This window comes from Hippoglossus stenolepis, chromosome 19 (genome assembly GCF_022539355.2).
Source record: "Hippoglossus stenolepis isolate QCI-W04-F060 chromosome 19, HSTE1.2, whole genome shotgun sequence".
NCBI lineage: Eukaryota > Metazoa > Chordata > Actinopteri > Pleuronectiformes > Pleuronectidae > Hippoglossus > Hippoglossus stenolepis.
In genome coordinates this window covers 11,327,558-11,592,473 of record NC_061501.1, presented here as the reverse complement: position 1 = coordinate 11,592,473, position 264,916 = coordinate 11,327,558, and the positions used below count along the sequence as shown (strand labels likewise).

General features: G+C 43.0%; 7 protein-coding genes and 1 long non-coding RNA gene across 27 annotated transcripts; 1 reads left to right on the top strand and 7 right to left on the bottom strand.

Annotated features, from left to right (window-relative positions):
* Window positions 1-5,309: 5,309 nt before the first annotated feature.
* prdm14 (PR domain containing 14) lies at window positions 5,310-9,682 on the bottom strand. Its single transcript, XM_035142812.1, has 8 exons — window positions 9,031-9,682; window positions 8,763-8,816; window positions 8,514-8,674; window positions 8,153-8,423; window positions 7,864-8,066; window positions 7,212-7,313; window positions 6,017-6,236; window positions 5,310-5,628 (listed from the first exon to the last, which is right to left on the bottom strand). The coding sequence occupies exons 1-8, from the start codon at window positions 9,680-9,682 to the stop codon at window positions 5,459-5,461; spliced, it is 1,833 nt and encodes a 610-aa protein (XP_034998703.1). The 3' UTR covers window positions 5,310-5,458.
* Window positions 9,683-11,736: 2,054 nt separating this feature from the next.
* On the bottom strand, window positions 11,737-68,332 carry ncoa2 (nuclear receptor coactivator 2). 4 transcript variants are annotated; one of them, XM_035141940.2, is made up of 22 exons: window positions 68,128-68,332; window positions 52,413-52,495; window positions 43,704-43,811; window positions 42,554-42,726; window positions 39,027-39,130; window positions 36,065-36,242; window positions 34,312-34,494; window positions 32,286-32,387; window positions 31,010-31,150; window positions 30,641-30,788; window positions 28,817-30,173; window positions 23,220-23,418; window positions 22,851-23,051; window positions 21,430-21,633; window positions 20,906-21,035; window positions 20,614-20,788; window positions 20,212-20,505; window positions 19,467-19,544; window positions 18,803-19,280; window positions 17,844-18,021; window positions 17,550-17,754; window positions 11,737-15,176 (listed from the first exon to the last, which is right to left on the bottom strand). In XM_035141940.2, the coding sequence occupies exons 3-22, from the start codon at window positions 43,790-43,792 to the stop codon at window positions 15,165-15,167; spliced, it is 4,629 nt and encodes a 1,542-aa protein (XP_034997831.1). In that variant the 5' UTR covers window positions 43,793-43,811; window positions 52,413-52,495; window positions 68,128-68,332; the 3' UTR covers window positions 11,737-15,164. The 4 variants fall into 4 exon arrangements, with proteins under 4 accessions (XP_034997831.1, XP_034997830.1, XP_034997833.1 ...); XM_035141939.2 differs by lacking the exon at window positions 68,128-68,332 and adding an exon at window positions 67,851-68,097; XM_035141942.2 differs by lacking the exon at window positions 68,128-68,332 and adding an exon at window positions 67,851-68,096 and having other exon boundaries at window positions 19,043-19,280.
* A 1,438-nt stretch (window positions 68,333-69,770) lies between these two features.
* On the bottom strand, window positions 69,771-76,994 carry tram1 (translocation associated membrane protein 1). Its single transcript, XM_035142811.2, has 11 exons — window positions 76,675-76,994; window positions 75,017-75,080; window positions 73,672-73,793; window positions 73,462-73,578; window positions 73,305-73,363; window positions 73,104-73,188; window positions 72,807-72,877; window positions 72,561-72,665; window positions 72,333-72,476; window positions 71,711-71,862; window positions 69,771-71,125 (listed from the first exon to the last, which is right to left on the bottom strand). The coding sequence occupies exons 1-11, from the start codon at window positions 76,795-76,797 to the stop codon at window positions 71,055-71,057; spliced, it is 1,113 nt and encodes a 370-aa protein (XP_034998702.1). The 5' UTR covers window positions 76,798-76,994; the 3' UTR covers window positions 69,771-71,054.
* A 94-nt stretch (window positions 76,995-77,088) lies between these two features.
* Window positions 77,089-81,070, top strand: xkr9 (XK, Kell blood group complex subunit-related family, member 9). The gene is made up of 4 exons (XM_035142809.2): window positions 77,089-78,326; window positions 78,963-79,393; window positions 79,743-79,957; window positions 80,038-81,070. The coding sequence occupies exons 2-4, from the start codon at window positions 79,077-79,079 to the stop codon at window positions 80,664-80,666; spliced, it is 1,161 nt and encodes a 386-aa protein (XP_034998700.1). The 5' UTR covers window positions 77,089-78,326; window positions 78,963-79,076; the 3' UTR covers window positions 80,667-81,070.
* Window positions 81,071-129,967: 48,897 nt separating this feature from the next.
* eya1 (EYA transcriptional coactivator and phosphatase 1) lies at window positions 129,968-195,536 on the bottom strand. Of its 15 annotated transcripts, XM_035142501.2 has the most exons (21): window positions 195,415-195,499; window positions 190,313-190,373; window positions 170,976-171,264; window positions 165,207-165,259; window positions 163,437-163,564; window positions 162,756-162,821; window positions 161,299-161,376; window positions 159,242-159,308; window positions 158,659-158,804; window positions 157,683-157,820; window positions 153,005-153,087; window positions 151,724-151,931; window positions 151,038-151,180; window positions 150,229-150,312; window positions 146,918-147,007; window positions 136,527-136,585; window positions 136,242-136,402; window positions 135,860-135,974; window positions 135,390-135,511; window positions 134,396-134,496; window positions 129,968-132,228 (listed from the first exon to the last, which is right to left on the bottom strand). In XM_035142501.2, exons 5-21 carry the CDS (start codon window positions 163,558-163,560, stop codon window positions 132,148-132,150), a joined length of 1,866 nt encoding a protein of 621 aa, XP_034998392.1. In that variant the 5' UTR covers window positions 163,561-163,564; window positions 165,207-165,259; window positions 170,976-171,264; window positions 190,313-190,373; window positions 195,415-195,499; the 3' UTR covers window positions 129,968-132,147. The 15 variants fall into 15 exon arrangements, with proteins under 15 accessions (XP_034998392.1, XP_034998387.1, XP_034998388.1 ...); XM_035142496.2 differs by lacking the exon at window positions 165,207-165,259 and having other exon boundaries at window positions 195,415-195,536; XM_035142497.2 differs by lacking the exons at window positions 165,207-165,259; window positions 195,415-195,499 and adding an exon at window positions 195,172-195,341.
* A 14,666-nt stretch (window positions 195,537-210,202) lies between these two features.
* On the bottom strand, window positions 210,203-211,852 carry LOC118098666. The gene is made up of 3 exons (XR_004694189.1): window positions 211,559-211,852; window positions 211,167-211,268; window positions 210,203-210,976 (listed from the first exon to the last, which is right to left on the bottom strand). It is a non-coding gene; the product is annotated as an uncharacterized LOC118098666 (long non-coding RNA).
* Window positions 211,853-222,526: 10,674 nt separating this feature from the next.
* LOC118098601 (musculin) lies at window positions 222,527-223,954 on the bottom strand. Its single transcript, XM_035142600.2, has 2 exons — window positions 223,281-223,954; window positions 222,527-223,067 (listed from the first exon to the last, which is right to left on the bottom strand). The coding sequence occupies exons 1-2, from the start codon at window positions 223,680-223,682 to the stop codon at window positions 222,984-222,986; spliced, it is 486 nt and encodes a 161-aa protein (XP_034998491.1). The 5' UTR covers window positions 223,683-223,954; the 3' UTR covers window positions 222,527-222,983.
* Window positions 223,955-226,896: 2,942 nt separating this feature from the next.
* On the bottom strand, window positions 226,897-246,319 carry trpa1b (transient receptor potential cation channel, subfamily A, member 1b). Of its 3 annotated transcripts, XM_035143033.2 has the most exons (29): window positions 246,101-246,319; window positions 244,628-244,726; window positions 243,645-243,788; window positions 243,088-243,250; window positions 242,672-242,847; window positions 241,790-241,897; window positions 241,496-241,604; window positions 240,816-240,961; window positions 239,572-239,708; window positions 238,273-238,321; window positions 236,629-236,728; window positions 236,444-236,544; window positions 235,725-235,900; window positions 234,298-234,462; window positions 233,023-233,137; window positions 232,617-232,783; window positions 232,109-232,199; window positions 231,922-231,981; window positions 231,720-231,809; window positions 231,337-231,407; window positions 231,021-231,174; window positions 230,801-230,890; window positions 230,277-230,446; window positions 230,064-230,193; window positions 229,074-229,256; window positions 228,758-228,826; window positions 228,180-228,281; window positions 227,957-228,075; window positions 226,897-227,576 (listed from the first exon to the last, which is right to left on the bottom strand). In XM_035143033.2, the coding sequence occupies exons 3-29, from the start codon at window positions 243,729-243,731 to the stop codon at window positions 227,375-227,377; spliced, it is 3,330 nt and encodes a 1,109-aa protein (XP_034998924.2). In that variant the 5' UTR covers window positions 243,732-243,788; window positions 244,628-244,726; window positions 246,101-246,319; the 3' UTR covers window positions 226,897-227,374. The 3 variants fall into 3 exon arrangements, with proteins under 3 accessions (XP_034998924.2, XP_047193863.1, XP_047193862.1); XM_047337907.1 differs by lacking the exon at window positions 241,790-241,897; XM_047337906.1 differs by lacking the exon at window positions 244,628-244,726.
* Window positions 246,320-264,916: the final 18,597 nt, after the last annotated feature.

Sequence of the window (264,916 nt, the reverse complement as noted above, 5' to 3'; positions counted from 1 at the left end):
GCAGGGAGGTCACCTCGCCTGTGCATGGATGCGCATGTGGTTGGAGTACAGTGTCCATATGTTGTAAATCCCTCAGGGACAACGCACGCTGTCCTTTTTTTTTTTAAGCCAGGACAGAGTAAATATTCTTGTGCTTTTTAAATCCCAGTCCTTGTATCGGAAACCTTCAGCTCCTTGTAGAAAGATGTACCACTTGGATCTGAGAAATGTAAAGATTTGCTATAATGGCTGAACTGTAATGTCAGTGGGTTCAGGCAGCAGGAGAAGCAGTGTGTGTCTTTCCTGTGGTCAACAGTGTCCCAGCCGCATGAGGTCCCACTGTCCTAAAGTATCAGTTTAATACGTCCCCGTGCCTTTCAACACCTCCACCCCACCGAGAGAAACATTCGCCTGAGAATAGAGCCCGGCACAACAGGGGCAGGCCGAGCAACATGAGGCAACTGTCACATGGGAATTACACGCTCGCATTCTATCAGAGCCTCACACAATGCAGCGGAAAGAGGAAAACCATGCCGTCGTGTCAGTTTATGGAGAAAAGCCCCGGGCTGGAGAGGGAGTGAGAAACGATGCAGAGGCAGAAGTGTGTGTGTGTTAGAGAGAGAGAGAGAGAGAGAGAGAGAGAGAGAGAGAGAGAGAGGAGAGAGAGAGGATGCAGGAAGGCAGGGGGTTCTGTAACAGTAGGCCCTCTCCTCACTACCCTATTGCCGGCTTCATCACCCACAGGAATAACAGTTGGGTACACACAATGGCCTTGCGCATAAAGACACACAAATAACACACTGGGAACCATTGTAAAGCGCGACGCATGGTGAGAAGAAGCCCACAACACTTTCTAACATCACGCATGACAATGACACATGTCAAGATACAAGCATCTTTACCCTTTTCACCGGAACTGCATATGAATCAGCCTGAGAGAAGAACTCTGCAGTCTATCAGGGTTAAATAGTTCAAACAGATACCGTAGATGGATGGATGGATGATGGACAGATAGATAGATAGATAGATAGATAGATAGATAGATAGATAGATAGATAGATAGATAGATAGATGTTTTAGGGGTTGATGTGGGATATGGAGGTGTGGAATAGATGGATGATGGATGGATGGATGGATGGATAGACAGATAGATAGACATAGATAGAAAGATAGATGTTTTAGGGGTTGATGGGGGATATGGAGGTGTGTGTTTAGGGGATGAGGGGGGGGTGGAGGCCAAAATATGTTGCCCCCCGGGACCACAGTGGAACCTCACACCAGCCCCCAACAGAAAAGGATAAGGCCATCTGCCCTCCTCGAGCATCAATCCCACCTAGAAGATACACACACACACACACACACACACACACACACACACACACACACTGAGTGCTGGGCAGCAATATGTGGAGGCTTTACGGACAGTGTTTGCCTTTCATCCGGCCGGCAGCATGCAGGCCGCTGAGCCCATGTGTGTGTGTGTGTGTCTCCCGCCGTACTGTCCACCGTCCCAGTGGAAATCACCGGCCGATAACAGCAGCTCCAACCTGAGGCTTGAATGGCAGCACACAAGCTGATCCGCCTCATCTCTCAACTGAGCGAACAGGCGGGGGGAGTTAAAGTTCAGAGGATCCACTGAAACTAAATCACTTAACTGAGATGTTCCTGCAGACGTAGCACAGATTTACTGACGGAAACACACAGGAAAAGTAACTGTAGTTAGTAATAATAAGTGATCTGAGTACTTTAATAGTGCAGTACAGATATTTATGAGTCAAAGGTAGAGGAGCAGGGGACAGCAGAGTTTTACATGTAGATATAAGATCACGTGTTGCAGCTATAATATCCTGTTCATGCAAAGATACTAATTCAAAAAACTTATGCTAGAGAGAATGTCCCTCAAAATCCATGGAGAACTAGAATTTCCCTCAGTAGAGCTCATACTTCTGCCAAGGCCCAACAGTCCCCTTATGAAATCAGATATAAATTCACTAGATCCAAAGTTTTTCTTGAATCTGCACCAAATTGCACAAGCTCATAAATATCCATCCCCTGCACGGCTGGTTTGTTTCATCAAGATCCATGAATTATTATATTAGAAATTAAGGAAAATGTTGAAAAAACGCCCACAGTGTGAAAGAAAGCAGCCTTTCTCCAAGTTCAGTGTTAATTCCTGCAGTATAGTTTTGCCAACAAACTAACATGAAATTTGGCTGTTTTCTAAATTCTTGAAGAGATAAAAAGTTGCTTCTTTGAATTGTTTCTTGTGGAATGAAAGGAAACGGGCGTAGATCCAATCTCTGCACTCAGGTCAACTGAGTTAGAAAGCCACAAAAAGATGTGTGTGTGTGTTTGAGGGTATATACAGACACAGAGAGAGGAGAGGCCATCAGGACTAATGGAGAGAGATTATGGAGAGTCTTTATGTACAAAAACCAAAAAGTGAGAAGTTTGAAAATTCTCCTTCATCATCACTGAGTTTTCATGTGGTCTGAAGCAGACGGAGGCTCCGATCGACAAAGAGCTGCTGTGGTCATCGTTTATGAGGCAACTCAGCTCAGCTCCACACACACAAACAGACACAGACACACTCACACACATACGCGCGCACACACACACACACACACACAGAGATGCATGGAACACTGCACTGGATAGCTATTAGGCAATCAATAGAAGAGTAGAGTATTTTACCCCTCAGCTCAGAAGAGAAGAGAAGAGAAGAGAAGAGAAGGAAGGAAAAGGAAAAGGAAAAGGAAGGAAAGGGAAGAAGAGTAAAGACAGGTAAAGGAAAGGAAAGAAGAGGAAAGGAAATTAAAAGAAAGGAAAGCAAAGGGAAGAAGAGTACAGGAAAGGAAAGAAAACGAAGGAAACCGAAAGGAAAGGAAAGGAAGGAAAAGGAAGGGAAGGTAAAGGAAAGGAAAGAAAACAAAAAAAAACGAAGGAAACCGAAAGGAAAGGAAAGGAAAGGAAATGCAATGAAAGAAAAGCAGAGGAACGTAAAGGAAAGGAATGGAAAGGAATGTTAAGGGAAGGAAAGGAAAGGAAGAGAAGGAAGATCTCTTTTATAAAGAAGGCTCAGTGGCCTAAAATGTCACAATGTCCCTGCAACAGCAATAAATATATATATATACTCTTGATATCATTAAACCTCACATATAAATCAGACACTGGATTCAGTTGTGGTCGAGCTTATGAGCTGGAGTGTTGGTCAAACATTGTTTTGAGTTATGGCCGCCTGCTTCAGCCTCACAGGGAGTTAACCTCTGCCAAGCCGAGCCATAAAACTGCAGCGCTCCTATCATTAATATCACATTAATACAGAGACTCATCTGATGGATCGTCCTCGAGAGGCGCTGTTAACGTGGCGGGAGGTTAAGTGTGAAATCAATCTGTATAAACAAGCTACATACAAATTCTCCCATGCTGGAGAGAGAGAGAGAGAGAGAGAGAGAGAGAAAGAGAGCTAGGGTCTTAAATCAGCCAATCACAGAGGCGCCAGTAAAATCAGTCTTTTAGCACCGCTCGCTAACTATCTCACTATTTCAGCTCTGGCAGCTCATTCTCCTCTTTCTTTCCTTCTGTCTGTCTCTTTTTGTCTTTGTTCCCCGTGCCATCCCTCTCCACCCCTCCGCTCCTGCAGGGGCACAGAGGGGAGTATCCTCGCCATTCAGAGCAGGCCCCATCATGGAGGCTGAGGGGCTGTTTACGAGGGAGGGGCAGGCCCAATGGAGGTTGATCGACACTTGTTCAAGCCTCCATATTTAGGCTATTTGAGGGGAGAGGGAGGCTGTTAGACATTCAGTGAGGAGGTGACCCCTGACCCCGAAGACTGTCGTCCATCCGTTACAGAAAACAAACAGGAGAGGCGGCGTGCTGACTTTACTGCTCCTCTCCCTGCAGACAGAAAACATCAAGTCTGAGCGTCAGTACAGAAATCACTCAGGCCCCCAAAAAAACCCTCTTATCTTTGATGCATTATGGGGGAAAAAAACATCATGCCCTTTACATCTAGGGCCCGAGCAACAACAGACCCTACTGGGATTGCTCTGATTGTTATTTTTCTAGTTATTTTCGCTGTATTTCTCTGCTCCCGCTGCTTGAATGTTTGTTTTCGCGCTTGAGCTCGGTCGCTGTGTTGTAATGTGTCGTCTCCGCGTCGTCATCGTGACGTATGGTGACCCACAGGTTAAAGGTGACATAACAGAGCATCGAACACAAAGGCTGGACACTGTGTCACCTGTCAGACCTCATGCTGCCGCCACCAGCGCACTGCCAATTGGTGCTTTCCTCAAATTAACACTGACACACACACACAAGTATGTGTATCCATGTTTCTATGTTTATCATATATCAATGGATCCATCCATGAATCTATCTATCTCTCTATCTGGAGAAGAGCATGGGGCCAGTTGGTGACAGTGTGAGGGCAGATGTCAGTCATGGGGAGCTTCTTTGTCACTGGAGCAATAGACCACCTCACTGCTGCACTCCATTGTCATTCATTGGCTCCACTGGGGTTTGTTCATCTTTTTTTACTGTGAGCATGCAGCCTGTAATCCATCACATGGCTAAAACACAGCAGACACACAGAGGGGACATGTGCACAGACTGCTGCACTGATGGGACTTTATGGTGCACAAGTGAAGAGCGGACAACAAGACGCACAACCATGCACAATGCAACTGTGCAAATGTTCCGACTGTGCGAACACAGGTGCATGATTTAAGTAATTTAACAACTTTATATTCTCTTTATTAATGTAACTTGTGCACCCACAACTAAATCAATATGTATATGATGTAAAGTAATTTAAATGATTTATTTAAATTGTCGGCACAATTAAGATAAATGTTCTTGTTGCATCTAAAATAAAAATCATTGTTTTTTATATTCAGGTTTTTTTTGGTGCCATTTATTTGTTCTCTGTGATTTTAAAGGCAATTTCGAAATAAACCAGAAACAACGATCTCATTTCCATGCTCAGATTTTATTTCATTTATTCATGAAAAAGCGAACGCTCAAAAAGAACAAAGACATTTTGCTTTTTGAAGCCTTTCATTACAGTAAAAAATATGTTTTTTTATAAATTAAGACAGGATATAACATTTATTTCTATACACAAATGGGCTTAAATCCACAGTCATACAAAATAGCTTTGCTAGCAAATAATAATAATAATAATAATAATGATAACAATAATAATTAACGTTGTTATTATTTTGCAGGAATCACAAGCTTTAAGCCACAAAACAACACACAACATATTTTAACATATAAATACATTTTAAATTATGATCTATTTAAATAGAACATTTAATTTTGTCTTCAGCAGCATTTAAAGAAAACGCTATGAGCTTATAGTAGTCCTTATGTATTTATTTCCCCACCATGCTCCTGTATAGATGTTGTAATATTCATATATCACACTGGATTAGAGAGGTGGTCGTTGTGAGAAGATAGTTAAAATGAGAACAGACTAGTTCCAGGGCCGGTATTCCTGATTTAAAACGGTTAAGTCGGTGTAAGGGACGTTTTGTCCGGCTTTGGTGTTAGCTGCTGGGGTGTCCTTCCCCGGGATGACGGTGTCCTCCTGGAGTCCACTGCCCGGAGGGGACGGAAGGACAGTGGTGTCCAACATCTGTCTGTCTGCAGAGAAACAACCACATCAATAAACAATATTAAAAATCAATTAAAAGATGGAATATTACGGCCTATAATATTTATTTTGTCATCGAAAAAACTGTATTTAAATAACTTGGACAAAGAAATAAACACAAGATCCTAGAACAAGTTCTTAAAAACAATATTTGTTTAGGGTATTACAATTTAAAAAAATGAAATTCCCACATTTAGGGCAATGCATTTATTATCTTATTATGGGATAGTAAAGAACAATTTTATTTTGACTATATCTTTGAGTTAAGTAATTTCGATTTCAATAAACAAAATAAAAAAGACAGAAAGGGTAGAATAAAAATGAATGAATGAACACTTGAGGTAAATCAGTTTATAATAATAAAAATGAATGTCTTACTCTTGTGAGTCTTGATGTGGTTTTTGAGCTCCAGGTCCTCCTGGAACGAGGCCCCGCACAGGTCGCAGGGGAACGGCTTGTCCCTGGCGTGGGTCCGCCGGACGTGGCTGTCGTGGGCGGCGTGCGAGGCGAAGGCCTTCCCGCAGTGCTTGCACTTGAAGGGCCGCTCTCCGGAGTGCTGGCGGATGTGAGTGCGCAGAATACTGGAGGCAGTGAAGGCCTGGAACACAGGGAATAAAAATAAAAATAAATATAGACATATATTTAGCGTGTTTATATTTTTTTGGATTCAAAAGTTTAGTTTGGATAATTATGGCAGGACACAGGACATCATTTGATTCTGAGGTAAATCAAAAGCACATCTGTATTTCTATTTCTGTTTATTTTCTCTGATTCAAATTGTTTAACAACAAAGGTCACTTTATCAGCGACATCATGTTAAGATTTTTTATTCAAACATTATATTATTATTGTTTTTTAAGCCTCCTGGTCAGGCCTCGTGCGGCCTCGGGTCTCGTGGCGCAGTGTGTAAAGGGGAAAGAGGATTAAGTGAAACAAAAGGCTTCTCCTGTGCGTAAAACCGAGGCAGGACACCCAGAACAAAGAACTAGAAACTTGGTGCTCATCGCAGGGGCCGTAAATAAAAAGTGTTATGTGCCCAGACAAAAGCGTGGGTGTACATCTGGCCATGATTAGCATGTAAGTGTGTCCGCGGAGCGTGCCCGTGGAGAGACAACAATGACGAGGGGCGCGCGTCAACAGCGCCATGAAACGAGGTGCAGCGCTAAATGGATGCGCAACACTGCGGCTTTTAAAAAACAGAAAAGGTGCGTGGAGGAGGAGACGCGAGGAGGAGCAGGGGAAGTGACTGCAGACACTTACAGAAACTGAGGACTGAAATAAAATATAAGACTTTAACACTTTTATTAGAAAGTAAAGGAGAATGAAGCTGAAGGTTTCTCCTCATTTTATGTGTTTTTATTTATTATTATTTAAGAATATTTAAGATATGATGATTAAAACAATACAACAATCTCAAATTCACATTTTAGGCCTAATACATGAATATAAATGGTATAAACTTTCTGATAATTGTAGTATTAATACCTACATAATTTATATAATATAAACTTATATTAAAATGCATTTGCTTTTAATAGATTAAGTAAAAAAAGGAAATAAAATGGCTTCTTACCTTATTACAATAGACACACTTGTACGGCCTTTCTCCGGAGTGCACACGCATGTGTTTGTTGAGACTGGACGACTGGGAGAAACTCTTTCCACACACTGAACACTGTGGGTCAGACGAGAACATGTTATTTAACCATTTAAAATCATTACCGTAGTTATCAATACTTTTCCATCTATTCATATTCATATATACTGACCAAAAATCATTCACATTTTAGTGCAGGACTTCATACTCATTCAAAACCAAATTTAACTTGTTCTTTGAAAGACTCACACAGAGAAAATAAAAGATTCTGGATTTCAAATATCACATATTACAGGGCTGTATAGACATTGAAATAAACTGCAAAGTACAACGTCTCAGTCCATGTTGGATTTTGGATTGGATTGGATTTTCTTTGGAAAGATAAAAATGAGTTTAATGATTGGTTTCTAAGGGGGAAACCACTGGCTCGTTTGTATATATTTTTTAATAAATAGTTCTGTCCACGTGGTTTCGTTGTGATTCTTAAGGCTGCATGTTTAACACCGTGTTAACACTCACAGTGTTTCCCCTTCAGAATAAGACCTATAATAAAAACCTGAAGAATCCTGCGGGGAGCTGTCCTTTCAGCACCACGCACACTTAATACACGCGTGTATGGCCTGCGTACCTTGTGAGGCCTGTGTTTCTCGTGCACGTGTAAGATGTGGATCCTCAGTCTGTCCCTCTTCTCGAAGGATCTGGTGCACAGGTGACAGGGGAACTTCCGGTCGCCCTGGTCCACGCAGCGTGTGTACTTGAGGTGCTTGTCTCTGTAGTACTTGTAGGCGAACACCTTCCCGCACCTGTCGCACTTGAAGCCCTCTCCGTTATCTGGAGAAGAGGACACACAGCATGTTTAACATCCACCACGTTATAAGAGGGATACACAAGCAGCACATGCCGGGTTCAGGTCTAACCTTCGGGGGGGTGTCCCCCGGTGTTGCCCTCGATGGAACCCTTCAGGGTGAGAGGGATGCCCAGGAACTGCATGTAACAGTCTCCATACCACACCAGCAGCTCCTGGCCCGGCCTCACCTCCTTACAGGCCTCGTAGAAGATCTGACCCTGCACCTGCACCGCGATCAAGTTCTGCTCCTCCGGGAACCGAGCGCACTTCACCAGGGACATCCAGTTCCCGGAGCCTGCTCTGCCGTCCACGAAATGACTCAACCTGCCGTTCTCGAACACCTGGACACAGTCAAACCGTGAGATCAGACTGGGAATGAGAATAATGCTGAAGAAACCAGGCTCTTTGTGGAGGATGAAGTCAACACACACCTCCCACATCAGGGTGTTGTCGTCGTACGTCTTGATCTCGCTGGTGTTGACGAGTTTTCCCTGGAAAGGTCCGAAGCGGGTCCCCTTGGCGATGCTGCTCTTGTCCGTGAAGACCCCACAGTGGGACAAGTTTCCCCACGCAGCCTGGAGGACGGTTAACCCTGCAGGACATGAGACAGGACAGCGTGAGACAGACATCTTCAACAGGACGACATGCAACCAAGAGAGACAGAAGATGTGGGTTTGTACCTTCTGGAAGTTCAAGTGTCTGTTTGTCCAGTGGGAGGATGTGAGACTCAGAAACTAAAGATGGAGAAATGAGGGAATTAGATTATTATGGAAATTAAAAAGAGGATTATGATTAAACAAAAGATTTCTTTTGACATTTCTCCTACAACAAATTAAACTTTCTACTACTTCTACCTCAAACAGGCCACACTGTGCACTTCTATATATTTTTTATTATAAACTAAATGAACCCCCAATCATGTTATTTCTATATGAGCCTTAGTCTCACCTGAGTTTTCCAGCAGGGCCATTCCAGATAGAGCGTGACCCATGCGCTCCTGGCTGCCAGAATAACCATAAAGCACCATAAACAAGTCATCCTGGCTGAAATTATAAGATGTGCGCGTCTTTGCAGGCGTCAAGTCCGACCCCCGGTATCGGAGCAAAGCCTGTTTGGGATGTGAGGTGTTCAGGGAGGAAGAGGAGGCCGAGGAAGACCTGTCACTGGACGGGCTGTTGAAGTCCGAGGACAGCGGGCCGGCGGCGTGCTCCGTCACCACCGCGGCCATCTCCTCGGGCTTGGCGCACAGAGGGTGTCCGGAGGGCAGCATCTGGCTCAGGTAGGGGATCCCGGAGGCGCTCAGCATGTGTTCGTGCAGCAGCGAGACGTGTTGGCCGCCCTGGCCGCCCAGGAACGCCGGCACCCCGGCTTGCAGGCCGAGCGGCAGGGACGCCTGGGTGTCCGACACCAGGCGGCCGAGCGACTTGAGCGGGTGATGCAGGAGGCCGTGCGTCGGGTGCGGGAAGAAGTCCATGAAGTGAGGCGGGGGGCCGGGGAGCGGAGCGTGGTAGAAGCCCCGAGCCGGGGGGCCCTTCAGCATGCCGGCGTGGAAGCGCTTCTCCTTCAGCACGACGGGGATGGCGGAGAGGGACACCGACATGGGAGCACCGAGGTGAAGGGGAGAGGGCGGCTGATCCTTCAGTGGACGAGGGGAGAGACGGAGCAGAGCACAGGGGGAGGGAAGGGAGAGAGGGTGAGTTATAAATGTTTAATGTAAGAAAACTAAAAAAGTAAACTTGACATCACCAAAAGAGGTCGACCACACCTGGATTGATTCTTTTAATTCTAGCGAGCTCTTATTTCAGCACGTCAACAAACCCACAGCTCTAATAAACAGAAATAAGAGAATACAAAACTTTCATTTGCTCATTAGAATGAAAATATCCCAGAAAACTACAAATCCCAAAAGTAAACTGGGATATAAAAGTCCCAGTAAGAGATTAACAGGCTATGAACTGACAAATAAGACTATAAATACGGTTATGACAATTATTTTTTTCATTTATCTACAATTAATCCCGATTAAGTAGGAATAACCTACCCTTCAAAATAAAAGCACAGCTTCACATGAGCATACACTGAGTAACACACATGAATTGCCTGATAAGGAAACGCAGCCTGCAGTGAAATTGAACAGCCGATTTTGCAATATTTCCAGCTGAGAGGACCCACAACAGCAGACACAGACACACACACCAAATGAACATGCAGAGTGTGTGTGTGCATGTGTGTGTTTGTGTTTTTTTAAGGAACCGTTTACCAATCAGCCAGTAAATAGAGGTACAAACCAGGGTCATGACACCAATTACATGAGCCGCCAGCTCGAGCAGAGGTCAACATTAATGAAGCCGTTAATGGACCTTACAATTACACTACAGTCATTACACAGAAGACACCAGCAGGGCAGAGAAGTATAGGATTATTATTATATCAATAAAAGAAGTAAAAATAAACTTCGAAATGGACAAATAATTTATATATAACTAGGCCTATACATTGAAGAATGAGCCCCAGTAACACACACTGTAATTTCCGATGTAAATATACAACAGACGAGTGTGCAGGGATTTTAAAAAACAGAAAAGTCCTCTTACCTTTTTTAAAATAAAGAAATCAGTTCACAGTGGAGTCGTCTGTCATGTCCTCAGGCTTCGCTTTCAGAAAAACCTCCAGATAAACAAATCTTCCACTTCTGCAAACTTCAGAGTGTGAGAGCTGCTGCAGGACCCTCTCTCTCTCTCTCTAGTGTGTGTGTGTGTGTGTGTCTGTGGTCATCTGAGGGCATCTGTACTGTATACAGTCAGGTCCTGCACGAGAGGCACCTCCTCCTTCCTATTGGTCAGCCCGACCTCATGCATCTCAATGACCCCCCCACCACCCACCACAGGGATAAGCCCACATCTTCTCAGGGACAACCCATTCCCTGCATTTCCATATGAAGACCCTCCCCACCCCCATTAAAAAACACTTGATGAGATTTTATCTATCGAGGACCCCCCCCCTCAGTGCAAGTTGTTATGAGTTGGATGTGGTGAATTCATGAGTTCAAATTAGACTGTCAGAAAACACATTATAGGGGCTTTCTAACTTAATCACATTACATTATTAGCTGTTTGGCACCGATTTGCATGAGTACATTTTAAATGATTGGCTTTGAATGCATATTTATTTAATGGCTCCTGCATAAGCCAAGATATAAAGCTTAAAACTAAATGCTGCTCAACACTGAAAAATAAGCTTTAGGCCTTCACAGCTATTCATTTCTATAAACATGTATTTGGTATTTCAATTAATTTATTACGGATTTTAGAATGCATCCAAAATTAAAGCTTGATGAAAATAATTCAAAATGTGATTTTCCACTGAGTCATTTATTCAGTTTCTCAATTGTAATCTACAACATTTTACTTTTATATTTGGTTATTATTTAATAGCGCTTCTTTCTATAAAATATTAAAAAGCTGACTGTCAAACAAATGCATTTTCTAGTAGTTTCTAGCCGTTTTAGTCAATATAAAGTTAAAAGTAAAAAATAGGGCTATTTATATTGTTATATGTTGGAAAACACAATGAAGGCGGATGGATGAGGCCTTCAATGGTCTTTTCCTTCCCTTCACGTTCATCTCTGTGAAATAAGAGTCACTTGATTAAATATTGCAATAACAGAATTCTTTATTTACAAGGCAAATAGCATCAGCGAAGCCATATTAGTTCACAACTTGCATAACTGTGGTTTTAACTTCTCTTGTATATCTAATTTTGCATAAAACGCTCACACACTAGGGGTACGAAGGTGGATGCGGGTGTACAGTGTGATTCCTGTGAACGATGCAGAAAAATAAAAATATCCCGGGGGGAAACACAACAGTAAGCTTTCTTCAGTAAAGTCCATATAGTATATTACATATTGCTTCAATATCCCTATGTATTATCTTCTCCATACAAACAGTGTGGAGGGAGGGAAGGAGCGAGGGAGGGAAGGAGCGAGGGAGGAGGGGGCGGAAATGAAATCAACAGAGTCTTCAACCCAAAGCCGAACAGAGAGCGATGATGAGGGACATTTCAACCTAGAGAATGATGCACCCATTCAATATTGTACACAAGTCATTATACAAATTTATACAGACAGCGGTGTAATGTACAAGAACAAAAACGGACGAAATCTAAGGCATTATGCTAGGGTTCTTAGCATTTCAAGGTTGCATCTTAGCTCTAAGAAATTTGCAGACAATACAAAAGGGCATTTAAAGTTCTTCAAAACCATAAGTTAAAAGAGAGAAACAAAATATTTCGTTTAGTGGGTCCAAAGCCTGGATATTTGTAAAGGGGCAAAAAATCATTTCTTTGCACCCGTCCTCATTATAAATGCTAAAAAATGCATTGCTACCACATGGCTTTAAGTTTTCAAAATCTCGACAATCTTTGGAAATTTGCAAAGGGCTCTGAATCATTCTTTTAAAATGGCTCAAAAAGGCTTGTTCTGCACGACTGTATTTTACAATCAAAACAGCTTTTGTCAAAGAAGCGTGATCTCCTGTGGGCCTGCGGCGAAAAAACACCTGCGTGACATCAGCGGCAATGACGAACAAGACACGAAAGCAGACGTCCTCCGTCCCAAAGTTGACTTGCTACAGCTTCAAATTTCATAAAGAACGCTTTCAAAAAGAATAAGCAACGATGGGGCGACTTCCTGTGTAAATGCTGAGAGATTCATGGTGTGACTGTTCAACACCTGCGTTGTCAACATGTTGACAAGAAACACCGCCAGTCACATCCATAGGCCGTTAATGACAATACATTCAGAATGATTCTTCGTCGTGTTTTATGCGGCAATAACATTTACATTAGACCCTGTTAAGTGACATCATCGTGTGTGTTTCTCGTTTGGGCCTCTGTCAGAGCGCGAGCCAACAGGTCGTCTCTCGCTGTGGAAATAAAAGCTGGTAGAATTCTGAAAATCCAATTGAGAGGTGGCTGAGGATTTTTTGGCTTTGCTCCATGTCTGTCCTGGGTTTAATATAGTCGATATAAAAAAGGTTCGTCTCTTTGAGGAAAAATGTACGTTTTGAGGTTAGAGAAGATGACTCGCTTCAGATCTAGTGAAGGTCAAACCAAACCCCTACTGGGGGCACAAAAATAGCATGTCATTACTGAACACTTTACAGTTAAACTAACTGCCTGAGGTCATAAAATATGGCTAAGTGTCTGTCAGAGCAGGTCTCGTGAACCGTGCAGTCTTAACTCTGACCTCTGCTATAGACGAATGGCTGGAGGCAGAGAGAGCATGTGTCATCATGGGGCGGTGGATCACGGACATGCCTCTCTCTCTCTCTCTCTGGGCCCTCCGAGCCAGTGCTGCATAATCTAATAGGAACGCTGTGTGTGGATGTAGACTTTCTTGGTACAAACTGCAATAAAAAAACGTTGTTTAATACTGCATCCAAACATGGAGCAAAAGTGTGTCCGTTTTTTTTCTTCTTCTTCTTCAGGAAACTGTACAAAAATTACAAAAACAAAAACACAAAAACAAAAAAAAAATAACCAAGAGATTCTCAAGTAATCGTTATTGCTTGTTTACATCACACCAGAACAGTTTGCACCTAGCAGCTTGTATGAAGCAGTTTCACTCCAGACAACATAGAAAGCACACTTCTGTTATTTGTTTTTTTTTGAGTTATCGTATGGCTGTGTTGAATTTGTCCTGTATTTTTTTTTCTTCCTTTTTGTGTTCTATGCTAAAGGCAGAGAAGCAAGCGATAATCTGTACACTGTATACACAGCACACCCCCGTACAACCCGTCCCTACTTCCCACCCTCACCCCTGTCTGCATCGTACCAGCACTTCAGAACGTGAAGGCTCCCACTCCACTTCCAAACAACAACAAAAACAGAGGACACAAAAAAAAAAATTTCAGGAATAAAAATAAAAGAAAATCTTGCTCTGCTTCAAGAGGCAGTTGTGACCAGACAGGAGGAACAAATCCATAAGGAATAAAATAAATAGGAAAGAAAATGTCTTACTTATTGGTATGTACAATCTCTGTAATTCATTTTTAAACCATAATTGACTTTGACATCTTCTTCTGAAACTACAGGACCAAAGCATAATCCATGACTCAGGTTAAAAGAAGAATCTGTTCAGAAAGAATACAACCATTACTGTTAAAATTATATAAAAAAGTGCCTCGTTCACACTTTTAGAAATATCTTTTCTCATTGCTACTAGGATAAAGAATCATCTACAATAATTAAAATGAATCTATACAGAAAAATAAAACTTAATTTAATACACTATAGAAACCTCTTGACTAAATTAGTCTAATCATACAAATCACAATTCCACTCAAACCATTATTCTGCAGTGTTTTTCAAGATCAGTTTTTTCAACCATATCTTCAATCTACATCTTATTTCTCACAGAAAAAAAAACAAACAAACTAAAATCATAGTAATAAAATAAAGAACAGCAAAAAGGCAAAACCGGCTAAGTGTTCGAGCTCCATCCATAATTCTGAACATAACTTGGAGTCTTTGCTGCCATTTTGGAACTATGTGGAAATGTCACAAATGTGTGAAAGAAGAAAAGAAAAGAAAAAAAAAAATCAGTGTATGTCGTTTTTGAGATGAGATTGTAAATGGCCGCTGTCCACTGAGAGGAATACATTCATCAGAACGAGGGATCTCACCCACTGCTGCCCCCTAAAGTCAGTGTCCCCCACCAGGAGGCCTACAGTAAGTCACACTACGGTGAATGCAGCCGGACAGGCAGACAGACTGGCTCATCGTGAGGCGCTCCTCCAGGAGGGTGAGGCGTGTTGGGACAGGGATCCACGATCCTTCACCCCAAGCCCTCTCCGCGCTCCTGCGTCTGTTCGGGGCCGGGCTCCTCTGTGGGGCTGCTGAGGCGGCCCAGCCGGGACACACGGCAAAAATTTTGGCTGGGGGAGACGGGGTCGGGGCACGGCCTGGCTGGTTCAAGGGGCCGTCGGTTGGTTTTACATGTTTATACAATTTTTCAGAGGGGCCGACGCTCTCCTTGCACCAGCTGATCACTGAGGTTCAGGTTCAGAGCTCCATGAGGGTCAACAGTACTTCTGTAGAGAGAGAGAGAGAGAGGAGACACTTTATTACGTTTTTATACTGTCTGAACAAAACTCAGCAGTTACACTCTTTACTAGAACTAGAAGATATGATCACACCTGTTTTATCTTTTTAAGATTTATTTAAACATTCATGGACTTCATGGCCTGGCCCCAGGTTATATCTCTGATCTTTTCTTTCCCTCTGTACCTCTGTGCAGCTGGTGATCATCAGGCAAGGTCCTGCTGTCATTTCCTGAAACTAGGCTAAAAATGTGAGCCATCAGGGCCCCGGGGCTGTGGAATGAATTGCCTGAGGAAATAACGGTGTATGAGATGTGTCTTATTTTAAGTCTCAGCTAAAATCATACTTTTTTTGGGAGGCATATTTCTGGGGTGTCAGGTTATTATTGTTCATGTATCTCTATTATTATAACCATTATTATTTTTGTACTTCTTTCTGTATTTTAAACCGTTTGTTTCCTTCTTGTGCAGCATTTTGTATTTTGTGTTGAAAGGTTCTCTATAATTATATTTTTTTTAATAGGGATGCACCGATATGGAAATTCTTGGCCGATACCGATATTTAAAACAACAATCTAGCCGATACCGATATTTGTTTAATTACTTGAATAATATGAAAAACAGAAAAAGTGACAAGTGTAACTTTAGATGCCATGGATGTTCACACCGGACCCGCATTTCTCCGCGCTGGTCAGCCCGCGATTCTCCGCTTGTTGTATGTAACCCGTTCAATGTCGGGTGTCGGGGGTAAATTACGTATTCTCCAAGCAAGCCTTTAGCCCCCTCTCTCTTTTTATCTATATGACTGCTTGTGTGGCTGTAGTGGATGGGCAGAGGGGGACATTTAATTATGTGATTGGGAAAATTGGGAAAATTAAAACTCCAGGACAACAGAAGGGGAATACAAAGTATGGGATGCATATTTGATCATTTATATCATATAAAATATGTCATTTATATCGTTTAAAATCATTTTTCAGTCTGTTTCCTGGCGCGTACATGCTCGCACGCCGAAACCATCGGTGAAGGGCGCTGGCGCGGCGCGGCGTGGCGCATCGCAGCCCATGTGAACCGCACAAAGGTTTAACAGGGGGGTGGATGGGAGGCGCGGCGCTTCAGCACCCGGTGTAAACCCGGTGTCAGTGTACCATAATCTGGATGCCAGATTGGCAGGCTGCAGAAAACATACCAATGAACATCGGCCAATGTTATCGGTGAAAGTCAAGTTTATTACCGATACGAGGCGAATATCGGCCGCTACCGATATACGGCCGATCGGTGCACCACTAGCTTTGAATATTGTTATTGTAATTATTAAGTCCCAACTCAACAGCACGCGTAACTGTTAACAGGAATATAAACAATGAGAAACCATCTTAGAACATCAAGTCTTAAACAAGTCAGTAAATCACAGAAGCACTAATGGCTGAATGGTAAATAATTGAAAAAATCTAAGTGCCGATATATTTTCTATAATCCTGGAAGGGGGATAAATCAAGTGACAGATATACTGGTATGTTACAACTGTCTGAAGTGCAGACAATCAAACAACAGCACCGTGGTTAAATATTCATAGCCCTTTATTGGGCTTAAAAGCATCATGGAGAACAGCAGTGCATTCCACATACTGAGCTTCCAACACCATGGAAACAAAGGAGGAGAGTTCACATTAAATGAGTGAAAATCACAAGAATATAAATGTCAAAAAAGTTAAATGTTTAAAGGTTCTCAGTGTGCGTCATCTTGCCAAATCAACTGTCGCTCAGCTTGTGTGTGTGTGAAGAGAAAGAAACACAGATTTGGCCTGAGTCAAGTCGAAGGACTACAAGTTTTCTGTTCAAAGCGAATCAGCTGATGAGTCCACAGTCCAGACTTTGAACATCGCACGGTAACGTCTACATCGTCTAAATGGTCTGGCCCTAAAGTGCCCGCTGCTAATTACATCATTGTCCTCTAAGTTCAAGTCAAGCACCAGAACTCTGGCTCGAGGAGTTACGTAAACTACCGAGTAAATTATTCACCAGCACAGTTGTTCAATAAGTGTACCCAAACACTTAGGGTCTTACGATTAGACAAACACATACGTGTGCAGCCGGGAGTGGGCAGACAGAAAGATGGAGCTTTTAGTTTTTCTTGGTCCCCTGATTACTGTGTAAAACTGTGAGGAGTAAAGGGATATCCTGAGGATATTATCCTGCTGTGTAAAAAAACTCTAATTGGTCAGGCCATTGTTTATAATGGTGCATGGCTGAAAAAAACATTTTCTCTAAAACTAAAGTTTGGTTAATTAAATTTTCTTCCAGTTTTCAAAGATTTAAAGCTTTTACAATATTTATGTGTCAGGACTAGTCCGGCAGTATTTACCTGTTCTTGCCCCATGGAGGGCAAACTGGGTGAGGGCCCTGAGGCCATGGACGTGACGCTCATCTGCCCGGCCATCTGGCCCATGCTGCTCGTTGCCATGTTGTTGGCCATGGAGACATTGTTGAGGTTCAAACCGTTGCCGTTGTACATGTTGCTGTTACTCTGCTGGGTGAACTGTGGAGATGCCTGCTGCTGTGAGAACATACTGGAGAGAAGGGAAAAGGAAAACAGATGCATAAGTGGTGAGCTCAAACGTTTCAAATACAGAGAGAGGGAATCTCAAGCCACATTTACCTGTTGCCTCCCATGTTACCCTGTGGCCAGCCGTTCATGTCAGGAGACCCCTGGAAAGCAGCATTTCCTTGTCCCTGCTGCATCATCGGGGACTGCGTGTGGGCCATGCGAGGAGAAAGCAGCGGGCTCTGTGGCGTGCCGGGACCACCGAAGCCTCCGTCTGCTTGTTGGCTCATACCTGTGGTGCATCAAAAGAGGTCAACCACTCTGGAGAGACTCGACTACAAAGGAACGTACTGAGAGTAGATCTCGTCGTCATAGTCGTAATTCACTTTGACCGGCAATAGCAGAGGATGAGCAAGTGGGATGTAAGCATGAAGGTTGCATTTGGGATTGACAGGCAGTTAATACTTTTTACATGCATGTACGGAAGGAGCGAAAGGACAAGCAACTAGGAAGAAAGGGATCAAGGGATCAAGGAGGAGGATAAGGAGAGAAGGGGAAAGAGAGAAGTAACGTTGAGCTGAGGTTTTCACTCTGTATGAACCTCTGGGCCAGAATCAGATTATAGAGTGGAGGATAAATCAAACATGTCATTACACAAATCAGATTAGGAGATCAGACTGACACAGGCACAGGCCAGGTTGTTGTTCTGCCTGAGTCAGGTGTCAGTGCTTTGATCACTGTGTGTTGGTGCCCTCTGGTGGAGAGAGAGTGTATAGGCAGGACACCATTTTGGACAGTGCACAGAACGATGAGATAATGAGATTGAAGAAAGTACTTACTCATAACTGCTCATTAGTTATAAGAGTAAAATATACAGTATGATTTGGATCATTCATTAACAGCTGATTAATGCAGTCATCAGTGCGTAATATTGCAAATCAGATGATTGCCCCAATTGAAAAGCATGTGATGCTGTGCGTCACGTAAACACACAACAATGGTACGCACACACACACAAACACACTGGGGTGGTCAGGTAAAGTGTGTGTTAGGCTGGGTTGTCGAGGCAGTACCTGAGTTAGGAAACTGAAAGGCACTGTGCTGCATTTGGGGGCTGAGTACGGCCCCGTACTGTCCGCCCATCATGCTTGTGTTTCCCATCATCATCTGGGAAGAGGAGGAGGTGGAGGAAGAGGAGGAGGTGCCATGCATGTGGAGCTGGGGGTTGGGGGGGAGAGAGGGCAGGCTGGGAGAGAGAGGGGAGGAAAAGGGGCTGGTAGAAGGAGGTGGCGAGGCCAGGCCTGTACTGGTACCGTAGCTGGGCGGGTAGGGGAACTGCTGGGGGTTGGCCTGGGGAATCCGGGGATTACTCATTCCTCCGGCAGCCATGTTGGGAGGCAAGTTGAGGCCCGGCCCCCTCATGGCCATGCTCCGTTGCTGCTGGACCTGCTGGGCCTGTTGGACCTGCTGCTGCTGCTGCTGCCTCTGTCGCAGGTGATTACTCAGCAACTCCCGCTGACGCTGCGCCAGCATCTGAGCATTGATGGTCCCCTGGAAGTGAGAGCAGAATGATGAGTACGAATATACAGGAAAATTATAACAGTAGTACATTAGGGATATCTTAAGTCTGTGTCCACATTATAAAAAAACAATGAAATTCAAACCTTAAATTTAGTGCAAGTCAACAATAAACACCACATACAGTCGCAGCAACATGTCTGTGCAGTGGTGACATACCTGGTTTGGAGCACTGACTCTGAGAGGTAAGTTCACATTTGACACACTATTCATCTGAGTCATTATGGGCTGACGGTTCTACAGGGAGACACAAGAAGAGGTTAAAATAAACCACCATCCTATAATGAATTGGAATTTATTCACAATCCCTAATTTCGTCACATTTTATTTGACTTTTCAAGACGTACTGCATAAGTCTAGTTTATATATAGTCAAAGAACACCAACAAATACATGATTCAAATGGATTTGAGTGATATTACAGATGATATAACTAATATTACATAAATGAATCCAAATCATTCATTCATTCATTCATTCATTTATACATATATATATATATATATATTCAGTGGCAGAATTTTACTGCAACAGGAATATTATTCTAGTAAATACATTAACAAGTGGCAAAGTATCCCAAATGTTTCTTGTGCAGACAGAAGATCTGCCAAAATGTCAAACTCAGGGATAAATACACACAACTCCCATCTGCTTGTTCAATCACACAGCTGCTGATCAAACAGTGTGGTTACAATCGATGGTCAGAATCACTTCCAGCAGTGTCAGGACAGTCTGGATCAGGAGTGGGGAGCCTCAGCTTAATGTGGCCCATGAGATAATGAATAAATACAAATCTCATGATACAAGGGATGAATTACTGTCTTTAAAAAACCATGCACTACTAAAGGTGAGAAGTTGTTGTAGTAAGTTGTTTTGGCTAAACCCTGGTCTAGATACAAGCGTACCTGCTGTGACTGTAGCCGGTGCTGAAGCTGCAGCCGTAATGTGTTGGGTTGGCTCGGGACCCCGGTGGGCCTCAGTCCTGGGCGCGCCTGCATCCTCATCATGGGATAACTCGGCCGTGGACCCATCTGACCAGACATGGGGTGGAAGCCTGGTTCTTGCAAGGGAGCACCAGGGTAGCCCCTTTGAGCCATGTGGGATGGTGGGGGACCAAATTGCTGGGTGTACATGGGGGGCTTCTGGTCTAACATCATCGAGGATTCCTGGGGAAACTGCTCCGGCTCCAGGGATTGGTTCTGGAACAGGCAGGCACAGATGAAAAACAATGTAAAGCCATGATAGGTGAATCAAAAAGAAACCAACAAAACTGTGAGTGATGGTGTCGACTGAAGGACGGATCTCACCTGTTCTACCAGAGCAGGGATCCCCAGGGCACGGTCAAGCTCCTCCAAGCCATCAAAATCTTTTAGTGCAGTGTAGAGTTGGGACATCAGGGCCCCCTCGTCGACTCCACTGCCTTCACCAGAGCTGAGCCCCGTACTGCACAACAAGTCATCCTGGGGCGCCGAGTGCACCGGCCTGCCAGAGAGGAATCAGAGAAGTTTAAAATAATGAATGAAAACACTTTCGTCCGGGATAAACATGATCAGCATAGAGAGATTGGTCTGAATCATGAATCAATTTGCAAGTTAGTACCTGTTCTGGTTTACAAACGCTGTCTGGTCGATGGGCATCATGCTGTCTGGCCATGGGGCGGTCTGATTGGGTGGAGCTTGTTGCTGGGTGAAATGGTGGCTGACCATACCAATTTCCATTTCAGGTTGGGCTGAACAGGGCAACAAGAAATAAGACAGTTTGACTCCAATAGTAGACAGTTAGTTACAGCAAAGCTGGAAATAAAAAATAGTTTCTACAATCCAAGAACAGGCCAGATGCAAGTGCTTGGTTAGATATTTTATTGTATTGTATGTAATACAGTGGCGAACCACAAGGTGGCAGCATTTTAAATTGAGATAGGCAGTTAATCTGTATGCACAAGTGTTGAGGTCCCCCCTGCACCTGTGGTGCAGGGGGGACCTCAACACTTGTGCTGTAAGTGCTGACACATGTGTAAGTGCTGACACATGATTTCTGTATTAACCTCCAATCTAATAACTACTGTTAAACTGTAACCTAAATTCTGCATTTAAAAAAAGTTAGTAACTAAACCGTCCTCTCACCGTTGGCAATCATCGGGGACTGGAGCATCTGCCGGGGCCCTGGTTGGCTGTTGGGCCTCATGGGTGCACTGTTTGGCCCCATCCGGCCCTGCATGGCTCCTGGCTGCCCAGGGCCGGAGGCTCCCAGAGGAGGGGCAGAGGCTGAACCCACCCAGCCCTCCTGCTGCTGCATGCCCTGCCGTGGACCACCGGGAGCCAGGAGTCCTAGAGCACAGAGGGAGACAAGAAACAAAGAGGGAGGCCTCAGAACAGAGCTCACTGGATGTTCTCCTTTACCATGATGCAATGGGGCAATATGGAAGAAAGAATAAGCCACCCGTGCAGTGGCATGGGGATGTTTGAGGACTGTGAATATGAGGGAGAGACTTTGTGCCAGTGCGGCTGACTGACTGTTTCCTGTCACAGGAAGTGAGTCAATATGTCTTTACATGACTTATCATAGGCTGAGAGTGACAGAGACAGAGGGGAAGAGCTTCTTCCTCAGCATTTGGAAAGCAGCTACATGTGTTCATGCAAATGATCCAACTGTGCTTCATTTACAATAATCACTGAGAGACTGAAGCAGTTAAAAATGTAAATTTGACAGTGAGGGAAAACTGAAAAAGGCCCATTAAGCAACTATGCTTCTTGTTAAAATTCATTCAGTTTGTATTGAATTAAAGTGTTTTTATTTTGACTAGTGCACTACCCGTTTTCAACATCCTTGTTTATTTGGCCTGTGGTGGTCGCAGTTTATCTTTATGAAACGGTTCAAGTGACCTGTAGTAATCGAGCCTCCGAACCCTGAAGCTACCACTGCTACACAAAAAGCTGTTCACCTGTTTGGTGAAGCTCGACTCAGCAGAACCTGTAACTGCAGAATCAGTTGTCGTTGCCGCTGTCCTAAACGCAGTATTGTCGTGATCAACTTCACTTACGTCGATGAGACCCAGTCGCCACTACTACAGAGCACTGGTTGAACTGTTTATTCAAAGTGTATTAATATTTAATTTATCGCATTTCTATATGGTAACAAATTAGCTACTGTTAAGTGTAAAATGGCTGGAAACTTGTTTCTTCTCCAGCGCTTTTTCTTAGCGTGTGTTATAATGAATTGATACCAAGTGTTACACCCAGTATAACATGACGTTATTGTATATTTTCTTTTATGTATGTAGTCTGTTAATTCTATACAAGTAAGAATATGTCCTGGGAACTGGATGACACAACATCAGATTATAGATGAGACGGCTAAAGAAGTTGGTCATTTATATTTAATGTAAACAACCAGATAAGAGCAGGTATCACCGTTAAAACAGGAACCGGTTGAACCTTATCTTTTTTCCTTATAAATCAAGGCACACTGAGCAACAATGACAGCAACATATTCAGTGTCAATAACATCATGAACCGTCACCACCAAGGCCGACTCTCACGCCTACCTGTGTTCACCATACCGGCCTGGTTAGCCATCATGCTGTGATTTACCCCCATGCTTTGCTGCTGTTGCTGCTGCATAAGGGTGTATGGGCTTGTGGCCCTTATGGGATACTGTAATGAGGGCTGCTGGGGGGACATTTCCAGAGACACACTCCTCACAGGCAGACCCCTGGTTGGCTGGCCTGGTCGCACACCCCCGAAGTCTGAAGACAGGAACACATGGGTTTTTAGCCAATCGCACATTGTGGAATTGTAATTACAAAATGTCATATTTAAAACATGATCGTATGATTGAAGAATTTTCTTTTAATACAACGTGGTCCACTGTGAGAGGGAAACATTTGCGTGAATTTTCCAAGTGTGAGACTCACTAGTTGGGGCCATGCCAGGGCCGATGCCCCGGTGCTGCTGCTGTGCCACCATGGCGGGATTGTTCTCGGACATTTGCAGGATGTCATTGATGATGTTCTGCTTGTCCATGGGACTGGGCAACGAAACGGGCCGCGGCTCACAGAAGAGCTGTGGCTGTGCATTCTGCAGGTCGTTCAGGATGTCATCCAGCTCCGACGACTAGAGAGGACACGAGACAAAAAAAGAGGGAAAGTGTGAAAACACAAGAACAGATGATTGATTTAGACGTTCCATTTAGAAACCAATTGCTGCTTTACCTGCTAAATAAAATACACACTGAAAGAGCAAAATAGGGGAGTAAACACTACAACTAACACATAATGAGTCTATATCTGGGAAATGAGAATAGCAGGCTTGGCCTTGTTTATAATAACAGCAGTAACCTCGGGATAAAATGGACCATTTCAAATCAAATCCAGGCCACACTTCACTTTAACTTAGCAGAAACGAGTCCTTGCTTACACTACATCTCCTGCCCTTTTTATAGTCCACAATTTTTAAGCACATAATTAGGAATGCCATGCCATAAGACATATAATTTAAAGATAGTAAACAAGGCTACCGAGGCTTCTTTCTGCTGAGTAGCATGGGAGAGCAACACAAGGAGTTTGGTTGGTGCCGAAGTTTGATCAGCTCTCTCTCCCCCTTCTGTAAACAGCTGGACTGAGCCAGCCCAACACAGCCCCGGGCTGCGTTCATACACAGACAGGCTTCGGCTGATCTGCACTGTTTTTGTTTAGTTTTTCACACAACCATCTTAAACAAATACAAAGCCGTGCTGGGGTCTGGTTTCACTTGCTGAACTGAAGAATCGCTACAACTATGAAAGGTGAACCCCTCGGAAAACCGGGGTTTGTTTTAGGGCACTGGAGCTGTCTCTGCTGTATTTCTATCCATTTGTACGATACATAGGGGGTGGACAAAATAACAGGAACGCCTGAACAATGCAGCAAATCCAACAACATAAAAAGTATCAGTGTCCATGAACACAACTCTGACAAAGCCAAACATAAACAACTTTACAAAAGGCAACACAAACTACAGCATACTTGAGTTTAATGTCTACTAACACACCAAAAAAAGTAGGTTATAGTCAATACTGCACTGACATATCAACATTGGCGATCATTGTGCTTCCTACACAGGCCTGAGGGACTGAAGGTAAATAAGTTGCACTGTCTGCAAGTGGCCACCAGAGTGCAGCACACTTGGAATCACTGACAACCGATCGTGACACACTGTACAGCAGGAAAACAGCACAGCAGCCACAGTTTCAATGTTGCACTCCCCTGCTCTTGGCAATGACATATATCTGAGGTATGTAAAATGCTACCAGTGATAAGATAAACTGCAGACAAGACCTTTATCTGCTTCAGCCAAGGACTAAAGCTTTGGTCCTGCTGACAAACACGTTTCACTGTTGGATCTTTTTTATCTTCCACCTTGGAGGAGGCTCCTGTTATGAAAATGTACGCAGAGGGAAACACGCAGCCACACACTGTACACGGCAGCAGACGAGCATACAGGATATGAGGGAGAGAGCAGCAGAGTGAGGGGTGGCGGCGGTGGGAGAGAGAGAAGCCCTAATGAGGTCAGGAATGATGTAATGCTCCTGTACGCTCGCGGTTCGCTCTCTTCCTCCTCCTCTCCATTTCTCTCCCCTCCCACTTTCTATTCTCTCGACTTCTCTTGTTGCTTTTACCCTTAATGGGTCCTATTTCCATCAATCCCTGTTACTCTCTGCCTGCAATGCATGTGTGTGCATGTAATGCAATCCAAGTCCTTCTCACGTGCTTATCCGGCTGCTATACTGTATTTTGGTACAACAGCAAAGATTTGTGAGGCCAAATGACCATTATTAAATATTCAGTTTTAAGCCATGTCCCATTTAAAGAAGACAATTTCACATCTTGACGCCAGAACTGTACTCAATCCGGACGAGCAGCTAAGGACAAATACAAGAGGCAGTTTGTTAAAGGGTTCAGATGCATATTTAAAAATCCTGTATGGTTTTTGCCTCGGGCTCCATCTGCTTATTTACCTCCACACCCAACACACAAATAAGCAGCTTGTTTGAAATGCAGGGTAGAGACGGAAGTGAAGGAAGAAAAACTTACATTTAACCTAAATCTTATGGGCACACTCAAATTTAATTTACATGAAACTACAGAAATTAACTGTATGGAGCGAACAAATGATGACACACCGTGCAGTTCAAGCATGTCTGATAGAGAAGGCACGGTTGCGTGCTAAGCAACAGCAGAGGCTGATTCTCTCACAGCAGGGTGGCAAGGAGGCACTGCCAAATGTGGATTCTTACAATTTGACTTGTGTCCGTCTGGAACACGGCTTAAACTAAAGTCACATCTGTAAACAAGCTGGTCATTTTTGAAAGCTATACATTTCATGCACGGCATTTTGTGCCTCTACGTCACTTCAGGGCTATAGAACGAGACTTGTGTCTTTCTGACCTACATTCATGTCATTTTATGGATAAGGGAAGTGTGAAACAGGGTGGGTAAAGCAGAAGTACCAGTGTCAAGTGAGGCAAAAGGAAAAGTTGTTTCAGCCCAGATCTGTGTATTTATATAAGAATTCGACAAAAACAACTTATCGAAAATGTACTCGCTGTCTGACAGAGCTGAAATTGCAGTTTTAAAGTGTGGATGCAACATTACTTGCAATTGCAAGGTCAACTGTCGTGCTGGGATTGTTACTAGATCGTACTTTTTGTCTTTAAATCAGAAACTGTCAGAGAAGCGGGAAGTTGAACAGTGAAACATTAATAGTTTCAATAATATTAATGATATTGAATAACTTTTCCTCGTCCTTCAGGCGGATAGTGGCTCAGCAGTTTTGAAAATCCTACTGCATAAACAGGCCTGCATGACTGGTGTAGAGTGTGTTTACCTGTGAGTGAGCACCGACGGAAATGACATGTTTTGGCACGCACTCTGACATATTCTTTCTTATGTTGAGCGGGAAACGGAAGTAGGGGGTCGAGCAGGAACTACTGACATCCTATTAAAACGTAATAGTAGACTGTGTTGACTCCGAGTTAAGTAATTTGTTTACCTGCTTACTCATATCTAGAGACAGTGAGGGGGTTTTGCTATTGTACCACTTTAAAAAAAAAAGGAATACTTACTCAACACTGGAATTAACAAATCATGCAACCACAGTGCAACCTAGGTTCTCTTCTACGATATTCATGTTAAATATTATTATTATAACATAATATAGCGTGGAGTAAAGAGAAACTGAATCCTGGGCTAAATTAATTACACGGAAAATATGGATATTGCTGCAGTGGGAGCTTGGGACAATATGTTTTTTAATAGACCTGGGAACAAACACACACACACACACACACAAGATAATCCCTGCCTCCCATAAGCTCATGGGACTAGTCAACCATACCTATAGTTCCTTCAGCCATCAGCTAAGCCACTGCTGCTGCTCTCTGCTCTGATTTCTCATTTAGCTCTGCTCCAGCCATCAATAATTCAGCCCTCAAACAATCATGAGGAGGAGAGAGGCAGAGAGAGGCAGAGAGAGAGAGAGAGAGAGAGAGAGAGAGAGAGAGAGAGAACAGTGAGCGAGGTCAGGAGAGAGAAGGATGAGGACTTTTTGACTAGTACAGTCGGCTTTCACACATGACCAGGCAGCGATTCACCAGCAAAGAAGAGAAACCCACTTACACACGAAAAGGCTCTAATGAAGACGTGGCTTAGTTCACGTCAAACAAATGCCCCCTTTTTTTTGTAATAGTTGGTGGAATCTGTTAAAGTCAAATGAACCATTACCATCACTGTTCACCACCCAAGTGTGATTCCCAGAATTCACCTGTTTCATTCGTATTGTCAACACAAGGCAGAAATTTACTAATTATTAAATTTTGCAGCCACTTCGAGAGAATAATACTCTCAGCATCATACATATTAAACCTCTTTCTCTCAATTTCTGTTTCCTCCTATTGTTTTTTGTATGTTGCTCACTCTACAAACACACCACTCCCTCTCCCCTCTATCTCCATGGTAGCAGAGAGGACATGCAGGAGCATATGGCTCATCATTTTCACTCTGCCTGCCGACGCTGGGCTCTCCTGGGGGTATCTACACCTCTCTCATCTCTCCTTCTTTGTTCGGTTCAACAGCAGCTCTTATTATCCATCCAATCACCTTTTTTTCTCGTCTTCTTCGTGTGCACCCAAGTGGCTGAGCACATACTGTACATACACGGCTAGCAGGCGTAGCTAGCTGACATTATGTACCACTGTCCTTCTGTCTGTGTGAGAGCGAAAACAACATGGTTTCTGCAGAATGTGCCACGAAGGAGGAGGAGGAGGATAATTAGGGAGCGACTAAGTCTTAAAAAGCTTTTTTTCCCTAATATCCTGGTCAAACCTATACTGGTGCACATTTCCAATGCATCCATCAATACTCTAAACTAGGATCACGATCAGTTTGGACACTGCTGTAGTTCCATGTTCATGACATTTAAAGAGCATCTTTGCGTCTTTGATTACCCGACTGGTTTAAGAGGAAGGCTCTGAGAGAAAAGAGGAGGAAGAGATAGCAAAGAGCATTCATGTAAAATTGTTTATTTCTATGTAGTTCTGTGGTTTATCAGTGATGTGTCTGATAAAAAATGTTTTCCCGCAGCAGAGAATTCGAAAACTTAAGCCTCCTGATCCACAGAACTGGTGAGTTTCACCAGCAACACTCTCCCTGCTCACTCCCCTCTTTACTCTTTTTCTCCTCGTCTGTCTTGGGTGCCAGGTCGGACCGGCGCTCTGTGCCAAACCTGAGGGTTCTGGCCAAACGCAAACAGGATCAAATGGCTGGAGAACCACAGGGGCTCCTTCCAAATGTCACAGTTGTTTGAAGCTGGCGAAACGCTTCCCTCAGCATGTGCTGCCAACACATAGGCAGTCAAAAGGACCAGATGTGTTTATATACGGGAGTAAAAAAAAACATGCAGGATGTCTTGTGTGTATATGACAAGACTAAATATGAATGTGACTGTAGATAGGTCACAAATTCTGTTTGGTCTTTACACTGCCAGAACATTTGTGTGGTTAGCTCTAACATCATGTGTGAACATGGCACTTGGAGAAGCAAACATCTGCTACCTAACCCAGATTAATGCTCAGACACAGAGCTGAAGAGATAAGTAGAGCAGCACAGGGCAAAAAGTTTGGGTTTGTGCAATGAGCTAAAGAGTCCAGTCTGCATGTCGAAGTGTCCTTGGACACTGAACCCCAAATAGCCTCTGATGGCTGTGCGGTCAGTGTGTGAGTGATCAAAGTGCTGTACGAATGAATGGATGAATGTGACGCAGTGTAAAGTGCTTTGAGTGTCTAAGACTAGAAAATTATTATTATAGTTATATAAATGAAACATTTTACTAATCCCTTAAGACAACTCCGGTACCTTTTACTCTTGTAAAATTTCAAAGATGTAAATGATGCATTATAGAATTTACTTTTTTATCAAAATCAATAGCTCTTTTTTAATGTGCACACAGTCAGAGTGAGGTAATGTAAGAAACTGACCTGCTCAGCCCGGTCGTATCCTGCATCTTGTTTCTCCTGCTTAACATGGGTGTTTTTGCCACCTTCAACCTTCACCTCCCCAGGCTCCAGCTTAGGGACCTTGTCCTTCAGTGCATTATCATCCTTGTCCAGTAGGTAGCGTAGCAAGGCATTGTCCTTCTTCTTAGGGCTCAGTGGCTCCTGCTTTGGAGCAATGTCCGCCCCGGTAGCTGTACTACCGGCACCCTGGGTTTGGTCTTGGCCCAGCTCTTTGCCTGTGGCCTCTGCAGTGAGTTTGGCCAGGTCTACAGGAGACGTACTGTTCTGCAGAAGCTGGTGGAGGATTTTGTGTTTTTCTTTGAGGGATGTGGCGTGAGTGTTTCCTCCCGTGGGGCCACCTCTGACCCCTGTCCCAGCCTGGTCTTTGCCCTCACCTCCTGCACCAGGGGACAGGGGTGTCTCTAGAGGCTCTGGCTTGGTGGTGAGCAGTTGCAGTAGCTTGGTGTGGCCCTTGTTGTCATGAAGACGGTTGTGAGCGTCATGGCACTCGGGCGCCCCTTCCCTCTCCTCCTTGGCCTCAGCTAGGTTGCCCTCTGTCTGACCCTGTGTGTGGCCCTGACCCACTTCTGTGTGAGGGCCAAATGAGTCTCCTGTACCACCTGCAGCACCACAGCCTCCTCCCATTTTTGACATCAGATGAGAGTTTACCCCTGATCCTTGTGTGACCCCTGCTGGGGAGCCTATCTTCCGGTCTGGAGACCCCAGTGTGTGTGCGTGAGGGGGCCCGTGCCCGTGTCCTACACCATGACACTCACTTAGGGCCTGCAGAGCTGACAGAGAACTGCTAGTGTAGCTGTTAGCATGGGCACTAGTGGTGCTACTACTGCCTGCTGATCCAGGTCCTCCGCCACACATCCCCACTGGGGATGGTGAGTGCAGGCCTCCTGCTACACGAGGGCTGCCCGCCCCCCCGGGACTACCTCGGTGCCTGGGTGACAGCATTGAGTTCTGTTGAGGCGGATGTGGCCCTCCGGCTGGGCTGGGGCTAGCGCGAGAGGGGCTGTTCATTCTCCAATTTGGGCTCTGCTGTGGTGGCTGCATGCCACCAGTGTGGTTGTGTGGTGGGGGGCAGCCAAAACGGTAGCCCTGCATATGGCCCATGGCTGCTGGTTCTCTGGGTCCAGCAGGGCCTGGGGGTGAAAAAGGCGTGCTGTTGCTGCTAAAGGTAATGTCTTGGCCCTGAGGCCCCGAACCTGGCAAACTGCCTGGGGTTGGAGGAGTCATGGAGGGAGTAGAGGAGTTCATCGGTTTTGGAGCCATCCCTGTGGCCTGACTGCCAGGACCCATATCCTGGCCCATTCCACATACTGTCTGCTCCCTAGATGTTGAAAAACAAACAGATGATACAGCTGATGAATTCAAATTTGAGCAGAATGTGACACAACTGAAGAGGCTAAAATAGAGAAATTTGCAGGGTCTTGGTGCTTGTCTTGGATAGATTGCTGCAGATTTTTTCAAACATAATTTTACTCTTATTTAAGCACAACAAATGAAGACTGTTTTTTAACTAGCAATAGTTAAATACAACCACAAACTATCTGTATATACGACAGAGAAAAAGTGGATAAATAAATTATATTTTTCTGATTTCACTGCGACATTATCTCCACAAGACCCAGACCATTGGGAAGCATGAACTTTCCACATATTATCTCATCCACGCAGAACACAAGGAGCAATCAGGTTACGCTGCAGGGTATTAACAGGCTAAAACTTGTAAAAGAAAGTTCATGCTGCAGATTTGTCTTTCTGGTTCTGACACAGCTGTAGATTACTGAGACATACCTCTGTAAAATGTGCAGGGACATGTAAAGCTGGGGTTCATTGGTGGCGGCCGAGCGCACAAGTTTGCTCTTGGTGTGGGCTGACACGATGGTTCCGTCCGAGAGGGAGAACCGGTAGATGGGGCTGAATGCTTGGCCATGGCGGAGCACTGAGGACACATGTGCACATACATCAGTAGATGCTAACAAGAAACATTAATAGAAATTATAAACTGTTGTTTGTGATTGGAATAAGGTTAACAAAGGAGGGAGCCCTAATTAAATTAAACATTATATGCTCGTGCAGTAGCTGGACAACGCCAGACTGAAGGGAGTAACTAACAAGAGCTGAGGATTGAACAGTATTCTCCTTAGCAGTTTACACTTTTACCTTCCTGCTGATGTCTCTTGGCAAAAGACATCTCTCCATCATTCTGTAGGTGGAACCTCTGGATGCAGCGCCTCACCAGATCTTCCCAGCCTGGTTTCATGGATGCCCGCAGCAGACTGGTGTCCAGGGACGTAATCTTACCTAAACACAGAGGACCGGATTAGGAAGGCCTTAGTCACACATGGACACACCAACTGAGCTGATGGGGATTTAATGTCTCTCTCAAACATAAACATGCAGAGCAGCTTGTTGACCAGAGGTTAAGAAGAATTTTTCAAAAGCTTCAGCTAGAAATTTCGGCTGTGGTGTTGTCCTGGTGACGTAAGATAAGAGAAGAAAACAAAATAATACATGAGAATAAACATGAGAATACTACAAATTAAGTGTGATCAACTTTTAGATACATAAAACAATAGTTTAAAGGATAAATTAAAAAAATCCCTAGGGTTGTCAAGGCATCAACTGTCTTCAGAAATCAACATATACAACCTTGTTGCCTGTGTACAGACAAACACAAACACACCACACACTAGTAGCAGTGTAACCAGATTGAAATTTAAATGGAGGCAGTGAAGCATTTTAAGGGATAACAAGCAGACTGCTGAAAGACTTGTCACACAGACAATCAAAGCGATAGCTTTTAACAACTGTACACTATATTCAGCGAGCTCCCTCAGGCAGAGGAAGATTGTAGATGACATTTTAATAACCATGGGAGAAAAATCGTAACTCTAAATCTTGAATAAGAAAAAAAAAAAATATCTAGAACTGCTCTAACAGACACAAAGCCAAACATTCATACTTACTGACGTACGGGTGTGAAACTACTGTGACAAATTATTGTGTGTGATTGGATGTTGTGTATGTGTGTACGCATGCCACACACAGATATTCTGATCACATCAAAGACCAGGTCAAACACAGACAACTGTCTGCATCTCTGTGCCTGTGTTCAGACAGGTACTTTACCTCCCACAGTGCAGACAGAGGTGTTCAACTAACACGCTCGATGATAAAGAACTTTACCAAAGATGTAATAATCTTCAAATAGCTTAACTGTGTAGTGGGAGGTGATTTATGGGCTGGTGACATGGGATGAGGTTGTCGGGGGTGGTGCCTCATGTGGAGCACTATATTATTTTTCACAACTGCTTTATTTTTGCTACTCACTTACTGCTAGTTTTGGTAGCCTCCCATCCTTTTAAGAAAAAAAATGGTTTGCTGAGTTCTGTTTATAATAGTTTGTAGCTCCTGGATGTGTGACTGGCTTGTGTACCTTGCAGGTCCTGGCGCGTGGTGAAGCTCTCAGGCGTGGGATGCACGGGTCTTTCCTTCATGGGCACCCTGCGAGCCACACAGATCAGGCACGACTGGAAGTCTGAATACACAGGAGGGGAAGAGACGGGATACAGAGGAGCGTAGAGAAGAATTGTGCGTAGCAAAAAAAAAAAATGTAGAGGATGTAACAAAGAGGACAGGACAGAGACATAAGGGATGAAGGGGGATGGGAGAGGGGAGGATGGGGATGTAAATGATAGAGACAGAGGGAGGGAAAGAAAATTAAATGCATGTTATTTCCAGGCAGCATAATTAATACAGTTATTAATGAGCATGGGGATCAGAGTCCCGTTCCTTTCATGAGGAGGAGCAGCCATTGCTGGCAAGGGAAATGATGAAGTGTGACCTTTGAAGGTGCGCGTCTGTGTGCGATTGCATGCGTGTATATGTGTGTGCGTGTGTCTCCGGCTGGTCTCACCTACAGTGCCATCTCACACTGATGACACCTCCCCTGGCCCAACATTAAAGATTGCCATCGCTCAATCATGACAGTCGCCTCTAACAGGCGCACAGATGACAACGCCAAGTCCAGGGCTGGGGTGACCCCAAAACGTCCACCGTCTAACTTCCCTGTGCCAGCAATACCAACAATCCCACACATGTTTCTGGCTAAGAAATGCCTGCCAGGGCTGACAGTGACACACACACCTCATTTCAACTTGTAAACACTGCATCTTGGGTGGTCCAGCTGATAGGTCTAAGAATTCTCTTACTTGCTTTCCTTCCTTCCTTCTCTGTCTATAGCTGGACAAATTCCTGCAACCATAACTACTACACACACAGAAACACACGCACACAACTCTGGCCTGATTCCGAGTTTATCTATTTGCCAAAGTATGGCTGGCAAGCTGCTGGTGCACAAAGGTGGCCAAAGATGGGAAAAGACAGGTTAAATACGTGGAGTGAAATATATGATTTCTTTCTTATTGTTTTGATAAACCAACTAGTTATAGTTTGGCAGAGGGGAGTTACGGAGTCATCAAAGCCACAGAACAAATACGATTTAGTTAGTTAAGATGTAGAATATTTAGTTTTGAGAGCTCTGCATGTTTGAACTTGTCAGTTTTAGTGGCTCTCAAACTCTGTAGTGTGGACGCCAGGCTCATCAGTAGCAGGGCTGATGCTTTTTCAAACGGAAGCGTAGTACTGTGGATGTAGCCTGAACATTGGAAGAGATCAGAGACAACATACCGCTTCCTAGGAAAGATGAGCAGATGTTAACACTCAAGAGCAGCTTCTTTCCTTCTCTGCTTCCATATTCTTCTGCTCTATGAAGCTGTTGTCCTATTTGAAGGTTATCAGAAGACCGGTCCCCTGATGCAACACACACGATTAAAGCCCATCCTTCCTTCATAAGCTCTGATTTGTGAGGAATGTAAATGAATTATAGATGGGCTTTAATGACAGCTGCCCGGCCTCTCCTCTCTCTCGTGTCACTTAACTTTTCATGGGTATAAGCTGACTAGCATCAGCACGGCTCTTCATCAGATTCTTATAGTTGCCCCTATTCGCATACAATTCCATTCATAAAGCTAAATTGACATCATACTGAAGTATTATTTCGTTCCACTGTACAACAAAGACACAATCAGTCAGATGTAAAAGACGCTTATGAATTTGTCCTCTGATTTTGTCATTGGTCTTTAGGTTCGAGAAGACTTTATTTTCCTGTTTATTATATTCTCCAGTGTTCAAAGACTATTCTTGTGTGAATGACTCAGAGTTTTGTATTTCTGGATAATTGATTTGACTCATTTCATTTGCAAGCTCTGAGCTCCTGATCATGCTCAGACATTTTTAAATTCACTTTTCACAATTCCCTTCTTCAATTTCTGGATCGCAAAAATGTTTTAAACTAGAGGTATTTTGAGTTGCTCTTGTTTGTTGACATGTTGTTGGGTCACTGCTGTAGTGTAAACTCTCTGTCCACACATACACACACATACGCTCTCTCTCTCTCGTACCATCTCCTTCCTCCTTGATGGACTTGGGCTCCGAAACGGCAAAACACTGCATGGTCTCGTATTTCTGCTGTTGAGGCTCGTGCGCCTCGTCCTGGCTCTCGCTGAGGGGGTTGACCAGCATTCGGCAGTTGAACGTGTGACTGTTCCTCCTCGGACCGTCGCTGGACCACGGGACACCATTCACTGGAAGGGAGCAAGAAGGGGACAGAGAGCTTTTCATTGAGGCTTTCTCAGGGATTTTATTTGACAAATTTTTACTGCAGCCAAAACTGAACAACAAAAGAGAAAATCAGGAGCAGCGGTGAGCTGGCCAAGAGAGGCTACGACACTGCGAGTTCAACACATAACGACGGCAAGATAGAATGAATGAAGGTGGAAAGAGTGTAAGATGGAGAGAGCAGTTAATGGCTGGAGATCAGTCATAATGAGCAGTTAGAACCCAGAACCCTGTGCCATTTATCCACAGCATTGCCAGGCTTCCAAATACATGTCCTCTAAAGCGCCAATCTTCCTTCTTCTTTCCAACACTTTTACAGGCGTGAGCAAACATGCATGTACAAACATGTGCAGGCAGATATGCACACACATACACTAAGAAAAGAACAAGAGACTTATACAGTCACACACACACAACTCATTTCACTCCAGCAAACTCCCATCACACTCCATCTGGTTTGTGATCTCCTTCAGTGCATTGATAATCTCCCAGTATCTGGGACACAGCCCACTGATCATTTCCAGGGTACTCTGCTCTGTGCAGCTTTGCCACCCAGATGGCTGGGCACTCAGACCTCAATCTGAAGCACCAGGAGAGGGGAGGAATCGCAGGAAGGACTTAGAAAGTGCTCCTAATGGGGCGCCCTGACATACATTACCATCACCTCTTGAGGGGAGGCAATATAGATGTGGGATATTAAATGGACGTGGGTATAGAAGGCGAGAAAGAAGAAAATGGAGAGGAAAAGGGCAAAACTAAAAGACGGGAAGAAAAAAGGTAAACGTCCGCCACACAAAAATAAATGGCCTGTTTTCCGAAGATGAGTAATGCTAGAATAAAGACAATGGTTCCTATGGAGGTAAGGCTAGGTAATGAGAAAGTGAGAACATAAAAATGGGAACTTGGTGAGGGTGTGTGGCAGAAAGAGAAAGAAAAATAACACACAACATTAAGAGAAGGGGGAAGGAAGGGCACGAGATGAGAATATAGGGAGCGATACTGCTGACAGGGGAGAGAAGCCAAAAAAGGAAGTTAATTAGGTGAAAAGAGAGGGAGGAAGAAGAGATGAGGAAGAGCAAATGTCTGGGCTGAGCATCAGCAAAAGAGAAAATGAAGAACATATATGTATTATGCACAGTGACATCCTTGCATATAAAGCTTATATAACGCTTTCTATTAGCCAGCTTTCCCACATCCTCACTGCAGCCGCTCTAACCAGGAACGTTTAAGTGTTTTAATTAAACACCACTATCAAACAGCCTCCTACAACATACCTGTCTGAACAGGGTGATGAAGAGACATGATGGTGTTAGGATACAGAGAAAGAACACTGTGTGAAAAGCACTAGAGATGCGACCAGTGTGTAAATGAGAGGAGAGGTGGAAGTGATGCAACACAGAGGACACTCATGCGATGTCAGGCAAAAGAGAGAGATGTACGGAACACAAGTGACGCAGCGAGACCGACACTGACAGGTAGGAAAAAAGCAAGAGAGCAAAGCCAAGAGCTGGCAGGGGAAATAAGCTTGAGGCTAACCGAGGGATTTGGGCAGCAGGTTCTTGATGAACTCGGCATGATCACCGACGTGCAGCACGCTGTAGACACTGGTGTTCATCAGCTCCTCCTGGTTGTAGCGCAGGTACTGGGTCACGTTCTCCGACACGAACACGATGTTGCCCTCCATGTTCACCACGAAGAAGAAGCCGTCCAGGGCCTGAGAGGGGAGAGAGTTCAGAGCGTTTGTTTATCCCTATTTTTCACACTGATACAGGACAATTCTCTGACAGCGAAGTGGAAGCAGAAAGAGGACAGTAAAAATATGTTTGAGCACATTTACCTCCCACTGCTAATACAAATAATACTGCAGCGGAGTAGGTTATTAAAAGCCTACCTACCCTTTTGTGCTTTTCCCTACTTATAGATTATTGGGGTCATTTTACTGTGCTGATCTGAAACATTCAACAGCAGAAGCTAAATTTGGTTTATGACCAGGATTTTAAAGGCTTTGTACAGATGCAGAGGAAGCTGTGAGCTCAGCAGAGTATTATTCTTTGTGTATGTCTGCTTTTCTATGGTCAACAATAGCAAATTATACAAAAAAAAAAAAAATAGGACAAAACTACTCAAGCTTCTCATCTGCATAGTGTCTAAAAAGAGGTGATTAGTGCTCAGTGTGCCGGGTACATCCATCCACCCCTGCAGATGCTTGACATCAGTGTGGCTGAAAGAACGCAGGATAAAAGCATGTGCCTGCAGAGGTTGGAGGATGTGGAGGAGGAGGAGCACTTAATTGAAATAATACAGCCCCAGGTCAACAATTACACACAGGATCGTGTCAATTAGGCCATCAAATCACCAGGAGCCCTTAAAGAGGAATCCTGGTGGTTGTTAAGCTGTAAAAGCTGGTGTCAAGATAAGAGATGAGACTCCTGCCAAGGTGTCTGCCCTTCACCTCTGCATAGATAATCATTACACACACTCACACCCCCACACATTAGGTATTTATAACAAACAATATGCAGAGTTTAATATATTTACATGCTGTAAGGCTTGTTGACTGAGGTTTGTTTATCTCCCTTCCCCTGATAAAGAACCCTGTCTGATAATCAACTACCTGTTCTTGTAGCTACACTGCATAACACACCTGGAAATAAACCAACAAGGTAATTTTAGGGTGAAGAAGACTCAAACGTCACAGATTACATATGATCTCACGGGGGACAGTCACGTATTCCCCTCGCCTGCATTAACACAGCCTGAGCTTAAAATAGACTTAAAAAAAGATCTTGTCTCAGGCTGCATGATAGAAAGGGTAGCAACTTGCAACATGGTTGTGCAAGTCCACGCTGTATGAGGAAAAGACTGTGTGCTGGACAAGTAGGGCAAAAAGAAACAGAGCAAACACTCTCTAGTGCCAACTCTTGCTTTCTTCCAGACACTCTTGCATAATGCTGTTAGCCTGTAACTTAATTTACAATGCCCTGTTTAAATATGCACTGTAGAGATGACTAAAGCCTATATAAATGAACATACTCTAAATAAATATACTATTAGCCGCCACAATCTATGTGCACCTGTTCCAGTTTGCACCGAGCCCATTGTTTTGATATATGACCCTATATTGCTCATTTTCCTAGTGCAATACACAGCAGATAGGGAATTGTTGTGGTGAGGAGTCGGGGTCTCCTCTCCTCGCCTCTCCTCCTCACATACATTTGTGCTAAACATGATATATCTGCAGCAGGACAAAACATGGCTATCTTGCTGAAAACAAGTCAAACTGGTCTCTAGCAGGGCCCAGAATAGAAGCATGAAACTTTTTTAGTACCGACCTAAATTTGTGAGAAGCACAGACTATAAAAAAAACCAGCAGGTACCAGAATCTGGCACTGAAAGTCTGGTTGGCCAACATAATTGTTTTCAAATCAGATATTCATTGATTTACAACACAAATTTGCCAATTTTCAGGCAAAAGTTGTTGCTTTTGTTAAATTTTGAAAAATGTATAATTATGTAATGGCTGCTAAACTTTGGTATTGTAGCTTTAAAAATTCAAAACAATCTGAGCCCTCTAATGATGTCATCAAACCACAACACCATATGCGGCAGTGTCACAGGAATGCAAACTGTATGTCACAACAGTCATGAGACAGAACAAGACTTGCTCCCTGAAGTTCATAACAGCACACTAATGTTTTTCACAGCCGTGTTCGTCTCTCTGTGCCTGTGTCAGTGGGCAGCGAAGAGCCTTGAGGAGGGTCACGGGGCACGAGGGTGCATTTCCACCCGACAGCCATTCTCCTCAGAGCATCATGTAATGAGCCCGTGCTGGCGGACAGGGGGGGGACATGGCTTGATCGGAGAAGGGTGTGAATGGCCGATCACTGTGTTTTGGGGCTGCTGACAGATGGGAGAGCATGCAGGCTGCGGTGGGCTATATTTAGCCACAAGTTAGCATGTCGATTCAGTGACGCTGGACCAGGAGAGCTATAAATATTCCATGACAGGACAGATCTAGAGGCGACGTTAAGGAGGGAGGGAGGGAGGGAGGGAGGGAGGGAGAAAAAAAGAACTGAAAAAGTAAGAGAGAGAGAGAAAGGGAGGGAGGAAGTGAGTGAGGGGACAGGCTCAATGGACTGATTCATTCGCCAGGCTGTTGCTTTCTTCCTATTATACGTAAGCACTTCAGTGGCCCTCCGTGGGACAACGAGGCCATTGCTCCGCTCCGTGATTTACAGCCAATCCAGGGCAGATACAAGATGCTGGCAGCTTTCACTTCACACTGCTACACTCGCACACAACCACTACAGCCCCATTTGTGATTGTTCTCTGCGGATAGCACTCTTCATTATATACCAATCATGATTTAAAGAGGAGTGTATATCCTATGTGAGTGTTAAGTATGAGTGTGGAGGTTTGGGCACTTCAGTTTGAGTGTTCAGTGTTTTCTTCCCCAGATATGACACTATGATTAAGCAAGAGAAGGCGCTGTACCCACCTCCAGCATCATTGGTCCCAAGGCTTCTTTGTCAATCAAACTTTGGCCTGTTGATGACACATCGGCCTTCTGCACCTCCTCCTCATTTGCTGCAGCAGCTTTTTCTGTTGATGGGAAAGTCAGTGAAAAAGGTTTACAGACAAACAACAAAATTGATTCAACTGATTCATGGAGCTTAACTTTATGAATATAATGCAAGGTATTCTGTTCTTACTTCTAAAACAGAAAAAATATATATATACTTTCCCCTGTAATAGACCCACCAATTTAGACTGTGTAGAGTTCACTCGTTAAACATTTTCTTTTATATTTAATATATTTCTGGTTACAAAGCAAACAAATAATAAAAAAAAACATGTTGCCATTGCTGAAACCAGTGCATAGAGCAGCCAGCAGAGTGAAAGGTTATTGTAAATGAGTGTATGAGGACATGCAGCTGCCACGCTGGTGGCAGCCACTGGATGGATTGCATTGTCATGCAGAGAAAAAAGGCTATTATGGAAACACAGTGACAGCGTGTAAACAACTCTTGTTCCAAATAGAGAAGCAAGTTATTAGAACATGGTCAAGCAGCAAAGGCAGAACTAAGAACTATTTATTTAAAAACACTGACTTACAATTTTCTCTCATTTTAATTAAGACAAAATTAATAAGCGCCATCGTGGTGAGTTGTTCCTATAACTACTCTTTAGCCAGGTGCTGTCTCTTTTTTTAAATGGGCTGCCTTTTTCAAATTCTTTATCTGCAGCATTGCTATGTGATGAATAGTGGTGTAATGAATAGACGTACAGATGATATGACTTGTTGCACATACAGATACTTGTAGCATTAACCAACTGGTGCAAAACAAAACTCAAAATAATTTGACGTGTACATATTGACAGTTAAAAATCATAAATGAAGCACCTTTGAGTCCACTGCTACAGATCTTAAAATATAAAGGTTACTTGATTGGTTTAACTGGTGAAAGATTTGATTATCCTTTGAGTTCCTGTACCTTCACTATGGTGCTGTGCGTTTGTCCTCGTGAGTGATTGGGTTAATAACCATGCAGAGAAGCCTTATGTTCAGAGTGTAGGCTGCCCTACTTTTAAAGATGATGATGAGAGGCAGAATATAAGTGGGCTGCTGGGGGGACACATTTAACTGTCACACCGCGCCAAGAAGCAGGCTGACCATATGGTGAGAAAACACTGTCGCAAAAAGCAAACAAAAATCACGTCCTTCCTTTGTGTGTGTGTGTGAAAGCAGACACAAATCGCCCCTGCTCTTTGGGCTCGTGCAACAGCGCACAGACCCACATTCATCTCTTTCAGCATTAATGATGTGTGCATCAGCAGGACCTCTCCAGGCCCAGCGGGGCCCAGTATACCAGCACAGCTGCCCTGGGTACAGACCCATCACTCAATGTCAGTGCGGCCTTCACTGGCTTTCTGTCTGTCTGCAGAACTGTGTCACAGACAGACAGCGGGATCGATCACTTACAGTATAAGGATGTATCTGGTATAATAAATGTATTAATAACTACATAATCTGTAAGTGGCAAGACATTTCTCGTTTCGTCCCCTCTCATTTAAATGTTTCATGTAGTGCATTTGTGTAAAATGAATTCAAATAAAATACTAAACAATGTACTGGCTGTAGCTTAGAAGCTATTGTATGACCCAGCCTCCAGCCAATGAGAGCTGGGCTTTTACTGCATTGGCAAGCGTGAGCACAAGAGTGTAAAGGAAGTTGTAAAACACTCGGGTACACCATTAATTTATAGGGTCTTTAAAGATATTACTACTCAACATATTTTCTGTTAGGATGCAGCAAAATGGAAACAGACTGAAAGGCAAACATGTGCTAAGCATACAACTGCACGTCATTTCAAGTAGGAGCAACATGCAGACGAGAGAAATAAACAAGGATAAATTAAAAGCGTTTCATAGTGGACCAGTTTTTCAAATGCCGTTGCTGTATTCCACTTCTCTGCAGGGCTGTGACACCAATCAGTGAGAGTTATCAAGTCCAATTAGTGTAATTTAATATATTAAATAATGTCACCATAAAATGGAAATATCTTTTACACTGTAACGATGCTGTCAGGGGGGGGAATAATCCTGGGCCTACAGAAGAAAAAAGACACTATAAACAATTCTATACAGTCCTGGAACAGAACACTAAAACAGAAGATAGATGAGGTGCGATGACAAGAAGAAATGGCGGCGGTAAAATGATATAACATCTACTCTGAGCATAAAGACATCTAAATGAGCATCTAGTGCTTCCCTGGTTCGACTGGAAGTGCAACGAGAAAAATGAATGGCTGCCAAAATCGCTGTATCCCTGAACTGAGCCAGATGAGGTGAAGTAGTTTTCTATATTCAGGATTTTTTCTAGGTGGCCATAGAGGTCTGGAGGACAAAGCAGAAAGGAAAATACTGTAAGGCCCTTCCCTCAGTGGTAGCACTATTATGGCGTCAGAAGCAAGCAGGGGATGTTACTTGAGCACAGTGTGATAAAAAAATAAAACAGAATAAGAAGAGGAAGGGTCAGAGGGAGAGAAGGGGAGAGAGAGAGAGAGAGAGAGAGAGAGGGAGAGAGAGAGTGAGGGAGGGGATTATGGAATAAGACAGCAGAGTGGGGGAGGAATGGACAGACGGTAGCCGGAGTTTATGTGTGATTTTTGCATCACATTGCTCATCATTACATAACGCATGAGTCACAAAAAACATGACATCATCTGCTGGTTTGATTCATGTACACCTTGAGGGGGCCACTCTCTGTCTACCAGTCACACAGCTGCTTTTCATGTACGCAAGGTCCAATCTTATTCTTTATTTTGTATTTACCTTGATGTTTACCTTATAGCAAAAAATAAATAAATTTTTAAAAAAGGATTTTAATGATCTCGGTCTGGTAAATCCAATATGAAAAAAGTGATTGCTAAAGACTAGGAGACAGGAGAGGCTGGCAAGTACAACCAAGCACACTGATCCATTCGCCTGATGTTCTGGCTCAGAATTAAAGTGGGAAAGATCGGCTGCCAACATTAAACTGCTCTGGTTCATGCAACTTATATGATGAAGTGGTGGAGGGGAACATTAAATCAATTGTGCTGCTCTTTAATAACAACATCAATTACCGGGTGTGGAGCAGATCCCAAACCATAATATTTATACTGTCCCATCAAATCTGAGGTTTCTGCCAACACTATACCACCTGTGGCTCTAGTGGTTGCATCAGAGCCTTATGATCCTGCGCATATTCATGCTATAGAAGCACCTTATTTACAGGATTAGGAACTACAAATCAAACCACTGTTAACTCCATCTGCAAGTATTCATTTAGCTCGGTATAGAACTACGCAGCATGTTATAAAAAGTGAACAGAAAAGCCTGTAGTTAAACAGATAATGTGTCTTATGTAGAAAAAGCAGCTCAGTATTCTTTTAACAGTTGTACTTGGGGATCTATCACCTTTATCTACTCATGTTAAAGACAGTGAATGGGGAAAAAAACATGACATGTTGCCACTTGTACCTTGCTCCTTTATTTGTCTGATTTGTTTCACAGTTTCCTTCAGGATTGCACATTTGTCAGGCTTGACATTGAAGTTGTCGATGTCGTTGAAGTTGGCAAAGATCAGCTCGGCAAGCTCTTCGATGTATTTGTTCTCGTGCTCGCGGTTGCGCTTCTCGTTGCTCCGCTTGGGACTGCAGAGACAAAGAGAGAACACCGGGGTGAGAAAATGCAGGGAAGAAGATGGGAACAGCAGGGGAGATAAAGACGTATGGTTAAAAAGGTTTGACTGCTTGTAAATGTTGGTGTAGCAATTACAATTTTAACACAATAAAAAAAAAAATGGATAGGCAGTCGGAAAGCACACAGAGCCGGGGAAGGAAAGAAAATCCATCTACAAAACTACTCCAGAGAGGAGTGTTCACACACACACACGACCGAAGAGCCCTCTCATTTTCATAGCTGCCAAATGACAGTGCACAACGTCTACTGTAAACCTTGGCATGGAGGAGAGGAAGCAGAGGAATAAGGTTCGGGTCAATTATGCTGCATATGGCATGAAATATACCTCTAGGCCTCTTCATTGTGCAAACACAGAGAACTACATCAATAAAGGAAACCTACATTCTCGGCTGCTTGTCTACAGATGAATTATGCAAATTTATAGTGCAGAATTCAACAGTGCTCCAGGGTTGGCTGCCACAATAGAATAATGCTATTGTTTGTAACTACTGGGTTGCTACTGTACATACAATAGAAGTTGGGATTTCTGTTGTACAATCTTGCAGTTGGCAAGAAGCGGTGGAAGAGGTTCTGAACCCTCCTTGGGCCGCATGGTGGGGCAGTCGTGAGAACTGTCGCCTCAGAGCAAGGAGGCGTCTGGATTTCAAGTCTGCATGTTCTCCTTATGACTGTGTGGGTTTTCTCTGGATACTCGCATCCTCCCACAAGCCGAAGGCTCAATAGTCGGTTAATTGGCACCCTAAATTGTCCGTAGTTTTAACTGTGAATTATTGTCTGTCTCTTCATGTCTTTATGTCCCTGGTACAGCTAATGAAAGAGTGGCCAAACAACTTCCTTGTGATGAGTAGAAATGTCAAGACTACGTTCCTTAGGAGGATTTTTTTGGGGAGTGTATCCTGGTTTACATGGACAGAAGTAAAAATCTTACCTGGGTCCTAAAAGTTCAGCAGGACATTCTTTGCGTTTTCTTGACTCTGCCCTGGCAGGGTCAGATGGGTTTTCACCAACTCCACTCATCCTCAATGCATATCAGCGTCTGGAAAACAAACACACAGAAACAAAGAGAGTTTACATATGCAACACTTGATGGATTGATTACAAACAACCACTAAATTTAAGTGAAAGCCACCCATAGAGGTGTGTGAGCCAACAAGGACATCTCACACACACACACACACACACACACACACACACACACACACACACACACACACACACACACACACACACACACACACACACACACACACACACACACACACACACACACACACACACACACACACACACACACACACAGAGAGAGTTCTGCGCCAGGGGCACAGGTTGATCCACTCAACCTGGAGAAATGAGTGAAAATGGAGCGGAGAAAGAGATTCAATCATTTCTCTCTGATGGTACACCTCTCCCCAGAGAGACTGAAATGAGAGCACGGCACTTTGCCCACAGCACCAGACTGCGCGCTCAGCCATGTACCAAGAAAACCCCATTCGTTACAGGAAAAACCAGGCAAAGCCAACTCACGGTGAGCTAGAGTGGCTCCACCATCACAACATGTGTCTGTGTTTACCAAGGGCCACAGAGAATGCTTTACCTGTATCAGCTTGTAAAACACATTTTTTTTAAAATCTAGTGACACTGACATCTTGTCTATTTTTTTTAAGCCAAGGTACAGAATGTAAGATCTTAGTAAGGATTTATGTTGCACCTGTTTCGTGCTATCCAAAGTGAGTGTTTGCTGTTTCTGTTACTAAGACACTACATATTGCATCTTGGGTTTGTCTGCAATCTAAGATTAAATTCAATTATTTTTATTATGTCCTTCATTTAAACAGCTTGGAGCCATTAGTGACAAGTCCAGAGACTTCAGAGACTTGCTTGCCCCTCTGCAGATGTTAAAAATCTCCCAAACCAACATACATTTTATGCTGCTCCTCCTCTTACCCTGCGAGTCAGCACGGGCTGAACTTCATGCTACTAAATGAAAGACAATCAATAATTGATCAAAGTAATGTCTTATTAATTACCACCATCATCTGCACCAAAAACTGATGACAGCTAATGGCCTTGGATTTCAGAAGGAGCTCTGCTGCGTAGAGGATGTCAATACTTCCAAAACAAATGGTGACATTTAAAAACCTACGCACGAAAATGATTACTTGTCCCATTCATGCAAGAGGGGTGATCTGCAGTCCTTTGGTTTAAGAGGGTGATAGATGCAGGGCAAGGACATACCCAGTGAAAGAAAAGATGTCTCTCCCCCAGCCCAGTGCACGAGGTTGGGGCATGCGGTGTTGTGATACACTCTCAGCCACTCTAACCATGGAAACAGCTATGACACACACTGCTCACTGCTCAGCCATTACATAAGGCAGCACAGAGTACAGCACAGTAACATAGAGTGGAGGAGTGTAGCTTAGCAGGAGCAGGCTACACTGAAAAGGGAGCTAGTGACCATGCAAACTTGAGTCGGGCTCACCCCTGGTCTGGAGTGACCTACTTTAAGCTAATGGTAGGGTCTGCGCTCGAACGGTAAAAGTAAACGCAGCGGTGACTTGCCAGACAGACAGAGGAGACTCTGAAGGGTAAAACACATTTTCACCACTCCGTTGACAAGTGACTTTAGTGCTATTGTTGGCTCGGACAGCATATGATCAGATAATGGTACACAAATGTCATCAAGCGTGTGTCCTTGCATTATTCTCTTAGGAGCCTGTCTTTACGCGGTTGCACTGTCCACTGAAATGACAACGGTAGCGGAACTTATGTGCTTTTATTAATGACAACAGAAACAGGCCATTAAACACTCGTAGCTAAATGGCACTCTCTGTTCCTATTGGCCGTGCCTGGGCTTTCCAGCACAAGTTACCATGGGGATTCTAGACCTGATTGGTTGCGCATGTCCCGTTGGGCCGGATATGATTGGATGCCTTCGTCTCCTTGACATGGCAGTAATGATGGGTCATTGTACGTTGAGACAAATAAGAGAGACTGCCAGTACCAGGCACGTTTCAATGACAGCAACACAGACAGCCTGGCCACCGGGCTGGCAGGCCGTTTTTGTTGCTGGGGGTCCGGTCTTCACATGGGCAGAGTAGCAACGGATTTCTAATCCCACAGAATTCCCTGAATCCCTGGACAGCTGTTGGCACTTCCTGTACAGCGCTGTGTCACTGAGATAACTATCAACATCGGCCACTAGAGGAGTGTTCCTCTTAGAACGAATCTGAAACCTTTTTGCAAAGACTCATGACTCAGTAGGTCAGGGAAGAAGTGGAAGTTAGCATGTTGTTTCAATGTCTTTATGTTTACACCCAAACTCATTTAGTTTCATTTAACACATTTTTCCTCTTTTACTCCTCTGAAAAATTGAATATTTTGATGATCCAATTATAACATAAAAGAATATATCTTGTAAAAATAGATCTGATTAGTTTTAGGACTTGACACATATTTTTACAAGGACAAAATCTGTACTTGACATTATATCAAGTAGCTGTCAGATACACATTCGAATGCAAAACATTTTCATCACAGACGTAGCAGTAGTGATCTTCAGGATGATGATAATGGAGCCGTCCATGACAACGCAAGCTATCGTGTTTATGGCTCTGAATGCAAGCTGAGCTCCGAGCTTAGTCCATGATTCGGCCTACCAATCTACATTAGTATGACACATGCATATAAATTATTCACTTGCACTTCAGTCTCTAAATGGAACGTCTTTCAGCTGTAATTTAAAGGGATACCAGAAGCAACACATAGCAAAAATGTATACGGCTGAGAAGATGTGAAGACAACAGAACACTGTTTATTAATTTGAAAAATATATAAACACATTTATAGGTTACTTTATTTACTGTTACCTACAAAGCAATATAAAAAAAACTGTGCTCAGGGGGAAACCACCAGTTAACTGAAAATCATTAGCTAGCATGTAAATATCTCATTGCCATGTTTGAAGTGTGTTGTAACAGCTGCCGTAATATGGCCGAGCGTCACATTGGAACCAGTGCTGTGTGCAGATACTGTATCATTTACCACACAGCAATGCCGGGTACAGTAACTATACCTTGTTATGTATAGCACTGACCGGCATATTCTGGAAGGCATCTGCCAAATCTACAGTTCATCAACCTGTCAGCTCATTCACTTCATTAGTCCTGCAAGTTGAGACACAGGGTCCACCAGGTACTAACTTGTGGTCATAGATGGTGTGAAATCAGTGTGAGGCTAATAAGAGATTACCAAGATTCCCAGAGATGAGATGAATGAAACAGATCAGCTTTTAAAAAGATATTCTCTAGCACTTATAACCAGGGGACTGAAGGAAAGTACTTCAGCTGGTCATAGCATATTTACATTAGGGTCGTAAAAAGATTGAGGAAACATGCGTGTTATGGAGCAGAGTTTCAGACCAAGGCTGAAAAGAATGTGCTGCAGCAATTGACTGTGATGTTTTCTGAACATTAGAGCATGTAAGTAAAGCAAGTTACTTCTCCCTGTGTGAACATAGGTAAGACATTCCTGAAAGAGAAAAATATCCCCATCCTACTGACAAACATTCACCCAATGCGCTTTTGAGGAAAAACGCATCTATAAATGGATGCCATACAGAAAAAAAAGGGACATATTTCACGCTTTAACTATGAACTGCTATTTACAGTGAGTTTGGCAAACTGCTTGCTGTTGTTGGCAAAGCACAGGCACGCCGACGGTCACTCGGAAAGTACAAACTCCAGATCTGACCTGAGATGGTGCTTGGCTCATGAGGCTTATAGAAGCATATACTGTTCTATGCTGTTGTTTTGCAACTGAACTCAAGATTCCACTTACGTAAGTGTAGTAAACACCTCAACCCAGACTCCCCTCTTCCCATCTCTCTCGCACACATACACACCTATTAGACGGAGAACATAATTGTATATTTGTGTGCTGACAGGTCAGCCCTGCCAGTGTGAACTCAACACTTCTCACTTCATTACAGGTTTTCATCTTCATCATCTGTGTGTCTGACTCACAGGGCTAAATGAGGGGTTAGGTTACTGAACCACTGCAACAACCACAACACTGTCTCAGCAACACAACGCTGATGATTTTCCAATATCTGAGCCTGTTTATCAAATACCAGGACAACATAATGTTCTATGATAAATAAAGAGGAAATTATATATTCTTTGAACGGCATAAAGCTGCATGTTAAGGAACGAATTAACAGGTGATATAACTAAACAAGATAAAATACACAAAGATAAACTAACCAGCAAAAGTTTGAAAAATCATTCGACTTTGAAAGCAGTGGGTGCACTTGAGGGAGGTGATCACAGGTGTGTGTCATTGCTTATATCTTAGGTGTCACAAGAGTAGACTCCGGGACTGAGCTGGAGCCAACCAGTCTGGCCGGGGCGAACTGCAGAGTCAACAAGGGGGCTGCTGCTGGAGACGACAACATCCCTCCTGAAAAACTCAGCTGGTATCACACAACCTTTACACGACTCGGTGTATCACAATAAACACCTCGAAGGCTCGACAAAATGAACCTTTAACTACACTGAGTCCGTGAGATTGACATGACACGATACACAAAAACACAGGAAACACGGTGCCAGGGAAGTTTACATTTGGGCTCGACAGTGACGCTACACCGCTCAGACTTGACGTAGTGCTGTAGGATGCATGCACACTGAAAACCAGTCAGGAGGTCAGTAAGTCCAAATACCGTACTCGTCATATCCAGTGGTAGTTCTCCACGGTCTGTTTTGGTTTGTGCAGGTCCATGATGCCATGTGTTGTTATGTCATCTCCTGTTTGTCAGTTTCACAGTGTGTGTGACAGAGACGTAAAAGAGACGGTATTTTGGTAGAAAGAGGGAAACAGCTGCTGAGGTTTAAGGTTGTAACAGTCTTAAACTAAGTAAATGCCAATTAATATAGCACTATTTCACAATATTGTGATTAGTAAATGAAATTAATATTCTAGCCTATCTACCACTTCTTGTGCCACAATTAGATACAAATCAAAGCGCTGAGGATAAAGGTCTTTATTTAACATATTTAATCAATAATACAAGACTGTTTTATAAAAAGCTGCCATAACCACACAACGTGAGCTGGGCTGCAGGCAGATCTCTGGAGGGGGGATACTTCAAAAAACACTGAATCACCAATTCCAGTCATAGTATATTGGAGGGAAAACATGAATGTAATGGGGGGGAAAAAAATCAGTGTCTGATTGCCAGGGGGAGAGGGCATGTGCCAGTGTGCCATTCCTGTAATCATGTGGGTTAGCAGGGGTTTGATTATAGAGACACACCCAGGGCTTCTGGAGCTCAGCGAGTGGTGGGCATGACTGTGCATTTAACTGCATCAAAAGCTATTGGGGAAGTGTTTGAAGTCTCCTGCACTATAATAATGAGGGCCCTTCTGGAAAGTGCAAAACCACTGTGGGGCACTGAACAATGTCTCGCTGGTGTGTAATCTGTCCTCACATGACTTCTTGGCACAACAGGCCCCGAGAGAGACATGGAGAACAAGAGCGCTACCAATAAAGACCGCTTCTGGAGGGCTGCAACATGGGCCATTTATTTCCCCACAAACTGAGGAGAGAATCACGACGGGGGAGGGGCCCAGAGCACTGGCGTCCTCTCATTTTACGTCTCAATATTTGCAAGGGTGAGAAAATGTGCTGAAAGAGCCAAAACACACAGACACATGTTGAAATCATGTCAGATGTATTAAAGACCAACATGTATTTAAAAACAATATCGATTTCAACAGAACGCCACTTGGGTGGGGGTCTGCAGTGAACTTTCGCCTTGCTGACAGCTGCCGTTACCTTGAACCAGATGTTGTGATATTAGGTTTGGGTCAAGGGAGAGGCAGAGGGAGGTGGGAGGCGAGATGTGATGATGGACGGAAAGAGATTAAGAGAAGTTGAAACCTTGAATCTTGGGTGACTTTAACGAGATCTGAGTAATGGGCGTGTCACTCTGAACATACAGAAGAATCAGACCAGAGATGGAGAACAGGCTTGGGAGAACACCGAGTGTGCACACAGAGACAGAAGATGAGGAGACAAAGGGAACAAAAATAGGTCACGGGCCTTTTTCACAGAAAAGGTTCACCGAGTGTGTGATGTGTTCACTAGATCCTTAGCGTCAATGTTTAGAGGCTCCAATCTGTCATCACACGTCTTTATAATAATATTATCTGAGTGCATTAAGTTAACTCTCCGTTCTCTCCTCAAGCTCAGTCGCCATCGTTCGCCCACTTCTGGGCACTGTCCAGTTTTCAGTCATTTAAATTGCATTCAATCCTTGTAGATTTTTGGGACACTTGGTAAAAAAAAAAGCATGAAGTGTCCAAAAACATCTGCCACAAACACACAAACAAGCTGCTGCTGTTTAGCACACACAGTGGTGTGCACCTTGCCTGCTACCAAGTCCCTCTCAAGTGCTTGTCCACTGTTGAATCACTGCAAGGTAATGGCTCTAAAGTGCCGGAGAGCAACCAAGAGCCAGGCTCCCCCATTTACTGAAAGCTGATCATGCTCATGAATCTTTAACGCAGGCAGTCACTTCAGGATGTCGCAGGATGGGAAAAGGAAGGGGGGAGGGCTTTCTGTATAATAAGCACAGAACAGAGGTCTGCATGGGGCAAATTTGGTAAACTCACACCTGAAAAGCTTGGTACACGAGCCGCAGTGGTACCTCCAATTATCTCTAAGTCAAATCCGGACCGGAGCCATAACGTTAATTACTACATAGACACTCACTTTAAAAGTCATTCAGATTGTATTTCATCAGGGCTCAGTCACATGATGGCTGGACTGACGTTATCTGCAGTTTAGCTGAAGTACTGTGCCAGCACTTGATCAGGGATCTTCCACTTGTAGTCGATGTAATGCAAAGTGACAGGAGGATAACCAATTTGCCCTGTTTATTATGCACAATAAAAATATAATCATGGCAGCTAAGTAGGCTTGGTAAAATTACATTTAATCAAATGCTTTTATTTTGTTTTGTTCATCTTGCCTGCATGCAGTTCATTTTTACCAATGCCCATAACTGTTAATTAATGTGATTATATTTTTGGTATCCGTTACACATAATCTTTCTGGGTTATCAGTGCAGGACTCTGGCACAGTATGCTGGGCTCTGGCTGTCAAAAGAGAGAAACCATGAGGGGAGATGAGAGCTGGAATCAAGAGGGGGGGGAAGGGACACAAAGACTCAGTGGATGGCAAAATTGATTAACTGGTATAAATAAGCACCTCTCCACAGCAATCTAGTCAACAGTTCATCTGTGGCTGAGAGGGCTGCCAGAGGGGAGATTCAGATGTCACTGCGGAAATCAGATTATTGTATAAGGTGAAATGTAGGGACATCCTGAGCCGATCCCTCAGGGTCATTTGTTTTAATTGATCGTGACAGCGATATCCATCTATGATCCTTTTTTATACTGTAACCCATTGTGAAACACCATGTTTAAACACTGGATATTAATTCACCGTGCCACTGTGGAGCAGCACAAACAAGTAGGGAACAGTTTCAATAAAATGATACGGACATATTGACAGAGCATAGCTGCTTTAAGCAAATAAATACGTTTGCATTTACTACAAAGTGCTTCCGTTGGCATAAAAATGCATTGAAACACTCACCTCTCAGCAAATAAATTAAACACTGCAGGAAACTCGCAGATTGAATTAGCTTTACCTTCTTAATGTACGTTGACTTTAAGTTGTGTGTGCACTGCATCAGTAATATTACATATGAATATGTAAACGCTACATTGAGACCCTGAATACATAATATTTGATGACTCATACTGACACAAAGGTAAACATTTTCTGATAAAGAGCTAACTAAAAGCAAACAATGCAAACCATGTCTTTACATTATGGTAAATGTTGTTGTAAGAACTGCTGGCGATACACTAACCCTAACAGACACATTCTGGCCGCCACCGTCCAAGCTGTACAGTCACACAACCTTGCAGAGAGAATGATGGTTTCAACAGTGACCTTGTTTCCCCCACACAAGACAGAAAAGACGGGGACTATTGGATGCAATCATACTACAATACTTTTACACAATCATCTGGATCTGGACACCAAACAGGCCCGTAGAAAAAAGGTGTAACTGTGTTGAAATGGAGGAACAGAAATGAATTTAGCAGGCCTCCATCTCACGGCATTATCACAAGGACACTTTTAAATAAATCATGGCTTAACCCCCCCCCCAAAGCTCAAAGTTCTAACTGTGTAGCTCATCTGATAGCAGTGGAAAAATGCCTGGAGATTTTCACATCAAAAACACCATCAATGGTCTTCCCTTATAACCAACCCATAATATAATAACCCATAACAAGCAGCTTGGAGTTCAAAGCAAGCACTGGGGACATTTATCCCATTCAATACCATAGGTGGGGAAACAGGCCGATAAACAAATGTTGGAGCACATGTGAGACACTGACACTCCTGAGACTGAGTCTAATCTAAATAATCATAAGAAGAAGAAGAAGAATTATAATCTACTTTGCATCATTTTTCATTTTGAGTTCAGGCGGGAGTATCCAGGAGTATCTACACAGTAGAGTTTCGTAATTTGAGGAGAGCTGGCCCCGGCTCTTCTTACCTTGGTTTTAGTCCAGAGAGTCCCTCAGGCCATTGCTGCAAGGCAGTAATGCTATGAAACCTTTAAGCATCATCCACTTCTCCCTGTAGAAAGAAATAACAGGAAACCATGAATTTGCAGTACATAGTGTGAATCAGCACAAAGGCACAACAATGTATAATGAGGGACTGCTCGAAGATTGTAACTGTACTGTGCTTTGTTTGTACTGCAATAGTTACATGTTGACAAGTGGAAACATAGCAACATATTAGGGAATGCAGCAACTATTGTCATCAATGATAAATCTACTGATTACTATCTCAATTATTTGGTCTATGAAATGTCCAGGAGGAAAAAGTGAAATCTCCTTTTGCTAATTTAAGTTCAAACTCAGGACAGGAACCCCGGAAATTGAATTTGAAGAACCAAGATCAAACCTTGAATGAACTACTCGGAGAAGGATACAAGCTTAGATGTGTTGTGTCTGGCTGGTTGGGTAAAACCTTGTACTATCCATGTTTTAGCTTTGATAAAAATCTAATTACTGTAAACGCCTACATAGAAAAGCATCATGACAAAAAAATGCTACACTGCAACATATAACATGTCATACTACAAACTCGTAGAGCCAGCCCCACTGAGTAATGTTTACTGACTCATGGGTTTCAAACCACAGCTGAAGGGAATAATTAAAGTATTTCTACACAAAATGTAGGGACTTTTGTATTGTAAGTGTATTATGATGGTGTGTGCAATCAGTCGACAGAATGCAAAAGGTCAAGTCGTGTCTCAACAAGCTCACTTCTGTGACTTTAACTGTCAATGTTTCAAACTCAAAACAACTCATCTTATCTAGCATTAACCGTTTCTGTGAAGTTAGCACAGAGCTGCAAGTTAAATGTCTACAGGGTGTGTTCATGTCCTTAGGGACCTCAAAGCCTATTACATTGTGGAACACGGTGTTCCTTATTAATCGTGGCACACAATTAATTAGACAGGAGAAAAGTTTCAATTTTGAATCATATTCCCATTTGGATAATTAGAAAATGCAACTTTTAACTAATAATAAAAGGGAGACTCTGTGAGGCTATTTGGCCAGACTGAAAAAACAACAACAATGAAATGTTTCTGCAGACTCGTTTTGTACTACAAGTTGCCTGATGCAGAGAGAGGCGGGCAGCCCTGGCCTGGGTGATTTCTCCAAAATACCTGCCAAGTGAGCCAGCTGAGGAATGCATTCACGTGATGTCATGTGCTGACATAACAAGCGAAAACCGATTCCCCTTTTGAACCCTGCACAAGTCCATAGCTGGAAGCCATGCAGAAAGGTGATATTCTGTATCCTGAACTGCAGCACACGACAGGGAAACAGCTCAAATCGGTGATGAGTCACAGCTGAAAACAGAAGGCAACAGCATGTACAGTTTAAATACAAAGTCCTCTGTTTCTGCACACAGCCTAACATCAAATATAGTCCAGCCATAAATAGTCACGGATAGTCACAAATGCTACCGTCAATCTCATCTGTTTCATGTAATTTCATAACTCTGTATTTCTCAACTCCACCTTCCTCTATTCCTTTTTCCATTTCCTTCCCTTAGTTCTCATCCTCTGGAGGAATTTCCTCTGGGCTTTAATGCTGTCACATGCTCAGTCGCAGTCCAGGCCTTAATCTGTGGACTGAGTGACAGAATAAGGCGGAGTGTGAAAACACTCCAGTGAACTAGTTTAACAGAAATCATATTTTTTTGTAAATGGTCAGACTGGACCAAAATAGAACTTGAATGACGGTGAGATGAGTCTGTTCTTTGTTTACTCAAGTCAATCACTCAGAAAATCCATGATCACAGTGGATTCCTCTCAGACAATCGATTAGAAGCTACAATAGGAAGAAATTAATCAGAGAGAGAAAATACAGAAAAATACTGAAGGGAGTATCTTTACATCCAGTAACATTACTTTAACTAGTATTCACTAGATCTGGATTTTTTTTAAATTAAGATCCATGAATTATTCTCTGCGAAAATGTTGAAAAACACCCCAATCTTGCAACAGTAAAGAAATGGATCCATGCCCTGATCTGGATCTGCACCAAAATTTAAATGTTTTTTCCTTGGGTCATGCCCCACCCCTCCGAAAAATTAGTAGTAGAGTAGTTTTTGCGTAATCTTGCGTAACAAACAAACAAACAAACAGACAAAAAATGCTGGCATCCCTGGGCCTTGGTATAGTAGCCTGTGCCTAAACTAACTAAATCAATTTATATGTTTTAATATGAGTTTAATGCACCATGTGAGCCAGTGTGGGAAATGACTGCACCAAACCACCGCTCACATATTAGAGCAGCTGAGTCAGACCAATGCTTTCTGTAGAATCAGGGGTAGAGACCCACTGGTGGCATTAGGGGAGTGATCCAAGTCATACTGGCAAGGCACACAAAAAGTACGCATGCAAAAAAAACCTGGCTGAAGATCTCAAAAGGAATAGACCGTTTCTCTCAGGCAACGTTCTATCCTTTAAGGGCTATTCTGCTTGGCACAATAGTGTTGAATGACACATGGTGTAACAAACAAACACAAACCACTCTGCCAAGCCTGTCACTGTAATTGGGTTTCATGTTACCCCTGAATACTTGCATTACACAATCAAGTGAAGCTACTTGTAAGTGAAAAGTAAGGGCCTGTTATAAAACAATAAAAAAACTAAAACAAAAAACCTTAAGACAAATATGCAAAGTCACAAAGATTGAGGAAGCCAGAGAAATAGACATAAATCCTGACATTGGATAATGCAAGACTCTGATTTGGCAAATACACTTGGAGTTCAACCATCTGTTGGCATTTAAAGGGAGGTCAAAGATCATCAGGTTAAAAGTTCAAGCCCTTCTTAAACCAGGGGTGGGGGATGTCCGGACTCTGGGCTGTATGCAGCCTGCGAGACAGTTTGATTCGGCCCACAAGGAAATTCATAAATACAAAAAAAAAAAAACAGGAATACAAAAAAAAGATCATGCCAGGAATTTGGGATAAATGAAAACAGCATTAAATAGTAGAACAACACATCTCTCAAGGTGGTCGCTTCTGGCTGTGTGCCTGTGCTGGTCACAATCAGAGGGATCACAACACAGACAGAGCAGTTACACGTCATTGGTTACATGCATCATGAAGTAGATGCTGAATTTTGCTCTTTCAATGGAAGAACAAACACAAGTTTGTCTTGAAGGAATGACAAAGAGAAGTGTTGCTGTTGTGGCATAAGATATTGAAAAATAACTGCAAGACATTTCCAGAGTGATCACTGCAGAGTTTGATACGAGGCCATGCACTGAATGGAAAGGGCTAACACTGTGCATTTTCCCAGTCTGCCAGAACAAAAGCTTAGTAGTACATCTGAATATGCAGGTGAGTTGCAAAAAGCTCCTTTGGGCATTTGGAGGAAGTTTTCAGGAAATGAAAAGAAAGCAAAAGGAACTGGACATGTTTGCTATGTTTAATGTAGAATCAGCTGATGGGCGTGACAACCTACACAAAATTTAAGTTCAACATACGCTGTCTTAATATCTTCGGTGTCTTCTACGTGTGTCTCACCGGGAGATATTTGTTTTTATAATTTTTGCGTCCGACATGTGTCAGAAGCGTCATCAACCCCCCCATGCTCGCGGTGAACCAAGCGCGGGATTCCCTGCTGTGTTCACACATCGAATTCTCCTGAATTTCTACTCACTTTATACAGGCGGATAAAGTCAGCAGGAACTGTGGAGCCACGTACTTGCGTTCACACATGCACCTCCTCCAGAGAAAGTACAGAGGGTCTGCGGAGTTCAGTGCATGAATGAAAGAAGCTCGAGTGAAAGGTTTCGTCACCCAGGCTTGGCTAACAATGCTAATGAGCTGGCTAATCAGGTTCAGACAGGACAACGGGGAGAGAGTAAATGTGCTAGAAATTGACCAAAATGACCAGGTCACGGAGAGGCTAAACACCAATGGAGCCTCTACTGGGTGCCCTCACAACAGCCCACTGATGGCCTCCAATTTAATAAGAATCAAGGCTGATGTCTAATGCCCTAATGAAAACACTTGGCCTTATGGCTCTAGTCACACCAAGGTCTGGTCAAGATTGCCCTCCTAACCAATAATCAATAGATGTTTGTGGTGGGGGCTGGGTTTGGGTGGTGCGTGGTAAATAACACTATTAGATTAATCAACCAAGAAAATAATTCCTCATGTGTAATCTGGGACAAGGTAACAAAAATATACGTTTCACCAACAATGGAGCTTGTGACGGATTAAAGGTTGAGAAGTGTTGTTTTATAAGCTGCAGGTTTAAATCCATGAACTGGAAATGGGGGTCAGCGCAATATTGTGGTTGTATGGAGTTTCTCTGAGGGGATGTTAAATGCATGGCTTAAAATGACAACATATCCAGAAAGCACCACATTAAGGCATAGACAGGATCTATAGACAGGCTCAGTCTGAAAATGCCAGACATTAAAAGAACACAAATACAACTCGCTACACGTTAAGTAACAAAATCAATGTTTAAGTAGCAAATAAGAAAACATCTTGGAAGAGCATATTGGTAGGATTCCAAGCATACAGAAGGGAATGGTTGTTGGAATTGTGATGAGTATCAGGTAGTATCTATTTATTTTTCATTATATGTCTCATTCTTCTACATCTTTGACGACTGCGACTTGTTGTATGTGTTTGTGTGGAATCTAAGGTTTTATGCATCTTTTAAATTTAATTGTAGACCCTAGGAATACTAGCTTTGCTTTAGGGCACAGCTAATGGGGATGCTAACAAGTTTGCCTGTAATTCTTGAAAATCTCCATGGCCTTGTTTAACTGACAAAATGAAAGTATCATAACAACTTTGAGGGTTTGTTTCACAAAAACAAAATTAAGAACTGATCTCCATTGACAAGTTGTCTGTGTGCACCAAGTTGGAAAAAATTATTATAAAAAAGGTACAATATTAAATATTTACACGGTTTGGGGTATATTTGATGCATGCCAGACAAATAATAAAAAAAACTTACTATTAGTGTTACATTTTGCATAAATATAGTTAAAAAATATATCAAATATCCAAGTAAATACGCAATACCACACTCATGGTTCAAGAGGACCGTATTGAAAACAATTTAACGAGTGCAATAAAGAACTGAAGCTCATGCTGTTGTGAGCTAAAGCAGACCATTTGTCTTGGTGAGATCAGCGTACACAGAGATCTTCACATAAAACCCTATTACTTATTACACTTTGAAACCCTGCCAGCAGATTTCAATGGGCTTCTCTGATGCAGATGCAACCCGGTGCCAGGTGCACCTACATCTGTTGCTCCAGTAGCGACAGCTAGCTCCGTCAGCTGTGACCTCAGGGACAGTAAACACAAACGTGTAAGAGGCATAATGAGACTGATAAGACTCAGCGTCGTAAAAAGGTGAGTCATAACGACAAGAGAAACCGAATGCGTGTGGAAACCGAAACAGTCCTGCAATGCAGAGCACAAGTGTGAGAGAGGCTGTGGGCAGGAAGAACAATTTGTATGCACAGCTGATTGCAACGTGTTTTTTGAGACAATCTGGAGCTCGTCTTGTGACTGGCCTGCGTGTTAACTGCGTCTCCATTGTGCCTGTGTGTGTCCACCATCTTTTATTGCATGTCACATTTTGTAAGGAATTAGTTCCCGTGGAGCCCTGAGGCTATACAGTGGAAGCAGACTAAGGAGCAGGAGGTGCCATGTTAGAAAGGAGGGGAGGGGAATAGGAGATCAGCTGACACAACTATGTCACTATCAGCCAAAGACTGAGACAATGTGACAGGCCGACGCTCGGGCTCACAGAAAAGTCACAACACTAAAGTCAGACAAATCTGAAAGAAATAATTCAATTTAGATTTAAATTAGGGGGGGGGAGGAGGTCCTCAGTGGTTTTCTGCTACACTGATCGTATAGGGGGGTGACTTTAAACCCCAGCATTACCTGCTTAAAAGCACTGCTGCTCTGACAGTAGAAAATGTAATTGGAGCAGACAGAGCAAAGAGAAAAGTGAAGCAGTCTTCTCTTCCTTCCTCCCTCCCTCCCTCCCTCTGTGATTCTCTCTATTTCAACAGTCCCCTGGTGAAACACTCAGTGAGAGTCAGGTCAGGTAGACCCTGCAACTATTTAACCTCTATTTAGAAAAGCAGGTCACTGACAGTCACTAATAGGAGCTAAATTGTGTTTCTTTACCGATTTTATCACCAACACATATTTAAATGAAATCTGGTAGGATGTAGTTCAATTTTAAAATGTGATATAAAACAACAAAAATGTTTGTCACCTCCTTCAGTGAAGATCACAAGTATGAGCAATCTGTTAAGAATTAGCAACATGATATCAATCTGCAAATACCACATGGATGTGAATGATTATTTTGCACTAACAACAATTGAACTCAGGCACAGGTAGAGTCCATCGCATTGGTGATAAAATAAGAAAGTGCTGGGGATTCATTATCTAAACAGGGTTTCCCTACCATGATAACACTTTTTGTGCAGCATGGAAAATAAATGAATGGAAACGGTATGTACACATATTCATATTTACTTCTTTAAGAATGCAAATAGTTGCAGTGTAGGTTTGGTCTATTACAGAGAGTTGAATTCAGGGTTGTTTATAGCCTTAATATTGCTCGGCTTGCAAGTGTTATTGAGTTAGTCTATTGTGTGTATTTCCAAGTTAATTAGCCTTAAAGTTTAACCTGCAGGAGCTTCTGAAGTTTACAATGCAAGATGTTCTGCTGCCTCAAAAGAAATTAATTAATGGCGAGGGGAAATGAGTTCTTAGCGTCATCCGGCAGAAATGAAACCAAAAATCTCTCAGATTTCTGTCACAGATCAGCTCAAGTGGACAGATGTCTAAAAGGAAAATTAACTGTCAGAGAAAATAATGAGAATGAGACACGACTCAAGGCGCTTCAGTGACATCATTGGGTTATGACTACTACTGCTACTGAGGTTAACTCAGCTGTCTACAAGAGCAAAACGTTTGTCACGTGGCCAAGTGAAGCCAAATATATTGTCAGACGGACATGATAGAACGAGAACATTTCAGTTCAAACCTTTCACAATAAATCAAGTCATTTTGTTGGTGCACAACGTGATCACACGCAAAAATGTGTGTGTGTGTGTGTGCACACCTGTAAACCCCCCAGAAACCCAATGAAGCCACTGCAAAATACTTTGTTTGGATGGATGGCCAGGTGATGATGAGAAGATGAAGAACATGGTGACTTCTAACATTGTAATTCTTCCCCTCCTGCCTTCAAATCCATGTCGGGTTAAAGATCTCCACCCCCACCATGTGTTTTCAAACTAAGACTTGTCAGTGGGCTCCTGTAGCGGAAGCGTCAGTGGAACATCATGGGCTGCCTCTCTTATGCAATTACATGTCCAATGAGTGCCTTTGTTTTGTACTGCAGTGGCAGATGTGAAGGGAAGCGGTTTTGTTTTGACAGCCCACATCTTCAGGTGCCAAAACCACAAATCTCTTGAGCACAGACATGAATAGCAGCAGACTAACAGTCTATGAGGTACAAATATAGGTTATTTAGCCATTCTGTTGAGGGGACAAGGCAATTAATTTATGTAGCAATTCATTACTTGCGTATACAAGTTCTAGACAGACTTATTAAAAAAAGCTTAGTAAGAGTTAACAATGCTACTACTACAGCAAATAGACAGGATTTTTAAAGTCAGAATATTAAGCCCCAGAAACTTTTCACCCTGTTGTTGACCCTCTGGTCCTGAAGCAGTTTAGCCTGTTTTTGCTCAAGTCACGTTTTTACACACCGGGTCCATGTTTAACTGCACCAGTACAAGAGAGTACAAAATGTTTTTGTGCGGTATTAAGTTGTTATGCCATAAATAAATCTAATTTGTTTTTTTTATTATTTATTTCCCCCAAATTAGGAAAAAGCAGAATCTGTTCTTATGAAAACATTTTATTTTGGCAATGAGAATAAGGGGATTTTTATTGAATATCACAACTTAAAGATATATTAAGTAATTTTCCTATTATTTATCTTTTAACTTACTAACAGGCTGTGGGGATGGATTCAGACCATATTGAATTTTAAACATTGTCAGTGTAAACAGGAACAGTGGAGAAAGAATGCTTCCTTTCCTACTCTATTAAAAATACATGATCTGCCTTATTTCATCCTATTACTATCAACATAAAAACCAAACCGTAAAAAAAATAAACACAAACATCTTAAACATAGTCTGGGAGGAAAAAATGGATTATGTACAAAGTTAAACAATTTTATATTACGATCGATCTAGGAGATGTCCACAATATCTCTCTCTCTCTCAAGCGAATAGTAAATATTGTGACATTTTAACAATGTACCTACTGTACTCGGTTGACCCTTATGATGTAGATCGCTTGATTGCTGTGCTGATTGGCGGAATGAAATCACACATCTATCACAGGATCTCTTCCATGCGAGACATATTAAAATAACTGAGCATTGATCGTGATTTCGTTTTTTAAAAAAGATTGTGATCAGGATTTTGGGGAGGACTGACCAGCTAATGTCACATCAGTCAAAATAATCTTGTGATGTTTGAATTATGCTTCCATGACTATTAATGTGCTTTGGCTCTTATATGTTGTGCAAGTACGTAGAGGATAGAGTTGTAACTTGCGACGCTTTCTGCCCGATCATCACATAACAAAAACTCAGTGAACATCTAATCAGCACCATCTATTCCACACTCAATTTCAGAAGATTAATTTATCATTTAAATCAGATAATTTTCTGATTGAATCTTTTAGGAGAAATTAATTTGTACAATCTGCCCCATGTTATTGTACATTGATAACTTGTGTAACAACTGTCAGACATAGGACGTCATTTTTTTCACTCAATAAGTGTCCAATTATATGGACTATTGCTAGATTACTTGTTAATGTAGAATAACCTGTTGGTTACGGCTGCATATCCTCCAGGTAACTTAATGAGGAGCTCATTTACATGCACACCGCGCTCTCCACATTTATGGTTCATTGTGGGAGTTAACGGGGCGTGATACGAGCCTCATGAACCTGAGCAACATTTTATGTTCTGCGATTAATAAAGGAAAACAAGTGCTTCACCTGATGGGTTTGTGCTTAATCTGGTCATAATATTAATCTACTGTATGTCCCACTGTAGCAGAAAAACACAGGTCAATTTAGGAGATCCCCTACCCCCACTGAAAGCATTAAAGATAAAGCGAGCAGAACCATATTATAGGTCACCGAAGGAACACTGCTGAGTCAGCAGGGAGCGGGTGACGGAGAGAGAGAGAGAGAGATGGAGAGGGAAAGAGAAATCACGGCGGTCAGAATTTGACCCTCACAATGTGTACAGAAATGAAAAGCCTGAAACTGAATTCCTACATTCCTCTGGCTTTATGACAAGCAAGTGAGAAATGCTGCTGCCCTGCAAGTCATTCCATACTACCTTACAGCCCAGCCGGTGCCTGTGGTGGAGGTGGTGAGCGGATGCCATTTACCTCTGCTCCACCGTATAAGACAGTATTCTACATTTTCCCCAGGACAGATTCACACTGCATATTTTTGGACCACCCACCCGACTCCAGCAGGCAGCTTGCTCAATCCAAGTTTTCTCTCCCTCCCTCGGTGCCAAGGATTCCACCCTGGGCAGTGGGAAAGGTGCCAACCACATGCTAGCACCCTCGCTAGCACCCGATGCCACAAACACATTGTGGCAGAGGGAAAAGGCAATTCACCCACTCACACTCCATAACCTTTATCCACAACTGCATCCAGTCGTGAATCAATTTAGAAAATACCATCTCATATATTTATCATCAACTTCTGTTCTTCTTGAGGTTTGCCTTTGCATAAAGCTCGATATCCACTCTATTAAAATATGTGCTACGTAAGTAATTCATTATTATTTTCGTGTCTTGTATCATTACACATTAGACGACTGTGGAAAGAGCAGAGAGAGCTTAGCTTGTCTTAATGAAACTGTGCTGCTTACGTGTTCAAAAGCGTAACAGTTATTGCATGCACCATATTGTAGAGATAAGCAGCGCCAGCCTCATAACATGAGGAAAAAACCGCTGCAGAAGCATTGTCACACAATCATGTGACCTCTGTTGTCTCCTCTGTCCAAGCCAAACTGTCTAAGGGCACCTTCTTAGCATTGAGCAGTAGACACCACAATATCATTTAGCTTGGGAGATCAATATGCACTTTGCTGTGGCTGACCTACATCAGTAGAGGAGTGTGGCCTGTCGAAATCATTGGATTGCCTGTGAGACTCAAGATCCTTGGAGCCCTGCTGGACTCTCCATGGGGGCAGAGGATGAGGCAGCCAATGGTGTGATGTTACAAATCTCAGTTTGAAAGCATATTACATATTTAAATAATCCTCAAATGGCGAGCCTTAACACAAACTGCCTGCTATGGGCAATTACCCTGCCAGGAAAATGATCACAGACAAGTCAAGGACACTTCAACCGTGCATTTGTTTGCCAATTTATAGAAGCGCCTGAATGTTCTTACACATTACTTTTGAGAGGTGGACTCCACCAAGGCTATTCATCATAGATTAGACTTCTTGAGGGAGAAAAAACTGAGTATGTAAACTACAGGTGAAAGTTATTCCAAGAGGAAACTTGTGCTTAATATTATCATAAAACAACTGCAATGTCATCGGCCACTGAAAGTCTTCTCCTCATTGTTGAATCTTCAACTCTGTTCTGACAAGCAATCTACTTGAAACATTTCTGTAAAACACCAAAACCATTTTCAGACACGAAAATGTCCGTACAATTGTGTCCAGAGTCCGACCTTTTCCAGAGATTGGCTTCCACATATAATGAACGCAGCGAGAGAGTGTCCGCAGTCAGACGCATTGACAACTACAGGGGAAATGTATGGAACATTCAGGTGAGGAGTGGAGCCTGAGTAAAGCAGGAGGCAGGACATGATGTATAAATTCCGCTTCAGAAATCATGTATTTTAATTTAAGCTTTAGTTTTATCGCCAAAAGCTCTCGAATCTCCTAATTTACCAAACTGACATCTTCATTAGCATCTTCTACGTGTATGGCCCCATCTTATTCGTCCCGGTATATTTGTATTTTTACATTTTGCAATCAAGTGCTCACTCACTCGCTGTGAATTCCTCAGACATTTTAAGGAGATTTTACCGGGGGGGCTGGCAGGTAAAGTTTTGGAAAATGTACACAGCAACCGACATTCACATTTTCACATACACCCCCACCCCAAAATATCAGGAAAACGTCCAGAGTTCATTGCATGTCTGAAAGCGGCTATAGAGTCAGTTAAAGATCCTGTGCAAGCTGCTGTTAACAAGACCGGATCTTCTCCGGGCACTGATAGATGGGATGGCTGATTTGAGGTCAGCTAAACAAGACAATGACAACATGCCTCGAAGCAAAGAGGGAGTAAATACTCTCTGCTCCTCCGCTTCCATGTCAGAGCCCTCTCAGCTTTCCATCAAACATCCCTGCCTCAGACCTCTCAAACAGACCTCTCTCCGCTGCCGTCCCCCCACCCTCATCTCTGCCTCTGCTGTAAAAACCTGGCCATTACCCCACAGCTCATCCCTCACGCCTACCCAGGATCTGTCACAGTGCTGTTTCCATGACAACGCAAACGCAGAAACAGCAGGGTGAGATGCCCAGCGAGACAAGGCAAACATATCAGGGGGAGGGCTGCACCATGTCAAGAATATACGGTGGACATTACACAGCATGTGATGGACGGATAACGCAAAGTCGCCCGGGTACAACCAAACTCAAGTGAGAGCCACATGTTTTCTTAAGAGTCGTCTTGTCTTATCTTACTGTATCTTTAAGTCTAGCCTCAATCACTGAAGGTAATTTATGAAATTATAAAAGAAGAAATGTTAATAATTCCAAAGCTTAACTATTTGTCTTGAACATGTCTGACCAGAGTCGAAAGCAAAGCAATAACTCCCTGAATGGAATGTGCAGATTTTAGTAGGGGCAGTAATACTTTGCAACATCCTTATGAGTGCCCAGATTCCTGCCAGCCTCTCAGCGCTGGATGTGGTAATTTGACACTGCTTTTTAAACCAGGAGCGCACGTTTTAAAGAGCCTGTGTACGACTGAGGACCGTGGTGGTGTTCAGGAGGTGGACATGCTCAGCAGTAGAGACAGAGCTGTCATTTTCCAGCCTGGTTCAAATGACTCAACTGAATGTTGTTAGCAAAGAAGATTGAGTGGAAACAAGAGGAGCAGTGTTGTTATTGGTAACACAGGACATGTTCAAAATGGGATTTATGTCGTAATTTTAACAGAAGCATTTCTTACTGCTTTGAGGTGATCTAAATGGACATCTAAATCAGCATTTTGTTGAAAAACTCCAGTAATGAATCTAAAGCACAGAGGGGAGTGTGAATACATTCATTGTGTTCAAATTGACTGATTTGAATGGAGCTTTGGTTACTAACTTGAACCAAGTTTGGCTACTTAAAAAAACCGTATTGCTCTTAATGGACCAGAATTACCTGGGGACTGCATGAGATTAGGATCTCCCTTTCACAGTATGTGCCATAAGATACATTTACATGGATTTGCTCAAAAATTCTGAATCCTGCTGACCCCAAACAGAAAAAGGGGGCTAAAAATATTTCAGAGAATTTAGAGCACGGACGACCTCTGCCATCATTATCTCGGGACGGCCCCAGATTTTGGCTCGAGCTCTTGTTTTGTTGTTTTGTTGAACCAACAGACAAAAAAACAACATGCACATCCATTAGAAAAAAATGTGATGGGTGCTGGTTTAACAAAATATCACTGAAAAAAGAGAAATCTGCACAGAAGCTCCCTGTAAAGGATTTCTTTGATGTTTTGAGCACGACCATCAGTCCCTAACCTCAATTTTAAGTTTCCAATCATAGAGGACAAATGAAACCAGCAAATATTCACAATGCTGGAATCAACAAATTGACAGAAAATGTATGTGTTAACTATTTGCATAAGATACAAAGGATAAAAATTATATTGAATTTTACATTCTAGTGGTCTTAAGTACATAAAACTAAAGCAGTGGCAGCGTGTGCAGTAGAACAAGGTTCAAATGATTACAGTATCACTCAGGTGACGCAACTAAACAGCCTAATCATAGGGCAAAGGCCAGAGATCACCAGATGACAGGTCTGAATCACTGAACGTACTAGTTTGTTTCATGGAAATGGGAACACACGCCGAACATTGAGTGACATTGAAGTTGTGTGAAGGAAACTACGGAGCAATGAGCGAGAAAAGGCAGTTTGCAAGAGAGCGGGAAATGAATGCAGATGAATGGTTCCAGATGAAGTGACAAGCTGGACAATGCTCGGCCACACACTTGTTGATGCAGTAGCTGTAGTTTATGGTGCGGAGAAATACAGGTAATACACGCAGTATAAACTGTGTCAAGTCAATGCGATAAAAAAAAATACAACAGCCTCCAATCAGTTATCCTTGTATAAACATGCACACACGCTCCCATGAATTCCTGGACTGTCTCGTTCCCGACAGTCTTTCTTTGCACGGTTATGTCAAAACGATAAAACTAAACTTTCCAACACAATCTCTCCAGTTACATGATTCTCTAAAGCAGTGTGGTAAGTTTCTACCTTGTAAACAAAACGATTAAAATTTGAGGGAGCAATATAATTATTTACTCTATGAACACATGCTCATGTAGACCAAACTATACTGCCATGTTTTCATTGAAACACTCAAAATTATAAATCCGGTCATTTTAGGAGGATCATATATTTCTCCGCTTGCCCTTTATTCTTATGACAGACAGTTTAATCTCCTGCTGGTCTCAAAAGAAATCATTGTGAGTGAGTTTTGTTACACTGCACATTCAAAAGTCAATAACTTCAGGCACCATGCCCTTGAGATAACGAGCTTCTCAGGCTGGCACATGCACACTGGATTTTAAAAGACAGCAACGCTATTTTTAAACGCTCCAAACCCCTTTAACAGTTTAAGACAAAACGAAAAAACGTGTGATCCTCTTTTATATATCTTCCTACCGGGGAGATCTGACTGAAATCCAGCACATTGCATCCTCACTGGAGGTGGGGGGCAAACCGCAGCTGAACAGCATGTCACGTTAAATCCCATAGCGGCGGCGATGTGACACGAGAAACCCGTGCACCATCAGGTGGGCAGGGTGACGCAACAGACACAGCTCAACTGGTTCCACGGGCTACGTTCCTCCAGCGTCGCCGAGGAGGAGGAGGAGGAGGACCGCTGAAATGGCGCAAGCTTGTCTGCCTTGTATAGTCCCGGAGCAGTCAAGCAAGAGAGGCTTCAGGGAGCAGGGCAGTGCGCTCCCAAAAACACCAGGCAACCCCCACTGAGCTGCATTCCTCCATACTGCATCAGCACCTTGCGTTTTTCACCCACCAGCCAATGCATTGGGTCCCAAACATGTCCACAGTGATGCATGCATGCGTGCATTGCCACATGATTAATTCAAATGTGGATTTAAGACACATGCAGGGTCTTGGAAGGAGCAAATGCAACAACAAGCTGCAAGCACCCTGCAGACCTCCTCCTCCTCCTCCTCCTCCTCCCCCCGACTCTGAGCGCACAACCCCGCACAACTTTCTGAGCACTTTCCCCAAATGTTTTGAAAACTGCTGGTTCGAGTGCTGCAAGCTCCTCTGCGGACGAACACAGCAGCGGGGCAACATGGACCCCGCACAGTAAACAACCAGAGCACCAGTAGTTCGGCAGGAAAGAAAAAGCGAGCGTGCTCCCTGCATCCTGAGCGACTACGCAGACATTCGGTCAACTTACCCCGGGGTTCGCGGCTTGAGGAGGGGGGGCGGCCATGAAGCACAACACGCAGGGGTGAACATCCAGCTCGCACACACACACGGCGGAGGGAGAAGTGTCCCCCGGTCCTGACTCACTCTTATAGCCCTGACAACCACGCTCACACGGCCACATTAGCCCGCAGCTACACGGCTAGCATGCTAACGACGTGCCCCCCTCCTCCTCCTCCTCCTCCTCTGTCGCTGCTGCTGCTACACTGGCGAACTTCGCCCGGTGTTGTGCGCACCGTCACCCGCTCACTCAGCACACAATAAAACACACTGACACGGGGAAGTACCGCGGACGCACTGTTTCCCTCCGTACCCGCGGGTAAATAAATAAAAAAGTGCCCGTAAACACCGCTGTCCGAGCGGAGTTTGCTGCAGAAAGCACCGCTGACACAGGCTTAGCCGAGGGAAGCTAGCGGTTGCTAACGAGCTAGCGCCGAGGCGAGCGAGAGGAGCCCCGTGCCAGACGAGACTCAGCCGAGATTGAGGAGCTCGCAGGCGGATTTCACAACCAAAACAGCCCGGCCCCCGTGTCCCCCCCACAGCGTCTCGCCGCGGCGTGTGGCTACTCACCTTTTAATACTGTCGGCCCGTGTCCTCGCGGTTTAAATCCCCTCTACCCGACGCGGCTCTGACCTTCGCGGCGGCGGAGCAACATTTCTGCTGGCTAACTGTGCCGCCATGTTTCTCTCCCTGCGCTGCAAACCCAACACTGAGTGTGTGTTTATCTGGCTGCTGCTATCCTCCCCCACACCAAACCACATCACGGGGCTCCGGCAGCGGCGCTATCAGCTCACTCACCGCCGGGGCTTCCGTGAGCAAAACCCACCCCCTCCCCGCGGCGATTTACCTGTCAGGAGCCCGCGGACCCGACTCCGCAGCACCGGGGGTTTCATCCGTGTTTACTGCTGACAGCCTCCGGACAGTCGCTTCGGAAACACCGCGGTGTCCACGAGTGGCTGCGATGGTGTTTAAAACGCGTGTTGTGGTTTTTAAAATGTGGTCAAACTGTGGCACCCCCTCCCTCCGACACTGGGTTTCTGATTAGATTCAAAAACATGTCAAGTGCTGGATCAGCACATCTGCACCAGTGTGATCCGACACATGTGTGAATGTAAGGTAATAAATAACATGTGCAAATAAAACTTGAATATTTATATTTATCATTTGCAATTTTTTTAATTTGAATTGTTTGTATCCCTGTTTAGTTCGAGATTCTATCGTTTTATTTAATTTATTTCTATTTATTTGGTGCTTTTGCTTAGTTTTTAGATTCTGGTGTTGGGTTTCATTGCTACTACTTAGTAGAATTAGCTCCTCATGTGTTGGAATGACAACAATTCTTCATGAATCTTGAATCTTCTATTTAAAACAATGGCTAGAAATAAAAAAGGCTGGTGGAGTGAATGTACTTCCTTTTATCACACCACTTAAATTACATTGCAATCCAGATAATTTGATACAACATTAACTAACAACCAGTGAGATATATATTTTTTTTTATTAAACCTAATTTCACGTCATTGTGTTGCTATTTTATACTAAAAATGATTGACAAACTTTGTAAATACAACAAACAACTGTGTTCCACTTTATTCTGGTCAAAACGTCAACCAGCAGACAGGCGTGTTCTCCGCAGCAAATCCTGTGCAACTCCACCATCGTGTGGTTGAAAGGTGAAACATCAACACGTAATATGCTTTTTGAAAAGTGATCCTTTCTGATCTGTCAGTTCAGATTTTATCATAGTAGAATTTACCACAGTCAAATATGGACTGTCACTCTCAAAACAGAGACCTTTTTTGTATTCTGCCTCAGGGATATTTAAACATTCACAATAAGATTTACAGTTTGTGTAATTTCATGATCTAATTTCAATATTTTTAGAGTATATGTTAGACACATCAAATTTGACTTTTTAGAGCCAAACTAATAACCCCCACAACAATAATGTGTAAAATTCGTATATTTCTTGCAGATTGAATGGTTTTGAAACACAATGTAGACGTTTACAGAGTTTACATTTAAAACACAGTAAAAAGAATAGAATTTGGTGGAATGATCAGACAAGCTCCACCAATTTTAAAAAGAACATTTTATAGAATGTCTTTTCAATTAGATGTTTTATTCTTCGTCCACTGCATAAACCTGTAATTGCACAACGTACTTTTCAGTTTTTATGCCTGTGAAGCACTTTGTAAACCTGTTTCTTTGAAAATTACTGTACAAATCAAATTTATTAAGATTATTATTTTTCTGTTAAAATTTGATTGACAATGGTTAGTGTGCAGGAGGAACCAGTGACCTCTGTGTGTAAGATCCTTCACTAAGCCTTCTGCTTGTCTTTACAGCCATAGCACTAGCAATGACAGGTCACATAATCATTATTCTCCTTTTGCATGACTATCATTTTAAATGAATGCGATACTACAAAATATCTGACGAGTGAAATACATTCGACAACTAAAAAAGCCAAATAAGAACTCCGGTTTCTTCAATAAAACCATTTATTCCGTTGAAGGATAGACAAACCCCCAGGACATTTACTAAAAGCAGTAAATGGGTTTATTCTTTAGAATAAGCCGGCGTTACCTAGGTGATTGATTCTTACACTACAGCTGCGCTCCATAAATCCATTTTATGGCATGTGAAGTAAAAAGGCATTTGTCAACAGTCAACCAGGCTCATTTGGCACAGTCCATAGAAGAGCAGGGTTAGAGCCAAACATCCCAGTCCATGTTTTTTATTTTAAACAAATCATTCTAATTCAATAAGGTGGTCAAAGAAAAACAAGAAACCCATTTTCACTTACACGACAAATGAAGAGGGACATACAAGGTTCAATCACACTGACAAAAGGGATGTTTCGCCTGATTTTGTCTTTTCCATCTCAAGTAAAATGATCTTATTTCACTCAAAAAGCTAAGACATGAGGTGTGTTTATTCACAAACAGCATCAAGGAGGGACTGTGATAGATTCAGCTTCATTTCATGATTACAAAAAAACTGTTCCTAACTCCCATTATTGAACACTGCGTCAACTCAGAGTATTAGAGGGCGATGTCTCCGCTTTTCCTTGTTTGCGTTTCCTATTCATGAGGATATTCTACCTCGGTTTCCATATAAAGTGTGTTGGTGACTGACAAAGTGAAAACACTGTAAAAATGCCTCGCTGAGTGGGTTTGAACAGTCTGAGGTGTGAACGCGTTTGTATCCTAAAGATTATAACACGACTGTTTACAACCTCCTGTCATATAAAAAAAAAAAAAGAATGAATTTCCTTAACTGCAAAAACATGATTTGGTGAAAAAGAAGAGGAGCTGAGCTAGAAAATATAAATGTGTGGAAAAACAGAAATAAAGCACAAGCTGCAATACATAGTATTTAGGGAAAGCATGGTCTGACCCGGGAGGAACACGAAACACTGAAGTCATCATTCCTGAACTTTTTAAAATTTACACACCCTGTACAACACAATCTGTATCAATAGGCACTTCTTAAATAACGGTATTTTTTTCCCATAGTTTATTTTTTTGAAATTAGTTTTCTTCTCATTGGAAATGGCACAGCAGAGCAATGATTTTCAAAATCAAGGCGTGCTGGACGACTGGCGGCGAGCAAAGCTAGATGCATTCGGGCCCTTGGAAGTCCAGCTGGGAGGGCAGACCCCGCGTGGGAGCAGAAAAACGCGAATGATGGCGGAGGAGTGGAGGATCCGCCGGTTGGCCACAGACACGGAGGCACGGGGAGCGATGGGATTAGCTGAGAGGAATGTGTTTATGAAGACTTCTCCTTTCTTGCTCTTGGTGAATCAGCTGCATGGGAGTTCACTCCATTTACTCCATTGGCTGAAACAAAGAAGACATATAGGTAAGTGCCATGTAAAGAGTGGGTAACAGTGAACATTATGCATTTAACATGGTGTTTCATGAGAAGAGGAGAAAGTATGGATTGTATTCATCTTGTATTTTCCCCTGTCTGTTTGTTTGTGAGCAGAATTACACAAAAACCTCTAAACAGATTTGCACGAAACCTGGGTAGAGAGATGCATTATGGGTCAGGGAAGAACCCATTCACTTTTGGAGCAGAAGAGGAGGATCCAGGATTTTTTTTTCACCCTCTTCCAACATTGCAAGAATGTGTTTCTTGACATTTTCGCCAATTTCCCAGGGAATAATTCATGGATCCAGATGAAAATATCTGATATTTATGAGTGTGTGCAATTTGGCGCAGCTTGATGGTACGTGCTCCACTGAGTGCCATTCTAGTTATGTCATATTTTAAGTATTTGAATATTTGGTGGTATCTTCAGTTTTTTAAATCTCATATGTGTTTGTTTGTCCATTTCATTGAAGCAGTGTGTGTGTGTGTGAGTGTTTTCTTATTACTCAGGAAAGATGAAGAATTCTTCATAAAGACGTTAACTGCCTCACCTTTGTCTTTCTTTGATTTGCTCTTGGCTGGAACTTGTTTCTTTTTCAAGGTCTGAACCTGAGCGTGCTCTCTCCACCGGCGCAGCTGGAAGTTGATAAATTTCCACATCATGAAGGCCTGAGTGAGGCAGATGGCGGCCAGAACAGTTATCCTATTAGAGAGAGGAAACAGTAAGTCACAAGGTCATTAAAAATATGTGCAGGTGGAGTGATACAGTTTAGTTGAGTTCTTTTTTTAAGTGTTGTTTGGTAGATTTCTTTCCCATAAGTTGTGTGTAGAAACAATTTTCTCACGTCTCTTTCACAAGAGGTGTTATAGTTGCATTTCATTCTAATTTACCATAACTTGTGTTGGTGAACAACTCTCTTCCTCTTCTATAAGGAAGTTATTTCTGTATGTTGAACCTCAGGGCTACGTGAAGCCTGGAGATAAGCTGTTCCATTATTCAGTAAGCCGCAAACCAGATAATCTTGATAATGCTATAACAGCAATGGAGCAGATATGTTTTAGGGTCAATGAACTACAACATTTAAAAAAGGCAAATTTTTAGGCCAGTAACATCCACATAAGCTGGCCTTTTTCTCAAATAAATGTTTGTATTCTCTTCTCAGACACACTCACCGCACAAAGAGAACATTGAAGTTTCCCGCTGCCAAATCGAAGCCCTGATTCTCGGCGTTGGCGAGGCCGAAGCCCACGGTGAGGACGGACAGGGTCAGGGTGAGCAGCCGCGCAAGGACAAAGAGCACGGCCCACATGGTGAAACTGGAAGATGAGAGGTGATGCAATCATGACTTCTCACTATCGGTAAACCTTAACAGTTATAAAACAAACAAACTGTGGACTCACCCCAGTTGTCTGTTCTCGTTGCTGAAGTAGATCAAGCGGGAAATGTGGAAGAGCAGCTCCACACAGTAGTGCAACACCAGCAGGACGAGACACAGGCGGTTTAGACTGAAAGACGCGAGAAGACACTTTGTTACAACAGACAGGGAGACATGGCTGGAGAGCTACTTTCCCCCGAAGGGCAGAAATTACACATGTTACACACAATCACACACGTAATGTGAGGCTTTCTGCAACAGCAGCACTTACTTCAGAATGTAGGCGCCTGCAATGTGGACCAGGTACAGGAAGATGTACACAAGCTGGCGCGGAATATCCTCCTAAACGGTAAACACAGAGGAAGACAGGGCTAAATATTTACAGCAGCGCGGCTCGACACGTAGAATTAGGCAAAAGGAGTTTGAGTCACTGAAACAATACAACATAATCAAGGAAGTCCAACAGGAAGTCGCCTCAGGGTCCACATAGAAGCTGCAGTAATGTCACGCTATTCCAAAATGATACATACACACACACACACACACACACACACACACAGACACTTACCTTCTTTGTCTTTTGGAAGTACAGTTCAGGCAGAGAGTGTAACCAGTAACCCAGCTGACAGATAAAGTAGAATTTCATCTGGAATCTGAATAAATCAAATCAAAAGTAATAAGTTAAACAGTCAAACATGAAGTTCTTGTAAAATAATCAACAACATAACAAGCTCCAACACTGCCGGTCACGGAGAATATGCCTACGTACGGCATCAGTGTGTGGGGATATCCCTCCCACAGGGTGACTGGACTGGACAGGAAGTTTTCCTGAGAACAAACAGGCATTTCATTTTCAATTCATCCACAGTTTCAGGGCTCATTTCATTTGCATATAAAAGCAATGGCCACGTAGCTACTGTACGTACAGAGAGGAGGATGCTCATGCCCCAGCCGAAGGAGAAACAGTAGAAAGCGCTGAGCTGGCCCGACTCATTGAACTTGCTGTGCTTGGTTTTGGAGAAGTGCTTCTTCCTGTTTAGTTTCTGCAAAGATGAACGAAATGAAACAATGCCATGGAACTGTTCCATGAGATTAAAAGTCAGTGCATTAAAGTGTGTGTGTGTGTCCGGACTTACATCCAGCACATACTCCTGGATGATGGCGTGCATAATGATGCCCACCAGCATGTAGAAGAAGATGGTGGCCAAGTCCTTGATGCCATGGTGGAAGTGGTTCACGGCCGTCTCCTCTGGGCCCTCTGCAGCGTCACACACATACAAAGTATGTAAGTAATGCAAAATATGTAAGTAATGCAAAGTCATCATGATAAACAATACTTCCGCTGGGTTTTAGTCTGCATGTGTGGCTATTATCAGTTAGCAGGATTACGCAAAAACCTTTAGACAGATAACCACAAAACTTGGTGGAAGGAGACATACAATTTTGGTGCAGATCGAAATTTGGGGGTGGATCCAGGAATGCTTTTGGATCTTGATGAAAACTTATCATACATGTTTAGGGGGCTAATATATTTATGAGTTTGTGCAATTTGGTGCAGATCCAAATAAAAATCTGGATCTAGTGATGTTAAATGTAGTTTGAAAAAGGGGACTGTTGGACCATGGTGGAGATGGTTTGGAGATGTGATCCATTCATATCATAACATCCAATTTATCCATTTCATGCAAATTCCTGACTCACCATCTGTCTAGCCACTTTAATTCAACTGAATCAAGTGATTCACAAGTTTAATCATCTGAAACCCTGAGATGGTCTGTGTTTGGACAAGCGAGTCTCGACTGTGCAGTATCCAACCAACACACAGAAACGTCCTCTGTCGCAAACCTGCAATTTCATATTTGTGAAACCCTGAATAATGTGATTATTTGTGGCACAGACGTAGACGATACGTGAGCAAATAGTTTGAGCGAAGGTTGCAGCTGGAGGTTTATACAACCGTATAAAGAAATCAATTCAATCAATTTGTAAAAGTCAGCACAGAAAGAAAAAGACGCAGCACTGGATTTTTTCACAGAGGAGAGATTTAGCTGCTGTGTGTTATTTGTTTTATTAGATACAGGTTGTAAATAAATTACAGAGCCAGGTAAGTGGCAAGGTCCCTCAGATAAGAACCGAATCACCAGCTTGCAGCTCTCAGAGGTCCAGTCTCCAAAGGAAATTTATAACCTTGAAATGAGAAGGACTTGAATCGAGAGGCCTATATTACACCTTAACCCAAATTTGCCCGGCGCAACCTTGCCACAAGAGAACTTTATAAATCAGGCGAACTAAATTTAGCTCCGGAGGGAAAAAAAAGGAGCTCTCAAATGGGTTTGTGTAAGGCCACGCAAGTACCGCTCTAGAATCCAAATGAGAGGCTTCCAGCAGGACGACGCTGACATAACGCTGCATTACGTGTTAAAGCCAAAACCTTGAACCCAATCCCACAACATCCAAGTCTCAATTTAACCTTTAACTTACCGGTTGTAGATATGGTGACATTGTACTGGACAGTTATGAACAGCACGGCAAACTTCGAGGTGACCTGTGGATGTAAAAAAAAAGGTTGAACATGCACATGTGTGACATTCAACATACAGGTTCATTTTATTTACATGCACTAAGGCGACATATTGATTTGAAACTTCTAATTGGTTTTAAAGTCACAGACCATTCTCTTTTAGCAATCTATAATAATAAGATGGTATTGAACAAAAATCACCCAAAACTGAGAGACCGTGTGGGAATATTATAATAACAGAAAAGGGCATTAAAATACTGAAAGAGAATACATTTTAAAAGAATAGCTACTAGAATTCACTATTTTTTTTCGAGAAAATGACATTTGTGATAAATTAATTAGTACTGATAAAATGCACAAACAGGTTTCCAGGGTTACTTTTATTAAAATGCACTCAAACAAGGAGCATTGTATTAATTTGCATATAAAAGGACCCAAAATGACACATTGTTTTTTTTTCAACTTTAAAACCAATTAATCAGTGTTAAAGTAACGGTATGCTTTATTTCAGCAATACATTATTATTATTATTTTGTGCTGGAAATGCACTTTAAACATCCAAAAACTGGCATATAACTGCAATAAAGTGATAAACTAGCACAAACTCACTTTTTATTACGGGTTTTGTGCATTAAATGTGGAACTACTTTTCTAAAGAAATTGTATTTTTTATTTTAACTAATCAATATAATTATGTAGGGAGTATTATAATAGAGGTGCATGGAGAAGAGACAAGAAAAGGGCCACGTGGCTCAGATACACGGTTTTTAAATCAACGCAGAAACAGCTGATTGAGTAAATAAATGGATATTTTGCAATGAAAAAATTAAACAACAGGAGTTTTAATGTGGAAAACAAAAACAGGAAGCAGTTGCAGCTACGTGCGCCTTGACACTTAATGGCGCTGCTTTGCAGTGACGACACCAGGGACCAAACATGGAACAACTCCGAGAGAAAGTGGACCGGAGCGCAGAGACTGATCCGGCCGGGTGGAAGGTGTCGAACCGGGGGACAGAGATGTGTCGAAGCCGCTCTCGGTCTCCGGGGACAACTTTGTGATGAGGATGAGGATGAGGAGGAGGATGATGATGATGACAGCCCCCTCTCTCTCTCTCTCTCTCTCTCCCTCTCTCTCTCTCACTCGTTGTGTGATTGCCACGTAACCCATCGACGCGTAAACTAAAACCAAGTGCAGGCTGTTTGTTGCACAATACTCGAACCCAGCGAAATCGATACCGGGTCGCCCACCTGCCAAATAGTGACACTGTTGCACAGAAGCAACTTTTTGTTTGTTTGATCGAACCCGGCAGAGCGGAGAAATATCGAATTCAGCGCGGGGCTGCAGTCAGGTGGGGAGAGAACCCAACTTCCCACAATGCTTCGGTCCCACCTCAGACACCTCTGGCTCCACTACAGGCTGCAGGGACACGGAGGGGAAACGAGGGGGAGACAGACAAACTTTCGATGCCCGGGAGGAAGTAGTGCGGAATAGACAGCCATGTCAGCCACCAGATGGGTTTGTGACCGGGAGTCCAGCCGAGCTCCAGCAGCCAACCCCCCCGCCACCGTGCACGGTTCAACCCCCCCACCTTGATCCACATGTGTCCGGGGGACTTACCTCAAACATGAGCCCGAGGAGGAACACCATAGCAACGCAGGAAACAATGTCTGCGTGGTTCTGGATGACAAACTCATGGCTCAGCACCGGCGGGCTCTTGTTCGCCTTCTTTCGGATCGCCATGACGCGCACGATGCGGCTCAACTTTTCTCCTTTGCGGGGTTTTAGGCAGCAGCCGCGCAGAGGTGGTCGCTTTCTGTCAGATTGGTGTTTATTATTATCCGTGCGTTCGAGATCGCTCAGAGCTCCCTCCCGATTCCGTCAAGCGCAGGGCCAGGCGAGCGATTGAATGGCGTGTCACTCTTCGCGAGTGGGAGGGTCCAAGGAGAGGGAGACTCGACCCAACGACGCTGCTTTACGCACAGGACGGGTGCCGCTGCTGCCCTCGGTCGCCCCCTACAGGTCTGGAGGTGCCTGTGATACAAGAAATGACGCTCAAAGTGCTTTACATACACTATAGATACAAATAAAAATGTGAATACAAAATAAAACATAAGAACATGTTAGATAGATGGATGGATATATTATTATAGATGTATTTGTCAGGGACATTGATACACATGAATAATGGGGGGGTGGGGGTAATGTAATCACCTCTTGTGAATATGTATTGTTGTTTTTATGTCGACAAACCATCTGATCGAAGGAGAAGTCAAGCCACATATAATCATGATTTCCCCCACTCAGCAAGTTATATTTACTTATTACTGGACAATAATGAAAATGAACAGATCTCTGGTCAAGTACTTTAAGTGTTTGTTTATAAAGCAGCTGCGGCAACAAAGTTTCATAACCAGCAATTAGTCTATGATAGTGTGATTGCAAACTGATAATGGAGTTATGACAGTTCACTTAAGCATAATATAAACTGAAATAATAAGCGCTTCAATTTCTTCAGTTGATGTTGAACTTACATCAAGCATTTGCTTAAACACATATGAATAGGTTGATAGTTTGGGAAATTACATTTCTGATTGACCTCAGTACTTTCAGCAGCATTTAGAAATGCATTAAGGACTGTCAGGACTTATACAGCATATTTAAAATTTAAAAGCGAGACTGTGGTAGAGAAGAGTCTTAAAATCAGTGTCCTGTCTCAGATTACCTAATATTCAGTGCCATAAACTGTTGCTTATTCCAGAACATTGTGGCAGTGAAACAAGTGAAGCACTTCATTAACCAAAGTTTTATTGCTTAAAGTAAAACATGAATAGCTTCTCTTTAAATGTGATCACCAGTGGTACAATATACATGCATTAACTTGTGATTTTTAGAAGTTCACACAATATTTGTCATTTGACAATAATCAGGTACAGTTCAGGTTTCCTGATCTGAGATAAATCGGTTCCAACACCTACTGTAAATACTTTAATTACAGGAAAACCTGCGCAAGTTGTCACGTGATCCGTCCCACCCTCTGTGTCCACAGCAAGCGTGTATTAATGTTTCGTTTCACGGAATGAAGCAACAAAAGAACTCATACCGACAAGGTAGATTATGTAATTGTGTCTTTCCGGTATAACTATGTTGGCTCAGAGTCACTGGGGTGGAGCCTGTCACAAGTTTCAAGCAAAGAGAAAGCAAACAGCTGCATGCTGAGGAGTTTCCCTTTGTGACTGCACACAGCTGCCTACCACGGGGAAAAGATACTGGTAAGTTTGTGCGTGTATATGTGTGAATATCTTTGTAGGACAGCATTTTGTGTGTGATTCAAAATAGTAGGTGTCTAGGTTGTAGTTCCGATTCATTTATAAAGAAGCGTAATAAAAATATAATAAATGGAACTGACACATGCTTATTTAATTCAATTGGGGAGAATATGAATGTCATTTTGAAAGTGTGATATCTTGAATTTGCCTTAAAATGTGTCTCTTAGTAACTCTCATTAACGTTACACTTATATTGAAGCCAGATATGCTCAGGAGACTTCACATGTAGTTATTGTGTAAGAAGTTACAGGACAAATGCAAATAACTTATGTAACTTACTTATGTATTCAGAATGGGCAAGGCAAGATTTGGAGCATTTTTATTGTTTTCTGCTGATAACATTTTCTATTGCACACGAACAGTAAGTGTGTCAAGTATCAGGACTCCGTATAATAAAGTGTTTATTACATTAGGTCAAAGGGCAGTAGAATATGACATAGCAGCAGCTGACTGCAGTCACGCTGCATTTTAAAACGTCACCTGTCTTTTCGCAAACTTTTGCTTTACCTTGTTGTAAATCTGCATGCGAGGTTTGTGAGTGGTACTTACAGATTTTTATCTCGTGTGTTGCTTCCACAGATCGACTGAAATGGCTCCTGAACTCCCAGAGTCCAACAAGAAACAGTCCACAGCAGCTTTTCTCACGAGAGCTCAGAGTTAAATCTCTGGTTGATCTTGCATAGTGACAGCGAAATGCTTGACTCAGACAGTCAGTACACGCGACTGCGATGGCTACTAACCATTGTTGGACTTGTCCTCTATGTGGTGGACATTGGGACAGACGTGGGAATGGCTCTGAGACATTTTGGTGAGAAACAATATGTCTGGGCTGGACTGACTCTCCTGTTTGTTCTGGCTGGACTGCTGGTGAGCCAGATCTTCAGCTTTGCCTGGTACAGGGACGACATGAAGGACGGGCTGACAAACCCAGACGGCAGAGGAACCGTGGCAGGCATGTCAACTGGTGAACTTGTTGTCCTGCACATATTTGGCATGGGAGTTGTCTCCAGGTATGGAATGATGCCACTGACTGTGATAAGAGCGCTGCAGCCTCAGAAGGCCCTGATCCCTCCTGTCATATCTGCATAGTACCACGAGCTGCTCCTTTAGGCTGCAAGAAGAAATGTCTGCATGTGGTGACTCAAAATGTTCGGCATGCAACTCCTGCCCAATGGCTTGGTATTGCAATATGTGCAAACTGGAATAACCACATTTAAGCTGCGTTGCATCACATCAGGAGCAAGCCTTACAAATACTGTACATCCCTGTTGCACAGGCAAATGATGAATGAGTGACAAATACAATGTGTGGTTTGCAGAAACCTGTTTGACTGTGTTTTCACTGTGTCACTGTTGCTAGGTATTACCACCTGCTGAAAAAGGGATTTAAAGTAGTTTGGATGACGCCAAAGTGCAGCACGGTGGAGGAGAGGAGGGAGGAGCACCACTCTCTGTTTTGCATGGCTGCTGATCTGAGCATGCTCAAACTGTTTGAGGCTTTCCTGGAGAGTGCCCCCCAGCTCATTCTACAACTCTACATACTGCTGGATCACTGTAAAGGCTCTGTTATGCAGTGTAAGTGAGTTACAATCAAGTCTCTGCATATTCATGAATTTACATTGTCGTTATTCACACCACATGTCCCTTACTTTCAGATTTATGTATCGTCTTTTCCTTCTTCAATATCGCCTGGGCCCTGGTGGACTATCGCCGCTGCCTGCGCAGATCCCTCCCCCTTATCAGGGAGATGCCCTCAGGCCTCCCCACAGCAATCTACCTCCTGTACAAACTTTGCACCATCACCAGCCACATCCTCAGCTACAGCCTCCTCCTCTTACTGAGCTCTTACAGCACCGTGGCCCTCATCCTCCTCTGGCTGCTCATGACAACCTTCACACACCTGCTTCACACCAACTTCTGCTCATCCAAAGGCCTCGAGCTCCTCTACCAGGCCGTCGTGGGAGTCATCCTCACCTTCACCTTTTTCAACGTCAAAGGACAGGACACAAAAGTGCTCATGACCATCTACTACATTTTCCACGTTCTCATAAACGTTACGGCTCCGGTCTTGCTGGCTCTGTTGAAGCCAGAACAGCAGACTGGCCCGTTTCTGCTGCCAGTCGGTTGTTTGATCGTTGTAGGGTCAGTGCTGGGCCTGGGGAGCCTCATACTGTACTACGCCTACCTGCATCCCAGGGGGAAGTGGCGCGAGGCAGATGAGGTGGACGGTCTGGGGAACGAAACTGAGAGCATGAGAAGAATGAGGAACTTTTTACATCCCTGAAAAAGTACTTTCATTCAAAGTTGTACAGAGGAGAGATATGCACTTACTATAAATCTGAACCTCTGACAGAAAGGAAATAGAATATCATCTCCATATTGTGCTTATATTTATTAAATATTCACATAGTCAACACTTATCCTCGCCCACCATTATCCACTCTGGGATTTAGTTAGCGTTTTTATTACCAGTACAAAAAGCTAGCCATTTATTTAAGTTATTAGTATTTAATAGTTAATTGTTGTAATTAATATATAGAGAGTTTTATTTAGTCCTGCTTGCATAAAATATATGTCAACAACATTTTTTTGGGGCGACTGGAATAGTCACCTTATATTATACTTAAATATATTACGTGTCAATGTGACACAAACATTTCATTGATATAAGATTGGAAGCAAAAAAAAAAAAAAGGCAAAAATTAGTTTTCTCATTTTTTTGTGTTAAATAAATTATGTGTGATGTACAAAAAACAAAAACATAAATTATTTTGTATTCTTATGTGTTTGTCATATTTTTTATCTTTCTTGTTGAAAAACCTTTTACAACTCAGTGACTCAACACTTGTTCTCCTCTGATTTCATGTCTCAGCTGAAAGTTATTTTGTGGGTAAGGACAAAAATGCTCCTGCAACACAATGTTAAACACAGGGTGGCGTCATTGTCTAGGTTGACTTCTCTTAGTGAGGTCCAGCACTGCTCTGGGCCGACACGAACAAAACATGAAGAGTATATAGTTAAAAAATATATAAACATATGTTCTCTCTTATATTGTATTATATTATTATATATTATTATTATATATCGTATTTGGATATAATCTAATAACAATTTACACTTTAATCTTTAAATTCGAACTGTAACTGCATGACTGATGTGGTTCCTTAAATTTCATTGTTTTTGACCCCAAACAATTGATGTTCTTGCTCTTTTTCTGCCTCCTTTCATCTATTGTTTCTATGTCTCTTTATCCCAATGTCCCAACATATCTCCTGTTCAAAGTGGATGTCTGACCATCACCACTGATCCTGAATTATAAATCCTGCTTCCTCACCTATAATCCCTATAAACACCAAGGTGGCAACTAAACATTTCCCGCTCACCTCAGAAATGATAAACACAGGGGCCACGGATGAGCTAACTAGTAACAACAAACCAGTGCGAATTTTGTTTTGACTACCAGCTAAATATTGTGTGAGTCAACCCCTTGAGCTGAGGACGCTGTTTCTTCCTGGCTGGGACGTCAGTTGTGTGGGTGGGAGGTTTGGACGCGATCTCCATGGCCCAGTGTGAGCTCACCTGGGAGGAACGCTGACAAACCGCAGGCTCCGCCGAGCAACGATGCTTCTCGGCTCCCAAATAAATCCCAGCCATTTCCCCAACCTCTCTTCCTTTCATTCTGGAGCTTTCTGACTTGTTTACTCCGAGGGGCCACTTTAACTCTCATGTGTCAGTTGTGCTCCGTCACAGGCACCCCATAACGTGACAAATGTAAGTGGGGAGTTTGTGTCGGAGAGGAAATGAATCACTGAATTCAGTTTTACTGTGGACAGACTCTAACTCTTTGTGTATTTAAAGTAGGCAGATAGTTGTTCTATACAAATGGCTATACATACACACACAACTTGGACTCAATCCCAAAGTGATGCTAATAGCTCACCTTGACTGGAGGATATTGCACCTGTAGGTGGGACTTGTCATTAAGGATGAAATATAAAGACGTCATCATTTGCATTTCAGATGATAGATGCCCCCCCCCTTCTCCTCTACTGTATATTTCCTTCAGCTCAGTGGACTAATGTGGTGTAAACCTGCCAAAGAGACTTTTTATTGGGAGAAGATGCATGTGTCCTGGGCAGCGTCTCTCCTCCTCTGTCTTCTTCATGCTTTTGTGGAGCCACACATACCTCGCGCTGTGACTCACCTCCGACAGAGCTGCCAGGGCCCATGTCACAAGTCATTGGGATGAAATGTTTTGAGTTAAGCATTACCTCGCTCTCTCTCTAGGAGAAAACAAGCAGAGAGAGAACTCTGGCGTTGACAGGCTCTCTGTGATTTCCACTTCTGGCACTGAGAGCTTATAATACCCAGTAATCTCTGTCTCTGATCTTACTGTAATGCACCTCCAGAAGGGCTGGGGAGCACGGTGAGAATCTGAGAAACAAATAGTAAATCAAAGAGGATGATGTGTGGCACTGCAAGATGAATCTCTGGAGCATGAGGGGCCATGAAAACCGTATCACACACACACGAGAGAGGACAAATGTGCAAGCACAAAGCCACGTAAACTCACACTGCCGTCACTGTCAGCAGCTCGCTTGTGTCTGATTGAATGGCGTTCTGCGTCTACGTAAACAACCCTGACCGCTGACCTCTCTGTAACCAGCACTAGACCTTTCACCAAATCTTATCTTTTTGTTTTCCATCAAGACTTCCTGTAACAGCTATAGTCATGGGGGTTGGGGGGCTGCAGTCCTGGCGTACGCCGTCCCCACAATTTGTACAGACACAATAAACCCAGAGAGGCAGGCTGTTTTTCATTAGGGCTTCAAAGTCCATATAAACCATGATTAATGAAGCCCTGAGATGCTGTATGTCTTTAATTATTATGACTTGACTGCTGCACCAGCGCCTCAGATGCATTAGCAATGTTGGCGATCTGTACACGTCTGCCTGGCTCGTTCTGACATGGCAGCTTCGCCTCATTCCTGGAGAATTCCCCCAATGTGGAGGAGGGGGTTGGGGGGAGTGATAGAAGCCCCCTCTTTGCAGTGGCGCAGAAGTTTCTTTAATCACTGCATACATGCACACGTACAAATGAGTTTGGGCAGTGACAGATTGGCGAGCGGGCCGAGGATAATTACATGCAGTGGGCTGGTGTGTGTGATCAGAGCGTGGCATTGCGTTACTCAGAGGGTTCTGTAAATAAAGTCCTCATGCAATGAATGAGGATATTGTGGACAAAGTGCAGTACGGGCACAATAGCCATACCATTGTTACCATACGGATCTTGGTGTTGTGTGACAATTACTGTAACAAGGAAGTCAATCTACGTTAAAGCGGGAAATACAGTAGATGAGGTCAGTTGTTACCATAAATCTGATGTAACAGCACCATTACCTGCAGTATCTAGTCATAAAGAGTAAATAATTAACTTCAGTAGAATACATAGCTGCTCCCTGGGGGCCATATAAGGGAAATATATGTTTTTTTACCTTTATTTAAAAGTGTCTCTTGTTAAAAATACTTGTGTACTAAAATACTTGGTGATTTTATAAAATTCGGGTTAATTAAGGGCCTGACTAAAACAGGGGAGCTGATATTGTTGTACAATCATTTGTCAGTCTCAGCTGTCAATCATCTCCAGCCTTATTATAACATCAAATAAGTAATTAAAACCAAACTTATCAGAAAATGAGGACTTCAATACGTCTATGTGATGAAAAACTACAGAATGACAGACATCATCTGGTCCATGTCCCATCCACTAACATGGAGGAGGTGGGGTTTATGGCCTACACTGCAGCTGGGGGCAATCCAGATGATTTGGCTACACTTTTGTGGAAGTGTCACCTCATCCAAAGTTTTATACAGTCCACCATCTTGTTTTCTAGTGTGTTAACAGGCCAAGACACTTAAGACAAAGTAAGTTGCAGTTTGCAAAAATAAGAATATTTATCTTATACTTGATCCACATTGTTTTCTGGACTGACTGAACAAGAGGGAGTCGTCCCCAGAGCCACTTAAGAGTGGTTCAAAAGTGATAAATACACATTTTACTGTGACGCAGCAGTGATGCACCACATGTACACAGTTCTTTTTAACGTGAATATTTATCACCCTTAAACTGAATTAAGCGGAAATTTCACACCTGCCTGAAACCATCACAGAGCAGCTCCATCGCAGCAGTCAGTTTCAGCGCTGTTTGGGAATTCAATGATACTTGTTGAGGAAGGAAAACGTCTGGTAGCTAATCACCTGCTGCTTCCAGATTTTCCCCGTCCAGGGACACAGTTTGAGACTTTGGAGGTCTATTTCAATATTTTTATTTTAGTGTCCATATTAATTTGCAAACAATATGGCTGAACTGATAAAAAACTAAATGCTAAAACAGAATGGAAACCAACTGTATCCCCCAAGATGACGTTTTAAATATCATTAGCCTTTCTCGAACGCAGATGAGGACTTCAAAGAGTTATGGGAGTACAGAAACAAAGTGCGCTCTCTCTTTGCCGCGTCTTCTTCCGGCAGTTGGACATGGAGAGAGAGAAAAAAAAAAAGAAGCCCAGCACAGAGGAAGCTCATTTGTATAATCCTCATTTAGTGCCGGCGGTTTATGTTTCACAGTCATGGACAATCAGTGAGCTCTAACATAATAGCGCTACCCATCCTAGCCCTCACACAGTCTCCCTCACACAGATAGAAAACAGGAGCCATGTTTGTGTTGGGCACACTCCCACAGCACACAGGATGATGGATTATACTGGGTTGCTGTTTATTTATGCTATGCTGCATGGGTAGAGGAACACGGGGAGAGACCTCATGCATACAGCCCGTGTATGGCAAATACAATCAGCCGTAAAATAAGATTGCATATTATGAATGAGCAATGCGTCCGCACAAATACATGAAAAGTACTTGGCTGCAATCAACCCCCCCCCACCCCGCCGAAACACACACATACACACACACGTCTTTTTGCGGGGGAAGCTTGTCTTGATTAACCTGGCCGGGGGAACCCGACATGTTTTTCCTTTTACGTCATGGTCTGTTCCCTGAGTGGCTCAGTGGAAGCCATCAATTCTAGTTTGTCTGCAGTTTGTCTGTTTGAATTTTTTGCTAATCTGTATTATTCATTGATGTCCTGTTGGCCCGGCGCAGGAAGTGCTGAGTGAAGACTGTGGCGGTGTTTTTTTTTCTTCCCAACTTGGGACATCATACATCATGCTTTCTTTTTCTTTTACGAAAAATTGCATCACTCAGCTGGACCACCTTCCGCCTGCCCTGCGCCCCTGAGAAATGAAAGTTTCTGGTATTTTGAAGTTGCAGGTTTGGTTCTTCGCCGAACAGTTTTTTCCATGAGAAGAAGACAAGGATTATCAGCATTATCCCTGAAAAACAAGTGAGGACCATGAGGGACAAACAGTTTCCTCGCATACGGCTATTCTCGTAGCTACAGCTGATCACGGCCTTGACAACTTTTTTTATTTCTCTGAGTATCACAAGGCCCACACATCAATTTGGAATGGAGGAAAAGATGCCATGCTTGATTATAACAAGAGGTCATGTCTTTGATGCTGGTACGGTGAAATTTGTTATACGTTAAGCCAGTGCTAATGTGATTATGGACATTGATCCATTAAATCTACTGTAAAAATGCAGCCTGCACCAGTTTTGAACTCGATACTGAGCAGAAACGTGAGAGGTACTGTGGAACATTAAAGACGCTTTGATGTAATATTTAACCCATCTGCAGCGAAAAGGGGAGGGGTGTCCATAAAAACGCATTTTGGGTTGGAGCGAGAGAAATGAGATGTGTGATTTTTCTCCCCAGCCTGTCGTGGTGCCGTCGGAGTGTGGGCATGGAAAGGGGGCAACTGCCTGCCATGATTACCCCGAGGGACGTTTTATCAGGGCAATAAAATCAGGCTCTTTGTGCCTGGAATACACGGTGGAACTCACCCGCCTTCAAGGAGTCTCAGCCTGTCACCTCACTCCTCTTCCACCATGGACAATCAGGATAAAGATTTACCCCAAGTATGGCCTACAAACACAAAGAGCAGTGAAGCAGTGAAGGAAGCGTTTTAAGTTTTAGACAGCGTATTTGATTTTATGCCTCCTCAGTCTGATAACTCTGCTATTAGGGAAAATCTAGTAACTGCAACAAGATACAAATGTCAGAAAATCAGATTCTGGTCTTCACTCAACTTTGACCAAGAAGCATTTTGTGGGTCTTGTACCCTTGGATCCATGGCAGCAAAGCGATTGTGCGCTAAAGTCATCACGTTTGAGGACGGAGCGCGTAACTGACGACTTCAACTTCCATCTCTTTACCAGACCACGAGGAAATGACTTAATTCAATTGTGGGTTAGCAATAATTTCTAAGGGGGTATCCTACTTTTTATTGTACAAAGTGTGTCTTTCTCATTTTGTAATCACAATTTGTCCAGTACATTGGATCTGTTAACGTATACTGCATGAGGCCACCACAAATGCTCTGTATGAGGTAGTGTTTGGCTTTATCTGATTAAGTGAGTCTGCCATGAGCAGTTAATGCGGTGTAACTGGCTATAATGTTGCACTAACAATGTCGCGTTGTCTGTGATCAAACATCTGATGATTTATTTAGGATTAACCAGATTTCAGATCAGCACTTTTTAAAAACTTAACTGATTCTCCTCTATCCTTGAAGACAGAAAGACAAACCTGGGACTCAGGCAGTGGTGGAGGAAGTGCTCTATAAGTAAAAGTTTAAATAAATAGACACATATATACTCAAGTTAAAGTAAAAGCACCACATTAAGTTTTTCTATTTGAGTAAAAATAGTAATAGTAAGTACTTCCCTTTAAATATGTTTAAAGTATTAAAAGTACCTGCTGAGTGTGGCCTATTCTCTAGGTCTACTACATCATCATGGATGAGTCTTGGCCTCTTCCCAAACATCTTATACTTTGTTTACACCAAAATTAGCAGGTATACGCAGGTTTTTTAAAATGTGGGTAAACCTGCTAAAAAAGGGCGATTGACTCTTCTCCCACTGCCAGTAGAGGAGTTTGCTTTTCAATTGTTTTCACATGTTCAACATCACGAACAAACGCCAAAATCTGAGGAGCTCAGCCAACTCACTGCATTTTGCACCAAGAAAATTGCTATTGCATGTTGTTCCCAAGATGTAAAAACAATATGTGCACAAATGTTCAAGGCAATTTACGCCCAAACACATGGAAGGTCAGTGCGCAGGATAACGTCACACAGAGAAAGTGCAACATCAGCATCTAGACTGCCAAAAGTCAGGAATAGAAAGTACAGATATTTGCTGATTTATGTAGTGGAGTAAAATTTTAAAGTGCCTGAAAATACAGCGAATACAGATGAATGATGACTTTTATTTAGGTGTCAAAAAGTCTTCATCATTGCGTCTGATTGAGACGTCCACAGTGCGTGGCTTTTCCCCTCTAATATAACAAAGGTGTGGTGACTGAGTAATCTCCTCAAACAGGCTTCCTGGCAAAGCCATAGATTCACTCCCGGGCCCCAACTACAACCCCCCCCCTAAGATCCCAACTCTGATAAAGCGCTGATGACATCACCGTCTCCCCCCCATCCCGCCGGTCCTCCCTTATTAGCATGTGCAGTGTAGCAGGCAGCAGGAATAATAACGCGTTCGCCCTATCACGCCGGCAGAACTATTCAGGCTGTGACCACAGAGGCCTCGGCAGCAGCCAAGCTAAATAACAGTGAGGGGGAAGATGGTCAAAGCATCACAATTAGAGGCAGTTTATTTTGTATTCTGCCTATGCCAGAGGGACTGCAGACTATAATTTGCGCCAAAGATGTTTGAGAGTTTACGCTGATGGAGGAATCTGCGGAAAGTTTATGAAGGCTTGCGATAGAGGAACGCGGTCAGAGGTGATGCCGAGGGAGAGCTGACCAGTAACGTGGAAATGATACAAGCGCTGTTTTGTGGAAAACATCTACTCGAGCTGGACGCGATTCAGATGAGTTAGTGCAAAGTTCAAGGAACATACAACCGAGCAAGAATGAATGAAGTGCCTTGTTCTTAAAAAGGGCAGCGGGGAGCTCAGACAAACACTCCCCCCCGTCCCAATATTAACAAATTATTCAGCGATTGGAGTTGTAACTTTGACTTATGATTATTATTGATCAGTTTATGAACCGCGTCAGGAGAAAGTCAAGTTTATGCCACACAAGGGTCCTGTCCAGGCCTGGCTCGACCATATACAGCCAGAGAGGGCTCTGAGTTCAGTCAGGCACATGTGGGATTTCCCCCCTCAGACAGTTTCAGCATTATTATAAATGCTATGTTGGGTTTTTTGGCCTGTGTACAATATGTTGCCTGTGAGGACCACTGCTGCATTCTTCGACTCGCACAGGGTGAAGCGTTGCCGTCGGTGCAGATTACAGATGCAGAAGTAAAAGTTTGATTTGCTGAGATTATGGTCGAGCAGACAGTTCCAAACGGACCCCTCAGATTCACGGTGAAAAGAAGTCCTGCCCCCATACATTCTGCATTTTTTCCCCCTCGGGTCAGAAACAGAACATACATGTATTAACACACTTTACTCTTTTGTTACGTGAAGATCAGTGATTGAAGATCAGGTTGGAGAAGCGTTAAATCTCCTACTATTCAGTAGGAGAAATTAGTCAGTGGCCACAGAGATAGACTTTTATACATATATGTACAACAGGTAGACAAAATAATGGGAATTACTTGAAGTATCAGCCCAAAACAAAAACATTAACATCTCTTCACAAAGTCTCCACATTATGTTAAAAAAAAGAAGCATTATCTCCATTTAAAACAGTTGGAAAACTTCACTGTGTACAAGTGGAAAAAAGCTGAGTGCTGGAGGAGCTGGAAAGTGCAACTGAACACCCAGCCAGAAACCATAAAATGTTAAATGGGCTGTATTTAATGTAGTGCTCTTCTAGTCTTATCAACCACTCAAAGTCACATTCACACACACATTCATAAAGTGCTACTATGTGCAGCACTTTTTCTATCACACACCATTCACACACTGCTGGCACGTCCGACAGGGGCAAACTGAGGTCCAGTACCTCGCCCATGTGGAGTGCAGGAGCCGGGGATCGAACCACCATGCTTCTGGTTAGTGGACGATCCGCTCAACCTCCTTAGCAACAAACTAGAGGTGTTTGTTATAGAGATTACACAGTAATGTACAAATACAGTACATGTACAGTATATGTGTATGTATATGTATATGTATATATGAGCTGGACTTATTTTACCCGGTAACTTATCTTCTACTGTATTTGTGCATATTCTTATTCAGCATCTTTGTATATATTGTATTATAATGCACTTTTTTTTCTTTTTTAATCTTTTATTCTGTTACCTGTTTTCTGTATTTCTATCTTTTGTTATCGTCTTGGTATGTATATATATATATATATATTTCTATTCTTGGCTGGAGCGACTGAAGCGAAACCCAATTTCCTCCAGGGAAGTATTTCTGATTTTATATATGTGAAAATGTATATGAGTATATGTATACGTATGCATATGTACGCTCAGTCTTTCATCATCATCATCATCATCATCGTCAGTATTAACAAAAATATCTTTGAGGCCACCATAAAGTATTGACTGTTCGGTTTGGAATCAGTGTCATGTATAAATACAGACAATCCTGAACATGTTCCAAGGTACAGTAGCCATGTGTCATTTTACATTTTTATAAAACATGAGACTGCTGTCACCTGCTTGCTACTGCCTCATATGTGCCCAGTAGATGGCGCTATAAGTACATGGAAGTGCCCCATCATCCAGGAGAGGGCCTCCGGCCTTCCAGCGGCTCGGCTGCCGCTCCCGAGCAGAGGCCAGCGGTCAGAGACAGACACCTGATCCGGCCTCATTCCCCTCATCACCGCCCTTAATTAGCCGAGAGAACAACGCTTCAGTTGGGTTAAAGCAAACTGTCCTTTGCCTGATGAAGTTTTGAATGGAAACCTTTGAGTGCCCTGCTTTAAGACAAGAAACTCCTCCGTTACTGCAGTGGACAGCCACTCTTTAAAATATCTCTTTTAATTCTTCTCTTTTTTAGGGTGATGGTCAGAATGACAGAAATTTATTATTACTTGTGTAAATATAACAATCGGCTACATACAACAATCATAAATGAAAACTCTAATCACAATTTGAAACATTGAAACTTAAAAAGATTAATAATAATATTAAAACAAAATGAATAATTAAAAATATGGAGTAAAATATATAGCTTAATTAAGATTGCTTTTAAAGGAAAGCAATCATTACTTGTAATTGCTGAAGCTGCAAAATAGTGGGGCCTGTATAATAGTAAAATAATACATTAAATCTGAATCAGCGTGATTAAAAATGACCTCATAATTAGAGTTATAAAATAATGTGATGCTGTTATAACAACCTGGAGGCATAATCAGGTACAATTTAAAAAGCATTTAGCATGCGTCTATATAGGTGTGATTTACACAAATTGCTATTTAACATTGTACTTAAATAACTAGTTTTTTTTATTATTATTATAAGCGTTTTTATTCCTGTTCGACAGTTTTTGAATAGATCAAGCCACAAAAAAATAAATAGAATATAAATGCAATAATTTCCACTCTCACAATATTATTTTTAAACTGTAAATTGGATTATAGATTATTATTATTATTATTATGATTATTGTTATTTAGATATTACATTGTCGGCTTGTTGAAGTGGTTGAATAATTTACCACAATGTTACCCATCGATCGAGAGTAGAGAAAAGAGGCTCTCCGGTGTGCAGCATTATGGGCCACAGTAAATGTCTCACTCACAGCAGCCAGTGATCAATAATCCCGGCGGTTTGGGACAGCGAGGGCACGTCACGTGACGGCAGATTCCATGAGAGAGGCAGCAGGACAGGGCCAACCTTGACACTAAAAGGACTATTGAGTTTCAAGACAGCGAGAAGTTCAGGTTTCATACCTAAAATGAAGTGGCCACACTTAATGAAACTGGAAAATCACCGTTGGTAGACGATATCTAATCAAAGCTGGCCCCTGTGTTCTTTTAATTGTAAAGTTATTTTTGCAAAAGCAGTAATTTGAAAACAATTTGCAGTCATAGTGAAGCAGTGTGTAAAAACGATGTTCTCAATTGAAACCGAAAGCTCCACAAAGCTTGAATGAAATGCAAAACCATGACGGGCTGAAAATGACTTTTCACTTTTCATTCAGGTCTGACACCAACAGGCTGCCGCCCGGCCTTCAATAATGTTCCCACCTGTCCTGGAAAGTGATAAAGCTCTTCATCTCGCTCGCATGCTTTGCCAGGAAGTGACGGCCTAGTGCTCCTACTTAATGATTTCCACAGGATAGGTTGTGCATGACAGACGCCAGAGAATCAGGCCCTCGACACACACACACACACACACTGACACACACCAATATCTATTGGAGGGACACTACACTTGGTCCAGCACGTCTCAGTCCTGCCTGTGTTTGTATAAGCTTGATTTTCACAACTGGAAAGTAATAGCCATCTGCCCAAGCAGGCTGGAGGGGTATCATGTGCGAGCAGGTAACTGATGGCTATTAAAATCACACACACACTTAGTCCGTGACTCCTCTCACTTTCTTCCCCTCTCTCTCTCTCACACACACACACACACACACACACACACACACACACACACACACACACACACACACACACACACACACACACACACACACGACAAGTTGCTTCAAGACACTAAAAGGAGAAGGGGAGAGAGGAAGAGAGACAGATGAAATATAGTTCAGGCGCCGGTCTGTGTGAGACTCTGACACTGGCAGGACATACCAGGCCAAGGAGCATGGCGTTGATGATGAGGAGGATTTATAGGTGTAGCCGGGCTTTTGATAAAACCTACAGAGCAGAAGTATAGATGCGGAAATTAAGGCCAAATTATATTGACCATTTTTTATTTAGTGTTAATATAAAGAAATAGGAAGAAGAAAGCCAAATGCTTCACTTTCAGAACAGACAAAGAGTCAGCCAGACTGGCATAACAACATAAATCCAGGACGCTGCTGCTTAGGACCGGAACGACAGGTGAGCGGAGTCAGTCAGGTCCAGGTTATGGCTGCATTCCCAGGCCCCCGCCCCCTGCCACCGTCGCCCCAGGTATAGTGTGGGAAGGCGAACCCCCCCACCCTCCACCGCCCCTCGGCCGCCCCTGCTCAAAGGGCGTGTGCGACCCCGTGATGACATATGACCTCTTCAATGGCCCTCCCGAGCCGCATCTGTCATTTCCCACAATCCTGCTCCCCATTTTCATTTCAGGGTAAGCTGGAAATTACAGGAAAAGAACAGTGGAACTTCCCCCTGACTATGGCACAAAGTCAATTTCAACTGTCTTTTCTTGATAGATGCAGGCAAATCCAGTTTGTCTTTTTGTAGGTTGTACATTTTTAAAGATCATTGTAAACAAACATGTTTTTGCTCAGTTTTGCATTTTGTGCATTTGTGCAATACTTTTTATGTTAAATATTTTCTGGGAAGAAAAGGGAACATTCCTCTATGCATCACTAATTGAAAAAAAAAAAAAGTGGCTGCACATTTAAACATCTCATTCATTCAGAAGACACAGGGAGCGCTCATTTATTCCCTCGGCTATCTGTAATGGTCTAATTACCCTCTAAAAGCTTCTCCGCTGGCGTCTGTGTAATGAGGCCCCCGTAGAATACAGGTTGACATAAGACTGCCTTCAGCTCGCCCCGCTGCGCCTTACCCCGCGGCTCTCGCCCCACCTCCGCCATGCATCCAGCCTCGAGGGCCTGCATCGGACGGACCAGCGGCGGTCCATCTGCACAGGACAGGCGGAGCACAGACGGAAGCCATTGAGGTGGAACATCCAGGAGAGGTCCTGACAAGATAAAGATATCAGGAGCAGACAAGGGCAAAGGAACATATTGATGGAGAGGGCCTCTCTCAGGGCACGCTGACACCAGATACCTGCTATTTAAAACAGTGGTTTCGCTTGCTCATGGATTTGTCCATGCTGCAGTGCCATAACCTAACTGGGAGGGCCGTGAACTCTCTCTTCCTCTATCTCCCTTTCTCTCCACGCCCTCCTCCCCCTTTCATATCTTCATGGTCTCGGCGCCTTAACCCTCTTTTACACAGTGTCAAGCAGACGAACACAGTCACCCCTATAACTGCTAATGCTGCCGACATAAGGCTCCATCTTTGGCCTCTAATGAAACCGGAATATGTGTTGTGGAGTTCCAAACTGGATCATATTAAAACGATCCTCTCGTCCCTCTCCCCCGGACTCTTCCGCACGGCTCCATTCAGAGTTAACCATTAGTGCTACTCCAGTCTTTCAGTGCGACAGGGGCCCCGGCCCTGGCCTGTCTGGCTGAGGGCCAGTGCCCCTCTGAGGACGGATGCTGAGATCCTGTCTACCCATTGGCCATGCATTTTGTGTGTGTGTATGTGTGTGTGTGTGGATCCAAGTGACAGTGAGTCTTTGGCAACAGCTGAAAGGCGCTGGCAGTTTGAATCTATATGGGGGAGGGCTCCGTCTGGTGTGAGCTCGGCCTAAATCTCACAAAAATGGAAAGAGTACAACAGAAAAATGTAGTTGCCGTCCACAGCGTGATTTTTATTTTGGATTTGTAGTTCCTTGCCTACAAGATATCTGGATTCGTTTTTCTACAAGTTTAATTAAACTTTTTAATCAAATCTTTCATGCTTTTCCAGTTTTCTCAGCAAAAGTAAATGTTGACACTAAAACTCAAGTTGTTCTCTTTCATAGAAATGTATGCTTTTATTCACCAGGGTGTTTTGACTCAGTTATATAACCAATACATTTCTGATGGCGCAAATGACTAATGGTGCTGAAAATGACTAATTTATGATAAATTATTCATAGAAATTTGTCCCATGTTACCAGCTGTTGCTTCCTAATGAGCAACGTCTTCAGCTCGTCCTTATTTAGTTTTGTTTGAATGATCCGATCTGAGTTGCATCACGAACATGAACAATTTTGAGCAATTTCAAACTAAAACTTCCAATAAGATGAGATAAACTATATAGATCCCACACCAGAGGAAAGGCCCTTGGCACAGCAGCAGAGGGTCAGAGTGAGGAAGACAAGCGGACACGTGAAAGTATAAAATAGAATAAAACAGAAAGAAATAGAGTTTATATTTGATAAGTCAATTTGACTTCTTCTGCGCGCACACGCACACACCCACACACACACACGCACACGCACACGCACACGCACACACACACACAAACCTATTTCATTGTTTCAGACACCAGCCAGACACCCCTCCCTCTCTCCCAGCCCATTACCCCTCTCCATCCTTCTACAGTACACTGGCCTTTCCTTTCCTTATCGCCACCCCACCCTGGCCCCTCCCATGTCCCAAAGCCCATTACAGGCCCTCAGTCCCTTTACCCCCACCCCCATCCCTATAGTCCTCGCTGCTGCCCCCCCTCCTGTCACATACCCCTGCCCCTGCCTTGTCACACCCCTGCACTGATGGATGGTCGGGGTCAGTGGTTCAGCTGTGGAGTTCAAGCCTGCGGGCTCCACGGAGCCCCCCCAACCCCACCCCTTCCACCTTTTACTACTCCTGCTCTCCCCTCCCTCTCGGATGAAAACAATGTCAGAAACTTAAAGCTTGGCGCTCAGCTGAGAAAACTCATAACTCTCCCCTCAGCGCCCAACCTTCCCCAACACCCACTGTTAACACTTTCATTCCTCACTGGGCACTCAAACAGACCCCGGCTTACTGGGGCCACATAAATCAATGGGAGGGTCAGGCTGGGCCTAGAGTCAGGCACTCACCTCATGTTGAATGGACAGGAGCGGGTCACTCACTGTCACTGCACTTTGACTTATCTCTATATAATGACGCCTTTCGGCTGTCTCTGAATGTGTGTGAGCACGTGTGCATGTGTGTGTGTGTGGGAAAACGATTTTTTTTTTTGGAAAGCACTTCTCAACTTTAATTTGGCCACTGAGTCACATCAGCACAACTGTTTCAGCTACTCTTGGCTGAGCTCTGCATTAGCTCACCATGCTCCTTGTGGTGCTGTTTACTGTCTGATTGCTCGGCCTCAACATGTGGAGCTCAGGCCTTGTAGCGCCTGATCAACCCTGTCCTAACGACTCCATAACAGGGGTATCTGGAGAGTCTCAGAACACAGGCCTGAATCTATACTGACACACACTCTGCTCTTATGCTAATCACAATCTTTAGGAGCATTGAACCGACAAGGGGGTCGGGACAGGGCCAGACGGATTTGGGTGGGAGGCCCGACAAATTCCAGTAGTTTTGAAACGTGGCAATTATCAGTATTAGCCTGCACTCCCGACCCAAACAGCCAAAGTGAGCGGAAATGGCAGCAATCAGGCCCGATTTCCCTCGGAGATGCTGGATGGGCTGGACACACACATCCCAGAGACATGGGCCCTGGTTTCTGGGAGGGAGAGCAGCACCAGGGCCCGGCGAGCCCCTGACAGATGGAAGCGGAGCAGGGCAGGTCCTGGGGCTGACAGCAATGTTGCCAGAATTGCTCTTGGATTGACTAACAATTAAGATATCAAAAGAGATCACGGCAGCTCACTGACAGCTGCTTCAATTGTTTGCACCTGCTCCTCTGGTGTTCTGCACATGTCTGGCATGGATTAGGGCCGACTCATGCTGGCCACATTTCACCTTTCCACAAGCGATTTACTCCAGAATCATCCTCCCGACTCGCTCGCTTGTCGAACACGCCCTGTAGCTGCTCTCCCATTAGGAGGAGGGTGGGAAGGAAGGAGGGAGGGCAGACAGGGTAATGGCACCATTATCATTCTCACCGTCATTAGCAGCATTGCTATACGTCTCTCATCTCTTCTTTTACTGTTTAACTGCTGCAGTAGTGCATTTCCGTTTGAAAATGCATCAACTCTTCAACAGATAAACCTGGCATCCACACTACTCGAGTGTTTTAGAGTTGCTAAAATGGAGAAGTTCGGAAACGCTGCTGGCCCCATTTAATTAGTTTGAAAGCCCTGGGGCTGCATTTTATTCTGACAGGCAGAAACAAAGATTTTTGGAAATTAAGATGTAGACACTCACAACCACTTGCTGATTGTTTTTTTTCAGTCACAACGTAACCTTTGCTGATTCAGCAGGCTCCTACCACACAACCTCGTTCTGGGAAGCAAACTGGCGGTAGCTGAGGTTACCAGTGTAGAACACAACATGGATAATCAATTACAAGCGTTGCTGACCCCGTTGTCTTAGCTAACAGCTGGTCTGCAGTTAAATTCTGCATTTTACACTGATACAACTAATAACTTGTTCTGTACTAAGCCATTATTCAAGCATGTGTATGCCTTCCTGTTTACACTGGCATGCACGAGCCCAGTGGGCGTGAGTGGTCACTTGATATACGTTTTTGTTTTTAAAATGAAAACGCAGTAGTATGGATGTAGCCTATGCCCCTGAAATACATGATACGTGATAGAGACATGAACTTGATGTGCTGCGTCTATTTGCCGATCACTTTTCTGTCTGTTATTTACACATCCCGTCTACCTCAAATGTAACACATGTGTGTGGGTGGTTTGTGAAATCCATACAGTCTACCTCATAAGTAGGGGTGTTTTTCCCATTGCTTTTCAGCACGCTTGCAGAAGATCTTGATAAGCTTGTGAAAACTGAACTCTGCTGGGTCTGAAGCCCTGTTGTGATAAAGAAACTCTTTGTGTGGTGCACTCCTGCCCGACGGTACACAATCCCTCCATCCCTCTGTTAGGGACTGATGGGTAGAGGTGGAAAACAGGTAAATCAACGTAGAACCTGCCAAGCTCACCAGACCTGTTCCTGCTGTCCCTTGCAGGTGCATAGAGTTTGGTGAACAGGCAGCAACATATTTGGGTAGAGCAAACTGAGGTGCTGCTGTGATTGGTCGAGGAGAGGTGTGGGTTATACTGTCTCTTTCCTTGGTGAGCATCCCCGCCCTTTGTCCTCAGACGTGTGTTTGTAGAGAGAAGCAGCTGCAGGTTAAATGGCGAGGAGCACCTGTGAGGAGCAGCACTGTCGGGAGAGAATCACAAACATAACGTGCATGCATGCATGTACACACAGCTTGTATTTGTTTCTATCTGTGTGGATATATGGTTATAATGCATGCAGTTAAAACATGGCAACCTATTATCATTACATAAGCTTTAGGCTCCATTCAAACTGTGCTCCTTTCTGCACAATAACACTAGTATTCTATCTGTCTGTGTGCTGTCATTGCCCAGGCCCATAAGGCACGGTTGCCCTTTTTTTCTTCCCTACCTGCTGGAAAGCTTCCTCTACATGTGGCTGCATATGAGTGTGCCAGTGTGTTTCAACAGTCTTGCTTATGGACTTGTAGACAAACTAATTACCTAAGTATGTCCCCCCCAAAAAACACAGAACAGGAAGGAAGGATGTAGAGGTGGCAGCTGGTATACTCCTACCACTGCCATTCTTATACGCCAGCGTGCACACACACACACACTACTCCCCATGTCTGGCAGGAGGAGACAAGGCCAGTTGTACCCAGTGCCAACCCCTCTGGAGCCAGGCCAGTCCCGCTGGACCCTCTGGATCGTATTCTGGTCTGGGCCGTTGTGGCTGGTTGGTCCCACTGTGTAACTCTAGCTTGGCCTCTGACACAGTACAGGTATGTCCCCTGTGGCCCAGATTACCAGGGGACTGTGTAAACAGCCCTGCTAATCTGAGGAAGTATCCTGTTGGCATATTTCTGAAGGCTGCCCCAGCGACAGGTTTGGTATTTCATTTGGAGAGCAACCATAAGACTGACGGTGGAGGAAGGATTCAATATATACATCTTAATTATTATTTTTTTTAATTTCCTGCTGTAGTGTCACTTCGGATATAGAAAACTTTACATAAATGTCACATGAGAAAAAAGCTAAGATCTTCTCATTTTCATTACCTCCGTCAAAGAGGTTGTATGTCTCCGTTTGTTTATTTGTCTGTTAGTTCGCTGGATTATTCAAAAACTACTGGATGAAACTTGGTGGAAGGATGTGGCATCCGTCAGGAAAGAAGCAATTAAATCGTGGTGCGGATTTGCATCAGGGTAGGATCCAAGAATTTTTTCCCACTCATTATGGGAAAGGGCTTTATTTTTTTCCCATCATTTACATTGATTTCTCTGAGACTAATACAAGGATCTTGATGAAAAAAAATCAGACAAGTTTAAGGGGCTGATATTCATGAGTGGGTGCAATTTGGTGCAGATCCAAATAAGGATCTGGATCGAGTGCATTTTAATGTGGTTTCATAAATGGACTGTTGGGCCTTGGCGGAGGTATGAGCCATTTTAGTTCTACATTTGCATATGACTTTAACTTCCCACAATAAAATTTCATTAGATTTTTTGTGGAGATATTATAAAGGTGTAGAAAAAACTTTTCACTACTGAAAAATATTCACATCTGGACAGAAATCTGATAAAACAAAAGAAAAAGCAACTTAAAATAGGCTTTAAACCCTGTTTTTTAGATATGGTTTGGTTCGGGAAGGAATCGCCAAATTGAGTGTATGAATATCATCGATGGAAATTAATATCTATAGTGTTTGTATGTCTGTGGCATAAATTACACTCCACCCTTCAAACGACCTCAACAAAATCTCTATCACCTGCTTTACCTTTGTCATGCAGAATTCAGGCCCCTGCATCTTTAAGTCACTTTAATCTGCTAACAGCTTGGACTTGGGCCACTCGCTCATTTCTTTGGCCCTCTTTCCATTGTCCTATATGTCATCTCCAGGCAGACACTGTTTAGATATTAATGGCTGCATGATGAGATGGCCTCCTTACAAGGCTGCCCTTACTGGATAATTGATCATGCAGTGAATGACATGATGTGGTTCAGGTTTAGGTCTAGCTGCTTCGCCGGGGAGACGCCATCAAGATTTTTCCTTTCGCGGCACACCTTATTCTTTGAGGCGACAACTTCATGGTGTCAGGTGGACGGATAAAACATTTTACGAGGTTTGATAAAAAATTTAAGGGGAATCTCATTTACACCCAATGTACAGAACAGAGCAGGAGAGAGGGGTCGAGCCAAAAGAGGAAAAAAAAGGAAACAGAAGTCCATGGAAAATTCTGAGAGACATAAATCACACATTTAAATAATAATTCTAACAGTGTAATACAAACAAGTTTAAGGAATCTCAGTGTGGTTTCTTTGATGACTTTTCTATTGCAGTAACTAATCCCAGGGCCAAATGAGAGAAGTAATGAGCATTCTTTTCTGACATGAGTGTGTTTATAAGAGTGCAACTCTAGCATGTAAAGAGAGATGCATGGAAGGACTTCTCTTCCTTGGAATAAAGTAATTAAGGATCTCCCTCCCTCTTTTTTCTTCTCCCGCTCACAGCCAAAGAACGTAGCTTTCTGTGTGTCAGTCGATCATCGCCGCAACTTGACATCCTGACCCGCGTGTTTAATTTATTGATCTTCATTTTATTCGGATGTAAGGGCCCTTTGCTCTTTTAAATTAATCCAGGTTAATTTGGCCGGGCCCCCGATCCCACCCAGCATGAATGGGCCCTCTGTCGGGGCAGAGCTGGCCCTGGCCACCCAGTTTTATGGGAATCTGCAATGAATTAGAAAATCTGTCAATGCGAGAGGAGCTGCACTGTGCGGATATGCCGTGTCACTCCACCTGTAAAAGAACTGCTCTTTGTCCATTATCTCCCAGGCTTACCTGAGGAGAGTTAACCTTGAGGTCAATAACATCTCCATGGTGTTTCATGACTGGCTGGGCCTGGGCCGGGGGGTCTGAGGAGAGCCATTGTTAACACGGGGGCTGCAGACCCACACTTCCTCCCTCTTTGGCTCTCCCATCAAATACCTCTGGGAAACAGATCTGTAAAGAGCAGTGACGGGAGCCATAAAGATGTGATCACTTTCACAGGAAAGAGCAGCCACTGTACCGGTTTGTCTTCATTGTGGTTAATATAAACGGGTCATTTCTGTAAATGAAGTTACAGCGTCAGGCCATTTATTCCTGCAGGATGTATAAACCCTGCAGAGTTTTTATCCGGCAACCATTTAAATTCAGCCTCATAATTACACATAATGTCCAACTAGACTGATACACCATCCACGAACCACGCCGTACCCCTGAAACCAAGGATGTGGAACTTTTGGCTGAACGCTCTCTTCCTCTTATTTCCCCCTTTAATATGAATCATGCTCCTCTGTAGCTCGGTCTTTGTAGTTAAGCATGCTGGTATTCAAATCTAAGCATCCCAGATTGGACTATAATTTGCCTGTGCATATCTGTTGCTCTGCCCGTAATCATCCCAATGGTAGAAATAATTGTAAGATTGTAGGAAAGTTTTAGGTAGCGTGCCAGACAAATAACAAGTATTTTGTCACAGCAGTGCAGCTTTATTTCTCTCAATCCCACCCTGCTGTGAGTAATAGGGAAGATATTTTTGTTTACTGTTGCCAGAAATAGATTTAGGATGATCAGGAAATACTCCCTAGTGAATTAATTTTAAGAAAATATGTATTTCATTATAATTTCTAGGCCTCTATTGGCATTAAAACAATTACAGATTGATGTCTGCAGCATTATTTTTGATTATTTTTGTCTGCAGGGGCCTTATACAAATGAATGCATAATCCCATATCAGTTGAGGAGGTCTGTTTTGAAACGCTCTCCTGTTTAGATGGAGACATTTGAATAGGATTTGACCTGCATGTAAATGGTGGGTTGGGAGAAGTTTACACTGAGAGCAGGCCGGCAGGTGCAGGGCACAGGGACGTCCAGGTGCTCCTGCTGCTGACAATGACACAGATCCTCTGTGTTTGCTGTTTGTCTTCCAGCTAGAAACCAGACGAACATATGATTTACTCTAGTGGAAAATCATTTGGTTAAATGACGCCTCATGTACCTTGATATTTTCACGTTCTTACACTGTGCAACTCCGTCAGGGCACACAAGGAAGAAAGGATTTGCCTAATTTGAGTGGATATTTTCAAGTCAGTCAAGCATTTGTCAACACAGCACAACAAAGCGAGACGGCTCTGCACTCTACGCAAGCTGACAGCAAATTAAGCGCTGGGCTGATTACGGCTTGGATTTATTTAACCAAACAGCGGAGACAACTGTCTTTTATTGAGCTGCTCTATGGGAAAAATGTATTTTTCCCATGTTAAACACAACCATGCGGGCCACAGCCCTGCAGCTCCCGGGCTATATATGTTAATCAAGTATTGATCCGTGCCCTTTTTTTTTTGCTGCTGCTCCTTTTCTTGGAAAACTATGTTGTCACTGCATTCACCAGCAGCCCCAAGGGGGTGGTGTGGAGGCAGGGGAACATGTCGGGCCAAGTGCATCACCTGTTCCTCAAACCAAAATAGGACACAACTTGAGATTCAATTTTAGCAGCCAGTGGGACCAACCGACGGCAGCGACAGGGCTGTAATGGCTGGTGATGAGTGACGATCACCGGCCCTCACTCACAATCAGCAGTCCCCAGTGGCCTCATTTCTTTATACCTGCCACTTACTGTAGCCTGCCATCCACTATTAATAACCACGGATACTGGGTTTCTACTCGCGCCTTATTTGTAACTATTTACAGCACAGAGATTAAATTGTGTTTTGTTAAAAAGAGGCACTTTCTCTGATATACCAACGTACACTGAGGGTTTTCTTTAAGGTTTAAAAGAGTTTTTTTCTGACTAGTAACGAGGGAAATTAGAACAAAGCCGAAACGACAGAACCAGTTAAATTAAGAATACCCTCTGAGAAAGTGAAAAAACTCTTGTACACTATGAAATCTGTATCTGAGTCACATATACAAAAGATTAAAGCTTTAAAAACTCAAAGTGGGCAGCAATCAAAATCACAAATCTTCCTCAAAGGAAGATTAAGTCACGGGCTATTCCCGATCGTCACAGAGACAGATCCTTTTCGTTGATTTCAGCAGCTGCGTCTCGCTTTTTTTCCCCCTGCGTTCAATTTGCGTCTCGTCTGGCTGCCACATTAAAACACAATAAACCACAAAACAAATATTTGTTTTTGTTTTCTCTCTGGAAGTACAGGGCTTTGAAATCCACACCAGCCGCCTCGTCGCTCAAACTGGCGCTGTGAAATCGAAAGTGACAAAGCATTTTTCTCTCTCCCTCCGAAGCCCCAGCCCAGACTTTTTTAACCTGCTAAGAACTGCAGATGTTTCACTTTTTCATCATTTGGAAAATGTATACCTGCCCTTTTTCTGCTTTTGTATATTTAATCCTTTGTGAAGGCCTGTGGTTATTTGTGGTTGCAATTAGGCTGTTTCCATTAAGGAATATTACTGCTAAATGGATCCATTACTCTAGACCCTGCTTCGTCATAGGAAAATGCCTGACCACCTCAATGATTGGAAGGAGGCCCAGCTCGGATCTCAAAACAGAAACCACTCACACCTGAGAGAGACAGCGGCAAAACCAGAGTTCCACATCAGGATCGGAATCCATTTTCTGCTGCTTAGCTAAAGCTCTAGTTTGAAGTGGCTTCAGGGTAAACAAAGCAGGTGCAATGTCATACTTCCTACTCATATCCTCCAACTGGACCCTGGGACGTTACAGATATAACATGTAACAATTCTTCCTTAAAATGTCTAAAAGTAACTAGACCTATGTTATATATTTTGTTGACTTGGGTACTTATATAATCCAAAATGTTTCAAATAATGTTCAAACCCAGAAAATCCCCAACTGTGTCCTTTGCCCAACCTCCGGTGCAAACTACACATGAGCTCTGAATAGTGACCAAAATAATTACATCATGATGCAATAATGCAATTCCAAAGTTTTACATGTGTATTTAAAATTCTGCCTTGTGCATACTTGATCTAAAGATAGTTTAGCCGCTCTGACACTGGGCCCCTCCATGATATGTAAATCATGTGCTTCCCACAGAACTAAGTTGGCTTCTTGGGAGGTGGACAAGAATATTTCAGTCGTCTCAAACCATAGATCATTTTAAGAAACAACCATGCAGAAAAAAAAAACACACCCGCTGAAAGAGGGCAACGTTTAGCTCGTACAATAATTGAGGCCTTATATAAGACACATTGTCTGCTTAAGGTCTGTGTTGAAAACTTTGACTTCTTTCCTCCCTGTCAGAATCACGCCAGCATTGACGGAGCCCTACAGCCCGCAGCGTCTCTTGTCACCGATACGTCTGTATCGTCCCCTAAATGGGTGACACTGACACTAGGATGTCACCTGGACTTTGTTTCTTAGCGTGCCTCCACCTCCCCACCCTCGGCCCTCGGGGTGATTCCCAGCCTCAGCTCCTCTCACTCCTCCCTCCTGTATTGAGGGACCGAACAATGGCTCCCCAAGCCTCTGGGCTATTTTTACACCTCCTGGCTTTGTTGTCCTCCCTGCTCTCGTGAAAATGCACAAAATGACAGGGCCGATCAATTGCAAAAAAATATTTTGGGAACTTTGGAATAAGTGAATGTGGCCCATAGGGCTGCTCCACAAAGGGGCCTTATTGTTGTTGTGTGCCATTATGGTGGCAGCCCATAGCGTGACAGCGCTTTGACAACAGCTCCTTTCAGATTTAATGCTGAGTGACGTATTTCTGATAATCATGAACAGATTGAGATCCTCCATGTTGCATTTGCTGCAGTTGGCATCCACCACATGGAAAAAACGCTGCTGTTATGACTATTGTTTCGGCAGTGTTTGATTTAGTTGATGGGAAGCACCCTCCTCAAAAATGAAGTATTACTGTCAATGTGAAGGAGAATGAGCTTGTTTTCATAACCATGGCAGGAGCGGTTTTGGAAGGTCTTTTACACTGCGTTGAGTTGAAATCGGTTTCTTAAAAAAACATACAACCGTGTCACAGTAAACCAAGAATCCTGTTTGATTATGGACCTCAAGTCATTAGAAAATAATGTGCGTCCTTAAGATCTTTGGTGAACATAATAGATGCTACAGATGCTACAGAGAACATGCCAGTCCACAGTTGACTGCTGTATAAGTTTGGCGATCCGTCCCTCCAACATTCTGCCCGGCCAGTGAAGCGTGCCCATGGATCTTTCCCTTCATTGTTATTAAGTGCCTCGTATCCTTTGCCTAGTCTTAACCGTGATGACAATGCTTTCCAAATCCCAATCATTTAGGATCCTGTAAACAGACCACTGCTTTCATGTGAGCACAAACTACACAGCGAATACCCTCTAATAGCGCATATCAATTGCTATTAGGAACAAGGGGGAAAAAGAGGAGAAAAAAGACAGAAAAAAACAGGGGGGTCCGATTATCCCTGAGTCTCTAACAGGCCAAATAAATAGTACCATGTGAGTGATTTGGCCCAGATGGACAGCCAAGTCCAGGGGAGTTAGAGTTGTCCAAAAACCATCAGAGTTTAGGAGGGACGTCAGGGTACCTGCCTTACCTAAGCATCCCTTCATCATTAAGGGCTTATAGGTCCCAAATGGATTTTACAGTCACTGCTCTGGGACACACATCGGCACGGAGGCTGGGAGTCGCTTGAGGCTGTGCAGCCCAATGAAAACCACTTGTGGAGTCGGTGATGCACTTCTGACTGAAGGGAAGCTTTTGAATGGAGGACAGCGAAGAGAGCATACCTCCTCCTCCAAGGCCCAAAAATCCCCCTTCTGACATTTAAATGCACATTCATAAATATCAGTCCCCTTAACACACCTGATTGTTTTCATCAAGATCCATGAATTTTTCTCTGAGAAATCAACGCCTTATCTCACAATGTAAAAAAAAAAATGAATTTCCTTGATAAGCCCCTGCTGTGGATCTGCACCAAACTTTAATGGCTTCTTTGCTGCACAACAACGTATCCTTCCACCAAGTTTCGTGGCAGACAGACAAACAAATGCAGATGAAAACATAACCTCCTTGGCAGAGGTAATAAAACCCCATCTGAATATGTATGCACTCAGAGTGGTAAGTGACATTTTATCAAATTTGACTGATGTTCAGAGAAGACAGGGAATCCAACAGAATAATTGTGCTGTCGAATGCAGATCCTGACAATCTCCCCGCCGGTGCAACATGTGACTCTACTGTCAGGCTGATTTGTGTGTGTAAATAAGCCTGAGCCTGAACGACACTGGCCTCTGGCTCAGGCATCAGCGATGGAAATGAGCCACAGTGTGTCAACAGCCTCAGAGCAGCTCAGATCTGCTTGCTCATCCTGCTTCATTTAGCATGTGACAATGCTGACTGCCCGATGTGATGGCTGCTGTTGTAACATGTCTATCAGCTTGTCTTTTATGGACAGATGATTTCATTTTTGTGTATCTGTGGCTTGTTCTTCCTGCCGAAAACATCTGTTGGAGAGACAGTGAAAAGCAGCCAACCTCCGTCTACCTGTCAGCCCCGGCGACCTGCTGACACGTGTTTGTATGATTAAAATATCACAGAGAAAATGTCATGTAGCGACCACATACAGCCACCAGCCTTGTGTCATGCTCCTGCGGTGAGTGCGGTGACGCCGAGTGAGTCCAGAGAAAGTGTGCGCTGCTTCCTAGTCATGGGCCTGTATGTGTAAATGCAGCAGCACATGGAACCGGTTGCAGTGGGACTGACCCCGAGCTGCCCAGTCGGTCCTGTTTGTGAGAGATGGAGCCTGTCTTTTATCAGTCCCCATTAGAGGGGACAGGGGTCGTGTGTGTGTGTGTGTGTGTGTGTGTGTGTGTGTGTGTGTGTGTGTGTGTCTCCGTGTGTGTGTCTCCGTATGTGTGCCTTGCTGAGCCGCCACATTAATCTCCATGAGTGAGCGCTAGCAGGTGTTAACCTATGTCACTCCTAATCGCCATGGCAACAGAGTCATGGCACCTGGAGGTGTGAGGGTGTGTCATGTTTGGAGCATCTCCACACACACACACACCCACACACACACACACACCCACACACACACACACACACACACACACACACACACACACACACACACACACACACACACACACACACACACACACACACACTGTACATGTATATATTCTATATATGCATAGTCGCTCTTTTTCCAAGAGTTAAGAGAATTTTGGTCTGTATGGTAAACATGAAGCCGCAGCAAGAAGCCCATTAGCTTTGTTTTATTAAAGACTGGAAACAGAGGGAAAAAAACTTCTTTAACGTAAATGGACTGTACTCACTCATGAAGTCACATTCAGCCACCCATACTTCACAGCCTTCAGGAACTATTCAGGGTTCAATATTTTGCCCAAGGACACTACAACATGCAGACTAGAGGAGCCAGTGATCGAACCACCGACCTTCTCGTTAGTGGACAAAGAGCTCTATCTCCTGAGCCACAGCCGCTCTTATGACAAGCTAGTGGTCTCCTGACTTCTGCTCTCTGTTGCACAACTATGTAAAGTGGCATCAATCTTGAAATCTGCAACTTTTCCTTCAACATTTAATGATGATATTTTAGTCGGGCTGTGTTGACTGATTGCAAAGTAATGAAGTATTTCTGAATCAAACAGGCATTTCCTGAAATTATAAGCGACTGAATGCAATCATTTTCTCCGAGGGCAGCATCAATTCATGCCCTGTAGGCCTTTAAGCACATGATGAGACTATCTTTTGGGATCAACTGCAGAATATCTTCCTTACAGTGTAATCATTTCAGCTGAGGTCAAGTACTGATGGTTTTCGGGAGAGCCCTCTTAATGCACCCTTAAGTCCTGCGGCTCTTTGGCTACGTTCGTCTGGCAGACAGAAGTAAGCGATGGCTTGGGGAGGAAATGCTCTGGGAGACTTCTGGCTGGAATGTGGCGTGGTTCGCTCCCGGAAGGCCGCGCTGCAGTGGGCCCCTAGTGTGGCTGCCACACGCCGTGATTGCCAGGGGTCACCGCCCAAGCCTGGACCCTTCATCCGTCAGGCTCCCTGCGCATGATTCGGGGTTCACGTGTCAGAATATTTCTCAGCTCGCTGACCAGTCCCCGCATTGTTTCACCACCCATCCTCCTCAGGGACCGCAGAAAGCTGAGGGATGTGTGCAAGACAAAGGCCAAGTGTCAGATAAGCACATCCAGATCAGAGATAGAGAAGACAAATTAGAAAAGCGATGGAGTGTGACATAGAGAGCGGTGATCTTGCAGAGGGCGGTGCTGTTGTTTACCCTCTGGAGAAGGTGACGGCGAAGCCAAAAGCACCGAGCTAATGCTGGGTGGCAGCTCTCTGAGGCCGGGACCCCTGGGCTTTCTGCTGGCTGGCCCAGCTGTCATCTTTCTAATGATTTCTTTATTTTGCAGGAAGAGCTTGTCGCCAGGGGAAACGCGCCACTTCCGGCAAGGGGAAACCCGACGCTGGGCCAGGCTGACGCTGGGACCCGCTACGTCTGCAGCCACATCACAAGGGACCAACACACCCTTTCATCCTACTTGTGTTTCTTTGCTTTCTTTCTCCCTGTATCCACACAGTCATCAGTATCACCCTTTCTTGTAGAGCTCCCACTTGTCCTCAGGGGTTTTAACTTTACTTCTCAGTAGTAATAGTTTTCTTTTGACGCCAAATGATTATTTAGCGTGCCATTTTGTAACACATACCAGTGTCACTGATACTTTGATAGGGTCTAATTACTCTCTACAAATAATTTTACATGAAGGGGTGTAGTCTGGTTAGAATACAAGAGAGGAACAGTCAGTTTTTTACTTTGTAAATTCTGACTGGTTATTTTTGTGTAAAGATTAAAAAACAGATTATTGCATTTTCAAATATTGCATATATATAAAAAGTAATATGTATTTATTCAGACCAAAAAAACTTGGTTGTTTTAACGTCACGTAAACGTATAAGCATGTTAATCATAAATCATAATCGGCCACGTTAAAATGTTTTTGACCACATTTGAACCTTGCCATTGATTTTGTAATGGATCTGAAATCCATTAGTGAGTTTGGCCCTGGCCAGTTGGATCGGGGTGAGTGGGGTTACTGGCCCGCAGTGACTGATCTCACCCTGGTGAAGCTTCTCTCCCAGGGCGAGCTCGGACAGATCCCAAGAGCCCTCGCTTTTTTTTTTCTTCCAGCCCTCCGTCAGAAACCTTGAGAGGGCCTTGAAGAAAAGAAAACTTCACCCCCACCACCTCCACCACCCCATCGCTGAGTCGAGCATAATCAGGCCCAGCCTCCCAATCATGAAACCCAAGTTGAGCGCAACTTACAGCCGTTGTTTCCCCCCGCGTTTCTCTCCAGGGCCCCCCGCCGCTGATTGTTCCAGAAACAACAGATGGAAATTGTGAGCGTAAACATGTAAATATTGCAGGAGTCATGGCTGAGAGCAGCGTGGAGCAGAGGGCCGCTCCGCCATCGCAGGGAAGCTATTACAGCATGAAACGGAGCAAAGCCTTCAGAAAACAACCACTTTGTGTCAGAAGTGATAGCTGTCAGGATCCAACACACAGAAGCATAAACACGCACATGGCCACATAAACACACGCAGGGCCAAGCAAACTGACAGAAAAAGAAACACTGAAACACAGGGTACGTGAGTGATTCAGGCTTTTTGGTTTTTGGTCAATATAATGTGATGGAGGATACATGAGGATGAAACTTTGATGAAGCAGAATTCAAAATCCTAATCATTAAATTGGGATTTTATGTTGAAGAATGAAGCAAAAAAACAAAGGCCAAAAGTTAACACAAAGAACATATGTATGACTCCGTCTGCATGTATGTGTCCTGTACGTAAAATCGCTCTCATTCCGAGAGATCTTAATTGTGGTAGCGCAATCTATACAGGGGCACCTGAGAGTCGAGGCACGCAGCACAGTCGAAATGTAAACATTTTCAGAGACTGATTGGTATCCAAACCACAGGACCGTTACCTGTCAAGTCTGAGCAGCACTTACTAACTTGATGAGATGTCTGTGCGTGTGTGTGTACGTGTAAATGTGTGTGTACGTACATGATTATGTATGATTGAACCAGAGGCCTGCTCAAGACACACACAAAAAAAAAGCTCTGGTTAAAATCAGAGGGTCTGCTCGGCTCCACGCTGACAACGCCATCATACAATCTAAATCCTGCTTCATTTGATTTCTGACGGCACACCGAGGGAAAAACCAAAAAAAAAGGACGTTCGCACAGAAAATCAGCCTTGATGAACCAGACAAATGTTTTTTCAAGATGATGTGATGGTCAAAACCTGGCAGCTGACACGTGAAACTGAAACAGTAAACTGATTCGGCTTGAACAACAAGAAAAACATGTGGATGAACACAACCCTGGAAGTTGATTAATCTCTTCTAAAGACATATATGTATTTACTGATTATACAAAACGTATATGCATTTACAGTATATACATGTATAACCTCTGAAACAATCAATCACTCGAGGGGCACATTTCTCCGCCAAGGTCCACCAGTTCACAGAATTCACATTTAAATTCACTAGACCTCAAATTTGCTTCGGTCTGCACCAAATTGCACACACTCATAAATATGATTCCCCTTAATGTGCCTGATTTTTTTTCATCAAGATCCATGAATTATTGTCTGAGAAATCAACAAAAACATTGAAAAAACGTCCTATCTCACAGTGTTAAAGAGACTGAGAGCCCCACCCCTCCACAAAGTTTCATGGTAATGGGTTGGGTGGTTGTTTGTTTTATCCTGCTAACTAGCAAACAAATAAATAAACTCCTTGGTGGAGGTAACTGTGGGCTTTGGTTTGCGTTATTGTAAACAACAGTCATATTTTAACATTGTATAAACAGCAAATTGATGAAATTAAACTTCTAGATTCATAAAATCAACACTGAGTAGCACAAAACTAAAGCTTCTTTTTCACCCCACAGATAAAAGATATCTCTATATCGTCTGTAATATAAATAATGCAGGTCTGGAAAGGTGAGACAGAGAGAACCAACAGTTAAACCCAAACTGATTTTAGAATTGAATTGAGGATTTTATTGCAAATCTACAGATTTTAAAATCTTGACGTTGTACTTGGTAGATTGTCAAAGTTTATCAGGGAATTTCCCATATTTTCTGTCGAGGTTACATTGTTCTGTTGTGTCTATATGTTGCTCGCTGCATAGCATCACATTGTGTTTGTGTGTCTGCGAGCTCCACCATTACAACTCAGTGATTGACAACAGGGCCAAGCCGGGAAACTCTGCTGGGGGCTCAACACTACGGGGAGGGTGCCATCGATATCCGTTGTGTAATTTTCTATTGGCAGGTGGGTGATGGCTGTGATTAAATCTGGGATTTAGCCCTGCCATCAGCATTATTGTGTCGGGATTCCCCGAGTCCCCGCTCTCCGGATCCTCTGTCACATTCTGTCATGCCAGCTTCGGGCCCTGCCAGCTGGCCCCGTGGCACGGCATAACACAGACCATGTTAGCCCCACAAGGGCCCCTTTCCTCTGCGATCCTCTCTCTCCCTCACACTCACACATTCTCAGTCATGCCTTCTCTTTCTCTTCTCCCCCCTTTCCCACCACCCGCCATCACCCACCGTTTAAAGCCTCACGCTGTCATCCGGCAGCATTGTTTTATTTATTTTGGTCTTCTGTCATTCTCCAAAGCGATGCATCTGTCCGTCATACTTTGCAGATCATCTGGGTACGGCCACCAGTGGAGGAGAGACGGGGGGGGGGGGTCACACCAGGTTTACGATGTATTTTTCGTGTGGGCGAGCTACGTGGGTGTTAGTGATTACTGCAGAATGTCTGGGACGTGCAGGCCTGGTCTTGGTGGGCACAAGCTGGGGCAGCGGCTAAAGGTCAGGTGTGGTAAAACAGAAACGCTTCCTATTGATGTCTGACTGGCGTGTTTGTCTAAGGGCGAGGAGGCGAGGAGAGCCACGGCTGCTCTCATCGGCTTTGGCTGAGGCCTCTTTACCTCACACACATAATTGGGGAGGCTTCAGGACGAGTTTGAATCATCTCTGGGCCGTCAACATCATAATTACCCCATTGGCCCTCCAAACACTGACAAATTATTCTGAGGTAATCTGACCTCCTCTGAAAGGGCAAATGCTGTGATTTCAAATACTTACTCTGACATAAAATAATAATTGCAAAGCCGTATAGAAAGTTTGGTGGAATCCTTCAAATTGTTCAAAACTATTATATGGTAGCACGAGTGTTTATATGATTTTATTATCTGCTAAGTGTATACATTTTAAAATTCATATAAATTACATGAGATGAATTTGTTTCCATTAATTTTCTTTGGACGAGAGTTTAATGCACGCAAACACACGCACACACACACACACACACACACTAACATAGGTTTGTGCAGCTAGCCTTATAAGGACTTTGCATTGACTTCCATTCATTGAGGACAGCCAAACCAAAACTTAACCAGGACCTCAGAAATGATATTTTGCACGTGCACACACACACACACACACACACACACACACACACACACACACACACACACACACACACACACACACACACACACACCTAAAATATAGATATCTAATCAAGTATTAAATCATGATATGATATGATATGAATTGATTTTAAACATATATATTAACAAATGTATATATTTAACCCATGTTTTCACATTCATGAACTATATATACGGTGTGTAAGACACACCAGTCTGCATGTGTCTCATCCCTCAGAGTTACATTCGAACACTGTATTTCCATTAGGCTCAGCTTTCCTTCATTTTGTCTGGTGACCGCGGCACTTTACCAATTCAGAATTAGCCCGTGACACGTCAGGTGCGTACAGTATATCATGAGCGTGGCGACCTCTTGAATAGCACACCTCATGCTGTGAATGTGTCAATATTATGAAGTGCTGTCATCTGATCTAATGGGGTTTCATGTCAGTGGACAAGCTGTGACCCATGCCTGCACGCACACACACGTACACACACACACAGACACACACACACGCACACACGCACACTGGGACAGAGTCTGTGTCACCCTGCCTATTCCTGGCCATTGTGGCCACAAAATGGTTTACCCATGTGCAATTTGTTCAGTGTTGTATCTGTGACTGAACATATATCTGATTATGCTCCTCCTTCCATAAGAAATTGTTGACATGAGCGTTTTTCATTTGAATTTGCAGATTCTGTGACACCACTTCTTGCCTGTCAAGTCAACATCGAGGCCAGCGCAGTCTATCCCACGCCCGTGCTCTGAGCGACATGTCATGAACCGAGGGGTCTTGGAACACACCATCTCTAAAATCAAAACGTGTGTGTGTGTGTGTAGACGCCAGTGTGATGCCCGTAAAACACAACAAATGCCAAAACACACAAGAGACATTGGACGTGTGCTCAGAGAGAGCCTGTCATGCAGACATTCACACAGAGACGTGGAAAATTAGATGTTGAAAATCATTATTACCGCTTGTTTTCATTTCATCTGCCTCAGTACAGTCTTGACCATTGATGTTGCCTCCTTTAAACTCACTTTATTGTTTACCTTTAGTATCTATATCTGTTTACCTTGGGCGTGGGGGGATTCCTTTGGGCGCTTGAAATGATTAAGCCGATGATCTCATCCAGTATACGCACTTGTCAAGTAAGTGTGGAATTGGTTCATACAGCACTTTCTGGTGTGTTCTGGATGTAAACGATATATTTTCTCACATACTTGAAGAGTCTGGGAGTCGGGCGGGTTGTCACCGAGGCAGCCAGCGTGTTGGCAGCGTGTGCTCATCTCAGACGGCAGCACTGTCAAGTAGAAGGTTGTCTCACTGCCACATGAGAATACCAAAGCTGTGACGTACACTTCACCTGCCATTGACACCGAATCAAAACACGTCACACAATTAGGTCCATGATGAGCATAATGCATGAAATGATTCTGTGTGATTCCTACGAACACACTCGGGGGCTCACACACACCGGCTGTGTCTGGGACTCGATGAATCCCCAACGGTGAAAGCCACATTAAAGGTGAGTGTTGTTATTCTGCCTTTCAGTCCTGCTAGACTCATCAGTTATCCTCTATGGCCTCCAGGATGTCTGCCATCCCCTCCCTCCTGTTTGTTTTAAGAAAAATCCCACTCTCAAAGTGGGAGTATGGAGTGGGTGCGTCTGACACAAAAGTAAAAACACATCTTTCATGTCTAAATAAATCTGACAAAAAATGCTTTATGAACTGCCACCTGAAGGTAGCCCTAAAAGCCGCAGTGAGCAAAGTGGCCATAACGCTTAATCCAATTGGCTTCCTCACTCCAAAACCGTCTTAGCAGATGGTCGGCTGTAATATGAAAGTTATTCACCCACTCACTACGGCAGCGCGTCTGTTATATCACCATGTCCTGTTATTCTTTATGGCTTCCATAGGCACTAAAGAGGAGAGAAGTTATTTTCTTTTCATTACTTCTCTCTCTTGGGGAACCGGGAGACTTGGTCCAGCTCTTCCCCTTCAGTCCAGAAATTCTTTTCAATTAAAGGCCTATCCTACCAGATGGTAGAGACGTTAGGGCAGCGCTCCGTTGATGTGCTGCCCCTGCAACCGATGGACAGCCATTTCATTTACCAGGCAGTAAATCTTAAGGCACCTAATGCCCCGCAGCCGAGGCCGCCAGCACCCGACAACGCATACCAGCCCCAGCCGGAGTGTTGCTCTGAACTTTTACCGTTCGATCCTCCGCTCCCTTCTCAATCACACATGTATTGTCTTTGCCACGGATCAATTAAAAGGATGGGGTCTAAAAAAAGGGCCATTTGTAAAATGGACGTCCTCTAAGAAGGGAAACAGCAGCAGAGAGCATTGGAAGCGTGAATAATTTATCCCGAAACCCTATCACAGGGTTTGTATCAGTTTCCATCATAAAGCTTGGCGAGGGAGAGCGGTTGGAGGGGAATACATCAGCTTGTGTGACAGGCTCTGCAGGGAGGGTACAGTAGAGGGTCTTCTAGGCAACCACATACACATAAATCCACTCGCTGTCTCAAAAGGAAGAGGTGGAGAGGAAATGGCACGATGAGAGCGTGGCATAAGGACCTCGTCACTACTCCAAAAAGAATGTAGCTCTTAAAGGAAATACATTCTTTTTTTTTATAGTGACAGCAATGGATTTTTGACGCCATAAAGGCCTTTGGTGAACATCATAAACAAAAGCATGAAAATCATAAATTTTTACACACATTCCTTCACACGACACGCACAATTTATAGCATCTAGTTCTGTGGAGGCAGGCGAAACCACATGAATCGCCAGGTGATGCACATCATTTGAACTTTTTTCTTTTTTAGGGAAGTGGCTTTTTTTTTTTTGCACAAGGCTTAATATCTACAGCAGCTACTGCAATAATATACACGGTGAAATGAGAAGCCTCTGGAATCACAATTAATTTCTTCCTGTCTTAATCTCGACTTTGTTTTACAGTGAATGGTATGTACGAGTGTCAAAACAGTTAATTGACACCACATTCTTTTTCCTCAGTTTCGGGGAAATCGGGATGAGCTTCAGAGCTGTGAGATGCGTGTGAGTGAGAAGGGGGTCATCTCTCTCTCTCTCTCTCTCTCTCTCTCTCTCTCTCTCTCTCTCTCTCTCTCTCTGTTTTCCTCTGTGTTTTCACCGACACCATGAAAAGATCACTTTGCGTTTCGGGGCCAATCCGCTCTGAATGTCTGATTCCATAATACATATACCAGACAGTGATTGCTTATCGAAGGATAATGCATGTTAAATTTCGCATGTGTTCCTCCTGTATTGTTTTAGCTTGCTTGAAATACGAGTGTGATGGGAAGCAGAGATGCTCCACAGGCGGGGAGGCAATATGGAAAAAAGGAAGGTTTGTTGGTTGATAATGCACAAACACACAAAAGACTGGAGACAGTTGTCTGTAGAGACAAAACAGATTTCCTGTAGCCTGTACACCTGATTTGATGGTAATGTGTGCGAAGGTCGGCTATTGTGTAAATACTGTCTGAACAGTTTCCAGAACATAAATGTAAATTTGAAATTTGACACCTGATAAATACAGACAGCTTCCCTCATTGGTTGATTTATACATCTTTATTTTGTGTCTGCTTTATAGATGCTTGAAAGTCAAGGATAGATGTAATTGTATGATATATTTAGTCTGAGGGGGGAAAACAGAATCCGAGTGTGTGTTTTGATGAAGGACATCATAGCTCATTTGCTGCCCGTTTCCCGTCACGTTTGGAGGCTTGTAATAACAGAGCTCCTGGTGAGTGAGTCAAAACGAACTCCACCTCAGCTCTTGTCCCGGCCAGCAATCACAGCCCGTAACTCCCACTGTTCGGAGCTGCCGGGAGAAGAGGAGCCGGGGACCGAGCGGCTGCGACTGCCAGCGGGCTCACCGCGATCTGCGTCTGAAGCCCGAGCCAAACCTGGCCCGTCCCAGCGGAAAAGTGCCATTTTCTGCGAGAATGAGTGAAAGCCTGGTGTTCAGACGAGAAGGCAGCTTGTTAGGCTGTTCTCTCCTCACCCGCTCCCCCGTTCAAAGGGAGCTATGGGATATTGGAGGAAATCCCACAGAGCTGAAAAGAGACTCAGTCAAAACAAAGGAGCCTGTCAGGGCCCGAGACCACAGCCGTTTTCACACATTGTTCTACCTGGTAAAGGTGTTTGCAGTCACTATGGTTTGGAGAGGGATCAAAGTTGGTATGATGTAATGTACTTTACATTTAAAGCAAGATTCCAGTTTTTAACAATTTGGGCCTAATTTCACTGGTTTTGGTCAATTGATAACATTCTCATATGTGAGCACTAACCATGAAACCACAGAGTGAGTTTAGTTTAGGGTAAATTGGAAGCAGGGAGAAAGAGTTAGCCTGGCTCTGTCCAAAGTAAAAAAAACACCAACCAAAACCCTTTAAATTCAATAATTTCAATGAGATCAATTATATCACATTTGTTTAATACATAAACTGTATATAAAGATGGATGACGTGTCTCCGCTTCCTCCTGCCATCCAGAAATGAAGCCAAAATATTCCGGATACGAACGCTCCCCTCTTGCCGATTGGAGCCAGATTCTGCGCTGTAGCGATGGTGGGATGGTGCTTCGGTATCAAAGTCCTGCTGATACATGTGCTCAACCAATCGCGAGTCATTCTCAGCTATCAATCATGACGTTTCACCCCATCAAATAACTAATTATAACCAAACTTGCTGGAACAAATAACACAAAAATCTGTGTGATAGGAACTACCTAAAATGATAAAAACCATTATTTAAGATTTAATTTTTTGTTTGTAGCATGTCCCATCTGCTGACATGGAGGAGGTAGGGTTTAGGACCTATTCTGCAGCCAGTCACTAGGTGGTGATCAAGACGCTTTGGCTTCACTTCTGGGAAGCTGTCGTGGCGTCCATCTTCAGTCTATGGTTTAATCTGTACATAAACTGAAATGTAAAAATGAAAATGTTGCTTGTCCATCTCTTGTCCTAATCTGTCCCGTCTGAAACACATCATAGTGGTCTGTCTTTTTTTTCCTTTTCAGACAGAGGGGTTTGAGGGTGAAGTGTCATTTTACTCAGCATCCATAAATAGAACGTGTGGAGCGTATCCCCCATGGAGGTGAATGCCTATCATGTTAGCAGGGCTGAGGAGGTGCTAACCTGCTGCTGGCAACCTTCACACTAAACAATACTTGTTACAGAGAAACACAGAAATCGGATCAGTGTTGTGTGAAAAGTGAACTAATGTTATGTGGAGAAAAAGACAAGAAAGTGTAACACAATCTAATGCTTATTGTTGTCAAGTGCCGGTTCCCTTGACAGAATTACATTACAAGTAATTGAGTAACAACAAGGATGTCTTTAGGTTGTGTTGTGTGTTATGCCCGATTCAAAATAGGTAACATCTTCAACATGAACAATGTTAAAATTGAATTTAAAAGCTGAAAGAATTGTAAATAAGACTGTGTCCTGTTTTCATTTTGAACAGTTTGGGAGAGTTACCAAAGACAGATGGAAGATCGATTTCAGTGTGGCTGGAAATATGCAAATTTAACACAACATTCAGGTTAGGTACAACCATAGATTGTATATAAAGATGGATGACGCATCTGCACTTCCTCCCACTATCCAGAAATGAAGCCAAAACATCTTGGATATGAACGCTGCCATCTTGCACCGAAAACGTAATTTAGAGCCAGATCGGAAGATGGAGCTGTGGTGATGAGGTCCAGCCGTTACACACGCTCAACTTCATTTAACCCAGAAGTGACTGTGACCTTAAAGCCAAACTATGTAACTTACTATTTAACTGAATGTAAGATGCTGTTAAAAGTTAGCTTAAATGCTGCAAAAGTTGAGAAATGCTGCTAAAGCTTTTAGCAAAATGGTAGCATAGCATTTTGCTAAAATCATGTTTTATTACTTAGAAATCAACTTTTTGAGAGGAAGGATATTTGTAATCTGTCTAAACAGTCTCATTTTAAAGAGAGACTGCAGCAGTTTTGTTTTTTTATTAAATCTCTCTGTTACTAACTTTTCTTTTTACTTAAGTGCTGCCAAAAATCTGTAACAGATTATCTGATCCCATCTGTCCTTTCCAGGCTTAATCATCCCCGACCATTAAATACAGGTTGGGCCTTGTGGTGAGGTGAACAACAACGTGTAAAAATGACATGCATTAAGCCAGTGTCAATTACACAAACCTCAACACTGCTATTAACATAGAATAGACACGCCACCATTTTGAGCTTAGACACTGTATATTCACCTGTACCAAAAAATAACCCGGGGCATCGAGAAACCACCAACAATGCTGCTTCCTTCCGAAACACACCCCGTCCCCCCCGCACAGTGAAAGTCTCAGAGCTATGCCAGCGAAAATTAAGACAAAAAGACATGATAGCTAATATAGTCTTGGCTACCTCTGTGTGCCCTGCAGTCATATAAGCCCATTGTTGCCAAGCTCTTTTGAAGCCTCGTAAAAATATCAAAGTGTTGGAGGCTGACAGAGCTTTGAACAATTAGACTCTGGCTCAGTGACAGAAAAAACTTAGACAACAAGAGAAAGAGATGACAGATAGTGAGAGAAAGTACTGAATGTGTGTGTGTGGGTGTGTGTGTGTGCAGTGATTTTGGCTTTCCCAATTTCTGAGTGATGGGGGCGAGGCTTGCAGAGGGGGGGCACCTCAGATGTTACTGTGCTGAAGCATGACAGCTTGACAAGGAAGCGTTACAGAAACACACACATCTCCGCGCTTATGGACACGCTCAGGAATGTGTTTTAATCTGAAAAACTCGGTTGCAAGGTGGACTCTGTGTCTTTGCATTGAACAAAAGAAGGAGACAAGGCCAGGGTAGATGCCAAACACCCCCGACCATCCTCATTTCAAAAAGTAATGAGCCTGTCAAATTATCATCCTCCATCTGACTGACAGAGCAGGTCAGGAAGAGAAGGAACGGCAGAGGAGGAGAGCGGAAAAGAGAGAACGTCTGGTCGAGCTACAGCCTGTGCTGCTGCCTTGTTCCCAGCCAGTGCAGGAAATGAAGAAATAGGATAACATCAAAATATGCAAGCCCTATCATCCCCGGCACACCTCTCCAAAGGCCACAGACAAACCGGCGTAGGATTAAAGAGATTAACCTTTTGCCAGATGAAACAATTCTATGGAGTTGACTAAGAAATGTGTTTTAACGATGAGCAGAAAAATGTGTGATGATGACGACGACAGTAAAATAAGCCAAACGGCTGTAGCGGTCTGAGAGACTTGGCGACCAATAGGAAACTTCATTAAAAAGAGATTCTGAAGTGATAATTAAACAATCAAAGTGAAGAACGACAAACACATCACTGTTTGTGCGTCACTCGCTCTGATGAAGTGAACAGAACTGTGCAGACAAGGCCACACTTAGAGGTTCACCTGAAGAAAGACAGATTCTTTAGGGATTGTTTTTTCCTCCTGTGGGCAGAGAATGACAAACACTCAAATCGGAGGAAGAACATTACAACCAATCATGTTATGTTCTACCTCCTCATCATGTGTGCACGATTCATAAGTAATGTATCGATAAATATATTTGATTACCTCCACCGAGGAGGTTTTGTTTTCTCCTGCACTTCTTTGTTTGTTAGCAACATTACGCAAAATCTATGCAATCGATTTCTTTTATATTTTGTGGAGGGATGAAGTATGTCCCACATTTTGGTGCAGATGCAGATCAGGGGGCAGATCTAGGATCCCCCCCCCCCCTTCTTGATCTTGATGAAAGAAAATCAGGTTTATTGTGTAAAATTCTGATAAAAATCCAGATGTAATGAATGTAAATGTGGTTTCCAACGGGGACTGTTGGGCCTTGGTGGAGGTGTGCACTCTACCGAGTGTCACTCAGTGTTTGTTTTATTGCCCAGCCCATCCCATGGTCACCAGGAAATGTAAATTAAATCCTGTTTTTGCAAAGTTTACAAAAACATACAGTGCCCAGCTGTTTTGGGGATATTACAGAGGGGAAAAAAAGAAACTATAGATGTGTGGCCTGTTTATAACTTGAGTAGGAATGAAAGGGCCTGGGACTGTGCGCCACAGTCGAGGTAGAGAAGTCAGTAAGCACTGAGAGAGAGAGAGAGAGAGTGCTAAAGAGTGATGGTGGGTGGGCGGCTGCGGTGGGATGGTGGCATAAATATATAACCGGAGCAAAAGCTGTGAGAAGAGGAAGCTTGCATGCGATGGTTTTGGAGCAGGTAAGGCTGTTTCCCTCCTACTGGGCAGTGATTACTGTTGGCTGAGGTCCACCCTGCCTGCAGCTAGATAAACATTATCTATGGCTCACTAAATTCCCTTTTATTTGATTTGATCCCTTTTTCTTCTGGGTGAGAGTTTCTGTGGTTCCGTGACAGGAGCCCGTAACGCATGCACAAACTTTGATGCCTCAACAGTTTGACGCATGCCTTCATAAATCCCAGTTTTAGTTTATAGGTTGTGTTTATTGTGTGATGTTATGGAGGGGAAAGTACAATCGTGGAGTGTAAACATGTGTGTCACAGTGGAGCTCATCTGGGGAGCAAAACCCAGGCCCCTGATTAATTTACTGCTGGTTAACAACACGCACACACACACACACACACACACACACACACACACACAATATATTTATCATGATTAACACGCGTTTTTTTTCTCACTACGCCATATCCATGAATTCCTCTGCAGCAGAGTCCTGAAACTCTTTGCAAAAAAGATGGGTATTATTCTTTTTTATTACAGGTCTTTGTAAACTGTGGATGTTTATGGGATACACTCGTAAAAAGGGTAAAGAGGAAAAACTCGCACGTGGGTATCAGCTGGGTTTCATTCCTCTCTTTTTTTCCTCCTTTTCTTCCGCTGCTCTCTTCATTGAGACATGGGGAGCTCATAAAGAGGCTGAGAGAGAGACAGGATCCGGGTGATGTAATTTGCTCTTAGCGTCAGCGAGGAGCAGTCCGGTGATTTAGCAGGAGTGTGCTGAAGACATGACAGAGACTAATTGCTTTCATTAATCACGTTTTGCAGGGCCCATTCCGAGGTAAACTAATTGAAATCCTCTTACCTGTCAGGACGCCAACCATTGTGCGCCCCGGCAGGGAGGAGGGGCGAGCGGCTGGGTTGAATGAAGGTGCAGCGAGAGAGTGCAGGAGAAGGAACGGGGCAGGAAATGAAGCTTTAACTACAAATAAACCATGTCTTTGTCTAGACAAATCTCTTTTCAAGCCGTAATGCTCTCTGAAATGTGTTAATGTCATGTAAAGTCTTTCAGGGGGCTGCGGAGCCGAGGAGAAGCCAAGCGCAAATGTGGCTCGGGAAGAAAGGCTCTTTTCCAGCATAAAATACCAAATCAAATTATTCCCCCGGCCCAGCTGCCAGTGGCGTCGGAGAGAGAGAGGCTTTAGGCCTTAATACCTTTGTGTGTGTGACAGGGGCCATTACTGAGGCCCCTTTACGCCGGAGCACAGCGGAGACATCAGAACAGCCCGGCCTCTGCACACAGACGGACGGGGAAGAGATAGAGGAGAGTGGATTGTCGGAATCAATTACTATATTTTATCTATGTGTACTCAACACTGGAGTGGTGCAAAGGAAGCCGGCTTGTTTGGGATGCTGATGTTCACGTCTCACGAGGATGAGGTTTTTGGGGAAGATTCTGCGAACACTGCTACATCTTAATGAACACAACTGGTACAAGGCCCTTTAAACGTCCAAATTAGTAAATCAAAAGCTCACAATACTGCATAGAAGTCACTGGAATGACAGATCATTTTCAGAAACAGCTTCAGTCCAAGCTGTCGACGAAATAGACAAACTATATTAAAAGACGACCTAGAACAACATGCTTTTGTTATGAGTCCATATTCTCTTTCATATTGTCATGGATCCTTTATGATGGTACACACACTATGTTGAGATCATAAATCAAGTCTTTATGATTACTGTGGATGGTCTTTTTTTTCTTCCTCCGGAACATCAAAAGGTAACCAATCCTGTGACCACACGTCGTGAACCGGTCCACCTCTGCCAGTCAGTGGGGGGTTTTGGATTTAAAGAAGCTGTCACACCTGTATATAAGCGCACACACACACACACACACACACCTTTTTGGCAGTGGTATTCAGGAGTTGCATAGAGGACAAATCCAAAAGTGATTGCCGTGTGAAAGGCCCTCCTCCTGCCTTGAGAGCGCGTCTCCAGTTACGAGGTCACAGACAATTAGAGAGAGAGGATCAGACAGCCCCACTGTTGTCATGGTGCTGCGGAGTGACTCTCTCTCTCTACACACACACACACACACACACACACACACACACACACACACACACACACACACACACACACACACTCACAAATGCACACAAATAAGTTCCCTGCTCCATGAAACACATACAGACATTCCCTCGCATGTTCTTTAATCATATACAAAACACCAACGTCCATGTATGCAATGCTGTAAACACACACGCGTACACACGTAAACACACTTTCATAAACACAGCCTACTGCCCGGGCCCGCCGTCAGTTAACACCTTGCACTTCCTCTCCCCCTGCACGATACCCCCCCACCCTCCTCCTCATCCCCCCCTCCGTCTCAGACAAACACTGCCTCGGGCTTCGAGAGCAGACATTTTTTCGAGAGGTGAAAATGTAATTTAAGGTCTTGGAATGAATTTATTTGCCAAAAAAATATTATCTGTTGATCTGCAGGGGTGTTCGCTGCTTCCTCTTGTCACCGCACTGCCTCCCATCGTGGTGCAGCTAGGAGGAAGAGGAGGAGGAGGAGGAGGAGGAGGAGGAGGAGGAGGAGAAGGGCCTGCAGGGACACGGGCCGACTCCAGATCTTATCGCGGCTACCATCCCATATTAGGTTACATCTATTTTTTAATTTAACATACTGGGAGACAAGTCCGCATTCACAATGAGGCCTTTATGATCCGTGTCATCTCGGTGCCAAAGACTTCATTGTAATGAACAGACAGCCGTCCAACTCCTTCAGCTCTGACTAATGAGAACATTAAAGAAACATTGCAAAAGATGATATTTGAAGCTTATAACATTACATTTGTGGTGAGAACGTGTCAGCGGGGTGATGATTTAACACAGCGGAAATTTGCAGGGCTTGTGATAATACACATTGTACAGAAGATTTGTGCAGAAGTAACATTGCTTCACCGATTTGCGGTTCCCAGTGACAGCGGCGGCAGCTTTAGTTTGGGTTCAGTGGCAGAAGAGGACGAGTCAGAGTCCGAAACATTCATCATGTCATTAAAAAGTTTGTAGGAGCCTCAACTGGTGCACGGACATTTCTTGTCTTCTGGTTTCTGTCGCTTCTCTGCAGCACCTCGAACTTATCAAGTTTGGATGTGAATGCTTACAGATACTTTCTGAAAAGCTGTGTCATCTACTCGGTGAAAAAAAGATTTAGTATTTTTCAATTTTCACAGGTGCCAAAAATAGAAAATTATGCTTTCTTTCCTTTTTTCATCCTAAAATTTTTAATAATAATTAACTTCATGCTTTTGCTTATGTTTTTAAGTTGTGTTGTTTTATTTTGCCTGCTTAAAAATAAAGTTATTATTGTTATAATCTGATCAATTATCCATGAACCAAAACAGAACTATAAAATACATATGAACAGGACAGTCCTGGAGATTAGCCCCTCACTGTTTATCATCCATACATGCATTGCTGCTCTGAACTCATTCTCCCATGTTATAATTCACAGAGTAACAGTAATAGGCCTAGCAGCTTTTTGTCAGGAACAATATCCTTCTATGTGTTGAACAGTCCTGAGCAGCTCTTGAACCCACTGAAACAATTAACACAGTGAACTCTGTCAATGCTCTAATTCTCTGGGCTGGAGGTTCAGAGGAAGGATCATGAATTATGGATTGTGGTTTAAACATCCTCGTCTCTGTTTGATTTCAGGATACAGGTCTACAGATTATTCATAGCAAGAATTGGCTGCGGAGAACCTCCAAGTGTTATCTTCGATTTGAAAGAGGGATTGCACAACTGCACGGATGTCAACCTCTGATAGAGGGAGAAGAGCTGTGGGACTGAACCTGTGTCCTTTATCCACTTCAGTAGCTGTGTGGGTTGTGTGTTTGTGTTACAAATGGCGTACTGTACAACATACCTGTGTACAACATGCTTGGTATGAGCGATTCGAGTGAACAGGGAGGGGGCGCAGGATTGAGGGCATAGCAGGGGGTGAATGTAGGGTGTGTGTGTGTGTGTGTGTGTGTGTGTGTGTGTGTGTGTGTGTGTGTGTGTGTGTGTGTGTGTGTGTGTGTTGGGGGCAGCTGGGGGCACAGGGGAAGAGGAAAGGGTGAGGTGTAGGGATGTGGGGTGGGGGCTTGGTTTCCTGTTCCCCAAATTCCCAGCTCCTGTCTGTGGAACAGGTACACAAAGCCTCCCTTGAAGGTTTTGGAGAGGGGCGGCAGGATGAAACGCAGCTACTGATGGTTAACAGATCTGTCCCCCTGGACGAACCCCCTCCCCACCTCCCTCCCCCACTCCCTCCCTCCCTCCCCTCACTGCTAGCCAGCACCGCGTTTGTTTACACTCTCCCAAGCCTTTTAGCGTTTTCTGGCCCAGGCCGGGAGACTTGGCGTGGCTCCATGCTGCTGATTGCCATATTCCCAGACCAGAAATGTCACTTACCACTTTGCTCTCCTTCATCCGCCAGTTAAACCCTCTGTAATCCCCCAGAAGAGTGGAGTCACCCAGGATATAGAATATTTTCTGCTGTACCAGTGGCTCCTTGCCCCCGTCCTGCCCCCTCCGACGCCTCTGTGTCCCCTGACCGGAGAGAGGCCGAGCACAGAAACCATTTCAGCCAACTGGAACGGGACATTAACATTCCTACTTGGACAGTGCGAGCTTGAGAGAGACAGATAGACCAAAGAGGGGATACCAATGGACCAAAGCTGCTTTCAGACATGCACTGAACTCCGGAAAATCTCCTGAAATTATCCAGAGTTGCTGTATGTGCGAATGCAACTGTCCCAATTTGTTGCCTCAGACGTGCTCCGGAGTTTCTCCTGCCAGCCCTTTAGTAAAATGTCCAGATAATCTTCAATTGAGTACATGTGAGAACCAGCAGGAGATTGAGATGAGTGGTCATGTTACAAATATCTAAGAAAGAGGTGAAAAAAGAGGCACCACACACAGAGAAGACACAGATGAAGATGTGAACTTGTAAAGACGACATTAGAGCTTTTGATGATAAGGGCCGACTGAGGTGATGTGCTTTAAATAAAAAAGAGAAAACCTGTGATCTCTTCAGCGGGATTCATATGTTACGTCCTGATTTCTGTTACTGTCATACTGTGGAGGTCAAATACATTTGTGCAATATACCGTACAAAAATTACATTCCACAATTTTAATAGCAACATGTAAAGGTTCATTTGAATAGTTTATACGATAAAGTCCATTTTCTTTCTATATCATATAAAACTTCTCTTCTGTTTTTTCGCAGCAAAGTAAACATCGACACTTCTCACTTTTTCTTAAACAGGTTAAAATAAAGTTACGTATGAAAGTAAGTCTTTTACCTTATGTGTGTGTTACTGGGCTAAAATACACAATCTGTGTTGCAGTAAACTTCTGAGGCTCCTGTATATAAACTGAGTCTTAGCTAGCTAGCTAACAATGTGGCAGTTAACACAGTCACAAAGCTTAATACTGCTTCAAAACATTCAGTCAGTGTGTAAAGAGAACATCAGCGAAACAGCCCAGAGGACATGTTCAACAGCTCAGCAGCACTTTACTACAGTGGCCGAGAGAGCTCAACGCACTGCAAATCAAGAAAACATCTTCATCAATTTGACGACACATGCGCTGCAAAAAGTCACAACCCATGTAAATACAGTAAGAACCTCAGGGTGGGTTGATGAGGTCAGTGTTGGGTGAAAATGTAAAATGATGACATTACTTTACAAAGATTTTACAAAGACCGAAAATATTACATGAGCTCCAGGCATCAAAGAACAGAGAGATATCACATCGCCAGTGACAAAGACATTTCATGGAGATAAAATTAGAGATTCAAAGATGTACTGATTGTTGAAAAACAAGAAATGACTCACAGGGGAGGTGCCAAAGGGAAATCCTGAGTGAGAGGAGAATACTTCTGGATCAATACCAGTGAACTTTACACCCTAATGGCCTGAAAGAAGAAAACAATCCAGCTGACATTCTGTGAATCATTGCTTTTGGGCCTGTGTGCGTTCACTGTTTAATGAACACACACATCGTCCACTCCTTTAAATTATGACATAAATTCGAATTCTCCGATTTCATTTCGTTCCTCGAGTTTGGTCACAGATATATAGAAAAAAATCTGATACTCCAATATATGTGGTCATGGCTGTGGTCATAAAATAAAGTAATTAAATGAATTTTCTTCACTGTGGTATATTTCAGGACATAAAGCAGGAACAGGACGGGGGTTTCGGTTGTGGGAGAAAAATAAAAAAAATCAAATGAGAGGGAACACACAGTCTACCTTCAGAAAACTGGGTTCACCCTTCCTTCATTTCTACTTTTAGAAAAAATACGAGAGGAGAAAGAAAACATTACCCATGACTTATCGAGCGAAAACAAGCCAAGGTGGGACGCGGGGCTGTTTTATTAACCGGATGACATCGAGTGTATAAAACTGGCCGAGAGGCTCCTTCTCCTGCCAGACGAGCGGGAGCTTGGCCCGCGTCCGACTCCTAACTGGAGAGAGCTGGCCCAATTAACACCCGGGAGGGAGGTCCTTACACACACACACGCGCGTAAACACCCTGTGCGTGGTCACACAGAACATACAGGGAGGTCTGAAGGGCCTGCAGCGGCCAAAGGAACCCTCGGGGAGCTGGTAGCCCAGAGTTAGCTAAGAAGTCTTCACACGTGCACGCTCACTCGCACACTCGCAGTGGTAGGGTGGCCCGAGTTGACATATAAATCTCTGCCACTCACCTTCAAATGGAGCGGTGCGGTGGGCCCAGTAAATGTGTATGTGTGTGACCACAGATGCAGGTGGCCCTGCGATGTGGTCGGGCAGAGAGCAAGCGGCCGCTGCAGCTCCGGCCCTGGCGACGCCGCTCGAAACACTTTCAACCCTGCAGCAGCAGCAGCAGCAGCGAGTGAACGTGCTGCTTCAACTTCCAAAATGATAATAAAAAAGAAAGTTAGAGTTGAATTTCAACATGTTTCTGCTTTTTGATATTCAATCAAGAATGCTACTGCGGCGCTGGTGTGGGATAGATGCATCATGGGAGCCTCCTACAATGGCTACCACTGTATGTCAGCGCTTTATTGGAACAGCATGGGCTTTGTCAAAACAACTACATCTGGTAAAATTACACATTATTTGCAGCTCTGGATGCCAGAGAACCTTAATATAATATATACACTGCAAATACTGTCAGACCTTGTGGGCACCTGAGTGTGTGTATCCCTCTCTGAGCTCCGACCCAAACCCTCCACCAACATGCATTAATAGCATTGTCACAGTCTAGACTCACTTGGGAATGCCTGGTCTCTGTGGGACAGGCATAGCTGCGGACGCCCCGGCCCCTCCGGAGTTGACACTCCTGGCCGGGATCCCTGGCATCCGCAGCTTCCTGATCACCAGCTGTCCGTGCCCCACTCTCCCTGTCAAATCCCAGTAACTGAGAAATAAACAAACAGTAAACAAAGGGCCTAGTTTAGCGCCGCTGCCCGCCGCAGCATGACAACAGGTTTGTCACTCTCGCTGCTCCCTGCCAGGGCCGAGTGAGAGCCGCTCTCTGAAGTTCTCCCCATCTTTAAAAAACCACCGGAGGAGGAGCTGCAATCAGTGACAGTTGGTTTGTCTGCGCCGCCTCAAGACAAACAAGCGTCGGCCAAACCGAGAATAAGGGAAAAACAGGCTGAAACAATCAAACAGCATGTCGCTCCGCTTCTCGGATTGAGCAGAAAACTCCTCGCAGCCCGACTAAAGACAGAGGCTTTGAGTCTAATTCTCCCCCTCCCTCGCTTTCTTATTGTTTCAATCTGTGGACATCTGCTCGCTGCAGAGACAAATTCCCCTAACTTGAGACACATTAGCCACCAAGAGGAGAACACAGGCCTATTAATAGGCTTCCTGCTCGTAAAGGAGATGTGGCAGATCAGGTTTTTTGGGGGGAGTTTGATATGCATGTAATACAATATTAGTTCAATTGTGATGCACCGTCAGAGGCCCCCTCTATGGAAATCTGCATGAAATCACTGTCTGGGCAAAGTCATAAATCACCAGCGGCGTTGTTTATTATTGCAGTACAGTTTTATGGAGGGCGGGCGCTTTGCCGGGACGTCCCGGAGAGGAATGCCCAACAGAGGACCTGCGAGGTAATGGCCCCCTTCATTTCCACGAGGGGGTTGTTGTGAGTTCAGCGAAGATCGAGCCCTAACCCTAACCCTAACCCTGGAGAACAACACGGTCCCTTTTAGGCCTGATTAGAGCACAGGGACACTTCGACCCATCAATAGCAAACACGCGACATTTTCAGTGAGCAGCGACGACACAGAGGAGACTGTGAAAGTTCTGGATTGTGAGTCAGGTACATGACACAAGCCAAACAGACACAATCTAGCTCTTATTTTTCATTCCCATCTGTTCTGTACGAGCAGCCAGTGTGGCTGGCCAACATGCCACAACACCCACTTTTTCTCTCTCGCAAAAAAAACGTCTGGTCTGGTTGCGTCTGACTTTTTCCTGCCAGGTCTCCGAGCATCAGGAAAACTTATCAAAGAGAACAGACCTTCATTCTGTGCTGAGGAGAGAGCAGCTCTCCCCTCCTCTGCTCTGCCAGAGCCAGCGAGGACCTCAGACGCTACTCAGTCTTTCAGCTGTTCGGAAGTTGAGGGGGGAAAAGCACTTTTGGGGTCATTGTTGCTGCTGCATTCCGGCGGTGGCGGCCCGACGTGGCCCGTCCAGCCTGGCAGACGCACATACCCCGGACATCACTCCCACTCCATACGAAAACATAATTGATATTGAACGACTCTAAATAAAATTCCACGGATGCTCGATTTCTCCAGCGTGGTTTTGGAGGCCGCGCGCTCTCTTCCCCGTCCAGGCTTGTGTTACACGCCGCACTCTCTTAGTTTTGACCACCTCATAAAATTAGCCTCATAAATATTTTTCATGTGTCATTTAGACTAACCCGGCTTCTCTGTGACTCGGAGTGGATTGATATATGTAAATTATGCACGGCGGCTCCTGCAGACGTACACGATGAGGCCAGAAACGTTCGGCCGGGCACTGGCTCGGCCTCAGGAGCCTCAAGAATGTGTGACGCATGTTATGCATTGTTGAGGCTATCGGGGAAAATCCAGCACTTTTCTCACAGGAATTAGGAAAAAACTATCTAAAATAATAGAAACCACAAAAATATAAAGAGCCTGTGTTATTCCAAAAGTCGCATGATTGATTCCAAACAAAACTCAGAGTATTACATAAGTATGTGTGTACTTTATTTATTGCCTTGATGTGAAAAAGTATTTCATAGCAGCTATTGTGTGGGTTTAAAGGATGTGATTAGCATGTGGGTGTGTGATGTTTGGTCTCGACTCGCACCAGCTCCAGTTTCTACTTGCTTCCTGGTAGGATTAGTGGCTGAGGCCTGTGACATCAGTGTCAGTCTGTAATGTCATTCCAGTCATATTAATACACAAAGATATGAGAAGAAATATGGACACAGACAAAAGTGAAGGGACTATTTATGAGGTGGATTAGGGCCATGTAGAAGAAGAAAAAATAATCGGAGATTTAGAAAATACAGTTGTAATATTCCAAACTTTGTTCTTGTAAAATTACAACTTTAGTCCTGTAGTGTTGTGAGTTACTTCTCGTTTATGACTTTATTCTCGTATTATGATTTTTCTTCTTGTAAAGTTTCGCCGTTCCTCTGGTAAAATTCTGACTTTTTTCTCTCAATATTACAACTTTGTAGCATGACGAGTTTCTCCTCAATTACAACTTCATTCTCAAAATCTCCGAATTTTCTTTTTTGCTCAACATGGCCCTAATCAATCGTATCTTTTATTGTTTTAAATTACCTTATAAGATGTAGTTTTCAATAAAACAACTCAACAAACAGAAAACAATATTTAACAGTTCACAAATCAGTTTTATTAATTTAAACACAATCAAATAATAATGTCAAAAACATCTGTACACATATTTTGCAGACACAACAATCTTTTGCGTTTCACAATGAGGCCCATGTAGTGTAAAGTATTTCCAGTTTGCATTTATGATTGCAACATAATAAAAAAAAAAGCGTGCTGTATGAATCTATAAAACATTTCCTCTATTTACCTACCATTACCTTGATCTAGCAGCAACATGTAGATACCCCGCAGCGCGGGAGGAGAAGTTGTTTTGAGTAGATGTGGGGGTGGGTGGGGGTATGTTAGGGGGGAGGGAGAGAGGGATCCAAATTGAAATGTAAAGGCCAGCAGTGATCATGTGCAAAGGAGGAAAAAATGAGAAACACGAGTCGAGTTTCTGCTTAAGAAATTCACAGTCGATAGCACATGTCCTGTATGTTCACAAACCCCTCGAAGTTAGTGGCTTTTCTCTAAACGTTAATTATGGTTTCCCCATCCACAGATGTAGAAGCGCTATGGAAAGGGCTTCGTGTAGTTCAGCTACTTCAAAACAGGGACACAGAATGTATTTTCAAAGTCGAAATAAAAACACTACATCATACAAAATTACGCTCGCTGTACAAGAGTTTTTATAGCGCCTGTATAAAAGATAATAAAACCTATTCAAGCCTGCCGTTTTTTATTATTTTAAATATCAGATTTATTCAAATTTGTTGTTAAAATGGCTCATAGGAGGCAGGAAACTGCCGTATGCCACTTCCAAAAAGCCTCATCAGATTTCAGTTTGCCTTCAAATATATATATATATGGGGTCAGGGCTGCAAGCTGGTGAGATGCCGTAAGGAAACAAGTTGTGAGCTACCTTTCCGAAAAACAAAAACAAAACAAAGAACACAAATATTTCTTTCCCTTTGAAATGAGTCTAGAAAGGTTTTTGCAATCGAGGAGACCTGTTACGCTTTAGAAATGAATGAAGTTTCCTGTAAGGACGAGAAAACATCACAGAATCAGATGAAAGGTCGTTGACACTTGACATCCATGCTTTTGGTCTTGACAAAAACGATTTATCACAAAATCCCCATTTACTGAACAAAACTCGAACACATCAACACTTCCAGGCGTCGCACAAAGCGCGTGTGCGATGGGATGCCTTTATTCTTTTTTTTTTTACTTCAATGAAGAAGCATTGCCGCCTTTCAAGAGCACGTACCTAAATGAATATAGGAAGGAATAGTCCAGTGATTACAAACTTACACACACAAAAAAAAAGATTTCCTCTGTACACGATTGTCTCAGCATTGTAAATAAAGTTTTTTGTAATTTTCTTAAATTATTAGAAAACCCCTTTTTTTTTTTGTTTCTTCCATAAACGTCTTCCTCTTGCTGCGGTGGAAATCAATAGTACTTTGCAAAAGGCACGAGTCTTTTGTCGTCGAGGTACCTTCTCGGTGGCGCGGCGCCACGCACAAAGTCTCCGTTCATAAATAAGAAGCACAGGACTCCCAGGCCGACAGTTAACAGAGGAGCAGTCGCTTTGTCTGTCCGTCCCATGACAGGGGGTAAAAGTAGACGGACAGAGAAGGAAGAGAAAGAAGAGCAGTGGGAGAGAGAGGGAGGGGGCGAGAGGGACGGAGAATTGTCACCAGCAGTAGTCGAGGGCCTGTGGTTTACTGGAGCTGAGTTCTGTGGCGAGGTGAGGCGAGGCAGGCGGGGCCGTCAGTAGCTCTGCTCTCCTCACAGGTGTGAACCCTGACAGAGTCCCGGCACAAACAGGGCGCCGTAAAACACTTTGACAGCTTCAGAACGCCGCCAATTCACAGTAACCAGGGCGAGCAGCTGCAGCGCCGTAAATTCACCTCTCTCCTTCGCTTCCAGTTAAAAAAAAAAAAAAAAAGGAAAAAGGTTCAGGTTAAGACGAAGTGTGACCGTATGTCAGCACATTAACCGTGTGCTCAGCCTTCTTTTTTCTTTTTCCATCCTCCTCTTCTCTTCTTCCTGTGAAGTGGAAGACGGACGCCAGGCAGCGCAGGGGGGCGGTTATTTTTTTTTCTTTCGTTTTTTCATTTTTCTGGGCTGTGGGGTCTGCGGCAAGCGTTTGACGGGGCTGGAGGGCGAAGGTGAAAGGTTGCAGGGGTGTGAGGTGGAGCACGGTGTTCAGTGGTGGTGTGGTGCTACAAGTACTCCAGGTCGAGAGCGTGGTGGAGGGCCATGAGGTCTGAATGGCTGGAGATCCTCCAGAAGGGCATGTTGTGCTGTGGAAGGAGACAGCATCATGTTATACACGGATTTATTTTAAAAAATCCAAAAAGAAATCTACAAATAAAATATATATATTAGCTTATTTTTAGTGCAGAAGCATTTAATTGTGTTGATCAACGCAATTTAATTAATTATTGTAGTTATTTATCGAAGACAAATCCCCCAAATTCTCAGGTTCCAGCTTCACAAATCATTTTAAATGTAAAACAAAAAAATCTAAAAACAACGATTGGACATTGGGGAAGTTTAATGAGCATTTTTCACTTGATGTCACGCACCCAAAATAAAAATCTTAACTTGTAATCGACTTTCTGAACACTGACAAAGTGGTGGGAAGACGTTCTACTACATTCACTGAATAAAGTGAGACAGATTCACCAGGAAAAGAAATCACATCAGTAACACCCCCCGACTGCTGCTCATGCTCCCTCGTGCACGCGTCTCTGCAGCCAAGTAGCACATCTGTACCTCTAACTAATTTCTCTGCTGCAGCCGCGTGTAGTTTTAAACCACCGCACTCGTCCGGGAGCCGTCCTCCACCTCGACAGAAACCAACTCCCCACAGTGTCTTTTCACCGTCCACCTCCTGCCTGCCGGTGTGTGTTTAGGACGGTGCAAATGAGCTGTTGTTCCCAGGCAGAGGACGAGGGGGAGAAACCCGAGTCGTGCAGAATGAAAGGAGCTTGTCAGGTAGAGTCCTCAGCTCCTCAGTGTGTGGAGCCCATTACCCTCCCCTTATCAAAGGTATGGCCTCTCCCAGGCATATGTTCCGCTTAGGAGAGCCTGCACTGACCCTTAAAAAGCTCTTTGCTTTTTGTTTTGTAAATTGTCTTTGCTTTTAAGTTTAAAAGCTGGAGATGTTATCTCCGCCCTCCTCTCCCAGGCGATGGTAATAACTGAGGGGAGAATTGTTTCAGGGGTCTTTTTTCTCTTAAGGTGAAGGAATGAGGGCCGAGGGGAACTTTTTAGACGTTTGCTTTTGTAGTTCCACGCAGTGTCACGTTTGATATGCGCCTCCTGACGGGTGAAATTGTTGTGTTATTACACGTCCTCTCTGATGTTGACACAGAAACCTTTTACCGCATGGCGTGTCGCGGGGCTCTCACACCAAGATGGGGGAAACTGCCTTAGCCTTCCATCAATGTCACACTTGAACAACTCAAGACCGAGTAAAAATATTTGCATCTTTTTCCACAATCATCCCTCAAGACCATATTCCCAGGTCACGTTCGCTTTCCATAATACGGAGCTATTGCTTTTCACACTTATCCAGGGTAAAGGTGGCTACTTCTGCCTAATCGGCGCCTAATCACTCTTCATCTGTCCTCACGCTCCTCTCCGCTGTTTACTGAGAAACAGGTGAAAAAGGAGCTGGAGGCTTTTCAAAGGGATACGCCGCATCTTCACCCACTGACACCAGAACTGTCAGTGAAATATGCTCCTGGGCCGCGGATTAATTTGCTAATGAATATGTTTTGCCGCGTGTGGCTTTTGGTTTACATCCAAAACTTGGCAGAAACGCTGAATACACACAAATTGGGGAGCAAGAGCCAACAGGTAAACGTGAAAAAAAAAAAGGTCATCAGATTCAACCGTCATGTTCGCCGAGAGATTGCAGGAGATGTCGGCTTGGAGCCTTTCTTCATCCGTCTCGTGCTAACAAGCTTGTCATTGCAGTAAATATTCTGTGTTCGTCAACAATGATTTAAGTCTCCTTTATGCGCAGTCTGTTTACGATGTGCCTTCAACGGGCCTGAAAGGGCCTGTCTAGCATTACACACTCAGCATTCACACTGCTCAGGGCACCAAGCAGGGATATATAATTATGCCATCTCTCCCGTCCCCTGCTTTGTAAACCTGAGATGGCGGAGGAAGAGCCCTGATTACACACCACGGACTTTCTCTCTTGTACTCCGATGCACTATAAGAGGATAAACGCATTAAAAGTGAAGGAGGGCTGCGGAGGAGGGGAGCTGGAGCGCTGATTCCTTTCTTTGGAAAGACGTGGCAGGTATGTTTTGTGTTCTGTAATGAACTCCTGACCTCACGGAAAGCAATCACGAGTCCAAACATTGTCTTTTCTCCGAGCCCTGCAAACGTCTGATGAATGCTTCTCCCAGATGACACAACAGCAGTATCTGTTATTCTGAGAGCTCTTACCTTTTTCGAGCCTTGCTCCTCTTCCACGCCATCTCCAACGACAATGTAAACAACTTTCCTCCCGAACCTTTGAATTACCCTCTCGAAGCAGCTCTCCTTCCCTGCAGAGGAGTGCACAGGAGAACGTTAGCGGAGCGTTGCATGGAGGCAAACAGATACACAGGTATACACACACACACATACATTTGCAAAGACTCGCGCTGAAGAACCATCAAGTTGATTCAGAGGCACAGGGCGACAAGAGCCCCCTTTTAAAAACACCACACGCACAGAACAGGGCCGAGTGTAAACACTTTGAGCTCAGAGAGGAGATGTGATAAGATCAGGCTTCAGATAAAGACAATTTGAAAAGCATTAAGTCACTCCCTTCTGCTCCTCAGACATGGGACGAATGGACTGAACCAGCATGTTCCAGGGTCTGCTTATTGGAGGGCCAGTGTGCTTAATGCTCCGAGGAACCCTGAGCTGAACTCTGCTCCAACTCTCTGCTGATGGGCCCGAAAATGGCATGGGGGGGGGTGAAGCTTGATGTTTACTTTGCATTTGAAACAGTGAAGAAGGGGAAGAACCGGAGGAAAGGGGGGAAGGAAAGGAGGAGGAAGAGAAGAAGGGGAAGAGAGGGAGGGGGGGGGTCCCGTTGCCTGTTGCTGTGGAATGACATAAATGTGCAGAAGTGGTTTCATATGCAGAGACTGAGCAGCAGAGGCCTGGGGAGGCCCAGCTCAGGCCCAGCTCCAGAAAAATAATCCCAGGCTGATTAGGCTGATTCCTTGGTAGAAGAACATCAACCCTCTCCGATGACTAAATGTCCCGCCCCCGTCCACACCTCAGCCCTGTCACTTAGGTAGCGTGTGTGTCTTAACTGTTTACGCTCACGTCGCTGAAATAATAAGCACTCACGTCCCCAAAGTGAAAGATTGGCGGCAGGAGGAGGAACATCACAAAATACAGTAACGACGATAACTCAAATCACACACACTTCAGGATCATTTACCTATTTTGGTTGCACTATAAATATTCTCGATAGGAAAGACAATTCCCAAGCCATAGAGCAGGACCTTAGCCAGGGCGGGGATGAGCTGCGTGGTGGTCACCAGGATATTCACACAGTTTGACCTGGATTAGGAGAAGGAAAAAAAAAAGGGGGATGACGTCGTTTTAAATCACTCGGAGGGAGGACAAAAGAAAAACACAGGGTGCTGGAAATACACACAAAGTCATGAATCAGTTGTGTAAAACATGTCCTCAAAAGAAGGATTAGATCTCAGCTCCTTTTCAAGTCGACGCTCTTAGCGCACTTATTTTTCTAAATCAAAAGGCCGAGGCCTGTCAAGAGAGACAAATTTGGAGCGTTGGTGTTTTCTTTAATAGCCTGGGAGTATGGACTTGACTTATTTACACCACATGCGAGTGTATATATGTGCGGTGTGGGACTGGGTACAATTTTCCTTGCTGGAGTCCTACCTTGAGTGGATTAATGTTAGTGCTTTCAGTGCCAGTGTTAACCAGGAGTCCGTCAAGGCTTCAATTTCTGCTCGCAATTGCAACCAGGCTTCCCTTTTGGCCGGGCCCAGCAGACCTGAAACGCAGGGTAACATTGTTTGGGTTGGACTGGCCCCTCTGAAATACCACTGAAATTTAAAAAAAAAAACTACCCTGACCAAGTAGTGTGGCATGTGAGCTCTTAGAACACACACGCGAAGGCTCTCTCACACTCACACACACACTCACACACACACACACACACACACTCACATACACGCCCACGCAATGGGGGCACGTACATCTGCAACCTCATTTCTACTCGACAGATCTGTGCAAAGTGGTGCTGCTCGTCGGGGATTACCTCCAACGTTATTTTTGTAGGTGGTGTAGATTTCTTTTACTCGTCTGTAACGGAAGGCCAGCTTTCTCATCCAGTCCACGCCTCCGCGCACGCCCGTGGCCAGACACAGGTTGGCACTGGTCGCCGCTGCATGGAAACCGTCCGCGCCAAAGTTATACGTACTGATTTTAAGAAAAAAAAGAGAGAATCTGTTAGTTTGAGCTGTTTCGTCATAATGGTGGCTGAGCATGTGACACTTTTCATGTTGATAAATGAACCGAGAAGCCATGAGGAGTAACGTTGTACCTTAGATCCTGGCCGTTGTCATCGGACGACACATCGTCAATATGTACCTGGTCACATTCCTACAAAACACAAAACATACTCTGTGAGTGGTGTGAAGAAATAGAATTCAGACAGATTTTATTCTTCTTTTTGGGAAAGGACACTTCCCATATGTTCCACGTTATACAGGAATCTGTGCTCTGACTGGACACCTCAGTATTAATCCTCCTTCGCCTCGACATTCTCTTCCTTTCAGTGGTGGGATGTGACAAAGTACATTTACTGTACTTCAGCATATTTTTCATCTATTTGCACTTTACCTCAGCTACTTTTCAATATTACTCCAATCGATGATGCGAGGGGAATTGGCCCACTGATCCAATCAGAGCGGGCTCCGGCAGCATCAACATCACTGGTAAAGAAACAGCTAAAATAGATTCGATAGAGGAAGAGATTTTTCTGCCCCTACACCCTCATATATGACTCTTTTCAAACAATAATTAATCTCATCATCAGTCTGAATGGACTTCTACCACTAGAGGGGTCTAAAGATATGCAAACCCACAGACATAACCAATGAAATCCCCAATACAGCAAGTTTTACCAGTCGTACCATTCATACTGCTTCATCTGGGAGCATACATATACATATACATATACAGTACATACAGTAGAGGGATGCATGTAGGCCAGGGGAATACTGTGTATAAAGAGACTTGGCTCTAATAGCCTGTGCATGTGAGCATCTCCAAACATATGTACGCAGATCTTCCCCTTCGGGCTGGGGGGTGCCCGGCTCTTCTTGGAAAGGTGGAGAGATTCTGCAGCTCTGCACTGCGCTGATTCCACCGGTACGCAGTAACACAATCCAGACTTTCTGGTAAATGTAACCTACTAGAAAAATTGAACCTGATGCTAACCGCCAATGAAATTATGACCTCTGATTGCTGCTGCGCCACACACCAACACAGCCCCGGGGCCAGTCAGCCAGCCAGCCGGCAAAAGAGCGCAAGGAGAAGGCAGACTAAAAATCTGTTATTAGTTTTCCATTTATAGGATCACTCTAGTGCCTCCCCCTTCCTCTCCGCTCCTCTCTCTCTCTCCGCCCCCCCCTCAGCAAGCTTGAAATGTGAGGGAGTCCTGCCTTGGCATTCACATCAACACATTTCACATGGGACGGGGCAGAGAGAGTCGACATGAGCTGCTTTTAACTTAAACTTGAGGGTTGCAAAACATTTTTACTGACAGGAGGTTAAGAAATAAGACTGTTCAGAGCAAAAAGGCTTCAAACTGAATGTGACATCCACCGTTTCAGTTTGGTTCAGTCAGCTCGAATACAGAACCAGAACAGAGAGACTATTTGATTTCTCTACGAAGTAACCTAAAGAATTTCTCTGGAAAACTACAGGATTTCAAAATTGGTCGTCCCGCTGCAAAAGAGGTTTCTCTCACCTGTTTAAAGTTATGCGAGAAAATAATAATTGAAACTTGAGCGAGAGAATTCCTCCGCTCTTGAGTATGAAAAATCCTGATTTTGTAAGCTTTTTAATTAAGTTTCATCCGGCTGTTAAGACACCCAAACACAGAAAAGGACTTCCTTGTTTTAAGTCAATCTAACTGAGGCCAAATGCTGACGTTATTGCATTCCTCTCTAATGCTAGAGCAGGGTAAGGGTAAGGGCTTTCGACCGTAAACCTTTTTTATTTTACTGGTTCCCCTCTGAACAAATTTTTCATCTCCCTGGATTTGTGGGGAGAGGGAGGGGAGAGCGACGTGAGGAGAAACTCAAACCAGCTGTTCTTTAACAGAATTAAAATCTTGACCCCCAACCCCAGCTCTAATGCAGCCATTCTCTCGCCAAGCCTCTCCCAGCAAGCCCCGAGATCCAAAGAGGAAAAGACTTTGACCCCGTGACCCCTCTCCCCTCCTCTCCGGGGCTCCGGCACCCCGATAAGGGGGTGGGAGGGTAGAGAGCGGTGGATATGGAGGAGAGCAGCGGGTAAACGCTGGGGGAGAGAGAGTCCAAAGTGACCTCACATGGAGCAAACTCTGAGCCCCGCGTTCCAGAAGATGGACTGCCAATTGAAGCCGAGGTGCAGGCGGGGGCTCTCTCTCTCAGTTCCGACGGCCTAATCTGTTTCCAGACACTCACCAGCAAATCTTTAATAGTCGAAGAAAGCGGCAATTTGTCCCAGCTTGATGATCCACTGGCAACAAGCTTGTGGATAATTTACGTGCGCAAATTATCCCCCGATCCTTTCCTCGGAGCGGAGCCCAAGCCAGGAGTATTGATGTGCCTAATTCCTTAAGTAGTGCAGGCATGTCTGTTTGTTTAGGAAAACAAAAACAGCACCCTGGGTTAAGCACCACGTAAAGCCGCATTTCAAAGACCTCCCATTCTGGTGCAAGTGACTGGAATGCTCCTATTATCAAGTAATTACCTGCTGGTGAGTCAGACACAATCAGCACAAAGCTCCTGCCACCTCCTGCACTTTCATTCAGCCCCGCTCGTTTGCCATATCATTGCCTAACAACACACTGTGTCCTGGCACCTCATTGGATGACAATAGCTCCTCATTTTATTCCTCCTATGTAATGTGTTTCTTTCAGGGTCTGACAGGCAGCATAGATCAAACCAGCTATCTGAGAACAATATTACTCAGCGAGTTAATTATGGGGCGTGGTGCATGAGCCAGAGCCAAAACTCCAAATATGACCTGATATACACAAATACATTTCAGTAATTAGGCCTCGCTGTGGCCATTAGAACTGACGTCTGCTTACGAATGATTTTTCATAGACTTTTTCCAAATCCTTTGAGCTAATAAACACGTCGAAACCTCAACAATTGCAAAGTGTTAAAAATCCAGGAGGCCAAGAAAAATACGGTCTTCAGGGTTTTGAATCCTTTTTGATTTTGTGCAATTCTGTAGATGTTACAATGCAAACCAGACAGAGGGTTCGTCTCCGCGCATGTGTGTGTGTGTGTGTGTAAAGACGGAGGGGGACGGCTTTGGAAAAAATGCACAGACTCCAACAATTACTGGTCGCAGCTGGGGCTGGCGTAAACCTCTGCACTGGCTCCCTGGGAGGACGGGGGAGAACTAATGGAGGAGGTGGCAGCGGGTAATGTCGTACAGTAACCCTTACACATACTCATTAGGAGCCACTTCTGAAGGTCTCGTAAACACCACACAGCCATGGACGGTGCAGGCAGGTTCAAGTCCGTTAAGTACAGTCATATAGTCAAAGTGGTGGATGGAAGGCATCGTTATGGGGAGGAGAATTTTACTAACTGATGGGACTCGCTGAAGGTGTCAATTGCAGGCCGCCATTGTTAGAGAGATGGATTTAGGACTTTCCTGCATATTACTATAAATGTGTAGAAACGTTCTTATATATGCATTCATTTTCTGCATGTGTAGATGTTTTTATTGTATTGTTTATATGACTATGAATATAGTAGGCTAATATTTCATAATACGTTTTTATTATCTCTGCCAACAAGGATAAGTTGCTTGGTTTGTTTGCAGGATTATGCAAAAAACAACTGAACAGTTTTCCATTGAATGTTGTGGAAGGAAAAACCCATTAAATCCAGCTGCGGATGCGGATCAGGGGGCAGATCCAGGATTTATTCGTCACTTTCTTTGAAATTGTGAGATGGAGAGTTTTTCAACATTTGATTTCTCAGAGAATAATTCATGTTTACAAATGAAAAAAATCGGACATGTTCCGGGAACTGATATCTCAGAGTGAGTGCAATTTGGTGCAGTTTGATTGAATTTAATTGGACTGTTGGGCCTTGGCAGCGATATGTTCTTTGACGAGTGCCACTCTAGTTTTTAGTGTCTTCTAAGGACGTAAGAGAAGCCGATGCTCGAAATCAGCTAATGAATTCTAATAAAATCATACGAAATTCTAAAAGTTGCATAAAAAAATGACAAAAAACATTATTGTATGTTGTTTTGTGGCTCTCACGGCTGTTTCATAGGCGCCCAGGACTTAATAAAACTAATTCACAAGTGCTTTAAGTTCCTGTAACTGACTGAATGAAAAGCTTAAAATATCAAATAACAGGCTGCTTTTATTTTGTTTGTACAACATTACCAATACAATGACAGGCCTTCACGATGGTGACACACTGAGGGCAATGAGAATCGAAGAATTTCTTAGAACCTTTTGAACATCTCTTTTCCATCAGATCCCCCCCGTTCTCCCCTCACCGAGCAAACAGTGGTCTCTCTAAAACCTACAATCACCACTAACTCGCACCAGATGTTCCTACTGTACTCAGGAGTGAAGACCCTCCACCAGAAGCCATCGCAATTACTCCTTATGCAAACACTGTCTTTCTGTTAAATTCATCTGTGACACATTCTTTTCTCTTCAATCTGAATTCATCCAGCAACCAAACAGTTTATTTATATATCTACACAGGAAAGACGAGAATAGCAAAAAATGCACATGTGAAGCCAGGAGACTTCTGCCTCAGGATGAGTCCATCTCCACATCATTCACTCTTCCTTTCGCCGTCTCGCCACTAGTCTGCAGACAACTTCTCACTGGGGAGGAAGTTATCAGAGCCCTCTTTGTTCCCCTGGCATCTGTCATTAAGCAATCAGTAATGACGGCCTGAGTCTTCCTGTAGCCCTGGAAAGAGCTCAGAGTGGTGACTGCAGCACTCAGAGCCAGATAGAAGAAAAAACTCAGTAACGCATGTTACCAAAACACAGGAAGGACCGCGCTATCGGAACTAACCTTTAGACCTGTGTTTCCCGTGGAGGTCTCTGTCACTGCCGTACGGACAGAGTCCACTCTTTAGATACAAGCCACCCCTGGTCGCCCCCCCCTCTCTCTCTTCTTCTCTCTCAGGTGAGCTGCTGGGGTGGGGGTGGGTGGTCAAAACCGGCGTGAGCGATAACAGCCGTCATCACAGCATTCTTTCTGACCCTACAGGCTAATGCCATGTGAAAAAGGCTCATCCATGGTTCGCAGGTTCTCAATACTGCCACTCCACCGGCAAAGGCTGTCATCCCCCCCCCCCTCTCCGTGGTCTGTGACCCCCAGCAACTTCCTTCTCTGTTCCCACCACAGGCACCCTTGTCTGGGGTAGGGGGGGTGGGAGAGGAGGGGCTGTGATTACCTGGGGGTTGAACACAGGATGTGGGTAACAAAGGAAGAGTTCTTCGAACCCACTTCATTCCAATCCACAATCTGTGCTTGAACAGTCACGGAATTCAAACAGCGGCGCCAAACAAAGCGCAGGTAGAGAGATGCTGGTTTTTACAGAAATTCACACAACTCTGAGAAGTCAACCAGAGGCAGCACGAGAACCCACTGAACTGAATTATAAACAAAATGTCTGCAAAGTGCTGCTATAATGACTGGAAAACACTCCACAGGTAGGCAGCAAGAACGAGCTGCTTCTCATTATTTCCTATTTTTGGAAATGCAATTCCAAAACCACACCTCAAAGGAGTGCACCATTAAATATAATATCAAATCTCACTCATCTCAGAAGTTTCCCCTTTGCAACAAATCAAAATCAATAGAGGAGCAGTTCATTCCTGCCAAGTGGACTGTTGTTTCTCTCCTTCCACAGACCACGCTGGGCAGGTGCCGCGTGTCTCCAATTTAAAATCGGGACAAGAAATCTTAAATATCATAATTTGTCACCAGACAGCAATGTTATATTTTCCGTGCACCCTCAACCCTTATTGGCACACGAGTTGGCTATGTTGGGATAGCGGGTAGAGGCTGGGAGCGAGGTGGAGCTCTGCGGAACAAAGATTGACAAAGTGGCTTTTAAAACCTCCACTTTCTCTCTGTAGTCTTTCCAAAACACAGCAGCGGCCGCGCCTCAAGTCTTGATGGAGTTCTGTCGAGGACGTGACAGAACTGCTGAATCAGTGGCCAGGCAAATTGTGAAATACCCACATCAATGTGTGCAGACGTAAAGAAGAACATCTGACAAAACAGAGCATGTATGAAAATGGCAGAGGTTCCTGTTGCAATTTGGTTTCAGAGGCAGATTTTAAACTGAAGGAACATGAACTCTTAATCTCTGGTTTTATAGCTTTCCCCAGTAAAGATCTTGACGGGTTACTGTTCTGTTATAATGGAAGATTTTTTTTCCATATATGACTGGCACAGTTAGCGTTAAGTTCCTTCTAACTGGGAATAAAATCACCCAAAAAGTCAACTATCAAGGAACGCACCATAAACCCACCAATCACATGGAATGGCGAGTACAGGATCTGACCCTCTACTGTGGGACATAAAACCAACAGAACCGCTCCACGCTAAGAGGCTCTGGAGGGCCATTTCAGCCACTAGGAAAAGGTAACCGTGCGTTTCACAGCATCTCTCATTAACAAGCAGCCCCTGGGTGAGAGTGACAGAGGAGGTTTTAAACCAGCGAGTGCGGGGTGGGAGCTATAAAAGGCAGTCGGCTCACCGTGTCACAGGGTTGTTCCGCAGGTATGTGTGTGTGTGTGTGAGTTTCATACAAGTGTGTCTGCGTTGGCCGGTACGTGTGTAAATGAAGACTTTGCTGCACAGTGTGTGTGAGAGAGTGGTGCACACAGCGTGGAGGCATCGGTGGACTAATTTAAAATGTTCCCACCTTTAGAGACCTCTCCCCCTCACTCTCCCTGTGAGTGGTTTGCCCCCATGCCCTTTATCCTCCAGACAGGGAGGGTTGTTTTCTCACCCAGGGAGGGGGGAGACGGCAGCCCCCGTACCCCACTGAGAAGGGGAACACAGGGGGCTCGGGCCAACGAGACAGAGGCCTCTGGTTCCCACATACTGCTCCGTGTTAGGGTTTGGGCCGCAGCGGCGCACCTACAGTAAACTCACACCCTGAGTCTCAGCAGAGCTGTCAGTCTTCCCAGTGAGCTCAGCCTCAGTGGGCTTCATTACACACATCACTTTAGACCATCAATTATCTCCACCCCCACCCTTCAGCTGTCCCATAAAAACGACATCCAATAAAGCAAACCGACTATATTTCAAAAATGAGATATATGAACAACAAATGCTCTTATAATTATATTGTTTTGAAAAAGAAAATCAAAAGGTTATTTCCTTTGACAGAGTGTAATTCTAAAAATAAAATAGTTAATTATGAAATGACTGATATAACTCAACCAATATGATGTTGCTTTTAATTTAACCAACATGAGAAATTGATTTTGTATCAGATTTATTCAGATTATGTGTTTATCTCTGTAGCTATTGAAATACAGCTTCTTCTACAAGGACAATTAATACAGTGGAGATCAGATCAGTGGGGATCACATTGCTATGAATTACTTTACTAATACTTCCTTCAGCGTGAGAGTTTTTTGATGATAAAAACAGATTGTGTGGTTCATACAATCCTACACCCGTCCTTTAAAAGAGCTGAGCGGCAAATGGTTTGTGCGGGGACGATCGATGGAGAGATTTGTGTGTGTGTGTGTCTCGATCGGGAGGGGAAATCTTTTGGGGGAGGTGCAGTATTTCTGAGAGCCACTATCTAAGAGTGAAAAAAAAAAGAGAGCACTGATCCAGGAAAAGGTTAGAGGAGTGAGACGGAGAGACGGAGAGAGAGAAAAAGAGAGAGAGAAAGAGGGAGACGTAAGGGTGAAACTGATCCCTGTTGACCCCTTCGGCATGCCCTCTTTCTTTTTATGACTTTCCTCTGAATCGTCACTCACCAGCTCTATCAACACGACTCAGCCTCCATTCACACACACACACACACACACACACACACACACACACACACACACACACACACACACACACACACACACACACACACACACACACACACACACACACACACACACACACACAGGACATTAGAGCGCGTTTGCTGCAGCTTCGGCAGATGGAGCTCAATATTATGCTTAATTGTGCTGTTTATACGGCTGTAAACAACCCTTATGAGTTAAAACCGAAACAACGGCTCTTAAAAACAAACATTTAAATGAATATGAACTGCACATACTGCAACAATTTAAGGAAGCAGAGTCCACATTTAATGTTCCTGTGCACGGCCTGGCAGGACAGCAGTGTTAAGACTCAGATGGACCACTCACTCACACACACACTGTTGGGCCACTAACTCTGCACCTGTGTTTCTGCACAGCCTCTGGGGTCTCCCTTTATGGCTTTGACTAAATTAGATGGACCATATGCATTTCTGCACATGCTTAAATACATAACTGCTGCTGGGTGCGGTATTTATAGCTGGACTCTATTTAGCTCTATCTTAGATGGACGACTGTAAATCAGCCGAGAGGAAACACAACTGGTTAGGCGTTGCTGAGGACTGGCACTTAACGCTCGCACCGGGGCCGAGAGAGGAGAGATCTGTGCGCCTGCAAGAGAGTGTCACCCCTCTTCTGGTGTCACTGTAAATAACGATCACAGCAGTGTCTGCAGAGAGTGAAGTCTTTACGTCGCACTATTCAAAGACACTTCGCTCATAAGCCACTTTCAGACATGCACTGAAACTTTTCCTGCCAGCCTCCTGGTAAAATGTCAGCGTGAACCCAGGTGAGAGTAAAGCAGGAAATTATTTGGAATATTCAAAGCGAGCAAGAGGACATGTTGACTATGTTTCTAACACGTGATGGAAGCAAAACTGTAAGAAAAAATATTAAAACAAATATCTAAGGATGAAAATTAGGCGCCAGACAGAAATGTCTTCATGGAAAGTCAACAAGATTTTAGAGCTTTTTCGTGATTAATGAAAAACACTTGATTTCCACAGCAGACATCATGTCCTGCCTCCTGCATGCTCTACACTTCACCTGGATGTTGTGGACATTTTCCCGGCGTTGTGAACGCGTCTGACTAGAATAATCTCCTGCTGCGTTTCTCATATGTGGAAGACAAAATCCGAAGAATGTCCAGACCCAATTTTGTGCACATTCTCTGGTTTTCATGTCTGAAAACTATAATGAAGGAAGGCTTTTAGGTGTCATAACAAACTGCAATAATTTGGTTTCTGAGATAGAGCAGAAGAAAATAGATTTAAAAAAATAATAATTGTACAAGCAGTCCGAGCGGCCAATTCATCTGTGAACGGTTTCATCACACATGAAAAGAAATCAAAACACAGGACAGATGTTGAGCAAAACCACATTTAAGTGTTGTCTCAAACTGCCATTTCTTTTTTCAAATGATTGGGGCACATCTATTAAATAAAGTGCAGCTAGGACTGGATTCTACATGGCGAGGGCATAAGGAAATATTTAACCAGCCAATTGCAGACAATTAACTTTGATCACGATGACTGCGTTTGGAATCTCAGTCACACGTCTGTCTGGGGAGTATGAACATTTTCTCTCTGTGTGTCTCTCCCGGTTTTTTCCTCCTCCTCCTCCTCGGGGTTTGCTTCATGTAACAAAGCCGAACATGGTGGTGAGTAATGAGACTTGGCAGACCGGCCACAGATCTCTTCACACTTAAGTATCAAACAAAACATTTCCTCTACTGTGAGGTCAACCCAAAACAGGACACTGAGGAAAAGCGCTGGGTCAGTGGGATCAGATTCACTGGGAGAAAAGAGACCGGGAGGAAGAAGCAGGGACAAAAATCAAGGAAATAAAAACTCAGGAAAATCGTAAGACAGAGAATTGGACAGAGCAAGTGTTGACAAAGAAATATCCTGAAGATGAATTGCTCTGTTTATTGCTATAATGTGATGAGCACGGAGAGCTAGCTGGGTTTTACGTCTCGATCTGGACAGAGGGTAGCGGGTGTATTTCATGTATACGAACAAATGGGGCTCCCACTTCTCTGTACAGACAGTCTGAGCCTATAGACATCCCTGACCCTCTGCTCCCCAGACACCCCATCACATGCACACACACACACACACACACACACACACACACATCTCCCTACCCTTGATCCCTCTATTCCTGTGCCCCAGGGGCAGATTTTATACTAGGCGTACATGAATCAGGGGGGTAAAGAGGCGTGGGAGGGTAGACGGCAGGGGATTTCATGCTGTGCGACCGGGTCTGTGGTGTAGGTGGACAGCGACACCAAGCACACAGCATGACACACAGACAGCGTGGCCACAGAAACACTAGAGCTTGACAAATTGCGCTAGCCGCTATGGGAGTGGGAAGGAGGTGGAGGCGGGGGCAGGGCTGGTGACCCAGGAATGACAGAGACTGACAGCACATGTAAAATTCATGGTATCCCTTGGGCTCCGAGGTAATACTTCACCACTATGGGACTGATAACTGAGAGATAGGCTCCACACCATGAAACAACTGTTGCTGATGTTACTAAAATCTTAATGAACCCTCCTGTTTGGATGTATAACACTACAATTCACAAAAGGTGACAAGAAGGCATTTTTGCAGAATAAATAAAACACAACACAAAACACATAGACCCACCTCTAAGTCGTTAAAGAATAAGTGTGTGTCAGCCAAGTTGAAGATCATTTCTTCCATCCTCAGGCCTAATGATACAGAGGTCGGTGGGTCCTGAAAAATAGAAAAAAAGAAAATAAATTGAAATAAATTCAGTTTCTTTCCCCCCCTGAATATTCCTCTGCAGACTATTTCTATTTAACAAGATGTTAGCTGCAACTTGAAAGTTTGAACCCCTGTTTACGACTCCCTGAAAGGTACCAAAATAGTCATCAGAAATGCCACAGACTTGAATGAACGCAGTGAAAAACATGTCTCTTGTCAGGAGTGGTGGTCAAGTGGGAAGAGTCGGGGTCACAGCCCTGTCGTAAATCCCCCATTCTCCACATACTTGCGCTGGTGCATCATTTGATTGCTCTGTAGCTGATAAAATACAATTCTTTCTCAGCCTAAAATGTATTTACATCATCAACAGTCACACTGAATTTAGGAAAATTTAAAATAATTGAAATATAAAATAAACACTGTAATATTTCCTTTGATTGGAATTTGTTTCCTTAAATCATGGTCTCTGTCAGTAACGTGACACGTGCTGTAATGCTGATATGGTCGCACTGTCTGTAAAATGACACCCAGAGAGGAGTCAACTACACTGTAAATAGTTAATGAGCCTGTGATAATGTGTGTGTGCGCGATTTTTCCCTTTAAAAACATAATGAACAGGCAAAACGTCATTGATGCAAATTAACACATTTCCTTAGAAAACTCACAATTATTAAGTTTCAGTTCAGGGACAACACAACATAGAATATATGAAAATTAATTACTTAACAGAAGAGAAGTGCAAATTGATTTTTTTCTTATCTTAAATCTCTTATCAGCAAATTGTCTTCAGCAAAGGATGAAGACAGACAATAGGCGGCTGTGGAGGAGGATTTTCTGCAGCTGCGTGAGGCTACTTTTAAAGACGGGCCAGGCAGCACCAGGAGCAGGGATTACAGAGCTAAACCACCTGAAGACTCACCTGAGCTTTCTGCTGATTACCTGTCACACCCCACAATGCTTATGTTTTCACTAAAATGACAGAGGGCAAACCACACAAGTAGAGCCCAATCCCCCACTTCTGGAGGCTTTCTCGCGCCTCTTAAACTCCCAGATCGAATCAAACTTTCAGTCAGAATTCATAACAAATAATTAGCCGCCCACATCAACGGGCTGCCAGCTCCCTCTGCTCGAACTCTTTGGAAGCTCTCGGGGAAGCTTTGGTGGGAAAAAGGCGGACTTCTCCCGCCCGAGTGAATCCTTTCCAATTAAATCTAAACAATCAGTCAGTGAGGGAGTTAAGAATACAAGCAGGCCAGAAGGCCAAAGTGCTGCTGCTGTCATTGCTCTGGCACCACCTGTCCCGAGATGTCAGTGCCATCCGCAGGGGCGCCAAGTACCTCCCTACCAATAACACCCCCACCGTCCCAACCCCATTTTAACCTCCTGCTCTGTCCAGCCCAATATCGGTACAGCTGGCCTCAGCCATCAGCTTTATGGGGGTGAGCTGCCTTGATGCCAATTAAAAGGGCTGATAAGAACAGCAGTGTGTTTATGTGTGTATGAGGGAAAGAGAGAGAGAGAGAGCGGGAGGGAGGGAGGGCGGGAGGTCACAGTGAGAGAGAGAAAGTGTTGATGTGCACTCACTCAGATACACGTCTATTTATAGTGAGCTCGGAGCAGCAAGGAGGGAAAAATATTTAGTAACTTTTTTGTTTATGCCGCTAAGATAGGGATGGCATGACTGACAGACCGGAGGGAGGAGAAGAGGGAGAGGTGGGGGGGTGGTGCTGAATGGGTGGAAGTGGGGGAAAGTTGGTCTTTACGCATTGGTAGTTTACAGATCTGGGTTTCTGATAGGCTTTGAGGTGGCGCGCTCTGTGGTCTCTGTGAGTAAGCATGTCTTATATCGCTTTGTTGGGATAATGCCGGCAGGAGAGGAGGGAAAACTTCGGCGAAAAAGCGACGGAAATCCGCAGCAGAGGAGGAAAAACAGGGAACAAAAGAGAAAGCGAAGTGAGAGGGACTCCAGCGGCTGTCACATCCTATAGCTGAGCTCTGATGGAATGAGCCCTTATGGAGTCAGGAGTGTTTCCTGTTTCAGAGGAGCACACTGGAGACCCTGTGTATGCAAGTGTGTGTGTGTGTTCATATGCATGTGTGTGTGGTTGAAGAGTCCCTCGTCACCGAGCCGCAGCTCCCTAAGCCTGAGCTCTCTCTTTACCCAGCATGCAGGGCTGAGAATAAAGTAAATAAACAGTGGAGGGTCGCGGGGCAGCCCTCTTTCACCCCAAAAACAAAACACTGCCCCCATCAAACACCCCCTCATACCAGAACAAAGGCACAGAGCATGGGCCGCAGACACTAAGCTGTCTGACATATGAGGAGCAATATATCATTTTCAGCTTCACAACCAGACACATGCACAGACAAAACAACTGTTGGTGATTAGAAATGCTACATTTAGGCAAAAATCTAATAATATGTTGTTTCATTTGTCATTATTAAACCAGAATTTGTCTAGAATTGATGTCAAGATTCTACAGTGTGTTTTTTTTTTTTTAGCTCATGTGGGCTAAATCGAAATGGGAAAATCAGAGCACTTAGTGAGCTATAGAGAACTTATGACCTCAACAAAACCATGAGAATAAGATTCTGCTGTATTTCCCAAATTGTTTGTTTTGAAAGTTTAAATTTAGAGAAGCAATTTACATGTAACAACAAATAGCAAAGCCTGGAGAAGCAAACTTTGTTTAATGAGCATACACAGTGACATGGGACAGAGAATGACCCTCCAATTAAACACACACACACATATATATATGTATGTGTGTGTGTGTGTGTATGTATGTGTGTGTGTATAGTGAGTTTGTCTAAATTACATTTGGTGGGCTCCCCTCTCCTGCCAGGGTCTCAGGGGAGACCCCTTCCTGAAAGCGATGGATTGAGAAGCACTTAATTAAACTAACAATGTGGCATTTCTGAAGGAGAAAGGAACACTTAAGATGTGTCAATAGACATCCTGGGTGCAACTGTTGTGAGCCCCTACAGCCGAGCCCCGACCAGCCACGCATAGCTCCAACAGCTGCAGAGAGCAGTCAAATACTTGCCAAGCCTTATTGGACCCATTTAAAAAAAAGAAATAATTATCTGTACACTGGCAGAGTGAAATCTATCCTCCTCCAAATGGCCATTTCCCCCCAGTTGTGATCCTCTGTTTTTCTCTTCCTTTTAATATTTATGTGTTTTGCTGATAACGTGAACCGCTACTGCCACAGTCTGATGTCACTCACCCGTCCATATCTGTTGGCGTAAGAACCCGTAAGCAAGGAATGGAAAACGATGATTGTTTCATCCAGGTCCCAGATGAAAACTCGCTGGAGAGATGGAGGTGGAGGGAAAGAAACAAAGAAAAACAGAGAGAAAAGAGGCAAAATCAATGGTGCACTCTGTAGGACTGCAAGGTGATCCTCCTGGTCAATAGGCCAGGAGCGTGTATTCGCGTGCCACTGGGACCGAGATCCATTTGCTTGGGTCGGTCACCACAACACTCCTCCCCTCAGCCCACCGCACGCTTTCCAGCCCCTGCCCTTTACATTAGAGTAATCAATAGTGACAAACTAATTAACTAGATATGTTAACATGCCATGATGTCAGCGCTTTAATGGGCGCTATTAACCTTGTTCAAATTCATATCATATTAATGAAGAGCCTCCTGAATTACCAGGAGTTTATTTTGACATATGGTCGCTATCAAAGTGTTTAATGGTGCAGACGTAACCATTGTTAGTCACAGCTAGAGTCCGATCTTTGATGACTATGAAATATATATTATTCACTTCAATGCTGACTCAATTATTCACATGCTTCATTATGTAATCATGAGGTATACGTGAGAACTTTATATAAGATGAGTGTTTAGTGATGTCATATATTCCACAATGCATTAGTAATGCAGAGATTGTTAGGGAATCAAATATTTAAGTACTCATGCCCATCAAGTGTTAAAGCTGGTGTGGCAGCCATATAGTAAGTGGATTAGTGTCCGCGTGCCTCAGACAGGGCGAGGCAGTCTGTCGCCAAGGTAGCGGGCTCACTCTACCTCAAGGTCAGAGTCGGGCGGCGGTGATGGGTTGTTGTTCCTTCTCCCCCGGCCACGTGACTTTCCATCCGAGGCCCGGCGCAATCGATCCGAATCTGAATCTTTAATGGGGGTTGATGGACTGTGGATGGTACTGTACTCTCCTGGAAGGAAGGAAAGAAGGAAGGAGGAGAGCATGAAAAGAGCGAATCAAAGATGAGCGATTGTTTTGCTTTTAGCATAAAATGTTTGAGTGACTATTTGTCTTGATGCAGGACGGACAGCTTCCTGGGACATTATTTAGGGATTAGGCAGATTGACAGGTAACATGCATCATAAATCAGTCGCAGAGTATATTATAAAACCCATTGTGCTCCATAATGATTTAAGGAAACCAGAGGTAACAGAGTACATGTCAACGAGAAAAAGCAAAGATGTAATGCATTTAAATTGGATGTGTGTGTCTGAAACTCTGCTTAGTTAAAGTGCTGTGTACTTGGTGTTGATTGATGACAATTTTAAAATCAATCATGAATGTTTGAGAGACTTGTAAAGCTACAATCTGTACTATAGAGCTAGATGATGCATTATTCTAAATTCTTTAGTGCTTTCAGTCTGAGCTTTATATGATGAAACCATTTCTTCTTTATGCATCGTCTTTGCCTCTGAGTTAAGATATTTTAGTTAAGACCTGGTTTGATCCTTACCTGCAGAGTTGTCTGTGATACCAACAGAGTTGTCCGTGAGCGCCTGGCTAGTGATGCCAGTGGGCGGCTCCTGGAGGGTATAGGTGGTGGTGGTGGAGGGTGTGGTGGGACTGGTGTTGTTACTTGTCATGTAGGGTGAAGTGTAGGGGGAACTGTTGTAATACTGGGCATACTGGCCCTGGCCAAAGGCTGGATAACTTGAGTATTCCTGAGGAGAAAGAGGGGAAAGGGAAGTGGTGGGTTACATTTGGACAAAGATAAGGTAAGAGGAGAAGTAGAATCACTACCTTGCAGTTGTACGCCTCTGCTAAACAGTCAAAGGATTAAGTGTATTAATTGAGATTTTACCACTATATTTTCATCATCAATGGGACAAATAGACAGACGAACTGTAGTTAAGACCTTGAAGGAATTTATTTAAAAGGTTTTAGGTGTATTGTTTTTAATAATTAGCATATTAATTATTGGGCTATGGCCAAAATCCTGTATTTTTCTAAGTCAGAGTGAACTTGACCTTTGACCAACAAGTTCTAATCAGTTTATCTTGGAGTCCAAGCAGACATTTGTTCGAGACATAATTAAATTCCCCTCCAGATGTAATTGATAATTCGCGTTCACAGGGAACGGGGCAGACGTGAGGTCACAGCGACCTTGACCTTTAACCCCCAAAACCTATTCAATTCAACTTTAAGTCTAGGTTTTGTGCCAACTTGGAAGAAATTCCTCCGGGTGTTGCTGAGATATCACATTCATGAGAACAGGCAGACAAATGGACAACCCTCTGTTGTGGCTGTCACTGGTGCAGAGAGATGGGAGGAAAGATAGGCACATGGTGTTGGTGATGGAAGATTTTGGGCAAAGAGAGACAAAGGGTAGCTGAGTTGAGGTGCAGAAGCAGGAGATTTGGCAGAGTAATGTGAGATATGCCCTGCGCCGGTGTTGCTACTTTACAGGGCAGATTCCAAAACGTAAATGCAAACACATGTCTGTTCTGTCCTACATCTGGACCATGATCTATCTTTTTCTTTTTTTCGTATTCTTTTCCTCTGTGGCATAATGCATATGTGTGGGAAGAAGGCACAATAGGTGATTCTGCATATAAAGCCTCCGACATCCTGAGTGATTTATGTTCGAATGTGTCACGGATGAAATGTAACATATTGAGTGTGCATGTTTCATAAAGGTTTCCAGGCTGGGGAAGAGAGGAGTCTGCAATTCAAACTTATATAAACTGATGCCAGATCAGAGAACTGGAACAGAGGGGGAGAAGTTCACAGCTACCTGTTGTGTGCTGTTGAAGCCGGTTGAGTTCGTCAGGGAGTTGTTTCCTGGATACAATCCTGAAGTTGTTGTAAAAGTACCACCTTTAAAGACAAACATAATGGGAGTGTGAGTCATCAACATATTTTATTAAAAGCTCATTAGAACGCGGAGCAGTGATAGACATGAAACAACACATTGTTAGGGGGAAAACAAAGATTAGTCTTTTGTGAAACAGCTCGGTGAGGTGGTGAACAGAGGGAGGCCTGAGGGAGCTCCCAGCAGTGACCTTATCTTTCTCCTCTTCCTTTGTTATCAGTGATTGGATCAGGCCACGATGAATGACGTGGGGGAGGGCGGAAAAGGGCGAGGGACGGACAGAACCTGCTTCCAAAGGCGCCCAAGCTCGCACAGTGTAGGGGAAGACAAGCGGCTGTTGTGTGCAAGCTACTGAAGGGTGGCGTAAGTGCGGGCTGGAAATGGGAAATACAGTGAGACAGAAATACATTCGGGAAAGGACTGTTGAGGTCACAGTGAGTCACCTCAGCCTCAATAAATATGTATGTCCCTCTTTACACTTTGTCTAATGACGGTCCACCAGGGAAACAAACTCTTTCACAGGAGATGATAGCATCTAATGGCTTAATGATACACATAACATGAGGGGCATGACTTCATGAGTGACCATCCACCTGCACCGTCATGTCAGGCCAGGGAGCAGCAGGAGGAGCAGCTTACAGAGGACTTGGTTATTTTGCTCATTTTCTAGAAATCATAACTATTATAATCATTCACAGGGTTTCTGCAGGTTAAGTTAAAGACGTTTTTTAAGACTGTAATGAATGAAATGAAAGACCTATGAAGAAGAGCGACAGATATGAAGAAAAATCACAATTCCCCTTAACTTAAGATAAATGTATACATGCCACAAAAAAAACCTCCAAAGACTTAAGACCTACTCTAATGGATTTAAGACCTAGTCCTTTCTATTTTAATGTATTTAAGATTGTTTAAGGTTTAAGATTCAGATGATAACATTTCAGACTTTTTAAAACCCTGCACAAATCCCATTTGAACAATCTCCGAGAATAATTTAGTTAAACTTTACACTCTTTAAATCTATACCTAAAAGTTGCTTTAAAATTGCAAATGTTTAAATGAAAAGAAAATGCAGGTTGCCATTGAGGTAGGAGCTGTTTTGCCTGCGCAGCCACAACCAGTTTGTAAAGAACCTGAGCAGGTAATCAGGAAGTTTTCTGAGCAAATGCCTGTGATTGCTCAGAGAATTTGACACATAAAAACATTACATCAACCTAAATCGAATTAATTGTGAAAGCCAAAATCCTGATTGCAATTAGTATGCGATTACTTGAGGAGCTTAGTATATCCATTTTATTCTGTATGTTAATAATGTTATATAGAACCATGCATTTGAAACAATATGTTCTGGGGAATTGTGGACTTTACAGTCCTATTAGGTACTTAAGTTTTACAGGTTTTATTACAAATAGTGTATTAAAGAAACATCTGTGTCATAACAGCTCTAACAACCTTTACAAATACGACCCCTGGGCTTTATTATTCCTTTCCGTCCATACACAGTCACTCCAAACGCTGCCTGGGACATTCATCTGTTGCTACCACTGCTTTAGACAGCTTCTTCACTTATCACCACAGTGATCCTCCTGCAGCCAGAAAACTATCCCATCAGACTCAGTGAAAACGAAGGGGAGAGATAAATTTACTGTTCCTAAATGGGGGCGTAATTACACCTTTGTTCCCAGAGACAAACACAGGGAGTTCCTTTCATCCTCTGGTCATTGGCCCCATCAGGAGGGCCCTCCCACACCGTGACAAACATGAAGCAGCTTTCAGGGCGGGGGGACAGATCAGGGAAATGGGGCTGGCGGTGCGGGGGGGACTTGAAGGGTAACGTATGGATGAAAGCACGGAAAAAAATAAGATGTAGTGCAGTGTTTTGCCCTGTCAGTTAGCTAAGCACCCAGGACTGTGGCTAATAAAGAGAAACAAACACCTCCCGAGCTCCCAGGATTATCAGGATCCACTAATTATTTGTGCAGTTCCTCAATCTCTGCTTCCAGCAATTACAAACACACAGCAGATTTTTACCATGTTTTTCACCCCGGACTCAGAAACGTTCTCTCCCTTTGTTGTTTTGTTTGATATTTCACGGCCTGCGGGGGAACTTCTTTTTTTATTTATTTTTTAACTTTAACTGCATTCTCCGCAGAAAGTTCAACATCAAGTGAAAGTCCAGGACAGAACAAAAAGACAGAGAGAAGGAGCAGTAATGCTGTGAAGGACAACAAATTAGCCTAATGCACAGTTCAAACAGTCATAAAAGCTCTCGCTGGCAGGGTTTGAGGGTTGCTCCGAGGAGAACAAGGAGCCACATAAAAGCCGAGGGGACCCCTGCTAGCCGAGTGAGAATGAGCCCGTGCTGTTGGGGAGTGGTGGTGCAGGTTATAGCAGGGGGAGAAAGAAGGGTCTTGGTTTCCCCGGGGGCCATGTTTTCTCTCCCTCCCCCTGTCCTGCTCCGGTTATTTCACTCACTCAAGACCAGACATCGTCCCTCCCTCCTCTCCACCTTCCCTCATGCCTTCTGGCTCCACAATTGGAAGTCCATTTGCTTTGCTTGATCAGTCCCCTTGCCGTGGGCTATGTCTATCATCAGTGCACAATATTTGTAGCAGAAGTTTGTATGCCCCACTTGGGAATAGGCTATCAAGTCCAGATGGGGCTCTCCTTTTTTAAAACGGCAACCGAGGCTGCAGCTTTTTCAGCTTGCACCGCCACTGGGACAGAACGCTGGAATCCAATTATTCACCTAATTAGCATCTGCTCGCTTCCACCATCAGTTCTTCTGCACACCTCTGATGTCGTAGTCTTTTTTTACGACCATCCATGAGATACACTCCATAAATTCCAATAATCGCAAAAAAAAATTCCGGGCAGCACAGAAACGCACTTGCACCCTTTTTTACGATTTTGGGCCACAACTTGAGCACCCACACAAAGCTCCATGGCATCGGACACAAAAGCATGGAGCAGAAGCATTAATCTAATCGTCCTCTGCCTCGACAGCTGGCTACAGGCTGGTGGCAGGGGCACAGACAGGGAGAGGGGGAGTATCACATGTGGGGAGTTTTTTGGTTGGGACACCCAGGCCTGAGGCACCTCACCCAGCACAGATCAATAGGCAAGAGAGAGTAATGACAATGGCGTGGCAGAGGGCCAGAGTCACGGTTAGAGAGGCCAGAGCCCCAATAGTGGTCAATCTGTCATCTAACATGGCTGTCAATTACTAACGCACTTAAAGCTACGTGGGGCATCCGATAGCCAGAGATAGCAGGAGAGAGTGAGGGAGTGACGGAGATAGACTGGGGGAAAGAGAGAGACAGAGTAAGAGCATAATACTTAGAAGATGAATGGGCACATAATACTGTCATCGTGAGTTAAACCACTAAAGGCAGGATAGCAGCTTGTGCATTCTGCCGCACATGCTCCGTCTCTTGTTCCCGTTCTTTCTCTCTCTCTGCCTCTCTGTCTCTCTGCCGCTCCTTTTACAGGGGCTCTGATGCACGCTGCAAAACTCTGGCTGCGGCCGGCTGTATTTGGTTAAGAGGCGTGGAAAAGAGGCTTCCCCGTGCCACATCTGCTGCTGAGCTGGCGTTATTTATTGTGGGATGCTCTGGAGGATTTTCAACAACATGTGGGGATGTTTCTTCTGTCACACGTTGGATATTACAGGAGAAAAGGCTTCTGCTCCATGTTGACTAACTGTCCTTGCCCGGTGCAGGTGGTGTCAGGGAAGTGCAATGAGCTTTTGAACCAATACAAACGGAGAGGAACACAAACAGAACATGGCAGGAGGCCTGATCTGCACTTAAACTGGCTGAAAGACTGGACAGAAAGAGCAGAAGTGGGGGAGTGCAGGCGCAACAACTCATTTTTATCGGTTTCAAGGCCGTAAATCTCGATGGTCTCAGCTCTTAAACAAATACAAATATGATCACAGGGAGAGAAAAAACAAAGGCTGGGGAGTGGGGACATGGCTGGTGCCTCCTAAGCGCCTGCCATTTTTCCATCTGTGTTGATTCTTTTAAGAGGAGAAGAGAAGCAGGCGGCCTTTGCGGCTGCACATAACGACTGCTGGGATGCAACCATCTTCTGGGGTGAAAGCGAGGGCCGTGTTGTGAATCAGTCTGTCTCTGAATGCTATTAAATCAGGCACAGAGACCTGCAGTCTCTCATCTTTTTGAAAGAGCGGAATAAACTTTATCGCCGAACACATGGCAGACAATGGAATTACACAAATCGGTACTGAAGGATGGAGGAGATGAACTTTGAACGTGAGGTTGAAAGGATGAGAATGGAAAGACAGAGAGGCTGGTTAAGCAAAAATGAAAAAGACACAAACAAAAACAGGAAAAAAAACAACCTAGAAACCAGATTCCCAGCAATGCAGAGTATTTTTAGATCAGCGGTGAATTAAAATCTGATTTGTAGTTTTTAATAGAGCAATCACGATGTTGAAGCCATTTCTGCTATTTAGTTGCAAACATGTTATAATTATAAACTTGTCAATTTTACGACATAGTGATGGTATTTCACGCTGCATTTCGACACCCAAACTGACTTGTGAGCATGCACAGAAGAAACGATGGAGGATTCTCACCCTGCATCTGGTAGCTGTAAGGGGCTTGCCCTGTCTGCGGCGTGGTGAAGCCAGAGCCGTAGCTGAGGAAGCCCGTCTGTCCAGGGGACTGGGACTGGCTCAGGCCCCCCTCCGTCTTTATGCCTGCCCACAATGGACCTAAATCAGTTAGTGACACCAGATCGGTTTGATGCACAAAACAACAATCAACATACAGTTTTAAATTACACTGGCCTGTTGGTCTGTTGGCATTACACGCGAATCGCAACGGACGAGCGCTGGTTATCTGATTTGAACCATCTCCAGTTGTTAAGAAATACTTTCTTTCACTGGGTGCTGTCAAACTGCAAAGGAGTTGTCTATGTTTGGACTGTGTTTGATTTTATGTTTTCATCATTACAGTTATTATTATCATGTAAGATAAATCATCAGTGCACAGATGCACAAGCAATAAAACATTTTGCTTGTTTTTCTGAGCTAAACCGGCCACTGCTTACATTGAATCAGTCACGATGCAGTTTCTGTGCAACGGTAGGTTGCAGGGGCTCCATTCAAATAAACAGTGTAAATTCCTCCACATATTGCAGAGTCTTTTTGGGTCAAAACACTCCAAAGACTTTGGACAAATAAAGCCCACAGTGAGGCATCCACTCTGTGCTTTCTCTTGCAGTGCCAGAGGAAACCAGTTTTTGTTTTCAGATTTATATCACTAATCTTTCAGATCTATCTGAACAGCTTGACAAGCAAATTCCGTTTTATTGCAATGGAGGAGAACATGCAGGCACTAAACAAGAGCTCAGCATCTCTCCTGCTCTTAGAGGAGCTGTGGGAACATGGCTTGTCATGAGCAAAGTCTTGGTCCTGACCCTTAAGGAAGGAAAAATATTTAGTGGGACATTTTTCTTTCTGTGCATGCTGTTTACAGAACACTGAAATTGTTAGCAGGCATGTTCAGCAAGAGGAGAGGAGGTTATGAGTCGTGTTAGAGAAATCTTACCATAAGCTGGGATGCCATACGGCTGGCCAGGCTGGGGGTAGCTAGCATAAGCTGCGGCCTGCTGCATTCCTGTGGTGTACTGCGTCTGCCCATACGCAGCCATATTTTGGGATGAAGGGGTAGGAAGAATATGCGGATATGTTCTGCTATTTGAGAAAAGAAACAAAAGACAAAAAGTGAGACGGGAAACACACACACACACACACACACACACACACACACACACACACACACACACACACACACACACACACACACACACACACACACACACACACACACACACACACTTTCGCTAACTGACAAATTCCATGTGATTGTGCGACCTCACTCTAAACACGGAGCCAAGCTGTGAGACAGATAGCATCGCGCGGCTCATATACATTGGTGAAAGAACAACAAATGGCGAAGGAAATTTTTGCAAGATGATAATTACAACAGATTTCAGGGTGCGCAAGCTGCAGACATCCCGGCAAACAAAGCAAGCGGAGAGCCCCCCCACATCTGACAGGAGGATCTAATTAAAGATCCAAATGAAGTTGGATGCTGCTTATTTTTTAAACAAAAATAAAAGGAGTCTTACTTGGACGGATAAATCTGTGGAGAGAACTGGTGAGTTTGTCTTGGGCTGAAGCCACTGGTTCCAATGGCTGAGGAGAGTTGAAAAGAAAAGAGGCAAGCACATATTTAAACATTAAGAAATAAGGTCAATATTATCTTTTGCCAATAGAACTTCTGGATTCCAAGGAAACAGTAATTACATTGCATTAGTCTATTTATTTCGGTAACCTTATTTAAGGTTGAAAACCGGAGAGCAATAATGAAGTAAAATAATCAGGTAAGAACATCAGGTTTTTCTGCTGACCCGCGCATCTCTGAGATACGTCTGGGCTGCTATGACGACCGCTGGCGTAAACACACACAGGACAGTTTGAATCAGCCTCAGTTGGGTGGCTTCAGCTGCCCTGCTCGGCTTTTCAGGCCACAACCACATTGGAAGTGACATCACTGATTGCAGGTAATTAGTGCTACTACATAATCATTCCTTCATTAGGCGTATGACTGTGTGGTTCCATGGTGCCGTTCACTTGTGAAGGTTCAGCCGCAAATTACTCACAGAGGAAAATTTGTTTGGATGCTGCAGTTATACACACACACACATCTTCTTCCACACACAAGAGTCAAATCGTGATTTAAAATGTGAACTTTATATATATATATAGTGTTTGCAGGATTCAAACCCAAAACTTGAAACATAAAATTTTGGAAAAGTAAAATAAATAAAATAATAAATTAAAATTAAACACACAAGAACCTCGCCTAAAATTAAAAAGTACCATTATTTGTTTTAATTTAAGCAATCATTTTTTAATAGTATGCATAATTCATTTAAAATATATCTACATTTTCAATAAAAAGCAACCAATGGAAGTCTGACTTAGATTATTTTATGTTTGATATAACATCTGCATTAAAAAATGTTAAAATCACAATTAATAAAATGCACAGTCAAATTCACAGTTGGAACATTTCAGACCGGCTACAATCAGTTCTGGTGTTTAACTGCAGCCGAGTGGCACAGTCTCGAAACATCTGTCTAATTGGTCATGACATGTAAAATATGGGATTTGGTTGCGGGGGAGAGCTAACTGTATGTAACTGTATGCTGTAACCCCTCACACACGTTATTAATATTGAACACTTTTCCCACATCGGCAGCACCTGCCACTGGACAAAACCTGCTCTTCTGAACGCAGCTTTGGGTTTCCCCCCGCAGAGGATACGGGGTGTAAGATTACTAAATTTCATTAATACTGTCACAGTCAAAAGTCATAGCAGTGATTTATGCACTTCTTGTGTTAAAGTATCAAGTACTTAGTGAAACCGTGATGGGAAAACAGGAAAATTAGCAGCAAGATAATACCACACGCGGTCGGATGTGATTCTATTAATGAAGGTTTATAGAAAACGTAACATGGAGCTGCTGGTTGACATAGATACCACTCACAGTGGAAAAAAGAAATAAGCAAAAAAATTATCACATTAGAGATTTTTTTTCTTTTTAAATTCTTAGAATGCTCATTAAACTCATTATACTACGTTATGTCAGTGTGTGTGTGTGTGTGTGTGTGTGTGTGTGTGTGTCTGTCTGATGTTCCCGTGCTGAGGGGAGGGTGTCAAAACCCTGGCACTGACAGGGCGATAGGGTAACAGCCCGTGGAGAGCGAGGGCCACTGGGACGCCATGTCACTCCACTGGACAGACAGGCTCAGTGCATTACAGGTCATAATTCAGTCCTCGCTGGCATGGGAACCAGCAGTGTTACACACAAACACACACACACACACACAGACACGAGCAAGCATAGCATATATATGTGCTGACAAAGGAAAGGTAGAGTCTCTTGTTCTTTAACACACACACACACACTCACACACACACACACACACACACACACACACACACTATATTGGAGTTTTAGCTGCAGGGACACTTCCTGAGGCCCCGGCTTATCAGTCACCCATCTCTCGGCTCATCTCTCACTAATCAGTTCTGCAGCTGTGTGTGTGTCTGTGTGTGTGTGTGAGAGAGAGGGAGAGAGAGAGAGACACAAACACACACACGGTCCTCCCCGCTCACCTGATCCTGAGAAGCTGTCGAGAGAGGTGTCTGCTACTGAGGTGATGATTTCGCTGCTGCTCATTGGCTCGGTTTTAACTGCAAACAAAGAAGCCACATTGTCACCAAATGCACCAAATCAACATCTGCAACAGAAGAAAAAAGAAAAAAAGAAAATATCAGATTCAACCACATCAAACTTTCAGATTTTCACATTCAGAAAATTAAATCAAAACAAGTACTCAGTGCAAAAAAAATTAAAAATACAGAGGTGGGGCGTAGTAGTCAAACTTTTCAGCAGTATCTACAATGTCAGCAAATTTAGATGGATTATGTATAATATATTTTCAAAGGTTTCTATATATATTTTTTATTTTACTTAACTATCTTTATTTGGTTTTGAAGGGATTTATTCAAGAGACTTTATCTTTATATCTGATCCTTATCTGACGACCTGGAGTCATTTTCCTAGTTTCTTTATTTCAAAAATGCATTTAAACTATTTTGCAGGAGCAACATTAATAACCTCACATACTAAATAAAACTAAATAATAGAATCTTATATCATCACTTTAATTTAATGATGAATTACAGGCTTATCTGTACTTAAATGTAGCATGAAATAAAACACTGTGGATGTGTGTTAAGAGTCAGTGATAAAAAAACACAAGCACAATTGAAATGTCAAGGAAATGTATGGCGTATAAAATCTTTTTGAGAGTGTAGCAAACGCTGTTTGACCTTGACTCCATTAAACAGCTCAACGATAGATCTGCAAAGACAATTTCACAGCTATCTGACAGCTCGGGAACCTTTGAAATCAATCCATTTCACTTCAGGCGGGCTGCAGGTTTTTTCTTTTTTCTCTTTTTTTTTTTTGGCAAAGCAAATTGACAATGTGGGCAAAGGGAGTCATGCTCAGTGGAATCCCTGATGGTTGAAGAAGCCATTTGCTGTCATGTTTTACATGTTTCTGCTATGCACGTTCGGTGCAGAAACATATGTAGACGAGGGGCAATTCTTTTTGAACAACACACTGATGAAATATAGTGGCGAGGTGCATGCATAAACTAGCACACTCAGCGCACGGAGCAAACAAAAAAACACTGTAATCAGGAAACGTCATGGAACGTTCAAACGAAAGCAAAATGCACAGTATGCAACTTCACAATCTGAACATTCACTCAACAATGGGACTGAAAATCCAGTTGCGTCAAACCATGCTTGAAACATAATACCACAACAGTTACAGCAAATACCACAGAGTTTCTGAATGAAAGGCACAATAGTTGAGGTGACGTTTTTGCAGCTGATAAATTGTGTTTTTTTGTGGGGTGACAAATTAAACTTTCCTCACAAGAGTGGTTGGTGGCTCAGAAAGAAAAAAACACAAAAACTCCTTTTGTTCTTGCTCTCAGATGAGTTTAGGGAAATCACCAAGTATTGTGCTTTCATTGTGTCACCAAGAGTAGACAAACCTGCAGCGGACTGTGAGTTAGAACCTAACAACCAGTCTGCAGTGGTAAGCATTGTGATGTTATCACCTATGGGAAAGACAGAATGGCAAAGGGGACACATGACAGTCGGCACCATGTCTACGGGCCCTGTGTCATAAATATGCAGAAAAACCAACAACAGACTAACGTGAAGATTACGTGACAGCGGGTGACGTTTTCAATAACTTCACTAAACAAAGGCTCAGATTTAAGGCACAGGTGAATCACCTGAGTAAATAACTACATGTACAACCTCATGCAAAACTCCATCATTTCCATGGCTGTAGGTTTTGAATAATTACATGGTTACTTAAATAAACAGCTAAAAGTCACCGGAAAAACAACTACTAGAGGCACTGGCATTTTTAAGCTGCAAATGATAGGACAGCAAATTGTCTATACTCAACACTGTAATCCACCCCATATAAAGTGCATTCTCTCTATTGTTTTACTGGCTGTTTAATATATATAGGTGTTTAAAATAAATAAAAAAATTCTAACGCTGCAACAGCTTTACTGACTTTATTAAAAAGTCAGTTTCACAGTGAATGTGAGGATACAGTTTCTATCCCCATTCTCAGCTTTTTAAAAATATTTAATAAAACTCCACATAACAGAGAGAACAGCTACAGCGTAACAGCAGCAGCAGCAGCGCACACATACCTTCAGTGCCATTGGGTGTCATGGAATTGTTATTGATGTGTGAGTTGTCGAGGTTGGGACCATTAGGAGATTCACTGCTTCCACTTACTCGGCTGTGAGGACTGGCTAGATCCTGCATTTCCATAGACCTGACAGGATACACACACGCGCACACACACACAAAAATCAAATTACACTTATCGCTCTGGTTTCAGGGAAGACACGCAGCTCTGATACGCAATGTTGTGCACACAAAATGCCTAATACACTCGTCCAGATTTAGATAAATGAAACGGTGATGATACTAAAAAGTAAAAATAGAAGTTTAAGTATTATAAAAGAGAAGATTAGTTTAATATATTCTTTTACATTTGCATTTAAAGTGTAGAATTTACTGCGATTTCACAAATGGCTATTTTGCATGTGATATTTGCAATTCAATTCGAACTACCGTCATTTTTAAATGTTGCACAAATGTACTTGTGACATAAAAGAAATATAGATTGTCTACAAAAATATGACACACTCACAAAAACTGAGGCATTACAAATGAAATAAACACTAAACATTTTGAAAAGACAGACACAATTTATCTTATTACAGCAGCCCCACAACAAGTTGTACAAGATGTGAACACAAAGAGTTTACTATCAATTTACTCTGAGTAAAAATGGCCCTTAGTGTATATTGTATTGTGTGGTATCGAAGACTGTTAACAGATGTTTGCTGGTCTGAGGCATCAGTTAATGTGCCTGTTAAACGTGCAGCACTCTTGCCTGATTGTAAGAGCCCATGCCTCAGTGATGGGCAGATGAGAAGCTCATGAGGCGTGTGTTTGCTCTGGCAAGCTCCTTAATTGTTTCTGTGTTTATACGAAAGACCACGCCACCAAAAACATTATTCTATCTCCTCGTTTGTGCGCTCAAAGGATTTGATCGAGTGTAGACAATGAAGTCGAGGGGAAGGCACGAGTGATTTGAAAAGCACAGCCACAAACTCCAGAACCCATTTGTCTGTGCCACCGTTCCCATTGAAACGGCGAGTTAATGAAATTAGGACAAAATGTTTTGTAAATTATACTGACATTTCCAATTATGTCCCAGGGTTCTGGGTATCTCTGCTATCGATAAACATTGGCCTCTTCCACAGGGCAACACAGAGATAAATGCTCAAGTAACTGTAAGTACAGTAGTTTGAGTGCTATCAGATGGGGGGGGGGGAAAGAAACCAGAATAAAGATAAAAAGATTAAATTATGAGATATATTTACTGTATTTAAGATTATATTAAATACAGTTTAGCAAACAAAGTATTTTTCTTGCAGGCCTAATCCAATTTAAATATCATTGGAAAATAAATATTTTTCAGCATTCGATTAAAACAAATTAAAACACTGAAATGCAAGTAATAAAAAATATTCTTAAGGATAATTCAATCTTCTTCACACCGTCCAATAACGGCTGCATTATCCTTTCCCAATGGTATATTCATTTACTTCTGCCCTTAAAATATCACACCCGCAAAGCATACAACCACACAGAGGTGCAAATATAAGCACTTAAGGACTGTGCAAGGCAAACTAACCTCTTTCCTACATCTCACACTCAACCCTCTTTTCTTCTCCTTTGCTCCAAACATTTTAGTCATTAGCTGACATCACTATCTCCCATCAGAAGACACAGTAGACTGAGAGAAGTTGACAGTTGTTTAGCAGAGTGTCTAAGACGATCTCTGAAGCCCCCGCACAGAGGTTAACGTCCCTGATGCTGCAGCGGCTTAACTGTGCTCTTACCTGCAGCTAGAATGGCTCAGGGTCCTCTCAAACCAACCACACTCTGCCTCCACCTGCCCAGGCAGAAACAATGTCACTCCTTGTTATTGCAGCTCGATGTCACAGTCCAGAGCCATCCCTGACACAAAAAGGCATGTCTGAGAAAACATTATTGTTATTCTGGAGCAGAATGGGAAGAGGAGGCTTGCAGGGGGAACAGAGGCGCGCATTGTCTCCCTCCCGAGCCGCAGCCCTGTTCCACTGTTGTTTCCTCCGCCAGGTCCTCCCTCCTCCCTGAGCGAGGGGAGCACGGCCAAATGACGGAAAGGTGATTCATCATTGGTCTACGACAGCTGCAAACTGGATTAGCCCTCCCCCAATCAACATGCAAAGCTGCTTAGCCAAGGTAAGCAGGAAGGGGTGGTGGTGGTGGTGGGGGGGAGTTGTTGCGGGGGTGAAGGTAGGCAGAGGGTGAGGGCTGGGGGATCGCAGGCTGAGGGGGCAGCAGAGGGTGGGAGAGGCTGCCTGCTTTCCTGCTTGAGGTAGCCTGCTGCTGGGAGGAAGATGGGACTTGTTGAGGAGAGACAAGTCAAGCGTGACACCCCTAGCATCTTCAGCAGATCTTTCATCTGCAATTGACACTATCTGAAATTTATCAGCACTCCCGATCCCAGCAAACTGACAGGTCCTAATGACCGTCAGGGCTGCTTTCCGTGGGCCTGCCCCAGCCTGGGGCCACAGCACAGAGACACACAACTTCCCTCTTCACACAGTCACAATGGGCAGAATAGCAGAGAAGGGGAATAATACACACACTCACACAGGCCTTATATAAATCTTTTCTTTTCCTGTGGCAACATGAAAATTCATGCTTATGTCTTTTTCTGTAGCACACACAGAGACACATAACTCATGTCCGCATGTGTGCACACACTCGTGCACGGGGCACATCGGAGGCCCCCACATCAGTGGTGCACACACACACACACGCATACGCACACACTCACACATGCAGGGCACTTTAGAGGCCCCCAGATCAGTGGTGCATCTCAGACAATGAAGGAGACTGGAAACAAGAACACAGAGAGCATATGGAGCCACATATGTTTCCTATGACGCTACGAATGCCTCTATTACTCTCCTTTAGCTGACAGTTACATTCTGCTGTCCACTCCCGCTCTGCTCGTCTCTCTCCAAACATAAAGCGGAGCCATATACTTGCACGACTATAACACTATATTTGACCTGACTCCTGCCCACCATGGGGACACAGGGTCCAAAAGAAGGTCAAAGGTATACAGCTGGTCATGAAAGGAAAAATAATAAATTGATTTTTTATTTTTTCAAAAATCCTGGCATGATTTTTTTAATAGCTGACTGTTTACATGAGCCAGGGTAACCTGAGCTGCATGCATGGTCTTAAGTTTTTTTTTTTCCTTCGGTTTTTTTCACCAGGCTTTGCTCTTCACACCAAGGCAAAGCCTTCATGAATACCATTCCAGCTTTACAATTCGCCTCCTCTCCTGCTGCTTATGGTGCAGCCATCTTAGCGAAAATAACCATTATATTTCATTTTCACTCCGAGAAGCCACGGACAACAGCAGTGCCTCCTCCTGGCATTTCACAATATTGAAATATGCAGAAGGGATTTCAACAAAACAGAGAAATATAAATCCGCAGAGGTAAAACGCCAGAAAGACGAAAGAGAAATTATTTTTGCCACAGCACATTAACAGCGATCACAGAGTTGAGGGGGGAGTTGTGGAGAGGGTTCTGTGGTGGGTTGATGTGGTGTGTGTGTGTGTGTGTGTGTGTGTGTGTGTGTGTGTGTGTGTGTGTGTGTGTGTGTGTGTGTGTGTGTGTGTGTGTGTGTGTGTGTGTGTGTGTGTGTGGGGTGGTTCTCTGCAAGCCAGTGAAGCCATTACCATGCTGGTGTCTCTGCCAGTGCCAGCAGGTGAAACCAGCCAGGTGAAGAGAGAAAGAGAGAGAGAAGGGGGGCGGGGGGTTGCACGGGAGATGGGAAAGGAGAAGTCAGAGAGGGGGTTGGGGGGCGAGCAGGGATTTAAAAGCAAAAACAAGCCTTTCTTCTGCCACGCTAAATATTTATCGTAAAAAAAAAAAAAGGTGGACGCATTCAGCATCTTTGATGTGCGTCTTAGTTCAACCTGAACTGCCAGGTCTTTGAAGCGAACAAGAACAAAGCCCAGCTACAGATGAAGCGGTGGAAGTGTCATCAAGCGAAAAAGAAAAAAGAAAAAAGGAAAGGAGATGAGGTAGAAGAGCCACAACACGCTTCACTCACGGTTGTTTGCAAGCCCTTTTGTTTCCCTTTTCTTATTTCAAGACCTGCGTTTTCCAAAGGTAAACATAGTCAGCCAAGCTTTTAGCATAGATCATCTCGGCATGCAGGCTGTCTGACCTGGCACTAATCATTTTCTCTCTGTGCCTGTGGGACTCTAGAGGTGAGGGTTACCTATTTTCACATGTAAGATGTTGTGTCATCTGCAAAAGTATTTTCACATTAGAAGAAGAAGATCAAACAGAAGATGTGACTGCAAAAAAATACGAGTGTACTACGCTTTGTTTATGTCCATCCTCCACTCGCTGTATCATCTTTAACAGATATTAATTTTACAGGGCAAAGTGCACAGTCCTTTGTGTTCTGCAGACTATGTAAAGCCATGTGTTGTGAGTTACAATTTTTGAAAAACAATGCTTTAATCAAAATCTAACTTTAAAACAACTAATCCCCACTTAAGCTGGTCAGCTGAATCCACATGGTGGCCCAGGAAAAATAAATCCACTCGCAAAGAATGTAGATGCAGACAACAATTGAACACAGATGTGAGTGGAATTAGGCACAAGTTTACAAAATGCTACACTTCACTTGTATCTCTATACGTGGCTGAAAAAACGAGGGCTGCCAACAAATGCAACATTAAAGAGCTTTGGGGAGTTTTTATTGTTTTTTTGCATCCTCAAAAAAGTTAAATATTGTTGATAAGACAGCTACAGCTCATTTTGAAATAAAATAGACTTTCGAAATTTCATGGCTGTGCAGGTCTGATTTCAAAATTTATTTTTTACAGAATAAAGCACACAAATTATTTTAAATAAAAGCATGAGATGTTGCTTCTTTGTTTTTTTTATTCTCCATTCATATCCTGCATATTTATTTATACGGATTTAACTCACTGTTGTGGGATATTCAGCGCAACTCACAAAGAGACTGATGGCGACAAATTATGCAACCACACAGGGCTTCACGTGCAATTTAAAATGTTTGCACTTGCACACAATTAAACGCACAATTATTCACACGTGTGTTGTTTGTCGCTTTGCAATTTGTCTCTCTCATTGGGCTCAATCTGACACGGTGCTCCAGCAATTCACTCAATGGCTACATTAAATCTGTTAATACTGTGCTCTTCAACCCTCAAAATTATTTCCAGAAGGCCAGCTCGCCTTTGCGGGGCCATCAAACAAGATTTAAGGTGCACGTTTTTATCACGGGCTGCCCACCACACGAGACCACCGCAGAATGATAGAGGCTGTGCAGCACCAAGATGAAAGAAAAGTCCAGTGACAAATCTGACGCCTAAATCACTTTAATGCTCGTGACTTGTTGTTCTAATTCTCCCAAATCTGACACAGACCTGTTCTGTGAAGGGAATTATAATGCATGAAGGATTGGAAGTGAAGCAAATTCTAAAATTGCAGAGGATGTTAAAAAATATACTTCTTTTAAAAGCAAGAAGGATTTATAATGATCTGTGCAGAGGGGCGTTGCACTATAGGCACGTTTGCAATACAATTCAATCTCTACAAATACAATTGTTTAGACTCAGCAGCTTCCCAATTACCCGGCTCTGTGTAAACATATTGCCATTTACAAACAAACACACAAGTGGGTATTAGTGATTGAGGACCTGTAATGTCAATCAACAGAAATCTTTAAAGCTCATTTCCTGCTCTTTCAGCCACACAATTCAGATCCAAACAGAGGTGTGTTAACAAAATAACACCCCGCAGTATTTAGTAAACAACCCCTGGTCGCCCACTATAGGGCTACTTAATAGGAGGTCACCTATTTCCTTCTTCTTTCTCTCGCTCTGTCTCCCCCTCTCTCGCCGTCTTCCGAGCGAAGCAGGATCAATTAGCCCTCTGTGTCTTTCACCGTTTTCAATCTTCCTCCCTGAGAGAATAGGACGAGGGTTCGGCCCCGGCTAAACACATCCATACGGGAGGCATCAGGCCTTGGGCAAACAATGCCACCGTCGACCACTCTTTCTTCTGCTCGCTGCTGCTACACATGCATGAAGCTCCGCAGCCAGGCAGGGAGAGAGAGCGAGAGAGAGAGAGAGAGAGACCCTGATCTCTGCCTGCGTAAAGCAAATACACAGTGTAAACAGCCCCTAAATCAGCCAGCTCATTATCTGTTAATTGGATAAATAAGGTTATTGTGTGCGTGAATGGTTGCAGCAGGCGGTCGCACACACTGTCATGTTTGTCTACACGGAGCGAAGGCCACTCTGGCTCTCTACCCTAACCTCTCCACTTCCTCTCTTTCATCTGCTAACACACACCTTTCTAAATACAGAAAAGGAGCAGGCGTTTGAAAATGACAGGAATTAGAAGATGAAAAAGGACAGGGGAAAAAAAATAAAAAAACTTTCAGAGATGAAATGCCCCTTCAAACAAACACACACACACACACACACACACACACACACACACACACACACTCGTACACACCATACAGTAATTCCCTGGCTTGTGATGTAAACCTGTGATCACGCACACAACATTAAACCAGAACATCCTTCAATTAGCGAGGCTAGTGATTACAGCAGCTGAGTCATCTCCACTACACGTGAAACACTGGCGAGCGGAGACGCAGCGCGGCCGGGAGTCGCGGCCTGTTGTCTTGGACAGACGCTGGGAGCCTCTCAGGTCTCCTCGCAGCATTCCTGGCCTCAGCAGATGGCATTGGATGTCAACTGCTTTAACTGTGTTGGTTTTGTTTGTTCTGCCAGTCGAAAAAGAGACTCACTGCAGGGGAGCAGCGTGTTTTCCTCGCTTGACCAAAAAAATGCAGACTGGGCCAAGGAGAGGAGGATACTATATTTGTCAATGGAATTGGGCACTGATGATATTGTTTTCAAAACAGACGTAGATTATTTTTCGACAATTTTCAAATGTATTTTTAATCACAAAAAGAGGAAATCTTGAATTATATAAATTTAATTGAAAGATTTTTTAGCTCTAAATTGCCGTTTAAAGATCTAATTAAAGTAATTGCTTTTATGGATTAACATATTTATCAGGATGTAGGTTGTATTTATTGAATTTAATTAAAGTTAAACATTCACCTAGAAAAAATATTTTTTGTTTTGCTATTATCTCTCTATCATCAATGAATTACATCTGCCATGTGCCGAGTCTTCTTTAATTTATATTATTATTTTCTGTACAGCTCTACACTATTACAATTTTAGCAATATTGATTTTATTTTTAGGTTGTTTGTATATCTGACAATTAATGACAGTATAAGTGCAAAAATTTGTTTTTTACTCCAACCTCTTTGTTGACGTAGCTGCTTTAAATGGGAATTATCTCTTGAATTTAAAGCTGATGCAAATCTATGAAATGAAAGGGCTATTTTCACACACACACACACACACGCACACAAACATAAATACACACACACTGACACACTCGAAATTAATAAAATTGAGACAAGACAAGCATCAGATAAAACATGAGGTAGAAATTCAAATTATACTTACTACAATTATGGTTGAATCCCTGCGTGTTTATCCCGTCCTCTTTCTTAAAAACAAAAATCGTCTACAGACAGATCAGTCAGTCCAGCAGAAATGGACAGCAGACTCTCTGAAGCGCTTCTTCAGCTGCTGCCAGAATCTGTAGCACAGTGAATGTAAACTACAAGACTACTTTTTCTTTTTCATTTTAGGTGTTGGAACCCATGGAGCCCCGCGCCGTATCTCAGGAGACCCAGTCCCAGTGAGAAAGAGAGTTGTCCGATTACTGCTTCGAGCAGTGACTAGTGAGTGTCTGAGGAAGAGGGAAAAAAAGAGAGAGAGTGAGAGAGCGACGGCTGGAGAGGGAGGGAGGGAGGGAACGAGGGAGGGAGAGGGAGGCTGCTGCCGTTTGAAAAAGCAGGAAAGTTGCTCGGTGCTCTCTCACAGGAAGACTTTGGGTCTGGAGGAGGCACGCGGGAGTTGTGCCTCACACCAGCTCCCCATGTGTCATTCACTCGCAGCTTTAAGCAATAGAGCCCTCTCCAGATCGTATCAGTGGAGACTTAAGACAATGAAATGGCAGATCCCTCCACTGGCCTGACCAGGCCGTGCTCACACACCCCGAGGGCCCACACTTTTCTTCTCCCCCCTTTTCTCCCTTGTTTTTGTTATGCTCTCTCTTCTTCTTCTTTTTTTTTTTTTTTCTTTACCACAAACCACATTTTTTTCTGCTCTCTCTTGTGAGTCTTAGGTCACTGCTGGATTTCTCTCTCTGAGTCGCAGAGGAACTCCAGAGGGTAAACAGGGGTTCAGGTCATTAGCTTAGGTGATGGGGTGCGGGGAGGTTTAACAGCGGCCCGAGCGTCCCGGCTCTGTCCGTCTGCACTGCAGTCTAGTGGAAGTCCTCCGTCAACACATACACGCCGCGCCTGTGTGCAAGGTAATGACTGCCTTCTGTCTGCTCCAGGTTATTATTTCAACTGTGCGAAGCTGCTAAACAAGGCCACGCTGCTACTGATGAGCTCAAACTGGTGATTTATGGAAGCTGGTGATGAGGCTTGTACAACTTTCGCTTCAATATGCTATGACTTTTCTTTCCCCCCCCCCCCCAAGAATATCAATTCTGTGTAATGAATGGTTGGGAGTGCAATGGGCCATTTAAAATTTAATCTTCACGTAATAAAACCGAGGGTGAAATACCAACTGTAATGCTGAAAAATGATTTTCAAGGAAGAGGAAACCATACATTTACTATGGTAAAGAGGTGCTGAGAGAAAAAGAACACCCATGGCTGAAAGAATGGTCTACTGTGTTCGTGGTTGGTCTGTGTATGCACTCCTTGTATATCTGCTACTTATGGTCAGTGGGTGAAATAGAAATTGATCACGTTTGTGACAAAAAAGAGCAAAATCATAGCTGTTTTTGTCACATGCCACGATCAAAAGGAAACTGATAGATTAGTAGATTTCTCCTGGACCAGCCACTGAGTTCACAACCCGCACTGAAAGCAGGTCAACGCCAACCCACCTCTGTGCAGCAGCAGTCAACAAGGAGCTGACAGAAATAGATCAGAGCTGTGAGCCCAGCTCCTGATTTAAATACGCAGCAGCAATGAGGTGTACGAGCTGGAAATGCAAGCGCTACTTCCTTTTTACCCATAGGTGAACCGGTGGGCTTGTGTTTCAGCATCAGAGCATGAAATATATTGCACATTCAACAGGTAACAGATAACTCGATTGACTAATAGATGCTGGGGGACTCTCAGGTGACGATTTCTAATAGCGGTGGGGTACATGTGCCAATTAACTTGCTGGATTTACTCTGTTGATCTCTATTTCAATAAGCGAGATGTATGAAATTAGCTGGAGATGTAATTTTGCAAGTGAGTTATTTTCAAATTGCACAGTATCATTATCCAGAGTTGTTTATGTCTCAATGACTGAAGTCAGATTTTCCTCTTTCTCTCTGTAAGCACAGTATGTTTTGAATCAAGGCTCCAATCAACCTATGCTGTTGTTCTATTTCTTATGTTTGACAGAATGAAATACAAAACACAAGTTTACATAAGTTGCAAAGAAAAACGTGTACATTTTTTTGAGTTGAGTTTAGGAGCAAAGATGTTGAGTTTAGGAGCAAATTTCATATGGATTTAAAATATTAAAGTTCAAGAAGCAATGAGACATATTCAATAAAGCCCCTTTTCCACTATAGAAAAAACCCACTTACATCCACTAAAACCCACTACCATCTGGCTTTTGTCTGCAATGGGAATAGATATTCACTGGGCATTCACTCCCAGTAAAATGACATTGCATTCAACACAGGTTTTTATCGTCTCCGACTCCAATCAGCAGTGATGGAAACATGACACCCGGGTGAATCCGCTTATTCCTTCTTTCTTCTTTACTTTGCAGTCTAGATGTCGACACGGCACCTTTTCCAGTGCGATGTTATGACACAAATTTTACTTACGGCCATTTGCACATAAATAGCCAGATGAGTGTTTGTGTACTTATAATTTTTTACAACAGCATTTTTTTCTTTGTATCGTGCAGGATGCAACACTGGCAGGATGACAAGGTCAGCGCTTCTCAGTTTTTGGCGTGTTTGTCTCGCACATGAGAGACAGAAAGGTTAGGTACTCTACGGGCAATGGTCAACGTTAACAATACGTTAACAATACATTGTAAAAGACGTTTAAAAGATATTAGATGCAGTTTTTTTTCCTTCTGCAAATGTAAAAGCTTAGAAGCATCTACATCTGCCAAGTGGAAGCTTAACAAAAGATGCACCGATACTGTCCAACTGACATCAGCGCTAAAACGCCACTTGCCAAAAACTATATCAAGGAAGAAATTTGAGAAGTGAGCTAAGATTAAATGTGAAGCCGTTCTTTATTAAGGATTATCTTGATGGGACTCAATGGTCTTCATGTGGGGTTGCAAGGATGCCTGCCTGCAATTTAGAGTGAGGAGAGATCTGCACTGTCCCCCACTGCCAACAGGTTATCCACTCAGACCTCTCACACACGTGGAAATAGACTCGCTCTCAAATGGCTGATTACATTATGGAGATAACGAGTGGATGGTTAATGTACATCTAACTGGAATCCTAGTACTTGGAAAGTTTCAGATCCCTAACTGTGGGATCCCCCCCCCCTCCTGTTGTTCCATAAAGGAGGACATCTCAACAGAGTGAGTTTACTTATCTTGACAAAGAATATATAAACAGTGTGAAAGAAGCAGGAACGGTGTAACAAGGAATCAAATGGTGCAGATGAAACGAAATGCTAACACCCCGGTGACACAGTTGCAATATTTTCATATGCATATACGGCAAATTTGTTTGGGTAGAGCTACTACTAGTGTTTATACAATGTCACACATGGGGGGGATCAAGTTCCTTTTTTGACACAAGTCTCAGCAGAGCATTATTCTCAAAAACCTTCCTCCAAGAGGAGAAATCTGAACTTGGGATAACTTTGGATAAAATAACAGTTTTTATATATTTACACAGGCATTACCAGGTGAAGTGCTCACCTACTGACTAATGGGAAAATAAGATTTTGAAGAAAAAAAAACTCCTACCCTCCAGCATTGCTCCTGACACAAGTGGGACATTAAGTTTGCTGCATGGCAATTTGTCAAAGAGCTCTGTAAGTGCTAGGTACTGGATATTCCTGAGTTATTCAATGTGCAGGGTTTCCTGTAGAAAATAAAAAAGCTGCACAGAGTGACACATGCTTGGTAAAGCAAAACATCACTGATGACCAAGGGAAATTCAAGATCATTTTCAATACTATTCCATTCCTCTTCCGTGCCCACTGCTTGTGTTTTCATGAAAGCTCCCGAATACCAACTAGAAAGCAACATGCATAGCAACACTGACAGCAAAAACACAAAAAGGCACAAAAACATGCTACTTTCAGTTCAAGCTGCTGTATTCAAGTTTATACAATATAGGATTAACCCATCCATTTACCCAGGCTTTCATTAAACTCCACAGAAAATCTTTGATGCTGACAAGTTGCCGCCACAAAAAAAGGATTTGACAGCACAGACAGATAATTTTGAAGTCCCTCAAGGTAAATTAGTAGCAAGTCAAGTGCTTTCATGTGGTGAATGAAAGTTCCAAGTGAAGCCTGAGTTCCTTATAAATAAACATCAGGTTGGCCTGCCGCGGCCGAGGAACTGTGATAAAAGTAAACACGGCATACCTCAACCTGAAAATACACGAGGAGCTTTCCTCCGCAGCGAGAGGGGAACAAAGGAAATGGTTAACCTCAGTGGACGTCACAAACGTAAATGAACAGCGTGACCTTACTGTTGCAGCCATTTTGGTTCCAAACAAAACACGGGGGACATGTTTTGAGTTAAGGGAAATATTCATTTGTCTTTAGATTATATAAAAGAAAATACAGCAAGCCCACTTCAGCTCAGGCACTCTGTTACAAAGGATCTTCGAAAAGTAATTTAAAATGTTTGCATTTGTTGACTTGAAAATCGCAGTGCAGGCTCAAAAGTATTTTGCTCAGTAGGCACATTTATCCGTGACTGTACCCTGAGAGACAGGCTTTACTTTATGACCAGAGAGGCACACCTGGGGAAAGTCTATGAGGACCCCGAAAATCCTCAGACAGACACTTTATTGCTCTCCAATGGCCCCAAAAAAGCCAAACAAGCACCCGTTAGAGACCTATTACTCATAATGAGACATCACTATGGCTGCACGAATCACTACTGCAGGCATTACGCTGAGAATATATAGCCTGTTAAAAGATAAAGAGAATGAGTAGAGTAAACTCAGCTGAATAAGTCACTTAAATATGGGTTGTTGAGATTCATGTCTTCCTTAGAAACAAGCTTTAGTTATAAATAGGTTAAACTAAGACAATAATGTTTTGTGAGAAGTAGAAATAATAATTTTAAATCAAATGAATCACAGCTTTTGCCTTTACTCATCAAGACAAACTCAGCTGAGGGGGAGGACCTTGGCTGTCATATTTGCTTCCAGGCTTTAAATTATCTAAACACTACATTCAGCAGCTTGGCCTATGGGATTCTAAGTAGGTAAAATATGCATGGTGAAAATAGAGCTTGCATGGCTGGGATGTAATTATTTTAAATAATTTTGATTCAAGAAACAGGCTTTAATCTACAACTAATTATTTTCAGCATCACTAATAGCACTAGACCAGATACAAGAGCATTTTTCATTTTTCATACTTATTAAATTAGTTCGCCTTTGTGATATTAACTTTACTGAAGTTTTTTAAAAAGTACTTTTAACACAATGCAAGCATGTGGATAAATTCACAAGATAGAACAATCGAACTCTTGAGGAATCTGATACACAATGGAACTTTGCAAGCTGAGCACTGATTCTTAAGGTAAGTGGATGGCATGACTAAAGAAATTCTCTAGCACTAGTAATCTGGTATTTAGTTTTAAAGACAAAACCTCAGCCAGTAATGCCACTAACTCTGAATTAGCTGCACCCTAGAATACCAATATGTTTGGTAATAAATTTGCAGCACCCCTCTAATGGCAGCATTTGTCAAGACAGCCCCAACTGTCTGGGGCTGGCTTCTGACTTGCGCAACCCAGGCGGCCAGAAATGTGGCACTCCCCGTCTCCTCCACAGCTGCATGTCCAGTTGGGCCCCGGTCATCAGAGCACCGGGGGACGAGCCACTGATCAGCAGGCTCGCAGTGGGTCTGGCCCGTGGAGGGGTGGGTTGGGGACGGTGGGGGCGGTCATCACTGGGAACTTATGTTCACCACACCACCAACTCCCAGTGGGTTAGAGTACAAAATGCAGAGGTTATAGACATAACTGCTGCCTTGCAACCCCACCCCCTCAGGCTGACTCTGTTCCCGGACCCCCTCCTCCCCCGAGTAACAAACCAAACCCCCACCAGTCCAGCCACTGTGACATTTGTGAAGCCAGGAGTACACATAACAAAAACACATTAGGCAAATGTCTGGGGTCAAACGTCTGTTTGAATTGGACAGATGAAAGCCACTTAGATTGGGCCTGTGCCATTCTGCTTAGTGACTAAAAACAGTTTCAAAAGAGGTAGGCCTGTGCGAGCCGGTTTGTCTCACTGACAGAATATGCTTCCACATTCAAGTTATGAGGCCGTTTGCCAAGGGATGATACAAAAGCACAGACAAGGCTATTTAAGCCTGGGGTATTACCAATCAGCTATCTATCCTACATAAATAAAACAGGAATACCTCAGACCGGAAAATAACTTATATTTAACCTACATCCACATTTGTTCTCTAAGAAGCAAGTGCAAGCGAACACAGCCGGGGTATTTGCAGTGATGAATGGGCACTGCCATTGGACACCAGTTTTCAGTAACTTTTAACTTGCGGACAGACTTAACAGCTGGGCTTATCTGTCTACCCGGCCTCCTTCTGCATGTGCACGTAAAGAAGCCGGCGCTCGGATTATCTCGGCACCAAATGTCACTCATTTTATAGAACAGCAGGAAACCTGCTGAGCCGCACAATTTTTCACAGCCTTGAGGACAGTGTGAACTATTAGCAGCTTGCCAAACCAGTAGGTCCCTCCGATCATGCCGGTGTCGGAGAGACATGAAGTATGACAAGAGGTTCCAAAATAACCGATGGGATAATCACAGTTTAAGACTATGCAAGAGGAGTGCTGATGTATATGCTAATACCTCAGCCCAAAGTACCTCATGGTGACTTCTGTGCATGTCTGGTACTTGTCGCTGCGGTCATCATGACTGCGGGAGACAACCTTTCATTTATTGTTTTTACTAGAGCACTACTGCTGTGCTATCAATATCCAGTGGACAGGAAGGGCTGTCTAAGTAATTTTACATATGACAAAACAAAGACGGCATCATCCAAGGGAGGAGACTGCTAACAGTGGGTCACAAAGCAGGAAGAAACTACAATGGAGCACCCAACAGTTCCCTTAATTTCAATCTGCTGCACCAAATTGCACATACTCATAGATATCAGACCACTAAATATGCCAGAAGAGTTTTTTTATCATCTCCTGGATTTATTCTCCAAGAAAATCTGTGAAAATGACAAAAAGCATCCTCACTATGTGCAGCGCAAGGGATAAAAAAGTCCTGTGTCCTCCCCCCGATCCAGATCCACACCAAATTTGTATTGGTTCTTCCTTGACCCATACTGTATCCTTCCACCAAGTTTCGTGGTAACCCTTCCAGTAGTTTTGCTGTAATCTTGCTTACATACAAACCAACCAACAAACATATGGACAAGGGTGAAAACATAACCTAATTGGCAGAGGAAATAACCAATACTTCCAAGAATCCATTGGAAGTAAACCTCGATTCACTCTGTCCAGGCCAGAAAAGCTCGTCCACTTTCTTGAGATCTCAGACTTCATTTGGACAAACATATCATTGTGGAAGACATCAATAGAACCGACTGGGCTCAATGATATGCCAACTTTCCATGTTTGTTTCCTCTTGATGTGTTCGGAACAGCAGTGGCCCTGTTAAAAGGTGACTTCCTCCATGAGGAAATGGAATTTGCAATGCACTCCTTACAGCACACTCTCTCTTTGTACTGTGTGAAAATATGTTCTATCTCATCTGACAAGAGCTGCCCTACGGTCTCATATTCTGCTGTTTATCTCTCTTCATTCCCCATGTCGGGACAGTAGGTCTCAGTTTAAGTGTAAACAAACTTATTATATAGTTAACACATATAATTTCAGAATGACAGAGCTCAACGACAGAGTAAAAAACAGATGCTCAACAAAAGGTAAATACATCAAACGACCCGTTTCTTTAAAATGACCACTTTTGGCAAACCTTACACAGAGTACAGTCATTTTGGGAAGATGTGCATGTCATCATAAAGTATCTTCTGGGACATATATATGACTAAGGGCTTTGTGTGTAAGTGGTTGTGTCACTGCTACTGATAGATACTGAGCTAATACATTATTGATCACAAACTAAAAGGAGACATAGGAAAATAAGAATTTCTTTACATTGATAACTTGTTATTTCTGCATATTTCTTATACTTTCTGCTTTTTTTTAATCATTTATTTCTCTTCGTCTTTCTGGATGTAAGATAATCGAACACCCTTAATGCTTTTTGTTGTATCCTCAAAAGCTCAATAAATATTTAAGAAATAAAATGCTCACTTTAAAGTGCCCGTTAGATAATTAAACGTTTCATCTTATTCTCTTGTAGAATCATGTTCGTTGCAAAGCAGCGTTACAGGAATCTAACAGCGATCGTGAGGAAGTCTGTACAGTAAAGGTTTCAAGAGGAAGGTAACAAACAGACCATGGGAGACGAGTAACCACAACAATGTTGTTAAAGGGTGAGCATGAAGCTGAAATGTATTGACAGGTCAGATCTACGTGCATTAAAAAGCTTTAAAAAGAGAGAAATGATTGATTGTTAGTTAAGTTAATGTATCTGGTCCATAAACTAAATGGATTCCTATTGATATCTCACCTCTTTCATCTCATTCCATCTGTTGTGTAGCCTCCTTAAATCTCATTTGAGGACTTAAACCTTTCATAGTGTTTCTACATTTGGTTTTCAAGAAGCCGTAGTGCTTTTTTATTCAGGAATGTAGAAGACTCAAAGTGAACTTTGAAAAGTGTTTGGAACAACTGCAGTAACACCTACTGTTTATAAAGCTGTGGCACAGACATGTACATGCACATGTATAAAAGTAATAGAAGTCAGAGACAGACGAAACTGGAGTTAAGTCGGATACAGCTGCCAACTGCCTTGGGGGAGATCTCTCCATGAACTCTGTAAATGACACCTTTGATAATTAATATACCTTTATCTCCGATTCACAAGGTCAACCCAACATGAATCACAGATAAATTATCACTTTGATACGGAAGGTTCCCTGATTAACCTTTTGATAGGGATGCACACGGTGAGGGGAGATGTGATGAACTGCCAGAGACCTCTGATGATGAACTTATGACTCATCAATACCAGCAGCTCTGTGCGTCTTTGCTAAAAACACAAGCGAAACCACAACAAAGAAATGCCGGCCATCCGGGGCATTGCCTCTGACTCCAAAATAAACATTACGTTTTGTTACAAGGATCCGCTTCGGCGTTGAGGGGGGAAAAAGCAGACAGTGGGAAAACAGGGGGGGGGAAAGAGTGTGAAGCTTTTCTTCCTCTTGACTTTGTGACTCGCTGGAGCCCCAGGTGTTTTTTGTTCTCAAAACATCCTCTCACCTCTCTGGTTGACGTTCAGCCTATGAAAAGCACCAGAGAACTTGTAATGTTTTCTGTGCCTGGTAGTACCAGCTAGATAGATCCTATAAATAGCTCCGCAGCCTGCCATGGAAACAAACAACCGCCTCGTCCCGGATCAGTTACAGAAGTGGCAACTTTTTATAGGTCACCAGAACTTCCTGTTGCCTTGGAAACAATGTGGAAGAATAGTGCACTTTCGGAACAGGTAATACTGGTCAGGGCTATTAGAGGGCCCATGTTGGTGAATGGGAGTTATCACAGAGCGGGCTTGAGGTAATTGGTGGGTTTGCTCAGTCACTGGTCACAGAATGTTCTGCGAGCGCTGCACCTGGGCCTGGGCACCCTGAACAAATCACAATGGAAAGAAATGCCTGTTTGTTTTCTGCAAGACACAGGAAGTTATCTGTTAAAGGACAGAGCTGGTGGCCTAACAAAAGGCTACTATCTAAATATTGATGTATACTTTGACTTGGGTAATAATGACCAATGTACTGTATCTGCACTGGCTACGATTGGGTTTAGATAATGAAGCAGCGTATTGCTTTTCTGTACGTTATATAAGACGAACTTCTCAGAGACAAGAGTCACAAAGTGCAGTGCAGGACCAAAACAGAGTTACACCATACAAAATGTAAATACACACACACAAACACAGAAAGGGAACAAGTCCAGTTAAATGCAACTAATAAATGCATTAGTCACCTGACTGGTTGTTTAAACGGGTATTGTTTTTACCTGGTTTTTGAATGGTTCCACAGAATCAGCAAACCCTGAAGATGTAAGAAGGGTATTCCACAACTGGATGCTATTGTCTCAAGAGCTTAATCAAACAGTTAATGTTTATTTCCTTTTTGCTCCGTGTCTGCTTCTGATTATTCATGTGCAAAAGAATAGTTTGTCTTTTGGCAGGGAAGGTGCTGCCAACTGTCTCTTTGAAAGCCCTTTGTTTCCACGCTGCTTTTGTTGTGGATACCTGAAAACAACGCAACAACCACAACTGGATTCAATTCTTCGCCGTGTACCTGTTACTAAACTCCTGCAGGCCGACCTACGTTCCCTGCTGGGACTCTCTGTGAGGCCCGGCCCGGCCCGGCCCATTTGTTGGATGATGACTATGCAATTTGCAAAATTACAAGCTAGCTGAAACCCTGTCCTAAAGAAGCCCCAGACTCTGCCTGAATTATTAATCAAGTATTGATGAGGGCCTAATAAATGCACTCGGCTCACTGTCCCAATGACATTCTTGCTCTCCCTAAGCCACTTCTGCTGCTCGGCCTGCCTATATGTTTCTGTCAATGCGCTCATTTGAATCACAAAAGATAATTGTTTTCAACAATATATCGGCTTACAGATCTCCACTGTACCGCTATCTCTCCTGCCCGGGAACTCAAATAAACACACTTCCATGCCAGCTAATTACAGTTTCACACTGTGTGACAGTCCACAATCTTCCCCTAGTCTGTTGGCCAGCCACCAAAGTCTTCTAATGTGCTCACACAAGGGGAATCAGCATGCCGACCTGATTGGGGTATACAAACATCAGCAGAGAATCACAGGCATAATTTTGATTACTTCCATGCCTTTAGGTATTAATATAAAATCCATCTAGCTTTGGGGATAAATCTTCTAAATAAAGAATATATGAATTTATATTAACACACCAGGAGAATGTATAATACCACATATGTACTGCGGGGACGTTAATTTATCAATTTAATTCACGTTATCAACTGAGAGTCGAGCACTTCTGACTGACCTCTGGGCCTGGTCGTCAATAACTCCACCACCATCGCCTCTAGCAGCTGAAGAGCACTTAATAAATTGCACCTTCAACAAAAGGAAAAGGTGATGAATTGAAAAATGTTTAGCCAGTTCATGCATTATTAATGCAGCCTCTCCCTCAAATCGGCCACTGATAAATAATTAAAATTAATCTCGTTATGGGAGTTTTCATTATAGGATAATTTAATTAAATGAAAGCCCGGGGACCTCTGAAGGCCTGGAGCCACTACAGGGCCCCATACCCTGCTCCTCTAATGGGTCAGGACAGGAGAGTGCACTGGTAATGCACAGGAGCCCATACATTATTTAATGGATCCCACTAAGTAAGGACGGATCAATGAGAACTTGTCATCTCGTCAATGTGTTTGAATGGATTCCAGATCCCTCTGCAAGACAGATCCCAAAAATGGAACAGACAAATATCTGCACGCACACACTGGGAACCCACACACATTTACTGTAACTGTCATTTCAGGAAGCAGCTATGAATATTCCCGGTTTGTCCGTATTGAAACGCAACCCCAAATGTAGGATTCCTGCGTATTTTACTGATGGGAAAGCAGCGGACGTCGAAAGATGACGGGAGAGGACTTGAAGCCTGTTGCCTACGTTACGTTTAAGGTCAAACGTGCTTCTTTGTAAACGGCGATGGGAACAAGGTGCATCGGATACCGAACAACAAATGATATCAGCGCGGAATGGGAGCCATTAAAGACTTGGTGGTGAAGGAGACGAGGGGCAGAGGAGGAAGAGGGTATCTGAGTTTGTCTTGTCTCCAGGAGCACTTAAGCACTCTAATTATCAGACCACAGTGAAGATGCACACATCGAGCTCACATTGAGATGACTTAAGCTGCTTTTCCGCCACGCACGGATCGAGTTCTCCTTTCACACAGGCACCAAAATAAATAGCGACTAGAAGTTTTGATATCGCAAACTCTTAAATGCTATTTTAGTTCACCCTTTCTTTCTCAATATTAAGAATATTACATGGTGCATTGGGAATGTAACGAGACAGAAGTATTCTCATGTTGCTGTAGGAACGGCATCAATAACACTTATATGACCAAGGACCAGCAGTTGTGTTCAAACAAGTGTCCAACATTTCAACATCTTTACAGATACCGATCTAAATGATTTCCACCACTATGCTGCGCTACAGTCAAAACCAGCATCTCTACTCCTCATAAAATACCTCACGTCACATTTGAAATTACATTTAAGAATGATGGATAACAGAAATGTGGGTTTTAAAGAGGGTGTGTTTATGTTACCCTTATTTTCCAAAGCCAGGCAAGTGTGTCTTCTTGACAAAGACACCGGTCTCTCTTTTAGACAAACACAGATGGATTTTACTTAAAGAGATACTGGTCAGTTCATTTGATCTGGTTTCAGCTGCACTCAATAGCTTGATAATAGCCGAGGCTCATTTTGGTTTCCACATGATTTCCTCAGGACCACTCCCTGCAGTAGATTTTCTAAATTTGCCAAAAGTGTCATTGTATTTTCAACGAAGAGCCAAATGATTTTGGTCAAGGCCACATTTGACCCAAGGGCCAAGTAGAATGACTCATTCTTCAAAATCGATGTGCCACACCATGTGTTCTTACTCAGACTTTATTGTTATTGCCAGACTTCTGCAAATGAAATCGATGAAATTATTATGCTTGATAACGAGGAGCATGTGGGACAGATCTGCATTAAAACATACAAAAATCTCACGTTATGTGTTATGCACGTCAGGTGAGCCTTTCGAGGAGGAAATCTTTAACATAAACATTAGCGTTTTGTGAAAACAAAATGAGTAATTAGTTTAGGGCATAATAAGCTGGGGTAGGCACACAATGAAAGAAAGCATTCTGCCTTTAAAATGAATAAAAATTGATTGTGTCCCAATAAAAAACGAATTGGCGGAGTGTTAACTGGATTCCGCATAAACGTCTGTAGCAGTCCCTGGCCGCTTTATTGTGTGCTAATGCAATAGAGAACACTTAGCAATAAATGCTCCTCTCTGATGAGCTCACAGAGGCTTTCCAAGATGGCCTGATGAAATTGTAAAAATTAGATTTGAGCGAGCTGCTAATGACTCCTAAAACAAAGGAAAATCTCTAAATAGAATTAGCCTGCCCTCTCCTTCTCTAAATACATCATATGTAAATTACTGTCATTTGGAGAAATATGCTTGCCTGGAAGGTAAAGCCTTCATTAGAGATCTCAGTAGGTTTGGGACTCGAACTAGAACTCCTCCAGGACATTTAAAAAGTTTGAGCGCTCGGAGAAGGGGGAAGGCATTGTTCACATGTGGCAGCAGATCAGAGATATAACTAAGTATATATTTAATAATATATATTTGATTTATCTGTTATGTCAGATGGATTTAGTTCCAAGGCTGAGGACACAAATCACTGCTATGAGGAACAAATACTGCATGTGTGAAATTGTCTTTCTCTAAAAATAGCGTTTCTCAGCCTCTGATATCTTTGATGAATCAGTTCATAAATGCACCACCACAAATACCAGGATAGCATCTCAGTGAAGATTATTCTATAAATCAGTTAAAGTCTGAAATAGCTGCACTTTGAGAATTAAGTGCAATCAATCTTTTTAAGCTTAAGGCTTTTTATTAGTCATTTCCAGCGGCACCATGAATTATTGACTTTTAGTACAGCAGATAAAATCTTTTTAAATGTCTTAATATCTCCAATTATTATGTCACTATATATTGTATCTATTGCAAACCAAACCACTGTTTTGAATATATAATAACTGGTCAGGGTAATCCGACAAGGCTTAAATAAAACATAATTTAATAATTAATACAAATCGCATTAGTTTTCATAGTTACATTGACAAACCAAATGTAGTTTTGCAAGACTGATTTCTTATCAATAATAATCTTGATAAATAATCTAATTATAGTATAGTAGTTTCTTGACCCATTAGATGGTCTTAAAATGATGCAACATCCATTATAAAAAAAAGTGCTGCATTAATTTGAAATACAAAGAGATACTTGGTGTTGTTGTAGTTTGGTTGGGTGAATTCATTGTGAATTTTTACATCTGATGCAGTGACCAACAAATGACTTGGCAGACTTACAGCGAATTTGTGTGGTTTTTTGTAGAATTCTACATTTCAAACATCTTCAATAATCTGAAATGTACAGGCATTATTCTCAGTAGCCTACACCAAATAATTGACTTGATATTCCAATCTAACTCTGCCGTGGTGATTGCTCAAACTTGAACAATGCAACTTTGTCGACTGAGGGTTTAGAAGTGTTTACACAATTCCAGCAACCAATTATTTGCCCGTCAAGAGAAGCCACTGAACCAGTAAATGGCCATTACACACCCTCCATTGTTTGAACAGGGCAGGAGAAAGGAGACATATATGACAACTTTGCAGGAATTATGCAGCAATTAAACAGGACAAGATGTGTTTGCAGACGCCGCTCAACTGTTTCCTAATACAAACACAGGGGCGGCCAGTTGCCTAGCTTCAGGAAACAGCCCTTGTGTGTTCCAACCAGGTAGGTAATTCAGTTATCTGGGCATTGTTCTCAGTTCATCCCTGTTGAATCACATGGCTTTACCATAAGATTTGCCCAGCTTTAGATAAAGCCCCCCCCCCAGTACAAGCGCAGACCTCACAGGTTTCCCCAAATAAAACCAGGCAGAATATTTAGTGTTACCAGGCAGTTACATGTGACGATAACAATTTTAAGTGTTTTAAAAGAGAGGCATTGTCCAAACCACGGGTTTCATGTTGCACAGTGAAAAACTAATGGGCTGTCAATGATGTTTTATACTAAACTAATTTATAAAACAGGCAGAAAATCTGTATATTCATTGTGAACCCTTTGCCGGACACGTGTCTGTTTTCGCTGCACCAGAGACCATGTCTGAAGTCTGAGTGTTTTCTGGGGGGTGACAGGAGGATCACATATGGAGCAGCAGCCAGACTGCAGCTGTGGGGTATTTCCACTGTCCATAAGCACCTCCCTATTAATGGGCTTAAAGAAACACGTAATAAGTCAAGTCTGTCAAACAGTTATTCTCTCTTATAGATGCAACAATTTCTTATCAAATCAAAAGCAAGCGGATACACTATGTGATACTTCCTGTGTCCTTGCTTTCATATACTGAGAAATAGATAACAAGGGGCACAAGGCAAGAGTAATTTTGAGAATATTCCCAATGCAGAACCCTTGCTTGCTTGATACGAAGGAGTATTAGGGTCATATTGAAGGAAATAAACTCACATTCTGGGAATAAAAGTCGTTATTTAATTTTTAAAAAAGTCATAATATTATGAGAGTAAAGAAAAAGGATATAAGTAGCAAGGAGAACTTCCTCTCCTTCTGGATCCAAAAACTTCAACTAATCTTGCGGTTTCTTTAAAAACCATGAAACCCATTTGGATGCTAACAACAATAGTCTTTCAGTCGACCACTATTATCAAACATTTCCACTTCCACCCAAAAGAGGCAATTTCCGTCAAGTCTTTGTGGTTCTTTCTTGAAAAATAGAAACAGTTTATTGCACAACTTTTTTCGAAGTCCTGATACTTACGATAATAAGAATTTTGTTATTTCTGAAACCTTAAGTATAACCTTAAGTATAAAGTAAAGTTTCAGAAAAGATGCTCCACATTCGTCATTTTAATGCAGACTAAAAGTTGATCTGATATTCCTTGTCTCACATGACACAGCCTACAAATATGACTTTATTCTTGCAATATTACAAACTTATTCTCATAAATATTTGACTCTGTCTCTTAATATTTCGACTTCATGCTCGTAATGTACAACATTTTTCCCACAATATTACGGCTTTATTCTCATGAACGTACGATTTGTTTTCTCATAATATCACAACTTTATTGTCAAAATCTCTTTTTCCCCCTAATACTCAATCGTAGAAAAACGAACAAATACAGGAAAATAAATATTTTTTACATCAAAAAATAAATCGGCCACTTCTGATATGTACTGTGTAGGTGTCACATCAGATGTATCTGAATAGTTAATCGCGCCTGATGTTCTTGCAGGAGTCAAACAGCGGATTACGGTAATTGAGAGCCCATACTGTGACAGAAATAACTGTTCTCACACAGGGGCTAGACCCACTGGTGCCTTTTGCTGTCTGTTGGCAAGAACTAAATATATTTTCTGCATTCTGAATGGCATTCCACTCTAACGCATACGTGCCAGTAGTTAACAGTGTATGAGAATAAATAGCTTTCTGGGCCAAGCCTTGAAGACATGTCGAAGATGGGCACACATGCATGTGATATGTTTGTTTGTGGAACCTATTTTCTAAGTTTGTAAGCAGCTGTAAAGAAGCTTCCATGTCCGCATCTTAACTTCGCGTTTCCATTTATATCAGTTTACATTAGTAACAAGTCAGATAAACTCATGCTCATGCATATTGACAGAGTAATAACCCTTCTGGCAGAGCAGCAGAGCCTAATTTCTGAGGATCTTCGCAGTGAGCCAGAATTATGTCACTCCGACCACCTGTTCCTCTGAAAAAAAAAACTAAACAAAAAAAACGTCATTGGGCTTAAGTAGTTCCGGCACGCATCCAAAATGTGAACTTCTGAACCGGAGCGCTTAACTTTTTCATTTGTGTAGAAGCAGGAGACGGTGGCGTGTAGCAACAGCCACTCTAATTTCGTGGCGGTAGAGGAAGGGTTTACATAAGGGATGTGCTGTCCTGTGCCTGTCACTCAATCCGCCTGATTGGCAAACGCATCACTGAGGCTGATGCTGTGTCGTGTCACCGACAGGCTAATGAGGGACTAATCAGCAGAAGTAGAAATGCTAAATATTGCTCTAGTGTTCCAGCAAGGAGTTCACACATGCAGCTGTGGAAATGATGGCTGGGCAATTCAAAAATAATCATCGCTGTATATTTTTCATAAATAGCTAAATAAAAGAAGTCCAATATATATTTATATATTGTTTAAGCATTGTGTAAGCACAGTGAGGAGGTATCACATGTAATTGATCAACCTAAAATTTGTAAAATGTTGCAAAATGTTAACTATTAATGTGACATGATAATAATCGATCAAATAAGTAATTTTTAAATAATATTTTTTGCAATATGACCCTCAAATAGACATTTCCCTATTGGGTAAATGGAATAGGACTCATAAAAAGCATCTATACATATTAAAAGGAACAAGAATAATGTGATATCTGTACATGGGTCTATCAAAAATAGAAAATGCAATCATCTCAAGAAGAAAGAGGCTTTATATCCTAACACTTGGTTTTGATAGATGGTCAGAGAAATAATAGCTGTGTTCAACAAAACTAATCTCTTCTCTGTCAAGGGAAGAAGCTGAATGTTCTGCTGCTAACACCCGCGTTGCATTGCAGGTGTAGCGCAAACATACAGTGTGCGTCTTTTAGATCGCAGCTCTAAAATAGCTGTGCAAGCACTGGTGGTCCACACACAGCTGTTGGTGGAGTGGTGCTGCTTACATCATTGGCGTTTATGCCAATTAGCTTTTCTCCCTATTTGCAGGGTGTTTGTCATGGATGGAAATAGATGGCACCCCCCACAGCCGTGCAGCGCCATGTTGGAGACTTACTGGTGATTAAAGCAGAGGTGTAACTGTATATGTTTAAAAGATATGAATAATAATAGACTGTGAAGTTATTAAACGTCACGACTTATTTCGGATGAATGAGTCAAATAGCCGTCAGGAGCTCCACGGTGAGACGTTGCACTGGCTGCAACAGGACCTGTTCCTGTTAAGTGAAACAGGCTTGCTGAGGAAGCCGGCCCAGCAGTGGTCCGTCACGGGGAGCAGGGCAACCGCCGTACTGTGGCAGCCTTGATGAAATCAGCTCACACTAAGGCCGATGTGCTGACAGTGGGGATCAGGGGCGGTCAGAGTTATTCCAGGGGTCCTGCCACTCTGCAAACCAGCGGCTGACCTGTGCAAGAGGCCGATAAGCCACAGACACAGAGAGGCCTTCTCCACACCGTAAACTACAGCAAAAACCTACAGTTATGTTTCAATCTTTGGGGAGACCAGACAGGCAGGCAGGCAGAAGAGGGCAGTGTTTTTCTTCACTGTTACACATAGTATAGTGCAATGATAAAAAACGTATTAAAATACCATAAGTAAGCATTAAAATCTAAGCTTACGCTAGTATACAAAAAGAGATTTTGAGCTATTTTTATATTGTGGATTCTCCGATAATCCAAAAATTGGCAAATTAACATTTGAGAATAAGAGACAAATCTATTTTATCTGTTAACTCCTATGATAGTGCGCCCACTGTGAAAGCATCTCCGGTTGAGGCAGCCGCTGTCTGTCCTGCTGCAGTAAAGAGAAGTAGCCACATACTTCACTCCATTTGCTCCATGTGTTAAGGTGTCTATCATGTGTGAAACAAGCCGTTTTTCTTCAGCCGTGCCTTTTTGACTCTGATGACATAATGCTGGAGAGAGCGCGCTGGGGGAAACTTTCCCCCACTCTCACTTTTATGCACCTATTTAAGAACAGCAGCCTTTCACACCGAGTTCAGCAGGAAGAAGCAGTTAAAATGAAATGGGCGAGACCTACAGTATTTCATAATTAATAGGTAGCAGCGAGGGGAGAATGGTCCAGGCTGACGTAAAAAGATCAACAAGGTATAAAAGTGATCATTCATTCTGCAGAAAATTACGGATGAAAAACGTGGTGCCATATGTTTTTTCCCCCCCAAAATCAAAAGCATAACACATTTGAAATATGCACGGAGCGTTTTATAATCTCTGATTGCTTTGCTTTATTTGGAGGTCGTACAGAGCTGCTCCTGCGCCTGCCTATACGATCTAATTTGTTTCTGAGGTGGTCCCCAGCTCACACCAGGTCACCACCTGCAAGAAGTACTGTAAATTACTCGGTGGGCCTAATTGCCCATGTCCGCTGTATTACTATAAACCACTAGTGCTGTGCTAACTCTATTGTCAGGTACTTAATCAGGGCCACCAGATTTATTTCCTTGCTCTAACTCTGGGGACAACCACAAGCAGAGGCCTGAGTAATTGGATCTTATTTTGCATCTAAAATTAACCACCTATTCTTAGTGAGGGCCGGGACTTGGAAATGATAACAATAATGATATCAACCAGCACCATATGAGGCTTTGCCTTTCATACTGGGAGTTGCATAATGCATGATAGGCCCAGATGTTGCTCGGAATGACCTTACCTGGGGGGGTATGGTGCCATTATGCCAATCAAAGTGTGTAGCACTTGATCAGTCACAGGCCCAGAGCAGACTGAAGGAACTCAATTATTCAGTCTCTTACCTCACACGTGCACAGCAGAGGCAACAGGCGTTAAGGTTTTACCAGGCGCTGCCGCATGGATCTGATGGAGAGAATGACAAAAACTGAAATTACTAAATTAAATTAAACTTACGACAGGGCTGATTTAACACACATTATAAGAGAGAACCTTTCATTTTCTACAGTTTTCACGGCTATTTTCATGTTAGACAAATGACTAAAGGAGGAAGAAGGAAGGATGGATTGAATTTATTCTGTAAAAGACATTTTTGTAGTGTAAAACCTGTCGGGCAATATGTTGAGAGAACTTGTATCACATCACATTGGAATAAGTCAAAAAACTGAGACAGGACCCATTTGAAAGAGAAACTCCTGAAAAACACCATCAGAAATTTCAAATAAAAACATTAAAAACATACTCTGCCAAATAGCAATGTATTTCTTGGCACGACGATGGACTTTAACTACAATTATTATATTAAATGTTTGAAATTAATATGTAATCATTTAATTTTTACATATTCTCCATTTCAATATCTGTCAGTAAATGCCAGCACACGGCGCTTTGTAATATAACTCCTTTTTGTCAATGTGGTAGGTGAAGCAGTGCCGAGTGAGTGGAGAGCGAGCAGTGAGCATGCAGAGGGGATGTGGTCTGTGTAGGGATGTCAGGAGCATAATGGCCAGCTGAGTCATAGGTTATAAAAAGCTGTCATTAGGGATTTCTGTCCTCAGCAGCTCATCACACAGGACCTGTGAATTATTTATTACGCTGGAAACTCAAGTGCCCCGTTACTCGAGTCCGCCTGGTTTCCTGCACTTCCCCTTTTTCCTTGGGCTTGTTTAATGAAGGCGAAGCATTTAGTTGTTATAAAAGTATTTAAATTGGATCCAATTTATAAACAGGAATTCCTTTTATTAATGTCTCTGCTGTGATTATGTTTTTCATAGTGGATATAACAAATTATACACCAACAGAGTGAACCTAATGAGGGCATTTATAAAATCAAAGTGTATAATCAAAGTGTTTATATTATTTGAATGGACCTGGTATTAGGTTTGCCTGCAGTCAAAATGACCACATAATTAGCAATACAATTGAAGGGGGATTTTCTTGCTTTCATTTATCCTAATGGCGACAATAAAGTTTTTAGAGGAAATCTTTGCATGAATGGAAATGTGACATAAACATAGTTACACAAACAAATCCCAGATTTCTTTTAAGTAGATAAGGATTATATATCATGAGCAACATATTCCACAAATCAGCAAAAAAGAAAACTACATCTCCCCTAAATCAGTCCCACTTCATTTTTCCCCCCACAGCTTTTGTCGATGCAAATCAGCTCAGGCGTTTTCCTCACTTTGTTTTGCTCTCGCTATATGAAAATGGTTAAAAATCCCATGGGTCAGTGAAAATGATCCTTCCACTCCGGTCGCCTGCTCTAAGTCAGCCAAAACATTCCAGACTTCAAAAGGCAGCTTTGCCTACCAGGGCCATTTCAGTGTCCCAACCTCCGTGGCTCAGGAGGACTTGGTTATTTGGATAAATTAATTTCTGGAGTCTGCCTGAGTTGCAAAAACAACCTCCTGCCTGACAGCAAATTAGTCTAAGTGAAAAACCCGAGAAAACGCATAAGGTTTAAGAAAACAGCTTCCCCCCTCTTTTTGAGCACATTATTGATTTTCTGTTTACCAGCGACTCAGCTGTGTTTAAGATTTCCTAAATTTTTTGGTGAGTTTACAAAGAGAATAGAAAATATTGTGGAATACATGCGTAAATCTATCTGCTGGCAGGTGAAGCGGTTCAATAGGCAACATCAGCACACGGGCTGTAAAACGCACGCACTGTGTACAGTACACAGCTGACAGGCTGTATACCATAAAACAGGCTGATGTAAAACTTTTAACAGCTGTCAGTGGTATTGAAAAATGATATAAAACTGAAATCTCTTAGAAGACTCAAAACGTTTAAAAAAAAATAAACCGGAGAGCACGGACTGTGAAAATGGGGGAAAAAATGGTTATGGAGGGAAAATTATGCAAACAGATGAAGACAATCCAGAATTAATGGTCCGCAACATTTTCAGGCACTCCGAGAGCTGTCCAAGGACACCATAGGGGAGACTGCATGGCCCCAGTAATTGGAGGAGCATGTAACTTCAAAAGTAAGGAGAGCAGACTGGAGAACTCTCCTCTGAAGTCAAGTCTTAAAGAAAACGTGAAGCACATGTATGCTACAGTAGGCAATCCGGTACATGTGTGAATGAAAATTGTTCTATTCATTGCCGCGGACATGATACACTGCAGTGTCCCCGCTGAGCTACCAGACTTTTATAAGTGCATGAATTCACTTTCTGAAACTTTTAGGCCACAGCTGCTCCGTCTGAAAATACAGAATGCAGCAGCGGCAGCAGAAAAAAGAAAAGAGAAGGGAAAGTGGGTCAAAAACAAAACAAGATATTCCACATAATGTCAATCAAACGTCCATAAAATATATCACTCAGCAGATGTAAGATCACCCAAAGAAGAAGAAAAGTGCTTTTTAAAGTGTAACAAACTTTAGTCACAATAAATATGTCTTTTACAGTGTTGAGGATTTTGACTGTGTTCCCCATCTTTCATGAAATGGATGATGTTTCAGCCGAGCAATTCAAGGACGGGATCGTGAATCCGTGGTTTTGTCAGATGACGATTCAATCACAGTATATGAGGCGTATTTCAGTATTCGTAGGTGTGGTGGTTTAAGTATATTTTAAAGCAAATGTTAGGGTTTTGATGCTTTTCTTTGTCTGTGACTGCCCGTTCAATCAATCTTTAGTAAAGTGTGATGAGCATCTTCCATAGAACAAACTATTTATCAGGAACATGATAAGTTTATTAATCAACATTGAAAATAACAGCACTAAATATTTTAAGAAAACATCTACATCAAGACGAACTTTGTAGATAATCCTATCTCTATCATTCATGATGCATGTCTGTCACCGACTGTATATAAAGATGGACGACATGACGGTCCCCCAAAAGTGAAGCCAAAGCGTCTCATTCACTACCTGGTGGCTGGCTGCAGTATAGGTCATCAACTTTGCCTCCTCCGTGTTAGAAGATGGGACATGGACTGAGCTAAAAGTCCAAGTACACATCAAATACATTTTTCTCAAAGAAGGTTTCTGTAATTTTAGGTAGTTCTTATCACACTGATTCTCAATATTCCAGTTAGTTTGGTTAATTACTTATTTGAAGCTATACAAACAAGGTAAAATGTCATTCGACTCACAAACTGACTCACGATTGGTCGAGCATGTTTATCAGTGGTACCTCTCGACCTCTGTCGCTCCAAAGGCGCAAGTTGGCAGCGTTCGTATCCAGACAGTTGGAGGAAGTGTGGATGCGTTGTCCATCTTTACATTCAGTCTATGTTGTCTGTGCACTGAAAGCTAAAATATAATTTGGCTTACGTACCAAGAAAAGCTGTCAGATGACCAACATCAGGAGTGTGACGCAAACAGGTAGAGCAGTATAAGCTTTGACTAATATTTAAGTATAAGATTAAACAGGATGAGGCAGATAGACGCGGCAAACATCATCTGCCTAATCTTTTGCTGCTTTTCTACAAGTGCAACTGCGGCACGAGATGGTTTGTGCAACCATGGACCCGTGGATTTCCAGCCCGACCTCAGAAACCAGCCAATACTCAACAGTAACCTCATCATAACCAGGTGCACACATATGGCGGCTTCTTGAGTTGATATTTAGACACTGATTGAATACCCATATTCAACTATTTTGCTCTGCAAGACAAAGAAAAACATCCCATCAGGGGAGCAGTCGACTCGGCGAGATGCTGATTCAGGCCTGCTGCACTATTGGAAGGCCTGCCTCCGCAACCTCGCCTGTTATCATGATGGCATAACTTTGACATAACATACACTTCTGTCTTGATGATGTGCTTCGGCTATACATCATGAAAATGAGCCCGGCTCGGAGGAAAATGAAGACAAACTGTATCACGTTGGAATGGGAAAAGCAGAGGGGAACACAATCTTTCCAAGGTCCTTTTTGGTCTGAGGGAAGAACACCGTGCGTGCATGAGTCAATCCAACCTACACCGACTGAGGAGAAAACGTCCATTTTTAACCTGTTATCCATCACTGTCAAATGTGGTGCACGGTAAAAGAATTAAAAAAAGAAAAAGGAGGAAATAATTAGACAGAAAAATGACTGCAGCCCGGGGCAGGATGAATGAGAGTAAAAGCGAAGTAGAGCTGCTGTTAACTTAAGGTCGAATGATAGTTTGATAAATGTCCCGTGTGCAACTTGTACCATACCTGCATCGCCCCTTTATTTTGTGGGAGTGAGAGCATGTTATTCTCTCTGTATGTGACACTGAGGGAAAATGTGAGACGGCACATGCAACACAATACTGTGCAATCCAACTGCACACGTGGGTCTGACACATAGAGGTACTCGTACATTACATTACTTCCCAGGAAGTATTTTTGCACCCTCAATCCATTTTTTGCACTACTCTCATCCAATCAAACGTGTGCCTTATGACTGCATACTATGTGTATACTATGTCGTACTGTGTACTATGTTTTGAGTACTTGTTATACGTACTTGTATGTTCTGTCTACTTAAATGTTTACACCGGGGATCAGAGAGAAACAGCATTTCAATCCTGTCTAAGTCCAATAAAGTTGACTTTGACTTTTAGCAGCAACTGAATGATGCAGAAGTACTTTTTTTAATTCTAATATCAATTACTGTTGCAGCAAAACAATACTTTACAAGAAAGGTCAACACTTTCCAGACAAATTTATAATTAAAATATATATTAAAAAATTACAATATGGTAAAACCACAGCCTGTTTTACCGTGTTTGTATTTGTCCCTGCGCACTAGTCCTCCTGCCACAGCTATGAATCATGGAGTTGTGTCACTGTGTCTCCGCCCATGTTGGAAATGTCTCCACCACACCGCGCTGTCAACACACACACACACGCACGCACGCACTCACACACACACACAGGTGAACACGTGTGTGACAAAAAAAACCCCACACAAGTAACAGAGGAGCGGATGAAACACACAACTGGAGCCGCGTCACAGCTTCGTACCTGCGCTGTGTGTCAGTCACCGCATGCAACAAGTCCTCAAGCCCACGTCCACGTCCACGTCTTCTCCTCCGTGTCAGCGACCCCCGGTGTCACTGCAGCCCGGGTAACGTGTCCGACACGGGGGGGGGGGTGACAACGCGACACCCCCCGGAAAGTTTTGGGAGCAGCGGAGTCGGAAGGTTACACTGAGCTGACAGAGTGAGATGACACCATCAGATACATCCGCCTGCTTCCTTGTGCGCGTGCTGCTGCCACTCACCGTGTAGCACGAGGAAACAGAAAGTTCATAATATTATATTATACAGTAATATTACACTTCACTTTTAGCGCGTGTGTGTGTTATTATAATTTCTTATATAGTTTTATTTATTTAACCAATGCAAGTTAAGGAATATTTCAAATATATCATGTTTTTATTATGTAGAATATGCAAAAAGTCAATTTACATGTGTTTTATAATGTTCAAATTGTGAAAAGAACACCATCATCATATTATGGTAGCAGTAGTACAGTACAGTTCTCCATCTCTCTGGATATGAACTACAGCGCCACCTATAGGTCTCTATAAGGCCTCGATATAAATATAGGGATAGTTAGATGATTTTTAGGGAGTGGGTGCTTCTGTTTTTGACTTCAATCAAAAATATCACAAATAATAAGATAAACTATTATCATTATTATTATCTGGCCTATTATTATTATTATTATTATTATTATTAGTAGTAGTAGTAGTAGTAGAATAAAATCCTAAATGCACAAGCACATGTAAATTGTTTTGATTTCTCAGACCTCTATCTAGTTTTTACTTATATCTTTTTAAATTAAAACTTATATCTTTTTAAATTTTCCTTCCAGACATTCAAATGTAACATCTGAGATCAAATATGACTGAGCTGTACACAACCTATGATGAGAGGTCACGAGCTGATATTGCTAGAAGGAGTCACTTGTAAAAAAAAAAAAGGGTTTACCACCAATTGAGTTATTATTTAACTTCCCCTGCTCTCATGGTGCATATAGGGAAGAAAACAGGCTGAAAATGCTTGTATAAAAATAGTAATCACGTGGTTCTTTATTCTATGAGTGTTTCTGGAGTCTTTGTGAATTCTCTATTTCACACACTGGAGCACACAGCAAGACTTCCAGTATTTTAACAGTTCAAGATTGAGACGAGAAGCATTTGAAAACATCATTCATGTTCATAGCCTCCATATAATATGTGGTAATTGTCATTCTACTCCTTTGACAATATCAAGTGATTGGACTGGATGGTTGGATGGACAGCCCTTAACGGCCTTCAGCAATACATCACGAGACAATTCAGATAATTTGTTGCATCAATTGACTGTTCACGTAATCACATTTGGTTTTGAAAATGCACTCATCCAAAGGTTCACGTCCGAGCCTTCATTTCAGCATCGCAGCCCACACACCTTCGGATAAAGGGATGGAGATTGCCGCACATCCTTGAGAGCATTTTTTAATTTCTTGGTGCTCCATCTGTTGAAATGATAAAGTGCAGCCATAATGGAGTGCAACAAGATTAAATTAATCAGGTTTGTCCATTATACCGCCGCGGGCTCCTCACAGATGATTGCAATTTTCTCTGTCAGGCCCATTATTGTAAGATCTGTTTAGTGGGTTGATGCAATTAAAATGGACTTAATGTAAATTTAACAATACAAATAACACTTCTGTCTGTGTATGTTTGAGAGGGGCGCGGCTGGAGGGTCCTGAAGTGCAACGGTAAACACCCACTGCAACCATTTTTAACTTCAAACAAACGGGGCTGCTATTTGATTAGCGCGGGCCTCGGTGATCAATAACTATGTTTCATGTTTTCATGTTCGCCGCGATGTCAAAGGATCTGGTTGCACGGACCACCCTCGTCTGGATTGTTGGCTGCAAGGAACACAACACCTTCCACAAAAGCGGATCATGATGCCCATAGATCATTTCGAACCCGGAGAGTTTAATGGAGTCGCAGTGCTGAAAGTGCACGCCTGTACTCCTCTGCACGAATCTCACGGTTCAGCGCGGTAGGTGAGGCAGACCTGAGAGAATTTTTATTAATTTTTCCCGGAGCTGATCTAATATCTCCCTGATTGGTTGCTTCCTCCGGCTGGATCGGGTCGCTGCCAGGGGACGGAGCGTACAGGATGTGTGCTTAACAGGAGGAGATCTCGGCCTCGCGCCACAAAGCTCCCGCCGCCATTTAAACGGGGATGGCGGAACTGTCACGCCAAAAAATGTCGAGGCACTTTTTATTCTCAGCACCTCTATAATTCTCGATTCATGCTGCCCAGTAAAATATAACAATGCACGAATGCTTTTTCTATATTTGCACGAGTGAAAATATTCGTACATGCATTTGATGGTGGTGCCGCTGCCCGGAGACACATTCCTCATAGAACTGTCTGGAACCTTTAGAACCACATCTGTTTCAAGTGATTTTGCTGGATTTGAGGCGGCTGAGCTTAAGGTTATTGTGGCTAAATGACGAATTACCATAACCAATCAGACAATGCACTTTATTACATTACACATATGCTACGTTTCACTCTGAGGTCAGGTGTTTTGTGTTAGTCTCCTATCGCATTACGAGCAGAGTGAAACAACCCACACCTGGAGAAAAAAAAGCACATATTTCCTTTGATACAAAGGAGGAGGCTGTGTTTTTATTCAGATATTATTTTTTCTCTTTTTTTTTTAATCACACAATGAAATCTATAATACCTGGTGTGCCACGCTCACCCCCTCCTCCACGCAGGAAACCTGAGGAGGTATGCGCCAGTGTGTTTGTCGGAGGCACCTTTCACACGAGGCACATTCCAGTGGTCCTGACAGGCCAACAACAAGTCAATCAATCACATTCTGCACGCCGGTAATTTAGTAGGTGTCATACTATCTCTTTTGTTAGCCACAGGACGACAGAGTGAGTCAGGGAGGGAAGCAAGGCAACAGAATGCTTTGGAAACAGCTGAGGACACATACTGTAAAAAAAAAACGTCCCACCGCCTTTTCTCCCACCGGACGAAAAAGAAAACAGATTATGCAACATTTTATGAGGTTTATATGAATCACTGATGGACTGTTTCATTCAAACACGCTCAATTTAATACAGTAACACCAGTAACACTTTTTTAAATGTAGAAATATGATATATCTTTTATATGATTACAGTCTGACACTTTATTAACCACTGCAGACTAACTGAGGAATAAAATGACAACTTTAAAGCTGGTAAATAATCAGCAGGATGTAAACTCAACATAGTGACATGAAGGTCAGTCTGTCAATTAAAGGTCCAATCTGAAATCCATCCATCCATCCATTTCATCCATTCATCCATTCATCCATCCATCCATCCATCCATTATCTATACCACTCATGGAGAGCTGGAGGCGGGGTACACCCTGGACAGGTCACCATCAAATCGAGTTGGATACCAATCATTTGACCTTTTGCCATTCGACAACATTGTGAAAAAGACTCTCAAGCCCAAATATTGTGGAAAAGAAATGAATGCATACAACTATTATAATATATCCACAAGTATGTTTGCAGTGTAGATCCATGGGCTAGAAATGAGAGCTTAATACCACAAAATACAACCCACTGTGTCTTTCGGTATAGTTAATTTTATATATTTAACTTGCGAGACATCCAAACATACAAATACAATAACAATCAAAATACTTCCTTGCTTCAGTGGTATATGACCTCGAGGGGAAAGCTGTCCTCTTGCCAAATCAAACAGCCCTGCAGGTACCGTACAGAATGTAAAACCATGAAAAATGCAGCCCAATCTGTCCTCTATCAGCGGTTATATTGGAGAGGAAGTATGGCCAGTGTGTGAGACTCCAGTGCAAAATAATGATCCACCCTGTTCCAAAAAAATGTTTTATACAAACATACAAGCACCGGCATCAAATGCCAGAATCTCCCACAAAAAGAGCTCGTGAAGCCTCCGTCCAGTGGGATCGCATAAGTATGGGAAATTTGTAAAGCGGAGGAGAAGTCCTCCAAAACTGCTCAGTATGATTATTTGGTACGGGTGGATTCTTTTTAATGTGACATGAAGGAGTCTGGCGCTGACTGCAAGACCTCGTCTTCCTCTTTTACTCACTCATGATGGATTTATGGGATGCCCAATAAGTTGACTCCTTTGTTTTAACATTTCAGGCAGATCCCTTTTTAGATTATATCCAGGATCTTTTGGGCTCTTAACGGAAAATCACTCTTGGAGGAGATAATGTGTGTGAAGGTTAAAAACGTCTTAAGGAATACCAGAGAGGGGTTTTCTTATCGGCTCTTCTTGGATTTAATATGATTCCACTGATGTGCCATCTCTCTACTTTCCTCTACTGACACCATTTTCCGCAGGTTTGTCTCACATATCTGTGCTTTTATATAATAATACAATAACTGTTAGATGTTCCGGCGAAGAGTACTTGCTTATAAAAATATTATATGTATAAAAGATTCTGCTAGATTTGAGCTTTAAAAGCATTTATGTGCACATTGTCATTTACAGCTACTATCATGCCATTTTAAAGCAGAAGGTTATATTTCATGATGATGTTATAATTGAGTTTTTAGGGGGAAAAACTTATTAGATTTGTTAAGTGTCCACCCTGCTGTTTTATAATGTCTTAAAAACAGGCCACAGCCCATATGGTGTAACCGAGTTAATCATTACACATACATGTATACATCCAGCAGGACTTAAATGTATTGAAGGTATCAATATCCTAAAGCGGCAAACACACATTGAATGAAAATGTTTTTGCCTTATAGCTATAGGTCAGCAATAGGTGTGGTTGAGTGCGCAGACGGATAGTGATCATGTGGATTAAACTGCATTTAGCCACACTTGTCTCATGGGATTTTCCTTGGCTACATGCAGGCGGACGCCGAGCCAAGCACAGCTCAGTATTTTGACAGCCGAGCCAGAAAAAACAAAAGTGTTTTGCTTTTCCGTTAAAAAAGAAAGGAAAAAAAAAATGCATGAGAGAGAGAGAAAGAAATGAAGATGTAGTGGAGAGAAACGGTAGTCCCTCAGCCACTGCCTTACTCAATCCATATGCGAGGCTTAGAGGCAGGAAATACCCACAATTCAGTGTAATCAGGGCAGAGGCCGCCTACCCCATTGGAACGGACCTGGTGGAACTGATTGGGCACCATTAAGGGCGAGCGAGAGCTAAATACGCAGCACACTCAAATACGTTACACTTTTCATCCAGCCCGGGACACAGTCAGAGTAATGGAAGGGAACAAGTTCTATCTCCCATGAAAATTTAAGTAGAAATGGATTTGTGGAGGTTGCTGCTGTATGAGTTTTAGCTTCACCTTTAATCTAACAGCTTCAGCCTCCTGCCAGATCCACGCGAGCCATGTCGACGCACACTTGCCGTAGTTTGGCATGACACATTTCGAAGTTGTTGAACGTCGGAGCGGTGCGCAGGAGAGCACGTTATGTAGAAATCTCCCTCGCTGCTGAATATTCTCAGCTCACTTCTAATCACAGAGGAACACGTGTATTGTGCCCAGTTGCTTTGTTATTTCACAAACTGACTCTTTTCTGCGGTACCAACATTCAACCACAAGCAAGACTTCTGCAGAGCAGACGACAACGTGCTTCCCCCCCGAGAAGACAACAGTTGTTTGACAGGCCGGTGGGTTTGTTTCATGATGAGGAGGAGAAACTGCTGGCATGTTAAACCATAATAACACTCCCCCCCCCCTCTAACTAGCGTGCCATAGCTGCGTAGCCCTGCCTCAGAACCAGAGAGGGGTTTCCCAGATACACAAACAGAGGTCGGGCTGCAGCTTGTTGTCCGTAGGGCTTGACGTTGATGGAATCTGAGGAGTCTGCATGTTTACTGATCGTTGGTTTTGGTTTGTGCTTATTGAGAAATAATTGGGGAGGCTGGAGGAAACAAGGGGAGCGACAGCTGATGTGGTTTCGGTCAAAGGGGGATGAACATCTGCACTTGATTTAACGTGTGGCCCAATAAAGACCCGTGGCATTACTGCAATATCTGTCTGTCTCTCTGTCTCCATCTATTGTTGCATCTGTCCGTCTCTCGCAGTACATCTCACTCATTCAAAAAGCATCATCCTCACAAAACAGCTCCCGATTTTGTGATTCCTCCTTTTAAATATCAGAAATTCGAGAGCCGAGCACCACCTCGAACACAATCGAACATGGTCCTATACGTTTTTTAGTAGGAGAGACGGCTGAAGTAGTTAAATCCTTGATTTGTACGTCTCGAAAATTCTCACAAGTCCCCCGTGCCGCTCCACCCCCGCTCTCCACCTCCCACACAATTCCCAGGTCAACAGAGCTCTCAATATGAGGCGCGTCTGGTCTACTGTGACAGCATATGGTTATCCACTTAAGGTGTCCGGAGACACTCGCTCTTCATGCATTTCCAATAAACAATAGAGTGAGGGGCTTATTCAATCAAAGTGGGTACTACTTTGAAGAAACAAAGAACTTGTCTGCCTCAGTCAAACTAGTGCAGTGTCCGTTCCAAACCTGCCTGTTTGGAATGGGCTGTTCTCTTGTACTTGTTGACGCTCCAGAGCTACTTCAGAATTATTCCTGGTCATTAGTGAGTCCTCCTCAAACAGTTCGACAATAAACTGTCACTGTTTATTGTTTTTTTGTTGTGTGCAGAACTCTCTATGGTGCAGAGTGAAGTTAGAAAACTTTGTGTTCATCCTACCTGGTTTATCTGCAATGAAAAAATGAACCTGAATTTGCTTTATTGCTGTTCACGTGTGTGCTTTCTATATAGGTTTGAATGATTCACTGAACTGCTGTTATTTTTTCATACATTACATGTCAGCTATTTCAAAGGTCTGTTAAGCAATCTACACAATCTTCAGACCCCAGTTCACAACTTTTTTCAAAATAAAAGCTCTGCAATTCATCTCTTTATAAAGCATGAGAGCAAATAAATGAATGTTGTGCTTTTACTTTGAAAATAACTTGCAAAAGAGAATTCTACGAATGTTGTGTTCATGATGGAGATCACATTGTTTAAAGCAAAATGATCTGGCGTGATTTGACCCAGTTGCTGCTGTGGTTTATCCAATGACGTGGAAGAAGACACCTCGGTCCGCAGACTGAGGCCACACTGCCCCGCCCCCACTGACTGATACTGAGGGGGGGGGGAAGGCTGGTCGCCTGTTTATTCAATTTCATTTATAATAATATTTATATATATTCATATTTGATAGATATTGATCAAAGTGAACTGCACTTTCTCGGGCCATTAACAATGCACATGCCAAGTGTGAAGTTGATTAGATGAAAGGTTCATGAGAAACGTGTTCTCCAGACAGACAGACGTTTGTAGAATTAGTAGGTAGAGGCAAAAAATATATATCTTTAAATATCATCTTCTTGATAATATGACATTTCAAAGCTGTATTCAAATGGTAAAATAATAATACAGTAAATTTGATTTCAACAATTTCTGCCTCTCCCTCTGCTCTCTTTCAATTTTTTGCAATCAAAGTATCTCCTTTTTTTTCCCCCCCTCAAGTGAAATGTCTGGCAATGTCTCCGGCCGTACTGTACGCGAGCAAAGAGTAAACACACCAAATTAGATGCTGATTACATCTTATTTTGAATCGGGGTGGAACTAGAATGGCATCACATGACGTTTTATGAGCACTGTCAGTTACCTTTTAAATGATACACTCACTATGGAGATGATGTTTACGTAAAGAAAACAAGTGTGCGTTTTGCCTGTTAGAGGCAGCGCTCCCTAAGTGCTCGGCAGCACCGCGCAGATGTTTGCACTGTAAACACCATAGTGGATATTAGAATGATGTAAACCCAGAGCGTCTGCAGTCGATTACCACCTCTGCTACTCTGCCTCTTTATTTCTTACGTTGGAGATCTGCGATAAAGCTAATTTTATCCAATCCTCTGCAGCACATTTCACTCACGTACTGTATTGTGTGATTGGATGATGGACAGCCGCTTGCCTTTCCATGGGTTTGTGTGCGCTGCAGTTGTAATGGCGACAGAGCAGCAGGGATGATGGAGACGTGTGCTCGGATTGATAGCATCTCTGAAAGGCAGCTCCCCTGGGTTAATGGGGGAGTTATCCTATTAGGGCCCCTCCTCTCCCCTCCCTCCCACGCACTCCTCCCTCTTTCTGCAGGAGAGAGCACCCATCACTGCCCGGACTCTCCTGCAAGAGGGGAAGAGGCTAATGGCCTCTGCTGCACCGTCCTCTCCTCAGTCTTCTCCTCCCTCTCTGTGTCAGTCTTCTGTCTCTCTCTTTGCTCGTCTCTCTGCGTCGTCCTTGCTGCTGATTTCCAGGATCGATAATTCTCTGCGTGTGCCCCTTGCACTTCCCTCCCAACATGTTGGGGCCATAAATCAGCCCTCAGCGTCTCGGGCAGGAAGGATGCCTCAGCTAGAAAACATCTCAACCAAGTGCAGGTCAGGCGGAAAGGTGAGGACAGCTTAACGGACTGTCCCCAATAGCATGCCCTCCTCTTTCGTTTCTACAAAAGAGACTTTTTTTTTCTTGAGTCAAAAGATGGGTGGGGAAGTAAATTAGGAAGCCACATTAAGCTGTCAGCCGAGACTTAGAGCAACACAGACACATGGCTTTATACATACGTGCTTTTCGAGAAACCGCACCAAGCAACGCAAAGCCACATTCATAAATAAAATGCATTAGGTGCAAAAAAAAAATGGAAGAAGTGAACTTTATAGAGTGTTTACTCCTCCTGAGGTTTCTAGGATGGGGTTAAATGAAGCCAGAGAAAATGTTTTACTTAAATGTGATTTATTGCCGTTGCCCGATTACGTATTGTTTAAATATCTCTGCTCAAATCAACCGCAGCCGCCGGAGAGGCCGCACCACAGGAAAAAACACAACCACCCTCTTTTAAAATTCTTTCAAAAGAATCTTGTTGTTTAAAACCATTGGACTGTTTATAAAGATCGACGACATGACTGCTCCCCAACAGTAAAGCCAAAGCGTCTCTATCGCCACCTGGACACTGGGTGCAGTATTGGCGTTAAATCCCGCCTCCTCCATGTTAACGGATGGGAGATGGACCAAACTAAAAAGTCAAAGTACACATTAAATCAAAATTCCTTGTCATTTTAAGTCAATTTTATCAAATATTGTGCATATTTCATTCGGCTTCTATTAGTTATTTGATGCTTGCGGGTCGAACCATCATGATTGAAAGCTGAGACTGACTTGCAATTGGTGGAGCATGTCTGTGGCTGGGATCTCGATATCACTGCTCCATCCCCTACTGCGCAGACTCTGGCTCCAAATGTGCAAGATGGCTGAATCCGGCATATTTTTCCCTCATTTCTGGATAGCAGGAGAAAGTGGAGACGCATCGTCCATCTTGATAGCCACACTATGTTTAAAACTTAACTCTGCTGATCCATAAGTCACACTGTCTTCCTCTTTCAAAGATATTTCCATCATATATACAGTGTCCTCATAGCACTTTCTGTATGTTTGATAATGAAAGTCAGAGATGAGAAATCTTTGAAGGTCTCAGGATCGTGCATCTGTGCTCCTTGCAGACTGTTCACTCCTTCCTCCAGAGCTGCTGCTTATTTCCCCGTGGCTTCTGAAGGCAGCACAAAGACGTTGACCTGTAGGCCTCGGTAATGGCCCCTCGGTGGCCATCCTGTCCATCGTCAGCATAGCTGAGTGCTGAGGCGCATGACATTTTTATGCTGCAACATATGCAACTCAACCATATCGGCAAGGGTGCACTTGCAAGACGTTACTGCGTCGGAAGTGAGGAGAGAACCGTAAAAAGTTGGAGAGATTAAAACAATCTTATAGATCACAGTTGACTAGGGCCTACATGTGGCCGCGCTCTCGCTCGGTCGGACAGTAATTACGAATTGTGCTGCAGGATCTTCAGGACATCAAAGTTGGTATGGGTGAGGTGACTCACCCACAGCGGGGGAGGCTGATATATGGTATGAGGAGGGAGACGGTATGAGGCTCGTTGAGGGGCTCATGGGGAAACCTCTTGGACAAACTCTAACTGCTCCGCGTTCGCCCTTGTGACCCATGATCCTGACAGCGTTTGGTCGGGACTGGAGAAATATTGTTGCTTTTTCCGAAGAGAAAATTCTTCAGGCAGAACAGAGTCAGGCATTCGATGTGGTTTTTTGTTTTTTACCGAGGATGAAGGATAGAAAACATAAGACAAGGATCGTGTTTATCTTTCAGCCTTCCACTGTTTTAAATAATTATAATTTTCAATGGGGACTGCTCCACTTCTTGGGTCTCAAATCCAAGCGCTCTGCTCCTTTATTTCTTTAGGATATGAATATTAACAGTGGAGCCAAAAACTCACAACTAGTTCAAACAGTGTGAAGAAGTTTCTCTGCCAACACTTTATGATTTTGAGTCAAAGGTATTTCCAGACGAAGCCAATGTTTTCCCCACCAGACTATAATTGTGCTGATTTACACCAGGGGACACTTCATTTCTCCTCCTCCCTCCTGCATTAAGCTTCAGTGCAGCACAGACCCACCATTATATCTCTGCATTACCATAAAGAATACACAGATAAGTGGAGACCGCTACCAGACAATGGCTTTTCTATTGCAAGTGTGGGTAATCGTCTTGAGGAGGGAGGCACTGTGTTTTGGCAAATTGCACCAGATTCATCTGGCTATAGGCATCCCCTTTCCTGCTCGCTCCTCAGGTTTCCCCCGCCCCGTCACAGTGGAGGGGCCTTATCGTGCTGCCCGCTCTCAATAGGCAGGGGCCGACACTGAGATTTCAGATGCTGGCCAGCCTCTCTCAGGGAACAGGTGTCCCCTCTGTCTGGCTGCGGTCGAGGTCCCGCGGTGGAAGCATGGGAAAGGGCAGCCACCGCAGAGGTTCTACCCCAGCGGACAGGTAACAGTGCGCCTTTCAGCTCAGCCATGAATTCAGCTAAATTGGCATCCTTTTAGGGACCACGGAAGGCAGTTGGAAGTAGAAAATAAAGAGCGGAAATTCGCCCAATGATTCCCTGTTGGCTTGAGGAGTAAGGTGTTCTCACAATGGGGAAGAGAGAAACGATTTTGATGTGTAAATGAGATAAGAAAAAGGGGTTTTGTCCTGAACTACTTTACATAGAACGGCCCCGACTCCAGTAATAAAGTCAGTACATTCACATAAAGGAATTATTTAGTCTGTCATTGTTTTCTGTAATAGCGGATTAGAAGAATATCAACAAAGTAACAAGCATCATCTCCTGGGGACAAACTCTTTTTCTCAGACAGAAAATCTGACATGAGACGAGAGGGATTTGGGGCCTTGTGGTGAGCAGGTCACCCTGAGATCAAACGAGCGGCGGTGTCAGCCCCGAAGGGTCCAGCTCATCTGAGATCAATGGTGCAGGTGTGGAGGGGAACAGAGGGCAGGTAAATATCTCGGAGGCTCACACCACCCACTCCTCATCACACATCTGCATGAGCGTGGACAGATGTGGTGAAAATACAACTTCAAGTCAGGATTTAAGTCCTGAAGTCGTAACCAGGGGGGGAGTTTATTGGTCAGGAAGCCACTATAATTAATGTCTAAGTAATGAAAAGTAATTAATGTTATTGGTGCTGCAACAGTTAGGCTCTTCATGTTAACTCTCACTGACAATACACGCGCCCTGTGATCTCCTCCATTCATAAACGTGGCCCAACATAAACAGATAAATCATCACAGTCAACCGTGGCCTGGAGGAAGCTCTGGGGCTGAGGGAACAAAGGCATTTGCAGATGTCATGACGTGACCTCTGCGCAGAAAAAATTCTGCGGAGTGATAATATATCGATGGGGACACCATTAAAAACAGTTTCAAGGTCCTCCGCGGATTCATTTGCGCTGACCCAGAATGCAGTATTTTCTTAACACAAGCAGCAGGCCGCTTTGATGTTATCTCCCTATCCAAACAGTGGAGGGCCGGCTGCCCCCGCCCTGCCTGTGGCCGCGGAGGACGGCGTCGATTAATCACAGTGAGGCCTGTGAGAGCGCGCCCATAAATCGCCTCTCCGCTCCTTAAACAGGAGAGTCCCAGGGCGCAGCGCCGTCATTTATCAACACTCTCCCCTCACTCCGGATGAGGGGTAAATAAAACTCTGAATATGTGGCGGTGGGGAGCAGGAGGAGGGTGTCCTGGGATGTTGAGCATATCCAGTGGTGTAATGGTAAATAAAGAAGTGCCTAAACTCTGACCTCCGAGCAGTCATCAATTTATTTTGTTTGGTTATTGAGTGTTTTCACACATTTACCTTTGAGGTACTTCATAGCGTTGATATTGTACTTGGGCAACAATCGTATCGATTACATCATTAATGGCACAGAGTTTAATAATAAAAATAATGGTAATAATTGTGAATTTATAAGGAAGAAATGCACAACAGACAAACATTTCATTCTATTTGAGTCTCTGTTGCATTAAGTCCAATTGGAACTTTGTTAAAGCTTTGCTGTAACATTTTTTGCTGCCTTTGTTTATTTTCTTTTTCTTAGTCAAAATCTATCTCCCTGCACCAAAAGGCACCTTGTAGAATTTTTTAACACATATTTCCAAACAGATGAGAATATTGATATCTTTCAAGCAAGCATGCTAAACATCACCAGGATTTGTTCATCTTATTCGACTATTTTAGGTTTTGCTGCTGCTCAAAATTTTTTCGAGATGTTTCTTTGAGCAACATCATAATTGATTAATTGAAAAAAAATTGCATCTTTTAAAAAAACTAATCTGCATAATCGTTGTCATTAGTTGTGTTGTTGAGAGATAAATGGTGATAGCGATGCATAATGTTTTCCTTGAGTGGAAGTTGAGAAAATAATTCATTAGCTTGTTGCTGAGAAAGTTTCACATTATAGTAAAACTAAGTGCAGTGGATTGTATTGAATTTTATGAGACAAAAGCTCAGAGAATGTCAGTTGATCAAGTTGGGCTGATTTCTATTTGATTTCTAACTATAAGGTTAAAATCATTTCATGTCATCTATGTGATTACAACAGACAGTTTTGGACAAGCCAGAACAAAGTCTGGATTTATATTTCATAAATTTTACTTTTATTATTTATCGCAGAGAAAACACAACTCTCACACTTATATACATGTCAAGGTCACACAAGAAGAAATGAACTTCCTCAGATCAGCTCCATTTCTGTGGATTTCAACTTTGAATCCTTGTTTGGACGGATGGAATTTGGTAACTTTTTTAGGAAAACATACTTTAGCATCCATCCTTAAACACAACATCACGCTGGGAGCAATCATGAGTAAAAACATTTTCCCAGGATTCCTCTCTGGGCCCGGCGGCGGGGGGTGTAAACATTACTCCTTGTGTCCGGCAGTAAGACTAAAGTCCTGTGAGACTCTGGGAGAAGCAGCAGCAGCAGAAAGCACTATCTCCATCATCGGTGCTCACCGGGCCTGTCCTCACACTGGCAACCCCACAAAGCCTGCCCGGAGACAGATGACAGCGCCACAAAGACAACACAGGTGGCTGGCTGCAGACCACCTGGAGCAGAAAGAGCTCGGCCACGCTAAGACCTCTGAGAGACTCCACAGAGTTTGGAAATGGCGGTGGGGGAGAGAGGGAGAAATATTATGAAGGGGGTGGTGAGGGGCAGACGAGGTAAAGAGTTGGATGAAGAAACAGACAGCTACCGAATGAAGGGAAATGAACAGAGTGAGCTGAGACAAAGTTGCAGGAAGTTCTTAGCTATGCTGGGATCTCCTATAAGCTTTTAGGAAATAATAAGAGATTTCGGTAAATGCACCTATTTATCTTTGTAGCTGAAAACTTAAAGAAAGTATTGTCATGTCCTGGTGGTAAATATGAACCAAATCTGCATACCAGCACATGGAAAACTCCTGCACTGACTAATATGTTATGTCTTCAAGATACAAAGGGAAAAAAAGAGAATTTGTGGTTTTAAATGGATGGTATTTATGTCAAGCTTTTTCCAGTGTTATCGACCACTCATAGCACTTTACAATATCGGCCTCATGTACCCACACATTCATTCAGCGCGTCTATATGCAGCATGTTTATCACACATCCATTCATATCTGATCGGCAAATCTGGGGTTTGCCCCCAGGGAGCCAGGGAATCCAACCACCGACCTTAAGGTTGGTGGACGACCCTCTTTACCTGAACATGAACCTTTTTGACAGCAGGTAATGCTGCAGACTCCAGGAGCGGTGACTTGCCACTGTTCTTTTTTTCACTTCAGTTTTTATCTAGATTAAAAGACACAATTTGTGTATTAGTGAGATGTTTGTTGGCAGATTTTCTTAAACCTTTTAGATCGATTCCAGACCAGATATCTCCCCATCTGTCCGGTCTTTGTGCTAAGCTAAGCTAACCAGCTGTTCCACAGACGTGTGAGTGGTGAATCTCAATCAAGAAACGACTCCTTCAAGAAATGTGTTACCTGCACCAAGGTGGTTATATCAGAGTTTGTTTGTATGTTAGCTGGCAGGATTACCCAAAAATTACTGGACATAAAATATCCTAGTAGTATTTTCATTTGTTCATTTGTTGATCATCTAAATTGTACAAATTGTTGTTTTCTTTATTCTGGAATGGGCCATTTATATTTTAATACTTTATATTTACATTGGGAGCAGATCCCCTCTACAGAGGCAGCCATGTTTTCTACAGGAGTCCAGACTGGACAAACTTAACACCTTTTTAAAGTTTTTATGACAACTGAAGACTGCAACAGGTTCTCTTTCATGTTTGGAAGGGGAGGGGGAGGTGAGGGGTATTCAGCTGCAGCATGCAACTACACCACTAGATGTCACTAAATTCTACACACTGAACCTTTAATAGGTTTGATGGCTTACCTTGTATTTCCCCCCTTAATTTAATGCAAAACCACAGTTTAAACAGATGAACATAAATTTGCACACCAAACATTTTGAATTGTATTTCGCTCCACAAACATTGGGCTCTTTTGTCTTTTTAACATTTTGTAAAGGAATATATCAGATGTATAAACATATATATATAAACACATAAAATACTTGTCACCCTTTAATGACACATACTCCATGGTTTTATTTATAGTGATGGATAAGCTCATCAAAGCGAAACCTACATCTATCACCAGCATCAGCGAAGGCCTCGTCTCAAATGTCACAATAAGGCGGCTCACATCAAATCTGACCTCTCCCTCTTATTTCCTTTAACAATAGCCTATACCATTTAATGATGATATGGTCTGTCATGCTCCATAGTGCAATTACATGCATTACTTTCAAGAGGTTTTCTCCTGACCAAGATGAATCTCTCCTCGAGACCCGTGTTCGTGTCCACCTTTGAACTGAGAGAGATGCTTTAGTGCCGTGACCTCAATCCATTCCCCTTTACAGAGCGCTGTGAACTTTTATCCAGACAGCACAATCCCCTGGATCAAATTCTCCAGCACCACGGAGAGTCTCTGGAGCCAGTGGTGGACGTCGAAGCCTTTCAGACCTCAGATCAAGTTTTTTTTCTGTGCCGGACATGACCAAAAGTTAGGCTCTGCAGAAATGGAAGAAGGTGAAAGACACGGAGAGAATAAAATAAATTCAGACAGCGCGCTGGTCTGGATCAGGGTTGATTTGAAATACAGGACGTGGCTTGTACTCCCAGCGGTTGCCAGCTTCAATTCTTTTGACCTCCTGCTATTGTCGGGGCTTTTACACGGCTGTAATAGCAGATATGACCTTACCTGCTGCTGGAGGAGCAGCATTGGAACATCATCATGGCAGTTTGATAAGCCTCCGTTCTGTCATTGTGCTGAAAGCCACCCACAGGTTTCCTTTAAAACATACTGTACACACACACACACACACACACACACACACACACACACACACACACACACACACACACACAGAAAAGTCAAGGGTCTGTTATTCTTGTGTTAGCTTTGGAAAATAATCATTCCCCGTCCATTCTTTCCTTTCCTTTTTTCCCTTTTCAGTATCGTTGTTTCCGTCTGTCCTTGTTGTCGAGTGTAATTTTTTCTTCTTCCCCGTGTCAGTATCCCTCCTCCATTGCACACACGTCTCTTTTCGACCTATTTATAATAAAATACTCCCCCCCTTCTCCTGATCTCACCTCATCAGTAGCACTTCCCCATGTGCGCTGCAGTCTCCCGTGTATCTGCCTGTCTTCCATCTGGGTCCTTGGTTGGGAGCCCTTCACCCCCAGCGCGAGGCCTGTCTGTCTGCGAGCCACCTCAGCAGCTGTCATGAAAACCAAACAGACACTCTTAATTGGTGTTCCAGACTCGAGGAAACTGGACTAAAATATTTGCATAATTTCACAGAGGACGGAGGAAATTGTTAAAACATGTGGGGCCGAGGCCCGGGCTGATGTAACCCTACACCCGCCAGCCGAGTGGCTCTTGGGTGCCACCCAGCGCCAACAGTGCCAGGAAGGAATGGTGGTGGTGGTGGTGGAGGGGGGTGGTCGACAGGGGTGAGGGGAGGGCAGGCGAGGAGAGAGAGGTGAGGAGTGAAAAGGTCATTCTGGCTGATCCTATCAGAGCGTCTCACCTTCTCGCTCTGCTCAGAGCCAGAGAGGACCCGACACAGGCGGAGCCGAGGCTGTGGTATCATATGAACACTGCACTGGGTGTTTCTTGTTAGGGAGAACTTTTCTTTTTTTCACTGAAATGTCCCCTATTGCTCTTAAAGATATATGCATGGCTGTTTGCATAACTCACTAAAGTCTTGATTTTTAGAAAGTAAAGTAAACAAATAGGTTTCCATTTTTTATTTAGTTTAGTTAGTTTTTCTTGTATCACTTTGTGTGTGTGATCACATCACAGTATAGAAAAGAATAAAATATCGCTTATATTAGTAATTTCCTATATAAATCGTAGGGGTCACCAGATGATTAACAAGTTAGGATAGATGAATAAATACATATTAAAAAATGATTGCCAAAATACAGGACAGTTTTAACAAGACGTTTTCATATTGAACATTACGCGCATGTAAGAAAAACGTCTATTACTGTTTAAAATCATATTAATTAATTAATCTGTGTAAATGATGGAAAACAAGCAAATAAAAGATACATAATCCAGAGTCCAATCCAAAAAAAGACTCTACTTTCTTAAAGTTGATGTTTAAAAAATCCCAACACATGGTGCATTGCTTTTTTTGGTGATGTTACTGACAAATAAATTCGCCATGTCCATCATTTCTTAAAGATTACAGTATATAGTCCAAACTGTCTCTCTGGAATGTACGGGAAGCAGGACAGTACATATTTGTGCATCCAGGTATAACATAAACTAAGATTAGATATCATAGATAAGACAGACTTTATTAATCCTGAAGGAAATTCTTGTGCCATATTACAGAAATACAATAGAATAAAACAATAGTGTAAAAAATATAAATGAATAAATAAATATAAAGTGTATACTGAGGGGCAAAAGAAAGTAGTAATGAGTGTGTGTCTATGTGGTCCTGTATGAGTATGCATAAGAATGTTATATTATTATACAATATAGAAACTATACAGTACATTTATATTTTGATGGATAATTGTTTAAATACCTAAATTAATAAATAAATCATAAAAATAGACATAACAAAATGCACGAGGATTAGTACATGTGAGTGTTGTGCAGCTCTGGTGCAGACCCTGTCCTCCTCCGTCCTGGTTCCCACATAACAAACCCGAGTGGTGGGCGTTCACAGTCACTTCTGAGGCAGGGCAGGACAATTAAACTAGTCTGGGCCATGTGGAAAACACATAGAGCTTTAAATGCCCTCGCTGGAGATAACATGAGCGCCATGCAGATAGATCACGTGGGAGCCCCCATTTACTGGGGATGCCAGCTGCAGCGAGACACTGCGGCGAGCTTTGTCACCTTGTAAACCGAAGACGAGAGACAGGGAAGCGTGGGGGGCGGTGAGCGGTGCCACAGTGGGTCTTTTTGTTGCACACCAGAGGCGGAGGGAGCAGAGAGAGGGAACGAACTGCACGGGGCTTCATAAAAAACGTGGAGGAGGCCGGCACGAGACGCCTGAAGTGGCTCAAACAAGCATCAGGTGTCTGTGGGATTTCAAGGGAAATTTCATGTTGCAAAAGTGTATTTTATGGTCGTCGGCGAAGAGAGACTGTGAAACACAAGCCAGTGATTGTTGAAAGGAGATATCATTCGGGTTTTCCTTTTTTTTTCTTTCTTGCAATATAGATGCAAATGAGCCATCACGATTCCTACACTTCAGTTTCGAGGAAAGGGCTAATTACGAATTCACCAGAGCTACAAGTAATTATTTAAAAAAACATTGTATTGCCGAGGAAGCGATTAGATCTAATCAAGTGGGGATAAAGTGGGTAAACAGATCATTAAACATCAGCTCCTTATGAATACAACATAATTATTAAATGATTATAGTGATTACACACCCACCAGGGTTTGTGGCTTGTCTTCATTATCACACTGATTAATCAATGCCACTGCAGGCTCCGGCTGCTGGAATATCTACAGTGCATAGGAGATGCATTACGAGGTTAGAAAACAAGAACATTTCTATAGAACAATGAAAAATATAGAAAACAAACTCAGATTTTGGTCATAAAAAGCTGAAGTAAATATTTTTGATGCACTTTTTTATATTTCTAATCATTCCTTCAAAATCACTCCGATTTAAAATACCCAACTTTTAATTAAATGTATTGGAAGACTTTGTAACTATATCATCATAAAATATATATCTGCTTTTTGCATAATATATAAACAATGGAAGAGGAGTTCTCCCTGATATCCATTGTGTCTCCTCACAAATTAATCAATGTCATCGGCCCAGAGAGCAGGAGAAGGATGATGGATGGAAAACGTCTGCATGGCACCCATGTGACACAACCATGTGTGTGTGAGAGCATCTGTGATGCAGTGACAGAGGAGGAGAGAGAGCATGTGCCCGTCTCACTGGTGCAGAGAGGAAGGAAGAGACAGCCAGAAGAAACAGTGTGCGTGTGTCTTTTTTCAAGTGTGTGTTTGAGTACGTCTTTCTATGATGACAGAACAAACGACCTCCCCTGTCATGCGTGGCCTTGAGAAACCTCTGTGGAGTCAGGGCTCCCATCAGCCCCGCGGCGCTCTCCGGCCGTCCTTGGAGCTGCCTGTTTGTCTCTTTCCACACCGCCGAGCGGCCAAACAGCAGGGTCCTCCGTCTCTCCCACGGGTCAGGTCCCTCTCAACCCCTGGGAAGCTTTGATCTGACGGACAGAAGAAGGGGGTCTGAGAGGGGCTTTGGGAAGCTCTAAGCTCTGGGTAAGTGTGATGGGGGAGCAGAAAGATAGACAGGAGGGGGATGGTCCAGGTCAGCGGGGGTCAAAGGCCGGTGTCCATCTCGACTGTCCTTCTGTTTGTTGGCTGCAGAAGAAAAACTGCTACCACACACTCGTACAAATAAAGACACACCATTTAAAGCTGAATACACTTGCAATAAAAATGGATCTAATTATGTAAACCTTTCATGAATCCACTCTAACAGCAGCCAAAATCAGGGATTTGCTGGTGAGCACAGTGGAACATTCAATGTTTAGGATCCAGATATCTCCATTAGATTAGTGTGGTGACCAAAACGGAGCTTAAAGTAGGCCGAATAATCAAGGAGTGAAAAATTACTGCAAATAAATGCTAACCCTCTCTTTTATATGAAATAGTTAAGTGTTTGCTAACAGGTTTACCATTTTAACTCAAACATACAACATGTAACTTATCAAAACGATAACAAAAGACCCAGTTTGATGACATTATGAAGCAGTGTGGGATCATGGGAGTTGCTGCCTCCACCAGCATTGCCGAAGAAAATCTACCTGACGTGACTCAGGCACAAATCATGTTCGCAGATGAGGTAATGTTTCAAAATGTTTATTTTAATACGCAGCAAACGGCAAAGGAATTAGCATGATCCCTTTCGAGTGTCGAATGCAAACAGTGACTGACTGAAGTGAGTTATTCCTTCTTCATGCGTCGTTTGCCCCAGAAGTTTTAGCAGAGAAGGACAAAGCCGCAGGTGAAGTGGATATGACGCAATTAAAAAGCAATAAAAAATAAACCTTGGATAATGTAAGTACACAAGTCCAAAAAATATATAGAACATGGGTCTAATTTATTTAAGAGATTTTAAGGAAGCATTGCTACATATTATATTTTTAAAAGGTCAATTTGGTTTTGCACCTTATTTCTGCAACAAAAAACAAAACAACAAGTATTGCAGGTTTACACAATCAGAAATATAATAGAATATGTTTGTAATTATTATAAAATCTGAATTGAACAGTTTTTTTTATTTATACGAATGTGGATACAGCTGATGAGTCACATTTCCAACAATTACGCCCAGAACAGCCACGACCAGAGAGAGACTGAAATCCACCTTTTTGCTTGTTCACCTGTGTGAGTGGTTGACGTGTGTGATCACTGGGTATGAATGCAGAGCTCCACATGTGCCCCCCCCCTCTCATCCCTCTGCCTCTTCCCCAGGGGCGGCCTCTCTGACCACCACACAGCCATCAGCCGTCCGCTCACTCCCACCCAGGACAGCCCCCTTTTGAAGGCTGAGTAATTAACGTGCCATCCGATACACCATCCGGCCACAGAGGCTCTCTAGGGTGACACACGCACACACACACACACACACACACACACACACACACACACACACACAACACACACACACACACACACACACACACACAAACCTGCATGTGCACTTGCATGCTTACACGCACAGGTGATCCATCAAGCAGTGTTAACTGGCTGAGTGTCGCTGTCAGCTGCGTCTTGGTGTATGATGGTGACCCTGGGGTCGGCCCAAAGAGACCATCATGTGCCATAATGACAATCCCCTCTTCACATATTTGGAACGGGATGCACAATAAAACCAGTCCTGAGGATGTGAGCCTTTAACAATTACCCTAAAGGGGCAATTCCAATTTTTTTTTTCTCTCACTTTAAAATGTAGTTTTATTCCATTTTGTGAAATACGAGGGTGAATAAAGCCTCATTTTGTTGGATGTCTAATCTAAAGGCTACTTTGAACAGACCTGCTCCATTATTGAGACAATAGATTTTTTCTTCTGGCTTTTCTTTCAGTAAAGTTTTCCCTCATACAAATACAAAAAACGAAATAATTAAATCATTATTTAGTGCAACATTGACAAATGTTAAATGTTATATTAATAAATTTGACCAATATTAACAAATATTTTCTGTAATTTTAAACATTAATAAAGCTAATTTAGACTTATCACTCAAAAAAGGTTGGTTTTGGTTTTAATAATGATTTACTTTTTGTGTATGTGAACGTTGTGTATGAGATGTGTGTGCGTGTGTGTTTTCCTGACGCTGCTTCATAACATTACACATGAAGCTTCCTCTGTGTTGCAAAACTCCACTTTAACTTTAACAAAAGTCACATTAAAAAGAGTAATTGGGGGAATTGTAATGATGATGAAGTCTTTGAAGGTAATTCATTAAAAGCAAGGATCATTATCACACAAAAATCAGTTACTTGGCCTCCGTTCTCAAAATGTAAAACACCCACAATGACCCCCGTTGCACCTGTGCCGACTCCGCTGTCTTCAAAGGCAGTAAACAAGAAAAGTGACCACGTCTCAATAAATTTCTCCCGTTTCTCCCCGGAATCTTTTCGGGCGTCACGTTCTGCACGATGACCGTGAAATCAATTTGATTTCTGGTGTGGTCATGCAAAGTTCAGGCCTCTTAGAAGAAAGGTTGGATTTTGGGTTTAGTTGCTCGTATGTGGCCATCGGAGACGCATGACAGAATATTTTTTGGAACGGGGTTAAAGGTGATGCGGGAGGCTGTCAAAATAAGACGGATGCCAAGGAAAGCTATCCTTCCTGACATTTATTTGGACTTGTACAAACATTTAATTTGAGTAATTAGCTTGATCAAAATGATGCATCCCTTCTAAAACTATTTGTCAACCTTCCAGAATAAAAGCACCCTGGATAAAAGACTCTTTTATTTTAGATGATCGCCTTCACATCCACCAAAATCACCTTGATGAAAACACAACAAAAAGGTTCTGCTCTCCATGTGCTGTCCACAATTGCTCTGGGCAAGGAAAGCCTGTTTTATCTTTTTTCTTTTTTGTGTGAAAGAGCACTTTTGATGTGGCCAACTCTGCCACGGGCAATGTGTCAGAAAAGAAAGACAAAAAAGGACAAGAGAGGAGAAGAAAAAAAACTTCTAATCCGTAGTTGCAGGTGTGTTTCACTTTTGTTGCCCCACCAGAAGTTCACAACAGAGTTGATGACAAAGGGCCGAGCCCCATGCAGCCCATTGTGGCCCGCAGAACAATATGCAGGCTGTGAATGGCTAATCCCTCTGGACCGCTGACAGGTAGGGCCTTCAAGCAACCTGGGGACTCATTTCTCCACTGGGCTGGGCCGCTGTCTGACAGGGATGGGAAAACCCAGACTACTTACAGCGACTGAGCCTTTCGCCCCCAGAGCAGAGACTGAGAGCCATTGTGAAGGGAAAATATTATCTCCATTGTCAGGTTGTGGCCGTCTTTGTAATGTCAGAAGATGAACTTGGGCAGAATGTGCCACCGGAGGGGGCAATGGAACAGCGGAGGAGCCGGCTCTGACTGTGTGAACGGTCTGAAACCGTGTCTCAAAACAAGTTCTTCTGACCTCATTCGGGTTACACATAAAGGCCGGAGTCCAAGTATCAGTTTGTGTTGACATTTTCGTTGAGTTTAACTGTGGAACAAGAAGCAAAGTAGCTACAATCTGGTAAAGTGACATTAATACGTGAGCTCTTCCCCGACCCTTTTAAATATAATAAATAATCAGAACAGAAAAATCCTTTTGCACATCTATTAAGTGACATGTGCGTCACAGGAAAGCAAGTGGAACAAACGTCACAGAGTAAGATATTGATAAGCCTCTTTCAATCAATTATCTGATACCTCAAAGTTTTAACTAATATTATTCATGTCATTCAAATGAAGAATTCTTTCAACAAAAGAAATTTAACTTGGATATCAATTTCCCATGCATTGTTTTGTGTATTATATGTTTTCTAATGTCTCTATGTCAGTCCACTCATTGGGACACAGATGACACGATTCTTGACCTTTGTGCGTACATGTGTGTGTTTGCATACCTGCAAGAGCACACCCCAGGTGGACAAAAGGGAAACATGTAGTCGGTGTGTATGTGAAACAAGCCGGGTGAAAGTGTACTGCTGGTGTGAATGTCTTTCTGCGGGAGACAGAAAGGCGAGAACATGATAATAGGCCAGAGGACCACCGCCCAGTGCTTGTAAACAGGGCCCGGATAGCTCCACATGCCCCGAGCGCAAACACTAAGATCGCTTTCTCTCGGCCAACCAGGACACCACCCAAGTAGTTCAGCGCCTGCTCCAACCAACAAGCAGAGCAGGGATGATATTCACCTGTCGCCCAGTTCAGGAGACAATGGAGGATGAGGCCGGGGGTGCTTGTGAGGATGTTGTTTCATCAACCCTCCCCACCTCGCGGCCTCCTCACCCGTCCACGCCAATTAATGCATCTTCCCTTCCCGTCGTCTTCCACTCCTCCTCGTCTCCGTTTGGCTCGACCTTCCCTCTCAGAGTGTCCAGCTCATCCTGCCACAAAGAGCCTCCATTCTCTCCTGAGAGGAGGCTGCCAGTCCCGCGCTGTAACCCAATCACCTTTCTAACAGAGGAGTGTGTCGTCTCCGCAGAGGAACAGGAAGTCTCGCACACAAGGCAGCGCTCCTTCTCTCTGCCTCCGTCTCTCTCTCTCACTCACACTCAGGGATTACACTTAGAAACGCAAATCAACAAAATCCCTGACAAAACGGATTGACATTTAGATTCTGGAGGCGTTTTCTAATCCCTGACATGAATGTTTACTTTGAAATGAGCCTGCTCTTTCATTGACAAGCCTGAATATAATATATCAGATATAATAGGTAGATAATATAGATAATATACTGTATTATACGTATTAAAAGTCCAATGAAGAGGCCAAAAAACAAGAACTCAAACCTTCTAAAATGTGATAACTGTGTAGCTGAAGCCCGACTTACTCCTGTATGTATGCCATAGACAACTGTTGTCACACACACACACACACACACACACACACACACACACACACACACACACACACACACACACATACATGAACAAATTGCAAGGAATATTTAAAGACCTTCGGCGAATCGAGCATTTTCTCCCCCCTGCTTCAACAGTGTTGCAGTGGTTAACCTGTGTGTGCAGGTACATGCATGTAAGGTTTAGTGGCAACTGTATATGTCAGTCCTGGGATACGCTGGCAACCTGTCGATAAGCGATAATGGATGAATACTTCCTCCGATCCAAGTCCAGTTCTGGATCTGTTGCATGTTTCCTGAAACCGAGCTCCTGTTCCACTGATTGCAGCCTGTTATCAAAACACAACATCCCCACATCCATGTTGCAAAACTATCACAATCACAGCACGTTCCAGAAAAGCGACACCTCCACCGTTAATTTAAATGTCTATTTTAGGACGACAGCTCTAAGTTCAGGGGTCAACATTTTCATACCTGGAAAGAATGCATTTTCTAAACAAAGCCCGGATACTCGAGAGGAACTAATCTCCCCATGAGGAAATATATGCATTAGGCCAACGTGATTAAAATAGTTTGGGATTTGCATATCCTTTTTCTCATTAGTGGTATGGAGTGACTGGATATTGAATAACAAACATGTCAGAAGTGGGTTTGGGAAGCTCTGAGGCAGAAGGGCCTATAGTTAGTGTTTCTGAAGCCCTGATGTTGGCTTTGGATCTGTAGTATCTTCCTGTTCAGGGAAATTCTTCCACAAATGAAAATTGCTACAGTTGTCCTCAGTCCAAAGAAGGTTTAACTGAGCTGACCTTCGATTGCCGGTGATCTGATTTTATATCAAAGCAATGTTCAGCGTCGTCTAATTTAATATCTGAACATGTTTGTTAAAAAAAGATGGAGAAAAAAGTATTGATCATTTAAAAAAATAAATAATAATCATGTGAAAATCCCACAAGGTTGAATAAGTTGAATAAGTCACATTAGGTGATCATACAGACGTCACGTTGCCAGGAAAGAGCTTCACTCTGTTGTGACCATGTTGGCCAATGTCAACAGTGAAGATATGGTGACCTCTGCTGGACACAATGGGTCATGGTTCTTAAAAATCAGGGGGCTCAAATTGTGATCCTGTGTCCTTTAACACACCGACAAATGTCATGATGTAACAACAACAACAACAACAACAACAATAATAATAATAATAATAATAATTAGCAGCTTATTTCTACCATCATGATGTCTCCACATGAAGAATCCTGTACTACTAATCATACCCTCTTTCTTTCAAATTTATTAATTATTAATTACCACCTTTGCCTAAAGCAAGCACAAATTCCGCAGCGTGTAAGATCACCCCACTTGTTTCCAGTGCAGCTTGTAGATCGTTGCATTAGTATCACGCACGGTGCCACTTCAGTGTATTTGCATACTTAAAATAAAGTTGTATGGTAAAATTGTAATTAAATTGATCATAAAAATAATTATGAGTCAGAGTTTTGCAGCCTCAACACTCTTGGTGTCTTAAAGAATGACTGAAATAATGATATTCAGTTCTGCACATGTACTTGGTTGGGGCGGTAATTGCAACTCAGCAACACTAATAATTACCTTTAATTTCTCACTAAAAGGGTCACACTTGATATCCACGGTGAAGTGTCTTTTTCCACATTAAGAGACACAAAGCATTGGATGTTATATTAAAGTCCTCATGGGTCAGCTGCTCCATGTGTTCACATTCCTCACCACTAGATGCCAGTCATGTATCATCATCATCATCTGCAGGAGGCGGGATGGAACTGGCCACAGCAGAACTGGGCCATCTCTGCAGCAGTGTTTGCAGCCGGCCTTGGCACAAATTGGCCTAAACTACTTTTGGTTTCATGGTTTTCATTTGTAAAAACGTCTGAGATGTGAAAGCTGTGATCAACTAACTGCAGCAAAGCCAGGCCCCCAAACTCCAGCATGTTGTTGACATGCCAGGTTTTGATTTATGGGCCCTCATTTTGGACGCAGTCAAGATGCACGTTGGACATTTGCAAGTAGCTCTCCCCGGGTGCCTCCTCGGAAGTGGATGGCAGCAGAGAGGAGCTGAGACGGAGTGTGAGAAGGCAGCTCATTAGCTGTCCTGCTCCAGCAGAGTGGCTGCTTTGTCCCAGGAGAGAGCTTCAGAGTTCTGGGAAACTCACCAACACACCGACAGCTGCAGCTCCACATGAACCTGATGAAAACTCGTCCTCTCTTCGTCTGCTTCTTCATCTGAAGCACTTTGTTGCTCTGTCCCTCCAGACTGGCCCGGCCCTGGATTTCCATCCATCTGTACTCACATCATTTTGGGGTTTAACTGTATTAAAGGACTCGTATAGGTCAAGAGATCACTGTCACAGCCACTCTCTCTTTGTCAGTCAGATGTGTGCAAGTGGTCATGAGTGTGTGACTGTGCACGCACAATGTGTGTGTGTGAGAACTTCAGCTTTACTCTGAACTTTTTTCCAGTTTTTGTGACGGTTTCTTTTTTATTTTATTTTCAACTTGTGTAGATTCTCCTTAAATCCATCAATTTTAAATCTACAAAGGATATTTGCACATTTAAATATCACGATGGTGTGTGTGGTACTAATTAAGTTCACTTTTTAGCGAAGAAAAAATGAACATAAGCTTATGCAGTGAAGAATAAGCCTATGAATAAGAGTCAATTGTGATCTGAGTCTTTCCCAAGTGCACAAATAACCAAAAGCTGACATTATTTTATTGCATATGAATGACGCAGCTATTGGCCACATTTCATTTAAACCATCGAGGATCATGGAGCTGAAGAATGTTCATTTCCAGTCACATTACAACCTGCGCCCTGTGATTCAGACAGCTTGATGTGTGCAGGATGTCAACACACAACATGCTGCTAAAATCAATGGAAAAATAAACACTCCAAGTTTAAGAGCAGGACAAAAACATTGGATGATCAGTGTTACCAAACTTTTATCTGAAAAGCAAACATTTTAAAGCATAAAACATACAACAAACACAATAAATAGATCTCCATTACTGCTGCACATGTGGGCCTTATGATGCTTGATATGTTCACATCTAATAACAAAACAGAAACTACATAACCGCACTCAAATACCTGTCAAAAGTACCAGAATATATAACCTTCTATCTAGCTGTAATATACTTTCCAATAATCAACAGCGTAAAAAACCCAAATCCAGAATATAGGAATCAAACGTAAATGAAGACAAGAGGTCACACACTCATTGTAAACTTGCACGACAAAATAAAGTTCCAGAGTTCAGGACGTGGGGGGGGGGGGGCACACATGCACACGGGCCACACAGGAACAGTATTTTTCAAAGATGGGAGAGAACTGGATTGTTTCTGTATCATCTCCTCTCGCTCCATGGTCCTATAAGAGTCTTTATGCTGTAGCTCCACAAAGTCGAACAGCAGCAGTGGAGATGTCCTGGTCCTCGGAGCGGACTGTCATCATGAAAGGCCACGTCTGTCAAAGCAGAACACAACAGGTTCATCAGTCAGGAGACACGTGCGAGACAACTCTCCAAGAAACACACCGAAACGCACAGCAACAAATGAAATGGATCTGCAGAGATATCACTTGAGTTTCACTTCAAAACAATTATTTCACTTTCTCACTCTGCATGCTTGCTATAATTCTAAAAAATCAAACTGAATAGACGAAGTTGTGTCCTCCTACCAGGCTGACAGGGCGCGCAAAGCTGTTCTCGAAGCGGTCCTCCTGCAGCAGCTGCCTCAGGTGGGATATGTAGCTGGAGGCGAGGCGCAGCGTGTCCAGTTTGGACAGCTTGGTGTCCGCCGGTACCCAGGGCAGGCTGGTCTTTAGCCTGGAGAAGGCTTTGCTCAGCACTCTCATCCGCGCCCTCTCCCTGGCGTTGGCCGCGTTCCTCTGCGTCTGCCGCGCCTCCCTCTGGTGCGCCCTGGAGACCCTGCGCTCCTGCTTGTCCTCCGGCTCCTCGTCCGAATATGGGTGAGGGTCGTAGCAGGTCGTCTTCCTCACAGTCCTCCCCAGAGGGTCTGCGGCTCTTCTGAAACACGTCTCATAGTCCTCGGGGTCGCTCGCTGCGGAGCCAGTGGACATGGCTGCTCCACCTGCGCCCTGGAGGCGGACAGGAGTGGCACCTCCGGGCACTTCTGGCAAGTTTGACTCTCAGCTTGATGCGATATTTGAGTGAATTCAAAAAAGTTTTCAAGTCAGCAGTGTGTCCCACTTATTTCAGCCTCAAGCTCCAAAATGGCACAACTTGACAGGACTACAACTGCATGAGGTCACATCTGAAAATAACACCCAAACATGCCTCATTGCTTTGCCACCCCTCTAATTTAAGTGTCCTGGACTTGGCATGTGTACAGTTTTTTTTTGTGTGTGTGGGACATTTCTCCTCCCACTTTTTTCTCCAAAGCCACCATGACCTCAGCAAGACCACAACTGTGTGTAAACCTTTCCTCATCCGCAACCTGACTATCGCACTAAGCCCTGTTAATGATCGCCTCATTGTAGGGGCAGAAATGACTCTGAGGATGTCAGAGGATTGATTATTTCCAAACAGGAATAATAATCCCCTCTAATGTTGGTCCACGGAGGGGCATAACTTTCCCTGATGGTAACACACACAACCCATGGCAACATTTTGGGGAATGCACACACTGTGTAAACACTTCCCAGGTTTGTCGGTCCCACAGATGTGTTTCGTTAATAAAGATGTCTGAAAGGACCTTATCAAAAGTGCCTAATCCTCTGCTGGTTTCACAGAGGGATTGGGTTTCTGCAGATGGAGCAGCTTTTCACACGCAGCCCGAGCTCACCAAGCCCAGCTGTTATCGGTTCCCATGACATCTGGAGCGTTGGCATGACAAGGGTGTGGCAGAGGGACGAGGAGGAACGATCCCCATTCCCATAGTGGGTTTTTTCTTCCCTTACTTTTTTTTCCTGCATTTGTTTTGTGTCCACCAAACTTTTCGGGGAGAGTATCAACCGGCAGCAATGAGAGCGGGTTATATTCTACTGTGGATTGAGATCTACAGCAAACAGAGGGGAGTGGAGAAGGAGAAGATGAGATTGCTCCAGGCCTTGGAGGAAGCTGCAGAGTTGCACAGTGTGTTTGCAGAGATATCAGAGCTGCCGGGAAGGTTTCAGAGAAAGAAATCCTGTGTATTTGTTGTGCCAAACACTATACCCTTCAGACAGAATATCAGATGCAGTCTGTCAGATTTGTGAGTGCCACAAAATAAAACACAGCGCGTATTGCAATGCGAGTCAAGCTGTGGGGGGAAAACAGGAGTTTGGGCGCGTGGGAGCTGCCTTTTCTCTGAATGACTGGGAAGTTCCATATACAGGAATCCATAGATGTTCCCAGAAGACCCCAGGTCCCTGCTAGCTATTACTCTGTATAATATGTGTGAAATTTAGATATTTTTTTACGACAATTGCAAGACTCTGCCAAGGATTACCTAACTGCAGCTGAGATGCTTGCTTGATTTTTGGTAGCCGGCCATGCCAGGGTCACTGGAGGGAGGAATTATTGCTCTGCACTGGTCTGAATGCTGTTCTGAGGGCGGCGTGTGATTTAAATCATCTCACTAATATGCTAATATGGTCAGTCATTAAATATTTGATGCCTTCGCTGTCCACATTTGTTTGTTTATCTGTTATTTAGCAGCATTTAACAAAAACTACTGGATGGATGACCACGTAATTTGGTGGGAGAAGGCTGTATGGGCCACTGAAGAGCCCATTGAGTTTTGGTGTGGATCTGGATCAGATAACAGATCCAAGATTTTTTTTTTTCACTTTCTTTGACATTGTGATATAAGGCGGGTTTTTTTATGAAAAAAGCAAATCCTATTTTGGGAGTTGATATATGAGTGTGCACAATTTTATGAATTTAATTTGATTGAAGTGGACAGTTGGGCCTTGGCGGAGGATATGTGCTCTTCTAGTGCTACTCTATAATATCATTGGTTTATAATGACGTTCCAATTCAGTTTTTCAGTGTCAAAGTGCATTTCGCTGGGATTTTGAAGCGCTCTGTGGTTTTTCCTCTGCTCAGATTTCCGGCTCCCCTCTACCAAGAATGCTTCTTAATCCAAGGACACATTCCTGTGCTTCCCACAACCCCGCTCTTACACCACTTTCACAAAACCCCCAACATCAGCTGGACCTTTTGAGGGATCCCTGCTCTTAGCTTAGCCTTGGTCCAGGCAGGCTGCCATCTCTATCCGCCGTCACTGCATCAGTCAGCAAGGTGAACGGCCTGACGGAGGCACTCAGAGGTGCAAGCGAAGGGATTCTGCTGTCGGATTTACTCCCACGTTGATAAACCGTCTTTTTTTTTTAAGCATTGCATAAAAAAAGAATTGGCTCGGTGACATATTCCAACCTGCTGCTTCAGTCACTGCCAAACGGAGGCAGGTTGACATGAAACACTCGGCTCATTAGTCATTCTCCAGACGCTCAAGTAAAAGCAAAAAATATTGTGGAAAACATCGGTGTAATTGATGGTTACATGGTTATTGTATTAGCCCTGGGAATTATTACATTCAGGGCCAACGGTAATAAATATCACTTGAGACTTGACTTGAAGGGAGAGCCAGCGTTTGTCTATCAGCAGAGACTTTCAGGGGTCGCGACCTTCACTGGGGCCCGGTGCTGGAGAAGCAGAGGGACAGGTGCTCGCTCATGATGTCAGAGGCCTTTGTCTGTTTCTCTCACAACTTCCTATGATCTCCATTCAGGCAAGCGTAAGACTGTACATTGTACAAATCATTTATGAATTCAAAGTTATGCCGTTAAATTATTATCGTCTCTGTGGCTTAAGAGACACCACAAATGAATACTAACCAGATTCAGGACGCTGTTTAATAATTAATAATTTACATAGGATTCACTCAGACCTATGTCTACACCGCATGTTTCGATTGAGAAGTGTTAAATTCTTCCCTGAACCGGCAATAGGCTACACATCACTTTTCCAGCTGCAAGAAAAGTTCTTGTCAGTTCTTCACTAGACTGAAATAATAAAGAGAATATTCTAGAATGTTCTATCTTTGAACATTTGAAGGTTCAGACAACACGTTTTTATCCGTCTCTTTTGAAAACACTGTCTTTGCGAGATGTAAAGATTTGATATAAATCATTATTCTGCAGTGATAAAAAAAAAAAAAATGAATTTTTGCCACACCAGCAACAAACCAAAACATGGGAGATTTTCCTTTAAGCTCTTATTGCAGCCATTAATTATGCCTGTATTGTAAATACAAAATTTGATCAAAACTAATAATAAAACACACCTTCCTTTTTATTTTTACATTTGAATAAATGTTTAATGTCAAGGTGGAGGTGACACATTGTATTAAATAGATGGAGAAGCACATATTTCACAGAAAGGCGTATGAACGTATGGAAACACTGCATCCACACAGCTACAGGATATTTATTCATCAGTGAGTCCCAGTTAAAAGTTACTCATATCATATATTATGTAATTTACTGGAACACCACTATGACTATAAACTTAAACTCCATATGCAACAGTATTTAGTCTTTAACCTCTAATTCTTTAAAAACCACACAACAGTTACTTAGTTAATTGCACTTGATTGAATATATGTAGATATTAGATGAATTTAAGCTTCACAAAGGCTATCGCTTGATTTAACCGAACAACATCGTGCAGTAGTCAAGTAATAATGCCACGATTACCTGCATAATGTGGTGATATTTCATTCTGTAGGGTTAGATAATTGCTTCTGTATCACTATTCTTATTTTTCCTCAATCGATGGCCTTCATCAGCGGGACCCAGCGAGACACGGCGTGTCCTCTCGACTGAGCCCGACTCAGAGTCGGCCACATGCTGCCCTTGACGTCCGGGGGGCCGTCGGAATCTTCGGCCTCCGAGACGATCTCCATCTTCTGGATGACGAGCTTCAGGAGGCTGTGCTGCTTCTCCAGCAGACTCGACATCTCTTTCATCCTGCAGAGGAGAATGTCGGTTTGTGTTATTCAGTGGCAGACCTTCATTTGTGTGGAATTGTGTTCAGGCTTCTAGAAGCGATGCTCCTGCATGGTTTCATAGCTAATCAGAGAAAAGGGACACATCTTTCTTTGACCTGGCCACAGTCTTTGTTTCTTTAAATCCACTAGGGGCTGCTCATGCATCAAGAACAACCATTAATTGCTCTTCAGCACAGTGACTTGTCACCTATGCATGAGATCATGAACCATTTTAGTCGCCTTAAAGCAATTCGTTGTATCCGTTATCTATAATCTCAAAGGTAATTTTTTATTTCATGAATCAATGTATTGAAGAACACACTCTCGTATCATCACCATGTGTTCCGCTGTGTGCTTTACCTGCTCTTCTGCTTCCTCAGCTCTTTCTCTACCACGGTGCAGCTCTGAGACTTGGCCTGCACACGACTCCAAACTTCAGCTGGCTCCTCAGTCCTAAAGAATAATTGCTGTAAAAAGTTCTGTAAAAAAAGATGGTCAGGGTGAATGAGGGGGAAAATCCTTCTGACATACACAAGTTAGAGAGACAAATCAATATGTTGCAGAGTATCTGTTCGGAGAGTACCCGGGAGCACTTGCGGTTGGGGTAGATGGTTATGGAGGGTTTGTCGACTCGCTTCAGGAACCAGTAAGGGAGCTTATCTTCCAGAGCAGTGTGGAGTTGAATCTGGGGTCAATAAAGTAAAGTAAATCTGTCATATGAAATTATCTTAATCTTACAGGCTGTGTTTGTATTACAAGCTGAATATCCTTGAAGCTTTAGTTGGGTTTTGCTGCATATTTTGAATTTCATAGGCTGTCCATCTTGGACACGTATTTAAACTAGAATGGCACTCAGAGAATACAATCCTCCACCAAGGCCCAACGGTCACATTTCTATTTGGCTCTGCACCAAATTGCACACACTCATAAATATCGGTCCCTTAAACATGCCGGATTTTTGTCATCAAGATTTCTGAATTATCCTCTAAAAAAAAAGCAACAACTTTTTATTTGAAATGACTTATTTCAAAATGAAAGTAAATAATAAATCCTGTAAAATATGTAAATCGGTTAAGTAGGTTTTTGCAAACGCAGATGAAAACATAACCTCCTTGGCGGAGGTGAAAACTCTAACCACATACAAGCTGGTTCAATACATACCTGCATGGCTATTCTTTTCAAGACAGCATTTCTTTGTACTTCAGCAATGTCACCAACTGCTAAACCAATCTAGAATGCAACCAAAGACAAATAAGAACCATCTAGTATATAGATCTAATGTATGAATACATATAATACATGGATCACGCACTATACTATTGTTCATACTTATTAAATTATTGTCTATAATATGTGAGTTCCACTGTGGATTGTACTCGACAAGCAGAATCCTCCCCACCAATGAAATGTATCTTTTAGCATCAATACCTACTTGCATAGCTTTATGAAATCCTGTGAAATGTAAAGACCCACTTACCATCAGGTTCACCAGCAGTATGGGCATGAGCAGCACAAATTGCACCAAAATTGTGAAAGTCAGCGGACCGAAGGGAAGCTTGTCTTTCATGTAAACTTGCAGAAAGTTGCTTTGGTAGTTCAGCTCCCCGACCATCATCACAAAGGTCTGCATCAGTGAGAGTGGCACGGTGTCAAACTCTTCCTGACGGGGGGACAAAGAAATGTATCTCACAGAGTTAAAAGGTACACAACATCATGCATCGTACGTGACATTGTAATAAAATATGTATCGACTTGGTGGCCCACATGCCCTGAAGTTTAAAATGTTTGTTTTTATAAAACGACATGTCTCCCCCTGTGAATAGAGTGCAGTAAATTGTAGCACATACGCATAGAATACATGCCACACACAGCATATGCAATAAACTGGTTTGATTTTGCAGGAGACAAAACTAAAACAACTGTTGCTGAACCATTAGAGCGAGGCCTAAAGATGGTGATGTCGGCTGTTTATCAATAATGTGCTTAGTCCCCCCATCTCTTTATTACAGAGCAGATTATTTAGACAACTTTGGCCCAACAGTTATGATATTTGTAATGAATATTCATGCTATGAGGAGGAGGACTAGGTTTGGTTTTTGTGATCTTATAACTTGAGACAGTGGACCAGCTCCACCCCCATGTAAAACTGCTAATTTGCTTATTGCACAGATCAAATAAAAAACATGCATGTTAATTGATGAGTTTTAGAAGTGTTGAGAGATATATCTTATCATCTTTTGGTGAAAGTGAAAATGCAACAAACTACTACTTTGAAATACTTTTGTCAACTTTGATCCTGAAAATCAATGGGTTAAAAATAATATTTGCTAAGGTTTTTACCTTTTTATCCACCCACAGTATAAAATAAGAATTAGACTGGGAATACACACGATTAATGATGTTTATTTTCAATGGGTGAACTGCAAAAGGCCCTACAGCCACTTGATATTTGTTTTTTTTCTCTCACCTGGTTGAGCATCAAAGCATGGAACGTTAATCCAAAAGCTAACAGCAGGTATAAGAACAGCATCATGATGCCGAGCAGGGTCTTCAGGATCTCTCCAAACATCACAACATAGATTCCAACGCCCTCAAACCTGGAGAAACCGGAAGTGAATTCAGTTTTTACCTTGAGCACCATTTAAAAAACACCTGATAACGAAATGGGAGCGAACGTTACCTCTGGAGATAAAGGAGAAATCCAATCCACGATTGTAAGACTGCTAATGCCCCTGCCTGCCAGTGTAAAGAACCTTCCACGTTGAGCATGACGGGGATGATGAACAGCAGAGAGAAGATGGCAGAAACCCAGTCGGTGCTGTTGGACGAATCTTTCAAGTAATTCCAGCGCTTTTACGAAAGAAAAAAAACAAAATAATGTGACAAATAAAACAACTTTACAGAGGAAATATCCTTGACCTGTGAAGCCGGTGCAGTGTGTCATTGAAAAAACACTTGAACTGTATACTACAGGACGTATAATGTGAGATGACAGTGTTTCTCACAGCTCTAATCAAAATGACCAAGTGTGGAGGTGACACTGTGACTGCTGTCACCCAGTTATCCTGCAGACCTAAATCACAGTGCGCTCATCCGTCACACCTGATCGCTACTGTGTCCATACAGACCCGCTGCTGCTCAGCCATATTTATGAGCACCGGCTTTATGTGAGCTTATGACATTTTTTTTTTGGCGTCACAGTACCTCTTGTGATATCTGCACCACCTCCTTCACAATGGAATAGATGTTCATGGCCAAGACCATCCCCATAGAGATGGACCGGTCCACACTTTGCTGTGAAATGACAACGGAGATTTACTTCATCTCGAGGGACTGCTTTAAAAGCCACATGAATCGTTTATCTATAATACAAGGTCTACGTATGAGCTCTAATTGAATTCCCGATCAGCAATGTCATGAGTACCTCTTTGAAAGAAACGGGCACCATGATGATATCGTGCACCCCCCCAGTGGTGTTCATGCTGGGCCTCAGAGTCACTATCAGGTGAGTGAGGGGCATCAGGCCTAACATGTACACAAACATGTTGAGCAAATGAGCCTTGCTCCCATATGCAAGCCTGTGGATTAAAACAGACAGTTTTTTGTCAGTTGTGACATTAGAAGAGCGATATTCAAAGTAAATAATGCATAAATAGTTGAGTAGAGAGAATCAGTCAATCTGATTGGCTGTCACAACATATCCAAATGAAAACGATCACTCTCTGGGGGTTCATACACACCACTTTGTTGTCAGGTACTTTTTGCTGACAGGGTGTTCGAGAAGCTCGAGCCGGTTGTACTGCACCATCGCCTGCAGAGAGAGGGATCAGAAAATCATTGCGCAGTGAATTGCTTCATAAGGTTGACAAAGGAAAAAGAAACTGTTAGAATTTAGAAAACACTGAGCAGCAGGTCCATGAACATGTGTACACATAATGCAGAGCAGAAAACACATCTCACATCTTATTCCCACCTGGGCCCGCGAAAGATAAAAGATAAATGACGTGACAGCTTCCTGAAACGGTGAGCTAAATAATCCTGGTCGCTGCTTGGTGATTGGCTGCAGTATTGGTTATAAACCAAAGAGGAGGTGCATATTTGCTCATAAGAAAAAGTTGCTTACATTGAGTGAAGCCAGTGGTTGGTACTTCTTGGAAATGTCCGCTTTTTTTGTTACGAGGGGAGCTTGAAGCCATTGGAAGTTATATTCAATCTACACCACATGGAGTTAAAACTGTTTATTTTATTTTGCATGGCAGATACAGTACATTTAATAATGTGTATATAAGATATGTATGGATGTGTTATGGTGTTGTGATGTTTACGTGGTAGTCAGGACTGTTGTTGTCATCATCAGATTCCTTAACACAGCGGTCCAACAGGTACTATTGAGGAAAATACATAAGCACAGTGAGAGATGGTGCAGAGTGATACAGAAGTGAACTCAAGCAATAATCAAGAGGATTTTTGTTCTCTCAGATGTACGATATTAATGTGTTGTCAGTCGCAAACCTTGTAGGTCTCAGGCAGAAACTCGATCATGTCTAGTATGGGACATCTCTGACTTGAGCCAGGTGTGAACGTTGTTAATGCCTCAACAAATCTGGAGGCAGAAATACAGAAATCAATCTTAACACCTAGAAATTAAACCTTCATGACATTGAAGAAAATAACTCCTGACATCGATCGACACTACTTCTCCCAGAATCTGAAATCTGAAATGAATGTAACTGAAAATTTGGTCATTTTGGCTTTTTTCTAATAAACTGGAGTACTGAGTGGGTTGAGACAAATTCTCCTGCTCCAATAAACGATTAAAAATCTGTTGGATTTCTTGAAAAATGCATTGTCGCAAAGGGATGGGTTGTTCTTTAATGACAACTTAAGGAAAAGTTAGTGTTTACTCAAATACATGGTTTTTGCGAAACATCCTCGTCGGATAAATGCTGAACAATTGCAGTCCAATTTCTTTCAAACTGAACTTTAGGCTACTGCAGTTTTTGCGATATTAACAACGTACCTGTCACTGTCGATTAGCGCATAGACCACATCTTTCTTGCCGTTCTGCAGCGCTTCATGCAGGAACGAAGTGTCGTTCTTGTTTAGGATGAGCTCCGCTCCCCGAGCCAGCATCATGCTGACTGCAGCCACATGTCCCTCTTTTGCTGCGATGTGCAGTGCAGTGCTCTGGTAAATAACAGGAGACAGACTGGATTTATTATACAACAGCGATGACTGTATTATTCACTGCCACTTGTACAGTATTTATTAGTGACCTGGCTGAGGACTGAGCTGAAAACTGCTGAACATATTCAATTCTTCTTAAACCTAAATATTCATGAACTGTACAAAATGACTACAGTGGCCTACACATATTCGTGCAAAATTAATTATGGTCTGACCTATTTTGAAATAATAATGCATACCCCGTCATGGTCGGTTTTATCCAGTAACTTGGGATTGTTTGAGAGGAGGATGTCCATCGTGTGTGTGTATCCTTCAGAAGCTGCATGGTGCAGGCAGCTCCAGCCCTTATAATCGCTGGAGACGAGACAAAAACAACCAACAGGAATTGGTGTGAGATGGTCTGAGTCGAGGGGCCATAAAAAAAGATGGTAGGCAGGGAGACTCAGGAGACTTCTTGTAATTTCACAGGTGAATAGTTTTATTTACAGTGTTCCCCAATCGCCAAGTAACTTAGACAAAATAACAATCAAACTATACAACCCAAACAAACCATGCTGGTGACAACTCAACTTCTCCTCTCCTGTGGAACTACAGGCTACAGCTGTTTATATAGTGTGTTCAATTCACACCTCCAGCCTGAACCATGATGAGCAGGTAACTAGACACAGTGCTCCTTCTGCACAGATATCGTTATTATCTTTTACATTATTTTACCCACTAAAGAAGCTCATTCGCGTCACTCTTTAAAATGAAATATATCGAAACACGACTACTACTGCTCAAAAATCACAAAAGAAAGAAAAAGAAAACCCCTTCCCTTGGTTTGTCCCAGTGATGTCATCCATGGCATCACCAAGAGTATAAAAAACAGGAAATGCTGGGCGGCGCCCTCTCATGGACAATAATGCATAGTGGCTCTGAACAAAGGTGCCAACTATTAGATAATGTTTGAACCTGCAACATCATGTCTATGTCTATCTCTGTCTATCTCTTTCTCTATAGGTCTCTCGCTCTTTATTTTTCTATGTCTGTCTTTGTATTTATCTCTCTCTCTCTTTATGCCTCTCTATCTCTCTGTCTTTATTTTTGTCTTTCTCTGTTTCTATCTCTTTTCGCTCTCTATCTCTCTCTCGCCTTTTATCTCTCTATCTCTTTCTCCATCTCTCTCTAAATCCCTTTCTTTGTTTCTAGCTCTCTCTCGCTCTTTATCTCTCGGTCTCTTTATCTTATTCTGTCTCTATCTCTATCTCTGTCTCTTTCTCTCTCAATCTCTATCTCTATCTCTATCTCTATCTCTTTCTCTTTCTCTTTCTCTGTCTATCTGTCTTCAGCTATCTCTATCTCTACCTCTGTGTCTAATCTATCTATCAGAAGATGCCGGTGACAAATGGTGAGAAAAGACGATTTTTCACCGACTTTGTCACAATCCGTCACACATGAGAAAACTGTACACAGATGTGAATACTGCAAACAGCAGAAATACATCAGAACAGATGTTTGCGCTGTGGATCTACCTGTGAACGAGAGCTCCTTTACGCAGCAGCAGATGCACCACCTTGGTGTGTCCCCCTCTCGAAGCCAAATGAAGCGGAGTCATGCCTCGACCGTCACCTTCGTTCAGCAAACGAGAGTCTGTGATGGTCTCCAGTAATTGTTGACACGTATTGATGCGGCCGTACCTTAAATAGAAGATTCACAATTAGAAGAACCTTTTTCAAACGGAAATGAAAATGCCCACATCACACTAAAGCCAAAGGTCGGGGGCAGCGACACTTCCTCTTGGTGATTTAGCATATTGCTCAAGGACACGGTGTGGGGCTTGAACCTGTCGTTAAAATATGGAATAAAAGTTTTGCGAGGGTCATTGATAAATCGAGCCACAGGCTGCGAGAAGATCTGAACAGAGTTGACGTATTATCTTGCTCTGTGATCTTTCTTCATCTCCCAACCTTTTACGAAAGGTCGGCAGCACTTTGTGTGGAGACAGGTGGATGACTGAAAGTATGATATCATAGCAGCGCGGCCTTCATTCGTCCTCCAACTCTAATAAAATGGCTGAACATGATAGCAAAATCAATAACAATAATGTCGAACATCCCCTCATTTCGCACTATTAGCAGCATTTCTTCACGCTAATTGAATTCTATTCTTGTGACAATTCCTCCGGGTCACGGTGTAATAGGTGTGTCACGGCAGTTAATCTTCAAACGGAGGAAGGGTACAGACATCTCTCACAGCTGAGCGGCGGGGTAACGGTTTCAAATGTGGTTACACTGCTCATTTTTCATCTGACCACTGTTATTCAATTACCAAGATGAGTCTTTAACCAAAGTCTTTAAGGCCTTGAGGAAGATTGTGTGTCAAAGTCCTTTAAAGAGACACCTTTTAAACTTAAGACTTATTGTAGAGTAATTAGAACAATGTCTTTGTCTGACCTGAAATTTACGGTTGGCAAATTTCCGAAACAATTTTTATATTATTTGTTGAAATCCTCTTCATGTATCGATACATAAATAAATAAATAAAGTCTGCCTCGCACAACAAATCGTTTCATTCAGACAAAGTGAAATGATGTGTTTTGGGGGTAAAGCTTGGACGAGTGGGCCGCATTTTTCAAAGTGTAGCCCGCTCTTGCTAGTTTTTCCAGGATTACCTACCTAACCTTTAAGCTGCTTGTGAAAGTGCATTCTTTAGACAGGGAAACTGAGTAATGTATTAAATAAGAGCTCCACAGTTTTAACAGTAATACAGTGGGATACTTTCTGTGGGTGTGAATATTATAAAAGAAGCCAAATAACAGGAACATCCCACACTGGCCTGTAGCAGTGACATCGCTGCTACTTCTATGATGAAATTTGCAAAGTCTAAGCAACTCAAATCATTATTGTTTAGTCCAGTGGTATGGACAGCCCTGATGCCCTCAGGGACCAATTGAACTCACTGGGCGGCAAAGTGCAATGCAGACTTCTTGTCCTTGGACTTGCATGCAAGGCCGACCTTCCCCGAGAGGCCCAGCATGTTCTTTACTGAGTCATGGATACCCAGTTTGCAAGCGTAGTGGAGAGGGGTGCAGCCGTCGTTGTCCTCGCAGCTCAGCAGCGCCTTCACACTGTTGTTCTGGAGTTCAAAAACATTATAGAGTCCATTGCATTGAGACATTATGACGAACATTTTACGGTAACGTTGATTTAACAATGCACAAATCCAAAAGACTTGAGTCTGCTGCAGCAGTCATTCAGCATAAATGTCAAACTTTTATAGCTAAAGTTACAGCACCCACACCCATATACACATATACTGACATTTTATAAATAAGCTAATAAAGCTTTGTAATGATATTTGTACAGTGACTGTATTCACACACTGTCTGAAAATAATCATTAAATGTAAATACATCACCCTTATCTGTGGCTCATTTGAGGGCTTTGGCAGGACTATAGCTTATTATTATTATAGATAAACCTTTCAATATCTTAAAGGACTATAATCTGGCTAAGTGAGAGTGTAAAGAACCTCATCCGCTGGTCTTCAACACATGCAGCTGAGGCTCAAGGCAAATTGAACGAGCCATTACAGAAATTGGATTTCAATCTCTTGATGACATCTTTACCTAAGCAGCATAACATGCATAAGCAAACAGACGACTCTGATCGACAGTACCTGCAGCAGTTCTTGCGGAAGATTCTTCAGACCCTTAGGCTGCAGAATGGCCAGGTGGAGGAAGTTACGACCGCATCTGTCTGTCGCATTTACATACGCCCCTAAACATATATAAAATCATGAGTGTGCACAGCCTGCATTTCATATGAGCATTACTTATGGTAAAATACAAAAATGTGGCTCACCTTTCGACAGCAGCAAAGACACAGTTTTCCATGCTCCACAGCTCGTGGCCAGCAGCAAAGGGGAATTTCCTTTACAATCAATGCGGTTTAGGTCTGCACCCTGAGTAGACAGTACACTAAAACCTTAACATTACCATATCAGTCACCACATCAATGGTAACACACAGTGAAATGAAAATTTAAGTAATTCATGCTCTGCGTAAGTTCAGACATGCACCGCGAATGAAATGAAATGGGCCTTTTCCGATGCATTTTGATTGTGAAGATTATTTTTAAGTATGTTGGGAAATAACTACCGAGGCCACTGCGACATTAACCTTTGACCACACAAATCTAATCAGGTCATCTATGAGTCAAAGTGAACATTTGAGCAAAATTTGAAAGGATTCTCTCAAGGTGTTCCTAAGATAACGCGTTCACAAGGCAATTAAACTTCAGTTCATCAAGTGAATGTGTGTACCAAATTTGAAGAAATTCAATATCGCATTCACAAGAATAGGATGGGTAGTTCCACAGACAGACGGACAACCAGAACACATAATGCCTCTGTCCACTTGCATGATTAAAATGTGTAATGTGCCATGCATGAGCAGGCAGACACAGTAGGGGAGGGGGAGTCAACACTGAGCAAATGTTGGATTACTTGTGCCAAAAACACTTTGACATTACTCCTGTATAGTGAAATAACAGATTAAAACACCATCTTACAGGGCGGATACTGAATGATGGTCAGTGTTCGTTGCCAGGTGATGTCACTCTGTCGGGCATTTCAGAGACAAACACGCTCAGTTTGTCTCCCGCTGCAGTGTTTGCTAACAGAATGAGTTGACGGGAGATAAAAGTTCTTTGTTTTCCTAGCAACATAGTTCTGTGTAATTGGACCATTGAGTGTAACAAGTGGTGACAGATGGTCTGCAAGCAACAGGTATTCTGCTATTAACCTCTACTGAACTGAGAGGTGTGTTTGAATTCGCTAATCGTTTTCTGGTGGCAATTGAGCAGTGAAGCCACTCAGACTGGAGATGGTATATAAACATTGGATAAAGCCCAAATCATCTTGATCACCCCCTGGTGACTGGCTGCAATATAGGTCATAAATCCCGCCTCTTCCATGTTAGTGGTTGGGACCACCAGGGCCCAAAATCTTTAGCGGCGCCCCTGTCTTCAAATGTTAATTTTTAGCAGTAACTTTGGTTTTAATTAGTTGCTTGATGCTTAAAAAAATGGTTTAAACATCGTGATTGGCAACTGAGACTGATTCGTGATTTGTCAGTCGCTCTACTATGGCTCCATCGCCCGATCGCGACTGTGGCTCCAAATTGACAAAATGGCAGCATTCGTATGTGGGATATTTTAGCTGCATTTATAGTGCGAGGAACTGGAGATGCAACACCCATCTTTATAAACACTCTGCGGAGTAGATGCAAAAATTAATTTGCACATTTTCAGTATTCACGACAAAGAAATGCAGCTTTTCTGTCTTTTCTGTCACCTAAGATTGATAAAACCTGATAATGAAGTCAGAAATTTCCTGTGGATAACTGCTGTGAAAAGTGTGTGTGTGTGTGTGTGTGTGTGTGTGTGTGTGTGTGTGTGTGTGTGTGTGTGTGTGTGTGTGTGTGTGTGTGTGTGTGTCATATTTACCAAAGAAATGAGATACTCGGCCAGCTCTGTGTGATCAAATATTGTTGCCCTGGAAAAGTAAACACAGTTGACTTGAACGGGCCGCACACCATGTGACTTTATGAGTTTAGGTCTTGTTGTCAGATGTCAAATAAGGACGTTCTGATTCTGCTGCAGCAAAGCACGACATAACAAGCAGATTTACCTTTGTCGTTACAACTCTTAGCTGCGGGATAGTAATGATTCAGTGACGTGTTTTAACAACTAGTTCCTGGTATTCTTGTGGTATTCTCTCTCATAAGTAGAGGAAAGATGATTTCAACAACTGAAATCTGCAAACCACAGATAATGCTGTAACTGGGGGACAATAGGAGCATTGCTGTTGTTGTTAAAGCAGATATAAGTGAGACCTTCATTCAGTTTGGGAGGGGTAATTGGAGGAGGACTTTTTGTTTCCAGATTAAAGAAACAACAAAACACATTCTCACAACGGTCTGACCCCTTTACCACGTAGCGGCTCTTACTCTGCTGCTGTATGTGCCAACACAAATAGCTTTTAGATAAAGTTAATGTAGGAAGCATATCTTTATTATGCATTCCTCATTATCATTGTCCCCAATTAAAGTTCATTATTCTGCCGGCCCTGCCAAGCTTTTTATATCTTATGTTCTTTGTTTATTACAGTGTTGCAGAGCTGTTATAATGCAGATTGATTGGTGCAACTTTGTTGGGACAATAATCACAAATCTATATGCAGTGAATGCATTGGGTGTATGTTTTAATAGGGGCTAGAATCAGTGCTAACGAGTATTTGTTAGTGATGTTGTGAAGACATGTTATATCTAGATTTAATAGAAAAGATCGATGCGACTGTACAATCAACATATGCTACAGCCTGCAGTTGTTAGTGTAGCTTAGCATAAAGACTGTAAACAGAGGGAAACAGCTAGCCTGGCTCTATGCGAGAGCCTCTTAAAGCTGACAAATGAACAAGCTCTGTGTCATAAAATTATAGTATTATGGTTTTACAGGTGATTATATGCCAACGTTCTTTGCATTACAGGAATTTATATTGGTTGGCTGGCAGTTTCACAGTATTGACTCCAGTCACTGAGCCCAGCCAAGACACACACATAGCAACTCATGGTAAATATCTAACTCTTGACGAAAAAGCAAACAAAATTATTTGCTTACATGTCAAACTATGATTTTTAAGTCCTCAATGGTAAGCTCAGTGTTCAGGTATAAACACGAGCATTGGACCGCCACAAGCGTGATTAATGAATTAGTCCCAGTGATGGAGGGATAGGTGAAGCCCACCTGTGCAGAGGGGTCTGACATGCCCCGTCAGTTAGATTGATGATGTCTTCCACTTGGTCGAAGGAGGAGAGCATCAGTTTGACTACCTCAGTCGCACCCTGGGTACAGGCCAAGTGCAGCGGCGTGGACCTGTCATTCTGGAACGCATCGGACATGGAAGCGTTATGAGTTATGAATATTCACAAGCTCTTCAAACATGCTTGTGTCTGCTCCATACGGCGACACAGTGACATACTGAGTTGGACAGAGGAGAACATAAACACACTCAAATTAGCACGCACGCAGGCTCTCGTGTGCATGTACACTTCCCCCCCCATGTGTATTAGCATTAGCAAAGTATCTCCCAGACTTGCTGTCTGAACACCGGGGACTGTAACACAAGCCTTTAATGAGATAACCAGGACAGGCAGAAGGAGGCCAGTGATCGCTCCTCTCGGCTCCACAGTGTAAATGGAGGTAATTTGTATCAATTTAGCCAACTGAAGCTATTACTGTACTCACTATTCCTGCTGTCGCCCTGGCCACTAGCCCAGGGCAAAACACAACGATCACTCCCAGATGGGCCTGATGAGACTGATGTTCGAGGTTGCAACCCTTTGCCAGGGAACACTTTACACATGTAGGCGAATGAGATCGAGATTCGAAAACAATGCAAATCTGACATAGCATGGAATGATCACACGTCCGTAGCTCCCAGGTGTGTATGTATTGTTCGGTTTTAATCCAGGACCATACGAACACACCTGAAAACACATATCATGTGACCACACATAAACACTGGAAGCATTTGGTTCCGAGCAGTTGTATCATTGTAAAATGCAGAATTTCACTGAACAACAACTGTTAACAAAGACCACAGGGTCAGTTACACTTGTAATTGATTATCCATGTTGCACTCTACACTGGTAGACAAGGCTAATGGTTGTTTTGTTCCTGTCACATGATAGGAGCCTGACAAATCAGCAAAGGCTACGTTGTGACTGAAAGACCTAATCAGCAACGTCATTGATTCCAAACATCTCAGTTTCTGCTCGCCCAGACGAAAAAGTAGCCCCCCCAGTTTTCAAACTAAAATGGGGACAGCAGCGTCCAGACTTCTCTGTTTTATTGGCTCTAAAACTCTGGAGTAGTATGGACACTAGTTGTATACGTAAGCAGAGTTGATGCGTTTTCAAATAAAAACTTAGTAGCATGGATGTACCCTAAATTTACTGAAGTGTAAACCAATGAAGTGCTTTCAGTACCTGTTGCTGGTCAACTTTGGCCCCAGTGGCAATGCAGAGGCTGATGGCTTCAATATTCCCACCATGAACAGCCAGGTGGAGGGGACTACTCTTTGACTTGTCTAAATAGTTGATGTGATTTACAGTTGAGTGGCCAAACTCCTCTCCTACGGGGAATAAGGAAACAGTTTCTTAATTGTAAATACTGTAGTTAATGCTTGTTGGTATAAGCATATTTGTTTTTATTGCTAACAAGCTCTCAAGGGAATTTCAATTGCAGGACCCCTTTTTTTTGCATGAAATTAACATTTAGGTTCTTTGTTTTTTTTTTAGTAAAAGGAAGTAATGAGCAATTGAATCTGTTCTTCCTGAGCTTCTCGGTGGGATTTCACAAACTGTAAAAAGAACCCATTAATTCTCTTGCCATACAATAGCAGAGTCATCATAAATATTTTGTCCCCCTGACTGAGCCTTTCTCCAAAAACACAAGATTTACCCAGCGACCTCCCACTGTGGATAAACCCACTGTCAATCTGTGGCATCTAGCCTGTAGACAAAGTGCCATGAGAATTTGTCTCTGCGGACTGAGGTGAACTCTCTTGTTATCTATCAGCCTAATGTGCAGTTCGGCCTTGTGAAAACTTTTTCATTATTGTCAGCACTTTCAGCTTTTTGATGATAGATCATTCATTGTGTCCTACCGGCCTTCAGGATCACTTCCATGGCTTTCTTTGCACCTGCGAAGGCAGCTGCGTGGATGGGAAAATGGCCGAGCTTGTTCTGTTGGCAGAGCCGCGCTCCATGCTTTAACTTTGACAGATTGGGGAATTGATGGGGAGGAAGACAAACAGAGACAATTCATTGTCAGAGACAAAACCGCAGTGTAGTGACTGTCAGTTTAAAGAAGAGCTAAGTAATCTGTTTTGTACTGACAGGCAGTTTTCCTTTAAAGACTGAAGGTACAACACAACTGAACAAAAACATTTTGTACACACCAGTATGCGTATAGCCTCACAGTTATTGACAGAGCAGGCCAGTATCACCGGGGTGTTCCCAAGGTCTCCCTCAAGACTACAGTTTGTGGCAGTGTAAGACAGCAGCAGCTGTAGGGGGCAGAGATGAAGACTTAACAGTGATCTCCAGCTTGTCCTCTATATACGCGTATGTATATGCATATGTGCGTCCTTCATCTTCCACCATACTGTGACTGCAACCTGTGTCAGTTTGTGGACAACAGCCAAATGCCATGGGGGTGACATTACAAAGACTTTCCAAGCAGACCGTTAAGTCCGGTTTTGTCAGTCATGTAAAAAGTTGCCAGATGACTTTAGAAAACAACAAGCGTGCAATGACAAGTTCATGTGGTTACAAAGATATTATGTAAAAAAAATAGAGAGAGATTTCAAGGCTACATTCTTTCTCCTTTAGCCCACAATCAAGACAACTTTTTGGTATGATGGGTCCATCAGAGAGCGCTTTTAACTATCATGTATAACCAGCACTGGCAGGAAAAAAGTCCTGTGTCATTCATATCTATACCATAGCAGATTGTAATTAAAGATGGACGACTTGTTGCTGTAAATGTGAAAAGTAATGATTAACAGCAGGTGACTTTGACTCTTTCTTTTCTTTAAACAAGATGGCATTGATTGTATTTGACTTACTTCAGCTTCATTCCTGTATAGTAGGAGGAAGTGGAGATGCACCGTCCGTCTTTATATATGGTTTATGATCGATATATTATGATGTGTAAGTTTACTGTGTATGTGCACGTATTTGAACATGATCAGCGTATCGGGTGTGTGAAACACCTCTGCAATGACCTTGCTATCACTGAGAAAACCCTTATTTCACTTGAACACTTTTAGCCTGTTCACCTCCACCAGGTTGTTGTGTCCGCGGTTGACAGCCAGGTGCAGAGGGGACAGCAGGGCCGTGTTGAGGATGTTGGGGTTGGCCCTCAGGTCCATAAGAGCCCTGCAGCTCACCTCTTTGTTCCTCTCCACTGCCCAGTGTAGGGGCACGTTGCCCTGCTCATCACAACTGTTCAGCTCTTGGAGAGGACATGACAACACAAACACACACACAAACACACACACACACACGCAAACACACACACACAAAAATGTGAATACATAAAGATTTGTGTACTTCCACCTCTTACACGTGCCAGATACAAATCAAACACTCCGTTCGATACAGTAACTTAGAGGCAGAATTATGGTGATTCACGATCCACATATTTTACCTGTGCTGGAGTGCAGCTTATGATCGATGACTGAGGCATGCTTACCCTGTGAGTCTATGACAGTGGTGATGAATCGGATGAGGGTGACGTGGCCCCCTGCGGCAGCGTGATGAAGGGCACTCGCTCCACATTCATCTTTCTCACTCAGGACCTTTGGGCTCTTCCTCACCAGGTTCTGAAGGAGAGCGAGGTCGCCCTTCTCGGCCAACTAGAACATAATGGAGAAGAGAAGTGGAAAAGACGTCTATCCACGTGGACCAAGAGATATTTTAACAATCGCCATTGTGTGGTTTCTGATGTAATAGATGATATAAGAGATATTTGTCCAATTTTCACTGCACTCACGTAACATTATTATACAATCAGGTCTGTATTCGGCTCTTCACAATGACTTTCTTTAAGGTTGCACAGAACTGGGATTAGTGATACAGTGTTACATAACTTACATTGTTAAAGACTTGCAGAAGAAAGACATCACGTCTTAAAATGTCTTTTAGAAACGTTTGGTTTTTCTTGTTTGTCCATTGACCTCATAAAAATCAATCTTTTTCAATATATATATATATATGTAAGTTTTTCGTACAGTTTCATGTCAGTTTCACCTCAAACAAATTTAGGCTTGCCAGGGCGGGATCGTCTTCTGCTACCACACACGTATACGAGCTCAGCTCCCTGTTGAAGTTCATCATTCAACAGAACCTCTGCGGAGACGAGCCCTCATGTAGAGGGACGACAGTGACATGCGTCTAGACACAACCACGTACACACACACACACACACACACACGCACAACAAAGATAGTTTCAATTAGGTCCTGTACAGTAACCGAGCACACAAAGCCTGTTTACACGCGAGGGAAACATAAAGTGTTGTGTGCCAGAGAGGGCAGATGACGCCTTGAACCATAGACTCCTCTTGAGGAGTGTATCCCACGAGGGGATGTGGGTACAGATGACTTTGACTCCACCCAGAAGGGCATTCAGATCTGCCGAGTGTTCGGAGGTCGAAGCCCCCTCTGTTTGAAGAAAGCAATTATGTTCTTCACAGCTGGGGGGCAGCGTGTTTGAATCCGTCCCAGGTGTCCTTGCGTGATCCTGTGTGAGCGCGACTGAGGGAGACCTTGCAATTTGTGTCGCACACGAGGCCCCTCGGTCACATTCATAAGGGCCAAACGACATGTGACATTTTTTTGGTGGGTGAATTACCACGGTGCATTTATGTCGGAAATTCCTCTCGACCTTATGCCGCGGCGCTTTCCTTTCGGTGTACACTGTGACTGATCGAAATTGTTTCTCAGGTCAAAACAGCAGCTATGTCGGGAGTCACATTTTGAGGAAATTATTTTCTGTTTCTGTTGCTCACTTTTGATTTAAATCACATTTCTGTACAACTTTGCTCAAACACCACTTCTCAACAGACAGGCGCTTACTGGCTGCTTTAAGGTGAGCAGCACAACTCTGACTCCGATCTCCAGATTAGAGATCAATAATTAACTTTAACCCTTAACGACCATGGTCACCATGGCGATTGATTTAATTCAACTCTTGTCAGACAGCTCTGCAGATTGGCAATAGATTGTTCTTACCTGCAAATGAAGAAAAACAACCAGCAGGCAAAAGTGCAGCTCTTACTAGAACATGTGGGCTTCAGGTGACTTCATAAGGATTCACCCTATATGCAACAGCTGTGTGGTAGATACACAAAAACAGATTATTTAGTGAAATTACAGAGATCAGGAGCCAACTGGTATTTTGATACATGGCATAAATCAAAATACCAAAGTTATTGTCTCATAAAGAATAGCTATATTCTAATCTTTTGTTTTACTTCTACTTTTTTGTTTCACTGTCCTGGGTATGAGGACACAAGAGTTGTTCTTTTGAATTTGTGCTCATTTCTATTGGTTGAAGGATTTTAAAGGTGTGCTTCAGTCAGGGAAGTTTTGTTTTAGTTTGGTTGTATAGATTTTATTTGCGAGGCTTGGGAAAGAGGGCAGAATTCTTGGTTCATGAGGTGTAAAATAATTGACAGAGCACTGAAACTGTGCTTTTTGTGTCCCATAAACCCATGTTTCATGTGCATGACATGAAAATTAAGAAAACAAACTTGTAGGCTGGTGTTATTTCTCCCAAGGAAGAACCACATATGCAAGCGATTTTTGTAATATGATATTGCCAAATAATTTCCACCCAAAAAATCCATTATGATCCATCAATTATTAAATACTCGGTTCAGCCTTGCACTTAAGTCGTGACCACAATATAAAATAAACGATGATTCATAAAGAATGTGCGGTGGGCACCTGTCATCTGCACCTCATACATCCTCTATGGAACCATGTATGACAGAAGGAAGTTTACAGCCTTGTTTTCCTCTAATTTGGTGACTTTGATAATGACCCAGCGTATATGTACCCTCCCTGCTGATTCCTCATTTCCGATCATCAGCGGTAAATAAGTCTCATTGTCCTTTGTAAATGAACCTGCAACTGATCTGTTTGCAGAAGCCGAGTGTGCAGGAAGCGCACTAATGGGCACATGTTAAACCGATTTCCACAGCTGAGGAACAAGCAGGAGATGAAATTTGATTTAATTGCAACATCCTTGCATGTAGAAATGTGCTTTTATAGTTCAGTCTGAACCATAACTATGTACTATAATTACTCAGAACACTTTCAATAATAGACAGATTCCTAATGAAGAAACAATTTTTTCAGCAAAATAACAAAAATCTAATTTAAAGAGGCTCAACTATTAGACAATTGACCATGGAACTTAAAACACAGTGATTATAAAACTTAATGCAAAACTTTATAAATAATATGATTATCTCAAATGAATGTAGAGCATATTAAATGAGTTGCTGTGTTCAGTGTGCACACCTGTTGGATGTTAAACACACGCTGCAGTCTTAAGTTAAGTTTACATTTTAAGTTCAAGTAACTTTGAACAAAAACATATTTTCCTCAATGAAAACATTTGTAAGCATCCAAACTCGCCCGTACATTTCCATGACTGTAAAGTTTTGAGCGTTAAAGAAGGAGCTAAAGTGTACTCACTGTGTTTGCGTGATGCTGCTGACGAGCTGAGCAAACAGGACGCTCTTCCTCGCCACTGCAACAGGGTTTTAAATACTACAGGGAGAGAGCTACTCCCCAGTCTGACTCCTGATGCCCACAAGATGCTGCCCCCCTGCGACAGAACGACTCTCATGATGCTTTCACAGACGAGAGGGCGAGTCCGCATGTTGTAACATGAGAGCGATGCCTTCAGCAGCAAACACTGCTCACTGCTGTCTCCACTCTTGATAAGCTAATTAGCCTGGATGCTTGACACCCTATTTAGGAGAAATGTGATCTTTAATTTGAATGGCGAAAAAGTGTTTTGGGGTTTAATTGCCGAACATGAAACTCATGCGGGAGGAAGCAGAGCACGTGCTCATGTACAAAACAACCTTTTTAATCGTTTTCAAGTTTCCAGTCCCGTCCTTATTGCTGTATGGGATTTGATGTCATCCTGAAGTTTAAACAAACTAAAGCAGCAACCTGACCACCCAACTGCGTTTACCATATCGTATACCATTAATCAAACAGTTACCCTCCGCCCCAGACAAGGCCTGGTCTGCTGCATATGCTCAAAAAGCAAGAGACTCTTGACAAGAGAGAATGAAGACAACCTCTAAAACCTCCTTGTTGATCGTGGGGATTAAGGAATATTCCTCAGGGAATCTTTATCGGGCGGGATTATCAGATAAGGTATATCATTAACTAAGGATTATACTCGCATTTCTACCAGCATCATCATTAAGCGAGTAAGTGCGACTGGCCTTTCAAGACTTATAACGGATACTCGCCCTGCCTTGCTAACAGAACGGATTTTTTAAATATTTAGTTTAGAACTTTTTATTCCAATACATTAACCTGAAATTTGAAATTATTCTTTGCAAATTCTGAATTACCAATAAATTATATAATAAAATACATTTTAGAGTAAGCTACGAACCTGTATAAAATGCAGGTAGTAACTGCACAACTTTGCTGTGATATTAAAGTGCAGCCTATGTGTTACTGCATTTGATGTATGTATTTTGATTACTTTAACTTTAGAAGACTTTTGCTTAACGTTGAATTCAGGACTTTCTTTCTAAAAGTAGTAGGAGTATTTATTCCACCAGACCAAATGTATTATTATTATATTTAGATTCTAGGGAAAGGACCTGTACAATTGAACAGTAATGGTTCCAAGATGATGCTTCACAATGACTTCAGATTTTTGTTTTTAGTGACATTTCTCAACAACTATCAAATGAATTGCCACGAAATGAATGTAACAGATATTCACGTGTCCCCTCAGGATAAATTCTCTTTGGTGAAGCCTCAGCATTTCATCTTTTGATATCATCAGGTCAAATTTTCAATTCATTACAATACTCTGGTACTCCAATCTTATTTTGTCTTATATGATAATTAATAATAATAAGAATGCCAACACGCTAAGAAGAGAACTTAGATAGTACACACACAAAGACACTGAGATTGTGAACTATCATAATGTAAATTAGTCATAAAGCTTTTTGTAAAGTGTCGTAAAAACTTAAAAAAACAAAATTACTTGCCGTTGTTGACACAGGACTGATTTATTGCAGCCGTATAATAATTAATGAACCAATACATCCACAAACAAGCAGTATAGTATTGTACTTTGCTGCCAAACAGCAAAGTACAATACTATCCATCACAGTAAATGTCAGCAGGTATGCTTTACTGAGAACCAGAGTCCACAGCTCTAAACTAATATTTGCCCGGTTATTGTTCTTATCTGTGAGATGTCATGTCGTCTAAGCAATATTTGCAGAAAAGCCACACATGCAGCAGAAGCAGAGCACAAAGGGGATCATTATCTCTCCTGCTTAGCTTGATGAATGGCTGGGATCGGGCTGCATTACAAATAAAAACATGAGTACATGCAGAACAATCGTTTGAGTTTATCTTGGAAATTGGCGGTGGGGGCTAACGTGCTGCACACAGAGAGAGATGGAAGTGGAGGAGAAGTCAGGTCAGGTGATGAGCATCTGTGGTGTTTGGACTAAATTTGTTTTGCGGATTGACTTTGAGTGTTCCTGTCTGTCCAATGGATCAGTAACAACAATATGATTTGAATACCATGCCATTCAGACGGTGGAAACGTGTACTTAGCAGTGGAGGGATTCTAATGTCCGGATGTTGCACTGCATCTGTCGAGGTGAAACCGCAACGGCTAATAAGTCGGTGCTAGGAAGCCGGCTGAGGACTGAATTCTACATTTACACCATTGTAGCATAAAGTGCACACTGTAAAACTCACCACTGCACAAAAATGTAATTCCCTCCCCACATTCTCACCCGTGCATGTAGTACCAATATTACTAATACACATAAAAACTTGATTTCCCTGTTTTACACATTTGCCCTGATTTCCATATTGAGCGTTTTGCTGGAAACAGAACATCCTCGAGCATTATGGGACAATCTTTGAAAATCATGTCAACCATGAGAGGTGTCATTGGTTTACAGAGTGTGAAAAGACCAAGTGTAACGTGTTGTAACGCGTCTCCACTCCCACTATCCAGAAATGAGGCCAAAATATCCCAGATACAAACAATGCCATCTTGTGTGTGTTTGGAGCCGGACTCTGGACAGTAGCGATCGGGGGAGATGGAACTGCGGTAGCAAGGTCCAATCGAGTCAGTCTCAGCTTTCAATTATGATGTTTTACCCTGTTTTTACAGCCTCATATAACAAACTGAAACCAAACATAGTAGAAAAACAAGCACAATGTCAGAAACCGTCTTTGAGAAACATGTCTTGTCCATGTCCCATCCACTAACATGGATGAAAAGGTTTTAGTGATTTATGCTGCGGCAGCAAAACGTTTGGAAACAAGATAAAATCTGCACACCCAAAGCTCTCGTTAAAGGATTTAGCCTTGTTGTCAATCTTAATATACAGTCTGGTCGCGCCACACAGAAAGTGGCTGAGAGCAGCGATATGCAAAGTGCATTAACCGCTGAGATGTCAGTCCGAAGTTCATCACAGCCTGAGTGGTGTTAGCGTGTGTGGTCATGTGTGGAGCCGCGGTAACGTGTGGCATTGCGTCGGCGTTCCATCACTTATAAATGAGGTTTACCCCATAAGAGTGGTGGTGTCCTCGGGGACGGAACAGCTGCCACACAGCTTTTTGACACTTTATTTGTCGCTGCTGAGGAGGCACTCAGCGTGTTTGACTTTTACATCCAGATCCACTGAATCGGAAACTAAAGCCACTTCCCTCGTCAATTAGGCCGTCGTGACTCAACACAACTTTTGTGATAATTCTGCGAATTGTGCACAATCTCCAGTTTGTGACATGCCTTTCAGACAGTGTAAATCATTTGGAAATGGGGACGCAAATTTCAATATAAATGTGTTTGCACGGGGAATCTCTTTAGTCATACCGGGGATTAGATTCTTTCAAAGCATTAGGAGCAAATACAATACTTGTGTTTCTGGGTAATTAAGACTTTAAGAGTGAACAAGACACTTCACAGGAATGTCCCTGAGGACCTTATTTCACAATCTGCTGCAGATGTAGTTTCAACAAGAAGTCTTGCCTAAAATACACATGTAAGTACATGTTTTGAGTGCCTGTGCCTTTTTCTAACATGAGAGAAACGTCACTCAATCCCCCGTGCCAGCAGTCTGCACAGGACACTGCAGCTTGACTGGTTACACTACAGCCCATTTATCTGGTGTATGCATGAAAAGAAACTAAATTAAACGTAACAATGTTACTTCACTGACATAATGTGTTTTGATTAACTTAATTTACAATTCACAATCAAAAGCAATAAACAACTAAAAAGCTGCAGAGAGTAAGTAAAACTATGGGACTATCATTTGTCATTAACTTCATTGAACTAGTGCAGTGCTTGTCCTAAACCTGCCTGTTTGCAATGGGCTGTTTGTGGTGATGCTGGTTGCAGCTTTTTTCTTAAACTCTGCAAGTGACCAGCAGTAATTTAGCCGTGGCAATTAAAAACAGGCTGCAGGTCTCAGTCCACAGAGCCCTGAAATCACCGCTGCTGCACAAACAGCGTTTCACCTGTCTATTAAAAGTTCAGTGAAAGTCATGATCAACAACATCACTTATGTTGATGATTCCAAGCCACCACTGCTACAGAGCACTGGTCCCCTCTTTATTTAAAGTTTATTAAAATTGTACGTATCCTGTGTCCAAATCGCCATTTTACATGATGAGCTGGTGGAGATTCTCCAGTCAGTCTGAGAAAGGAGCATGAGGATTCTCAGCTGACATGGAGAAGAGGGAATAATGGTTATGTCAGGTCAGCAGGAGCAACTTTACTTACTTTCAAATGATGCAAAATATATGAGGTAATCAAACACTGGAAAAAGAACACACCGTTGGAAGATTAATGTTTGGTTACATTTACATTTACATTTTTCATTTAGCTGACGCTTTTATCCAAAGCGACTTACAATAAGTGCATTCAACCATGAGGGTACAAACCCAGAACAACAAGAATAGAGAAAGTACAATTTCTTCAAGAAAGCAAAACTACAAAGTGCTATAAGTAAGTGCCATTTAAGTGCTACTAAATTGTTAGTCTAAAAATGTTATTCAAGGTATAGTCGGAAGAGGTGTGTTGTTAGTTTGCGGCGGAAGATGTGTAAACTTTCTGATGTCCGGATGTCAATGGGGAGCTCATTCCACCATTTAGGAGCCAGGACAGCAAACAGTCGTGATTTTGATGAGTGTTTAGCTCGCAGTGAGGGAGCAACAAGCCGATTGGCCGAAGCAGAGCGGAGTGAACGGGCTGGGGTGTAACGTTTGACCATGTCCTGGATGTAGACTGGACCCGATCCGTTCTCAGCACGGTACGCAAGTACTGGTGTTTTGAAACGGATGCGGGCAGCCACCGGTAACCAGTGAAGGGAGCGGAGGAGCGGAGTAGTGTGAGTGAATTTAGGTTAAAAACCAGTCGAGCTGCTGCTTTCTGAATGAGCTGCAGAGGTCGGATGGCACTAGCAGGTAGACCTGCCAGGAGGGAGTTACAATAGTCTAGGCGTGAGATGACCAGGGCCTGGACCAGAACCTGCACCGCCTTCTGAGTGAGAAGGTGGCGTATTCTCCTGATGTTGTACAGCATGAATCTACAGGAACGTGTTGTTACAGTAATGTTGGCAGTAAGGGAGAGTTGGCTGTCGAGTGACAACACCCAGGTTCCTAGCAGTCTGAGTGGGGGTTAACACGGAGTTGTCAAAGTTAATAGTCAGGTCATGGGTGGGAGAGTCTTTCCCTGGAAGGAAAAGTAGTTCAGTCTTGTCAAGGTTCATTTTCAGGAGCTGGGAAAGTCTTGTGAAATCTAGGGAGATGGAAACGTGGGGGGAGTGGCTCATGACACAGCTCTACAATGGAATAAGATTTTACAAAAAAATGTAAATCAATAAGTCATTGTTTGTGAAACTGAGAATTGTATAAATACTTCTTTATGAAAAAGGCTCGGAGGACGATTCTTCAATGTTGCCCAGGTCACACTGATGAGGGAATGTGGACATGTGATCTGATGTGTTCTGATGTGTCTGCGTCTTGTCTTATCAAACGGTTGATCAAACCTGTTTAGCTTTGAATGGGAAAATGCCTTAGGAGATGTGACAATTTTCTCCCTCTGCTGCTCATGTTACAAACAGTCCAAACAATCCAAACAGGACAAGACTAAGCTGAGTGAAGCTGCTGCTCCCACCATCTCAGAAAGAGGGGAGCCCCTGTACCTCTATACATCCCTACACCTGTAAATATACAGAAACTCGGACTACTTTTCATATATGTTGTTATAATGCTGTTATTTCTTCATATATAAACTTTATAAAACTCCTTTTCAACTTTACATACAGGCTCATGTATGGGACCCTGGAGATAAAAATACAAAAAAATGTGGGAGTTTGACAACAAATACATTTTGGGCTGTTTAAAAGATTCAAAGTTTCATAGTTTGCTTTAAAACTTAGATTTTTTGCCTCATGTTTCATTTTTAGCTCGATCCTTGGAAACATTTCCCCTCTGAGACAAACATGTTGTTCTGACAACTTAACACAATAATGTTCAAATGTAATTATAAGTGACCGCAAGATAGACGATCGTCCTTATCTCCAGGAGACTTTAAAGTGTTGTTCCAGAGTTTCTGTTTGTATCACTCCATCAGCCTCTTCCTCTCTGAGCCTTGTTCTCCATCTCTAAAAAGCCTGCACCGGTCTTTGCTAAGCTGAAGTGAGCTCAGCCGCACATTGTCTTGAGACTAGCATGAGCATTATGACTGCTGGAACCCCCTGAGGTCTAAATCCCTGATCCCGGTGCCCGTGATTATCCGTGTGGATTCGCACCGGCCGAATTGGAAAAACAATCATGAGCCACGCAGGCTTGGTAGGTCAGAGACGGTATCATTTTCTATCCCGGTGACACCATCTGCTCAGTTTGTAAGGCCTTGCCCTCGCTGGGGATTTGTATTAGTCTGCATTCCAGTTTATTTCTCAAAATGTTTAAAGTTGTGATCATGTGTTGTGCTTGACAAAGTGCAGTACGCATCCAGATACCATTATTATTCATTGCCGCCTGTGGTGTGAAATACACACAGTGGATTACGTTCATATACAGATTAATGCAAAAAACATTCTGCAGCTGTTTTGTGTGTGGCATAAATTGCCCTATTCCTGAACCTGCTTCTTTATGATCTTTTAAAGACACGTCTGTGATTTGTTTTTAACTGAGTAACTCTCTGTCCCCCACCAAATCTTACTGATCAGCAATAACTCCGTGCCGGGACCGAGGAGGAGAAGGATGTGAGCTGCAGCTGCTTCCGCAAAGCGATCGATGCCCTTCATGTGCTTCCACGAGGACCACTTCCCCTGAGCCAACGTTTAATCCTCTTTAGAAGTATTCTTCCATCTGTCAATGTTGTGCCCTGCGCCAATCATTACCGCTGCATTTACACTTCAGCGATCCACCTGGTCGATCCGCTCCCCCCATAGGGGCTTACAACGTCGGCAACAGCGAAGTAAGCTTCAACTCTGCGATAAGCAGCGCTACGAGCAAACAGAGTGAAACTGTCCAAAATAGGAAGGGACTTATTATTTAGTGTGTGGAAAGTGCTTTTTAAGTTCTTAGTTAGAAGCCGGAAAACTGAATGATTCACCCCATACATCGGAAGTCAACGTACCATCACCCGCTGTGACAGGACTCCAGTGGCAGTTTTATAGGAAAAGGGAAAGTCTATGTTACATTAAACTGACTGTCCTTTGTACATTTGAATACTACTTTGGGCTTGGTGTCAATGACTGAACATGAAGATGGTAGACGTGTCTCTACTTAGTCCGACAAAGCCCAAATATCCAAAATACATTCGCTGCCATCTTGTGCTGGTGACGTCATTTGGAGTCAGAATCTGTGGAGTAGCGGACAGAGTATGGAACCTTGGTATCGAACTCACACTGATGCACCCGCCCAGCCAATAGCGAGTCAATTTCAGGTGTCACTCGTGATGTTTCATCCCATGTTTATAGCTTTAAATAAACAATCAAAACCAAATATAAGAAATAGATATTGCGACAGAAATCGTCTTTGGTAAATTTGATTCATATGTATCTTAATTTTTTGTTTGGCCCCACATGGGGGGGTGGGGTTTATGACATGTACTACAGCCAGCCACCAGGAGGCCATCAAAGTGTTTTGCTTCACGTCGTGTATTTTTAAATGCAGACGTTGCTTGTCATTTGTAGTGTTCATGCATATTGAGCGGAGTTAGCCTAACAGATGCACTTTAGATATTTAGTATGAGTTTATTGGCTTGTTTTGAAATTCAGGGCATATAGTGGTATTTTTTATAAATAAGATATATAACATGTTTGTAGCTTACATCACATGAAACATGTCACATCACATGTTTTCATCAATAGTAAGATCATATGACTGTATGTCTTGCATTCATTCAACTTAAATTACATCTTGCACTGACAATAAATATAATAAAAAATGTAAGTTGTTGATGAATCTCTGGAAAAAGAGAGCTTTTATTATTATTATTGTCCATGCAACAGTTATTAACAAGTGTGTGAGCTCCTCACTATAACAAAATTCTTAAAGTAAAAAATGATATTTGATGCATTTCTGACGTTAGGTCAAAATGAATCTGGTCACATACAATTGTCTGGTCAGTGTTTGCAGTTCAATGATCCAACTCATGGAAGCTACCGATGCTGGTGGTGGCTCAGTAATCCGATCATGAGTCATGGTTAGTTCCACTTGGCTGCAGACAAAGCTTGTTAACCCTGACACCAGGGGGGTTATGCCTGAGTAAACCCTGCCACGACCAGAGCTGACCACCCGGCAATGTGTTGCCCGAGACAGAAAAGCGGTTTATGTATAATTGCAGTGTGTAATCACTTATCAGCCCTCGGTAGGTAAAACATCAATAAGTGATTGATTACTGATTAAAGTATTAAAAAAACAAAAACAGTATGCATGGTTTAAATTTTTTTAACCTCTGGTGTGGGCGAAGCTGTTTAAGATTTGAAAAAAAAGATAATTTTGTCTCAATGGAAAATATTCTTGCATATTTTTTAACTGTTGCATAGCAAGAATATAACTATAAGTATTAATTGTATGCATACAGCCATACAGAACCCTATATTTGGTATTAATGAAGTTCTTGGCTCAACGAAGTGTCAGCTCAATATTGCATGTGATTGAACTACTAAACTATATATATATATATATATATATATATACTGTATATATATATATATACATTATTCTCTATGGCTTATTTGAATATTATATGAATTACTTTTAAAAGCTGTGCTTGGACTTAAATACAATTATCAGCCCCTTGTCTTTGACTGAGGAAAGGGTCAGTATTAGAAAATGCATTCTTCCACCATTTGGACCTCTCAAGGTAAAGTGAGGACTCACATTTAGAAACCTTTAGAATGTGCTTCTTTCTGAAACGGTTCAGAACATACGCCACCATCCTATCATCTTAAACTACAGTGGACTCCGCAGTTTTGTTTTTATTGCACAATGTGTTGTTTTTCTGCCACTGTAACATGGCACGGCAAAATGTAGCGTAACCCCCTCATGCCCGTACATGAAAACATCTCAGGTCCAGAAATGTTCCTTGTTTTTAAGCGCTGGTTATTTGCAGAGAAGCGGAGCGAGGGAGAGTTTAGGTGATGATGAAGAGAAAGGATGAAATGCAGGGAGAGACAGCAGAGGAGATTGGGTTGGAAAAGCACAGCGGCTTGAAAAAAAAGGGGACAAATAGGAGACAGAGATGAGAGTCGCCACTCTCCAATGTCCTGTTTACTTGCCCTTATTAAGTGATCGAGGACGTGTGAGCTCGTGGACTGACAGGCATTGAGGGTAATGAACTGTCTCCACTCTTTCTGCAAACCATTATTTTGAAGGTCAGTGGACGGGTCAAGACAGCCAGCTCCACGGACCGATACCTTCCAAACCGTGGTAATGACGCCTTCACCGCCTCACTTCACTGAGCCGCTCTGAGCAGTAAATGCTTTCGTATAGTCACACTCGGCACTCCACACTACGGGATAGCGAAGGTCCAGAGCCTCTCAACTGACTCTAATGACTGCAGAAATAGAAAGAACGTGCTCGTTATGCAAATCTTTTTTTTTGTTAATTACAGGTTTGCTTCGCTCTACATTACACTGTTGCTTTCGGTGAGCGGTGCAGACGTGGGGGGAGAGAGAGGTTGTATCACCCACACGACCAAGGAGATGGATGGACTGTTGTGAACATGAGCCGCTACGTTCAGCTAATGAGCATGACTCCACCTTGTGGAGACAACACGGACTGGATGCTGAGGGACTTGTAGACACTCTGCATGAACCCATTCAGAAATATCATACTGTACTTAAACAGGAAATCTGCTCAATTTTTCATGTGAGAGGAAATGCTTATCAGACAAATTTACAAAAAAATGCTTGTGGAGTGCAGTTCCACCCAGAAGCCCAACACCTCCTACTAATCTAAAAAAAAAATGTTTACCTTGTGGCCACTCTATCCCACTTCTAAGGACATTGGTTTTGAAATGTGTTCCACTTCATTATTTAAGAGGTAACACCAAATCAAAAGGAGCCCCCGTCTGCCCCCCGAAATCCAATCAGGGTCGATGAATCTGAAATTGATAGCAAATCTTTATGGGCGCCGGCACTTACTCGTGCGCGATGAGGGCAACTGAGAAATGAGAGGAAGAGGAGGTGGAGGGAGAGATAGCCGGGTGGAGACAAGAGAGAGAGAGGAAGGGAGAGAGGGGGGTGGAGAGGAGTGAGGATACACCGGGTAGATTTATGACTTCTCGTTTGGAGCATACTGCTGAAACAGACTCATAAATGTTTTTGATGGTCCGCAAATAAATAACTCCCAGCATGTCTGCTCAGCACACAATAAATAATCCTCAAAAGTTTAATCATTCTCAATCCCCCCCAATTTATTCTGTGGATATTTATGTGAGCCTATATAGTCTGTATGCTGTGAGGTACATACAGACGAGGCAGTGCACCAATACCCCACGTGTCAACTTTGATTCGGTGAGATTTTGATGAAGCTGTATGCCGCATTAAAGTATAAATGTTAGGCCTGCAAGATTGTGAGAAACCGAGAGTCGGGTTTTGTTTTCTATTGGTTGTCTCCTCTGTGCAGGAAATTCAGTGTCTTGTTCACCCTCTAACTTCCTCCACGCTGACGGCAAACAGCTTCCCACAAGCACAGGTCAGGAGACTCTCTGTAAAGACGGCCTCAGTATTCAACATAAGGCAGAGAAAGGATCAGGGGCTGCATGTGTGTGTGTTTGTTTGTGCGCACAAATGTATCTCCTCTATTTACCTGCGTGCATGTGTAAAAAGGTGCAGTTTGTACTGTCAGTGCATGAGCATGCGCTTCAGGATGCACTTCTGTGTAGGCAGACATTTGCAGTGATGCATGTGTTGGAGAGGTGCCTGCGATTGACCAGTGTGTGTGTGTGTGTGTGTGTGTGTGTGTGTGTGTGTGTGTGTGTGTGTGTGTGTGTGTGTGTGTGTGTGTGTGTGTGTGTGTGAGCTCATGTGTGTTGGCGGAGGTTTCCCTGGAGAGGCCGAGCAACAGAGCTGACCTTGCAGTTAAAAAAAAAAGACGATAATGTATTCATTGGCATTGCACAAATTTTTCTCTATCTTCTATTAGGTGTTCGGCTGTTATCTCAGCTGTTTTGAAGCGACTCTTTCCTGCACTCTGCACAGTATTGATTTCTTCCAATACTCCGTCTTTACTCTAGGACATCCAGATTGAGATCCTAATTTATGATGTAATCAGTGCTCCCTCAGTAGCTTCTCCTTCATAATTTGGAATCAGTTTGATGCCGCTTTATAGAGCCACACTTACCCGCCTCCCCGCATTGTGTATTTTTAAACCCTGAAGCTTAACCTCACTGTAAAAATGTCTCTTATCGGACAGGGTCCAGCTGGCAATGTCAAACCAATGGCTTTATACCCTCTAGGGTTTCCATCCAGAATAAATTAGATCAATAAAATACCAAGAGGGCACTTAGGGAGCAGACAATTAAACACCTTGCATAGAACGCAGTCCAGCTGTATTTCAAATGAGTGAAAGATTATACTGATGAATGCCGTCATTAAAAAAGACAGCACTCAATAGCATTTCAACAATGGAGAGTAAACACATGAGCCGAGTGAAGACGGATTCAGAAATCACCGTTCTAATGCAAACTTGGGCTCAGTCGGTTTTATTTAAAGAGTGCATTACGGAAAAGTGTTGATGTTTGCTTTGGGTTTAAATCTGTCATCCATTGCGACGTTGAAAGCTCTCAATTTGTGTTTGATGCACGAGTGAACGAGTTGTGCCACCGGTATTCTTGACAACATAGTCACTGTGCTGTATAAACACTCTAATTCATTCCAGTAATGGGAGCCATCTATTGTCAGCGGGGCGCGTGATTAAAGGCTTTTAAATTGCTTGGTTCAAATCAAGCGGCTGCAGTTTTGGGGTCTTAACTCACAGATTTTGTAAAGCAGGGATAATGAACGTCGCAAAAATGCTACTTTAATGACTTGAATGAATAAGTGAAGGAAGACGATTTATTTTCCAGGACTATCTCCCCCCCTCCCCCCCGCCCCTGCTCCTCCTCAAGTGTCCAAACAACTATCCGGTGATACTTGTTGGTGGCCACGGCAATCCCACCCTGCATTGCACTGCCAGAAGCCACGGATAACGATGAAACTTTAATTGAATCCTATACTCAACATAATTAAACTCTATCAACTTAATTACCTCTGCTCCTGTCACAGTAATCAAATGGATGGAGTGCGGCTGTGCGCTAACCTTTTCCTCAGGTGTGAGTTACAGAGCACCCGGGGGATAGCGTTACCGACGCCGCTGAGGGCCTGTCTTGTCCGTTCTTTTTTGAGGGCTTCATTTATTTTTCTGTCCATCTGCCAGGCCCGGAAAGGATTTTCTGCCACAGGAGCTCCTGGATACGGGTCTCTATCAGTGCCGTCCAAAACCCAAAGAAAGTATTCTTGGAACAATGATCCAGCTTCCTGGTGAATGTCAGCCCGAGCCTGATCCCTTCACAAGATGAGGGTGCCATGATCCCACGACCACCACCTGTCCTTTGGGAGAGAGGGGTGGGGGGGTACTCTCTTTTTTACAGTGACAGCAATAACTCATTTCGTTACTTCTAATCACGAATCACGCTTTTGGACGAGGGCTCAGACCTTTGCGCCGGGCACGGAGGACGTGCTGAGCTGTGCATTGTTTGCAAGGCACACACCGCATGATGGATGAGGGGGAAGAAAGTCTTAGTCCTAGCATGGATCATTCAGCCTGCCTCGTCATCAGGGATTTGGAAGCGCAGGGCTCGTGTCTGGCTTTAAAAAGTGCCGTAAAAATCAATCAGGAAACTGTTTTCCAAAAAGAGGAGTCAAAAGGCTGAGATCATCTTATCCCACTCACATTTCTACCTTCAGATATTCTTGAAACGCAGATACTTCACCTTTGAACGACTTATACAGTACATGTTGGTCTATCATCACTTCATGGATTAACTTTCCTTTTTACACCTCCAGGAATCTATCCAACAGGGTTTTTCTTTGGCTCAACAGCAGTACTGTATGTGTGTTGGTACCTAACAGGTACACAAGGGATATGGTCTGGTACCTCGAGTGCATTAAAAGTTTACGATTCGCCCAAACAGCAAAACTGCCCTTTTCCCAAACACAATTTAAATAGCAGAGAGGAAACATTTAAGTGGCCTGTGTCAGATTTACAGTGATAGGAAAAAAAGCCTATTGACTTCCTCTGATGGCTAAGTGTATTAAATTTAAAGGCCATAAAGAACTGTGTGTAAAACTCATGACATGCGCCACACAAGCAGACCTTAGAAATACACCGCGCTAAAAGACAAATGCACACATCAGCCTCGCAGCATATGTCCGTGTGCTATTATACGACAAAAGGGCGTGTGAAGACATAAGTGTGATTGTCAGATCTATTTTTACCAGGTATTCAGATACATTAACACAGTCAGAGATGACTTCATGGCATCAGCCTTTTGAACTTCTGCTAGTGGGAGCGAACAGGGAGGTAAAACCCAATGACGCCTTTCCTTTCCTGGGCAGCTTTAAGAACCCATCAGTGATATAATATGTAGCAATTCTTTATTAAAATGTCTAAAAACCACTCTGTGTTATATATTTTGTTGACTTGTGCACCTTCTTTATCCAACATGTTTCCAACAATATTCAAACCCAGATAAATCCCCAAAGGTAACGGGGTGTTTCATTCTGGTTGCCAAACTAGGTTTTTGTAATTGTTTTGATTGAGTGTCCGAAGTTACATATTGGACGCATACATTTTGATTTGGATGTGAACCAAGGGGCGGATTTCTTTTTTTCATTTAACAAATTGCGTTGGTTATTTGACCACTTCCTTTTTTCTGTCATTCTGATGACAGAGGAGAGAAAACAGGGGATGACATACAGCACAGGAGCACAGGTAGAATTCAAACCTGTGACGCTGCAGTTAAGACTCTGCCTTTACCCATAGTGTTGCTTAAGTGTGCTACCAGTGCACCCTAGCCCACCCTCTTCTTCCTCTGTGTAGAAAAACAATCTTGTTCTAGTTTCGGCTCCTTGGAGATATCTCATGCCCAATTTACTGACTTCTGCGTCTGCCCACCCCAGTCCGTGTGGCATCCAGAAATAATAAGGGTGAACACATGCACCAGCCTCAAACAGATTGAATTTGAGAGCAACTTTGTGTGTGTGTGTGTGTGTGTGTGTATGTTTGTCTGTGTGGTTTTTGTGGGTAGAAAGTCTGAGAGAGCGGAGGGCAGAGAAAGACACACAGAGAGGACAGGAGCAATTTATCTATTTCACAGTAGAAAGCAAAGGGATCCCTGGACTGCGCCATTTGAAGAGAGCACTTGTAGAAATGGTTCAAGGAGTTCCAGAAATGGAAGAAGACGAAACAGACAATTGCAGAATGAGTTGAAGTCATGGCTCTCACAGTAAACGCTAAACTGGGATGACGACCAAAGTGATGCTGTTCTTCTATAGATATAATTCTACTTCTCTGTCACCTGATGGGTCCCTGTCAACCCCCCCGTGTTCCCCTCAGTTACTTGTACAGTTTTCATATTAAACACTGGAAGACCGCCTGGCTCTAATTTGCAGTGGGGCGCTTTAATTTGAAACCCGTCATTTTAGAATCAAAAAACATCCAGGTAATGTTTTTAAAACTCGATTAGGATTCAAGACTGTCTGGAGATGATGTAATAGAGCAGTTGATATTGTGCTTTAGTGGATCACATTCCCCAACAAATTTTCAACACACCAGTTGATATACGGCACAGATCGTTAATCCAAGCTTGGCCCCCAGCCCCACGCATCCCATCCTCTGATACCACGACGCTGTGGGTCAATCCCTGTGTGACCCACTCAGGGGGGATCGCCTAGCGTCAAGGACAGGATCCAAGATCAGCACCGGTGACCTCTTTAATAGACTGCTTTAAATTAGAAGGCACTTCCATCAAGAGTCCATCAAGAGTCTTGACATCTCCAGCAGTTTGCATTATCTTTAAAGTCCAATATGTGTAACCTTGAAGGACGTGAGCGAGATGAAACGATATCCCATCGCCACCGGACGCTGATAGTGACAGAACATATCAATTGTGTACATTGGATTGGTGCACGTCCGGTGGCTTTAGGAATTGGTAAATGCAAATGTCCAAGGTTATCACTCACTCATGTACCACACATACGTGCACACACACACACACACACACACGCACACACACACGCACACACACATACACACACACACACACACACACACACACACACACACACACACACACACACACACACACACACACCAGTTGGCTGAGGGGACAGAGGATTGGATGTCAGTGTGCCCCATTTGTAAACATTTCTCAGCTATTGGTGTGTTCACAGCGGGAAACGAAAGGCAGACATGAATAAATAAACTAAAGTGAAAGAGGCTTTAATCGAGCACGAACAAAATGAATTAATGCAGGCGGGAAAAAATTTACATGAAGAGGTAAGAACTCCCACAAGGTTTTAATGTAACAGCATCTCCCACTTTATTTAGTAATAATAAACTTTATTTGTAGAGCACTTTCATTCTAAATTTAATAAAGCATGTGTAATAGGAAATAGGAAATAATTCTTGTCTGTTTTAAGTCTTTGCTAAAAACATACTTTCTTCAGAAGGCATATTCCTGAATTTCCTTGGGGTGTCATCCAGGCTATTGTTGGTCTTTTACCTCTATTATTGTTATTTTTTACCCATTTGTTTTCTCGTTGTGCAGTACTATGTGCTGTGAATTGAAAAGTGCTCCTTAAATTCAATAAGTTTAAATAATAATTACAATAATAATAATAATGAATTGTATTCAATTAATAAAATTGATTAAAATTTTGTTTTTTAATTGAATTGAATGAAAGTAAATATAATTCAAAATTCACCCAGAATGTTTTAAGAGGGGATTTTAAGGCAGAAACCAATGTCGCACCTCGCTTGCAGGCTCATGGGGAGTAAGTGAATCCTCGATATAAACAGGGGCTCGGTTGTTTAAATCTTTAAAAGTCATCAATAACAATTTGAAATGGATGGGAAAATAAATAGGGAGCCAAAGCAGCGAGCCCAGAATCTGTGATATGTGTTCACCTTTTCCTGAACTGTGCAGTAATAATCCTTGCAGCAGCATTTTGTACCAATTGAAGGGAAATATAGAGCCTTATAACTTATTATTGATTCCCATAATTAGCACAAATTATATATAACATTTTAATTTCTTAGTCAAAGACAGGCTTCAGAACTTGACCTCTGTGATATCTGGTTATATTTACAAGCTGCTGTTCCTATTTGTTCCCATTATGGCGTCTATATTGAAAATAAAATACACACTTTCACCATGTTTTGATTCCCTTAATAGGATTCATATTATTATGCCACTTTCAAGGTGGAGACACAGTCAGCATTACCCACCCCCAATTTAAAAAGACCCCTTCTTTCTTCTGTGTTCCTCTGTGAGAGGAAGAAAGAAATTTCACAATATTCCTCTCAGGAGTGGTTTTGGTTTCCTGTCCAGATGATTAATCATTCACATTCTTTCACAGAGGGACTCATAACACCCTAACACTACCTGTGGACCCAATTACAAAACTGACAGCAATATCAATGCAACTCCCTGACTTATGGAAGCGTAACACGGCAACCTTTGTGTTACATCAGCACAACTGATACACACAAGGAATATGCACAGACCAACAGCCTGGCTCAGATGCATAAACATGGATTTATGTAGTTTGGGCAGTTTATACTTATAGTACTAAAGTATCACCAGATCCTATGATTTAAAAACCCATTCGCTAACTGGTTTGTTTGCAATTCTTACTGCGATATACCACAAACTATAAACTACAGCCCCTTTAATATCCCAGGCAGTGTTGTGTTCTGAACGTAAAATGGCACAATTAGCTTGGAAACATAAAAACAAGGCAGGTGTGGACTGAATGTACTTAATGCTTCGCCCCCGAGCTCAGGTCCAGTCTGAAGTGTCTTCATTGCTATTCACACCGCGGCGTGTCCTCGCTGTCTTTCACTCCCGTGTACATCACACAGTAATCACTGGAACACGCTCGAGGTGCCACACCTGCCCTGATTACATAAACGCTTACATTCTCAAGACGACTCTCGACGGCGGCGGCGGGTCAGATTGCCAGCCCGGTTGTTTTCACACCAATTAGACCGAGTGCATTATATACACATTATCATGCAGCCACGAGCACTTTGGGTTAAGGTGCAGCAGTGAGTGTTTTGTCTACCCTGCAAGGCAGCAATATTCTCACTGATGAATGCTGATGAGTGTGGCACCAAGTCGTGAAGTGTGGAGGTTACACTGAAGCTGTGCTGCGAGGGAGGTGGAATTCTTTACCTGGTAAACGGTGATGCTGCTGTTTGGAGTCAAGGCGGACTGAGGCATCTCCTCGTGTTTTTTATTTCCACCTGCATGTGTGTGTGTATGTATTTATGCAGCTTTAGCGTGTGTGTGTATATATGTATATAGATGCATTTGCTGTGTGTGTGTGTGTGTGTGTGTGTATGTATGTATGTATAGATACAGTTGCAGTGTGTGTTTATGCAGCTGCAATTGTGTGTGTGTGTCTATGTATATATGCAGCTGCAGCACGTGTGTGTGTGTGTGTGTGTGTGTGTGTGTGTGTGTATGTATATGTATGTATATATGCACCTTGAGCTGTGTGTGTATGTATATATGTATAGATACAGTTGCTGTGTGTGTGTTTATGCAGCTGCAAATGTGTGTGTTTATATATGTGTATGAAGCTGCAGCACATGTGTGTGTGTGTTTGTTTGTATAAATGTATATATGCAGTTGCCGCAGAGATCCCAATAAAATAAACAAATGCACAGACACACACACAGTTAGTGATCCATGGCCTTGGATGTACTACGCAAACAAACCCAGAATGATGAGTAGTAATCAATCATGTTTGTTTGTCCCTTGGTAACAGCAGCATCTGATGGAATGCAGTTGACAGAGCGACACAGACATAACATAGAGGGGAAAACGGTATTTCTTTTCAAAGACAGTTTTTAGGGCATTGTTGCCGTGCTGTGATTGATGGGAGGAGAGAGAGACAATAACCACGAGGAGATCGGGGGGGGGGTTCCTTGGATGTTGACATGTTAGTGACTGAGACTGACACGTCACCTGGACACCAAACATGTGTTCTGTTTTGCACAACAAATCACCAAAGCACGTTCCTGCTCATTGTGTTGTGTGTATTTCGGACACGCTTAGTGCTGTTGGCAGCATCAGAGGTGAACAGGTGTGTTTGGGGGGGATGAAAAGATGACATAGATTAATGACTCTGGTCTGTGGCAGACCATTATATCGAAGGCCACTGCTGCCCACTGTGGGTGGGTGGCTTGTGTGGACCTTGACATGGCCAGCAGCTAAAAATAGCCAAAGAGAATAAACAGGCTGCTGCCATGATGTGTTTCCTCCCTCTTATTGACAAAAACACACACACACACACACAGGCGTGCACAGACGCAGCCACACAAACATTAACACACACGCACGTTTGTTAATAATGTATCGTGGTGCCCTTACAGAGTCTTCAAACTCATAGTTGGTGGCCTCACGTCGAGCCAGTCATGAACCCTCCATAACTTTGAGTTTCACCGAATAATAAATGAAGCCTTTGAAAATTACATTATATC

Coding starts and splice junctions, on each gene's coding strand:
- prdm14 (XM_035142812.1), bottom strand. CDS start 9,682: ATGTCGGTGTCCCTCTCCGCCATCCCCGTCGTGCTGAAGGAGAAGCGC. Junction 8,424..8,513: donor ACAACACCCTGATGTGGGAG/GTGTGTGTTGAC, acceptor GACTGTGTCCAG/GTGTTCGAGAACGGCAGGTT. Junction 5,629..6,016: donor CCACATCAAGACTCACAAGA/GTAAGACATTCA, acceptor GTTTCTCTGCAG/ACAGACAGATGTTGGACACC.
- ncoa2 (XM_035141940.2), bottom strand. CDS start 43,792: ATGAGTGGAGTTGGTGAAAACCCATCTGACCCTGCCAGGGCAGAGTCA. Junction 31,151..32,285: donor CACGCGCCAGGACCTGCAAG/GTACACAAGCCA, acceptor CTCTGTGTTTAG/GTAAGATTACGTCCCTGGAC. Junction 20,789..20,905: donor GCGTTTGTAAACCAGAACAG/GTACTAACTTGC, acceptor CCTCTCTGGCAG/GCCGGTGCACTCGGCGCCCC.
- tram1 (XM_035142811.2), bottom strand. CDS start 76,797: ATGGCGATCCGAAAGAAGGCGAACAAGAGCCCGCCGGTGCTGAGCCAT. Junction 72,666..72,806: donor GCAGGCGCCTACATTCTGAA/GTAAGTGCTGCT, acceptor CGCGTCTTTCAG/TCTAAACCGCCTGTGTCTCG. Junction 72,477..72,560: donor AACGAGAACAGACAACTGGG/GTGAGTCCACAG, acceptor CTCATCTTCCAG/TTTCACCATGTGGGCCGTGC.
- xkr9 (XM_035142809.2), top strand. CDS start 79,077: ATGCTTGACTCAGACAGTCAGTACACGCGACTGCGATGGCTACTAACC. Junction 79,394..79,742: donor GGCATGGGAGTTGTCTCCAG/GTATGGAATGAT, acceptor CACTGTTGCTAG/GTATTACCACCTGCTGAAAA. Junction 79,958..80,037: donor TAAAGGCTCTGTTATGCAGT/GTAAGTGAGTTA, acceptor CCTTACTTTCAG/ATTTATGTATCGTCTTTTCC.
- eya1 (XM_035142492.2), bottom strand. CDS start 195,224: ATGATTCATAGCTGTGGCAGGAGGACTAGTGCGCAGGGACAAATACAA. Junction 158,805..159,241: donor CCACAGATTTATCCGTCCAA/GTAAGACTCCTT, acceptor TTTCTCAAATAG/CAGAACATATCCGCATATTC. Junction 151,932..153,004: donor GCTTCAACAGCACACAACAG/GTAGCTGTGAAC, acceptor CTTTCTCCTCAG/GAATACTCAAGTTATCCAGC.
- LOC118098601 (XM_035142600.2), bottom strand. CDS start 223,682: ATGTCCACTGGCTCCGCAGCGAGCGACCCCGAGGACTATGAGACGTGT. Junction 223,068..223,280: donor TTGCGCGCCCTGTCAGCCTG/GTAGGAGGACAC, acceptor CTGCTTTGACAG/ACGTGGCCTTTCATGATGAC.
- trpa1b (XM_035143033.2), bottom strand. CDS start 243,731: ATGATGAACTTCAACAGGGAGCTGAGCTCGTATACGTGTGTGGTAGCA. Junction 235,901..236,443: donor TTCCGCAAGAACTGCTGCAG/GTACTGTCGATC, acceptor TTTGAACTCCAG/AACAACAGTGTGAAGGCGCT. Junction 231,175..231,336: donor AAGTACCTGACAACAAAGTG/GTGTGTATGAAC, acceptor TTTAATCCACAG/GCTTGCATATGGGAGCAAGG.